Source organism: Phacochoerus africanus, chromosome 6 (genome assembly GCF_016906955.1).
Source record: "Phacochoerus africanus isolate WHEZ1 chromosome 6, ROS_Pafr_v1, whole genome shotgun sequence".
In the NCBI taxonomy this organism is placed as follows: Eukaryota; Metazoa; Chordata; class Mammalia; order Artiodactyla; family Suidae; genus Phacochoerus; species Phacochoerus africanus.
The window spans coordinates 72,782,861-73,067,731 of record NC_062549.1 but is presented as its reverse complement, the minus strand read 5'-3'; the positions used below and the strand labels follow the sequence as shown (position 1 = coordinate 73,067,731).

The 284,871-nt window shown below is 46.0% G+C and overlaps 1 protein-coding gene and 2 long non-coding RNA genes across 5 annotated transcripts; 2 read left to right on the top strand and 1 right to left on the bottom strand.

The window, feature by feature from the left end:
* Positions 1-21,024: 21,024 nt before the first annotated feature.
* On the top strand, positions 21,025-24,307 carry LOC125128818 (uncharacterized). Its single transcript, XR_007135329.1, has 3 exons — positions 21,025-21,119; positions 22,627-22,745; positions 24,179-24,307. It is a non-coding gene; the product is annotated as an uncharacterized LOC125128818 (long non-coding RNA).
* A 22,255-nt stretch (positions 24,308-46,562) lies between these two features.
* Positions 46,563-230,699, top strand: CHD7 (chromodomain helicase DNA binding protein 7). Of its 3 annotated transcripts, XM_047783868.1 has the most exons (38): positions 46,563-46,858; positions 108,551-110,376; positions 145,823-146,253; positions 160,030-160,171; positions 165,526-165,663; positions 166,682-166,747; positions 172,341-172,396; positions 180,527-180,641; positions 184,056-184,139; positions 185,579-185,716; positions 185,811-185,932; positions 186,294-186,537; positions 188,664-188,840; positions 192,953-193,096; positions 194,678-194,933; positions 200,345-200,555; positions 201,108-201,303; positions 201,607-201,774; positions 201,992-202,171; positions 205,206-205,316; positions 205,403-205,608; positions 208,016-208,215; positions 208,345-208,504; positions 213,060-213,149; positions 213,617-213,720; positions 215,059-215,188; positions 215,583-215,655; positions 215,814-215,871; positions 216,571-216,799; positions 217,034-217,242; positions 217,333-217,980; positions 218,710-218,870; positions 220,946-221,173; positions 221,676-222,119; positions 225,603-225,824; positions 226,878-227,018; positions 227,357-227,461; positions 228,667-230,699. In XM_047783868.1, the coding sequence occupies exons 2-38, from the start codon at positions 108,730-108,732 to the stop codon at positions 229,585-229,587; spliced, it is 8,955 nt and encodes a 2,984-aa protein (XP_047639824.1). In that variant the 5' UTR covers positions 46,563-46,858; positions 108,551-108,729; the 3' UTR covers positions 229,588-230,699. The 3 variants fall into 3 exon arrangements, with proteins under 3 accessions (XP_047639824.1, XP_047639823.1, XP_047639822.1); XM_047783867.1 differs by having other exon boundaries at positions 217,034-217,980; positions 218,713-218,870; XM_047783866.1 differs by having other exon boundaries at positions 217,034-217,980.
* A 26,948-nt stretch (positions 230,700-257,647) lies between these two features.
* LOC125129296 (uncharacterized) lies at positions 257,648-264,061 on the bottom strand. Its single transcript, XR_007135444.1, has 3 exons — positions 261,263-264,061; positions 259,210-259,363; positions 257,648-258,943 (listed from the first exon to the last, which is right to left on the bottom strand). It is a non-coding gene; the product is annotated as an uncharacterized LOC125129296 (long non-coding RNA).
* Positions 264,062-284,871: the final 20,810 nt, after the last annotated feature.

Below are 284,871 nucleotides of genomic sequence, written 5' to 3'. Positions count from 1 at the left end.
TCCTAGAGGGCAAGAGGAGAGATGAGAGGAAGTGGAGGTGGAGATTCAAGCTTTTTTTCCTTAAGGTGGTCTTACCAAATTCCCCGATCTTACCATTCATTCTTGTTAGTAATGAGTAGGAACAGTTAAGACAAGTCGGACTCGTTCTGCTCTATACCAGCAAGGGGAGAATTCTTTAGGAACTGTTCATTTTTAAACTGCTGTTAATTTTTTTCAGAAACTTAACGTGTTTCTTTTCTATGCTGTCTCCTCTGATTCCTTTTTAAATCAAGTGTAAGAAGAGAAAGTAGAGTTCCCATTGTGGCTCAGCGGGTTAAGAACCCAAAATAGTGTCCATGGGAATGCAGGTTCGATCCCTGGCCTTGTTCATTGGGTTAAGGGTCCCGCCAGGTTGCCGTGAGCTGTGGTGTAGGTCACAGATGCGGCTTGGATGTAGCGTTGCTGTGGCTGTGGTGTAGGCCAGCAGCTGCAGCTCTGATTTTACCCCTAGCCCGAGAACTTCCATGTGCAGCAGGCGTGGCCCTAGAAAGACAAAAAGAGAGAAAGTCATGGTAAAAACAAACAAGAACAAAGCAGCAGGTGTGTTTTCACACCCCAGGAAAAGCCGATCTCTGAAGCACAGCTCTGACATCTCCTTAGGCTCCGTCTCAGGCAGCAGGGGTGAGGAGAAGGCATCTCCAGAGTTACCACCACTTTCTCGAGAAATCTCATCTGCCACTAAGGAACGTAACTGATTAATCCTTTACATCAGTGAGCAGAGCAGCGTTTCTGGTTTCTACTCTGCTATCTTAGTATCCTTACCACAGATAAAATAGTGGCACCTGTTAACTGAACCTTAAATGTATAGTTGAGGCTTTAAATGATCTCGGATCAGTTTTTGTAGCACCTTGGGACACATTTTAAGAGCTAGAAAATCAGCCATTGAAAAATAAAGTACAGCTTTTAATGTCTCAACACGTAACATTCCAAAGTTGTCATCTTCATGAAAGATAGTGTTAGAGTTTGCTCTCTGGATTTGACATAACGGGATTGAGACCAGATTTTTGAAAGAGTAACATGTAATTAGACGTACAATTCAAACAGTACATGAGGATAGAACTAGATCTTCATACACAGTTTTTAATTTTTTACTGAAGTATAGTCAATTTACAGTATTGCGTTTAAGGTGTAGAGCAAAGTGATTCAGTTATGTATATATGTATATGGATTTTTTATTCTTTTATAGGTTATGTTTTTAATTTTAAAATGGCCTGTTAAGGAGTTCTGTTACGGTGGAGCAGAGTTAAGGATCCAGCGCTGTCACCACAGCACCTTGGGTCTCTGCTGTGGCACAGGTTTGATCCCTGGCCCAGGAATACCCATATGCTTCAGGCATAGCCAATAAATAAATAAGCCTGAAAACAAGAACATAGTCCCTATTTATCTCCTAATAATCAAGAGGGTAGGAGTGTAAATGATACCAAAATATGTCTAATCACTCAAAACATGGTTTATGCCTGGCTGAGGAACACATTATTCTCGTAGGTAGTGAAGCGCCATCTAAGCTCAGTACTAAGGTTGGCAGCATAGAATTTGACTTTGTGAGCTGAAAAATAACACAAAAATAAAACCCTGCTCCATAGTGAACACTGGACTCTAGAAACAAACTGGTATATCTGCCAGTGTTTCTTGGAGTTCGTATTGTAGCGCAGTGAAGACAAACCTGACTAGCATCCATGAGGTTGCGGGTTCCATCCCTGGCCTCACTGAGTGGGTTAAGGATCCAGTGTTGCTGTGAGCTGTGGTGTAGGTCACAGATGCAGGTTGGATCCCGTGTGGCTGTGGTATAGGCCGGCAGCTGTAGCTCCGATTCAGCCCCTAGCCTGGGAACTTCCATATGCCTCAGGTATAATCCTTTAAAAAAAAAAAAAGGTGAAAAAAAAAAGAAAGATAAAGAATAAGAAAACAGACAAATTGGAGCAGATGACTGAAAGTGACATGGGTGCTGGATGGATCCCGGAGGAGAGTTTTAATGGGGATGGGGGCACACAGGGAGCATCTCTGGTGAGCAATGTCCTGTTTCTTGGCCTGAATGAGGAAACATGAATAACTGCTTTGTAATTCTTTACACTGTACCTGTGTATTTTATGCACTTTCTTATCTATGAGATTTTTGTCTCCATCAAACAAAAATGCGTTGAGTTGTCCTCAAAACCTAAATGTGGGAAGCTTACTTATCCCCTTGCTATGTGTTGAATTATGCTTCCCCCACCAAAAACATAGCTCAGAATTTGTCTTTACTTAAAAATAGGATGGTTGCAGATGTAATTTAAGTTCTAGGTTGAGATGAAGTCATACTGGAGTTCCCTTGTGGCACAGCAGGTGAAGGATCCTGTGTTACCACGGTAGTGGCTTCAGTCAGTGCTGTGGTGCGGGTTCACTTCCTGGCCCAGGAACTTCCACATGCCGCGAGTGAGGCCAAAAAGGAAAAAAAAAAAAAAAAAAGGAAGTCGTACTCGAGCAGGACAGCCATGTGAAGACATAAACAGGGTGCTGGTCGGGTTCCTTTTCCACTGAGCCACAAAGGGGACTCCAACACAGGACTTGCTTGATGTGACATTAAAGATAAAATTCTCCCTAACTTCCTTTTCTTTCTCCCTTTTTTTCCTTTCTTTCATCTTTTTAGGGCTGCACTCATGGCATATGGAGGTTCCCAGGCTAGGAGGCGAATCAGAGCTGCAGCTGCCAGCCTACACCACAGCCACAGCAACACAGGATCTGAGCCGCATCTGTAACCTACATGCAGCTCACAGCAGCACCGGATCCTTAACCCACTGATGAAAGCCAGGGATCGAACCGATGGCCTCACTGATACTAGTGTGGTTCAATTTTCTAAAGTCTGGAATTCAGTTTAAGACTGAAGCAGGAGTTCCTGTCGTGGCGCAGTGGTTAACGAATCCAACTAGGAACCATGAGGTTGCCGGTTCGATCCCTGTCCTTGCTCAGTGGGTTAAGGATCTGGCGTCGCCATGAGCTGTGGTGTAGGTTGCAGACGTGGCTCGGATCCTGCGTTGCTGTGGCTCTGGTGTAGGCTGGTGGCTACGGCTCCAATTCGACCCCTAGCCTGGGAACCTCCATATGCCGCTGGAGCGGCCCAAGAAATGGCAAAAAGACAAAAAGACTGAAGCAGATGTCAGACGTGTTCAAGTGTGATCTTGTGATCTGGTCATGACAGTGACAGTGGAGAGACAAGATCAGCAGTGACATCCTTCCTGTTGTGAAAATAAGCGAGGAAGAATCAAGTAAAAAGTGGGGGCGAGCTGACAAGAGGGGTTGTGTGTTGAGTTCCAGACACTGAAATCATTTGTGATCATCAGAATACTGCTGACGAGGTAGCATTGAGAATAGGAGTGAAGGCGACTCGCTGGAGGGAGAGTCACTCAGAAGGCCCGGGAGTCTTACATTCGACAAATCCCCCCATCCCAGTCACCGCGAGCCCCCTCACAGAATTCACATTTACAGGAACGTGGAAACTGGCCGTAGATGGCCTCCGGCTGCATGTGCCTGAGTTGGGAGCAGCTGGGTTCAAGTTCTCTATCCTTCATTTTATATCTTTCCCTCACGCAGGTCATGATTCATGTTAAAGCCCTGAACGTCAGCATCCTCTTTGCAATTAGTATGATGAGAGCTTTTGTTAAGGACTATAGTCATAGGTGGTTCTATCAGGCTGGGACCTGGCCTGTGGAAACTCAGCATCTCAAAGGACTGAGTTTATTCCATGGGACCAGCCATCCCGTGAAGAGTCGAGTGTCTATGCAACCGATCCGATCTGTCTTTTCAGGGTGAAGAGCAAGGGTTTTTATACAACGTGGTACAAGCTTGCCAGGACTGCTCTAACAAAGCATTGTTAGCGGAGTGGCTTTGACCACAAAAATGTATGGTCTCGGTTCTGGAGGCGCAAAGTCCCAAGACCAGGGCTGGTCCCTTCTGAGGGCTGGTCTGCAGGGAAGACAGCGCCAGGCCACTCTCCCTGCTGTGGAGGCAGCTGCCTTGCCTCTCTTCACGCCACCTTCCCTTCACACACGCCTTTCCAAATTTCCTCTTGTGTAAGGACACCAGTCACGGGGCTTACACCTGCCTGCAAGCCCTGTAAAGCATGGCTTCTGCCCAGGTCACATTCTTCAGCCCCTGGGTTTTAAGATGTGGGAGGGGACAATTGAGGCTGTAACAAGTGTGGGTGTGGGTTATGGATTTTAGCAAAAAAAGAAGGGCTCTTGACTCTTGAACCAGCCTAGTATGTGTTTATGGTGAAAGTGGGATTTGAGGGGGACACCACATATGTGAACACTTTAGGGGTAGAGATTTTGAAGAATGCTGCCTTCTTGTTCCTTGTCTCAATCTGTGTCCACTAAATCAAGAGAAAACTCAACCGTGGAATAAGCCCCTTCCTAATTTTGATTGTCACATAGCACCCCAGACCCGTGGGAACCCGGGCCCTTTCCCACTGGGGCCTCCAGGACTTCTCAGCGCTGACACGTGTGGGTCTCCTCAGTGCTGCCCAGCAAGGGCCACCCGTCACCCTTTCACGTCTGTGTAATGAAATTCCTGAACACGTGGAGTGGTACCGAATTCCTAATTCTTCTGGTCTTTGCACTCCTTTCTCACCCAGAATACTTTTTCTTTTCTTCCTTCCTTCCTTTCTTTCTTTTACGGCCACACCTGCGACATATGGAGGTTCCCAAGCTAGGGGTCGAGTCGGAGCTTATAGCTGCCACCCTACACCACAGCCACAGCAACACCAGATCTGAGCTGTATCTGCGACCTACACCACAGCTCATGGCAACCTGGCAGGATCCTTAACCCACTGAGCAGGGCCAGGGGTCAAACCAGAGTCCTCATGGATGCTAGTTTTGTTCGTTACCACTGAGCCACAAGGGGGAAATCCTTTTTTTTCTTTCAAACTGAGATGACATTCACATAACATAAAATGAAGCATCCCCAAAGTGAACAGTTGGGCAGTATTTAGTGCCCTCGTGATCTGTGCGACCACCCTGCCTAATTCCAAAACAGTTTCATCAGTGCCCCATAGGAGACCCCATACCTAGTCAGCAGTTCCTGCCCACGGCCCGCTCCACCCAGCCCCCGGTGACCACACATCTGTGTTCCGTCCCTGTGGCTCAACCTCTTCTGGACATTTCACATAAGCGGAATCCTATGACGTGTGGCCGTCTGTGTTTGGCTTCTTTCATTAGGCATCGTGTTTTTGAGGTTCACACATGTTGTACTGTGTATCCGCACCTCATTCCTTTTTATGGCCGTGTGATAGCCCATTGCATGGATAAACCCGGTGTGCTTACCTGTTCAGTCAGATGGGCACTTGGCCTGTTTCCGCCTCTTGGCCGTTGTGACTACATGGCAATGGCCAAGTGTGTGTATGTAAATCAGTCTGATGGCAATTGTTGTCAGCCTCATTCTGATTTTTCTGCATTTAAATAACAAAAATATTACTTCAGTGATTTATAGAAATATTAAAATTAGATATGCACATAGTTCTTAAATAGGCTTACAACACACACAACCGTCCCTCATTCTTGTGAATGAAATGTCCATGTTGTTACAGAATCTCCTCGGTTGTGTTGTGTTGCCGGAAGGTGAGCTCAGGAACCCCCCCCCCGCCCCCCGTCTCCTTCCAAATACAGTCCTGACCTCTGACCAGCAAGGAGCTGGGTCACCTCTTTCAGGCTCCTCATCTATAAAATGCAAGGAGTAGTCACCCTACCTCTGAGGGTGGCTGGGAGGGTAAAACACCCTGTTACAAGGGAAATTCTTAAAAACTTGCTTGGTTCATGGTGAGTACTCAAGAAATGTCACCTTATTTCTCTGCACAGTGTTGATGGCTGTCTAATATTTCTTTTATCTAGTCTATATCATGTATCTAATCATCCCCTGCTGGTAACTAGGCTTATGCATATTTAGACACAACAGTCAACATTACAGTTCACATCCTTTTTTCTTTTTTTTTTGTCTTTTTTTTTTTTGTCTTTTTGCCTTTTCTAGGGCTGCTCCAGCACATACAGAGATTCCCAGGCTGGGGGTCTAATTGGAGCCGTAGCCACCAACCTACACCACAGCTCTCAGCAACACTGGATCCTCCACCCACTGAGCGAGGCCAGGGATCGAACCCGAAACCTCATGGTTCCTAGTCGGATTCGTTAACCACTGCGCCACAATGGGAACTCCTCGTACTTTTTTCTTTGTAATTTCTTAAAAGATTTTTTTATGACCACACCACGGCATGTCGAAGTTCCTGGCCCAGGGATTGAATCCGAGCTATAACTGCAACTACAGCTGAGGAAATACCAGATCCTCGAACGCACTGCTCCCGGCTGGGGATCAAACCCTCACCTCCGAACCACCTTGAGCGACTGTAGTTGGATCCTTAACCCACTGCGCCACCGCAGGACTGCCTCGGTTCACATCCTTAGAGTCTAAGTCTTTAGCACATCAGCAATTACTTGTTCAGAATACATTCGTAGAAATGGAATTACTGCTTCATGAAGTGTAGACACTGTTAAAGATTTTATATATATAATTTCCCTCCAGAAATGAGCCAGTTTATACTCCACCTAGACCTTGGGAGTGCTCTGTTCCTTGTGCTCTATTACCAACATTGGGAATTTTTATTTAAAAAATAGGTTTTTGGCAAATTGATGAGATGCCCAAAATTTTTAGTTTCAGTGTCATTTAGGAAGCAGTTCATCTTTTCCTCATTAGAATCAAATGCTTTCATTTCAGACAAAATTTTTACCTGCTGATTTGGACCTGATTCTGACATGTTTATTGTGTTACAAAGTCCTACATCTCTATGTTAACACCAGTTCTCAGCACTGCACCCCCCCAAATTCTACTGGGATTTTTTTAAAATTTTTTTATTTTTTATGGCCGCACCCCTGGCATATGGAGGTTCCCAGGCTAGGGGTCTAATCTGAGCTGTAGCTGCCGGCCTACACCACAGCCACAGCAACGAGGGATCCAAGCCGTGTCTGCAACCTACACCACAGCTCAAGGCAACGCCGGATCCTTAACCCACTGAGCAAGGCCAGGGATCGAACCCAAAACCTCATGGTTCCTAGTCGGATTCGTTTCCTCTGCACCATGACAGGAACTCCATTTTTTTTTTTTAATTTTTAATGTATAGTTTAATTTTGGGGAAAGTTGACATCATTACTATATTAAATACTCTCATCCAGGAAAAAGGTATGTCTATATGTGCAGCAAGGACATTTAAGATGACACTCATTCCAGAAACAGTTTTAAGGAGCTCAGCTTGTTTTAAAAATCTAAAATTAATCCTACTTCTGCATTTTCAAATTCAGTGCATTTGGGGGGGGGACTTCTGCCCATTTTGCTTTTTATTTGAGCAAATCTAAGGCATTTTACAACATCTACTCATTTTTGTCATTTCTCATCTGTTTTTCTTTTAACGCTTTGTTTTCTCTTTTGTACTTATCTTAGTTCATTATCCTAAAAAAAAGCCTTTCTCTTTTTTTAGTTATAAAATGTCATCCAAAAAAAACAGATATTCACTTAGTATACGTTTGATTCAATTCAATATAAATGAACATTCAGCAAATACTGGGTATTTGCCAGGTAAATATAATAAATCATGTGAATGTGCTACTTGATAATATAATGAGATATTCTTTCATATTTAGCATCCAAATCATTGAAAAATAATGATGATCAGAGTCCTTGCTTGTGACCTAATCGAGTTTTCCACAGGGTATCCTGCCCAAGAGGTGGGTCTTATAGCCTTGCACCCAGGACACATTGCACCGACTGGCTCCGGGGTCCATCCTTCTACCTCAGAGATGCTGTAAAGGCTGTTCTCTCTGCACATGGCCTCGGCCCTTGGCCCTCTACGTTGCAGCTGCAGCAACGCCAGACCCTTAACCACTGTGCCGGGCAGGGGAACAAACCTGTGTCTCAGCGCTCCAGAGATGCTGCCAATCCCATTGTGCCACAGTGGGAACTGCTTTTTATTTTTTAATTAAAAAAAAAATTTTTGGCCGTGCCCATGACATGCAGAAATTCCCAGGTCAGGGATCAAAAGAAACTGCACCACAGCAGCAATCTGAGCCATAGCAGTGACAATGCCAGATCCCCAACCTTCTGGACCACCAGGGAACTCCCTAGAATAAATTTTAGAATAAAATTTTAATCTATCCTGCAACTGCCTAGCACCATGATCTTGAGCCAGTTACTTAACCTTTTTGTGTCCCTGTTTCCTTGGTAAAATGGGAATACCAGTAATAACTAGTCCATGGAGCTGTTGTGATGATGAAATCAGCTAATATTTATAAAATGCTAGAAGAGTACTTTATGCCTAGTAAGCAGTATATACATGTTGATTCAATAGAAAGAAGAAAAGGAAAAATAAAAAACTTTCATGTACTACTAAACAATGGTTTAAAAAAATAGGATTCAATATATATGACATATTAAGTAAAGCCATTTATATAATATATAAATCTATATGTACAAGACATTGTTAAGTGAAAAGGTATAATGCAGAATAATACATATATTTTGATCATATATATATACACATGTATGTGTTCTATGTTTCACACACATAGAAAACTATATAGAAAAAAAATCCCAAACTTTGGACTTTAATAACTAACTTCTGGATGGAGAAGTCTACGTTTAATTCTGACTATGCTGACTTCTACGTGTTTGGATTTTTTAATAATAATATTAAATTAATATATTACTTCTATAAATGAAAAAGTATTTTACAAGATAAAAATAGGCAAAAGACATGGACAATTCACAAAAGAAGAAATATAAATGACTTCCAAACATATGAAAAGATGATCAATATCCGTAAAATATAAGTTGAAACAAAGAGATACCAACCCTTGTCTATCGAACTGGCACAAAGTGCAAATGTTTTGTAAAATCCAAGATTAAAGATTTACTTGTTCATAAAGTGTTGGTGGAAGAGGGGAAACTTTATTTCTAGTTTTGTGTTGTAATGTCAAATACGCATTCCTTGAACTAGCAAACTCATATAAAGAGTGTAATTGCAGAGGGAAAAAAAGAAGGTGATTGCGTGCAGCATAATATTTTAAGATAAGATGGTATTTCTATTTGAAATTTTACATAACGGGAATTTTTCTTTCTTTCTTTCTTTCTTTTTTTTTTTCGCTTTTTAGGGCTGCACCCACAGCATATGGAAGTTCACCCGTTAGGGGCTGAACTGAATCGGAGCCACAGCAGGAGGCCTGCACCACAGCTAGAGCAACTCGGGATTCAAGCCATGTCTTCAACCTACCCCACAGCTCATGGCAACACCGGATACTTAACCTACTGATGGAGGCCAGGGATCTAACTCGCCACCTCATGGATCCTAGTCGGAATCATTAACCACTGAGCCACAAAGGGAACCATAAAGGAAGATTTGCTTGAAGGAAAAAAGCTTAAAAGTTCACTTATCATATGATCTGGCAATACTTCTTAGTATTTTCCTACATAAGTTGAAAACAGGTTCAAACAAAAACCTGCACCAAGCAGCTTTATTCATAATTCCCCAAACTTAGAAGCATCTAAGATGTTCTGTAATAGATGAATGGAAATGCAGACTGTGATGTATCCCAGACAACGGGATAGTATTCAATGCTGAAAAGAAATGAGCTGTTAAGCACGAGCAGCCTCTGGAAGAACTCTAAATGTGTATTGCTAAGTGAAAACATGATCTGCAAAGCCACATCCTGGATGGGTCCAACCAGAGGACATTCTGGAAAAGGCAAAAACTATGGAGACAGTAAAAAGGTCATCGGTGGCAGGGGTTGGGGGAGGGAGGGACAAATAGGTGGTGCACAGGGGACTTTAGGGCAAGGGAGTTACTCCCAGTGACGTGACCATGGGGGTGCAGATCATTATATACTCGCCAAGACCCATAGAATGTACACACAATGAACGACCCTAATGGGGACTACAGACTTTAGCTCATAGTATCAATATGTGGTCATCAATTGTCATGAATTCCCACAACAAGGACTCGGGTTCAATCCCTGACCTCGATCAGTGGGTTAAGGATCCAGCATTGCCGTGAACTGTGGTGTAGGTGGCAGATGCAGCTCAGATCCTGAGTTGGTGTGGCTGTGGTATAGACCAGCGGCTACAGCTCCCATTGGACTCCTAGCCTGGGAAGCTCCATGTTCGCCGATGCGGCCCTAAAAACACACACACACACACACAAAGACATATGGGACACGAGTTCCCACAACAGAGCAAGATGTGAAGAGAGGAAGTGGTTACATTAGACATTGGCACAACATTGTAAATCGACTACACTTTAAAATAAATACAAATTTTGAAAAAGAGGGAGGAGGAGTTCTCCTCATGGCTCAGTGGTTAGTGAACCCGACTAGCACCCATGAGGACGAGCGATCGATGGGTTAAGGATCCGGTGTTGCCATGAGCTGTGGTGTAGGCCGGTGGCTACAGCTCCAATTGGACCCCTAGCCTGGGAACCTCCATATGCTGCAGGTGCGGCCCTAAAAAAGCAAAGTCTAGCTAGAAATTATTTCAAATCACTAGGATCTTTTTTGCAAGTACAAAATACATGTTACATCCTTTGTGTCCTTCCTTCCTTCTCTTACAAAAATCACCATCACCAGTGAATGCTTATTAAGGTTCAGCCCTAAAAAGACAAAAAGACAAAAAAAAAAAAGAACTGAAAATAAATAAATAAATAAAAGAGAGGAAATGGGAATGGCTGAGGAGGTACATGGAAGTTTTTCTATAAATCTACTGTTAAAAAAGATGTATATATTGGCATTCCTGCTGTGGTGCAGTTGTTTAAGAATCTGCCTGCAGGAGTTCCCATGGTGGCTCAGGGGTTTAAGAACCCGACTAGTATCCATGAGAGTGCAGGTTTGCTCCCTGGCCTCACTCAGTGGGTTAAGGATCTGGAGTTACTGCAAGCTCTGGCATAAGTCACAGATGTAGCTTGGATCTGGCGTTGCTGTGGCTGTGGTGTAGGCTGGCAGCTGCAGCTCCAATTTGACCCCTAGCCTGGGAACTTCCATACCCCAAGGGTGCGGCCCTAAAAAAAATAAATAGATAAAAGGATCTGACAGCAGTGCCTCAGGTTGCTGCAGAAGTGTGGGTTTGATCCCTGGCCCAGCGACGTGGGTTAAATGATCTGGTGTTGCCACAGTTCAGATTTACTCCCTGGCCCATATGCTGTGGTTGTGGCTATTTTCAAAAAAGCTATTCATTTTTTAAAAAGTGTAAACTTTGAGATCTCTGATGGGACAGCCTCCAGCAGAGCCTAGCAATCTCTCACAGCTCAGCTGCTCCTCAGGTTAGGGGCACACCCAGGGACTTGAAGAAGGAAGAAAGAAGCATGCAAATGGCAGACAGATTTAGCTGGTTTCTTTGCATGAACAGAAACCCCATCGAAAGATTAAAAATCGCTCTCTTCTCTGCCCTCTAATGCGCCTCCGAGCCCCACCTCAACCCTTTTCATTCTTCCACACACCTGGACCAGCTTCTGCTGTCACACTCTCTGTCTCAAGTCTGTTCAGAGCCACACGTGAAGGAGGCCCTCCTTCCTGGCCTCTGCTGGCCTGGACGAGGCAGGGGCTGCTTCGAACCTCTGGCTGCCTTTGTGTCCCATGTACCTGGCGGACAAGGCGAGGCTCTCAGCCACCAGTTACCTCTTCCTTCAGCTTCATCTCCTAGGACTCCTGTGTCCCAATTCAGACTCACTTTTCACCAAAATGTCAAGTCCAAGAGAGTAGGGAACCCTTTGTCACTGTTTTGGTCCCTGATGTATCTCCCCCACCTAAAACAACACCTCATTCATAAAAGGGGTGTCAAAATTACCCATGAAATACACTTAATCACTGTGATGGAGGATAATGTGAAAAAAAGAATGTATATAAATGTATAACTGGGTCACTTTGCTGTACAGCAGAAATTGACAGAACGTGGTAAACCAGCTATAATTTAAAAATTAAAATACCCGTGAGAAATAAATGGATGCATAAAGAAAGGAAAAATATAGACTTTTTCCTCCAAGTGTTCCTTTTTTTGGGAAAATGCTCTCTTTTTTCTCTAAGATTCTTTGGTGTTAAAATGGCTTTTCTCAAGAAATAGTGCTTGGCTCTGTGAGAGGGACATTTACTTCTCACTGTCATCCTTCATCCTTTTTGGTATCGCCTGCTCAAAATAAAGACGAACTTTAGGAGTTCCCGTTGTGGCTCAGTGGAAACAAATATGACTAGCATCCAGAGGATGCAGGTTCGATCCCTGGCCTTGATAAGTGGACTAAGGATCCGGTGATGGAGTTCCCATTGTGGCTCAGTGGTTAATGAATCCATCTAGGAACCACGAGGTTGTGGGTTCGATCCCTGGCTTTGCTCAGTGGGTTAAGGATCCGGCGTTGCTATGGCTGTGGTGTAGGCTGGCAGCTACAACTCGGATTAGACCCCTAGCCTGGGAATCTCCATATGCCGAGAGTGCGGCCCTAGAAAGGACAAACAAAAAACAATAAAATACCTGTTGTGTCCCTGTTAAGAGCCCTTGTCACTGTCACTGTACTCTAATGACAAACTCATAATTCCTTTCCCTGGACAAGTCTCTCCCTCTGACTTCATCCTCACACTCCCCACATGGGTCTGCAGGTCCACAGCATTCTTGGGGTCACCCAGGTGGGGTGCGGTGCAGGCCAGGATCCTGGAGCCCTGAGGTCCTGGGTTGCAAGTGGAGTTGTGGTTGTGTCAGAGTCACGTGAGGGCTTGTTACAAATACAGGTTCCAGGAGTTCCCTTGTGGCTCAGTGGGTTAAGGATCCAGCAGTTGTCACTGCTGTGGCTCATATTGCTGCTGTGGTGGGAGTTTGATCCCTGACCCAGCCAAAAAAATTCAGGTTCCAGGGCCGTGGCATGGAAATGGGACTGGGAGGTGTCCTGGAGTCCAGCTGGAAAGACACCCCGCGAGACTTTCATGCTGCTGTGCCCTCTCCCCCTCCGGAAGAGGCCTTCCGCACCCCCGAAGCTAGCAGTGTGAACTTCTTTGAAAATTACACCTTGCAGGTGACATCACACTGGAGTTGGGAGAGATGGGACTTTATCCAACATAACCAGTTTCCCCAGGAGAAGAGAACAGCCCGTGAAGAGGCAGACACCCAGGAGAGGCCACGTGCCACCCCGGGCAGAGATGGGAGTGCTGCGGGCTGCAAGCCAAGGACCACAGACAGGGCACCCCGGAGGCTGGACCAGGCCAAGCGCACTCCCTGATTCTGGGAGGAGCAGGGCCCTGCCTGCTTGCACTGCTACTTCTAGAAAGAGGCAGGTCTTGCCAAGTGCCCCAGTCTGGGGTTCTACCCTATAGTGGTCCTAAGAAATGAGTGCAGATTTCAAATGTAAGACTCCTCCATTGCATGACCACCACACTCATCATTGTTTGTTTGGTTTCTGCCTTGCAGATGATCATATAATTCAAACTCCATGCATTGATGGAGCCCTGTGAGCCAAGTATTCCTTTTTTATCTGCCCCCACCCATTCCCCACTCCCTGGAATCATGCTAAAGATGACACCTCTAGTATCCAAGGGGGTCCCCACTTCATCTGCTCTGGACACTCTTGCTTGGTCCTCAGCTGGGGGAGCCTCAACCATGCCGCTCACACCATCGCTGCCCATGGACCCCCCAGGCCCTCGTTCAGATGCAGAGTCAGATTCTGCAGGTCAGGATGCAGCCTGAGCTTCCACGTTTTCAGCACAATCTCTGGTCACCCCAACAGGCTTGGAGCGTCAAAGCTTTAGTTCACGGCCCATCTGAGTCTGATGGAAAACTGAGGGCTCTGGCAAAGGCCGAAACGGGCTCCAAACACGGGGATGGCTCGGGGGATAGAATCCTGCCAGCTCTGGGACGATTGCCCTGACAGTGACAGGGAACAGCATCCTTTCTCCAGGGTTATTTATTTTTATTGTCAAAGTCTTATCTTTCGGATTCCAATTTACTGATGAAGAAACGGTGAAAATGCCTCGCAGGACATCATGGCGACTTTGTCATCAGCGCCACAGTTTCCAGCTGGTCAATGCCTCTGATTTCTCTCTGGAATTTCAAAGCTCTTCCTAAGTCTAGATGCCCTGGACACCGAAAGATGCTTTCATGATAATAAAACTAGTAAAGACAATATTTAAATTGAATACTAATTGAAAAAGAAGTCTACATTTTTTTTTTCATTTGTCAAACATCTAATTGTGAAATCAGAGAAATTTATTGACGAGACGTTTTCACCATCTTCTTTGGAGTGATGCTGGGATGGGATAAAATGTAAACTAGTGTTGCTTTTTTATGGTAACATTGAAGACACCCACTTTGTCAGATTAAGAACAGGTACATCAGAATCATGTACCTCGAATATGTTTTTGTTCCTTCTGAGGACACAACATTAAATGGAACCATAACCCCCACTTTGTCACTACGGAAAAGTCCGGGACACCGGGAGGGCCATGCTGTCCTGTGACAGCCTCTGTGCTGACAATTGTCTCCTTTGGCACAGTCACTGACTACGTGTCTTTAGGGGGGTTTATTACTGTGAAGAAAACTTTTTTATTTCTACCCCATGATTTGATGCTAAACATTATTGGAAGGAACTTAACAAAGCCAAAGCCACAAAAAAAAAAAAAAAAAAAAAGCCCATGTGTTGTGTATGTATCGTTTTTATGCTCGGGACGGGTTTTATTGTTTTTGGACCTATTACAAGACTTCTGTTAAACATGTTGAATGTTAAGAGGAAACAGACTCTTGGCAAATGTGGAAAACCAATTACAGAAAATGTCTCCGCTCGAGCTGGAGAAACACAGCGAGGGACAGGGCAGAGGAGCTCGGCCCCCCGCCTTCAGCTGCTGAAAACACACAGCGCATTGCCTTGAGGAAAAATACAACTGTCCCGTCATTGTCTTTACTTTTATATTTGCAGGCAAAAGACCGGAAAATGATACTTCTCAGGTAAACGTCCTAGTTCTGGAGTAGAGCACAACATACAATTACTTAAGGAAGAGCTGATGTAAGGGAAGTAATAGTTCCAAAATAAGGTAAACTAAAATAGGATTATTTGTTCCACACACACACGCAAAAGGCTCACCACTAATAAAGAAATCTAATTACCTTACATTTTAAACATTTGAATTCGAAATACTAATTTGCTCAACTTTTGAGAGCTACCTGTTGCAGTGTGGTAAGAGCAGACTATCATGTGGGGGTTTTTTAGGGCCACACCCGAGGCACATGGAGGTTCCCAGGCTAGGGGTCGAAGCAGAGCTACAGCTGCCGGCCTACACCACAGCCACAGCAACACCAGATCCGAGCCGCATCTGTGACCTACGCCACAGCTCAGGGCAATGCCGGATCCTCAACTCATTGCTCGAGGCCAGGGATGGAACCTGCGTCCTCATGGTTACTAGTCGGGTTTGTTACTGCTAAGCCACGACGGGAACTCCCATATGGATTTTTGTCTTTTCTTTTTTCTTTTCTTCCTTCCTCCCTATTTCTTTCCTTCCTTCTTTCTTTCTCTTTTTTTCGGTGCCTTGTGGCATATGGAAGCTCCCAGACCAGGGATCAGATCTGAGCCATATTGACAACCTACACCGAAGCTGTGCCAGCACTGGATGCTTAAACCCACTGTACCAAGCCAGGGGTTGAACCTGCATCCCAGAGCTCCAGAAATGCCACTGACCCCACTGCATCACAGCGGGAACTCCTATCATGTGGATATTAATTACAAGATAAACATTTTTTTGGCTGTGCTTGCAGCATGACAAAGTTTCCAGGCCATGGGTTGAACCTGAGACATAGCTGTAACCAGAGCCACAGCAGTGACAACTGTGGATTCTTAACTGTTAGGCCATCAGGGAACTCCCAAGATATACTTTTATTCTATATAAATACTGACAAGATTGAAACAAATGAAACTTCAATTTTAAATTGGTTAAAATCTGAAAAACTAGAAAGCTGGTACAGAAAAAAAAATCAACAGAGGAGGAAGTTCCCACTGTGGCTCAACAATAATGAACCTGACTAGTATCCATGAAGATGTTGGTTCAATTCCTGGCCTCACTCAGTGGGTTAAGGATCAGTGTTGCCGTGAGCTGTTGTGTAGACCGCAGATGTGGCTTGGATCCTGTGTTGCTATGGCTGTGGTGTAGACTGGCAGCTGTAGCTACGATTCGACTCCTAGGCTAGGAACCTCCATACACCACAGGTGCAGCCCTAACAAGCAAAAACAACAGAGGGAATTTAAAGTAGGGAACTGGTTACAGTAGGTAGAGTAACAGTAGTAGAAAAATGAGAGTAGGTGTGTGTTCTTAGACTTAAAATATTTTTACATATGTATAAGGTGTCTTAATATTTGGATTTGAGAAATATCAGATGAGAAGAGCTTAATCGTGGAACTTTAAAGAAATAAAAATAAAAAGACAACCACTGGCTAATAAGAGGCCAGACAGTTCTCTCTGTCAGGCCTACAGAGGTGCCTTCCCTGCCTTTCTGGGCACCTGGGCTGTTGAGACACCAATGGCCACCATGCCGTCACCCACAGATGGCAGTGAGGCTCAGTGGGTCAGGCTTCCAGGTGCTATGCCTTCTCTGAGCTGCTCTGTGGGTGCCCCTGCCAGTGTCCCACCCAGAATGGAGGACAGCCTGTTGGCCAAGGACAAAAAGAGCTAAGAGCTGCTGTGGGTGCTGATGGGAGTGGAGGCCAGCTGAACACAAGCCCTTTATCCCTCTCAGACCCCAGAACATCAAATCCTAACGCTGATCCTTCATCACAAAAGTTAAACAGACTTAGCCAACTCAATTTCCAGTGATAATGAGCCTCAGAAATCACATGGATTAATGAGTCACAAATGATCCCCTTCAGAGTAATTTTATTTCTCATTTCTTGGCCCTCCTGATGCAGGCACTTGGAACAAGCGATGTCAGGGATAGAGAGGGGCTGCCCTCCTTCCCCGTCTTTGGCAGAGCTACAGATGAACGCCATCGTGGCACCACTGAGCAGCCCCTAAACAGAGGGAGGTAAATGTAAGAGACGGCAACCCTGTACCCTGAACTGTCATTAAGGATGTGCCCTTTCTCAGCCAAAGATACAAACCAAAGAAGAAAGGCAAAAAAAAAAAAAAAAAAAAAAGTCTTAAAGGCACAGCCCTGTGCCTCAGGTTTATGCTCCTGAATCCCCCAAATTCCTATCTTGCCTTCTTGGCTCCTCCTCTTCTCTCACCTCTGAAGGCCTGGCTGATTCCTACGCATTTAGCCAAGGAATGAATGATTGAGTATGCCAGTACCTCTGCCAGGACCGACACCAATTAGACGCATCCAGTGCCTATCATTGGGCTCCTGAGAGGCAATGCATCTGAAAGAAGAAAAAGAGGGGAAGAAAAAAGACAAAAGACAGAAAAGCAGAGGGTTAGGGGACTTGCTCCTGTGCTCTGGTCCATGGGCATGTTTGTATACACGGGGACAGAAGATGCAAATTAGAGGGGGTGGTTTCTCTTTAAAAATGATATAGATGCTTGACTTTCTCAAGCAAAATAAACAACAGGTGGCAATCTCGTATCTACACGGTCACCTGAAAGATAAATGCATGAAAGGGCTAATGCAAAATTATTTAAATGCATAATTGTTGAACCGATTAAAACAAAAGGATTAGTAATCATATCCATAGAAGTAACTAAGTCTGTCTAGGGAGTGACGGAAAGCACAGCGCCACCTGCTTTGAGCAGAGTCAGGTAGGATTTTAGGCCCAAGTCTCAGCTTTAAATCCACCAACTGTCTGACCTTGGGCAAGCTACCTGACCTCTAGCATTTTAGTTTCTGAATTTTTTAAATGGGGATAATTATACCTGCCCCCAAAATCTTTGTAAAGATCAAAGACATACCTAAAAACAGGATTTGGCATATACCAAGTGCTCCATAAATATTAGCCTGCCATACAGACTAACCTATGGTAATTTATCAAATACTAAAGGAAAAATCTTAAGAAAAAAACTGGCTGGAAAAACCTCAATCTTATTTGGTAAGACATTGCATGCCTTACAGACCGTATCATATTAGCTGCTGCTTGTGTTTATGATAAACAACTTATTATTTCTCTCAGCCTGACATCCATTCTAATGACTTTTACGTAAATCTGTTTCATTAGGAAAATCCACACTTTAAATACTAGAAGTTTGGACTTCCTTGGTAGCTCACAGGGTAACTACTTGGCATTGCTTCTACAGCAGCTATGGCTTGACCCCTGGCACGGGAGCTTCCATGGACAGCAGGTGCGGCCACATGTTAAAACTAAATAAACAAACAAATAAATAAGTTTAAATAATCAAAACTAAATTTGCTTTCGAGTTCCCTTATGACTCAGCGGGTTAAGGACCTGGTGTCGTCACTGCTGTGGCTCTGGTTATAGCTGTGACTCTGGTTTGATCCCTGGCCCGGGAACTTTTATATCCCTCCAGTGTGCACACGCACGCACACACCCACACACATCCACACCCCTAAATTTCCTTCACTCACAGACATCCACACAACTATTCATGGTACACTTCTGGAGATAGCTAGATTCTTTATGCTGATGAGTTCTGCTTTTTCATTCCTTTATTATGATGGGTGAGGGTGAGGAGCCCGGGAACAACTGTCATTTGAGGAAGCTGCAACAATGTTTAAAATTTTTCTTTGTATTTCTTCCCTTTACCAAAAAAAAAAAAAAAAATGGGAGCGGCATATCAAATTAGTATAATTCTGAGGAAAGTCTGTAACATAAATTTATCAAACATCAAATCTAGTTTAGTGGAAACCCCTTTATTAAGGAATGAGGTCATGTCTCTTGCAATGAATCATGTTAAATTTATCCGTTACATTTATCTTTTCTGGATACCTTCCTTCCTTCATTTATTTGTCATTTCCAAGCCTCTAATTCTTGTTGATTGCTCAATTAAATAAAATCACTGACTTTTTTTAATTTTGAAGAGAGCATGAAACTGAAGCTACAAAGTATTATCTATATTAACACACCCGCTTTTAACTATACGATAATTTTTTTCTAAACAATGTTTTTAAAAAGCAAATATCAACTTAATTTTAAACTCTCCAAACATTTTCCATTTCTGTATTTCTTATCTCATGTATGTCTTCTCTCCTTTGCCATCTTCCTACTCCTTTGATAGCGGGAAGGAAATAGAAAAGATGGTTATTCCTTATTAAAACTGTTCTATTAGCTAGAAAACTTCTTTAGGATGAAAGAAAACCCTGCTCTTCGCATTGACTAATAACTGTTTGATCTCCATACATTTCTCTACTGCTCATTTACCTTTACTCCAAAATTGCCCACTAAAAGATTACAACTTCACTTAAATAACATCCAGGTATTTTCAAAGACAATCTGAGGAGAACCATCATCTCAAGGGTTCTTTCAAAGGTCTCATCTATTCCGAGGCCTTGAGATATGATCCATTACATAGGCTATAGCAAGATTTTAAGATAATCAGAATTATTCGAACAATGGAAGCGAACTTAGGAAGCTAAGGGTCCAGCACCCTCCTTTTACAAGTAAGGAAACTAAGACCCAGAGAAGTTGTACTGTCTAGAAGGTTATTTCATATATTATGTATGAATATACAACATATGAATTGCTTGAATTTTTATAAAGAATATTCAGATGAATCATCATTGATCCCAACTAAAGAAATCTTGAAGACAAAACGAAACTGTTTTTATGACAGTTGGCCCTTTGCAATTAACATTTTCATCTTAAAAGAAACCTTTATGTCAAACAAAAATGATTTTATTTCCTAGTTGAGAATGATTTCGTATTTTGAAACAGCACCTTACTCCACTTTCAGATTCCATGATCTCTTGTAAAAGTTAGGTTTTCCCCCTCCGGGTTCCCGCCGCTACTGGGACTCCGGCCGGAGGGGACCGGGCGGTCCGGGGCTCCAGCTCCGCACCCATGTTGCTCGGAGGAAGGGCGGCGGGCAGGGACAGAGACCGCCGCGACCAGACAATGTCCTGCATTCACGGCGGCCTCGGCCAATCACAGGCCGGCGCCTCCCGGCCCCTCGCGGCGCCACCGGCCACAACTCGGGCCGGAGGAAAACCTGGCCTCCGGGCGGCCATCTGCGGCCATCCCCAGGCAGGAGGCCGCGCCCCAACTGCGCCCCGCCCCGGGGCTGGGGGCTCGGGAAGGAGGGCGCCGTGGCGTCCCCCTGGGCAGGGATCGCGCTCGGAGCGCAGGACGCACCGCCCCCTCCGGCTCGAACGCGGCGCTGTCCCTTTAAGGCGAGCCTCCTCCCGGGCCGAAGAGCGCGTCGGCGGCCCCGCCGCGGGGGGCAGCGACATCCGGGCTACCGGGCTGGCGACGATGACGGCCCCTGGGGCAGCTCCCAGTCCCTGCGGGACGCCCGGCTGGCCGTGGCCGGGTGGGGAGGGGGGGCCGCCGGGGCGTTGGGGGGGGAGACCTGAGGCGCCATGTGAGCCTTCAGTGCCGGTGTGCTCCGCCACCGCCCGCCCCCGCCTCGAGGTCGCCGGGGCCCGGACGCCCAAACCGGCACGCGGGTCACGGACGCTTCGTCCTCGGGCCCGCGCCTCGCGCGTCCACGCCGGGCCCGCCCCACCTCCTGCGCGTGCACTGGGGCGGGGCGCCGAGGAGGCGGCCAATCAGCGCCGGCCGGCCGGGGCCCGCCTCTGAAGTCCTCGCGGGGGGCGGCGCGGGAGGCAGAACTTCGTGGGGGGCGCGGCGCCGCGAGGCGGGCGGGGGAAGCGGGAGTGAGGAGCGGCTGGGAAGCCGGGCGGGGACCCCGGCGGCTCAGATTCGGAAGCTCCGCGGAAGTGAAAGGGCGGGAGCAGCGGGGAGGGGCGCGGGCCCCGCGTGAGAACCGGCGCGGGCGGGCAGCCGGGAGGAGGGGGAGGTGCCGGGAGCAGGTGGTGCGGCCGGAGGGGGGCGGGGGCGGGTAGGCACGTCCTGGAGATAGGAAAACCGGGGATGGACGTGCCGAGTTAATGAGCGTAAAGCCAGAATCTGTCAAGGCTTATTTATGCAACACAGAACTTAGAGAAGTTGTGGCCTTACTGGTGAGATGTGTTCTCAGATTTTTCTCTGTCCGAGTTTTTCTAAAGAAAAGTGCTCACATATTTTTAATGGCTGGTAATATTTATTAACATTGAAAATCGATTACAATATCTTTGCATGGGAATTGGGGATAAAAAGGAACAAGAGGCATTTTTTAAATATTTTCATTTCTGTGGTCTCTTCTACCGAAAATTTAAGAAAGAATTAGTTTCAGCAGGCCGGTGTATTGACTTAATTTGGGGGCAGAGTAGGGAGTGTACTGGCTGAGAGATGGGACGTCTAGGCTTACTGCGGGTAATCATGAACAAACTGGTATCCCAAAGCCTTCTTTCCCTCACCTGCAAAACGAAAGCAATGAACTCTGCCTATCTCGCAGCATATTTTGTGATTCAGTGTATATTTGAAGAAAAGTGGAATGTAAGCATTGTCGAGTCTCACGAGAAGGATTCCCTGGGGAGTTGTCCTGGGCCACTTTCTTCTCTGACCGAGTCCACTCGGTCCTGCTTCCAGACCACCCCGTCCTGAGGTCTAGGCTTATTGAGGTTGGGTGCCGTAGACATCTTTTAATCCGTGGGTCCTAAACGGAGCTCCGCACGTTCCCACCTCAGCAACTGCATCCTAAGGCTTGGCCATCAGCCCCTCGCCCCATCCTCCAGTAATTAAGCCCCAGGATCCGATTTACTTCTTGTAGTCACTCCTGCCCTGCTGTGACTTCCCCGTGGCAGGCCACCGGCGTCGTCCACCTGGATTACCGCCGTTCCCTCCTCACTGGTCTCCGGGTCTCGCGTTTTGCCCCATCCCCCTCTCGACATTGCAACCACATAGGTACTTGGTTGTAAAGTAAACCCGATCTTGTGGCTCCCCCCTCCCCTCGCCCCGTTAAAACTCTTTTAGGGGCTGTCTGTTGCCCTCAGGGTGAAGTCCTATCTCCTTAAATTCGCTTTTTACTTAAAAAAAAAAAAAAAAAATAGGGCGTCCTAATCCTGTCACCGTCTGGATCTTTTAGCGGCCACTGCTCCCACCCTCCCCCAGCCCCAGCCTACCTGAACTGCTTTCAGTTCTCTGAAGGCGCCCAGTCCTCCTTAGCTTCTGCAGCACTTCCCAGGTCTCATTTCCTGAGAGGTGGCTTCCTTCCCTTCCCTCATCTCCTTCCCCAAAGAGAGAACTGGGGGCGCGCACTGCGTCCCCACCTCTGCCCCAAACCACGGCCCTGCACCGCGGTCGCTTGTCCTGCTCTTCAGAACAGAGGCTGCATCCTGCTCAACACTGTTTGCAGTTCCTGGGAAGAACCTGGCACTACTGGTCGGAGCCCAGGGCCCCTCTTAGAACACTCAGTGAGGGGCGCAGGAAACCGGGAGCCTTAGATGTCTCCTGATGGATTCATTTTATATTGCTGTCTTTTTCAGTTTTCAGTTCCTTTTCTGTTAGTCACAGGTTTCTCTATAAGAATCACCTACTTTTAAAAAATGAGAAATTTCCTTTAAACAATTAACTATAAATCTCTTTTAGCAGAAATAATGTATGCAGTTTGTGAGGTGAAATTCTGGACCAATGGCTGCTGTTCACTGCAAATGGGCAGAAATGTTCATTTTAAGCTCAGACTCTGCAACGTTAAAACTGAGCTGAAGGTAATGCCCCCATAATGATTGAAGGAAGGTGTTGGAAAGAAAGAATATAAAGCTGAGAGTCTTGGTTCCTTGTTTATTATTATTATTATTATTAATTTTTAGTATATCTTTATCCACATGTTAAGAAATTTCTCTGATGCTGACTTAAAAAAAAAAGAAAACTCCCGATACACTTAATATTTTTCTTTTGCCTCCATGGGATGTCAGTGAAACAAATTGAAATTCTCATTTTCCTTGTGCCTAGTTGGAACAAGCAATGCTAACATATGTACATGTAGATCTGTAGTTTTTTCCAAACACCACCCTGCTACACATTTTTCAATAAAGTTAAACAAGAATTCTTTGTTGAGACATGTAATATTTGGAGGGGAGGATAGGGGAATAAATCTTTACTACTACAAATTGTTTCCCTTCAGCTTTACTCTGAAGGAGATCCTTGTTGGTTTTCTCATTACTGTACAACTAGTCTGTTGACTTTGTTACACTTTGGTGGAAGAGAGTAGGATTGAGAACAAAATAAAATTTTTTAAAGAAGGGGGGAAGTATGTTTCTTTAGTAAAGTAAGCAAAAAATAAATGAGCTTATATAAAAGTAAAAGCAAGTAATGTACTTAAAGCATTTAAAGCATGAGAATATGCGTTATAATTAGTTACTCTTTCTATAGAAAAGTATTCTCTCAGCATGTATCATATCTGTTTACAAGACACGCCAGATGATTATTATAAACAAATGATAAGGGAAAAAGAAAAGCTGGAGAAATGACTTCTCTTGTGTGTGTAGGCTTGGATAATTTTGAGTTTAGAAAACATTTTAGACACTGTGGCTTGGTTAAAATCCTATAAATGTACTTACATTTTAGCTAATTGTGTTTTTCAACTTTTAAACCTTTCTAGAAATCTTACTTCCAAACTCTCAAGTGGTAAACGATTTTTTTAAATGTTTATTGTGAAACAGTTTTTAAAAATAGCTACTTTTGGAGTTCCCTGGTGGCTCAGTGAGTTGAGGACCTGGTGTTGTCACTACTGTGGCTTAGGTTGCTGCCATGATGTGGGTTTGATCCCACAGGTGTGGCCAAACACCACCAACAAAAGCTACAGTGACATATATTTCAGCCTTATTTAACCATGTTACACCTGATTAAGTGACCATGTGAGAGAAACACACATTGAAGGTAAGATCTAACATGGCCATTTGCTACATTTGTTGGCTTTAGCAGAGATTTCCAGTTAACTGGGCATTGAAAATAAACTGCCAGCCTAGTAGAGATAGGCAGGTAGTGATGGCTGCACACAGTATGGTGGAGAGTGGGATTTGGAATTAAAAGACTCAGGTCTGAGTCAGATAGATTTACACCTTTGGCAAGTTGTCTGAGACAAGTTTCCACGTTTATAAATTGGACAACTATTTACCACCTTGACCACCTCCCATTGCAGATGTGAGGATCAAAGAAGATAATCCTGGCAGCCCTGAAACTCTGGACAAGTAGTAGTTACTGGTCCTGGCCTCCACATTCTGCTTTGGACTTGGAGATATTTGGTTTTTGTGGCAATCAAAATCAATCTATCTATCTATCTATCTATCTATCTATCTATCTATCTATCTATCTCTCTCTCTCTAAGACAGAAATAAATTACTTTTTCATAAACTATGACTCCCTAAGGAAAATTCATATACACTTGTATTTGTTCGTGAGTAATAGCTGATATTAGAGACAATTGGGGCACTTTACATAAAAAAATAATCATTGTAGTAAGTGAACAGAAGATTCCAGTACAGACTAGATTTTCTTATGCTCTGTGTGGAGCAAGGGCAAGGTGATGTGTGTGTGTGTAAGATTAATAAAAGTAGATAACGAAAAATAAGGCAAATATTTAATGAAGTATATATCTTATTCAGTGCTCACTGTCAAAGGCTAAAAAGAAGATGTTCGTCAATAAGAATGTTTATTTGTTGTTATTGACCCATAATAAGTCTGGGGGGTAAAGTAACAAAGTGGCAACAAAAGCACTCCTGTTATCCTTGACTCCTTCACCCAAGTTTGAAATATTTGGCCAGCGGTTAATCATCCTCCTGGGTTTGACTGGAAACTCATTTTGTGCAGAAGGCTCCGGTGCGTGCAGTATGAATGGTAAAATAAATACAATCTGCATTTTCCCTCAAGGGAGAGTTCTGAGAAAGAAACCAAGCCCTAAGACGTTTGTGAGTGAGCCTATATCCTTTTCGAGGGATGGAGGCTGAGCAGGCAACCCCCCAGCTGCCTCTGCCTGCAGCTTCTAACCCGCTCCAAGAACAAGTAAATGAGGCATCCTCCTCCCACCCCGGCCCTCGGCCTGAGTACAACTCTCACCCTCTGCTGTTATACTCGCAGACTCTCTGTCTCTAAAATGTTCCACTTTCCAGAGATGCTAATTAAAATCGCAACCTCCCTGGTGGGGGTATAGCTGGCAAAATAATCTTTTACCTGCTCAGCCGAGATCGTTCTTATCCTGCTGAGACCAAGAAAGGGGACGAATAGGAGGAGAGCATGTGAACAGCAGAGGTGGAAAGAAAGGACTGGTGACCCATAGAAGTGAGACCCAAAAGCACGTTGACAGTTTGCGTGGACAGTCCCCCAGCTTCGTTTCTCTGCAGGTGCAACAGCCGCACCTGCCATCCCATCCTGTGTTCTCAGGCTCCCGAGATCTCTGTGTCTGGTTGCAGCCATATTCCTTGACTGTCATGGGGTTCAGCTGGATTCAGACTAGATTCATGGTAAACATGGTACTAGATTTAAAAAACGATCCAGGAGTTGCCTTGTGGCGCAGCAGGTTAAGGATCCAGCGTTGTCACTGTGGCTGCTCAGGTCACCGCTGTTGCATGGATTCAATCCCTACTGAGCCATTCAGACTGTCTACAGATTTCAGTTTTCACATTTGTGAAAAGAGAGAGTTGATTAGTTCCTATTCTGCTCTGAGTTTCTCCTTCTCCCAGCTAACCTCTCTGCCAACTCTTTTTTTTTTTTTTTGATCTTTTTAGGGCCACACTCTCAGCATATGGAGGTTCCCAGGCCAGGGGTCGAATCAGAGCTGCAGCTGCTAGCCTACACCACAGCCACAGTAATACCAGATCTGAGCCACATCTGCGACGTACACCAGAGGCCACAGCAATGCCAAATCCTTAACCCACTGAGCAAGGCTAGGGATCGAACCTGCATCCTCACGAATACTAGTCAGATTCGTTTCTGCTGAGCCACAACAGAAACTCCCTGCCAACTCTTTTTACTGCAAGTAAACCTCTACCACAGGTGGTTAAAAAAAAAAAAGAAGAAGAAGAAGAAGCAACCTGGCAGCTCCTAAAAGGTGGAAAGAACTCGAAGGTCCATGGATGAACCAAGTGTGTCCGTACTTACAAAGGAATAGTATTCAGCCTTAAAGAGGAAGGAAATTTTGGCCCATGCTACAGCATGGATGAACCCTGAAGATGTTATGCTGAGTGAAATAAGCCAGACATAAAAGAATAAATACGGTATGATCCCACTTATGTGAAACACCTAGACTAGCCAGATTCCTAGAGGTGCAAAGGAGAACAGAGGTTGCCAAGAGGTGAAGGGGAGCGAGCAGGCTTGGAGCTATTGCTTAATGGCTACAGGGTTTCGGCTTGGGAAGATGAGAACACGCTGGAGGTGGACAGTGGCCATAGCTGCAAAGCAATGTGAATATAATTAATGTCAGTGTACACTTAAAAATGCTCAAAATGGGGAAGTTCTCTTTGTGGTGCAGTGGAAACAAATCCAACTAGTATCCATGACGATGCAGGTTCGATCCCTGACCTCACTCAGTGGGTTAAGGATCCAGCGTTGCCGAGAGCTGTGTTGTAGGTCACAGGTGTGGCTGGGACGTGGCATTGCTGTGGCTGTGGTGTAGGCCGGCAGCTACAGCTCTGGTTTGACCCCTTAGCCTGGGAACCTCCGTATGCCAGACTCTTTTTAGGTGCAGCCCTAAAAAGAGAAAAAAAAATCAAAATGTTACATTTTATAGTACATATATTTTACCATAAACGTATTTTGAACAAACCAATCTAAATGTGCGAAGTGGCTGAGGACCTCTTTGTGTGTCTGTCTGGTCCCTTGCACCTGACTTTTCTGTGTGGCCGTGTGAGTTTTGTTTTGTTTTGCTTTTAATTAAAGTATAGTTGATTTACAATGTTGTGCCAATCTCTGCTATACAGCATAGTGACACAGTCACACATACATACATACATATATACGCATTCCTTTTCTTACCCTATCTTCCATCATGTTCTGTCACAAGGGAATGATACAGTTCCCTGTGCTATGCAGTAGGACCTCATTGCTCATCCATTCTGAATGTAATAGTTTGCATCTACTAACTCCAGACTCCCAGTCCCTCCCAGTCCCTCTTCCTCTCCCTTGGCAACCACAAGTCTGTTCTCTATGTCTATGAGTCTGTTTCTGTTGTGTAGATAGGTTCATTTGTGCCATATGTTAGATTCCACATATAAGTGCTATCATATAGTATTTGTCTTTCTCTTTCTGACTTCACTTAGTCTGAGAATCTCTCTAGTTGCATCCGTGTGGCTGCAAATGGCATTATTTTGTTCTTTTTATGGCTGAGTAGTATTCCATTGTATCTTTGTACCACACCTTAATCCATCTGTTGATGGACATTTAGGTTGTATCCATGTCTTGGCTATTGTGAATAGTGCTGCTTTGAACATTGGGGTGCATGTATCTTTTTGAATTGTAGTTTTGTCTGGATATATGCCCAGGAGTGGGATTGCTGGATCATATGGTAGTTCTGTATTTCGTTTTCTGAGGCACCTCCATACCATTTTCCATAGTGATTGTACCAGCTTACATTCCCACCCACAGTGTAGGAGGGTACTCTTTTCTCCACGCCCTCTCCAGCATTTGTAGACTTGTTAATGATGGCCTTTCTGATGGTGTGAGGTGGTACTTCATTGTACTTTTGATTTCTGTGATAATTAGTAATATGGGGAATTTTTTTCTTGTGCCTGTTGGCCATCCATATGTCTTCTTTGGAGAAATGTCTACTTAGGTCTTCTATCCATTTTTCAACTGAGTTTTGACCCAGTTTCCCCACATGGCAGGACCATCCCTGTAGACCATCAATGTACAGGTCTCTCTCAGGCCTGATCTGGTATCTGGTTTCCCCATTCCCCCAGCTCTTCCCAAGCAGAATTCTGGGCTGTGGCCCCACCCCCACCCCCTGGAGCTGTCACGCCAACCTTGTGCACGGCTCTCCTGTGTTTGCCGAAAACATTGCCTGGAACCATTGGCTTCTCACGTTCACCCATGTGTAGCTTGTATCCGCAGCCTCCACCCTTTCCCAGGACTTTGATTTAATATACCTGCTCTTCAAGCTTACCAAGATCCTGCTTCTCAGCTGCTCCCCCAGCACCCACTCTGCCTTCCTGCGGTGTCACACAGTTGTGTGCACTGGGACATTGGCTCATTGTCTGCAACCCCAACTGAGTGCAAAGTGAAGGATTTTCTGCAAGTTTGTTGGTGATTTCCTCTTACAGTCTTTAAAACTGCCCTCTCTTTGAGTTCCCTGGTGGCTCAGCAGGTTAAGGATCCGACATGATCACTGCTGTGGCTCAGGTCACTGGTGTGCTTTGGGTTCAGCCCCTGTCCTGGGAACTTCCACATGCTGCATGTATGGCCAAAAACAAAAACAAAAACAAAACAAAAAACAAAACAAAGCCTCTGCCTTCTCTTTAAGCATCATTCCATTTTGCTTTATGCCTCTGCATATGCAGGTAATGGGGCCGTGTTTTGTCATGTTCCAGCCTAATTCTGCATGAACAAACCTCAAACTGCTCTTTCTGCAGCCCTCCCAAAGTGCTAGGCTCCTTGTGTTCCAAGTTTCTGCGCCAGCAGATCCCACCTGCTGGCACGCTGTGCCCTCCCTCCCTGTCTAATGAGCTCCTGTGTGTCCCTCAGGGCTCCGCTGGGCGTGGCCTCTGAGAAAGCAGGTGCAGAAGAGTGTGTACCTACAGCCTCTGCTAACTCCTCCCAGCAGAGCTGAATTTGACAAGGGCAGGGCCTTGGTTTATTTGTGGGGACATCCTCTCAGTGTGATACAGGGCCTGATGCAATAAAATCATTGAATAAGCCACTGAATATACTTTTTTACTTTCTCACCACAGCATACATTGGCTTGATGTGGGATCTCAGTTCCCAGACCAGGGATGGAACCCTGGCCACAGCAGTAAAAGCACGAATCCTAACCTCTATACTACCAGGGAACTCCCTGGATGTACTTTTAAGAACATATTGCATTTTTTGTGTTGTTTTAGTTTTCTTTCTTTCTTTCTTTCTTTCTTTCTTTCTTTCTTTCTTTCTTTCTTTCTTTCTTTCTTTCTTTCTTTCAAGGGCTGCATCTGCGTGAATCAGAGCTACAGCTGCTCTCCTATGTCACAGCCATGGCAACACAGGATCCTTAACCCACTGAGAAAGGCCAGAGATCAAACCCGTATCCTTTTGGAAACTATGTTGGGTTCTTAAGCCACTAAGCCACAATGGGAACTCCATGAACGTATTGTTATAGCTTTGGACTAATCAATGATAATTTGGTTATCAAGTATCAATGATAATCAATGATAATTTGACTTATTTTATTTCTATAATTTTTTTATACTCTTCTAAATATCATTACCTCATATGCTTTCTTTTTGTAAGCCAATGACTAGTTAATTTTATTTATTTATTTATTTTTGTCTTTTCTGGGGCCACACCCGAGGCATATGGAGGTTCCCAGGCTATGGGGTCTAATCAGAGCTGTAGCCGCCAGCCTACGCCAGAACCACAGCAACGCAGGATCCGAGCCACGTCTGTGACCTACACCACAGCTCACAGCAATGCCGGATCATTAACCCACTGAGCAATGCCAGGGATCGAACCCACAACCTCATGTCTCCTAGTCGGTTTTGTTAACCACTGAGCCATGACCGGAACTCCACTAGTTAATTTTAATACTTGGTATATCAATTAGAATTAGGATCTAGTGTTGTCACTGCTGTGGCTTGGGTCACTGCTGTGGTGCAGGCTTGATCTCTGGTCCAGGAACTTCCACATGCCACAGGCAAGGCCAAAATGTTGAAGTTTGTTCCTAATTCCACACAAGTTCAAATACAGACCGTGCTGGGCTGATGCATATCTCGCTCCAAATGTTCAGGGATCAATTCTCTTTCAGCTCTGCTGGCCATCCTGTGGCTGTGCACTGTCTTTGGGCTCCGAGATGGAGGTTGGGCTGGAATTCCAGGTGGCAGCTCGGGGAAGGGAATCAAGAAACAAGGTAGGTGCACACCACCTGTCTTTCTGGAAGCTCCTCAGAAGCTCACGTGCAGCTTTCTTGCTTCCATACTGCTGGGCAAATAGGAGTTACTGTCGTGGCGCAGTGGTTAACAAATCCGACTAGAAACCATGAGGTTGTGGGTTCGATCCCTGGCCTTGCTCAGTGGGTTAAGGGTCCGGCGTTGCCATGAGCTGTGGTGTAGGTTGCAGACGCGGCTCGGATCCTTTGTTGCTGTGGCTGTGGTATAGGCCGGTGGCTCCAGCTCCGATTCGACCCCTAGCCTGGGAACCTCCATATGCCGCGGGAGCAGCCCTAGAAAAGGCAAAAAAAAAAAAAGCAAATATGTCAGTGCCATAATCCAGATGATTCTAGATGTCAGATATAGTCTTCCCAGCTCTTAATTGTCTTTGTTGAAAGGTCATGACATTTATTTATTTATTTAGACCACACCCAAGGCTTGTGGAAATTCCCAGGCCAGGGACGAACCTGTGCTACATCAGTGACCCAAGCCACCGCAGCGAGTGACATTGGATCCTTAACCTGTTGAGCCACCAGGGAATCATGTTCATGACAGGTAGATTCAGGAGCTTTCACACTAAGCACATCCCTAAATTTCCAGGTTTCCCCCTAAAACCAGGGAATGAAAGAAACAAGCGTTGTCACCTTGCCATCAGGGGGAGGCTCAGAGATGTGCCTCGGGGAGCAGAGGTGAGGGCTGTAGTCAGAGGAAGGGCTTGGGAGCAACAAAGTCAGGACTTCACATTTTAACATGCCTGGGCTGACCCCCAGCCTCACCGGCAGGATTGGCTTTACCCTTGTTTTGCCCTCACGGGCTTCCTGGGGCCTGTTCTAGCTGCCCCCCTTCATGGGCACCTGCAGTTCCTCCCTGGGAAGCTGGAGGTCTCTGTTCCACCATGGGCCACTGTGGACCCGTGGGAAGTCCAAGGGGAAGTGTCCCCTGAGGCCGCGATCTCTGCCATAGGACAGCGAGCAGGTGTGCCCGCCGGGGACCCCAGCCCTTGCCTGGAACCGGCCTTGTGGAGGCTTCAGCCACCGGGCCAGATGCCAAGGCCTCCACTCCCTGTTCTTTCACTCCCATTCCAAGCCTGGCCTGTCTCCATCTCACCTCTTCTCCTTCCATCCTTTTTCCTCCCTCTCAGCCCCTCCCAGGGTCCTAGGACAGACACACTGATTCCTCTCACAGCTTTGTCCTGCTTTCCTGCTCCAAACCAGCCCCCTAGAAACCAGCCCCGAATCTCGAAGCTCATGGCAGGGTGGGCCCTCCTGTCTCTCTTCCTTAGCCGAGGACCCCGCTCCAGGCTCGGTTCTCCCTCCTCCCACCCTCCCCGTGGGCTTCTTCCTCTCCTCCCGCAGACCCAAGAGCGCCCTTACTTTGAGGAAGGACTTCCTGGTCTCTGCTGCTCTATCCTTTTCCTTTCTTTCATCACCAAATAAGGAAATACACAGTACCCACTGCTCCCAGGCTTTCATCACCGCTCCTAACTCGATTCCTTGTCACCGAGTGGCACCCACCACGTCTTTGACATCATTAGTGACCTCCACATGACTTCAGCCGATGAAAGCACCAGATTCCCTGATCATAACACAACGCTATTGTCTTTGTCCTTTCATCAGAATTTTCTCTTGACTTCCATCACGCTACATACTCTGGTTCCTTTCTTACCTTTTACGACCACTCTGACCAGTAATAAAACAACAATGCTCACAGTTAATGTTTAATGAGCGCTTATTTTGTGTCAGGCGGAATATAAGGTGCTTTATGGGCATCATTTCCTTTAACCCTTGAATTAACTCTGTGAGGGAGATGTTATTATTCCCACTTTACAGATAAGGAAACTGAGGCTTATAGGTTGCAAGGGGTCAATGGCGTGCTCGAGGTGACAAAGCTAGGGAGTTGGGGCCAACCTCAAACCCGGGTGTGCTGAATCCCCAACCAGCAGGGCTCGCTCCTTCTACACCACACTTTTCCTCTTTTCCGGCTTCATCTTAAATGTGAGACTTTCCCCGGACTTTCAGTTCTGGGCTACCTGCTCCCTTGTCTATAGACACTTTTACAGGAAAGTGTTTCGCTCTCATGGGGCCCACACTCTCCTCTATTTATTTATTTTTAATCTACTGTGCAATGACCCCCTCCCCCACCCCAGGCACTGTCACCCAAGCCCAGGAATCCATCCCGTTTCATCGCTGCCTCACCAATGATCGTGCCCACCCCCACCAGCTTATTTTGAAGCAAATCTCAGAAATCATATCAGTTCATCTGTAACTATTCCTGTATTTTTTTAAGATATAGGGACCCATTAAAAAAAACCTTAACCACAAAAAAATTAATGTAGCTAAAAATGAAACAGAATCCCTTTATATCAGCAAATATCCAATCAGATCGTAATTCCTCAATTGCCTCATACATTTTTATTATTTATTTTTAGTTTTTGGCCATGCCGTGGCATATGGAAGTTCCCGGGCCAGGGATCGAACCCATGCCACAGCAGCGACCAGAGCTGCTGTAGTGACAATGCCAGATCCTTAACCCACTGTGCCACCAGGAAACTTCCTCATACATTTTTAAAGAGTTGGTTTGTTGAGATCAGGATCCAGATGGGACCCACACGCTGCACTCTTAATCTCCCTTCGTCTTCTGATTCCTCTTTTCTCTTTTTCCTCCTCTGTGTTTTATTTGTAGGAAGCACCAGCTTATTTGTGCTCAAAATCCACAATCTGGATTTTGCTGACCACATCGTTGTGATGTTGTTTAAACACGTTCGTCCCTCCAACCACCCAAATTTCCAGTTGTCAGATCTAGAGGTGTGAGCTGATTCAAGTTCATTTTTTGGCAAGACAATTTCTAGGTGAAATAAGGTATCTTTCCATCAGGAATCTTACTGCTTAGATGGCTTCCAAGTCTGTGTCCAGCTTCCTTTCTTCATCTTCAGCTGTTAGATCATTTCATTAGGATAATTTGACTATCATCTCAAAATCAGCATGTCTAAAAATAAGTGTATCTTCTCCCACACAAGCTTTCCCTCTTTTTTTCCCTCTTTCTTTCTTTTTCTTTTCTTTTTTTTTTTCTTTTTAGGACCTGCGGCATATGGAAGTTCCCAAGCTAGAGGTTGACTCAGAGCAGCAGCTGCCTGGCTACTCCCCAGCCACAGCAGTGTGAGATCCAAACCTCGGATCCTTAACCCCGTGAGCAAGGCCAGGGATGGAACCTGAATCCTCACGGATACTATGTTGGGTTCTCAGCCCTACGAGCCACAATGGGAACACCCGAGCTTTCCCTCTTGACACTGGCTTGTTTCTGCCATTTCTACTCTCCTTTCAGATGACTTGGGCTCCATCTCAAGGCCATCGTTCCCCTTCCCTCAGCTCCCTTAAGACCTGCCACTTCTCCCTCTAGGCTATTAGCATCCTTTCCCTTTGATTCACACACCCATTGCCTGAGGCTTTTCAGGTATTACAATACCCTCCACCACTGCTCTCTTTGTCTCAGTTCCACTCCGTAAACTGCACTGACTGGATTAACCACCTGCACATCCTGGACTGATGTTGATGTATTTCCTACTCACAAACCTTCAATGGCGACCCTCTACCTACGGAAGGGTTTAAACTATTGAGGCCACCCCCCCAGAAGCTGGTCCCCATCTCCATTTCCAGCTTACCCTGCACAGTTCAGCTTGCTCTGCCTTAGATGTTTTTCCACAGCTGTGAAAACCAATTGACTTGAAAATGTTTAGCCCAAGGTCATACCTGACATCCTCTGTTCCTGTTGGCTCTTGGAGAGTCGAATGAATAATTACTCCAGCACTGGAGTAAGGCAAAGCTTCTCTCCAAGGGTAATCCTGAATTTGTCTCAAAGGACACCCGTGGCCTCCCACTGGAGGGAGGTGAAGTTGCCTGTCACCTTAGCAAAACCCTGCCTGCTAGCTTTCTCGACTTTCCTGGGAGGATGTTCACACTTGTGTTTTTTCTGGTCCTAAAACATGTGCTTGGCCCGAGACCACTAAGACAGAATGCCAGCCACCTAGGCTCTGCCCTCATGTCACCCGCTCTCTGGCTCTAATTACAAGCCAAGCACACAAACATCCAACAACACAAAGAACTCCCAGCTGAGACAGGGCGATTCAGGGGAAACCCTCTAGACATGACGTCTAGCCACTCTTCCAAAAACTTCATCGTGGTAGACCAGTGACCCTCTGCATCCTGGATCACCTTCGACCAAGACGCCCTTGAACGTCATCCTGCCTACACGAACCCTGCCCAGGAATATGACTTTCTGTCTCCTCTGAGAGTTCCCAAGTGACACCTCCTTGTAAAATTCCCAGAAAGAGCTGGGATGCCGTCTTTCCTTAAAAAAAAGCTACAGATGTATATTTCCTTTCTACCCCAGCCATCAGGAGGCTCAGATACAACTGCCAAAACCCAAAACCTGGCTAATCCTTTCAGTTAGAAATTATCTCGGAGTTCCCATCGTGGCGCAGCAGAAACGAATCCGACTAGGAACCATGAGGATGTGCCTTCGGTCCCTGGCCTCGCTCAGTGGGTTAAGGATTGGTGTTGCTGTAAGCTGTGGTGTAGGTCACAGACACAGCTCGGATCTGGCATTGCTATGGCTGTGCCTGTGGCTGGCAGCTATAGCTCCAATTAGACCCCTAGCCTAGGAACATCTATATGCTGTGGGTGCAGCCCTAGAAAAGACCAAAAAAAAAAAAAAAAAGGAAAGGAAGAAAGAAAGAAATTTTACATTTTTTCCGAGTTCCTGATTTCGGTTTCTATTTCTACGTTAATACATTTGTGCGGTTAATTATCTTACAAGCTTCTTAGAATGCATTTTGGAATGAGCCCATGTGACCATTAAGTAAATAAAACACTACTAATATTCACTCACCCCAGCAAAGGTCAATTGATGTAGCTCCTAGGACCGCACACTTGCTTATCCTGGGCCTTCTAATTGGAACGCTGTCCTGCCCTCCTCTTCCGCCAGCTCCCCTCTCCCCGATGCCTACCCACCCTGGATATCTCAGTTCAAATGTCCCCTCCTCCTCCACAAACCAAGGCCCCAGCCTAGAACAAGCCTTCCTTCCTCTGAGAGCCTTCTGCATTGTTTATGCACGATTCAGTTACCACTTCCCATGCACTATCCTTCAGTGTGAGTTGTATAAACACTGTTTTTCAATTTCAAAGTGATTTGTGCACACAGTATAAAATTCAAACAGTACAAGAGAAGTTGTGCAGGAAAAAGTGTCTTGCCCTCTGCAATTGTGTCAGGGGCCACCACGATGGCCAGTTCTCTGTGTATGGCTGCGGACATACCCATGAGTTTACATGCACATGAATGTACATATATTGCACACACATGTGTGTGCTTATAAATCCTTCCGTCTCTTTTTTCCTCACAACTGCGAACATACAATATACATTCTTCTGGACTAGATTTTTTTTCATACAACCGTATAGCTTGGAGATGACAGAACATCTGTCCATAAATATCTACCTATTCTTCCTAATACCTGTGCAGCTTCTGTTATAAAGATAAACCCTAATTTAGTTGATTAGTTACACCGTCATGATCTCTATCTCTCGGATTAAACGTACTCTTTCTGGGCGATGGAGGGAATGTAACCACGTTTAGTACAGTCCGCCAAAAAACCAGAGTGTGGTACCTTGCACATAGGAAAAGCTTAATGAATGACTGATTGTCAACTTTTATCAGTAAATAGTCAAGCAAAAAGTAATTCTATGCCATACAGATGTTTTGGGAGTAACTTAAGAAAGTCCTAGAGTATTATCCTGTCAGCTCGGTCTGTCTTTCACTGACATTTTCCGTGGTCTAATGTACCTGTGTGATTATCAGCAGCAAGTTTTGGGATGGCCTGACTCTGAGGTCTGCTATGTCCCAGCTCATGAGGAGAGGTCTGGGGGAGTGGGCTGACCCTGCGCTCTCAGGGAAGGCCCTGGGCTCAGTCAAGTCCCCACGTCCAGTGTCAGGAGCCAGGAATCTGCAGGACTGAAAATCACTCCAAGGAGGGAGAATAGTGCTACGAGGCAGCCTATGAGGTCTTCCCCAGGAAAAGAGGAATTACAAAATGGCAGGCCTAGCGTTCCCTTGTGGCTCAGTGGTACTGAACCCGACTAGGATCCATGAGCATGCGGGTTCCATTCTTGGCCTTGCTCAGTGGGTTAAGGATCCGGTGTTGCCATGAACTGCAGTGTAAGTCGCAGACATGGCTTGGATCTGTTGTTGCCGTGGCTGTGGTGTAGGCTGGCAGCTGTAGCTCTGATTGGACCCCTATCCTGGAAACTTCCATATACTGCGGGTGTTGCCCTAAAAAGCAAAAGACAAAACAAAACAAAACACAAAATGTTAGGACCTTGGCCGGAGGGGTCCTAGTTTTCTTTTTGGATGTGCCCACAGTATGCAGAAATTCCAGGGCCAGGGAAACTGCAGAGAGGCCTTAGGAGATGGTTAATCCGAGGTCTTGCTAGCTTTCTAAATGAAAAGCCCCAGTATATCCTCTCCATCACATTAGAAACACATTAGAAACATATTAAGAAGTAATTACTTTGGAGGAAGTTAACTATGCTAATTTACAAATTAAGATAAAATTAAGGATGTTTCTCCTTTCAGATTCAAGTACACAGAATGCTTTTTAAAAATGATTCCTGCCTTTCTGTATGCAGCCATCCCAACACCTTAAATGCGACACTCACGGCATAAACACAGGAGGTGTCATGTGCCTCCTCTATGTTGGGGACCGTGCCAGGCGCTGGTCCTGAAGCACCCTCTCACAGATCTGAGCGGCATCCTGAAGAGGCAGGCTCCATGACTGCTGCCTTTCACTGTGGAGCCTGTAGCTCACAGTGGTTCATATTTCCACCCAGAAGAAGGCATTTGTCAGAAGTGGTTGCATAATTCTCAAGTCTATCTTATCCAGAGCTTCAGAGCTTATGAAAATCGGTCAAATGTGCCTTTTTCCCCTTTAGAGCAGAGAAGCACTTACACAACTGGATATAAAGGAGTTCGATTCACCATGATGGATCCTGAGAAAGGCAAGGAATCTTCTCAGAGCTATCGGATTTCTATTTAGGGTGGAGAAGACCTGGGTTTGAATCCCATCTTTGTCATGCACAGCAGGGCAACCTCTCAAGGCTCAGATTCCTCCTCTGTCATTGAGGGTTGTGTTACACGATCTGCAAAAACTGAATTGAAGAGTCTTTCTTTCTTTTTCTTTTATCATTAGGGCTGCACTCGCAGCATATGAAGTTCCCAGGCTAGGGGTCGAATCGGAGCTACAGCTGCCGGCCTACACCACAGTCACAGCAACGCCAGATTCAAGGCATGTCTGCGACCTCCACCACAGCTCATCGGATCCTTAGCCCACTGAGCGAGGCCAGGGATCAAGCTGTCGAGCTCATGGATACTAGTCGGATTCATTTCCACTACACCATAATGGAAACTCCCCAAACCAAATGGTCTTTCTACTGTGAGTATTTGGACCAGGGAGGAAGAGGGCCAGCAATAGCTATTGGCAAATCCCTTAACCAGTTAAGTGTGGGAGTATCATGAGGTCTGATACATGAGATATTGAATTAGGCAACCTGGAATTATGACCTGTTCTCATTTTACATTTCAAAGCACAGCTTTGAGTTTGACATAGTTTAGCCTAGAATTGTCCAAGAACTTGCAATGGTAATATTATGTTCTCCTGTATGACACGGACACTGCTGAGATCACCAAAACAAAAACAGCAACCCAAGGCCTTGGCCTGGTTTACTCTGGAATCCAACCAAATGAGCCAACCAGCCAATCAGGGACTTCAGGGACTAGAAGGAAGAGGAGACGTACTTGGTTTCTTTGCTATTGTTGACATACTTATGTCCCCAAAGAGGATTTGGGATGGCAGAAATCTCTACATAGCATATTGTCATCACATACAGTTCATGTCCTATGTTTAAACAAAGGACCCATGATTGGAGCTACTTGATGACTCCCAGTGACAAGGCAAGCTGATCTTGTCTGGTCCTTGGGAACCCTGCTCTGGCTATGTGCTCAACCATCCTCCTGGGTCTCTGCAGAAGACAATGACTCCCCTGGGTGATCCTGGCAACTCACCACTGGTACTCCTTTCCCCAGGGCTGAGCATCACTTAAGAAAGTTGGATAATGACTTGGTGGTTCTACATTTCAGCTTAGGACTCAAGGAGGCTCAGGACTCAGTGAGCGTCCTTTTACTTTCTTTGTGCAGCTCCTTTCTTTCCCATGGAGTCTATTTCAAAACTTGAAAACTTGCCTCAAATCTCTTGCCCATTCATGAACATTTCAATCTCAGGAGATGATTCCTGAATTAATAAGACAAACAGAAGCTGTGAAAAATGAATTTGCGTAGTTCCCCATCATGGCACAGTGGAGATGAATCTGACTAGGAACCATGAGGTTGCAGGTTCAATCCCTGGCCTTGCTCAGTGGGTTAAGGATCTGGCAATGCTGTGAGCTGTGGTGTAGGCTGGCAGCTGTAGCTCTGATTAGAGCCCTAGCCTGGGAACCTCCATGTGCCACGGGTGTGGCCCTAAAAAGCAAAAAAAAAAAAAAAAAAAAAAAAGAATTTGCCTAACTTTGTCATCTCTCTGTATCCCAACCTATAGACTGATTGATTGCCATTTTCACCAGCCTTTCTTTGGTTTCAAAAAACAGGTGTCACTCTTCCCATCAAGCCTCAGCTCAATGCTTTTCCCTTCCAGCTGGCATTACTCTCCTATGCTGTCATCCCCTCCCACTCTGGCTCCTGTCTTTCTCTAAAGTAATGCACATCACCCTCATATGCTAAACAAAAAACTGCTCCTCTCTCCTCCATGCGAGTTCTCCTCCAGATTCCCCCTCCATCTCTCTTCATTTCATAATCAAATTTCTCAGAGTCTGAAATCCAGACCTTCTGCCTCCACTTCCTCAACATCCATTGGCTTTCTCTCCCCTCTGTGATTTAGCTTTTCCCCTCAGCTCCTGAAACTGGAAAGGTTAACAAAGACCAAGGGCAATGAATGCTCTTCACTCCCCCGCTACCAGTTCTACCTGTGACACATGGTCCTATTGCTCCTTCCCTCCTGGAAACTCTTCTGTCTTGATTTTTACTTTTTCTTCCCGAAGAGTCTTCATGTGTTTTTTCCAGTGGCTTCTCTTTTGCTATCTCCCTTTATTATTTTTAAACATGTTTATCCCTTAACATGTGTTTTACAAGGATAAATGATATTTCCAAAGAATCATTCCTCTGGGTTCTTCTCACTCTGTGACTGGGCTGGACCATGTGACTTGCTTTGGCCAGTGGAGCATCAGCAAACGCCAAGTCAGCAGAGGCTTGATAAGGGCTTGTATCTTGGGGCTTTGCCTTCTTGAAACACCGCTGAGAAACTTCCATGTCTTTGGGGTGATTAAGATGAAGGACCAAGTGGAGAGAAAAGAGATAGAGATAAAAATACACACACACACACACACAGAGACACAGACAGAAACACAGGCACAGAATGTTAACTAGCCCAACTCGAGCTAACCCATCAGATGAATAACACATTTTAGTTTTAAGCACCAAGTTCTGGGTTGGGTTGATATACACTAATATAGAACTGAGAAAACTTGGTATTTTAAAGATTCCTTTTGCCAGCCTACTTTCCTCTCACATTGCATGTTTTTCCAAGCATCCATTTCAGTGCATTTAAGTATGTTCATACCTCGCAATTCTTACACCTGTGTTTCTAGACCAGATCAGTCTTAGTTCTCATCCCTTGCTTACTGGGCATCCCCATTTGATGCTCCACAGACCGCTTCTAATTCCCACACCAAAGGTTCGTCCACAAGCTTCTCCCCACTTACTCCTTACCTTGCATAACATGCAAGCACTTGCCAGTCACTCCAGGAGGGGACTTAGCCTGAATCTTCCTTCACTCCTTCCCTTCCATTCTCTATGGACCATCAGTCATTCCCCAAGTCTTGTCAAACATGTTGTCTCAATCTCTCGCACATTTATTCTTTATCTCCAGCACTTGGAATGCTGCCCTGGTCAAGGACTTCACCTTACTGAGCCTTTTCTTTTTTCTTTTATCCGTGGCGTATGGACGTTCCTAGGTCAGGAACTGAGTCTCAGCTGGAGCCCCAGCCTAAACCGCAGCTGTGGCAAAGCCAGATCCTTTAAGCCACTGTGCCAGTGGGATCGAGCCCGGAGCTCTGCAGCAACTTGAGCCACTGTTGTTGGAGTCTTCATTCATTGCACCACAGTGGGGCCTCCCTTGTTGTATTTTGACTGTCGCCAGTGTCCACTCACTGTCTCCTGGCTCTGAGGTTTGGTCCGCACAGCCAACACATCCATATTTGTCCTGATCACTATCCTGCTGACAGTTCTTTGGTGGCTCATCACCTATGGAATAAGTGAAAGATTTTTTAATATGCTGCTAAAGCCCTTCTGACCTGGCCCTACTTATATTGCCATGCTCATTTCCCACCCTTTCCCTGTGTCTGCTTTGCTCCTAGCCAGATGACTTGCAGGGCGACACCAGCCATCTGCCCCCTGGATACCTCAGACGGTTTTCCTGCCTGGCATACCTCCCCACCCCTGCCATCTGCAGAGTCCTTGAAGACTCAGATGAAATGTCACATCCCCTGTGAAGCCTCCCCTGTCTGTCTGGGCACGGGCAAAATTAGGCGTCTCTTCGGAGCAGTCAAGTCCCCAACACTACCACTGTTATATACGTTTTTGTTGTAGCACCATGCTTAAATGTCTGTCACCTCAATGGACTCAGAGAGCTCCCCCAGGGCCAGGGTTGTTTCATTTTTGTTCTTATAGCACTCAACACTGTGTGTGCCACAGCAAGTGCTCAATCACTACTGAATGAATAAGACACTTTCTTTTCCCACTTTTTATTTTTTGGCTACACCTACAGCAGGTGGAAGTTCCTGGGCCAGGGATTGAGCCTGTGCCCCAGCTGTAACCAGAGCCACAGCTGTGAGAATGCAGGTCCTTAACCTGCTGAGCCATGAGGGAACCCACACTTTTCATGTTTTCTAAAAGTGTCATATTGTAATTGGCTAAGTTAGCACCATGGGTTTCCATTTATTAGTCTAGAAATGGAGATGATAGGAGACTTTAGGCGTTGCTCAGTAAGACTTAGGATAAATCTTGTGACAAGTCATGGAAGTTGGAGCTGGTAACCAAGGTGGAAAGAGGAGACAACCTTGCTCCAGGTTGGTGTCTGGGCTGTGTTGGAAGAACAACCTCCACGCCCCCCATCAGTGCTCCTTCCAGAAAGATCTCTGCCTTCCCCACCGTGGAAGTGCTGCTTTGTCTTCTCTGTGGGACCATAGTCCATGTGACAAGCTCTTAGGATGGTCTTGAGTCTGAACAATCCAAGACATTAGTAATGGATTTTCAAAATGTTTTCCCTTAGGTAAATTCATGAAAATGTTTTTTTTTTTTTTTTTTACAAAGTATTGTTGATTTACTATATTCCTTCAATTTCTGCTCTACGGCAAAGTGACCCAGCCGTACATATATAGTAACTGCTTTTATTTCTTCCCTTTTCTGTCTTGTCAGGGTTGCCTCTCTTCTTTCCCTGCTCAGGTCTCTTTTCCCTCACCTGCACCTCCTCACAGGGATCCTTCAAAGTAAGGATCTGACCTGTGACTCTCTGGCCAAGCTCTTCAAGAGCCGCCAAGGCCTTTGGGGTACAGTCGAGAACTTTCCTTGGCCCCCTACACTTGGCCCATCTAATATGCTACCTCCCTGCCCTGCCATCTTTCTATCTGTGTAAGCATTTACTGAGCACCTTTGTGTAAAGACTCTGTGCCAACTGGGGAAGCCAAGGGACCCGGTACAGTCACTGGCCCCAAGTGGCTCACAGAGAGAAGATCGGACAGGAATGAATTATAATTAAATGTAAACCAGCATTGATGGAAATGGGCACCTTTGAAGAAAAACAAGAGGACAGCCAGCCCATCCTGGGGGGTCAGAGAAGGTTCGGGAGGGGCCACCCTCCCCGTTCCACTCAGTGTGGAACCACCTGTGGTGACTTGTGCTCACCAAGGCTCTGAAACCCCACGACCTCGTTGTTGCCTGTCCTGTTCTCCTTGTTCTGAGGAAATCCTCAAGCTTCCCTTCCTTTAGGAAGCCTGCTCTGCTCTGCTGGCAGCAAGAATCACTCCCTTCTCTCTCTCTCTCTCTTTTTTTTTGGCTGCACCTGCAGCATGCTGAAGTTCCTGGACCAAGGATCAAACCTGTGCCACAGCAGTGATGACACTCGATCTTAACCCACTGTGCCACCAGGGACCTCCACCCCTCCTTTCTTTGTAGTGCCACCAACTGTAAGCCCCATGTGGACAGGGAGCCAACCATGTCCTCCAGTGCTAAGAGTCTGCCATGGAGTAGGCATTCAATCAGTGTTTGCTAAAATTGAGCTAATCATGCTATCTTTGGGAGCCAGCAGTGGACTGTTTGCAGCCCTAGTTGCTTTCTTTTCATCTGATATTGTCAACCTAGCAGTCTGCGCAACTGCCAGCAAAAGCAGGAGCAACTGGTTCCATTATGGATGACGAACTTCCATATCCAATTGGGTTCCTTCCCTTATGAACACCCGACAGAGGAAGGCTATGCTGTTACTCCAGTGATGCAGGAAACGCTTTTTAGAATTTTTGGTGCTTTCTTCAGCATTTATAGCTCTCTAAATAGCTATAGCTTAACTTTTCTGTTTTCTTTGTTTCCTTGTTTGTTTCTTGTTTGTTTTTGGCCACACCCAAGGCCTGTGGAAGTTTCCAGGCCAGGGATCAACATGAGCCACAGCAGTGACAATGCCAGATATTTTTCTATATCTTTTTTTTTATGGATTAAAATATTTTAGGTCAGAATTTATTATAAGTCAACATTTAAAAACTTTGTGAACAGCTATCATATGCACTATTTAAATTCTCTATATTTTCAATGACAACATATCTTCATCACTGAAAGGCAAAATATGCTGTCTGGAGCTCATCAGAATCATTTGGACACAAGTTTGGTAAATGATGATGTAGAATACTTCAGTTTTGGAGTTCCTGTTGTGGCTGAGTGATTAATGAACCCAAGTATCCATGAGGACTCCGGTTTGGTCCCTGGCCTTGCTCAGTGGGTTAAGGATCAGGCATTGCCATGAGCTGTGGTATATGTCACAGACATGCCTCAAATCCCTTGGCATTGCTGTGACTGTGGCATGGGCTGGCAGCTCCAGCACCAGTTGGCCCCCTAGCCCGGGAATCTCCATATGCTCTGGGTGTGGCACTAAAGACAAAAGACAAAATAATAATAACAATAATAATAATAATACAGCTTTTAGTGGAAAAAAAGAAATTAGTCATTAAAGAGGGTTATTTTCTGTGAGTTGCAAATTGGTTCTGAATGGGGTTTTAAAAGATAAGTTCCAAAAATGCATCAAAGTAAATCCTCAACACTGGGTGGAGTTAGTGTAATTGATGTAATATTGTAAAGTTTATAACCTTTGGAAGAACAGATAGGGACAAGCAGATAGTTTTAAATGGGTCATTTTCAGTTATTTCCGGTGTGCAAATTATCCTGCCCTTTCTCTTCCCTTCCCTCCCAGGAAGGTGGACACGTTATGGGTATGGTCCCAAAGAGACACACTTATGTCTGAGCAGTAGTGAAGTGGAACTATAGGTCAGTTGGCATTAGTTTAAGTTTTTAGAAGTGACTGTTTCCATTTGTTTCAAGGGGCCTAGCAAACCTTTATGTCAGGCTCTCTCTGGAATTTTTCTCAACAGCTTTCTGGGGGTACTCACTCCATCCTCTAAAGCCCCCCTCCAGGCCCCTTGTATCTTTCTGCTGCCCCCTGGCTAGATTGAACTCAGTCCTGTCCTATTCCCTAAGGGCTTGGACTCCAAAATTATGATTTTCTTTTAGTACTATCTCCAAACTATCAACCCATTAGCTTGTACACTCCGAGGTCAGTTTCGTTCAGGGCTGTATCTCCAGCACCTAGAACAAGGCCTGGAACCTCTTAGACACTCAATGTTGAATGAATGAATAAAGCTCTAAATTTGTTAGTTCCAGCTAGGTGGTGGGAGGAAAACCACCCATTGAACTAATTTACACTCATCTGTGAAGGACCTGGAGTTCCTTATCTCTCCTGAAGGTATTTGCATACTTAAAGGGAAAGCTTGTGAATTCAAATTATTCTCAATGGGAAAACTTCAACAGTGAAGCAAATGGAGAGAAAACTTTGGAGGCTAGAGGGTAGTGGGGTTGTGGAGGTTTTGATCTAAGCAGGCCAGAGCTGCCAGGAGTTTGCCCCTGAGGCCTCCCCAAGGCCTGTCCAGCTCTGCCCCAGGACAACTTCTGAGAGCTTGGGGACTTCTCCATCCTGGCTATCAGAACCTCAGTGGGACAAGGAGGGAGATTAAACCAGAGAGGGGCTGCAGGGCTATTTGTTTCCACCTAGAGCTTTGGCTGAACTCTTCTACCATTTCTCATGTTTCAAAGGGAAGTGTCCTCACTTCTTGTTAAATATACAAGAGCACAGGGGGACTTCCTCATAGTCAATACTATTTGTTAATTAAAGGTTAACTAATATGCTTTCACTACATGTAGATTTTTTAAAGCTTGAAAATTGACTTGAAATACACGCACATCTGACAATGAGCTGGGCATATTGTAAAAGATAAAAGATAATCCCTTCTAGGCCACTTTTATGTCCTCTAATATGGTCCAGCACTAGTGATTTCTTTGTAGACATGTCTTTAACCATGATCCCCTGCCCCCAACACACCCCAAAACATCCCCCATATGCTTTCATTGAGAGATGTAAACTTAGGGAGATATAAGCCTAACCTCGGAATTATGATTCTTGGTTTATGAAATGGACTATAAAGAAAGGCAGAAGTTTTTAGTGTTTCCTAGTTTTTTAATTTAAGAATTTTCTGTAGCACCAACCTTCTTTCTGCTGTTTATGTGTAAATCCCTTGAATAAAACATTTACCTCTTTCAAAAGACCATTCAAATATATGATGAAAACAAGCCCAAACCAGAGCATTTCAATAAATGACAGTATAATATAACAAATCTTTAGAAAATCATTACTATAAATGTTTTAGTGATTAAGTCTAGGATAATCACACTTGTAGGGTAATCATTTTGATTAATCTTTGGTTCAAGCAGAAATACTTGACAGTCAGCACTACAGATGCTAAACGAGAAGAAATTATATTTTGCACAGTTTTACAATTTTCTGAGTTTATTTTGGAGTCCAATAATAGCATGTCGCTTTACTCTGTATCTATTACACAGGACCGAGTTTGGCTAATATGTTTCTTCCTTGATTTAAAAACAAACGTAATCGTTTACCTAACAATATCATCTTCGGGTGTACAACAGTTGACAATTTAAAAGAATTATAGTTGCTTGGTATTTTCCACATAAAAGGTGCTTGATAAATGTTTGCAGATCTATCTCCTAAAGGGAAAATTGGTAAAAGAAAAATTTCTCCAGGTTTAACATTCATTTTGTATCGGGAAGAGAAACAAGAATAAAGAGGCTTGAATATTTCAGCCTAGGAGATCACACAAAAGTGCCATTTTGGCCAAAGAATGACGAAAACACTCCAGTCCTGACACGTTTAATAATGGGCACACAACCTATTTCTTTGTTTCATAACCATTGCGCTCTCTCTCCCTTTTTTGGCATGGTAACAAATACAACAAAATCCACGCCATCTAGTTAAACTTTTTGATTTAGTAGCGGATCCGGCTGTCCTGTCAACGAGGAGGTAGGGCTGGGTTAGCAGGCAAAGTAGAGACGCAGGAGAAATCTACTGGAAATGGAGCGTGCCCATTCTAAATCATTTCATGTGGGAAAATCATTTCAAGTTGAAGGATAATTACAGAAGAGGCGTCCCAACCCCGCGAGCCGCTGCCGTCCGCGTAGCGTCGGAAGCCCCTCGCCGCGGCTGGGAGGATCGCCGCCGGCCCAGCCGCCGCTTCCTGCCCGCGGGCGGCGCACCCGGCCTCCGGGAAGGTGCCGCGCGGGGAAACGTGGCACCCTCTCCAGCCCGCGCCCCCGGCGCTGCCGCGCGGCGGCGGCGGAGCGCTCGGGAGAGCCGGGCCAGGAAGGCGGCGCGGCGGCCGCGCACCGGCCCGCGAGGAGAACCGCCCGCAGCGCCGGCGCCCGCCCGGGGACGGGAAGTGGCGCCCGGCCCGCCCTCCGCAGCCCGCGGCCCCGAAGCCCCGCGCCGCCCCCTTTCCCTCGGCCTCTCCCTCGGCCTCCGCCACCCCGGCCGAATTCTTGCATAAATTATGCCAGGCGCGCCTGACGTCAGGTGGCGGCGCGCGGGCGCGGGCGCGACGCGGAGGGAGCCGGCGGCGGGCGGGCGCGGCCCCGCGACATCGGGCGCGCGCGGCGTGCCGGGCGCGCGCAGGCGCTGGCGTGCTGGGGCCGCGGCGGCGGCGGCGGCGGCGGCGGCAGCGGTGGCGGCGGCGGCGGCGGCGGCGCGGGGGTTGAGCCGTGGTAGTGCGGACGCGCTCGTGCTCGGGAACTATCGGATTAAACTTGAATCGAGTGAAATTACACAAAGGAGCGCCGCTGAGAAGGCGGCCTGGGGACCCGGAGACCCTGAAACTCGCCAGAGCCCCATTCGCCCCCGGCCAACTCCGCGCCCGTGGATTCAGCCCCCTGGCCGCGGCCGCCGAGCCAACTCCGGAGCCCGCTCTGCGTTTTGTTTTCTCCTCGGCACAGGGCAGCGGAGGAGCCCGACCGACCGGGTAAGCGCGAGAGTTCGCCGGGCGCCTCCGGGAGGGGCGGCGGCGGCAGGAAATCGCTCCGGGCCGGGGCCGGGGCCGCGCGAGGAGTTGGGAGCGAGGAGTTGGGCGTGTGCGGGGCGAGGGGCGAGGGCGGGCGGGGGCCGGGGCCGGCGCAGGAGCGCAGCGCCGCCCGAGCTGTGTCGCCGGCGTCGCCGCCCGCGGGGCCGGGGCCCGAACCCGCGCCCGGAGCGCCGTCCGGCGCCCCAACTTTTGCCTGCGTCCGCAGGGCCGGCGGTGGCGGGTGCGCGCGGTCCGGCCGAGGGTCACTTCCTCGCATGTAAATGGCTTTTTGTTGTGCTGCCGGCGTGGGGGGGGACGGGGGACAGGAGGGAGCGTGTCTGCGCGCGGGGGAGCGCGAGCGCGTTTCCTCCCGCCGGCGCCGAGCACGAGTTGCCGGCTCCATTCGAAAGAAAAAGGAAGGAGGAAAAGTTGGGCTGCAACTCAAGTGCGAGTGGGCGATGGGCGCGCGGGCGCGGGGCGGCTGAGCCGCGGCGGCGGCGGCGGCGGCTCGGGGACGGCGGCGACCCCCGCCTCCCGCCCCCGCCCCCCGCTCCGGACCGACCACGCCGCGCTCGCCGGGAGCGGCGGCCGCACCGGCGCGAACAAAGTGCGTCCCTCCTGGCGCGGCGGCGCCGGCCCGCGCGGGGACGGCCACCGGGCGAGGTGGGTCTGCGGCGAGGAAAGTGCGCGGGGCGCCGCGTGGGGCGAGGGCGGCGCGAACACGCGGCGCTGGGGGCGTCCCGAGCCCGGCCTGTGCCGGCCGCGGGCGTGGAGTTGCGAGCCCGGAGCTGGGGTTCCCGGGGCGCCCCGGCGGCTCCCAAGTGCGCGAGGAGGAGAAGAAAGGGAGCGGGGCCGGGGCGAGCGCGGGGAGGCGCGGCGAGGAGGGGACCCCACCTTGCCGAGCTGGCCGGGCCAGCGGCGGCGGCGCCTGCATAATAGCGACTTTAAGCCCCCGGAGGCAACTCGGCTCACCCATCCCCGAACCCTTCGGGGGTCAGCGCCCGGGGGGGGGGGGTCACCAGGTGGCCCCCGAGGTGGCCCGGGTGCGCTCTGCCCTCTCGGAGATCCGCGGTTCGGAGCGTGATCGGCCCGAGGTGGCTGGAGGCCAAGCGGTCAGCGGGGAGAGGAAGGAGGGCGGCGGGGACGCGTTGTTTGTTTGGTTCGCACCGGGAACTGGGCTCGCCGGGGGTGCGGGGGGCGCGGGCACCGGGTGGGCTGCGGTGCGGGGCAGCCGCGTCGGCGCGGGGCGAGCGCGGCACGGGGGAGGGGGGAGGGCGGCGGATCCCGGGAGGGGGGGTGGTTCGGGAGGCTCCGGGGAAGGAGCCGCCGGCCCCGAGCAGCCATCATTACCGAGCCGCCTTTCTCCGGATGGCTCAGCCTCGAGGAGCCCCGCGCCGTGGGAGCGCACCCCAAACTCCCGGCCGACCGCCCGCTTTGTGAGCGCCCCCGTAGAGCGGACGGGCGGGGAGTGCTCCTGCTACGGGGCGGACGGTTTTCCCGGAGGTCACTTTTAGAGACTGTTCACGCCTCGATTTTAAAGTAGTTTTTTTCCCCCTCTTCTGAACAGACAATGGACAAAAGAAAAGTAGCAACCCACATGGAGAGTTTCCTTTTGAATTGCTAGAATTAGATACACTATCCAGCTCTCCACTTGCTAAGTATACTTTTTAGTTTCCCATTGTATATTACCTAGCCATCGATTTAAAGAACTTATCTTGAAATATGCCCATCCTCTGGGCTCGATTTCTGAGCTATATTAAATAATTTCTTTCTAGACGATTATGTCAAGGCCTTGATTTTTATTTTCTGAAAATACTAATTTAAGCCGTCTTTGCAGTGGGCAGTACCTTTCAAAGAGGTTGTGTTTCCCCCCAATTCTGGCCAAATAAGGGGAGGGGGGACTACTCACTAAACATAATAATCAAATTGGAAAAAAAACCCCTCCTTATTTCCTCACAGAGCTAACGTTAGCAAAAAATAAAATAAAATAAAATAAAAAATATAAAAACAAAAATCTTAGTGACTATGACCTTAGCAGAATGGGAACCTGATTTATCCCAGTTATAATTCCATTTAGACTGTTGCGATGTATATGAACTAGGTAATTCTTATTTCAGAAATAACTTTAGTGATTCTACGAAGTTGAATACAGCTCCCAGCCCCCAGAGTACATCTGTCGCAGAGTGTTTTTGTCTTGCTGTTGCACAACAGAAGCCCTCCAGTCTTTACCCTAAAATGGCAGCTTTCATTTGACTGGGGCCCATTCATTGACAATGATAATAAAGAGGCTGAAAGCTAGATGCTTGGGGCACAGAGCAGGACTGGGTTTGCCTTTCTAGGTGATAGTAAGTAGGAGACATTTTATGTCTTTCAGATTTGCTCCTGAAAAGTTTGTTTTTCCTGAAAAATCTATACTGGAGAAAAAAGTTACAAAGTAAACAGAATTTGGGAGTTGAGAGGGACTTGCAGCAAATTTTAGAAGCTAAATTTTCTTGTTTTGGTAAACAGTGAAATTGTGGCATTCCCCCCTTTTTGGTAACCAGATAAAGGGACATAATGGGTTTTCGTGAGGCTTGTAACAGGTGAATTTCATCACTATGGCACTCAAGAATTATTTTCTAGCATTATGGATTTTATTATTTATAGTCTTGTTATTTTCTATTTTTTTCTCCCTCTGTGCAAGCCAGTAATTGAAGCTTGATGAATTCTATTCTAGGTTTTTCAAGGTTCACATGAGTTTCTAGATGAGAACTGAATGATGATGATGGTAATAATAATAATGACTAGTATGTGAATTCCAAACTTTAATCATATCGATTTAACCAAAGGAATTATTTTTTGGTCAATTAAAAAAAATGCTTCCTTTTCTATGTCTTAATGCAGAAGTCAGGCTGGAGAAATGATACACATCATTTATAGGTGATGGTTAAAAACTCTAACATTATTTTCCTCTTTTGAGGAAAAAAAATGACACTTTTCCAAGTTGAAAACATATAAGTCAAGTTTTAAATAATAGGTCTAGTAACTTAGTTTTAAAAACAGCACTTTCCCTAGTTCTTCTGTGCTTGGTCTAGCTGTGAATCAGTGCAACTTACAGGACTGTTTCCAAAACTTTCCACGAGAGTCTTACTTTATTGAGTTAAAATGAATACCGTGGGAAGTGCCTTTATAAAACTGTTTCAAAGACATGTTAAACTTTTTCTTCATGCAGATACAGTCTATAGTGTATTACCTACAGTGTGGTTTTTAAGCAATTAAAGCAAAAGGATCCTTTTATCTGTGAGAATACTTCTGCGTACATGATGTGTAACCCATAAGTGCAACCTCAGTGCCAAGTTTAGAGTAGTTACTTCAAACTGAGCATACAGCTTCTTACTCCTTGTACTGAAGACTTTGCTTGTCACACAGCAAACCCCATCCATTTGGTTACTTTGGCTTCAGCAATCACTGGCTGGCCTTCAGGGTCTGAAAGCCAAGAGACAGTGCTTTCCCTCAGAGAGTTTACCTTCTAGTGGGAGAGAATGTTCTATAGGTAACCAAATACTCACAGTTAACTTCTAAGATTAGCTTTGGAGGTGGTAGGTACCTTTCATCTTTTATTATCCATACGTGGCCTTTCAGGTTTGATAGCAGTCACCATGGCTGTCTTATAAACATCTACTATAAATAAGGCATTGCAAGAATAAAAATGCTTAGTCAGGGCTGAGCAAAGTGTGCGGCTGCAAAAAGTGACCCTTAAAATTTCAGCTTTGTAATAAAGTGATTTGCTTCCAGTATTTAAATAGTTTCTAGATGTAAACAAACAAGCACTTAGATAAAAATAGGTCACTAAGATAGATGGAGAAGGAACATTTTGGGTGATATTGAGATGATGTCAGGAACGTGTTGGCCTTGTGTAACTCTTTAATTGTCTTGTTCATTCCCACCAACACATTTATATATCCTGAAAAGGGTATTCTTTTTATGCCATCAGAAATTCAGAATTTTGTATTATTACATCTTATCACAGGTTTTGAAGCTGTTACAGGTTTATCAGTTTGGGAGATAAAATTTTCTCTAGAAAACTTTATTATTTCATCATAGTTTTTTTTGTTGGCTTTTGTTTTTTACACAAAAACTTTGACATTCAGAGATGACAGACAATGTTAACATATAAAAGGAATTGGGAGTAAATGATCATTTAATTTTTCTGTAGACAATATGAAGATGTAGTGATTTATTTTAATTTGGGTATTACTCAGGTTTGTTGCAATTACGGCAGATGTCCATAGCTGATCATGGTGGTAGCTATGAGCCAGGAAGTTAATTAAAAACACCGCCGCCGCCCTTTTATACTTCACTTGTATCAGTATGTTAAAATTCTTAAACCACACCTGTGTGGTAAAAATCATAAATAGAAATAGAAAATCATAATGATACTGTCTAGTAGAAATTTATCTTACAATTATCAGTGAATCTTTGGATATTTAGTGCAGGAGGACCTTGGAGAGCTAGTCAAACTTTCTCATTTTACAGATTAAGAAACTAAAGCCCCGAGAGGTTAATTAAAGGAGCCGTCTTGGTCATGTCATGGGTGTCTTGTCGGTCAGCGCCTAGCTGCGTGCCAGTGCCGGGGGCGTGTGTGTTGGTCCTTGTTGGATGACTGAGTTGATCTGGAAGAGTCTGGCTCTCCCTCTTATGCTCTGATTCAGAGTACCTTTTGGCGTAAGAATCCTACAGCCGGTGCTAACATAGGTCTCAGAGGTTCTTAAGCCAGCAATACCGTGTTTGCCTCTACTTTATGATGATTATTGGAGGGGGATATGATTAGCCATCTAGAAAAATGCTGAGGAAATTATTCCAAGATTTGACTGCTGTTTTCATTTTAGAAGTGTGTATACATTACCATAACCAGACTTCTATACTTCTTAACTCATGTTAGGTGACTGCAAATGTGAGATTATTTTCTTGGTGGGTTTCATTTTGTACTTTCTTTGAAAATTAAAAACTATGTTTTTAAAAATAAAAATAATGTAGATTAGTAATGAAGAGGCATTACTGGGTAGTATGTGGTCTGTTGGTCCCTGGGCTTGTTTACTTCTGGCAGTGGGGCATCAGAGACAGCTTCTTCAGCCATCCTTTTAGCCTCTCCACTGGCCGTAGGTGTCAGGCTTGGCTCTAGTGGCAGGGGGCTCTTGGCTGCGATCCTTTTTCCTGTTTCATCTGTTTTCTTGTTCCTCAATTCAAGTGTTTATTGTGTACCTGCTACCTAAAAGGTGCTGTGCTCTGCCTGAGTTAGGGATACAGTAATGCCATGAGAAGGTATCGTAGACCTGCTCATTAAATAGAGCTAGTGCAGTGTCGTGGGTGCTCTGTGGTGGTTACCAGGAGGAGTGAGAGTCACTTGTTACCTCTTAGGAAGTGGCTTTAGCCATGCCACCCAAGTGATAGTAGAAGAAGGGGGCAGTGCTAGTCAACTCGGAGGGAGGCAGTGCTTCTGCTGTCTGCACAGAGCAGCTAGATGAGACTCCAGAGGCAGACAGAGGCCAGTTTGAGTGGGGCTCACGGAATATGGAATTTGGGATTTTGAAAAAAGAAGCAGAGGAGTTCCTTGGTGGTATAGTTGCTTACAGATCTGGCGTTGTCACTGTCGTGGTGTGGGTTCCATCCCTGGCCCAGGTACTTTCGTGCGCTGTGGGCGCAGCCAAAAAAAAAAAAAAAATGGCAGCAAGCCACTGATGAGTGTTGAACAGTGCTTGACATGAGCAGGCTTGTGTTTTGAAGGCTGAATTGGTGGGTGGGGCAGAGGAGGGAGAATAGGTTGGAACAGTGTCTGCCTGCTATTGTTGTGGTCCGTGGGATGGGGGAGTAACAATGGTTTGGACTAGATTGGTGGCCAAGGGGATGGAGAAGAATGGGTAGGTTGGAGAAATACTTAGGAGGCTCGAGGAATAGGACTCAAGTATAGATTTGTTTCCAGGAAGAGGAACATGTCAGGGAATGTACCTTTCTAGTGAATTCCTCCCCGGGCTGGCTGACTGATGATGCTGTTCACTGAGGTTGGGGGCACCTGATGAGGACCAGGTTGGAGGAGGAAGTTCATGAGTTCTTGTAGCATGTGACTGGGGAAGCCGACCATGGACCATGAAACCATGATTTCAGCCTTCTTTCCATTGTAAGTGGCATTCTAAAACTTTCCAAAATAATCTGCTTGCTTCTCCCCAAAGATGTGGGTGTACCAAGGATTGTGGGAGGGGTGGGGCTGTGGTGTCAATGAAACAGGAGAGAGGAGGGAAACTTTGTTAATCACTTAATAGGGGTTTGCTTGCTCATAAAAGGAAGAGAGTCCTGCGGTGAGCAGACTTTGCCACATTTTGTGCAGACTTTGCCACATTTTGTTCTGCTGTATCTCCACGTTCTGGAGGCCATTGGCACAAGGACTGTGTTCTCCCAGCAGATAGCTGGGGGGGGGGAGGGGTCCCACTGTGCTCTCAGTGGGGGGAACTGGTTGTATTTTAGAAGCTGGTTGCAGCTATCCATGGGTGTGGTAGAAATGTACACATTACTTAGATAATCGTGGAGGAAAATACCAGCCTCTGTCAGAACACAACTATTTTGGGGGGAACTATGTATATACTAGTTTAATGTGTCTTAAAAGTCCCTTTGCTCAATTGTTATAAAAGTGGATGATATAGTATGGTTGGCAGCAAATGAGAGATGTTGATCGACGAAACCAGAGGAGTTTCTAAGTTGCTGACTTTAATGAGATGAAAGTCTGAAAACTCTGAACATTTATCTTGAAACAGTTTTTTGAGGGAAGTGTTCGTATTTCTGTTTTGGCCAGTCTATATATTGTCCCCTGTTTAGTTCTGTTATAGGTCAGACTTTGACCTTGGTGCAGAGGGAGCTCCTTTCTGGGACTTGCTGTCTTTGGTTAGGGTTCTCTTCCAAAGGTACTCTTCTTCCCATCGCTCCTCATAGACTTTGGTGTCCTTGTGACTCGATCCAGCCCACGAGGGCCCTTCCTGTGGCCCTCAGGTTGGGCATGATTGTGTGGCTTTGAGGTTCTGGGGGGCTTACACGAGTGGTAGGACATGCTTCATCTGAAGTTTTACTCTCACTTCTGGTGGTTTTGAGGGGTTATTTGGATATGTTTCAAGTTCAGGGGCAGCGATATGTTCTGGGGGTAGATTTGTGGAAAAACTCAGGGTGCTGACTTCATACAGCCTTGTGCCCACTGCTCTGTGGCGGTTTTTACTTCTGTTTCTTCACCTTGTTTTTTTTTTTTTTTTTTGGTCTTTTTGCTATTTCTTGGGCCTCTCCTGCGGCATATGGAGATTCCCAGGCTAGGGGTCCAATCGGAGCTGTAGCCACCGACCTACGCCAGAGCCACAGCAACGTGGGATCCGAGCCGCGTCTGCAACCTACACCACAGCTGGCGGCAACGCCGGATCGTTAACCCACTGAGCAAGGGCAGGGATCGAACCCGCAACCTCATGGTTCCTAGTCGGATTCATTAACCACTGCACCACGACGGGAACTCCCTTCACCTTGTTAAAGCTTTTCAACCACTGAAAATTTCATTCTTTTGTTTGGTCCCATTGGCAGTGTATTCCCATGGCTTAAGAAACTTTTGCCTCCTTAGAGGTGTAGACACCAAATTGAATGCTGCATGCAGGTTCCTGTGATGTGGGTTCTAGTGGAAGAATAAAGAGGATGTTTATTTCCCTTGCCCCATCCCCCCAGCCCAGCAATGGCCCACCAGGCAGCAGATTTGAGTTGCCACCCTGTGTCTCATCAGCATAGGGCAGGCAGAGCCGGGGGCAAAGAGCAGGGGGCACACGGCTGGCTGCCACCCCAGGTTTTGGTGCAGGAAAAGACAGAGGCTTAGACAGTGCAGTTCTGACATGTCACATAGCTGCCCTCCTACCCTCCACTTAAAGTCAAGATATCTACTCTGTGTTTGCGGATCATTCAATAAAAGGTACATGGCACCTCATTAATTAATTTTCCTTTAGTTCTGCAGTGAGTTGGAGGCCACTTTAACTTTGTGGAAAGAGTTCACTTCATTATCCTTTCGTCCTTCTGAAAGAAATCGTGAACACTTTAGGATCTCTTCTGTTGATATTTAAAACATAATTAACAGATGCACATATTATTTTAATGCACATAATCTTTATGGCTGCCAAGTGGACAGATAGTGAGAAGACTCTTGTAGAATTATAAGCATGCCTTTAGTTTCGCAGGCAGGGCCTGCCATGGCACTAAGTGAATAATAACATCAATTTGAGCACAGGTGTGCAACAAAGTTAACCTTAGTCGGTGATGTCTTTTAAAGTTATAGGTTTTGGAGTTCCTGTCATGGTGCAGCAGAAACGAATCCGACTAGGAACCATGAGGTTGAGGGTTTGATCCCTGGCCACACTTAGTGGGTTTAGGATCTGGCGTTGTCGTGAGCTGTGGTGTGGGTCACAGATGCGGCTTGGATCTGGCATTGCTATGGCTGTGGTGAAGGGTGGCAGCTGTAGCTACGATTAGACCCCTAGCCTGGGAACCTCCACATGCTGTGTTTGCGGTCCTAAGAAGCCAAAAGACAGAAAAAAAAAAAAAGGTATAGGTCTTGAAATTATTTATGACTTGGACTAACAGTATATTATTGTATATTATTATAACAAGGCCCCTCTTTTTTTTTCTTTTTTAACATTTAGATTGCAGGATTTTATGCTCTTGTATACTTGACCTTGTGCTTGAAATTTTGCCTTTGCCAGTTGCAGGTGTATTGATCTTGTCAGAAAAATCATGCAGACTCATCTCAAGAATTTAAAAATCTTGATTAAACTAGGAAACTTTTTCTGTAAGGTATGTGATCAACTAAAATAGTGAAGAAATAACCACAACATTAGCAATAACAGTAAGTGGCCTAGGCCGGCAGCTGCAGCTCCGATTGGACCCCTAGCCTGGGAACTTAGATGTGCGGTGCGGCCCTAACAAACAAACAAAATAACAGTAATAACCATAGCAACCAGCTAATGCTTAGTTATTGAGCAATTCCAGTCCAGTAGGCATTAGACTGCATGTTTTAGTGGATTGTTTCATATACTCATCAGCACAACTCAAAGGAACTCGGTGGGCCTTTTAATCCCATTTTATAGATCTGGAGACTTGGACCAGGAGGTTAACTTGTCCACAGCCACACGACTCTTGCGAAGGGCGGGGGTGAGGTGGAATTTGAATCCAGGTCGGCCAGTCTCCAGAATCTCTGCATAACTGGGGTCCGTCACCTAGTGCCGTTCCAAGGCTTGTATCGCTGCTGTCTCAATAGGTAGAGGTCCCTTAGAAATGCCAGCCATGCCCCGTAATCCTACAGCACATGCCGTCGCTCTGCCCTGTCAGCTGTTTCTGTCATCCAGCCTCCTTTTGTCTTGGGATGTCCTGACGATGGGGTTCGGTGCCTTTCACCCACATGCGGTTCCTTTCTCATGGAGCTGAAGAGAGCAGTTGTTTGGCTGGAGGTTTTATTCTGTGGTGGCCGAGAACTTGAGTTGGGACATCAGACAGATCAGCTAGTGAATAATAAAAGTGGAAAGAGTAATCCTCTCAACTATCCCGGGTTATCGTGGGAGATGAAATGAGATACCCCCACCCTGAGGCACTTAGTTCAGCATGTGGTATATTTATTTAGTTAGCTATTATTATTAGCTCACTCTGAATCATGGAACTTATCAAACCATGTGTCTTGATTTTATTCTTAATTTAGAAAGTCCCCATAATCCTCGGTTATGACTGGCAAAGAACGAGGGGTCTGCAGTGGAGACCAGCTGCCCAATTTTCACTTTTCCTCAGGAGTTGACATCAAAATTACTGTCTGTGTGCCTTTGTCCTGGCACAGAGCTGAATGCTATTTACTAGTTCTCTTCTTGGCTACACAGGGGTGGCAGTCCCCTCTGTTCTTCCACCCTTACTGCAAGGTTGAAAATTTGTAGAAGTTTCTTGAATAACACTGACTCTAAGGGCTCGATCTCAATAACTACTGTGTGTGGAACATGGGCTTCCTGTGAATTGTATTTTGAAGTGTTTTCACTGACTCCTGAAGTAGATTAATCCAAATGCTAAGGAAGGAATAACAACTGCCATTTTATAGGTAGGAAATTGAGTTTTAGAGATTGAGTTTTAGAGAATTTGCCAAGAATCCAGCTATTAGTGGTGGAGTTGGGATTCTAATCAGGACGGGCTCACTTATGAGCCTGTAGTGTTAACCTCTCGGCAGAAATTGCTTTGGCTCGTGCCCTTAGCGTGACGGTGGCCTCGGAAGGGGAGGAAGAGGACCTGTCAGGGTTACACGGCTGTGCCTTCGAGGCCTGGCCCTGGGAGAGACACCGAGAGGCCCAGAGCTGCCTGTTAACGGATTAGTCGGAGAGGCTTCTTTTCCTCACAGGTCATATCTTATCAATTGAGAACACTTTCCACCTAGAAGACACATGCTTATTGTAAGACAACTGGGTCCCCCCTGTTTGTGTTCGTGAGTCTGAGACTAGCCAACATCACCATGTTCAGCTTGCCATGGATGGGCTCTCCTCAGAGTTTCTTTCTGGTGTTTATCCAAGATGTATTAATTCACTTAGCAGCTTTCTTGCACAGCGGAGGACCTGAATTGCTCAGGAAAGAAGGCAGGATGCTACCTGAGTTCCCAGTCACGGAGCTTGTTCTTCACAGGTAGTTAACATGAATAAACACGCAGCCTCCAACAGGTGCCTGCGAACTGCTGCCCGCCCCCCACCCTGGCAGCAGCACACTTTCGGTGGGCTGCAGATCCAGAGGCGTAAAGCGGTGGGCTTGTGTGTTATGGGCTTGGGGTGTGTTCCTTTTCCAGGGGCTTTTAAAAAATGGTAATATCCCAAATCCTTAGACTGCTTTGCCTCGTTGGACTATTCAACAGTGCTATATTTAGACTTTGTATATGTGTATAGTTTTTATTCCTTCACAATTGAGCAAACTGTTGATGAGTTTGAGTATGGTGAGCCTCTCATTAAAACTTGAAGTTTTGCTGTTTTTGCTACACTTAATATTTTCTTTTATTTATTTTTTTGCTGCACCTGTGGCATATGGAAGTTCCTGGGCCATGGATCGAATTCAGGCCATAGCTGCAACCTATGGCTGAGCTGCGGCGATGCCAGATCCTTAACCCATTGTACCATAGCAGGAATTCCTGCATTTACTATTTTAAACTTGTTTTGCTTGGGTTACATCTCAGAGCTAGGTGTATCACCAGAATTAGCATTTTAAGCTTTCCATTTTCTCCTCTCATTAAAAAACAACAATAACAATCTGGGCTGGTGTTTGAAAGAAACTTCAGGTTTATAAGGAGCTTTGTGGCTGCTGAGATCTGTTCCGTTTTGCTGCTAGGGTCCAGCAGGATAGGGAGAACTCTTTCTCTTGTATTGTCAGCTCCTTAGTAGGGACATAGCACAAAGACACAGTCAGGTAATTTTGCCACACTGTTCAGCCTGTGGCTGGTGACACTGCTGTTATTGAATTGCGGGCAGGCCGGCAGGTGACACCACCATGGGATACCTGGGGAATGTGGTGTTTGACCGTCTCGGCCTGAACGAAGGGCGAAGCACTGCCCGAGGATCCGCCCAGATGCCGGGCTTTTGCTGGCGGATGGTGGCTGTCAGGCACCCACTGGAGCTCAGGCTTTTCAGAACGTCAATGCCCACATCTTTGGCATTATCCTTTCTGGATCCCTGCCACCATAATAATAACATTAAGAATAATAATATCTTCACTTGGCAAACCCGAAAATGACTCTGGACTACCTATACCTCCTCTAAAAAAGGCAGCTTGAGCCAGCTGTTGAATTTCATATGTGATATGATTTGTTTCACCTACCAACTCCAGGCTGGAGCTGAGAAACTGGGTGTTTTTATTCAAAGCCTTAACTCATATCCATATGAAATTTTCTTGTCTCTCTCTTATTCTTCCAACATCCTGTTTTGTGAAAGGAGTGCCAGCTTCCCCTTTTCCCCTCCCTGTTTTGAAACAGTTGCTTAGAAAACGCTTGCCTGTCATTCCTGGGCAGAAAAGCTAACTGAGGACAGAGTCGCTACTGGTCGTTTTCAGGTGAGGAGGGAGCAGGCGCCGTGAGCCTGATATCCACCAGCTTTTCAACAGTGTTCTTCCCTCCCTTCCACTCTGCCAGGATTCAGAGTGGACCAGGTGGTTTTGCAGAAATAATGCATCCATTGGACAAGTAGAATGGTGAACTGGACTGAGGTAGCTTTTTCATCTGTTTTCTCCAAGGGACCTATGAAATGGGTCTGTTTAGATGACTTTGAGGATCTTATATAATTATTTAAAATTAGAATGACTAATAAGATAGATATTTATTGGGCCTTAGAATTAACCTGGGGTGCTTGTTCAAAAATGCAGATTCTTGGAGTTCCCATCATGGCTCAGCAGAAATGAATCCAACTAGGAACCATGAGGTTGTGGGTTTGATCCCTGGCCTTGCTCAGTGGGCTAAGGATCTGGCATTGCCAAGAGCTGTGGTGTAGATCACAGATGTGGCTCTGATCCTGAGTTGCTGTGGGTGTGGCGTAGGCCAGTGGCTACAGCTCCAAATGGACCCCTGGCCTGGGAACCTCCATATGCCACAGATGCAGCCCTAAAAAGCAAAAAAAAAAAAAAAAAAAAGAAAAAACCCCAAAAACAAAAAACCCCCAAAATGCAGATTCTTCAATCCTATACTAGTTTTACTGAATTAAAATCACTGTGGGCCACCTAGCATCTGAATTTTTATCTAAGTGCCTCTGATGTATTCTAAAAGGGCACACATTCAGACCAATATGGTTGTTTCTTTTTGTCTTTTTCTTTTTTTTTTTTTTGTCTTTTGTCCTGTTTTAGGGCTGCACCTGTGGCATATGGAGATTCCCAAGCTAGGGGTCTAATTGGAGCTGTAGCCACTGGCCTACACCAGAGCCACAGCAACGCCAGATCTGAGCTGTGTCTGTGACCTACACCACAGTTCATGGCAACTCCAGACCCTTAACTCACTGAGCGAGGCCAGGGATCGAACCTGCAACCTCATGGATACCAGTCAGATTTGCTTTCACTGCACCAAGATGGGAACTCTAGACCAGTTTGTTAATTATGCAGTGTGGGTACCATAGAAGTATAAAACAGATTGGAAAAATGGTTATTCATATATTTTACAGTATTTTTTTAGAATTTTGCAAGTAATGTTATTCTGTTACACGTAAACAAGTGGAATATAGCTGTTCTTGGGACACCAGTTAATATCAGAGGTAACAGTGGGCTTGTGGCTAAGATCTTGGAAACACAGTCACTTTAAGGCAACACGAAAAGGGGTAGAGAAGCGCATGGTTTGTATTTATTTGTTAAATTTTATTTTCGTTTCTGCCACAGAATTAAAAACTTGTTTTATCTGTCGTTTTAGTTTACATGGTATGAAAAGTGAATGGATTTTTTTTTTTTGGGGGGGTCTTTTTAGGGCCGCACCTGAGGCATATGGAGGTTCCCAGGCTAGGGGTCTAATCAGAGCTGTGGCCACCGGCCTATGCCACAGCTCACGGCAATGCCTGAGGATCATTTAACCCACTGAGTGAGGCCAAGGATTGAAGCTGAGTCCTCAACGATACAAGTCAGGTTTGTTACGGCTGAGCCATGACAGAAACTCCCAAAAGTGAATAGATTAACTATTTGGGGCAGCACCTTCCAAGCCAGTGTTCTTTCGAGGGCGTGTCCTGTGCGTAGATTGAGAGTTGGGTGGCCGGTGACAGGTGGGTCGGTTGATGCTGTCCTGGAGGACGCGGAGTCATCTCCCTGAGAGCCAGGGTGCTCCTGCGGGAGGTGCGGCTCCCGGCCTATTATCAGCTCTCCTCCTTTCCTTTCTGATGACTTGCGCCTCACTGACTGCCCCATTGTCTCCCTGGACCGTGGCTGGGAGGCGCCGTTGGGCCTTCCCTGGGATGTGCCCTGGGCTCCTGGTTCTTCCCTGCTCCCTAAACACCACCTGCACTCAGGTGTCCGTCTCGGCTTCTCTAGGGCCCAGTTTCTCTAGGCGCTCCGGCTCCTGTTTCTGGGTGATTAACTCCTAAACCCATATTTTTGTTTCCAGTATCTCCTCCCCCAAACATCTGTCCTTGGCCTTCCCAACCGGTCTGAAACCAGAGTCTTCCCAACACCCCTCCTTCCTGCCTGAGAGGCTAACAGAGGCCCGGACGCTGCAGCCTGCCCTGCATCTCAGCCTCTCAGCCCGCACCCATGCTCTGGTCCTCCCACATCCCTCCTGCATCCCACCTCGGGGGGTAGGAGTGGGGGTGCAGGCGCCATGTCCTCAGGTCCTGGCCTCCTGCTCCTTCCAGGGTCACACCCTCCTGACACTGGCTGCCTGTGGGAGCTCAGTCCCAGGCCTGCCGAGCCCTTGCTGCAGAGGCCATCTGCTCTGGAGGAGGGTGGGCAGTGACTGTGCCCGGGGACCCTGGCCTGCCCTCCCTCCCTCCCTGACCCTGGCCTCCTCCTAGGTGCTGGGCCAGGCTCCTCCTTGCCTCGGGGGCAGTGGGGCTGTCAGCTCAAAGTTGAGGCTCTGTCTCAGGAGGGGTGAGGTTGCCTGTGCCTGAGGCCTGTCTCCTCTCCAGTCTCCCCCAGTGACAGCCTCCAACCCCACCTGGCCCTCTCACAGTGGGTGCAGAATGTGGGTGGGGAAGAGGAGATGAGGCCATTTTCTAGTTCCTGGTGCTGGGTGGAAGGCGTTTTCCCTGTGGCGGTGTTCTGATTAGGTACTTAGGATGCGCTGTGGTAGGTCTGGTGATTTGCAGGTTAGCACAGTAGTGTCCATATAATAACCTTGTGCTGCAGAGGAAACTGTTAAACAAGTAGCTGCAGTGAGCATGATGGGGACCTGTGCTGAAGCAGGTGCCCTTTGCACCAGACACCATTTGGTGACACTGGATGGGGGGTATGGCAGGCATTCAGGAAGGGGTTTCTGAAATGCGCCTCTCCAAGTTCATGACAGAGTGAGCCTTTCGTAAAGGCCGTACCCAGGTCAGCTGTAGGGAGGACTTCAGAGATTGCAAAGACATGGCCAGTAATGGCCAGGGGAAATTCAGGCATGTTTTCAGGGTTCTCTCTAAAGGGTAAATGGTGGTTTCCATGTGAGGCTGACCATGGAATCTTTTGGGGTTTTGGAAACATGGATGTGTCTGGTGAAAGCTGTTATTTTATTAATATCTTTTAAAGATAGATAAGAATTATGAATGTGCAGAACTTTGGAATATCCTTGGTGACTCTTTGGTATGACTTTAATGATTGCGATGGGGTGCTGCTTGTGTAAAATTATAACTGTGCTAATAAGTTCCATGGGAGACAATAAAGATGCCATAACCGTAGCTAGGAAGTACAGGTGAGCACGCCTGTGACAGTGTGAATGGGAGGGATGGTATGGAGTTAAGTGCTGAAATGGTGTGATGCTTGGAGCTCTTAGTTGTGGGGGAAGAAGCCAGCAAGTATGACCCATGCTGTCTTTTGATCGTTGGAAGAACTGAGACATAACAGGAGCAGAATCACAGAGAAGCTGTGAGGCCAGGGTCCCCAGAGTGACCTGCAGAGCTGGGGTGGGGACCACGCTCCCAGGGAGGATGAGACCCCTGCCACGCAGCCGCCCTCCTCTCAGCCTCCCTGGGCAGCCACCAGGAGCTCTGTCCCCCAGGCCCAGGGAGGGTTGGAGTTGCTGGGAGGAGGGGGGCAGGGATTGGACAGACGGGCTGAGGGTGGGCTTTGGGGATATGGAAAGTTCAGACCGAGTGAGATCCTGACTTGCATTAAGTGATGGAAATGGAGTTGAAAGGTTAGCTTGGCAACGTGTGTGATGGATTGCAGTTGGAGAGGGGCTAGAGGCACAAAGTCAGAGGCTGTTGAAATAGCCTAGCCAGCAGGCAGGGGAGCAGCCCCAGGGCAGGGAGGATGGGAGTGGAGAGGGGGAGGCCTGGGAGAGAGGGGGAGCCCAGGAGCAGCTGGTCCTTCCAGGCTCTGGCATGGAGCTGAGAATGGCTTTGGAAGCCTCTTTTCAGGAGAACTAAGTTTTGATGTTTTGAGCTTAGATTAGATCCAAAAATAGGAAACATTTGAGGAGGGTGAGATATATGAAAAGATAAAAAGATCACTTTAAAAAGCTTCAAAAATAAAGCTATATCACTGATGAAATTGTGCAACCTGCAAGCCAAAAAAAAAAAAGTGACATATTAAACCTTTTTTTTAAGTCAGTGTCTTATAAAAATGATTTTGAAGCTATTTCCACATGTAGTTTGACTTTATTTTTTAAAATGCCCTTATAACATGGGCCCAGTCAGGAATAATATGAAAAGAATTCTGTAGAATTGTTAATGTTGCTCTTTCAGAATCAAAATGAGCACAGTGGTAGTTTGGGAGTTTGTAAGAAGGCGACACAGTTACTCTACGCGGAAGTGGGTCCGTTCACCATAGCTCGGCTCTCTTCTGAATGTGTGTGTGTGACGGGGAAGCCCTGTCCCACGTTTTGTACTTTACCTACTCTAATAGGTGCATTGGATCTGTTAAAAAGACACATCAGTGTGTTCTGTGAGCGAATGCATTCAGTAGAGAAACAGCTGCAGCCCAACAGAAAAGCAGTAAAAGACACAAACAGGTAATTCATAGAAAGACAATTTAATTGCCCGAAACATGAAAATTTCCAAATTAGAGAGTAATAAAAAATGCAAATTAAAATGAGGTAAGTTTTCTTATCAAATTAACAAAGATTTGGTGTTTCCTTGTGGCTCAGTGGGTTAAAGATCTGGTGTTAACACTGCTGCGGCTTGGGTCACTGCCATGGCACAGGTTCGATTCCTGGCCCAGGAACTTCCACATGCCACGGGTACGGCCAAAAACGAAAACAAAAACAAATTAGCAAAGATTTTGAAAGTATTCCTGATTCCAACAGAATATGGTGAGACTCGCACCTCTCCTCTGACTGAGGCTGAGCAAGTGCAAACATTTGGGAAGTAATGGGAGATTATGTGTATCCAGACCTTTATGAATGGCCAATCTGGTTGTATCAGGGCTCATCCTCAGGAAAAGTCTGAAATCCAATCAGCTGTTATGAATTAGAGGTCATGGCATTTTTCCCTGACAGTGAAAAATTGAAAATGGTTATATCTATGTTGTGTTCAGATGTTAAAATGTGATGCGGGCATTATAGATTGTGTTTTTGAAAAATATAGAGCTTTAAAGAGAAGAGCACAAAACAATATATTGACTCTGATCCCAATTTTGTACACGTTAAATCATAAGCCTAGGAAAAGACTAGGGAAAACACACCAATTTAAAAAATGAGTAGTGGCGTTCCCATGGTAGGGCAGCAGAAACAAATCTGACTAGTATCCATGAGGGTGCGGGTTCGATCCCTGGCCTTGCTTGTTCAGTGGGTTGACAGTCTGGCATTGCTGTGAGCTGTGGTGTGGGTTGCAGATGTGGCTCGATCCCTCGGGGCTGGGGCTATGGTGTAGGCTGGAGCTGTCTGTTTGGACCCCTAGCTGGGAACTTCCATGTGCCATGGGTGTGGCCCTAATGATTGAATGAATAAAAACACCTCATATGGTGCTCATTCCATTGTTAGCCTTCCATAAATGTTAATTATTTGGACTAACAGATTGTTTTTGTTTTAATCTTTACATCTTAATATATTTTAAATTTTATACTGAAAGGTACATTTATCATCAAGAAAAATAACCATCATGGCCTCAAGAAGCTATCTTGTGCCTTATGTGGAAAAAAGAACTCTGATGGTTTTTCAGTATCTTGTGGTATAGACAGGGAAAATCTTTATAATCTTAACTAGTATTTCTGAAATGAATATTTGTCTGTTGGGGTTTTCCTTTTTTCTGGATCACTTAGCTGTTTTTTGGCTTATGTTTCTACCTCAAAGTACTTTTGTTCTGCAGTAAGTTAAATTTAAGAGACTCCCTCCCCCCTTTTTAAAGTTTTCTGAAATCAAAGAAAATAAGAATCATCCTTTAAAAAACTATAGGTGAGATCTGAATTTGGTTACTGCACATGAGCCCTCAGATTTCAGTGCTAGCTCCTGTGTATCTCACCTAATTGTTTACGTATCTGAGCATGATTTTGATATTGGGGAGGTGGAAGAGAAACTCCGTGAGGTTTTTGAGCTTGAGGTAGAAGGCTTATTCTGTCTTGGCATGAGCTGATGTAAGCTGGTAGGAGGACTTTACAGCTGCAACCCTTCCATCTTGGAATTGGGTCTTTCTCATAGAAGAAACACATTTGGGTTGCCTGCAGCCTGGAGAAGCTTTCAGGCTGTATTTTCTTCATAAGAGGGTAACAGCTTTGCACATATAATGAAATAGCTTCAGAGTCTTTGTCTCCTTGAAATTATGTTACCTTTCATTCATTGCAGACATTCTTTATTGTATCTCTCATGGCAAACAAAGGAGGATAAGAAAAGGAAACATAGAGACAAATTGTTAACAGTGTCCCCTAAATTAATTATGAATAAATGTGTTGATGGTAACAAAGCTTACACTATAGATCCAGAGTATATGCAAGTGCATTATTGTACCTCATCAAATCTAAGGTGATAACAGTTGTAAGATCCTATTTCTGATCTGTGGGAATGTGAAAAAAGTATATCTTAGAATCAGTGATGTAGTAATGAGTAAAAAAATTAAAAAAACCTTCAGTTTGCAATCGCTTGTATTTTTCAGTTTCCTAAACAAAAAAGAAAATCACCTGAATGCATCTGGGATTGGAACTTAAGCCTCTGATCTTTATCGAAAAGATTTCGAAGCTGCCTATCACTGTAGTCACACCTGGTGCCAGCTCAAACACACCTTGCCGCATCCATCGTGTACAGCACCTAGAGCACAGCATAGACGGGCTCATGACTTGGGCATTTCAACATGACCCTGCTTGGCTACTGGACCTAATGCGAGCAGGCAGTGGGCTACTTTTTATAGCATTAATCTGCCAGACTGCTGTCAACACGTTGGGTACCATAAAACAGTGTCACCAAGACTATTCCACAAGGGTTATGCCAAAATCTATTAAAATTCACAGTAAAACAAGAAATGTACTGCTAACCACTAAAAGCCGGACAACTTGACAAACAGTCACGTTTTTGAGTATGGATTCCAGGCTTAGTGCTAGGCTGGCACCCACCTTGCACACAAGCCAAAGTCATAAAGCTAACTTGTTTATAAGTTTAAAATCTGACTATTCAGTGATGCAAAGCAAGGAAAGGCCCTTTGCCTTTTTTTTTTTTTTTTTTGGTACTTGGGTAATTTGGGAGGATTTTGTGGCAGATAGTGTGAAGCTAGAATGGAAAGAGTACGGGGTAGGGAGACTTCTCCAGACCCAAATGCAGACCTGTTGTAATGATGCCAGAGAGTCCTCCTCCACCAGCCATAAGGAAGAAACATTTCCAATGAAGTGGGAGCTGCTTAAGGATTCCTTAAATGTCTAATTGGAGATCAGATAGGTCACATAGTGTGAAGGTTAAAGCCAACAGCTCTGGAGTCAGACGGCCAGGGTTTAAAACTTGGTTCCAACATTTAACTACCTTTGGAACCTTGGGCAAGCTAATTAACCCCCTCACCTCAGTTTTCTCACTTATAAAATGGAGTTAATAATAGTACCTTCTCCAGTGCCTATCATATATCAGCCATTCATTAAAACAAGCAGTTGTTGGAGTTCCTGCTGTAGCATAGTGGGTTAAGAATCTGACTGCAGCAGCGTGGGTCACTACAGAGGTGCAGGTTCGATTCCTGGCCTGGTGTTGCTGCAGCTGTGGCTCAGATTTCAGTCCCTGGCTTGGGAACTTCCATATGCTGCGGGTGCAGCCATGAAAAGAAAAAGAGATCGAGTGAGCACTTATTAGCAATGTTATGACTTGCTTTGTTTCTTGGTGAAGAGAATATGAAAGTGAGAGGTGTAAAGATTTGAGAGCCTTGGTGTCTATTTGTATGACTGTGGAGGTTTCAAATAAAGATGGTAGATAACGCCTGTTTGGCGCTACAGTGAGCATTAGGTGGCTGAGTGCCTTTAGTTATTAACATCTGTAAAAGGAAGGACTGAAAGTGTGATTGTGGCAACTCCCTGCAGAGCATTTTGCCGTGAAACCTGGGTCAGGGTTGTCTGGGTTTCCCCGTGTCTTGTGGTTGAATAAGGAGGGGTTTTAAGGTGGCACTGGGGATTGGGTTATCAGTGAGTGTGGGCGCTGTGCTTTGTGCAACAGGACAGGGGCGTCTCTGTTTTATCCATAGAGCCTTCTGTCTTAGGGGATAGGACCAAATATTTTAAGGTCAGCAAAAAATTATATGACCAAGAAGAACTGAGAGGATTTCAAAACTGCCAAATGTTGTTTTGTTTCAGGTCACCCAGAGTAGGCCAGCGCTGTGTGGTAGGTCCTGTTTTATTACATTTATTTTGTAATGTTTTATTACGGTTTACTTTTTTTTTCTAAAGCCCAAGATAACCTGTTTTGCCATAGCCAGCCCTGCATCTCCCTCATTGGTATGAAATGGGCCCCACTCTTCTTTTTTGTTTTTATAGGATGGGGTGGGGGATGGTGGAGAAAACTGGAATAAGAAATAGGGGGGCTTTTTTCTCCGAGAAATTAATTAATTAATTAATTTTTGGCTATGCCCATGGCATGTGGAAGGAAGTTCCTGGGCCAGGGATCAAACCTGTGCTTTCTGCAGTGACCTGAGCTGCTGCAGTTGGACCCTTAGCCCACTGTGGCACTCCCTTGAGGAGCTCACAGTTGCATTTGTTTTCACCTTTTCCTCAACCCCACAGGCCATGGGCTTCTAGGGTCTTCCCTCACATTCTGCTCTCAGTCGCATCTTGGGTTAGATGAACTGGTTTTTGTTGTCCATCTTGTTTGTTGTTAGTATTGTTTCATAGCCAGAGATTGTTTCTACGGAAATATTTTAGATTCCAAGGAGCCACATTTTATTTTATTTCTTTCTTTTTTGCTATTTCTTGGGCTGCTCCCGTGGCACATGGAGGTTCCCAGGCTAGGGGTCCAATCGGAGCTGTAGCCACCGGGCTATGCCAGAGCCACAGCAACGCAGGATCCGAGCCGCGTCTGCAACCTACACCACAGCTCACGGCAACGCTGGATTGTTAATCCACTGAGCAAGGGCAGGGACCGAACCCGCAACCTCATGGTTCCTAGTCGGATTCGTTAACCACTGCACCACGATGGGAACTCCTGGAGCCACATTTTAAAAGATCATTAGGCACAAAAGCAAAGACTAGATTGGTACTTGGCAATTGCCAGCCTTAGAATGTTTCCAGCCATACTGGCAGCTTTCACCTCCACGACTCTGTGTCCAGGATGTTTCTAGAAGCTTACCACCTGACAGTCATTACGGCAGGTGACGGCCGTGCTGCAGGAGGTACATGGACCTTGTCCTTTGATGCTACACAGAGGCGGGGTATTGATTGACCTGATGAAAACCAAGGTTCGTGTGTGTCTCAGCCCAAACTGGATGAAAACAGATGAAACCCAAAGATATCAGGACCACCAAATCAGGAGGTCACCGTGTGTGACCTAACACGCTGAGGTGATGCCACATCGGGTGGCAGAGACAGCTGCAGGGACCTAGAGATACTGTCGCCACCGCCGCTGACCAGGTACTGGTGGGCCAGCCAGCTGGTCTCTAAGGGGAAGCTGCACATGCCAGGCCTGCTGCCGGGAACCATCGGAGGCGGTGTAGCCTCCTGTAACCCGGGAGGCCTGGGTTCTGGTGTCAGAATGTGGTTCTGATTTGAGGCCCCTCCGCGGCAAGTGGGCCTGGGAATGGTCCTGGCTCTGTGGCCTGGTTCCAGGGAGAGGCAGGGCTTCCCAGCAGAGTGGGCTGGCTCTGCAGTTAGAACGGGTTCGTTGGAATTTTGAGCGGAGCGAGGTTTGTGAATATGTCTCTTTGGGCTGGAACATGATCCGGTGGGAAGCAAGCACACACGCAGAGAAGCCTCACCCCAAGCTGGTCCAGAGGGTCCCGTGTGGAGGCACAGGGTGGACGCTGCAGCCTGGCTGGGGGATGTGGGAGGGGCTGGGGAGCAATGCAGAGTCGCAATGGGTACAACTTTGAAAGCAGCAGCTGCTGCGGGTTAGTCCCCATCTCCTTGGGAGATGCCACTGAGGGGTCAGCCCTGAGCGCTCCATGATAAAGTGAGGGTAGTCGTGATGGGCAGGATGACGGCCACACCCCAGCCTTTCCCTCATGGGTTTCACCTGTAGAAAGTCTTACTTTCTCAGCATCTTTATTTCCCCAAAGAAGTGTTAAGTCCCTTAAAGGTGAGGTGGATTGCTTTTCTTCCTCCTCTCTTTCCACATAGTTAAACACGGACATGTGTTTGGGAGTGGATGGAATTTACTAGTTAATTTACTAGAGGGTGGTTCTTACCCAAAGAGGCTCTCGTGGCTTCGCCACATGTGCATGCAGTCAGTAGAGCCCAGACGTCTTACCTGTATTGTGGGTCTTTCTTTTGCACAGCTCTCTATACCCTATCATGGGAGCATTTCTTAACATGACTCTCTGGTAACGACTTGTTATCAGGAAATTACAATTGTTAAAGAGAGGACTGGGAGTTCCCGTCGTGGTGCAGTGGTTAACGAATCCGACTAGGAACCATAAGGTTGCGGGTTCGGTCCCTGGCCTTGCTCAGTGGATTAACGATCCGGCATTGCCGTGAGCTGTGGTGTAGGTTGCAGATGCGGCTCGGATCCCGTGTTGCTGTGGCTCTGGTGTAGGCCAGTGGCTACGGCTCCGATTGGACCCCTAGCCTGGGAACCTCCATATGCCGTGGGAGCGGCCCAAGAAACAGCAAAAAGACAAAAATAAATAAAATAAAATAAAATAAAATAAAACATTAAAAAAAAAGAGAGGACTTTATTTGGAAAGGTGGATTTGGTGAAGGGGAAAAAAAAAAAAACCCTCTGCTCGTTTGAAAGGTTTTGGTTAGGTAAGAGCTCTGTGTGAACTTAGGAGATATTTTTAACCTTCCTAGGGATTTTTAAAAGCTTCTCCCCCACTCTTTTTTCGAGGGAGGCACCCATCCCCAGCTCAGCTTGTTTGAATTCTCTGGAGAGGCCGTCTACCTGCTGCAGGGCTGTTTCTGCAAATCCTTCAGCCCCTGCTGTCAAGCTCTGCGCAGAGCGAGCAGCGCAAGAAACCTGTGCTGTTTTGCCTCCCTTGCAGTGTTGGGTTTTGGAGGCCGGACAAAGTAAAGAAAAAGCCAGCCTCTCCACTCATTTGTTTTGTGATTCAGAGAGTTACTTGATTGCTTTGGTCTAATTTTCCTCATCTACAAAAGATGGGCAGATACTACTTCAGTGGTAGTTGTGGGGAGTGTGTGTGTGTGTGTGTGTGTGTGTGTGTGTGTGTGTGTAAAGCACCTCACCCACTGCTCAGTCCATTGTGAGCACTTACTAAATTGTTCTTCCACCCCATTTTTTAATTTTAAAAATTAAAATGCAGTTGATTTACAGTTTTGTGCCAATTTCTGCTGTACAACAAAGCGATGCATGTGTATACTCTTTTTTATAGTCTCCATCATGTTCTATCCCAGGAGATTGGATATAATTCCCTGTGCTGTACAGCAGGACCTCATTGCTTATGCATTCTAAATGTAAGATTTTGCATCTACTCACCCCAAAGTCCCTGCCCATACCCCCACTTTAATGTTAATTTTCCATGCGTCGTGGTACATAATATATAATCTGGAAAACACAGGCTTTTCTTTTTTTTTTTTTGTCTTTTTGCTTTTTCTAGGGCCACTTTCCGTGGCATATGGAGGTTCCCAGGCTAGGGGTCTAATCGGAGCTGTAGCCACCGGCCTACGCCACAGCCACAACAACTCAGGATCCGAGACGCATCTGCAACCTACGTCACAGCTCACGGCAATGCCAGATCCTTAACCCGCTGAGCAAGGCCAGGGACCGAACCCGCAACCTCATGGTTCCTAGTCAGATTTGTTAACCACTGAGCCACGACGGGGACTCCAGGCTTTTCTTTTTTCCAGATACTACACTTGATTTTGGGCCAGGTTTGCCTCTGGATTCTTGCATAGGTTGTGTCCACAACACACCTCACCTCCGGTAGCTCTTATTTTGGTTTCCTCTTCAGCCTGTCTGTTCCAACCTCAGAGAGCAACTGGAATCTATTTAATCCACTAACTAAATAAAGCTTTTTATATTAAGACCTCCCAGGGACAAGTGTGTGGGGAGGTGGAGACTGCGGTTTCAGTTGTAAACGTAAAACCCAAGCCTCCCACCTCCAGCCTTTGCATGTCAGGGCTGTGCAGTTGCTGGAGAAGGAACAGGATGTGGGAGGGACGTGATTCGATGGTGCCCTTAGGTGCCTGCCGCTGCAGCTGCCCTCCGCAGACGAGTCTGCCGAGTCTTCTGTGTGGACTGGTGATGGTGCTGGAAGTGCCAGGGCTAGGGAGAGAGAGTCCAACCTCCACCCTGTCCTGCTCCTTACCCTGCGGCAGTCAAGTGGAGTTATGGGCAGAAACAAAGGGGGACTACGAGAGAGAATGGAATTTGTGCCTTCATTCAGCAGCATAGCACTCAATCTTGGGAGCAGTTTTAGGGCAAGCTCTTGAAATCCTATTTGGTTAAAACTCTGTCAGTTGGACTGTCTCTACCCCCACTGGCCTCACCCCAGGACAAGGACAGACCCTTTGTGCTTCAGTGACTGGAGCCACAGCCTCAGCTCTCGTTCTGTTGAGCAGCATCACAAAGCTCGTATTCCGGTCCTGTCTCTGAGAGTAAACTGAATTGTTGCACCCCTTCTGGAAGGGCTGTCTGGCCTGCCCTCCTGCCAGCTGGGGACGCCTTGGGCCACTTCAGCTTTCAGTCCCAGAACTACGCTTTCCTGCATCCTGCCTGGGCCCAGCTGCCTCAGCCCTGAAACAGCCCAGGATGCCCGCCTCTTCTTGCACCTGACTCCATTCTGCCAAAGGGACCTGTAGTTAATAAGCCCGTCCCAGCTGCTGGGTCCACAGTGTGCAATTCTGACCTCCTCTCACTTACTGAGACCCTTTCTCAGGCCTGCTTCTCATCTCCTCTGCCCCGTGGCCCATCTCCACGCAACACCTAGTTCATGCTGCTTTCTGAGCGGTGCCCAGTCTTTGGCCCCTTTCTTCCTTGAGCCCCCACCCATTTTAAAAAACTCATTAAACCACTCATAGAAAAATGTCTCCCTTTTTGAGTTTCCTCAGTGCTTATGTACTTGGTCATATATACTGGCTGTAGAAGTAGTTGTTCCATTAGTTTATTCATTGATCCAAAGAGTTGTTATGCTGTGGGCTGAGCACCTTGCTGAGTGTTGGGGCCACAGAGGTGAGCGGAACTACCCGGTGCCCACAGCCAGTGCGATAGATGGGGATTAAGCAAACAGTCACACAGACGTGTGAAAGTGCAGCTGTGACAGTTGTTAAGAAAAGAAGGAGCGTGGCCAGGTGCCGTGGAGTGGGGTCAGCCTTCTGACTTGAATGCAAGAAGGTGATCTTGGACTGGCGGCCTCCTGCCTCAAGGCTGAGTGTCTCCACTGGGTAGGGCTTGGTTTGTGCCCCAAGAACGGGGAGGTGGGGCAGTCACCCTCTGCTGTATGTATGGATCGGAGGTGGGGGAGGAGGTGGGGAGACGGCTGCCAGGTCAGAGGAGGTGGTGATCCCCCTGGTGTGGCAGGCGTGGATGTGGGCCGTGGTAGATGGGCTGGGAAGGATTCCATGGGTGAAATCGATATGGTGTGATGGTAGAATGGTGTGGAGGCCATGGGGGGAAGGGGTCCTGGGCGACTCCTAGGCTTCTGGTTGGCCTCCATGGCCAGCGGGGTGACTGGCGTTCATGGAGCCACCTGAGCACATAGGGTTCCTATGAAACTGATGTCCTTTCTCTTGGGCACATGACCCCCCTGTAGAGCACTGGCTGGATCTTCATACCCACTTGCTTCCCCCAGCCCTTGGTAGAGAAGACTTTGTACAGTCACACACCTGACTCACTAGCAGACTCACTAGCTTTTTCATCTGTGAACCAGGTGTGATTTGTGTGTGTGTGTGTGTGTATGTGTATATATATATACACACACACACACATATATATATATATATATATTTTTTTTTGTCTTTTTAGGGCTGTACCCATAGCATATGAAGGTTCCCAGGCTAGGGGTCGAATTGGAGCTGGAGCCACTGGCTGCCATAGCAGTGTGGGATCTGAGCTGCGTCTGCGACCTACACCACAGCTCACGGAAATGCTGGATCCTTAAACCATGGATTGAGGCCAGAGATCAAACCGGTATCCTCATGGATGCTAGTCGGGTTCGTTAACTGCTGAGCCATGATGGAAACTCCTACTTTTTTTTTTTAATCAATTGGCAGAGACTTTAGCGTATAAAATCGAGTGGGAAAGATCCAACTGAGAGTTGGTTGTATAGGACTGTGTGGGAGAGCAAAGGGCAATTGATGGAGTAAGGTTCCTGGGAGAAGGGGCAGAGGACCAGCCTGAACTGAAGAGCACAGTGCACTGTGGTGACAGGAGGGCAGGAGCAGCAGGTGACCGGTTTCCCTATAAAGTAGGAAGTGAGGTTACCTATTTATGCCTTGCCCATCCAACCAGAGCATCAAGTCACTGGGGACAAAGAGGTATGTACGTATAAACATGCTTGTTTGTTTCTTTGGTACCACTGGGTTGATAGTTACTTAATTGTTGGGCTTCATTGAAAAATTGGACTCATTGAAAATGTAGACTTGTTCCTTGGGCTTACATATGAAATTACATGTGAAAGACAACTCACCATTTTATCAAGCTTGCAAAAATGTTAAATGCTGTGAACATGAGCCATGCTACAGTATTCCTAACTACTTCTTGAGTGTTACTGAATTTATGGCCAGGTAGCCATAAATAAACTTCATGGAATGAAGATGGCAGGATTCTTGCTAAGAGTTTGATGCATGGGCTTTAGAGAAACATACACCACTCACTCTTAGAGATTTTAAGTACAAAGATAATGGTGACAGGGGTAGAGGAGAAAACAGAAGAGCTGCATGGAATAATGGTCCTTTACTTCAAGATCTGTGCATTGATCGACATCATGTAATAAAATAAATCACATTTCTACCGTGTTTTATTGCTTAGCACACGTTGGCACTATAATCCACGTGACATCTTATAGATGAAGAAACTCAGGATTTACCCAAAGCCACACACATAGTAGGTGGATGAGATATGCTTGATTCCAGTGCTCACGACTCCAGAATAGTCAGGTGCCTTCCTACCAGGGGCATCCTGAAAGATGAGGTACATTTTCTTGGTAGAAATATGCTTCGGTTCCAAAAGCGTGGAGTATCTGATAAGCTCATTCATTCTATTGCTCTTGGGTGATGGAGTAAGTTTTCTTTTCTTTCTTTCTTTCTTTCTTTTTTTTTTTTGTCTTTTGTTTTTCAGGGCCGCACCAATGGCATTTGAAAGTTCCCAGGCTAGGTGGTCCAATCAGAGCTATAGCTGTCAACCTGCACCACAGCCACAGCAACACAAGATCTGAGTCTTGTCTGCGACCTACATCACAGCTCACGGCAACGCTGGATCTTTAACCCACTGAGCGAGGCCAGGGATCAAACCCGAGACCTCACGGTTCCTAGTTGGATTTGTTTCCACTGTACTATGATGGGAACTCCTGGGTGATGGAATAAGTTTTCTGATTCATATTTTGTTTTCCAGTTTTGTCTGTGCAGGATTATTTTAAATGGTTAAAATTTGAATCTGGATGAAGTAGCTGAGCCACTATATATTGTGTAAGTTGGTAACATTCATGAAGTAGATAGGAGTAATTTAGTATGGCACTTTTATAGTATTTACTGTTTTTCAACACCTGATAAAATAGTGGCGTTTATGGAGTTCCCGTTGTGGCGCAGTGGTTAACGAATCCGACTAGGAACCGTGAGGTTGCGGGTTTGATCCCTGGCCTTGCTCAGTGGGTTAAGGATCTGGCGTTGCCATGACCTGTGGTGTAGGTCACAGACGCGGCTCAGATCCCGCGTTGCTGTGGCTCTGGTGTAGGCCGATGGCTACAGCTTCATATGCCTAGAAAAGGTAAAAAGACCAAAAAAAAAAAAAGAAAGAAAGAAAGAAAAGGGGGGGTGACATTTATGATACTAGGAAATATTTTTGTGCTTGACTAGAATCTCACATGTAATTAGGTAGACATAATTTAAGCAATATGCTAGAATGATGTCTGAACTGTGTAGGTGATGAAAGAACAGAGTGATATTAGATCACTTGTTATATAATCACATTTTATGGCACTTGATAATAGAGGATCTTGCTCTAATTGTTGAATAGTCATAATAAAAAGTAAGAATTTTTTAAAAAGTAAGAATTAGAGTTGTAACATATACAAAAGATAAATTAGGGGGTAACAACACATTTCAAATTATGAGGACAAAAGTATAGTAATTTAGCATTGACTTGCTGATTTAAGATGTTTTAAACCTGTCAGTTAAGATATTTTGCCATTAAAAACAGTGAACATGGAGTTCCCATCGTGGCGCAGTGGAAATGAATCTGATGACTAGCAACCATGAGGTTGCAGGTTTGATCCCTGCCCTTGCTCAGTGGGTTAAGGATCTGGCGTTGCCGTGAGCTGTGGTGTAGGTTGCAGATGCAGCTCAGATCTGGCGTTGCTGTGGCTGTGGTGTAGGCTGGCAGCAACAGCTTCCGATTAGACCCCTAGCCTGGGAACCTCTATATACTGCAAGTGTGGCCCTAAAAAGACAAAAGACAAAAAAACAAAACAAAACAAAAAACAGTAAACATGCTTAAAGTTAATCTTCATATTTGAGGAACAGGGAAGTTCTTTTAAAACTGTTGACTAATCTCCAGAGATATGTTTTGTTTTGTTTTGTTTTGTCTTTTCTGTCCTTTTAGGGCCGCACCCGAGGGGTATGGAGGTTTCTAGGCTGGGGTCTAATCGGAGCTGTAGCCACTGACCTACGAGACAGCCACAGCAATGTCAGGTCCCAGCCGAGTCTTCGACCTACACCACAGCTCACAGCAACGCCAAATCCTTAACCCACTGAGCGAGGTCACGGATTGAACCCGCAACCTCATGGTTCCTAGTTGGATTCGTTCTCACTGTGCCATGACGGGAATTCCTAATCTACAGAGATCTTTAAAAATACATATTAAAATTAGGATTCTACATGGGAGCTCAGAATCTATGATATAAAAATTTGATAAATGTTTATAAAACCCCCACCTTTTGATGCTGCCTAGTATCATCTTGGAACTTGTTTATTCTCACATCCACAGAGGGTGAAATATGCAAATATTGACAAGAGTAGATTTATTGATAGCAATTTCAGTTAAAATGTCATGTGTCTGTGCATCCAGGAGTCTCTCCTTCACTGTGGCTCTCTCTGTGGAAAGGAGTGTGACAGATTCTTCTGGCCCTGGTTTGAAGGCATCACGTCCCTCTCTTAGGTCCAAATTTGCTCCCTGTGAAATGATATAACTCAGATCTGTCTTTTCACATCACAGGTGTCTCATTTACTGATCAATGGATTGGATTAATGAAAAAGGCTCCTAAGTGACCCTTCTGTAAGAGGTTACTTTGAGGGATTTAATAGTAATTATGAAGAGCTGATGCTCAGATTTGGGTGACTTTCCAGCACTTGTTGACAACCTGCTGTGGAAAGGCCGGGTGCACCCAAATTCTCATCTGAATCAGTCACTCGGGATCTAGTCTTCTAAAGCATTAAGACCACAAACGTTTGTAGTGTTTGGCCAGTTAAAGCACTGGGGAGAGTTCCTGGAGGCATTAGCTTTCTTTCAAGCAGGATTTAAAGGATGGAAGACAATGGGAGGAGGTGGTGATGGAAAGGGCAGTAGGCAAAGCCAAGCTTTGTGTCAGGGAACAGGGAGAGCATGGTGTGGGTGAGGTACAGGAGGTGGCAGATGAGCTTCAGGAGGGCTGCTCTCATGGGCCAGGTGTATTTCCCAGTTGGCGTGGGGTGGGAAGCTTGGAGCTTTCACACTAGGCTGGAGCACGTCAGACTTGATCTTTGGATGTCAGGTATTTAAATTCACATCCAGCCTCCTCCCGGCCCTTCTCCCAGTTCCTGAGGAAAACTGTCTCTCTACGTTCTTCCACTCGGACTCTCTCTCTTTCCTGATAACCGTCCCCGTCCAGAAGTCATCCAGGTTTGCAGATTTGCTCAGATCCATCCACACTTCAGCATCTCCTGGACCATCTGCTGGACTGTCGCAAAGACTTGTGTTGTGTATTCCCTGCCGGTATGTCTCCTCATCTCACATGCCGCACACCTTTCTTTGTTTTTCCCCTGAAAACCAAATTGGCTGCCCGAACATGGTATTCAGGGCTTCCGTTCTTAATGCCAGCCTGACGTTGAACATCACTGTCTGCTCTTTAAATGTGTGCCGTGATTAGGTTTCACTCACTGAGCTACTCACGGTGGTTGCCCTGCTCGGGGCTCTGTTCTTGCTTTGTCCTGTGTCCAGTGCCTTTGGGTCCACTGAGGCCCCCCTTCGCCTGTCAAAGTCCTACTTGTCAAGCCATTTCTGGTTCTTAGCAACTGAATGCAGCTTCGTTACCTGACACTGTCTTCTTTCTGGTGGCTTGGGGCACCTGTCCCCTTGCAGGTGATCCAGTCAGTTAACACACAAGTGAAGCACCTTGGTTACATGTTAGGGAATGTACTATATAACTGTCGACGTGGGGTCTTCGCCGGCCTGTGTTCCTTCCCCAGGAGGGTCCCCATCACCACCCTCCCCCTGGTGCTGTGCTCTGCCTGCAGCATGCTGCTCTTGCAGGGTTTCTGGGGTTATATTATTGCTCTGACGTATCTCCACTCCTGTTCTCTTCTGTGATGTTATAAGCTCTCTGAAGGCAGACTAGGGCTATTTTAATGTATTTTTCATTAGTAATTTCCTGTTTATGTCTGTGAAGGGTCAGGTCTGATTTCCAAAGTAGGTAGTTATATAGTACATTCCCTAACATGTAACCAAGGTGCTTTTGTATAGTTGGCAATTTTTCGGTTAACTTGCTGGAATGGTGGATTCCCTTAGAGGAGGGAAACCCATGTCTACTTACCTAGAATTCAGTGTGAAGTTAGAGAAAGGTGGGGAAGGAAATACGGTATAAAAATCATGGAAGCTCATTCATCTTATTTATTTATTTTTGTCTTTTTAGGGCTGCACCCACAGCATATGGAAGTTCCCTGGCTAGGGGTTGAATTGGAGCTGCAGCTGCCAGCCTACACCATAGCCACAGCAATGCAGGATCTTTTAACTCATTGAGTGAGGCCAGGGATCGAACCTGCGTCCTCATGGCTACTAGTCAGATTTGTTACCACTAAGCCACAATAAGAACTCTTCATTCATCTTATTTTTTGTATCCCTATAGCAGCCAGGAGCCAACCAATAGGAGTAGGTTTATAGGTTTTGGTGTAGTTGAAAAAAAAAATATAATAAAAATAAAAAAACTCTGAGGTAAAAGCTGTTGTTTTGTAACTAGGTGATTCCAGTGCCAGATCACATTGTGTCCTATTGGGGGTTCATCAAGAACTTCTTGTTTCCTTTTTATTCCCAGGACCTAGTACCTTGTCTTTCACATCCTATACATGTTTAAGTTTCTAGATACAAATTGAAACTGTATTTGAGGGTGAAAGGAAATTTTAGCTACAGTTCTTTTCTCTAAGAGCGAACCATATTGACCTTTAGAGATAGGAATTTTCTTATGGAGGAGTTTAAAAATTGCTGTAGTAACAATTTGTATAAATTCACATATTCTAAATTCGTTATTGGTAGTGGAGTGTCTAAGACTGGAGATTTGGGGGTATAAGTTGGTAGGAATAGTTTTGGAGATTCTTTTAAAATCGCCGGTTTTCATTCCCTTAGTAATGTTGTTTATGCTGGTTGTTCTTGAAGAAATTCACTCTTAGTTTTTGGGGAGGAGTTCTCCAAATACCAGTTTCTTCTTTACATCTCGTTTAGATGAAAGGTTCTCTTACATTCTTTCCAAATTTGAAAGAAATTTTAGATATCCAAAATGCGTGTTCTTAAGTCATTATAATTCCTGAGTAGGCTTTTTAGTTTTTAAAGTGTGCCTTCATCTAGTTAGTCCAGCAGCAGGAACGCAACATAGCACCCACCCTGGAAGCGCTGCCTGGTGGAGGCGGTGACCGCCGTGTGGGTGGCTGAGCCCCCGGTCCTGGCACTCAGATGTGCCGCTCGGCTTTCTCTCTGCCTTGTGGAAAATGGCACCTTGTCGTTCTTTGCTGGGCCAGCTGTACTGACACTGGTGAATCACCCTTCTAACATCCAGGTGATTCGGTCAAGTTTCCAGTCCAGTTCTAATCAAGATTCAGAAACTCTGTGTCTTCTTTGGCTGCGATGCAGATCCAGGTTTATCTGCCCTCTGCTCCTCTCGGCATTTTAGGATGCATGTAATGCTGTGCCTGCATCCTCAATCTTCAGGTATTTCAGATGTGAAGATTTGTGTCATGGATGATTAGCCCGACCCTCTTAGGATTTAGAAGTGGTGTGTTTTTCTGAGAGTAGAATGAAGTGTGGGCCTCGAAGAGCTGCGTGGTGGGAAGGGCCAACACCACAACCTCGCCTGGAGTGGCTGCGGCTACGGTGTGGACGGATGGCTCCTAGACTCCCGCCTGCGGAGGGGCGGGAAAGGTGCATGACACGTGCCCTGCATCTCCATGTGCTCTGCATCTCCACGTGCTCACCTAGGCAGGAAAGGATAACAAGAAACTGTTGCTGATCTTTGGCAAATGAGATCAGGTTGGGAGAGAGAAATAAAACTCCTTTTTCCATTTTTATTCTTCTCTGCTGTTGGATTTTCCCCCCTTGTCATATCAGGTTATTCTCACACTAAACAGAGCCAGTTAACATCTGGGAAAGATGGTCAGCCCGGCTCCACTCGCTAGACCTGCAGAGTCTCGTCCACCTGGTGCTGCGAGACGGCACCGCTGTCCAGCTCTGTGGTGAAGTGTAGAGTGTGAATACTGTTTGCTTGGGTCAAGCCTTCTACCAGTAGACTTAGGTGCAGTCCCACATCCCACTCCTAAAGGGAAAGGTAGTAACCCCTGGGGAAGGCTTAACCGAGGCTTGCCAATTCCCATTCCAAATTCCATTTTGAGCCGAGAAGGTTATAATGGAGTCCAGGGCAGTTTGAAGGCAAAGTGTGGCAGCCTCATCAGATACGGCTTTGCAGCCCGGTGACTTATAATGAGGGTGGCATGTAATTAGAAATCGTCCCTGTCTTTTCTGAGTACTGATGAAAACCATGGCTCAGAGGTTAATTCAAATAATAATTAATATTGGTCTCTGTCAGTACAGGGTGGTAATGAAATCTTTCGTTATTTGATGACTTTGACTTTAAATGTTGAGCGAGGAGTGGAAACGGGGTTACTCTGCACACTAATTGTGGGGAAGCGGCAGCCACTGAACACAAAGTGGTGGAGTTTGCTGTTCAGAAAGTGTCAGGCACAGGACTTCTTTGTAGCCTGTGACTGTCTACAACTGACGCTCTAACAGGACATGGAGATTTTAGGGTTACTTTACTTCCTAAAGTGACAGTTATTTGGTGATGCCAGGAAGGGCCTTCACATCTTTGACTGTCCTAGTGAACAAAGCATGCAGCGTCAGACTGCCCTAAATCCTGGCAGGTTACACACTCATGGTAACCTAAGACAAAAACTTCAAATGGCTGGTTGTTTGGGGACCCGTTGGTGTCCTTTTCAACCTTGAAAGTTAACGAGACTGCAAGCCAGCATGTCACATTTACTGAACGTTTTTCACATACAGAGCTGGGAGTTAAATGAAGTAGAAGATATATCGTGGATGTAAGGTGGTTATTTGGAGATGCAGAAACACCTGTTAATACAGATCCGCTCTAGCTTTACGAATCTGTCAGTGCTAAATAGAATTGTTTGACTAAAATAGTGTTGGTGGAAGGAAGATGTTTAGGCAGGACTGTTTTTATTATTTTATTTTATTTTACTTTATTTTATTTTTTTGACTTTTTGCCTTTTCTAGGGCTGCTCCCACGGCATATGGAGCTTCCCAGGCTAGGGGTCTAATTGGAGCTGTGGCTGCTGGCCTACGCCAGAGCCACAGCAGTGAGGGATCTGAGCCGCATCTTTGACCTACACCACAGGTCATGGCAACGCCAGATCCTTAACCCACTGAGCAAGGCCAGGGATCAAACCCGCAACCTCATGGTTCCTAGTCGGATTCATTAACCACTGTGCCACCACAGGAACTCCCCAGGCAGGACTGTTTTAAAAAAGTAATTACAAATATGTCATCGAACAACTTATTCTAAAATCACAGTTTCCTTGGAGTTCCCACTGTGATTCAGTGGGTTAAGGATTTAGCGTTGTCACTGCCACTGCTCAGGTCATTGCTGAGGCACAGGTTTGATCCCTGGCCTTGTGCGGTGGGTTAAGGATCTGGTATTGCCAAAGCTGTGGCACAGGTCGCAGCTGTGGCTTGGATTCAATCCCTGGCTTGGGAACTTCCATATGCCAAGAAAAAATGAAATCAAATCATAGTTTTCCTTTTTGAAATGTTTATTGGTGCACCACTGTAGCTTAACATCTGAGGGTTATGTCTGGGGTCAGTCTAAGCAGCAGCATCTTTTATAGGGAAAAGTAACAGAACCAAAGGGGAATTTTTATAAATTCTGAGTCTGAGTACTTTGAGATGTTCCAGATGCCCAAACAGTAGAACCTGTCTAATGCAGAAAAGCAGACAGAATGCAAGCACTGGCCAGCACAGAACTTTCACCGGGTTCGTTAACTCACGGCCCCTTCATATTTCATTCACATCACCAGCTTCCCCCATGCTCTGTATTATTTAGAAGCAAATCCCAGACAGCATATTATTTTATTTTAAGATATTTCGATATGTGTCACTGAAAGCAAAGACTTCTTTCTAAATTAAGGTGCTGCAGAAGCTTGTGTGAACAGTTTAAGGAAGTTTTTCTCGTTTTAAGGGCAGTGCCTCATTCGAGGACCCATCCGTATGCATGTTTTCTTTGCTAGAATGCAGTGGATGATGAGCAGTTGTTGCACCGCTAGGATCAGTAGGTTTCCTTTGATTTCAGGAGCAGGCACAATTCTGAAATGAGAGTGACAGGATGATAAACCTTGTTTTATTTACAAAGGCTTATTTATTTATTTATTTGTCTTTTGTCTTTTTAGGGCTGTACCTGAGGCATATGGAGGTTCCCAGGCCAGGGGTCCAATTGGAGCAGTAGCCACCGGCCTGCACCACAGCCACAGCAACGCAGGATGCAAGCCTCGTTCGTGACCTATACCACAGCTCACCGCCACGCCGGATCCTTAACCCACTGAGGGAGGCCAGGGATCGAACCTACAACCTCATGGTCCCTAGTCAGATTAGTTTCTGCTGCACCATGACGGGAACTCCTACAAAGGCGTTTTAAAAATCTTTATTTTATTTTTATTTACAAAAGCATATTTTATTTATTTACAAATCTCTACAGGATTTGGGTGTCAAGAAGCCAGCAGCTTTGGGGGAGGTGGTCACAGCTGGTGACAACTTCTGGGCAGTTGCTGTGTGGGGAAAACCCACAGAGACTCTAGCAGAAGGAATTATGGGGAAGGTGTCACACTGCCCTCAAGTGACCTTTCCCCCCAAAGCCCCATCTTGTCACTTGTCTGCTTAGTACCCTCTGTCCGCTTCTCACTGCCTTCATACCAGCCAGGAATTTGGATTTTGGATGTGATTTCTAAGGCTTTCTGCCCCTCAGCCCCTCCAGGACTCTATTCCTTGGCCTCTAATGCTCTGTCTGGGGTGCTGTACAGGCCCCGCCCTCTGCAGGGGCCCCGCCCACCTCCCTGGCTGCTTCCACCCTCCTTGGCCTGGCTGGGCCTGTCCTGGCCTCAGTAGCAGCCTACTCTGCGTCTACAGCACCTTCCCCCCCCCCCCCCCCCGCCCCCGTGATGACCGCAGAGCCAGCTCAGTGACTGGGTGAATGAATGCTCGGAGGGACCCTACAGGCCAGCAGGGGTGGAGAGGGCCTTGGGGGTGCAGGTGACGCAGCCCGAGGAAAAAGAGGGAAGTTCTTCTGGCAGCCACAGGAGAGTCAGAAAGAAATATTCTGCCTGAAACATTTGCTTTTGAGCTTACGGGTGAGCTGAATGCATGTCTCCTGGGAGCCGTGAGAAGTGTGAGTGGGGAAGGACATGAGGGTTTTACAGGTGACGTTCGGGAACAGCAGCAACACTGACACGATTTGCCTTCGAAAGGGGCTCAGGTGGGCAGCTGACAACACGAGGCTCCACTCTGGGTGCATTCTGGTTCCCCGTGTTGAAGGGACGGCCGCCCTCCTGGCAGTTGTACTGACTCCTGTTCGTATCAGGCAGACTCCCCTGAGTGAGCAGACCTCAGTCCAAACGCATCGGGCTTCTGTCTGGTGAAGGAGCTTCCGCACCTCTGGTCTGAAACACCCTGGAACAAGGCTTCTCCATTTCCCTACATGGTCACGTGCTACCTTAAAAAAATAAATGGAAAACCAAAAAAAGCCACATGAGATAGTGGAAAAAACCCCACACTTGGGAAGGAAGTCCAGGCTCCTCTTTTGTTTCCAGCAGTACCATATACAGACAAAACACACGCTGGTTCGAGCCTCTTCCCTGCATTTATAAAAGGCGGGAACACCACCTGCACAGCCTGCTTCCTGGGACCCTGTGCTGCTCCCTGACACCTCGTGGCTTCCGGAGCCTCCATGTCACCATCGTCCTAGGTGGAAGCCTTGGTTGGATGCCCCTTGACTCCCTCCCCCCCCCCCCCCCCCAGCTGCGTCAGGTCTGTTCTCAGAGCCTGTTGGCTTTCCAGGCCGACCGTGTGCAGATCCCCACAGCTTCTGCCTCCACTGCTGCCCCCTGCCCATGGCGACCTTTCCTGCTAGCCTTCCTGCAGTGGCTCCCCGTCCACCCTCTGTCTTCAGGCTGTTTTCCTCCAGTGGAGGCAGTGCACGGTTCCTGCACCCCTGGCCTGTGGGCTCCTGGGGGCTCCCCCCAGATCCTTGGTCCCAGACCTTCAGAGGCCTCTTCCTGGGAGGCCCTCCCGCCCCCCACTTTGTGGTCACATCCCTTCTTTGCTGTGGGTTTTTCCCCCATTTTACCTTTTATTTTACTTATTTACTCTGACCTCCCTGGTTCAGCTGCACGAAGGCGGGAGTTGCTGCCTGGCGTTTACTGCTGCATCACCAGTGTGTGGGACAGCGTTCAGCATGTGGCAAGGTGCTCAGGCAATGGTTCCTGCATCACAGTCTCTAGAAGTTAATCACCGGAGGGAAAAGCTGTCAGTGGGCTTCTCTGTGGCTGTGCTTTTGGTGGGTACAGCAGGTGAAACTTCATGGAAAAAAGCAAACACCATTATACTGTGTGGTTCAGAAATGGGGCATCTCCTCTCCTTGCAGTCGCCAGCCCAGCAACCTGATTAGCAGAGTAGCCTTTCCCCGCCTGTCTCGGCTCAGGTTAAGCCGCCTCTCTTGGTCAGGGTCATGCACAGATGAGGGTGCGTCTGTCCTCAGGGCATTGTGTCCAGGGACACCACATCTCTGTCCTGTTTACTGATTTTTTCCCCTTATTTATTGGTGCACCCACGGCATGTGGAAGTTCCCAGGCTAGGGGTTGAATCACAGCTACAGCTGCTGGCCTTCACCACAGCCCCAGCAACAGCAACGTGGGATCTGAGCTCGTCTGCGACCTACACCACAGCTCACTGCAATGTTGGACCCTTAACCCACTGAGCGAGGCCAGGGATTGAACCTGTGTCCTCATGGTTACTAGTGGGGTTCTTAACCTGCTGAGCCATGATGGGGACTCCTGTCTCATTTACTGTCGATGTTTGGTTTGATCATTTGGCAAAGGAGATGCATTCTCTTCTGAAAAAGAGGTTATCAAAATTCTGTTCTTAACCTTTGATTAGTCATTGTCAAATTAGAATGACAGTGATTTCCCTGCTTGAAAATGAAGAAAACTGTGTCATTGTGGTGTGTTCGTTTAGTTACCTGTTGGTTATAATGTAAAGACTTTAAGTAGTTACAGGACTTGGGGATGCCTTTATATAGAACTTCTCCAAGAGCCCAGAATTACTTTGCATTTGTTATTTCGCCGTACGTTTTGTTTATCTAGAGTGAGACTGAGGTCTTGACACAGATGAGGCCTTGGCAGTCACATTGTATGTGGCCGCAGTGGCTTCACTGGCACTTTCCTCATGGTCGCACCGCCACTCACATGGCTGTACAGTTAAACCTTGGCTGCGCAGGAGATGGGTGGGTGGGAGGGCTGCCGCGTGTACACTGACTAGCTGTACGAGCTGATTGACGGGGGCCTGTTCATATGTTCACGGATGATGTCTCACATTCTGGACCATCACTTAAGAAATTCGTAACACTCTCTGGATTTGGCAAGAATTTGTCACATGGGATAGGAAGTTTGGAGCTGACAGACTTCCTTTCTGATTCCAGTACATCTGAGTTGTGATTTCAGATGAGTCGACTGAAAATCTATTTTTTAACCTCCAAAGCAGGAATATGGAAAATTGAGCCATCTTTCATTTTGAGCTTCCACAGTTGTTAAGAAATTTAGGTAGGTGGATGGGTTTTATACCTTTAGTGTTTGGAGCATGGGTGAGGTTTCAAAGATTCATAAACTTTTTTCCAAAATTCCCTGAAAAGTGAAATGTATTTCAACCTTGGACCAACACATTCTTTTTTTTTTGGCTGCTCCCATGGCAGGTGAAAGTTCCAGGCCAGGGACTGAACCCTCGCCATAGCAGTGACCCTAGTCACTGCAGTGACAATGTCAGATCCTTAACCCGCTGCACCACCAGGGAACTAACTCCCTGACACATTCTTTTTTTTTTGGTCCTCTTTTGCTTTTTAGGGCTGCATCTGCGGCATATGGAAGTTTCAAGGCTAGGGTGTTTAATCAGAGCTACACCACAGCCACAGCAATGCAGTATCCGAGCTTCTTCTGTGACATACACCACAGCTCACAGCAATGCCGGATCCTTAATCCACTGAGCAAGGCCAGGGCGTGAACCTGCGTCCTCATGGAAACTAGTCAGATTCATTTCCACTGCACCACAACGGCTACTCCTGACACTTTCTTCTATCAGTACTGATTCACTCTGCTAGCTCTGGCTTGTCTTGCTCATGAATTATCCCTTGGTCAGCTCTCTGTACTGGGCACTCCTGGAGGCCCCGGTAACAGGTGTGCCATGCACACAGGCCTGTCCTCAGGGATCTCCCAGCCTCCAGATCCTTGTCATAGCATGGGCACAGGGTGTGAGTGCAGTGGACAAAAGGGGGGGGGGCATGTTGAGAGCAGGCCCCAGGCACCCCTGCCCCCGTGGCTGTTCCTGCTGATCACTTAAGTGGAAGCCGAGGCTCTGTTGGATTTAATGATGCAGCCAGGGTGACCAGCTTAGATGGAAGCAGATCAGTTGGACGGGCGAAGAAAACTGTAATCAGTTGCTTTCCTAATGTTGTCTGCTTGGAAGTACGCCCATTCCAAAGCAGCCACCCCAGAAAACAGGTCTGAGGTGGACAGTGAGAGCTCCCACCCCAGTAAACACTGCACACGAGTTGTTCCTCTAGGTTTTCCGCAGGAGGAAGGTTTTCCCAGCATGATGTACCGTCCACATGTACAGGTTTTCCCAGCATGATGTACCTTTTCCACAGGACTCTGCCTGGTCTGTGGTGTCAATGCGTGGAGCACTGCCTTTTCTCCTCGGATGGCACAGGCAGCGGCCCCCTGTGCCAGGTCCCGTCACCTCTCGTCCTCCTCTAGGGGCCACTTGGGTCATTCCCGGTGTTTCCCCGTTGGAATCAGTGCCACCTTGAAGATCACCCTTCCCACGTATCCTGCGCACATTTGGGCCCCTTTCCTGGGATGTCGTGGGGTCTCACTGTGTCCGTTTGCTGCAGGCTGCCTTCTCTGAGTTCACGCCCGCTTTTCCTGCACTCGCCAACTCGAGGCGTTACTGTCCTCTGCCAGTTCGGTCAGGAAACTTCTTTCATCATCCGTGGGGTCAAGCGTTTTCCTGGGAGTTGTGGCCTCTTGTGTGCCCTAGGGTCCGTCCCCTGCACCCCTTGCTGTGTGGCCTCTGTGAGTCGCTCTTGGGGTGAAGGTCAGGTGTGAGCTCTGCTCTTCTTCTGGGCCTTGGGATATTCCCAGTGCTGCCTCTCCTTGGTGGCCACTGTCCTGCATTCGCTCCTTGGTGGGCGACTTAACCTTTAAACCCTCTGTTTCCTTTCCCATGACGGGTGATGAGGATTAAACAAGTGAGGGCTTGGCTTTACCTCCTGTTTGTCACTGTGAGCATCAGGTATAGTGGGGGATGTGACCCCCCCCCCCCAGCCAGGGGAGCCCCTCGGTCCTGCCCAGCTGCTTTGTGTCCTTGTCAGTTCTGGGGTTCCCTTGATGGATGCTGCTGTTCCCCGTGAACTCCCTTCTCCTTGTCCCGGCCTGTCGCAGGCTCTGCAGTTTGGTTACAGACTGAACCGTGTCCCCTCAAATCCATATGTTGAGATCCCAGCCTCAGTGTGACCATCCGGAGACCGGCCTTGAAGGAGGTAGTTACAGTTAAGGCCTCAGAATGAAACTTGCCTGTCCCGTCGGTTCCTTGACCTCCAGAACCGTGAGACACCTTCCTGCTTTGCAAACCCCGGCCTCGGGTACTTTGTTGTGGCAGGTCTGTAGCAACTGAGGTCGTCGTCCTGGTGGGTGGGCGTCTGCCTGCCACGGTGCCGTTTTCAGGCTGTTGGTCCTACATCAAAACCACTTAGAAGGTCGGTGAAACACAGATTGCGGGGCTCACCCCAAGAACGTCGAATTTGCTAGGTCTGGGTTGCCCTGAGAAATCACGTTTGTGGCAAGCCCCTTGTGGCATGGCTGCTTCTGGCGCAGGACCACACCTGGAGAGCTGCTAAGCAGTGTGTGGAAGGGTTTGCACAGGAGTGCGGGAGACGGGCTGGGGTGCTGGTGCCGCCACCCAACTCCAGGCGTCTTTTTATTTTATTTTTATTTTTTGGTCTTTTCTAGGGCGACGCCTGCGGCATATGGAGGTTCCCAGGCTAGGGGTCTAATTGGAGCTATAGCTGCTGGGCCTGCACCAGAGCCACAGCAACTCAGGATCCGAACCGTGTCTGTGACCTACACCACAGCTCACCACAACGCCAGTCCTTAACCCCCTGAGCGAGGCCAGGGATCAAACCACAACCTCATGGTTCCTAGTCGGATTTGTTAACCCCTGAGCCATGATGGCAACTCCCAGGCGTCTTTTTAAACTTGGTTCAGTCACTTGTGAAATGGGGATGGTATTTGTGCCATTTACCTTGTGGGTTATTGAAGCTAAGATCATAAGGAAAAGCTCGGGTCCCCCTAATCTTCAGAGTTGGGTGGGAGTATTGCATTCTTATAAAAGAGAAGAATGAGTGGGTGGGGCTGGGTATTTTCATAGTAAACTCAAAGCAAAGGTCATGGGTTTCTTTTGTTTTCCACTCTCGACACTGCCTGGGCCTTTGATTAGCTGCCTGCAGGGACCTTCTCTTCATCTCCTTGTCTCGTCTCCATCTTTCACCCAGCCTCTCTTGAAAGCCAGGCATCTTAGCCAAGTGGCCTGTGTTAGAGCCTAGCCCTCCCTCGTCAAGGATGTCTGTGGCTCTTTTGGTGATTGTGGCATCAGAAATTACCGAGTTGTTAGCTCTCCTTGGTAAGACTTGCTTTTCATGGCCCAGTATTGTGTTCGAAAGGTCTTTTGTTTTTGTTTTGTTTTTTGTTTTGCCGTGTTTACAGTGTTTTACAGTGTGAAAATGCATATTGCATTTTCAGCAATGTTGTTGACCAGCAACAAAGATCTTAATGATTTAGAGCAGTGGTTCTCATGGCCACTTTATACTCTTGCTGAGAACCCCAAAGAGCTGCCACACACATGGGTTATATCTGTTGATATTTGTATTTCTTTCTTTCTTTTTTTTTTGTCTTTTTGGGGCCGTGCCCATGGCACATGGACGTTGCCAGGCCAGGGGTTGAATCAGAGCTACAGCTGCTGGCCTACACCACAGCCACAGCAACGCCGGATCCCTAACCCACTGAGCGAGGCCAGGGATCTAACCTGCATCTTCATGGATCCTAGTCGGGATCATTAACCACCAAGCCAAGAAGGGAACGCTTATCTGTTGATATATCTTATATTTGAAATGAAAACTATTTAAACATTTTATATGGTTAATTTAAAATAATATTAAATCCATTACATATTTATATAAATAACCCAATTTTTATGAAAAATAATTTTCCCAAACAAGAGTTTAGTGTGAATGAAGGGCATTATATATATTTAAAATTTTTTTTAAGTTGGAGTTCCTGTTTTGGCACGGCAGAAATGGTTCTGACTAGGATCCATCCCTGCCCTTGCTCGGTGGGTTAAGGATCTGGCACTGCTGTGAGCTGTGGTGTAGGTCACAGAAGTGGCTGGGATCTAGCCTTGCTGTGGCTGTGGCATAGGCCTGCGGCTACAGCTCCGATTGGACCTCTAGCCTGGGAACCTCCATGTGCCATGGGTGCGGCCCTAAAAAGACAAAAGACAAAAAAATTTTTTTTTAAATTGAAATATGGTTGCTGTACAATATTATATAGGTTACAGGTGTTTAATGTAGTGATTCATAACTTTTAAAAGGTACACTCCATTTATAGTTATTATAAAATATTGGCTATATTTTCTGTGTTGTACAGTATAGCCTCATACCTTATTTTATACCTAATAGTTTGTACCTCTCAATCCCCCATCCATATATTGCCCCTCTCCCATTGCTTTTTATTTTTGTAAATATCTTTAATGCCTAGTTCAAGAGAAGACAGATTCTGATAGCTGCTGTGTCTTCCATCTGTTGTAATATGTTGTTTTGGTTGAAGAACGTGAAGAAAAGCTGGCGTGCAGATTTGTAATTGAAAAGGGAGGGATGTTTGAATAGCCTTTTCAGATCATTTGATAACTACACTAAAACGATAAGGAGTAGTTCCTTAAAGATTAGTTACAATGTGGAATCTGAAATCCTACCACTGAGATTTTTGTATTTGGTTTCATTAAAATTCATTGGCGTGTTTTGTACTCTGAATGGATCTTTTATTTGTGCATGGTTTTGTAACATGTCTTGGTAATTTGGGAAATATTAGTTCAGTGAATTACACAAATCTTTGAAATGTTAACACATTTCATTATACACTGTTTAAAAAAAATCGTATTTGTTAATATCACTTCCCATCTAATCAGAAAAGTCTTTTCAGTATTGGGAAGCTGTCAAGTTCATGATGGTAGATAGAGATTTTCCAAAATTCTGATTTTTGCTTTGAAAGCTCAAAATTTGTCATTGGTAACAAAACTCTCAATTGTTTTCTTTGAAGTGACAGACTTATTTTGTTCATTTTTGAAAAAAATGCCTGCCAAATGCTCAAGTCTGAATAACCATAGATTTTCAGTTTCCTTCCGTCCAAGTCAGAATGGTGCTCTTTGACAAAAGCTTGCAACTCGGTCGTATAACCCATTTCTGTATCTACCTTGACTTGGGTGGTTTCTGACATGAACCACCATCTAGAAGGATGCAGGCGTACAGGAATGATGGTGCAGAGAGCAAATACCTGCGTGTGTAAAAGGGCTCCTCAGAGACATGGGGCAGGGGGCAGTCTCTGCTCTGCTGGTTAAAGGAAGAAATCCTCACAGCATAGTTGACTTCATACACCAGCATTATGCAAATGAATGTTGTTTTCTTCAGCATAGTGACCTTGGAGACAGAACACCACGCTCAGTGATAACACCAGCGTTAGAACGTTTCTGAATGCCACCTTAAAATGGAATTGCTTCAAGTTAATGGCTTTAGCTTACTCCATAGATTGTGTTTGGATGTACTGTTTTAAAGCTGCATCGCCTCCAATGTCTGTTACTGTTTTCCTGATGATCTAGAAATAGAGTTGTCTGCTCTGAGAGGGCGCCTTTGCCTGAGAGCAGCCCCCCCCACCTTCAGCATCGTGGGGTGTTTATTACAGGAGCACCAGTGCAAGTCTTGGGGTCTGAGCACGAGACTGAGTCTTGGCTCTGTCTCTGACTAGTGGGCGACCTTGAACAAAGCCTGTTCCATCTCTCCGCTTCTGTGTAAGGTCAAGCGATTGGATTAGGACCTTAGTCTTGTAGTGCTCCTGTTCTGTGAGTCCCACGCTCTGGAGGCACGAAAGCCAGATGTCCCCATAATCTGGGAAGGTGGCCTGCAGGGGACTTGCCCTGCAGCCTTGCTGTTCCATCCCACCAGCCCTGCATCCACCATCAAGGGCAGCAGGGTAAGGGTGGTGCAGAGTGTGTCGAACAGCTCACACTCCTCTGTCTGAGGGTTTGAGGCGGCCCGGGGACGGCCACTTGTGACAGCCAAACGATCAGCCCTTGAGAGCTTGTTTTCAATATTTTTGCAGATGAGGAAGCTGAGGCCCAGAGCCCTGCTGTCATTTGCCTGAGGTGGAGAGAGTGTCAGAGCCAGATCCAGCTGGTCTCCCCAAAGTTCTAGCCACTGCTCTCTTCTACCTCCCTCTGTGGCCTGTCATTTCTTTCTGTGACCATCAGAGGCCTTTTTAAAGTGTGGAAGTGATGTCACCGTGGGTCATCATTCACATTTGATGAGAGTGGTGGTTTTACACACGTTTAACATTTATAAACCTAATGCTTGATAATGGTCAATAAAAGTTAAAGATGAGAAACATGTAAACTTGTGCTGAAATGGCCAGGGCCCTTTAGGCACAGAAAATCAAGGGCAGATCAGTTTTGGGATGAGTTCAGAAATAGGCGGCAATGCAGTTGCAACATTTGGGAGTTTCCAGTTGGCCTTCCCATGTGAAGAACTAGAAACTCAAATTCTTGTGGATTATTTACTGAAAAGAACTCTAAGCTTTTATTCCTCCCACACCTGCTGTGCACCTGCTCTGTCCTGGCCACAGTGACGCTCCAGTGCTGTGGCCGGGCTCTCGTGCTGAAGCCCTGCCAACAGCAGAGGTGCCGTTCTCTGGACTCCAGACCCGAGAATGTCCCGGGTGTGGGGGTTGGGGAAGGAGCTCTTCTAGAGGAATGTTCTGGGGTTTCTTCTGAAAGTTGTCACAGTAGTGCAAGCTGAGGTCAAGGATAGTTTGAATGTAAAATCTCGTTTCCAGCTGGGTGGTTGGGGTGTCCGAGGAAAGGAGCATCCACAGCTAGACCTTCAAGACTGAACATCCTGGAGAATAAACATTTTTATATATCTTTTATATTACTCAGCCTATTTCTGGTGGATGTTTGAAGTAGTTAGGTCATCCTCATAGCGTCCTTGAAGGTGACAGTTGACATGAACCTGTTTTGTGACTGGAAAAGAAAGTTAAAAAGTTACCTTTCACTTAAGTTTGTTCAAGTAAGTGGGACAATGGAAAAAAGCTACTTGGCATCTGGTTCTTACTTTGGACCTTTATGGGGGCCTTGCAGCTGTATTCTGAACCCTTAAATTGTTAATCTAATGCTGGGATTGCAGTTGCATGGCCAAGAATTTACACCGTTGGTGCTTAGGAGGAAGTGTGTGCTGCCAGTCCTGTTGAGGAAGAAAGGAAGTGTGAGGTTTCACTCTTCCGAGAAATTTGCTTCAGGTGACTGCTTGGTCTCCAGACGTTCAGGCCCGGACCTGGGAGGTGTCAGAGGCCTTTCTCCTGGAGGGCGGGTTGCAGGTGCCTTATCTCCCTGACTCCTCTTTCTCTGGGGGGCTGAAGTGGGGGGAGTTCCTGTGATGCCCCTTCACAGGATTAGGGGTGAATGTATTCTGAGAAGTGATGGTTTCGTAATCTTACCGTGTAAACCAGGTGCTCATTAACCTTTAGGGAAGAACAGTTGCTTTAGAATTACGAGGGAGTGCAGGTAATTTTACATTTAAAACTGAAGCTTCACTGCATTATTTACATGGTGCATGTGTGTTTGATTTATCTGTATAATCACTTTATTGTCTGTGCTTCTCAAGATGCTGATTATTTTTCTATCACTGAAAGTGAATTTTGGAAGCGGACACCTATACCTTGCATAATTTTAGCTGTAAAGCTGCTTAGATTTGAGTCTTTGAGTGGACGGATGTTTGCCATTTTCTTCAGCCACCTTTCTATCTCCCCAGCCTACAGGTGGGAAACCAGGAACTGAGTCTAGGTTCCAGGGTCAAGGCCTCACAGCCTGGTTGACGTGTTTGTGTATCTAAATTTCTCATATTAAAGGAGAAAGCGACCATCTGCACTGTGCACTAAATGTGTTCCAGGTGCTGTGTCCAGTGCTTTATGGATACACTCTAGTGAATTAGGGTCAGTGGTATTAGCTGTATTTTACAGATTAGAAAAGGAAGTTCTAGAATGGGATGTCATTTCAGAGTAGGTCTTAGACCTTAGGTTCCTAGTGCCCTCCGCCTCTGCCTCTGCCTCTTTGTTCTATCGATTCTTGGGGTTTTTTTTGTTTTTTTTTTTTTGTGGTTCCATACAACTTTTAGGATTGTTTGTTTCTTTGGAAAATGCCATTGGAATTTTGATGGGGATTGTAGATTTGTAGAGTGCTTTGGGTAGGATGGACATTTTAACAATATTCATTCTCCCAGTCCAGTAGCCCAGAATATTGTCCCATTTATTTGAGTCTTCTTCATCTTCTCCAAGACTTTGCCTTCTGTTTATCAGTGATGTGAATATTCATATCTTCAGCTCAGCTCTCTCCCTGGAGTTGCTCTTCACTTTGATATTATGCTGGTAACTGGGTAGCTCCTTGTGGACTTGTTCTGTCTCCCCTCTTCTCCCCCGCCGCCCCCACAACCCCACATAATTCTCCTTCTTTTCTGTTCCCTGTGTTCCACTATTCGGTATTACCATCTGCTCAGTTACCCAGGTCAGAACCTGTGCTCCTAGACTCTTCTTCATCCTCCAGCCTCCAGTCAGAAGCCAAGTCAGATGGTTGGGTTGGGTAGGCCTGTCTCTTGAGTATCACTGTCTCCTTTGCTGCACCATCATCTCTTACCCGGATTCCTGTAAGAGCCTTTGAACTGGTCTTCTTGGCACTGGTCTTGTAATATTTCCACCTCTCTCAATCTGTGATCCATATTTTAGTAAGGGAGATGTCTAAAATATTCTTTCTCCCTTCCTTCCTTCCTTCCTTCCTTCCTTCCTTCCTTCCTTCCTTCCTTCCTTCCTTCCTTTCTTCTTTCCTTTCTTTGCTTTTCAGGGCTGTACCCTCAGCATATGGAAGTTCCCAGGCTAGGGGTCAAATTGGAGCTGCAGCTGCTGGCTTACACCACAGTTACAGCAAACCAGGATCTGACCTGCTTCTGTGACCTACACAGTTGCTTACAGCAGTGCTAGATACTTAACCCACTGATTGAGGCCAGGGATTGAACCCATGTCCTCATGGATACTAGTTGGATATGTTACCACTGAGCCACAATGGGAACTCCCTAAAATGTACATCATTTCTGAATGGATGAAGAAGACACAACCCCCCCCACACACACAGTGAAATATTACATGATTGGACCTAGAGATTATCATACTAAGTGAAGCAAGTCAGAGAGAAAAGGACAAGTAGCATATGATATAACTTATATGTGGAATCTAAAAAATAATACAAATGAATCTATTTACAAATCAGAAACAGACTTACAGACAGGAAATGAATTTATGATTACCAGGGAGCGGGGGGGATAAATTGGGAATTTGGGATTAACATATACACACTTCTATATAGGTAAGAGATAAACAAGGCCCTACTGTATGGCAAAGGAAACTGTGTTCGATATTTTCTAATAACTTATAACAGAAAATAATCTGAAAAAAAATAATGTATAACTGAAACACTTTGCTGTACATCTGAGACTCACGTAGTATTATAAATTATGCTTAAATTTTAAAAAGTAAAATAAAATGTACGTCTTCTTAAACAGCAACACTTGAAACCTTAAGACTGGAGTTCCCGTCGTGGCGCAGTGGTTAGCGAATCCGACTAGGAACCATGAGGTTGCAGGTTCGGTCCCTGCCCTTGCTCAGTGGGTTAACCATCCGGCGTTGCTGTGAGCTGTGGTGTAGGTCGCAGACGCGGCTCGGATCCCGCGTTGCTGTGGCTCTGGTGTAGGCCGGTGGCTACAGCTCCAATTGGACCCCTAGCCTGGGAACCTCCATATGCGGTGAGAGCGGCCCAAAGAAATAGCAAAAAGACAAAAACAAAAACAAAAACAAAAAAAACCTTAAGACTAACTTCTTCATGAATTCAGAATGAAATACAAGGCTCTCTGTGATCTGGCCTCCAGGTAAGCCACACGGAAGTGTTTGCAGACATCTCAAGGTGTGTCTTCTTCTTCCCTACACCTGGGTAATGGCCTTTTCAGGCCTCTCTGCCCCTCTCTTGCCCAGACCCTCCACTTTTCAGTTTTGTATCTGCTCTTTAGGTCTCAGCTTATACAGAGTCTTCTAGACTAGCACTGCCTGGGGGTTTTCTGTCACGAGGAAAGGTCCACTGAGCTCTGTATTTGCAGAGTCTAGTCCTGTAGCCACTAGCTACGTGTGGCTGTTGAGTGCTTCAATGTGGCTGGTGTGTCGGAGGAACTGGATTTTAGATTTTATGTAATTTTAGTTAATTTAAACAGCCACCCAGAGCCCTGTACTGGACAACACGGGGACTGCTGGAGGTGGTGCCTGTGTGCTGCTGCTTGGCTTTCTGTGCTCATCTCCACCAAACACTGTCCCCAGGAGCAACGTGACAGCTGAGAGTCTTGGAGGGGTCAGAAAAAACTCACAAACTGAAGAGCTCAAAGCATATTTATATGCACACACAAGAATGTCATGTAGAAAAACAAGTTTACTGAAGACGATTTATCAAGAACTAGTTATTTTCAGCACGTTCACATGGTTACTTTTTAAATAATATTTATTTATAAGTTATATCTGGATTTATAGCTGAAAGTCTTAAAATAGATGCTGTGGACCAAAGGGGCCAGGGGAGAGTAATCATCAGAATTTATTTCAGACATTTTGGGTTTGAGGCTGCAGGTAACATTAATGATACTCGATACTGGATTGTTAGCAGATATTGATGGACCTTAAAATAGGTGAGAAGGCAGAGTGCAGAGAACTTTGGACTTTTTGGAGAAAAGGCGTTTGGCTATAATAAGCGGTAACAGCGTTTAATGCATTCCTTCCTTGGCAGCACAGCCAGAGGCAGACTGGCAGGTGGGCCTGAGGATGGGAGATGCACCAGGTCACGTTGCTCTGGGAGGTTCAGCTGAAGGCTGGAGCCGGTTGGCACACAAACGAGGAGGTGTAAAGCTGCAAGACTGTCACCAGCATGTGGTTCTCCTTTAATGGCACAGTATCCATGGAGAGATGGGAGAGGCTTTCATTCCCCACCCCGGCCCTCGCCCCTCACCTCCGTTGTGTGAGTGTGAAATACTAGGGACGCCATGCCGTGTGCCGGAGGAGGGGGTGTTAGGAATCCACTGAGATGCTGTGTAATGGGCAAAGTCCTTACCCATTTTGGGGAGTGCTGGGTCTGGCACTGGGGATGCAAAGTGACAGACATAAAAGGCAGGGTCTTCCTTGAAGCACTTGCCTGTGTATGTGCACGCTGGCATATCATAGAGAGAGCAGGGGAACAGTTAAATGGTTCATGACGAAAGAAATACTGAAGTAGAGTCTGTATTCGGAGGTTAACCTTTTAACAGGGCATCATTTATTCAAAGAGAGATAGGGAAAAATGGAAAGAATTCTTTTAAAGGTAAAGTAAATTTAAATTCATTTCACAAAAAAGAGATAATTGATTCTGATAGGTTAAAAACTATTAACTATCAAGTTGGTATGCAGTCAGTAAAAATTATTTGGATACTGATGATCTAAACAACTTTAAGTACCAAATGGTATTTTAAAACTTTTGCCTTTACCAGGGTGACAGAAACCCTTTGTTATCACCATTCTCGGACAGCAGAGTTTCAGGAGCCTTGGTGGCTGAATGGGCAGCGCGCTGGACAGGTGACCAGAACGGAGCACGGAGGGCCTGTGAGGGTGGTTTTGATGTAGAAACTTGAGACCTTGGTCTGTCAGAACTTTTCCTGCCCATTCTAGGTATGAGGTGCAGCCTGGAAAATACAGCGTAGACGCTTTTTATTTAATGGGGCACTTGGATTTACCTACAGTGTCTTAAAGGCTGTTTTAAAAAAGTTAAGATATTTTTTGTCATAGCCTCTTGTCTTTAAAGGCACTAAATTCTCAGTAGCATAGTTAGAAACTTTATATTCTTTTTTTTTTTTTGTCTTTTCTAGGGCTGCTTCCCATGGCATATGGAGGTTCCCAGGCTAGGGGTCTACAGGCCACAGCCAGAGCAACTCGGCATCCGAGCCTCGTCTGCAACCTACACCACAGCTCACGGCAGCACCAGATCCTTAACCCACTAAGCAAGGCCAGGGATCAAACCTGCAACCTCATGGTTCCTAGTCGGATTCGTTAACCACTGCGCCATGACGGGAACTCCTTATTTATATTCTTCACAGTTGTCATCATGGCTGAGAATGGGCATGAAGTAGAGAATTCCATATTTTAGAGGTTGATGGGGAGCGGGGGCGGGGGGGGAGACACCTCAACAGTGTGGGTATGTGTAACGTGATGTAAATACTGTCACCAATGACACTTACTCAGGTTTCCTCATCTGGGATCAAAATTTCATTCGTAGTTATGAATGAATAGTAGTTAAAGTCATGAAAACCACACAGTGGGATGGGTGCCATAGTAAATTCCGTATTTTAAAGCTACATAGGCGTCTGGTCCTTTCGTATTCTTTGATGAAGCCAAGTACAAAATTCACTTACAATTTGCAGTGAACTCAGTATTGATCTCTGATCGAAATGGATACAGTGTAGACATTTATAGCTTCAAAACAGGACCTCTTTTCAAACTGAGACGTAAAGTTTACCTGCAAGTTGGAATGATATCCTGCTATCAGGAGTCCTGTACTCTCGTGTAAAAACTACTTCTGGTTAGAATTGGCCAGCTGAATAATTTTTCAGGGAAGTACGTGGTCGTTCAGGTCAGCTTTCAGTGATGTGGAGGAGGGTGGTGGAGCAGTGGATAATAAAAGGATGTGTTAGAGAATGTTTTGCAGCTTTTTGGGAAATAGATGTAGGTTATGAATTAATTTGCTTAGAGTAACATAAAAGCTATTTCATAAAGCTAGTTTGCCCTATGGGGCACAGCTAATTGGGGAAAAGCTCACAAGATTTCTGGGTCATGAGGAGAGGGGCCAGTTTGGGGTTGAGGCTTTGCGATGGCTGCAGGAAACTATAAACATCCAGAGGTTGTGGATATAACTTTTGTTTTTCGTTACATGCTAATATGAGTGAAGACATTTAATTTGGCTAAAAGAGATGTCAGGCTTATTTAGCTGCATGAAATCAATAGTTTTGATTATCAATAGTTATTATAAGAGTTTTTGATAATGTTTTGATCATCAGTTTTGATTATGGTGACATTGTAGTACTTGCTTGCATTGATAAGTGTATGAATAGAAAAAAATGTTTTCAACTTTGTTATATATGTCAGAATGATTATGAAATAAGGAATGCAAAATGTTTACTGTGTATTCCAGCCTTAATTCTGTTTCCTTGGTCAAATAAATTTTATTTGAAAGAGTAGTTTAATACTGTAATTACTGCATAAGTTATATCTGAATTCTTCCTTTTTTTTTTTCTGTCTGCAGATTTACCTTTTTGAGACTGTGTGCAGTTTTCCAAAATACCTTTTCTAGTACTCTTCCAAAGACCTTCTCAACTCTCGTTTACTGTTCTGTCTCATTTTTATGTTGCTTCGCTTCCCTGATGGAAATTTGAATTTCTGTAATTCCTGTGTCTTTCTCTTTTGAATGAGATATGGCCTTTTAGAATGCAGTCCAGGCCACCCTGTGACCTCTGCCCTCGGTGTCCTGTGACACTTGGCCTGGCCCTGAGCTTGGGTTTATTCGTGATGGATAATGCTCCCTTCTCATCACATGTGCTCTGCCTGTGCAGGGAAATTATTTTCAGCTGCGGTGTTGCCGGAATATTTTTTTTTTTCCCCTTGAAGGAAAGGAATGTTGGAGGTGCATCGGAGGAGACGTTTAACTGCACCCTTCCTTTCCCTCCACTTCAGCCGGGCAGAATTTGGGTGCAGTTTTAAACTCCCCCCGGTCTATGAGACAAAAATCTCCTTTTCCGTTTTCCAGAACTTTTTAATGCAAAAGAATGTAGAAAATTGGCAGATCCGTTAGTTAAATAGCGACAACTGTAGTGAGTATATAAAAAAGCATAAAGCACACTTCTTCCAGGAGCGGTTGGCTGTTCCCTCTTTGTTCAGCCCCTCAGCATCTTGCCCTTGGCGTCCTCCGGTGATTCGGGCTTTAGAGGAGTTCAGATCCCTAGGGTGTCCGGGCACCGGGTGGGCCAGGCACCTCCTGCCTTCCCTCCTTCTGTGCTGCTCTCACTCTGTGTAGGCTTGACTTCCCCCAGATGTGCCTGTGTGCATGTGTGTCTCAAGTCAGTAGCTTGAAATAGGTCTACAGAGAGCAGGAAGATGTTTTCAAAGACCCTGCTTTTTTCATGGCTTAATAAAAACATTGTGTCATTTGCCTTTATAGACCAGCCAGGCTAGGATATTATACAATATTAAGCATGATAGCAAGCACTGCATTTTGTAAAATTTACATTACTCTTAGCTTGCACTGTACACATCCTTGCTAAGTGGATTGAAGTACATTTCTGAAGTTTAATTTTTCCCTGTCCCAAATGAATTACACACACAAAATTGCCATTTTCTTATTTCTGGACCTGTCTTCGTTTGCTTTCTCCCTCCCCTACAATAAAATTAATTAGGGTAGCATTAGAGTGATAAGGGACCGAGCCACGTCTTTTGCATAGATACATAGCTTGTTTGCTTACATGGACGCGGTGTGTGGGGCTCTGTGTACACACATCTCTCTTCTGCAGTGTAATGGTGCGTGTTTTAAGTGACACTGGAGTATGTGCTGGTCTGCGACTGGGCCTCGCCGATGCACGTGGAGAGAAGATGGCCCTGGATGTGTTTTCCTCGTGTCTCTGGTGGGATGAGCAGGTCCACTCTCTTCTTAGTTGGCTTAGTCCTGGAAGGAGTGAATTTCAGGGAGTGTATTTCAGTGTTGAATTGCAGGGTGTAAAGGTTGTTTTCTAAAGGGCATTGATTCTTGTGCTTAGGGGTACAGCTTACCTGGAGGACAGTAGGCACCGTTTGACTAATTTAGGAAAAAAGAAAAAATGCTGAGGCCATGCACTTAGTATAAACTGTTAGCTGAGTGCTGGTTCATTAGTTACTTTGCAAGAAAATCTATTAGCCCCAGGACTCTTTCTTATGGAGGAAAAAACCCCATCTTTATCTGAAAGGTAGTTCAGAATATGCAGACTCCTTAAAGTGATGTAGAAATAACTGAAGTATTTCTGCAAGAAACCTGTGAAATAGGGTGTTATGTAACACAGCATTAGATATTGTTGTTAGCTGCTTTTTCTTTTTTTTTTTTTTGTCTTGCAAAAATGATTGTTGAGCAGATGGATGTCTCTTTAAAATTAAACCAGCGTTTGATGCCTTCTCTGTAAACCATTGCAGATTAATGCTGGTCGCCAAGGGTTATTCCTGATTCTCTGGATGAGGACAGTGCTATTTCTTTGCTGTGAAGGCCCCTACTATTTAGTGTAGGGTGGCATGTCTGTGTGGTACTTGCTTTCTAATTCTTTGGGACCAGTTACCTGTTGTTGATTATTCCTTCTCACGTTAATTGAGAGAATCTGTGGCCATAGGTCGGAGGCGCTCAGAGTTTGTGGGCGGGAATCCCCAGGGGCCCTTGTTAATAAAATGCAGACTCTGGGGCAGGATTCTGCATCTCTCGTCAGCTCCCGGGGCGGGGCGGGGGTGGGGGGTGCCTGTCGTTTCAGGTCCCTCTTCAAATGGCCAGGCTCCTGTCTGCACGGGGAGAGGCAGGGAGGTGCTGCCCTGTCGGGAAGGCTTCAGAAACAGCCTGAGCAGGACGAGTGGGGTGGGAGTGGCGCTGAGGTCAGCACGCTTCCTGGGAGGGTGGTAACAAAGGAACTGAGACGAGTAAGAGGCCAGACTGCAGGTGAGGGCTGCAGGCCAGGAGGGTGTGAGGAGTCGGACCCTGCAGTACCTAACATCCAGCCTGGGATTGTGGTGTTCCAAGGCAGAGGAAGAGGATCCCAGGAGCCGAGAACAGAGGGGCTGTCGGGGACCTGATTACAAAATGCATTCCCCCGCCCCTGAGCTTTTGGGTTCCATCCCGAGAGCCAGGGACCTGCCTCGAGGAGGTGAATCAGGGGAGAGAGGAAGATCATTCAGTCAGCTGTGAGTGTGTTGAGACCCGGCTTGGGAGATCCAGTCACACTTTAAAGTTTTGTCCTTTGCTGGTGACCTCAGAGACAGTATGAACGGGGGAGGAAATAGACTTGTGAAATACTGGGGAGGAGAATCCACAGGTTGGCCCGTGGGTTGACTATGCAGGGCATCTGTGGGGCTTTATTAGAACAGCAAGCTGCACAGCACGAAGGCCATGCCTGGTGGTTCAGTTCTCTGTAACCAGTGTCCATCAAACATCTTATGCAAAGTAGGCCATCGTTACATATTTTTTAAGTGAATGAATAATGGGAAGGCTTGAAGGTCGCTTTCCATCACTTGGCTGGGAGTGGGGCTCAGGTAGCTGGACTGGGGGGGCATGAAGTACAGCACGGCATCGCTCTTACACCTTCAGTTTCCAAGCATAGTTTCTCCCCCCCTTTTTTTTTTGGTCTTTTTGTCTTTTTAGGGCTGCACCGCGCATGCACAGGGAGGTTCCCAGGCTGGGGGTCCAATTGGAGCTACAGCTGCTGACCTATGCCGCAGTCACAGCAACACCAGATCCGAGCTGTGTTTTCGACCTACACCACAGCTCATGGCAACGTTGGTTCCTTAACCCACTGAGCGAGGCCAGGGATTGAACCCGAAACCTCATGGTTCCTAGTTGGAGTCATTTCTGCTGTGCCACTATGGAAACTCCTCAGTTTTCTCTTTTAAAAGATGAAATCTCTTCAACTAATATCAGCAAAATTGGAAGCTACCTTGTGATATAAACGGAAGCCCACTATAAACACAATTCTCATTTCCTTTTTTTGGTTTTATTTTTCATGAGATGCTGGGGACTCATATGGACCTTCTGAAGGGTTTTATCCTTTTTTGTCTTTCTACATCTTTTTCTTCCAAAGGAATAGTGAATGGAAACAATGCACAGAGACATGAAGAAAAATAGTGGCCTGCCTTTTGCAATGTAGATTTTATAGTTGTTAAAATTAAACTTAATGTAAACTTCATTAAAGAGCAGTGGTAATATGGCAATTGTAAGTGAAAAGAATTTTGAAATTAATTACTCCTAAGCATGTGAATTTTCTATGGCTGAGAATCACTCCTAATATCATAAAAATTATTTATTAAGAAATATATGTTGGGAGATATTACAGAAAGGAGAAGCTTTATAGGTTGAAAATAGAATTAATTAACAAACTATGATATATGGACAGAATACTATAAATTTTGTCACACAGGGTAAGTATAGACCTTTGAAAGAACACTAATCTCTGCGCAGAGAAAATGTTTTTCATTAGTGGGAACTACTGCTGTTTATCGTGGTCCTTGTCTAAGAGCATTATCTGTGGGGAGGAGTCTGTAGCTGCACCTTCCGCCGTCCATGGGATTTTCTACACTGGTGGGACTGTGTTCCAGATGCACTGTCCATGGTGCGATGCTGCCACCAGCCACACGGGCCTGCTGGGCACTGGGAATGTAGCTTGTGCAGCTGAGCAACCGAATCCAAAATTTTATTCTGTGTTAACAAAGTTAAGTAGCAATGTGTGGCCAGCGGCTGCCACACAGGATGGCATAGCCACAGCAGAGCAACACATGGATGGGGAGGAAAATGTGGTCCAGCTGGGGCGGGGGTGCAGGAGGGCATCTCTGGTCCATGAGGCAAACCTGGGGCTGACGTGTGCTGCTCTGATGCTGGTAACTTGGAGGCTTCTCCTGGCTCTTTGGGTCACCATCTGTCAGATGGGTGCCTTCTCCTATAGCAAGCATTGGCCTGGGTGGACTCCCCTCTTTGCTAGGCGGCTGCTGGGGGCCACGGGTGGGGAGGGCTGTCCTCAGGCCTGGTGACGGGGCTGAAAAACCTGGAGGTGATGAGCACAGCTTAGCAGCACTGAGCCCTTCATCTTCTGAACCATCAGCCTGTGCATCCCTCTCTGTCTTTTTTTTTTTTTTTGGTAATTTTTTTTTAGGACCACACGCACAGCATATGGACGTTCCCAGGCTAGGGGTCTAATTGGAGCTGCAGCTGCCGGCCTAGTCACAGCCACAGCAATGTGGGATCTGAGCCTCATCTGTGACCTACACCACAGCTCACAGAAATGCCAGATCCTTAACCCACTGAGTGAGGCCAGGGATCCAACCCGCATCCTCAAGGAGACTCGTGGGATTCGTTTCTGCTCAGCCACGACGGGAACTGCCCCCTCCCCATCTTGATGTGATTTGTAACCTCGATCTCCAGGCACCTCCCCGGGCTCTGCTGAGGGTCATGAGGCGTGCTGACCCTCCCTTGGGAACACTGGCCCAGGCTTCACCCCGTGGCCAGAATCCTAATCACAGTTGCGTCACACACCTCTGGCTATTTGGAGGTGGAGGAGAGAAGTGTAAGCGAGCCGTGACAAGGCAAGCTCCATAACTCTAAAAGCAGTCTCAGCGTCTCAAGGGCAGTATTACCTGTTCCTTCCCACGTGCCCTGTGCGTTAGATATTCATGAAAAAATGGACAGTATCCTGCTTACACAACTAGATCAGCAGTGGTCGGGCTGTGGCAGATATTTAGCTGTGAAATGAAAGGTGTTTTGTACTCACCCCTCTCCTCTCCAGCTTTCCAGGTCACTGGGATACCAGATTAAAACTTGGCCACACAAAGGCCGTCCTACTTTAAGCAGAGCACTGGAGTTAAGCATTGTTTACGGAAGCTTTGGGAAGTCAGAAACTCACCTCAAAATATAAGCTTGTATTTGTACACAGCTTCTGTCTTTCATCTGATTTGTGGCACAGCCTCTGCTTTGGCCTGATTTCCATTGCTCTTCGCCAGCTTTTGGGGGCTGCCTGGTTTGCATCCCGCTTATTCCCCTGAATATTAACCAACATGGTGCTGGGATGGGCTTGGTTCCTGAAAGTTACAGAGAGTATACAAAAAGCTTTCTTGAAACTCTCTTCTCTTTGGTGGTTTCAGTGATTGTTTTAATCACTTAGCCCTGAATAAAGAGGACCCCATCTAGGCCTCAAGGAATTTGCCCTTCCTGGGGAGTTGCCATTTCATCCAGACATGTCTCTTGCGTCTTTGGGAATGATTTGTCCTTAAAGTCTTTTGCAGAAGATGGTTGCTCCTTTGGGCTGTAAGAGGGCTTTTTCATCTGTAAAATGAAGAGGGGTGTGGATTAGGCCTACAGAGTGCTTGCCTGCACTAAATCTGCACAGTTGATTTCACGGGGAGTCGTCCCTGCCCCACCGATGCTTCTGTTGGTTGAGCTCTCACTGTGCTCTCTTCACCCCCCAAACTTTCCCAACCCAGAAAATGCTGGCCCGCGGAGCACAGAGTAGGAACCCAAATTATGCTGTCCTCTCTGTCGGGGTCTGTTCAGGTGTCACCTCACCCATTGTGGAAACACTTGTCATTATTAATCACCAAGAAATATTCTGTAAAGTGCTACCCTAAATTTTTACAACATAAGCTATGCATTTTAAAATTTTATCTAAAAGGGTCACCATTTACAGACGAATGTAACCTCCACGAGGACAAAAGGTAATTTTGTTTTTATTCACTGACATCTCTCACATCTGTGATCAGTGCCTGGCTCACAGTAGGTACTCAGTGGATATACTTTAAATAAATAAGCGCAATTTGAGATTCAACTTGGTTTTCACTTAAAGCCAAATCAAATGTAAATACAACTTGAATATTTATTACCCAAGGGGAAATGATGAGAATTATTTGCTAACACTGATTATTTGTATCTCTGTTTCTTATTTTTACTAACGTATACCTGTGCTGTTCGGCAGGGTGAGAATTATTTGCTAACACTGATAACTTGTATTTCTGTTCCTTATTTTTACTAATATGCACCTGTGCTGCCCAGAAGGTTAGCCATTGCCTGCACATGCACCTTTCTGGCTTAAAATGTGGCCAGTAGGAATTGAGACACTGTAAGTGTGAAATACGTACTGGGTTTCAAAGACTCTGTAAGTACATTCGTGTTGATGACATGTTGAAGTGCTAGTATTTCACATACACTGGCTTAAACAAGAATTATTACTAATATTCACTCTTTCGGGGGCTACTTTTTAAATGTGGCTCCTAGAAAAGTTAAAGTGGCATAGGCGGCTTGGATTTGACGGCTCATGGAACAGTGCTGATTTACACAGAAAATGTAGATATTGACGGTAGACCAAGGCAGCCTCCAGAAAGAAATTGTAAATGAATATCTTTGATAGAAACAAAATTAAATGTTGCAGCTGTGACTTAGGAAAGTGGGCATTCAAATGGTCTTGATCAAATTAAAAAAGACCAAAAATAAATTAATTAGATTAGCTCAGATCAGAAATATGAAATCCAGCTACCAGATGGATTCCAAGCATAGTCGCCCGCCGAGCCTTGAGGTCAGAAAAGGGGCAGGAAGGCAGTGGCCGCTGTCCCAGCCAGCGTGAGTGGTGACCAGCGACGGACTCAGCTGTAGTTTTTGGGCTCCTGTGCCTGGCGTTCACCTGAGCGGTCACAGCCGTGGTGGGTGACGTGTTTTCCTTACCCCCAGCACCAGGTGGTACTGCCATTTCTCGTGCTGCTGAGAAACGGCCTCTTGTTGGGAAGGAGCTTGGAGCCGGAAGCCCAGGTGTCCGGTAGGGTCACTCTCAGCGCGTGTCCCGTCTTGTCCCTTCCCGTGTCTGTCGGCAAGTTCTTCCCCGCTTTCTGCTCAGCCTGTAAAGTGAGTGCCAGCTCCACACGCCTCTCCCTGCGGCCCAGGGGCCCAGGCCGTCCCTCCCTCGGCCCCCTTCCCCCTGCAGCTAGCTGGGAACCTTGTCCGCTTGCAGTGTTTCCTCCCGGGACATGTGGTGGGCCCTGGAGGATGAAGCCGTCATCCTATAAAACAAGGCCACCTGGGACGAACAGCTAGACGCTACCTTCCTTAAGCTCATTTGAAAGGTTATTTTCGTAAGCGGTTAGTCTGCACGGCTGGTTTAAGCTATTATCAAGTCCACTCCAGTATTTATTTCCTTGAAAGCTAGAATGAGCCTTGAATAAATGAGGACTGACCGCGTAGCCTTTTTAGGAGTAAATTCAATTTATAAATATTTGTTTCATTTGGCACTGGAGATTTGACTTCTCTTTAGTTTGGATTTTAAAGTAGCTGCGTAGTAAAGCCGCATGTCTGTAAATAAAATGGCCCTTGTGCTCGCCTTATTTCCACCCATCTGACCTCTGTTTTTCGAGAAAGTAGATCAGAAAATTCGTGGCAGTCGGCGGTGGAGTGAGGAGACCTTTGGCTTCGGCTGACAGCTGTCACCTGAACACTGCAGACCTGAAGACCCTCTCAGGTGTCCTGTCTGTGGTTCTGACAGCGAGCAGGCGTGTTGTTTACATCGTCTGCAAGCCCAGTTTTCCCCTTGTTGGGAGGCGTTGGACGCAGGCAGGTGGAAGCGGAATTTTGATCTGTCCGTGGGTGAGTTCCCAGTGTGCCGGCTGGCCCTGGTGCGTCCCATGCCCACGCTGGCCCCGGGGACATGTGATGGGAGAGTTTATGGCTGGGCCTGTTTATAACATCACTTTTGGAGATTCTTCAGCAAGCTGGGCGGTATCCTGCAGTGCTTCACGGGCTCATGAAAGCGGGCAAAATGAGTTAAATTCCAAAGATGTTTAAGATTTCAAACATTTTTCTTATGTGAATTCGTTCTTTATTAGGTTGTTGATTTAATTAGCATTCGGCAAAAACACTTTCCTGTTTTGATTGTAGAAACATTCTTCAAATTGGTTATTTTAATCTCACAATCCTTTAAGAGCTATTTAAATTAAGGACTGGGCCTTGGTTGGTACCTACCGAGGGCTGTGAGCTCGGAGGCTGACGATGGGCCACCCACATCCCCCTCCCTGTGCTGTCCTGTCCTGTCCCGCCCTGTCCCACAGGGGATCTCTGCAAGGGTGAGGGCTGCATGGACCTGGTGAATTTCATTCTGTTAAAATTTTCAGTCTTGGACATTCCCGTTGTGGCTCATTGGGTTACAAACCTAACTAGTATCCGTGAGGATGTGGGTTCAGTCCCTGGCCCTACTCAGTGGGTTGATGATTGTGCCTCTTGGTGGCTTCGGTGGCTGTGGTGTAGGCCAGCAGCTGCAGCTCTGATTCGACCCCTGATCTTTGGGAACTTCCGTATACGGCAGGTGCAGTCCTAAAAAGACAAAAAATAAAATAAAAAATTTTCAGTCTTGATAAGTTTGGGGGAAAATATTCTGTCTCTCCTGATGAGAATGCTCATTGTGTAGTAACCATCCATGCAGCTAGCGTCTGCCTGCTAGCTGGTGACACGGGCCCTGGTCCATCCCTGGAGCCCACGGCCCAAGGGCGAGTGATGAAGCTGTGGCTGGACGTGCTCCACTCGAACTGGGATGGGAGTGAAACAGGTCCTCCTGGAGAGTGAAAGCTCTTCTCCCGGTCCTGGGCCTCGGCTTGTAGATCCCTGCCAGGAGACAACCTGAAATTGTGAATTGTTACATTGCTGGCGCGTGTGCCCGCGGACACCCTTGCCGGCGCCTCCTCCTTCGACACCTCTGTCGCTGTTGCGTAGTTAGTCATATGTGGGCCGTAAATATCTAATTTGTATGAAGTGACCAAGTTTGGCATTTGTATAATCCTGTAGTCAATTTAACTAAGTTGAGCTTTTCACAGCCCTCGGTGCTGCGGCTGCTCATCTGATTACACCGCTCAGGGGAATAAGGTTAAGGGCGGGCTGTTGGTAACCAGAGTACTTCCAGGGCTTTAGTGCGGCAGATGGGCTGCTTGGTGTCTTCAGACATCTGCTTGCCTGCTGTGGCAGCTGCTGCCGCCTCACGTTGTGTTCTTTTGTTCTGTTCCATCCAAGAATGGAACGCTAGGAAGTGTAGTGAATGGATTAATTTAAGGTTAAGGTTAGTGTTTTGCGTGCTTTCGAGGTAACCCATCATAATAATGCTTCTGGTAGAAGCTAATGAGTTTCTCTCCAAGTGAACCAGATTTATAAAATACAGCGCAGCGAGGGGGCTAGAGGAGGCTTGTTGGTGGACACCAAATTCAAATGCATAAAATGCTGGCAGTTTTTATCATTTGTTCCTAATTCTTTGTTTTCTTCCTCCCTCTTCCCTACCTCCCACTCCCTTCCAGGACCTCTATCCAGACTTTGCCTGACACTGCAGGGTCCAAGAGAATTAAAGAAATATGGAGTGACATGAAGACGATTAGTCAAGGATTATAGGCTCTGAGGACAAACCCCTCAGTGAAGTGAAGCACACACAGGCCCCTGAGCCCCGGCCTGGAGGAGCCGTGCGTTGGGAGAAGAGAAGATGGCGGATCCAGGAATGATGAGTCTCTTTGGCGAGGATGGGAATATTTTCAGCGAAGGCCTCGAAGGCCTTGGAGAATGTGGTTACCCTGAAAACCCCGTGAACCCCATGACTCAGCAGATGCCGATAGACCAAGGCTTTGCCTCCTTGCAGCCCTCCCTCCACCACCCCTCCACTAACCAGAGTCAAACCAAGCTGACCCACTTCGACCACTATAACCAGTACGAGCAACAGAAGATGCATCTGATGGATCAGCCCAACAGAATGATGAGTAATGCCCCTGGGAACGGACTGGCGTCTCCCCACTCGCAGTACCACACCCCTCCTGTCCCCCAGGTCCCCCACGGGGGTGGCAGCGGCGGCCAGATGGGCGTCTACCCCGGCATGCAGAACGAGAGGCATGGCCAGTCTTTCGTGGACAGTGGCTCCCTGTGGGGCCCCCGGGCCGTGCCTGTGCCGGACCAGATCCGGGCCCCCTACCAGCCGCCGCCGCCGCCGCCGCCCCAGCCCCAGCCGGCACCATCGGGGCCCCCTGGACAGGGCCATCCCCCGCACCTGCAGCAGATGGGCGGCTACCTGGCGCGCGGGGACTTCTCCATGCAGCAGCACGGCCAGCCGCAGCCGAGGATGAGCCAGTTTCCCCAGGGCCAGGAGGGCCTCAGCCAGGGAAACCCTTTCATCACCACCTCGGGCCCTGGCCACTTGTCGCACGTGCCCGCGCAGAGCCCCGGCGTGGCGCCCTCGCGCCACACAGTGCAGCCCTTCCACCACCACCCCCCCACTGCTCTCCACGGAGAATCCGTCGCCCACAGCCCCAGGTTCTCCCCTAACCCTCCTCAGCAAGGGGCTGTTAGGCCACAAACCCTTAACTTTAGTTCTCGGAGCCAGACGGCCCCCTCACCTACTCTAAACAACTCAGGGCAGTATTCTCGCTATCCTTACAGTAACCTAAATCAGGGATTAGTTAACAATACAGGGATGAATCAAAATTTAGGCCTTACAAATAATACTCCAATGAATCAGTCCGTACCAAGATACCCCAACGCCGTAGGATTCCCGTCCAACAGTGGTCAAGGACTAATGCACCAGCAGCCCGTCCACCCCAGCGGCTCACTGAACCAAATGAACACACAAACTATGCATCCTTCACAGCCTCAGGGAACATATGCCTCTCCGCCTCCCATGTCACCCATGAAAGCGCTGAGTAACCCGGCAGGGACGCCCCCCCCGCAGGTCAGGCCGGGGAGCGCTGGGATCCCGATGGACGTCGGCAGTTACCCCACCGTGCCCCACCCGCCCCCGGGGGCCCTGGGCATCGGACAGAGGAGCGTGGGCCCCCGGAACATGCAGCAGTCTCGTCCGTTTATGGGCATGTCCTCAGCCCCAAGGGAGCTGGCCGGGCACCTGAGACCTAATGGGTGTCCTGGAGTGGGCCTCGCCGACCCGCAGGCCCTCCAGGAACGACTGCTCCCCGGCCAGCAGCACCCCGGCCAGCAGCCGTCCTTCCAGCAGTTGCCAACCTGCCCTCCGCTGCAGCCCCACCCTGGCCTGCACCACCAGCCTTCGTCCCCACACCCGCACCACCAGCCCTGGGCACAGCTCCACCCGTCGCCCCAGAACACCCCGCAGAAAGTGCCTGTGCCGCAGGTAAGGGTTGGGTCGTGCCTGCCTCGCGGCGGCGGAGATGGGGCCGCTCCGCGGGTCGCGTGGGGTCTTCCTTTAAGCTTCGTGAAAAGCCTTTTCGTTATGACATCCTTCGTTAGTTTTTATCTTGTAAGCTGCTCCAGAATCTCTGTTTTTCCCCTGTAACTCCCTGATTTACTCTCTCACTCGTTGGCTTCCTCAAAAAAATCTTGAATCCTCCTGTCCCAGGAACTGCGCTGGAGCTGAGGGTGCATAGAAAAACTAAGGCTGGTTCCTGCCTGCGAGGAGCTCTGTTCTCATTGCCAGCAGGGTGACTGACCCTGGACTTAAATGTTTTTTTTTCCTTCTCTTTTTTCTTCTCTCTCTCTCTTCACTCTGGTTTAAAAATATACTGAAAGTTGGTTTCCAGCAAAGTTTTATGTGTTCGTGGTTGTCCTGCCCACTTTTTTTAGAAAATTGTATTTTTTTTTCCCTTGGGAAGCTACAAAATCAGTTCTTCTGTCATATACTCATTTGACCAACTGTTGAATGTTAGCGTGAACTTAAATTGCAGACTGTGGAAAATCAAAGTAAATGATCCTCCACAGGAAGTGTTTGGTCTCTAGGAGATCTGGGTACCCAGAACTGAAAGCAGGAGTCTTCCTTCTGTAAGCTGGGATTCCATTGTACAGAATTTATAAGCAAGGAGATTGAGGTTTTAGGCTCTAGTATTTACAAAGAGACCTTTCCATTATAAATGTTGGTGTTTGTGCCCTAGGTCTGGGAGAACGAAATTAATGTCTGCATGTACAGATTATTCTGAGTGCTGTTCAGAAACATGCATTGCTGTTTCACTGTGATGGCAGCCCGAGCGTGGATGGCACAGTGTGCCTAGAGCAGCTGTAGGCACAGTGGTTGTTCCTAATGAACTTATAATCCGTTTGGGGAAACATGACCCATGCATGACAGTCTAGAGTGGAGTGAAAGACCATGCATGATGCTGTGACAGATGTCAGAGCGGCGGCACCACGGACGAGGCGCCCAGGAGTTTGGCTGGGACTTAACCAGGGCCGTGAATCCAGGACGGCATTTCAGGTTGGGGGATGGTTGTCAGAGGGGACATGGGGACATAGGAAGTTGAGTTCACAGCAGGGCAGGGCAGGGCAGGGCCAGGCACTAGAGGTGTGGTATTCTGTAAAGAATCTGAATTGCACCCGGGAGCCAGTGATACCCACTCGACAGTGTACGCAGGATGGTACGCCGGATGGCTGGGAAACCAGCAGGTGAACTGTGAGTCTCTGGTCTAAGCCTGTGAGGACAGTTTGTACCAGGAGCCAGGGATCGGGGAACAGAATGGATTGAAGCTACGTGGAAATAAAAGGGTTGGCACAGGAAACAGAGCCTTTCAGGGTGTCCTGCTTGGAGAGGCATTTAGATCAGAGACTCAGAAGCCTCAGCCTTGGTGGGGCTGAGGGGTTGGAAAGGTCTCCTCAGGACATGAGGGGGTTTTGGGGAAGCTGTCCTTAGAGGTCCTGCACACTTGGGGGCCCTCGGGAGGAGCTCCAGAGTCAGTGGTGGTGGTTGTGAGGTATACGAGCTTCAGCCACCTGACTGGCACTGCCCAGGAGAGATCTGCTCCTGTCCCTAGAGCCCAGCTAACCTGCAATGATGGGAATGGGCTTCTAACACCATGGACAGCATGAAAGGGGAGATGAGAAAGGCTGTCTATTAGATGCTGGGGCCTCTGGCCAACTTGGTTGGCCTCTAGGGCAGAGATGAACATGGCTTAGTTTCTAGGGATTATTCTTTTCTTGTTCCTTGAAATTTTCTTATTAAACATGAGCTCTTTCAGAGCAGTGGTCCTCAGACCTCTCCTGATCCCAACATCTCTCCTCCCTGGGGATGAGCCCAGTTTGCAGGAGACCCCTTGACCATAACCTGATCCCTGGAGGGGAATTGTTTTCTTCCAGCATTCCCTGGTTTTCAGAGTATAGATTTCTCCATAGGTGTCTGAGAGGATGCGTTTGAGTATGTGGAGCCCGAGTCCCTGAGTGCTGGGGGCCTCTGTGAACGTGCTGGGCCCTGGTAGATGCTGGGGGACACCAGGCATATCTCCGTGTCCCTCCAGCTCCACCTTCTTGAGTCGCCATCACAGACGAACTTGGAATTGTTTAAGGGGTGTAAACAAGTACACTTGCTTTTTAGGGCCGCACTTGCCACATATGGAGGTTCCCAGGCTGGGGATCAAATCGGAGCTGCCGCTGCCGGCCTACGCCAGAGCCACAGCAGCGCAGGTTCCCAGTCACATCTGCGACATACACCACATCTCACGGCAATGCCAGATCCTTAACCCACTGAGCGGGGCCAGGGATCAAACCCGCAACCTCAGGGTTACTAGTTGCATTCGTTTCTGCTGCGCCATAACAGGAACTTCATATCTTGACTTTTTGATCTTGGGTCTTTTACTTCTTGAAGATAGAAGTTATGCTTTTCAAATGTTTCATGAGTAATGAACAGATATCTTCTAAATTGTGTCACATGTTTAGGTATCTTTGAAGATAAGTTTATATTGAAGAGTCAGCAAAAGAAAACATGAGAACCAAGGCCAGAGTTCATCAGGCTGTGTGTGCACTGTGTGCATGCAGTCTTTAATGGAAGCTCCAGACCAGCCTGATGATGTGACCAAATTTACAGGGGAAGAAGAAAGAAAACAAACAAACAAACAAAAACCAACCCTAGCTTCTACTTCTTTTCAGAAGCTCATGAGGACAGTGGTTCCCTTTTCATCTCAGACTTACTTATCTGTCCATCTCTCTATGATTATGCTACTCATTTACATTTCTCATTCTTGTCTTCCAGTTTGATTGAGCTCTAGTGGACCTGCGGCACTGTGTAAAGTGTAATGATTCGATCTGCATACCTCATGCAGTGATTGTCGCGGTCAGTTTAGTGAACACCCACCATCTAAGTACAAAACTAAAGAAGCAGTTTAGTTTTTTCCCCTTGTGATGAGACCTCTTAAGGTTTACTCTCTTAACAACGTTCCTGTGTAACACAAAGCAGTGTCCGTATATTTACCCTGGTGTACATTCCATGCCTGCTGCTTATTTATCTTACAACTGGAAGGTTGTACCTTCTGACCGCCTTCATCTGCTTCCCTCCCCGCCTCTGGTAACCACAGAGCTGATCTCTTTTCCTATGAATTTTTTTGCTTTGCGTTTGAAGTATGATGGCCTTACAGCACTGTGTGAGTTCCTGTTACACAACAGAGCGCTTTGCTATTTCTGTGCAGTTCAAACTGATTATCACAATCACCCTACAGAGACATTACATAATTGTTGACTGTATCCTCCACACTTCCACACCTGTGACATGTATTTTGCAACTGAAGTTTGTACGTCCTAATGTCCCTCACCACTTTCTCTTCTCCCCCACCCCCCGCCCCAACCCCCTCCTTTCTGGCAAATAGCCTGTTTGTTCTCTGTATCTGTGACTCTGTTCCTGTTATGTTTGTTCATTTGTTTTTGTAGATTCCACTATAAGTGAAATCATACAGTATTTGTCTTTCTCTGGATCTCAGACCCTTTTATGCTCTTAAAAATTATTGGGGGAATTCCTGTTGTGGCTCAGTGGGTCAAGAACCCGACAGAGTATCCATGAGAATGCAGGTTCTATCTGTAGTTTAAGGATCCGGCATTGCCACAAGCTGCAGTGTAGGTTGCAGATGTGGCTCAGATCCCCCATCACTGTGGTTGTGGTGTAGGCCGAAGCTGCAGCTCTGATTAGATCCCAGGCCAGGAACTTCTGTATGCCACAGGTTCATCTAAAAAAAAAGATTAAAAAAAAAAAAAAAAGAAGGGAGAAAAAAAAAACATTAATGGGGACTCCAAAGAGCCTTTGTTTATATGGGTTCTCTGTGTTGGTATTTATTGTCCTAGGAATTTAAACTGAGGACAGTTTAAATAAATAAGAAATAAAATAAATTATAAATTTAAATAAAATAGTAAACCACTATGTGTTAATATAAATCACATTTTTAACTGGAAAGCTGCTGTTTTCCAAAACACGAGGAAATTAATGGCATTGTTTTACGTTTTCTAAAATGTTGGGTTCTGACATCTGCTTCTGCCTGCAGTCGGCGTGCAGGTCACAAGCCTCTGGCCAAGTCCACTTGGATTTGGAAAGAATGAGAGTAAAAGGCAGACAGCTTCTCAGTGTCCTTACAAACAGGGTCTGACCTCCCAGGGCCCCAGCCCCACTTTGAGACCCACCCAGAGTCTGTGGTTTCTGAGTAGAGGAACTACCTACTGACTCCCTGGGCAGGTCCTTAACCCCAGGGCCCCATTGCCTTCTGTCTCGGAGGAGAGCCTCCTGGTTGGAGGCACAGACAGGTCAGCAGTGGTCATGTTACCGACACGCTGTCAGACATGCGGTGGGCATGCAAACAGGAGTTCTCATCCTCGGGCAGATAGTTTAGAGTTGCTTGTTGCAGAGTTTAGGGAATAAGCTCAAGCCCAGCATTAAGTATTGTCAGAGTTGTTTCACTTCCTTTCCTTGGTTTCTGGGAGGAGTTGTCAGGTATATAGGCTCCTCATGCTGCGCCCTGGTTGGTGGAGAGGAAGGTCTTATTGGGGCCGAGAGGGTGCGGCTACATCCACCCCAAGGGCACCCCTTGGACCTGAGCGTGTGAGCTTGGGGACAGCAAGTGAGTCTCTGCTGGGATGGGAAGCATCCCTTGAATTGAGAGGAGGATGGGGAGGGGGAGGGAAGAGTTTAAGGCCAGGAAACAAAGAGAGGGAGCCCTCTGCCCTGCACGCCCTGCAGTGTTCCTGGAATGTGGGGCCGGGCCCTGGGGGAGAGAGCTGCACAGCCCCTTGCAAGACCCTCAGCCTGTGTCCGGAACACCAGGAGGAGGTGGCGGGGACTGTCCTCTCGGTGGGAAGAGAGCAGAGAACCAACCAAGTGGATGTTGCTGAGAACAACCCAGAAAGGGGTTCGTTTTCATTTGCAGAGCTCGTCTAAGAAAGACTGGTTATTTGTGGGTTGTCCGGCAGTTTACAGGCAAATCCCAGAGTTTCTGAATGACTCACCCTGCTCAGGTGTACACAGGAGATTCATGGCTCAGCATTAGATGGGCAAGTCCCCCTGTGGGGTTTTTAGGACCTGCAACATTGTGTCCTTAGATTAAGTATATTTTGGATACATTTGTGCTCCTTTCATTACCTTGGGTCCTGAAATATGGTCATGGGTGAAGGAGAACAGGAGCAGAAAGCGTTTTTAAAGGACACTGAGATTGAGGTGATGGGTAATAATTTGTGTTCTGGTTTTCCCCTGGGAGATTAAAAGAAAGGATCCAGAAGAATCATTGGTACAGCTTTTCCAGTTCTTTGTCCTTCCATGATGTGTTATGAATATCTTTAAAAAATAGTCTTGGAGTTCCCTTGTGGAATAGTGGGTTAAGGATCTAGCATCACTGAAGCAGCTTGGGTCTCTCCTGTGGTATGGGTTCGATCCCTGGCTTCAGAACTTCCACATGCCATGGGCATGGCCAAAAAAAAAAAAAGGAAAAGGAAAAACATAGCCCTTCTGGGAGAACCTTTTTGTTGTAATCTCAAGTAGAGAAGTCCTCTCTGTTCATCAAGTAAATGCAAAATTGCAGACATAAGCAGAGCAATCGGCCACTATCAAACATTTCATGAAAAAAGTGGCCATGCATCCTAAGCCTCATTTATGCAAATTGTGATGAGAAGGTGAGAGAAAAGTCTTTTTAGTGGAGAGTGGGTTTATCCCTGTGAATACATCTCCTTACAGACTTACACTTTCACACTCCTGAAGATATCTGGGGGAGATGGGGAATCAGATCACCCATGAAGAAAGCCCAGCTCTGACCTAAGCGGCGCTCAGGGGCTGTCCTCAGCGCGCCCACGCTTAGAGACTGGCACCTGTGGTTAGACCTGATCCGAGCAGGCCACCTGCAGTTCGAGCGAGGAAGTCAGAGAAGTCCCGCTTCCCCTAGTGCTGGTCCTCTCCAGGGCATCCTGTCTGGCCCTGCTTGCTCTTGTCTTTCCTGGTCCGTGGGGCAGTCCCTGCAGCCTCCTGTTTTTCACGAAGGCTAAAGGTGTTTTTTCTGACATTAATGAGCTCTTCCGTGCATTTTCCCTGAGCATAGCTGGTTTACCCGGAGGCCAGCGTTTCAGTGGGTTAAATGGAAAATGCCAAGTGTAGGCTAGAGCAAAGAAAAACATTCTGCGCCATCTGTCCTTTCACCCCACAATCTGCAAGTATGAAATGGGCCAGATGCAAAACGGTGGCCTTGGCTCTTAGTGGCTTTGATTTTGTAAAAGCGTATTATTGTTTTCTGTGACCATCAAGAATACCGTAGGTAACCAGCAGTTGAATTTACTTTCGATGCCTGCACATCAACCATCTGCTGATGGTCCCAAATAGCCAGTGGAGTTTCTTAACTTTGAAAGAGCCACCTTTAGATGCTGCTTTTTAATCTTGTAACTCAGTTGCCTTCGTTCAGCTCCATCAAAGAAATTCTTACCGAGTGTCTGTTACGTGCCATGTACTAGGTTAAGGACAGAGACTGGTGACATGGAAGGCACGGAGGAGGTAAAGGCCTTCAGAGATGGACAGGGGATTTTATTATTTAGGTCGAATCTTCTGGGCATGGTTTTTTTTTTTTTGTGTGTGTACTGCCTATGTTCTACACCAGTGCTGTCCAACTGAAATATAATGGAGCAGTGAATGCAAGCCACAACATATATGATTTAAAAATTTTAGTAGCAACGTTTAAAAAAAGAAACTATATGTTAGCATCGTATATTCAATTAACCTAACATCCAGGATATTATTCTGACACATAATCAGAATAAAAAATTTCTGAGATAGTCTACACAAGTATTTGAGATCTAGTGTATATTTATAGGCAGAACCCATGTCATTTCTGCGGAGCTGTATTTATATCTCTGTAAGGCAAGCCTGAAGCACCGTGTAGCTTGTGGTTACCGTATTGAACAGTCCTGTGCTACACTCTTTCCGTTGCAGTTGCTTCAAATTCTTTTGGAAGTGTTGGAAATTATGATAACTCTGGCTCGGGTCGTCAGTGTTGGAAAGTGAGACACGTGGACAAGGAGAAATCTCGACAAGGCTCTTTACTTCTGCCCCAAGGCTCTTTACTTCTGCAGAAGGGCACGGGCACTCCAAAAAGTGCCGAACAAAGGACCCTCCCCTATTTATCCCTAACGCAGGTGATTTACCTGTCCCCTTCCCATTGGTTGGGTCAGGGCGCACAGTCTTCCTGGTTGGCTAATTGAAACAAAGTGTTGCTGGGAAAAGAGGTAAAGAGGAAGGGGGTCACAGGAGTGTTTCTGCTGAAACCGAATCAAAATGGGGTAACCAAGATTTCCTTTGATAGAAAAGACATTTTGTTACTTTTCACAGAAGTCACGTCAGAGTGAAAATAAATTTATGCACACATAAATAAATTTAAAATTGTTTAGTCTAATGAGGACGATCACCTCCAACAGGTGCTAGCACCATCAGGGTAAGGTTGGGAAAGCAGTAGCATATTTTAAAGAAAGGGTGTGTGTGTGTGTTATCGGTATCAGTTCCTAAAAAGATAGATTTTGAAGTGAAATTTCACTTGTTTGGATTTCCAAGAAAGCTGCCTGACTGTCTTTCTCCTTTCTTGTAGGGGAAAAAAATAACGCTTTCTCAGAAAGGTGGGATTACAGCCATTTCCAAGATTTTAGTTTCAGGAGGTTTTGGGATACTTTCAGTAGCTCCCCCCACCCCCAACTCAATCTCTCTTTGCCCCTGTGTCTCTAACGTTTGCGTCTGTCTAATACTGGTCCTGCAAGGATAAGGGAGGGAGAAAGCCTTCCTTTCCACTATTATGCATGCCCCCGCCCCACCCTGCCCCTGCTTGGCCCCGCCTGCCTCTCTTTCCTTTCACCTTTTTCTTTGTAGCTTTTTCTTCTGGCTTTCGGCCATCTAGAAAAGTCGTCTCTGGCACTGCAGAGCAGTAGTTGGCTGGGGAGGGAGAGTTGGGAAAAGGGTGGGGGACAGTGGGCAAACACGGCTGGACCTAACTTGGAGAATTTACCTTCATCTTGACATCTTCATATCAGCCTGTGTTCTCTAGTGACAGCTGTCAATCTAGGTAATCTCCACATCACCCCGGGGAAGATGGGCCTTGTCCTTCCCTCCTCAGTGGCACAGGCTTTATCAGCGAAGGGGTCCGCAGCAACCTTGTGCTGGTGCTTTTGCCCTCAACAGCCTCAGTAGGTGACAGTGCTTTGTCCCGAGTGAGGTTTCACTTTTTCCTTCCCATAGTGTAAAATGCGTAGAACCCTCTAGGGGCTGGGCCATGGTACTGGGTCAAGGTCCTGGTGGACAACCTAAAGGAAGTTGGCAAAAGAAACTGGCACCATTAAATAAAGTCAAAAGTCAATGGAGACAAAGAGGTGCTTCTGATTCCATGTGCTCACGTCCTGGCGTGGACGGCACGGTGAGGGTGGGGTCTGGCAAGACTCGGGGCATTTCCATTCGTCCTGTTTTCATGACGAATCAAAATCATGTCCCTGGCAGTTACTTGAAGGAAATATGCCATTTCGATGCCCATGCATGGAGAGCATGATATTTCTGATCTGCCGTATAGCGTCTCTGGTCTGCTCCCCCCGCCTTCTGTGTTTTACTCTTGATCATCCTGTACCACAGATTTCAGGAGGATTCCAGAAACAACTGTTTTAAGCTGTAAGAGGTATTTATCTTGAGAGCTTTTTTTTTTTTTTTTTGGTCTTTTTAGGGCTGTACCCTCTGCATATGGAGATTCCTAGGCTAGGGGTTGAATTGGAGCTACAGCTGCCAGCCTACAGCACAGCCACAGCAGCATGGGATCGGAGCCGGTTCAGCCACATACACCACAGCTCATGGCAATGCCGGATCCTTAACTCATTGAGCAAGGATAGGGATTGGACCTGCGTCCTCATGGATCTAGTCAGGTTCGTTTCTGCTGAGCTGCGATGGGAACTCCCATCTCTTCGGGAGCTTTTTTGTTTGTTTGCCTTGGCCGTGGGCATAGAGTGGGAGCACACTGACAGAGGTGCAGGTGGTGATGTTGGAGAAACCTTGAGTTTCTCAAATGATGTTCACTTGCGCCTTCCTCTCTCTTCATGGGCTGGCTGGATAGCTGGACAGCCTCAGCCCACGAATGCCGCCCTTGCCCCAGGGTGGCCTGGGAGGTCCCTGCCTGTGGGCTGTCTGCAGCCTTGCAGGGTGGGTGTCACGTAACAAGACTTTTAGACCCTCCTTTTCCCAAAGCTTTACTTTAAAAAATTTATATTTCTGGACTATATTTTAATGAAGGGGCAGTAGATAGACTGGGAGTTCTTATTGAGTATAGGAATATTTGAAAATAAAGTTTCATTATTAGGTCATGCTCCAAGATGAACCCTTAGAGCTTGAACATTCTCTTTAACTTAGAAAAACTCATCTAGGTGTTCCCGTTGTGGCTCAGTGGTTAACGAATCCGACTAGGAACCACGAGGTTTTGGGTTAGATCCCTGGCCTCACTCAGTGGGTTAAGGATCTGGCATTGCCGTGAGCTGTGGTCTAGGTCGCAGACGTGGCTCAGATCCTGCATTGCTGTGGCTGTGGTGTAGGCCGGCGGCTACAGCTCCAATTCGACCCCTAGTCTGGGAACCTCCACATGCCGTGGGTGTGGCCCTAGAAAAGGCAAAAAGACAAAAAATTAAATAAATAAATAAATAAAAAGAAAAAACTCGTCTAAAATTGTGGGCTTTGGGAGTTCCTCCTGTGGCTCTGTGGTTACAAACCGATTAGTATCCATGAGGATGCAGGTTCCATCCCTGGCCTCCCTCAGTGGGTTTAGCATCTGGCGTTGCCTTGAGCTTTGGTGTAGGTCGCAGGTGCAGCTTGGATCTGGCATTGCTGTGGCTGTGGTGTAAGTTGGAAGCTGCAGCTCTGATTCGACCCCTAGCCTGGGAACCCCCTTATGCCACAGGAGTGGCCCTAAAAAGAAAGAAAAAATAAAATTGTGGGATTATTTGGACTTACAATTTGTTTTCACTGTTAATGTTAAAAATACCTCAAAATGTCAGCATGAAGAGAGGGTCAAACTTTCATACTACTGTGGAGGTGGCTAGAAATGGACAGTGGGGACTCACAGAGAATTTACCTTAATCTCGACATCTTAATGCCCTTCTCTGTAGTTACAGCTGTAAATCTGTGGCCTATCTGTGTGCAGCCATGGGCCGCAGTGGGCCTGGGACAATTACCAAATCTGATGTGCTGACGGTGCTGTAAATTGGCCCATTACTAAGCTAACTCCATTTCTGGCTGCTCTAACATTGCAGAGAGATTTTCACAAAGGAGATCTGATGAAATGCATGAACGTGTACCTTGGATTAAAGGAGATAAGTGAGAGTTCTTTAGGGAAAAAGTTTGATGGTTTGGTAAAAAGTTAGGTAGTATTTTATTTTTATCAGCTATTCCTCTGAATATTTTCTCTTTTCACTTTAACTATATTTACCCAAACTGTGAGGACTTTAGTGGGGCACACTCACCCTTCATGCTGGGGTCAGATGCCACCGTGTCTCTGTGCTCAGGGTCATAAATAACTTCTGGCGCAATCAGGTGTCTGGCTTTGAAAAATTGGTAGAAGACTCAGCTTGAGGAAACATTCCAGGCTGTGATTTTGGAAAAGGGCTTCCCTGAGAGCCGAGCTTAAAGCTCATAGCTTTAGTTTTTGCAAGAAAGTTAAAAACCAATATTTTCCAATAGATCACGTCTCTAAGCTAGGGTATCATTGGTGAAGGAACAACCGAAAAACTAGTAAGAAACGAGTCATTTATAGAGCCAGAATGAGCCAAAATGTAAGATTGGTTTTATTAAGTTTCCCTCATTGAAGACTTGAGTGGAGAGCCTTTCGCTGCTATTATGCTGTGTTACATGCTAGAATAATAATTTGTTTTCAATGTAAATTTAGTCCCAGTAATGTTCGTGGGCCTTATGAGGTGTCAGTTTACCTGTTTCATTTCGAGTTTCCCTCCTCATTTTTTAGATGCCTCATACCTGCTCTGGGGTCTTGGCCCCATCAGCTCTGAGCCCGCCTACTGGCAGTAGGTAGCTGGGGGATGGGTGCAGAGTTGTGAGGACTTTGGGCTTCGTGGGTGCAAGACTGCATTTGAATCTTGCCATTCCTTTTTTTTTTTTTTTTTTAAAGGGTCGCACCCATGGCATATGGAAGTTCCCAGGTTAGGGGTCGAATTGGAGCTACAGCTGCCTGCCTATACCACAGCCACAGCAACACGGGATCTGAGCCTCACCTGCGACCTACACCGCAGCTCATGGCAACGCCAGATCCCTGACCCACTGAGAGAGGCTGGGAATCAAACCCGCATTCTTATGGATCCTAGTCAGGTTCTTTTTTTTTCTTTCGGCTTTTGTCCTTTTAGGGCCACACCCAAGGCATGTGGAGGTTCCCCGGCCAGGGGTCCAATCAGAGCTACAGCTGCCAGCCTACGCCAGAGCCACAGCAACGCCAGATCCAAGCTGTGTCTGCGACCTACACCACAGCTCACGGCAACGCCAGATCCTTAACCCACTGAGCGAGGCCAGGAATTGAACCCACAGCCTCATGGTTCCTAGTCGGGTTCGTTTCCACCCTGTTGTGCCACAGTGGGAACTCCCCTAGTCAGGTTCTTAACCCACTGAACCATGATGCTAACTCCCCCGTTCCTTTTTTTTTTTTTGCTTAGTAAAAATTTTAACTTAGCGAAAAATTGGATAAACCTTTGTTTCCCAAGAATACTGATTGTACAAGTTGCACAAGATTATTATGAGAATGAAAGAAGATAAGGGCTGTAAAGTTTTTAGCACCAGCATGGCATGTAGGACGTCCAGAGAGTGGTAAATACTTTTGATTATAACTATTGTCTTTTGTCTTTTTTGTTGTTGTTGTTGTTGTTGTTGCTGCTATTTCTTGGGCGGCTCCCGCGGCATATGGAGGTTCCCAGGCTAGGGGTCGAATCAGAGCTGTAGCCACCGGCCTACGCCAGAGCCACAGCAACGCAGGATCCGAGCCGCGTCTGCAACCTACACCACAGCTCACGGCAACGCCAGATCGTTAACCCACTGAGCAAGGGCAGGGACCGAACCCGCAACCTCATGGTTCCTAGTCGGATTCGTTAACCACTGCGCCACGACGGGAACTCCCTGATTATAACTATTGTAAATGTGGTTGTTGAAATGAGCTCCTGGAAATTTTCTCCCCAGTTTTTTACTGTTTTACCTTAAAGTAGAAAACCCATCAGACAGAACATTGTATCTCAGTGCCTTAAAAACCAATCTCCCAGATTCTTCATGAGGCAAACACAAATTCATAGCACTGGTTGGGGTGAGGGGGTTGTGAAAATTGCTATCACACTACTGTATTTCTTTTTAATTTCATTTCTAGGCAGTGGGATACTATAGCTAAAATATCAGCTTCTTTCTCAGTGATTAGTTTCTTCCCAATTGAAACCAAGGTGAAAACCATCACTAAGCATTTAGCAGCTTCAGGCTGCAGAGGTGAAGCCAGCATCCTGTTTTGTATCTTGAGGAAAGTTGGCTAGTGTTCCCTCCAACATTCAAGAGGTTTTAACCTACTGAACCCTGTATATACCTATATAAATAGTAAGTCCTGACTTGGATAAATGTAAATTTAAACTTATAGCTGTTAACCACACCCGCAGTGATCTACCTCTTGCTGTGGTTCTGGCCGGCGTCCTTTGTATTTGCACCGAGTGCGCTCACACACCTTGAGCTGCAGCGTTGGGTCTCTTAGGCGGGTGGGTTCCTGGGGGGGGGGGGGCACTGCCCACAGCTTTGAACTTATTTGGTTTGTGACAGTTGTACCACTTAGAATTTTGAAAAATATTTTCTTATCCTAATCTTTTTTTTTTCTTTAAAACGTGATTTCACGTTTTAAAGTGAGACTGTCACAAAAGAAAATAAAACGGGGTTTGTGGTAGTTTGATTTAGTAGCTAAAGTTTTAAAGCGATGCCAAAGAAGGTGATTCCTGTTTTTAAGTGGATAGAGTCCACGGTTTTGGAAGTGATTTTTGTGCAACTCATAACACTGTTGCCGCTTTTTCAGCTTCTAGAACTTGCAAGCTGGGGAGTTCCTGTTGTGGCACATCTGTAAGGGACCCAACTAGTATCCATGAGGACGTGGGTTTGATCTCTGGCTTTTACTTTTTATAAAAATATTGGTTGAAAAATGAGATAAAAAAAAGTAAATGGAAAACCTCTAATGTCCAGGTACAAGGTGTTTCTCAAAGATCATGTGCAGTGTTTGACTCTCTTACTGTGCAGAACCGCAGTCTGAGGTCTGTGTGTATAGTGAGATGCTCCCTTCACATTAAGGAAGTATTCTTGAGCGGCCAAAGTCCAGGCCTGTCATATACTTTGATTCAATTCAAGCTTTAGGGGAGGGGAAAACCCTGCATATTCCTAGCCGTGTTGCGAAGTTTGTCAGAAACTATCTGGTGTTTTCCAAGTAGTTTTTTAAAGAACGCTTGCCATGTTGTTGCATGTCCCACTGATACCACGTTTGGAAAAGCTCGCCTTGTGCTGTTGGTGAGCTTGCTGTGATGGCGAGGGGGTGGTCCCTGTTTGCTCTGTCTGGTGCAGGAGCCGCCAGCCACATGGGGCTCTGGAGCACCTGAAACGAGGCTCGTGCGACTGAGAGACTGACATTTCATTTTAGTTAATTAACATCTTAAAATAATTTTTTTGGCACTGGGATATATTTTTTCATTTTTTTTTTTTATTGGCGTATAGTTGATGTACATGTTGTGTTAGTTTCGGGTGTCCAGCACAGTGGTGCAGCTGTAGTTAATTTAAATTTAAATAGCCCTTTGTCCCTTGTGACTTACATGGTGGACAGCTCAGTATGTGTAAATAAACAAGACAATGATTGAAATTACAGGAAAATAAGATAGAAGGAGTAGACCTAGAAAAGAAAGTATTTTTTTTTTTTTTGCATGTGTAGCCAGTGGAAGCCTTGCATTTCCACTTTTATCCCTTCTCACCTCTTACCAGATGGCCTTAAAACCCTGGCACTCAGTATCACGCGGCCCCGCTCGATAGCAGTGGAGCATATGGCCCTCCATACATGGTAACGCCACACAATTCACCTGGTTATTTTTGGAATAAATCTTTGCTGTGTACCAGCCAATTGTTAACACAGTGCACTATCTATAGTAATGTGAATAGAGGGTCTTGTTTGAAAGTATACGTGATAGTTCAGAAAGTTGTTTAAATTTTTTTCTTCAAAGACGTCCCAGTCAGAAATATTTCACACAGAATGCTTGCTATTCCTTGGTTTCCTAGGTCGAAGCTGTTACTACAGTTGGTAAATGGTTTTTTTTTTTCTTCTTCTTTCTTCACCCCTTGGAAAAGATTTTTCACAACTTGACGTTAAATTCAGTCTCCTCATTCCTGGAAGGAAAACATTTCAGAATGCTTTTCTCAAGTGCTGGTGGCTGACAGCCGTATCTTACTCACTGGTCTAGACTGTACTTTCGAATTTCCAGGTCGATGTGTGTACCTGTGTGGGTCTGTGCCTGTACTTGGTGTTGAAGACAAGCAGAGAAGCTTTCCTTGTTAGGTACTTCAGGGTGAACTAGTCCTAGATTAAGACTGATATTGTCCACATATTTTATAAGGTATGATTAGTGGCAAAGGGTAAATGGAGTCCCTGTTGTGACTCAGTGGGTAATGAACACAGCTAGTATCCATGAGGATGAGGGTTCGATCCCTGGCCCCACTCAGTGGGTTAAGGATCTGGCATTGCTGTGAGCTGTGGCGTAGGTCATAGACGAAGCTCGGATCCCATGTTGCTGTGACTGCGGTGTAGGCCGGCAGCTGTAGCTTCAATTCAATCCTTAGTCTGGGAACCTCCACATGCCACAAGCGTGGCCCTAAAAAGATGGGAGGAATAAAAGGAAATCTAGGTTATAGTCCTTAATTGATATTTTCCTAAAAGGATTTGAGACATGACAAAAGTGTGTGTGCGTGTGTGTGCAAGCACACGTGTGTGTGCATGTGTGTGTTGGGGGGAGGGAGAGGAGGGGGAGAGAAATGGAAACAGGAAATCAGGCTCTGAAAGGAGAGAAGGAAATGTGCTAATTACGGCCTTGGTTGCGGGGACTGGGTGTGGAATTATATCCTGAGCTTCCTGGTGAGCGGGTGCAGGGAAGTAGGACAGATGTGTAACTCTTATCATGAGGAAGAAGGAACATTTTTTTCCCCCTTTTGAAATTTCTTACTGAAACTCTTTGCTGTCAAGAGACTTTCTCCCTGGGAGGTGACACTGAGTAGAAAATTTGAGTAAAGGGAGCAAGTCTTGTAAACTCCCGGCCAAAGAAGTATATAGCGCCTGTGCAAAGGCCCTGAGGTGAGAGTGTGCTTGAGGTATTTGAGGGGCAGCAAAGAGGCCAGTGTGTTTGGGGTGTAAGGAGGGAGGGAGAGAGTAGGAGCTTGGTTAGGAGAGTAGAGCGGTCAAGTGTGTCGGGTATTGTGCGCTCTGGTAGGGAATTTGAATTTTACCCAGAGAGCTGTGGAAGGGTTCTGGGCAGGAGGGTGACCGGAGGTACTGGCCCACTCTGCTCTGCTCTGAGGACTAGATAGGAGGGCCGATGTGGTCGCACAGGAGACTTTGCCCAGGCAAGAGGCGGTGGAGCCTTGCATGAGGGGGCTGGGAGTAGGAGTGCTCACATGTTCCAAGGGCGCACTGGCAGTTTTGCTGATGGTGTGGACATGGGACTTGAGAGAATGAGCTCCATTAAGGTCTTGGCTTGAGCAGCGGGGAGATCTGGGGATGCAGGTGAGGGCTGCAAAGTCAGGTTTGGTTCAGACATGCTGATTTGGAGACGCTTGCTAGACTCACATGGAGGTTTCAGACAGGCAGTTGGGTATGGGAATTTGGGATTTGGGGGAGGAGGTGGGCTGGGTATGACCAGCTCTGTACAGTGAGCTATCCCTGCATAGAGGGCATATTCTGCCGCAGGCCTTGGTGAGGTCATTGAGAGCACATGGCTAAGGGCAGGTGTCATTTACTGCTTGAGTTGAGGGGATCCGGGAAGGTTCAGGGAGGGGAGAGGCCAGAGGGGGAGACCACCCTCAGGTGTCTGTCCTGGAGCCAGAGGAAGGGAGGGCTGCTGGGGGGGCGATGGACGGTGTCAAACACTCTCCACTCTGAGATCCAGTAAGACGAGCGCTGCATCTTTCCAGTTTTAGTCTAGAGGGTCAGCCTTTTTCACATCCTTATAACGTGTCCCAGACCTGTAGTTGTAGATGAGAAGGTGTGTAAAAATTTGGGTGCAAACGCCTGGCACGATGAATACACGGGAGTCGGTTGAGAGCTGCAGGGGAGCTGGTGATGCGTTGGTGGCAGTGAGGTGGTGCCAAGACCAGAGCCACCTGCCCGTTCAGCCTCTGCTCTCTGCCCAGTGCTGCCATCTTCACACTAACAAACAGCCTGGCTTCGAGTGCACAGAGATGCTTACAGGCGGGCATCCACTTAAAAAACAAAGTTACTGTACTTCCCGGGTACCAGCAGAAATCTTTGAGTATTGCTTGGCCCACTTTCCTAGCCTTTGCAGTCACTAAAATAATAAAAGAATAGGCATGGAGTTCCCTGGTGGACTAGCTGTTAAGCATCCAGCGTTGTCACTGCTGTGGTGCAGGTTCGATTCCTGGCCTGGGAACTTTCTCTTGCCATGGGTGTGGCCAAACACCTCCACCCTCACCACCCGGAACGAACAAAAACAAAAGAATAGACGTGTATGTGTGGAGGGGGCATAGAGTGGCCTGTGGTGGTGTTTGAAGTGGCAAGATAAGCAGTTCTTCTGCATCTCACATTTTGTCTTTACAATGAATGCAAAGTTTGCAGCCCACTCTCATGTGTCACATTTGCTTAGCTCTTTGATCGTTTAGCTCCCCTCCCCCACCCCAAACCCTTAAGCAAACATCCTGATGCTTAAGGAAGGTGTGCTTTGGGGGTTACTTTGAATCCCTGTTGACTGTTTGGCGTTGGGGATTACTGTGTGTCCCTGTTGACTGCTTGTCACGTACTCTTGGGGAAAGGCTTAAGCTAATAATGTTGTAGCATTTCTACTTCATATCCTTGTAATCAGAAATTTTCCTAAAGTCGAGATGTATGTATCGAGTGAATAAAATTAGAAAAGTCTTCAGAAGCCCTTAGCCAGTGCCGGTGGAACTCCTCCCCAGGGACTGGGTGTCCCTTGTCAGGACCTGGAGGCTGCTGACACCGCAGGACCCCTTCTTACGCCTGATGCTGTGGGAGGGGCCATCTCCCCAGCTTGGTCTGTCTTTCACCAGGCTCTGAGAAGTTCCTGCTGCACCCCAAATGAGCCATGCACACTGCAACCCTTCCCCTCCTCCCCAGACACAGTGAATGGGTTCGAGTTCTTCTGGACCTTCCTACCCCAGGACTTTCAATCCAGAACATTCGCAGTAGTTCAGGGATTACTTGCTCTGTAACGTCTTTTCTGAGCTGCCACCTGTGGCTTCTGGGCTGTGCCCTGTGCCCACAGCAGGTGCGCTCTCTCCACGTGGCCACCACTCACCCGGGAAGGTGGCATGGCAGGGAAGGGCGTGGCTGCTGCTTCCTGGCTCTGTCACCTAGAAGCTGTGTGACCTTGAGTGCATAGCTTCCTGGGCCTCTGTTTTCTCATCTCTACCATGGGAATCATACTAGTACCTATGTAATGGCATTGTTAGGATTATGTGACCTAATACACGTGGAAAGGAGCATAGAATTGTGACTGGTGCATAGTATATTGTCTGTAAATGACTAGTGGCTCGTTCTTATGTTATTACTGCTCCTCTGACTATATTTTTGCTAAAACCCTCTGTTGCCTGAACTGCAGTCTGTGTTGAGTGTGGTGAGGGTTCCTGTCTGTCACCTTCTGAGTCATGTGCCAGTGCAGGGCACATACTTTCTGCCTTTGCTCAACCAGGGTGTGATGCTGAGACAGAGCCTGGGAGGGAGGAGGCGCCTGGGAGCGTGGGGAGGGTGAGACTTGGGAGGTACCTGTTTGAGGGGCGGCAGCTGGAAGATGCTGTGGAGGGTGGGCTGGAGGGCCCGACTACACGGGGGAGCTCAGGAAACAGCCTGAATACTCTCTCGGGCAGAGCTGTCCAGTGGGCACGGGCTGTGAGCCCCAGGTGTTGTATAAAACCACCTCATCATCACATTAAAAAAGCAAAAAGAAACAGTGACATTCATTTCAGTGTATTTTGTTTAATGTAATTTACCCAAAATATGGTTTCGGCAACTAATAATTTAATATACTTTCAACCAACAATCTTTAACACCAAAATTTTGGCGAGGTAGTTCCCATTTCCCCTAAGTCTGTGAGATCTGGCGTGATTTACACTCGGAGCCCCTCTCAGCTCAGACCACATTTCCAGGGCTCCACGGCCACACGTGTCTGGTGGCTGCCACCTCGGACCCCACGCCTTTGGGAGGATGGGTCAGGAACAAAGACGGCAGTGGTGTGTGGGGGGCATCAAGGAGGTAGAGTTGGGCCCCCACGTTGCTCACTTGCTTACCAGGCGAGGGTGGCCCTTCAGGGGAAGGAACACGAGGGTTTTGGTGTCTTTGTTTTCAGCAGTGATGGTGCAAGAGCTAGGATGCTCAGTGGTACCCTGCAGTTTGAAGTCTAGGTGGGCCACTGGGCTTAGTGGGTACAGAGCTTTATGACCTGGGGGTCTGGCAACTGGGACTGAAGCTCCTTAAACCCAGCGTGGACCCCTGGACTGTCCATCCCTGCAGCTGATGGCCCACCCGGGCACCTCTCTCTGACTCCAGGCCTCTCTCTGGGTTCAGCTTGAGATGGATACCACCTCCCCCTGGAGACGGGCTGTGGTCAGAGCCAAAAGAGAGGCATACACGTGTCACAGTTTGCAAAAGTGCCTTAGCCTTTCATCCAAAGCGCCTGAAGTATTTCACAGTTCAGAGTCACTAGAATTTTTGTACATAAGATTTATGTACAGGAAAATTATAAGCCATTTTAGAGAAAAAGATATGATCAGCGTGGTTCAGCGGTTCCTAGAGTGATGTCTGTACGCTGCAGAGGGACGTTTGGTGCCTGTTGAGCCTTATTTAAGGATTCAGGGATGAGGTGAGAACCTCAGCCATCCACCCATCCGTCGTTCTTTCTTCATGCATCAGTCGGCATTGTTGAGCATTTATAACATGCCAGCCACTATTTGAGGTCACGGAGGTATAGAAAGAAGCTATTCTCTCCTTTAGAAAGCCCAGTTACACAGTGATGTCAACTGCAGTGAAAAGAGAAATGCTGACTTGTATGGGAGTAGATACGCAACTTAATTATTTGTAGCGGTGGGAAGAGAGGTGATCCCTGAGTTAGAGGGACAGGAGCCGTGAAGGAGAAGTTTGTGCAGACACCGGGTAGAATATGCTCCTTTCAGGGGACAGCAGATGTTTCAGGGCTGCCTTGGACCAGTAAGTAAAATGTGTGCTCATTTTACACACGCATTTATTGGTCCCTCAGTGGCTCATGGCGCTTTGGGGGTACAGCTCCCATGACTCCCGGAGGGCACACACATCAGGTCAGGGGCTGGAGGTGTGACATCGGGCTTAACATTTGAAGGAGGTTGAAGGAGCCTCGGGGAGATTTTGAATTCACTCAGTAAATACTTAGCCAACGGTATGTGTCAGTTCCTGCTGTAGGAGTTGGGGAGGTAGACACACACACACACACACGCACACACACACACACTTTCTGCTGTAGGAGTTGGGGAGGTAGACACACACACACACACACACACACACACACACACTTTCTGCTGTAGGAGTTGGGGAGGTAGACACACACACACACACTTTCCTGTATGTACATGCATGTAGTACAGTTGACCCTTGAACAATGAACATGGGAGTTAGGGCACTGACCTTCTCCTCAGTTGAAAATCTGAGTATCACTTACAGTCGGCCCTTAGTATATGTACCTGGTCCCACTGTATCCACGGTTCCACATCTGTAGACTCAACCAATCTTGGATTGTATAGTGCCGTGGTGTTACTGTTGGAAAAAAATCCACATATGAGTGGACCAACAAAGTTCAAATCCATGTTGTTCAAGTGTCACCTGTGTGTGTTTGTGTGTGTATACACACACATACATGCACAATACACATATACACATACATGTTCAGTACACACACGAATACACACATACACATACGTATGCACACATACTATATGCACACCTATACACACATATATGCATACACACATACACACATGTACAATAAGCACAGTACATGTACACATGCACACACGCACACAATACACATATACACATACAGGTACACACATATATACACACATGTACACATGCACACACACATATACACACATACACATACAGGTACGCATACATATACACACATACATTACACACATATACGCATATGTATACACATATATACATCTATACACACATGCACACATACATATATATGCAGTGCAATACACATACATGTACACACATATGCACGCATACTTATCTGTAACTCATACATATGTATACACATACATAACAATACACATATACACGCATGCACATGTATATATATGTATGTATGCACAACACACATACACACATGTACACACATACACATATACATACAGGTACACATACACATGTATACTCCTGTGCATATAAAAACCTGAGCATCGCTTGCTGCTGTCCTTCTGGGGCCTGTCGATAGTAAATAGGCAAGCAGTATGAGATGTGTCACTCAGCCTGGTGATTCCAGCTGCAGAGATGAGAGAAGGAAGGCCTCAGGAAGAGGTCATGGTTCAGGTGAGTTTCGAAGGTGGAGTAGGATTTACCTGGGCGGAGAGGGTAGGGACAGGCATTCCAGGCAGGAGAAGTGACTGGTCTGGAGCACCGAGTTGGGGAGCAAAGCGGCTTTGAGTGAGGGCAGCTGATGGCCTCTGGGGCCCAGGGCTGGAAGGGGGTCATGGGGAGACTCCCAGCCTCAGGCGCACGGAGCGTCCACTCAGCTGGACTAAGTCACGAGGAGATTGGAGTCCTGGGGATGCCACGACCTGGGGGAAAACGCAGGGGAAGAGGGTCAGGAAAGGGCGGATGAGGGAAGAATGGTTGGGGACAAAGGAGAATAATTACTGTGCTAGCAAGGAGGCTTTCCCTCTCTAGCTTTGGTTTTTGAAAATTTTAAATCTACGGCAAGATTGAAGGCATAATGCAGTGAGCACCTAAAATCAGCTGTTTATTAATATTATGCCATATTTGCTTTACTTTGTTGATACCTAAGCCCCTTGAAGGAGGCAAGGGAGGTAGCCATGGAGAAATTTGGGTGTAGAGCTCTGAGGACAGAGGCAGCCTGTGCAAAGGCCCTGAGGTAGAAAGGCTTTGCTCTTTGTTGTTTGGCAGTCAGCAAGGGATCCCTGTGGTTGGGAAGAGTGTGGGGGGTGGGGAGAACCGTGGGCGAGGAGGTTAGGGAGGTGGCCAGTGTCCATGTCACTTGAGGCCTTGTAGGCCATGGCGAGGACTTTAGGTTTTACTGTGGATGAAATGAGGAGGTACTAGAGGTTTGGGGTAGAGATGTGACATGATCTGATTTACATTTTTGAAGCATCGTTCAGACTATGTAGCAAATAGACTGGGAGGGCAGGCCTGGGTCTCAGGGCTGTCACTGTGGTCCAGGTGAGGTCCCCTGTGCCAGGACAGGGTGGTGATGGAGATGTCATTGGAGGCCACTTCCTGTCTGTGCTGAAGGCGGAGCCAAGAGGAGTCACACAGTGGATTGAAAGTGGTTCAGGAGACTAAATGGAGGGTCTGGGTACCGCCAGTTTTTTGGCTTCTGCTGCTGGTAATGGTTTGTGGAGATGGAGTTGGGCAGTGAAATCAAGAGTTAGTTTCAGAATTCATGGGTTTTGAGGTGCCTGCTGGGACATGGAAGTGGCTCTGTCAGTTAGCTGTGGGGGGCATTGTCAGTTCAGGGGAGTGGTCTGGTTCCAGAACGAGCTTTAGGAGCCATCTGCCTGTATGTGGGCGGCATTGAGAGCAGTGACACCTGCTGAGGGAGGAAGCATAGATCTGGGACCCAACGTGGAGGCTCAGAACACCTTGGGAATTACAGCTGGAGAAGTTGACAGGAACCCGACACCAAAAGAGCCCATGAGGTAGGAGGGGGAGGGCTGTCAGGAGGTGACCAGTGTGAGCTGTGTCAGCTCCAGGGGTCACCTTGGGGAGGGCCATCCCAGTGGAATATTAGTGTGGCTCAATAGAACGCTGTCTCCTAGGAGGAGGGCCGCAAATCGTGTCACTCTTCTGAGGATTCTGTTTCTAAGGGGAGCAAGGAAAGGTGGCGAGAGTGGAGAGCGTGGGGTCAGGAAAGGCGCGATGAGTCACTGAGAGCCCAGTGGAAGTGGCGGGTGCTGAAGGCGGGAGGCGGGTCTGGGATGGGCAGGGAGCCCCAAAAGGAGGCGGCCGCTATTGAAATCGATCCCCGAGCCCGCCTTGTTCACTTCTGGTTTAAACAGTGTTGCTGCCGGGGTCCCACTGGGGGTGTAGGGGTGTTGGAAGCCAGCTCGGTTTGCCTGGTTTCCCTGGCGGGGGTTTCTGGCTCTGGAAGCTTGTGGCTCCTGGGTGATGAGTATCTGTTCTGCTGCCAGCTGTGCTCGGCTGCGTCTGTCGCGAGGGATTTAGGATCCCCTAAAATTCCCTGTCCCTGCCTCCCTGAAGTCATCACCGCCTCCCCCGCAAAACCTCAGCAGACCTTCCATGGGTTGGAGACACGCCCTGTCTGGGAGCCCTTGCGTGGGTCTGCTCGTGGTCCTGGGGCTCCTCTGAGTGACCTGCTTCCTTGTCCCCTTCCCTGTCACCTCCCCGTGGTTTATTTGGTGTGGATCCACCATTTCAGAGGTTCATAAACATGAATGAATTTTTATACCTAAGCTTTATTATTCAGTGCACGCTGAGATGTTTAATAAATATTATGACATGTTATATTGAGCAGAGACTAAACGTACTGGGAGAAAACTTAGTGAATGTTAGGTATCTACGAAGTGAGATTATGAATTATTGCAGTGCAGTTCTGAAAGTTTTCCTTTTTCGTTTATTTTCATTTTTATTTTTCCTTTTTCTTTCTATGGCTGCACCTGCGGCGTATAGAAGTTCCTGGGCCAGGGGTCAAATTGGCCAGCTGCTGGCCTACACCACAGCCACAGCAACACTTGATGCTTAACCCACTGAGCGAGGCCAGGGATCGAACCCACGTCCTCATGGATACTCTGTTGGGTTCTTAACCCACTGAGCCATGACAAGAACTCCCAGTTTTCCTCCCTTTTTTTTTTTTTTTTTTAGTATAAATGGGAAAAGTAAATTGTGTATTTTAAGATTTCATTTATATTTCTAACTCTGGGATATTGGGATATTTTATTTAATTTGGGATTTTCTGTTGTTCTTTTTTAATATCAGTTTTATCTTTTGTGTTTAAGAAACTTCCTTAACGTATCCCTCCGTAGTTGTCTTCACATCCCATTTCACTTTACACATGCTCATTTCTTTTTAGACATGTGGGGTAGTTCTCATTTAAGCAGGGCTGAAGCCAGATTTTTAGCGGTAGAGAATATCACACTGAAGATTCTTAGAGTTAGGGGTCTTCACAGATCTGTCCATCTGTCCATCCTCTTCTTCACCTTCTAGACGGAAGTCGAGGCATCTTGAGATGACTGTCTTCACATTTGATTGTTAACCCCCCACCCCGCCCCCCCCCCGCCAGTAAAGGCTCAAGAGCAAACCCAGTGGTGAGTCCAGCCTCCCGTTTCTCCTTCAGACAGCTTATCTCAGACAGGCTGTCAGCACGTAGAGGCCTAAGCCCAGGTGAGTGCCTGGACAGTGCAGGTGTCCTCGGTGGGGGCGCTGACCACACCAGCCGGAGAGATCCAGACTGGCTTTAGGCCACCTGGGCCAAGGCCACTCCGGCTGCCCCCATCCGGGTTAGCTGGGTCCTTCCTGGTCGGAGGCAAATCCTGTTTGCCAGCTCTCCCTGGGGATGGTGAGTGTAATGTTTACCAATCCTTGTGAGGTTGTTCCCAAGGTAATTTCTCTTTCTCTTTCTGAATTTGCTGCAATAGAAGCAAAAGAGAGAAAATTTAAGGTTCTCGAATTAGAGAAGTGGTTAGTGTTGGGTTGGACATTAGATGATTATTAAATTGTGCAACCACAGAGCTTATTATCCTAATACTTTTGAATAACAGTGTAAAACCACCACAAGAAAGCCGTACTACTCCTTGGCATGCTGGCGTTCGTACATCAGCATTGCTCAGACATTGCCTCCTGTTGTGAATACTTAATTCTTATTCACCCCCCAAATTATACTTTAAAAGGGAATATCAAAACATACGTATTTATCTTGCAGGCATAAATGATATTTTGTCAGAAGCCATCTGAACTTAGGCATTTTCCAAAAAGTGATGAATTTTTAAATAGAAATACATGAAAATAGAAACAGATTCCTCAAATACGCATCACTATGTAACAGCATCTTTGTAGCATTTTCACATGGTTCGAGTATTTTCAAGTAGACCCAAGTATCTGAGAGCCCGCCAATGGGTATTGACGTTAAGGTGCGGGGTGGATCACAGAGCAGTTTAAACGGAAACAGCTTGGTTCAGAGGGCGCTGCTGTTTTATCACCATATTTAAAAATCTGTCCCTCTTTTACTCCCTCAAACTGAGTTCAGGGATATAATGGATCCCATTATAGGTAAAAGGTCTGTGACTCAGCCATCGAGCTACTCAAACTCTTGGCTGTTTTAATTGCCACCATTAAAGCTTTAGTACTTTTATCTCATAAAAATAGATATCATTGATGTAGAATGTGTGCCTCTGCCCCGATGGTTAGCTAATCATCCATTCGTGGGTGAAGTTAGTTAAGTTTTATGCAGACGGGAAACTTGACGGAGATCACAAATGTGTTCAGATTTAGTCATTTAATTAAGACAGAAATCCATGTAGTAGTAAGGGTAACATCTAGCTAGAATATCGTTTGAAAAGAAGCCTGTTTTCTTTGGGTGAGTTTTTTAACTGCATTTAATTGGTGGGAAGATGGTGGATTTTTACAAAAACAAGTCATTCTTGAACTCAAGAGAATAGTGGTGTTTCTCTGGTTCTAATGCTGTGACTTCAACAATTCAAGGGAAACACCCGAGTCGCTCTCTTGTCCCTGTCAGGCACATCCGTGTAAACATAAAGGATGGTAATTGGTGGTGTTTCCACGCCTATTTTCTGCAAAAGGGAAATATCAAGGTGGGAAGGAAACTCCAGGAACGCAGTGGGAGCTGAATGTTAAAAAGTGAAAAGCGACTTTGTTCTGGGCTTTCCCTCCAGTATGCTCAGTCTCGGTCATTCATTATTCACGTTGCTGTGCACAAACAAGATGCAGTGTCTCTGAAGTGAGTTCATCGCAGGAAAGTCTAAGCTAACCACTCTGTACCCACGTATTCCTCTGTAGCACAAATAACAGCAAATGACTGGTGGGGCAGTTCATTAAGTTATTTTCTCTTCTGCACTGGTAATGGTGCAATTGTATTCGGTTAAGAGAAAAATATCTGACTGTAAAAGGGTCTCAAATCTGAAACAGTTCTAAAACTCAAACCTACCCACACAGAGCATTTGTGAGCTAATATACATAACCAGGCGTCTATTCTTGCCCAGCTGTGTAGATTCAATTATAATAATTTTCTCAGTTGCATAACATTGCTGTTTGTTTATTACTGCGTTATTAGTCAGTGAATGAACCTCCCTCTTTTTGACCCCTCAGCAGTGTTTATAAAATACTTAATTGCTTTGGTATCTTCTGTTTCGTGTGTAATTCCAGCTGGAAGGAGTCACGGGGACACAGTCCCCTCTAAGTGTTAAACCGTTTCCAAAGTGCAGCAGATTTTTTTTTTTTTTAAATACGTATCAGGGAACTTTAATGTTGCTCATAGTGCAGTTTCTTTTCATTTTCACTTTTTTCTTCTTTTCTTTTTTAGCTGGGATGAAGTGATTTTCTTTTAAAATCTCCTCCCCATGATGGTTTCAATGCTGGTTAACTGTCTGACAGTGTCAACTGCAGTCTGCCTGTAATAGCGACACCCTTTATTCCACCTGGGTTCTTCCTGTTGAAGCGGGTCCCACCTCTGTCCAGCTGTTACCTTGCACCCAGCTCTGTTGTCATATCTTCCTCCTCTTTGAAGACACTTGGGCAGGTATGCGTGAGCCACAGGAATTAAATAACAGGTGTCATGGCTAAGCTGTGTGCTCTGCAGAGAGGTGGTCTGGATTGGATCCTTTTGTTTGTTTGTTTGTTTTTTGTTTTTTAACAGCCACACCCAGGGCTTATGGGAAGTTCCTGGGTCGGGGATTGAATCTGAGCTGCAGCTGTGGCAATGCCAGATCCTTTAACCCACTGTTTTGAACTGGGGATTGAACCTGTACTTCTGTAGTAACTGGAGCTGCTGCAGTTGAATCCTTAACCCACTGTGCAACAGCGGGAACTCTAGCCTGTATCGAGTCTTGAGTCTTATAACCAGCTTTTTGTGACTTGGGACAGATGTGTTCACCTCGCTGTGTGCCTTAGTCTCCCATTTATAACACAAAGATAATTTTCTAGGTACTTGTGAGCCCAGAGCTGCTCTTGGTACAGAAGTGCTCAGTGTAACCATTGGTAGAGTAGCATCCCAAAGGGATAGGCAAGTCCTCTTGTGCTTCTGACCTTATGTGACAGACAAAGCTCTAGCATGGAAGGGGGATCCTGGATGGGGGGAAAAAACTTGAAAAAAATTTGAGCTGCAGAGGGTTTTAAGGTGTGCATTGTGTGTTGCTGTATTGCCGTAGATTTCATGGCTTAAAACAGCGTTTTCTGTGAGTCAGAACTTGGTCACAGCCCTGCTGACTCCCGTGCTCAGGGTCCCTTAGGCTCCAGGCAGATGTCAGGGCTGCGTTCCCACCTGGAGACTCAGCTGCGCAGGAATTGGCTTCCAGGTCCCCTCAGGTGGTGGACAGAGTTCATCCCCGCGGCTCTGTGATGGGGCCCTGGCTCTCGCAGGATGTTGCCTGGGGCACCCTTGGCTCCTGACCTCGGTGGCTTCCTCATGGCTGGCAACAGGGAGTGTCTGGCTCTCCAGGGGGGCCCACTCCCTCTTCACAAGCCCCTGATTAAGTCATGCCCATGCACAATGATGTCTCCTTTGAGTAACTCCATAACCAACTGATTGGGGCCCTGTAGTCATACCTGTGAAGTCCTTCCGGTGTGGCCGTGTTCTGCTGGCTGGAAGCCACAGGTCCCCTCATGGTCAGGAGGCAGAGATCGTGAGGTCGCCTTGAATTCTGCCTCCTGCAAGATGAGAATGGGCTTTTCTAGGGCCAAAGTAGTCCATCATTAAGCATTTATTGTCAACTGCATCCGCTAGACTCACAGTGTCTGAATCCTGGAGAACTTGCCTAGTGTGTAAATCAGCTTTTATCACTGAGCTCGGAATAAACGGATTTTTTTCCCCCTCAAAATTCTATTACTATTTCTACACAAACCCTTGGGCTCGTTCAGTGTAGAAGAGATACGTTCCTTTCAGTCCACTGAGGTTTGGCTTTCTAAATTCATAGGAATGGCATCGCAAGTTACTTTTAACACTGACCGGTTTAGAATGGTAGAGACCTAAGTGTAAACTGGAGGTAAATGAGTCTTTCAGAGCCGGACTCCGTACACTTTATCCTTCCGGCTTAAGGATCGAACTTTCTTTTTAGCTATGCCCGTGATAGCAAAAAAAAAAAAAAAAAAAAAAAAAAACCCATGGAAGTGTACATAAAAAAAAAAAAGATTGAATTGAACTGAACTATTTTTAGTATGTAAATTTGGTCCTTGTCCTTAGGGCCTTGAATAGGATCTTTTTATGCAAAACACCTCGACCAGCCCAGAAGCACTGCTGTCTAGTTTTTTGCTGAGTTTGATCTCTGTTGAGCCGGGTAGCTTCAGCTCCATGTGTCTACTGCCAAGTCCCAGCCTCCAGACACCCCTCTGAGAACAGTATGGACCTTAGAAATGACTTGACATAAGTAAGGCAAATGCCTGTGAACCAGGATTTGTTCTCTAGGTTCTCACGCTGTGGTATTTATGGAGTGGGTGCCGGTAAGGGCACCACACGAGAGGTGGCGAAGAAAGAACAAAGAGGTAGGGAGAGATGCTGCGTCCACCTTGTTAAGGACCCCGAGCATAGTCACTGTCGTTTCTGTTCTGCCTTCTGGAAAGTGATGTCTGATAAAAAAAGGCGCTTGGTGATCTGCTGCCTTTGGGAACCACGACCTTGAGGACAGGAGGGGAAGCGTGATGTGTCTGAGATGCCTTTGGTGGGTCCTGGTTTAGTGGCTTGGTCAGGGACACCATGATGCCACAGTTGCAGACTCTGCTCCTTCCTGGGGGGCTGCCATGGTGGCAGATTGGGGGGAGGCTGCTGCCTGCAGGGGCTGCCCTCTGTGAGCGGCCCAGGAGGCCTAGGATTGTGCCCCGTTACTGTTATCGGTAGCTTTGAATTGTGCCGAGTTTCTACTGGTTCTGTGTCTCCCCGCCCGAAGGCATGGCACTCCTCTGCCCACCCCTCCCGAAAAAACTAACCCATGTTAAAACATTATTTGTCTTCTCTAAACAGTTAAACTAATTTCCCTAGGTGCATGTGAAACAGTGGAAAAATATTGTAAAAAATCGAAATATCAGCATCACTTCAACTCTGTGCCGTGTGTGTGTGTGTGTGTGTGTGTGTGTGTGTGTGTGTGTGTGTGTGTAGAGGGGCTGACAAACATGTTATTTCACTACATGGCTTTTAACTGCAAGCCTGTTACTTGGTTTGGTGCCATTTCTAAGAAGTAGAATTTACCTGTTACCCCACTGGCATGGTGGCCACAGAGCTGCACCCTGCCCCGTGTGACAGCCTGGTGGCACAGACACAGGGAGGGTGCGGTGATGAGGCGGCTGCAAGTGAGGAAGGTGGACAGACACCTGTTCTCCTCCACTGGGTGGAGTCCGATCAAGAGTCCAGCACTGGCGTGGCCTCAGAAACGCCACTGCATAGCATGTCACAGCTTGCAGATGCCACGTGATGACACTTCCTATGGTATGTCCACCCGAAAGACTGGAAGGTGGTCAGTACTGAATATCCTACAGGAAGCTCCTTAACATTCATTTAACATGACCGCTTGGTTCAATATTTTCATTGTTTTGGACTCTAATTCAAAGTGAGTTTATAATGAAGATGCTGTAAAAGTAGCTCATGTGAATTTGCGGCTCTTTAAGATTTTGTTTGTATGACAGATCCATTCCAAAGACAGAAACGTAAGCAGAAAACCAAGGGTTCAGAAATGCCTTCAGATGATTTTTAAATGAGATACGTCATGGTAATGAATTTTTTTTCAATTCTAAAATTTAATGATTCTGAGGGACACCCTGAGATAAGATATTATGCTATTTCAAAATATATTTTATTTAGCTAAGTGATTACCTTCTCTGCATGTATATCATTACAGAAATTGTACGGGTCACCCTTACATTATCTTAATGTTCCTATTTCATTCTTACATTGGAGTATAATTGTGGTAAGCTGTTTCAGTACATTTATATAAAGTTATATTTAGTCATAATGTCACATGCTGTCTTTTAAAACATTTGATAATCACTGCTTTGAGATAGGCTCTCTTAGTCATCCCAGCTGCAGAGGTGATGGGTTTGCCTGCTTTGGCTGTATCAGTATGATCCAGAGTGTATTTTGAAGAACATTTTTTTTTTTTGTCATTTTGCTATTTCTTGGGCCACTCCCATGGCATATGGAGGTTCCCAGGCTAGGGGTCCAATTGGAGCTGTAGCTGCCAGCCTACGCCAGAGCCACAGCAACGCGGGATCCGAGCCACGTCTGCAACCTACACCACAGCTCACGGGGCAACGCCGGATCATTAACCCACTGAGCAAGGGCAGGGACCGAACCCGCAACCTCATGGTTCCTAGTCAGATTCGTTAACCACTGCGCCACGACGGGAACTCCTGAAGAACATTTTTATTCACGATAGTCCTGGAAAAAGAATGCCATGGTTAAATACGCGTAGGACATACTGTGTACTCTCCGCCCTCAGGGTGTAGGAAGGGCTTGGAGAATTCTGCCCTAAAGAAAACCACTTAGCTTTGGTTAGCCCGGAATTCTCAAACCTCATGTGACCCAAGTCTTCTTTTCTTGAAACAGCTTTTACAACCCTCAACTTAAAAAAGTGTTGTGCTATACTGTTCGCCTTCTCAAGTCATAGGACCAACAAGCGTGATACTATTCATGTTTGTGTTTGTGTTCATAAAAGCATTCACGCAATACCTATTTTTTCCCTAAAAATTGTCTTTAAGAATGAGCTGAATAAAACTAACTGGTATATAGGGGCTTGAACTTGAGGCCCTAACTCTCATACCAGATTTAGTCAAGCAGAAAATATCCTAGTCCTCGATTCCCTTTAAAAAATGATTTTGGTCCTTACTATCTTATATCAAAGAATCACAGTTAAAAATTATTTCAGTGGACCATTCACACTGGTATCTGCTCACCTTGATCTCCCTCCCACAGAGGGTTTTAAAAGCTGTTGTGATGCATTTTTGTGGCTTCAGTCATGCTGTCCTGGATGTGGTTTGTTGTTCGGGGGGTCCACTGGGGAGGGGGCCTCGCTGGTGTCTGCCTCCCCTGCAGCCCCAGCCTGGCGGGCTGCTTTTCAGGAAGCCTCCTTGGTGTCGGCCAGCCGCTGGGTGCTTCTCTCTCCCTGGCAGGTACCGTGGCTGCCTGGCTTACTGCTAAATCCTCAGACATTTGCTAGATGAATAGAAGAATTGGGCACCAGATATTACTGAGTGCCCTTCCTCTGATGAATGTCATTGAGAAAAGATGTTAAACTCTCCGTGGGACTCTGCTGAATGCTCTTTGAACCCTGGTACACTCTTTTGGCTGCAGATTGAGTTCTAGTGTTTTTGCTGGAATTCCTTTTTAGAATCTAAAGAGTGCAGAGGGACTGAGAACTGCAGAAATACAGGTGAAGAAGGACAGTCATAGAAACGTGTCTCCAAAGGCATTTAAAAAAATCCAGAAAACCGAATTGTACTTTTTGGCAATTACTACTTAATGTTTGTATTTCTACAAGCCATTTATGTCACAGTGTGTTTCAGGCTTGTGTTGGTCGTTGTGGGTCTTACGTGGTCATAGCTTCTCCCTGAGCATCTTAGTTTCTCTGAGAGCCTGAGCCCCTCCCTCACTTCATCTTAATTTTCGGGGAGGGACCTGCTCCCCCGGAAGTGTGTTGTTACCATCATCCAATTGGTAGTATCTTTGCTTTATTTTAAAGTAGTGTTTTGGGAGTTCCCTTCATGGCTCAGCAGTTAACGAACCTGACTAGTATCCATGAGGACACAGATTCGATCCCTGGCTTTGCTTAGCAGGTTAAGGATCCAGTGTTGCTGTGAGCCGTGTGTAGGTTGCAGATGCAGCTTGGATCCTGAGTCGCTGTGGCTGTGGCTGTGGCTGGTAGCTGTAGCTTATTCGACCCCTAGCCTAGGAATGTCCATATGCCGTGGGAGCGGCCCTAGAAAAGGCAAAAAGACAAAAAAAAAAAAGATTGTTGATTAAAACAAAACGTGATTAAGTAAGATAATCCTTTTGTTAGAAAGGCTGGTTAATGTGGGAGGGAAAGCCCACCAGAGATGGATGAAAAGTTTCTTCCACGTTTTCTCAAGTTCCTGTGATGAAGGCTCCTGAGCTTTTGGGGTCACTTTTGCTTAAAGGAAACAGAGGGTTTGGCCTCACCGTCTCCATCCCAGCTCTCCTTTGGTTAAATTTGCATCCTGTCTCTTCGGTTTTATAAAAGACTTATTTATATGTTTGTCTAATTTATGCATTATGAAAATGGAGTTAAGGATAAAAGCAATTATCTCTAGTTTCTTGTAATTTTTTTGGACAGCACACACCTTGGATCTTTATTTATTGCTCAAAAGTCAGTCATTCTGTTTTAGTTCCAAAAACCCAGGACACCGAACTTATATATTCCGCAGTGTTCTTCTGAAAGGCATATGGAATTATGACAGAAAAATGTGTCAAGCAGAAAGTCCTGTTGGGTGTACTTAAAAGTACCTTTGGCATCTAGCATCCTCTACCTTTCCCCTAATAAATGAGAGGTTTTAGGAATGCCCTATATGGTCATATCAGATGTTAATGGCATTGATTACCTGTCAGAAAGTGGGAATTGATGGCAAAATGTCCGCTGTAAAATTAAATAGCATTAGAGGAGACTGTACCATGCGTGGGGGTGGGAGGGGGGCACGGCTGGGCCTGGGAGGCTTTGTCAGGGTATTACTGTGAGCTCCAGGTTTTTCCCCCACATGATTAAGGCAGGCCATCTGTTCTTTGTTAAATGTTTACAAAAACAGCTTTTCTCTAAAAGATTTAAGGAGATGTGGGTCTGGTAAACACTATAATATTTCTGAGCACCTTTTCCACCCTATTTCAGATAGAACCGAAACATAATTCTACCACAGAGCAAACAGGATTAATATCTCTTTTCGTATCCGATCTTTATGTTCTTTTCCCCTTCTTATGGAAGATTAAATTTTTAAGGGATATTAATTTATGGCTTCATTTATTGCCGAAAGGAGCATCCAAAATGATTTGTATGCTAAAGTGCAGATAAATTTTCCCTCTTTTGGTATCATGTGCTACATGCTTTTTCTAATTCCCAAATTCGGACCAGGTATCTCTCATCAGAGGCTGGCACTGGGTTGCCGGAGTTAATGCCGTGCAGATTAAAGACGGGTACACGCACCTGGAATTAATTCCCCATCTGAAGCTGTGAGCATTGTTTTCTGGTAGACTTTCCTCTTCCCTCCCCTTTCCCGGAAATGCTTTTTCTTCCATTTCCTGAGAAATAGCTTGTCCCACATAAGTTTGATCTCTCCATCTCTTACAAAAAGATGTGGGTTCTTCCTGTTTCCTTACAATAGGAAACACTGTGTATGGGACAGGGAACTCCACTTGAGCAACTTAGATGAGGAAGAGTTCTGTTGGATCCTAAGACTTCTCGGCTCGTGATAGTTTGGATAGCTCCTCAGGTGACCTTTTCAGAGTGTTTGTGAGGGAAACACAGAGGGCAGGTGGGTGAGTTTCTCCAGCACTTGACCTTGGGTGGACCCAGCACGGGTCCTTGCTTCTCCTGCACGTTCCCTGAGCCTCCCACCGCCACCCCCCAGGTCTTCCTCTCTCAGCTCTAAGCAAGGGAGGTATGTATTTTAAGGTTTTCTAAGACTGTCAGATTTATTAAGAGACTTTGGAAATCATCGAAACCAAACTCTTCGTTTTGCAGAGGAAGAAAATGAGAGAAATGATTTTCCCAGATAATAGAGCCTATGGCAGAGGCTGGACTGGAATCTTCTCTCACTCACAGTTGTGGTCTCTTCTTATCCCAGTGCAGATGGGGAACTAAGTGTAGGTTTCTACAGGGACCATAGTAGGTTTCAGTGGGACCAAGTATAACCAGTTTCTTTTCAGGCAGTGACTTTTTTTTTTTTTTTGTAATGTTTTTTGGGTCACCAAACGCTTTGAAAATAAAGCAAAGCCTGTGGCACTTTTCCCAGAAGGAGGCCCTGTGGGGGCTTTCAGGAGGCAGACAGAGTCAGATGAGTGCTGGATTTAGGAAACTTAGATCCACGGGTCAACTCTGTCCCCCTCTGTGTGGCCTCAAGCAGCCACGTGGCTTCCTCACCTTCTGCTTCTTTTCTGAAAAATGGGGGCAGATCTTCACATTTTGGTGTGAGGTTCAGGTGAACTAACTCCTGAAAGCACCTAAATCAGTACATGGCAGGAAGCAGCCGCTCAGTAGGCGTTGGTTGGTTTGAATCGGATTTGGACTTTGTGGGCGCTGAGCGCGGCTCCTGGGCTCCTCGCGAGTCCTCTGTAGACCTGGACCTCTGCTGCCCTGAGGCTCTTCTCTTCGAGGTTGTGGGCCAGGTTGTGGGTCCCAGTTATGTGACTTGCGTTCCCTGACACGTCCTCTACCTGGCATACCTGCGTCCACACAAGCTCTTCGGGCTGGCATGGGGGTTGGAGGGTGTCCGGGTTGGGTGCTTCCTTAGCACGTGCCCACACATACTGCGAGACGGTTCTGCACACGCTGGCGGCTGTTGTTACCGTTGCTGTTTTTATCACAGAGACTCTTAGGTGTCTGGAGGAGCACGTGAAAAAGGCAGAAAATGAGTGGCATTTGCAGATAGAACATTTTCAAGTGTTGCATTGTCAAGTGAAGGCTGATTGGATGTTCGAATTTACAGGGGAGACAGAAGGACCTCTACCCCTGCCCTGATTTGGGCCATGAGCTGTGAGGCCGAGTCCTGACCACTCTGCATCCCCTCCCATGTGTGGGTGTCCTCCAGGCTGTTCAAGGCCATTTCTGGGTTTAGTCCTGGTGGATGATCTCCGCAGGGCATGTCCAACTGACTATTTCGGTGTTTTTTTTTTTTTTCTCTCTCTCAGTAAGATTTGGGAATGTAAAGCTTTAATAACTTAAGAAAAACATTATCTGCTTTTCCTATCAGTACAAGAAATCTAACCCAGTCAAACACATTACGTTTGTATATCTACATTTTTTTTCCCCCCCATGGCTTCGCCTCTGACTTGCTGAAGTTCTCAGGCTAGGAATCAAACCCATGCAATCTGAGCCACAGCAGTGACAACACTGGATCCTAAACTTGCTGCCCACCAAGGGAACTACCGTATATCTGCTTTTAATTTGATATTTGAATGTCGTTTAAATCAGAAATGACCTGTACTTTGTAAGATTTATGTGTTTACACTCAGGTTTCAAACTTTCACAGTATCTGATTCTTATAAGGCTCAGTATACTTGTTCTTTTTCAAAGTGACTTCATTGTATATCTTTAATTAGAGTTCCCATCACTGCATGGGGGAAAATTCCACTTGAATTCCATCTTTGTGGCTTAGCTTTTGCTACTGTTTCGTCCTTCACCACTTCCTACTTAGGTGCTAAGAACATGGAAAGTGTCTTTAGCTGAATGAGAAATTTTCTTCCTCCTAAATGGATTTTTTTACTGTATCACCACGTTGCCCTCTTTAACACTGTCGATCTAAAAGCTTTCTTGTTGAAGAAATGTATTTTTTTTGGATGGGAGAAAATGATAGATTTCATGACTGTGGAGTTGGTGAAGTTTGCTACCTTGAGTATAGAGTAAGTTTCAGAAGCACAGCCACTAACTTTCAGTTCCTTTCTTCACTACAAAGAATGATAAACTAATTTCAATTCCTATTTGTGTCTCTTAGCATTCTCCATCGGAGCCCTTTCTAGAGAAACCAGTGCCGGATATGACTCAGGTTAGTGGACCGAACGCCCAGCTAGTGAAGAGTGATGATTACCTGCCGTCCATAGAACAGCAGCCACAGCAGAAGAAGAAGAAAAAGAAAAACAACCACATCGTTGCAGAGGATCCCAGTAAAAGTTTCGGTAAAGATGACGTCCCTGGTGGGGTTGATACCCAGGAACTAAACAGGAACTCACTAGATGGGTCCCAAGAAGAAAAAAAGAAAAAGAAAAGGCCGAAGGCAAAAAAAGATCCCAAGGAACCGAAAGACCCCAAGGAGAAAAAAGAGCCCAAGGAACCCAAGACCCCAAAAGCCCCCAAGATTCCCAAAGAGCCAAAGGAAAAGAAAGCAAAAACTGCCACGCCAAAACCCAAATCCAGCAAAAAGTCAAGGTAGGCTTTTGCCAGAGGCAGCTGCTACCCGACACAGTAGAGAAGCGAGACAGTCCCAGCGGAAGGAGCAAGGAGCGGGCCTGGGCGGGATTCGGGAGGGGCACTTGAACTTTTGTCCTCATTGGTGAGGTTCTCTCTCTTAGACCCACACTGAAAAGTTAAGGTTTCGATGCATTCTAAAATTTAAGACTCATTTACTGTGAACTGTTGATTTGGTTGGCAGGTTTTTAGAAATATTACTGGACAAACCTTGTTGATTGTTTTAAAATACTCTCTTGTATTTGTGTGGAAATCTGTCATTTGACAAATCGGGCCGAGTTACCAACATTTGTAAGCTCAGCCCCCCCCCCCATCCCACCTCCCCACCCCCTGCCTCATTTTCAGTGACAATGCAAAACGGGGTAAGAAGGATTATGGAAGCAAGGAGGGTCACTGTATTTCACTAGGCTTTTCAGCCCTGCTTCCCAGAAGTTGAAACAGGAGAATTAATTCTCTCCACTTGGCAGACAGAGTGAGCCTTCCAGGGGCAGGGTTGAAATCCTGGTGGGCAACGTGGGAGGAATCAAATAGCAGTTCTCCATTCGACATGCATTCGAGTTTAGCGTGAATTTCAGGTCCTAGGAAATAGCCTGCTGCACGCCATACTTCCCCGCCAACGCTCTGACCCCCCAGAAGGCATATTTATTCAGTAAGAAAAGCCGAGAGGAGAAGACATTGAGGACTAATTTTTTTCATTTGTACCGAACATTTCTTACAACTGTTCTGAACCAGTTCCAAACATCTGAATCTATTTTTCAGAATATGGCTCATGTTAGAAGATATAGTTTCCAGATGGAAGTATGGTCAGATTTGGTTAATCTGAACCTGTTTGCAAACTCCATTAGAAAACACGCCCACCTCCCACCCCCAGCACACACATGCTGGTGCACACGCGCACACACACACACACACACACACCCCTGCGTGCTCCAGCCCTGCAATTGATGTGAGTGATGCAGGCTTTGCGAGCTCGCTGGCTTGTAAGCCTTTGGCTTGTGGGCTTTCCTGTGTGTTACAGGCAGGTACAGAGAGAGGGGTGGTTTCTGTGACTAGAAAGATGCTGCACAGTGAAAGAACAAACTTGGATTTTCAGCTTCCTGCTAAAAAGTATCTAAACAACTCAATACATGATTCTCTAGTATTTTGAAAGTTTGAATCATAGCCATTAAAAAATATTTGTCATCAGTACTTTTTATGGTGCCAAAATAAGTGAATTGCAGTTGGTGCTTCACATCCACGGGTCCTGCATCCATGGATACAGAGGGCTGACCGTGCTGCATCTTTTTATCTAAGGGACTTGAGCATCTACAGATTTTGATATCCACTGGGGTCCTGGAACCAGTTCCTTGTGGTTATCACTGTATGTTCAATAACTCAGTCTTATAGGTAACTTAATATTTGCATTTACTTGGAGCATTCTTTGATGCTCCAGTATGTGGTCTTTTAATCAAAAACCATTCATTTTTTTTTCTCTTTATAAACACTCTTATACACTCGCAATCGATTATCAATTCTGTTTTCACCTACTTAAGTATTTTTGTAGGTGCTTACTATTTGTAGGTACTGTGTCAAGTCTTAGGGATGTGGGCTGGGAGACATGGTTAGAGTTGGTCTGATTTATGGTCTGATTTATGAGGGGTGTTTAAAAATACATAATCACTTAGATATATGGACTGTGCTTTTGGTAGGAGGAAGCATGTGCTTTATTTCTCCTAAGGAGGGAGAAATCAAAGAAAAACCTAAGAAGCATGTATTTAAAAAAAAAAACAAAACTCAAAAATGTATCCTAAAGAAGCTTTCTCGAGCACAGACTGACTGTAGCCTCAAGATACATGTCTTCAATTTTTATCTTAATTTTTTGAATTCATCACCTAATGGTTAAAAACTGACAAGGAAAACCCCCACTGTATCTTGGATCCTTGTCCTAAATGTCCAAGTATATTCCTTCCAGCTCTCAGTCTCCTCACACCGACCCTGTCTTTAAAAGCGGGCTTTAGCATACCCTTACGTCTGGCCCTATAGAATACATCGGGGTGGATAGTAAATTACCGTGTTTAATAACGGGGCTTGTTGAGATTTCCCTAGTGACCATAAACCACCACTAGGAACTTGGGGCATGGAATCCCGTCGGTCCTGGCCCCCCCCCGGTGCAGCTGCACATATGCCATTGGCCGCAGAGAAGCCTTCAGTGCAGCCCATCAGCCTGGCCTGGGGCAGGAGTCCCTTTGAGGGAGTTTGGTGTTGCCGAGCCTGAGTGATGGCCAGAGTCTCCAGCTTCTGGCAGGAGAGAGGTGCGTGATTATCTTCTCCCAGGAGGAAAGTCTAGTATTTCTCTCCTCCTTCTTGCCTTTGCCTGACATCCGCACTTGATGACAGTTGTTGTTCCTGCAGTGGTGTGACAGTCACCGAGAGGAAACATGTCCTTAGAGTACTGACATGTGTGCCTGAGAAGGGGGCCGAGAGTGTTTGGGGCGCCTCAGCTGACCCCGGGCGACCTGACCCCCTGTTGGGCCACTTGCTGATTTAGGGTGAAGTGGGGTGAGGACATTTCTGAGAGGTTTTGCTGCAGGTGATGCTCAGACCGGGATGACTCTCCAGGAACATGGTAGCTGACTAGGGATGTTCATGAAATTGACAAGCCAGTTGGCTACTTTGTTGGGCTCCAGTGTTCTTGCTGGTCAGGTGGTGATGGGGGGGTAGCTCCAGTGGTGGTCTCGTTCCTCTGTCTGGAAAGGAAGGAGCATCCCTGAAGCAGGGATCAGCAGCTTGCATACAGCTACATGTAAATTCCGACTAGCATAGCAGAATAATTATGTAAATTGAATATGCAGTGATGAAGGTAATAGGGGGTTTGGGTTATGTTAGTACTGGGGTTGAATTGCCATAGCAGTTTGCTTTTAAGCACTGGAATACAGCAGTGGCAATTTTGTTTTGCAAAATGTTATGTGATACCAGTTATTTCCATCCTTGAATACGTTAACTTGATGAATTTGTTTATACAGAAAATAATTCTCCTACAGAGGGCTGAGACAGAGGGGATCAGCAGACATGAAATGAAAAATTTGCCGTTAGAAGTACTCACATCTTTCCTGTTGAGCCCTGTAGGCCGAATCCTTGGTGAGATTCTGCTCACAGACGCGGCTGTCCTTTGAGCGGGTGGGGACGGCAGTGACCCACTGTTGTCTGCATTGTGTCCTGCAGGCGGGTGCTCGTTGTGTGCCATTCACACACTCCTGGGCAGAGAGAACGTGAGCTGTCGTTTGTCGGGCTGACCTCCCCGCGTGTCCTCCTCACGGCCTGTCATCCCACTTCACTCCTTGGAGTCACCGAGGCTTGAATTTGTGGCCATTCCCAGGGAACTGGCCCTTTCGGCAACCAAAATATGACTGGTTCTGTCTTGGCCCCGCAGGGAAAGAAGCTGCCCACAAGCTGGTGCATAGAGTGGCAGTGACACAACAAAAGGTGCCAGCATTTCTGAAAGAGACATTGAAAATCTTGATGAAAAAACTGGGCCTCATTCCTTTTTTCTAGTTGGGACTGTGTCTCCCCATCTTCCCATTCTACCTCAACTGTGCATTTTTTTTCTATCTGTTTTTCTGGTGCCCTCTCCAGGTGTCTTGACGGCTTTCAAATGCTGGCACTTAATACTGAAGATAAAAGATATTCTGTGGCCTGGAGAGGACGCCCCTTTGCCCATGGACGGGTCCGTGGGGCTGTGGTCTTTGTTCAGCGTGTTTTCCGTTGTGTGTGCTTGGGCCTTGGGAAACGAGAGAGAATTTGGAGGAAGTGCTTCCTCTGAATGGCTCTCGAAGGATTTAGTGGCCGACTTAGCCACAGAAAGATTCTTTGAATGTACATAAAGAAGGGAACTCGGCCAGAGGTTGTGACTGGACTACAGAAGCTTCGGCTCAGGGCAGCGGTGGAGAGTTGCAGGTTCTAGGAGCTCGTTGAGTCTTTGCCCTCCCCTCCCCCGCAGCCAGTGTTACAGTAAATAGAAAACGGAGATTGTTTCCTATTACACTAGAAAGTAAACGTACTCTTCTTGTTTTACTTATTGAGTACTAAAAACACATAAAGTGGCTTTTTGTTTGTTTATTTTTTTTTTCAGGCCACACTATCATTAATATTTATGTTGTGACTTTATTCTGAGGAGCTTGGCTTTTCAGATGGCATTTTCTCAATTGTGATCTAAGAGAGCAGTGGCCTTTACCTGAGACATATTTTTATTCAGCCAGCAAGCCCAGTGGTGGTGTATCTTGGTAAACTGATATATATGTTATAATGTGCTCTTATCCATGTGAAATTTCTCAGACACGAAAGCAAACCCTCAGAGTGATTTGCTGATGAGTACAGGAAACCTAGCTAGTCAGATACATCTCTGTCAGGTGCAAAGGCAATGAAATAAAGCAAACCCAAAGGTTTTCTTCTTTCTGTTTTCTTGTTCCTTCTTTTACTCACACGCCATGACTTAGTTCTGAGCCACGACATTGGGTAGTTGGACAGACTGAATTTAGTATGTTGACTACCACGCCCGCAGAAGAGAGTGGAGGGCTCTCTAAGGTGTGGTCACAGAAAGGACTTCTGAGCCCTTTCAAGAGGCTGAAGGGCAAGAATGAGGTAGAGAAGGTGTCTGAGAGTGTCACATGTCTGCCCGCTGGCCTGCCCTGTCCGGTCCTGGGCATTGATGCAGCCGGGCGCCCCTTCCAGCTGCTCCGGGCGATGGTCTTTGACAGAGGGGCCATGGGATGGTCTTAGGCCCAGTCTTTCTTTCCTTCAGGACCACCGCAGAGGCTTCCCTTGGCCAGAGATAGGCCACATCCTGACCCTTCTTCTGTCCGATTTGTCTTAAATCAGCAGAATGGGCAGGGAGGCAGGGCCATCCGCTGTTGTTATACAGACCCTGACATCATTGACCACAGAGCTGCAGTTCGCACTCTTTGAGGGGACGGGATGCCCGACAACACAGGCCCCAAAGCGAGCCCCGCAGGCTGGTACTCTGTGCTGGGTGTGCGACGGGCCACCCTGGGCCTGCCGGGAACTTGTTTCTGCCCACCCAGTGGACTGTAGAGCATTGGCCCGCTGCCCTTGTGGTTCATGTAGCGAGTGGAGGTGGGTTCCCCTTCAGCTCTCTCCACACCTGTCTGCTGAGGGCTGAGATGAGGCGGCCCTGGCGGCAGTGGGATCGTGAAGGGCAGTGTTTCTGGAGACACGTTGCTTCGGAGTCTTTCTGAAGTGAAATGTTAGGGTGGAAGGTGCGTTGCCATAGTTGATGTGCTTGTGATGTTAGAGTTGGAAGGAGCAGAGGGAGTCATGGGCCGATTTTTTAAATGATATGCAACTGCTCTTCAAAGTAGGAAATTGTGTACAGTTGCACACCTTGCCACGTGATACGTAAAGATCTTTTTGCTCCTTGTCTTCTGCCCAGACAGAGGCCCTGTGAGGCCTTGCTTGTGCAAAGCCTCTGTGGGAGCGCTGGTCATGTGAGGGGCCAGCCCTCACTCCAGCCACCTTTCTATGGAATTCTCTGTGACTTAGCTCTAAAATGTTATTAGACAGGGAGCGAGAGGGTGTGATTAAGAAAAAGGACACTCTTCCCTCCCTCATGTTAGAAAGCCAGCACCCTGGAACTTGCGTTAGGATGCTGGCCTTCAGTGTATGCAGCCTGATTCCTATGGGAACAGGGTGACGTGTGGGAGTGCTGCTGCTTCTGCTGGGGTGGGTGGTGAGGTTTTTCTCCTGTAGGCCTTACCATTCGCTCTGCCGACTTCTCCACCTGCCTACACCACCTGATTAAAACGGGGTCGGGCTGCCTGTCTCTGGTTGTCTCAGCAGCCAGGCAGATCAGAGAAGAGGATTATGTGTTAGGGAGTGGAGTTCTGCCTGCTAATGCAGCCCTGACTATCCCCTTCCTGGGCGTGGAGAAGAGTAGCATCTTAGCACCTGGCACCAGCAGCCAAATATCAGGGCTCCTGTTTGGTGCTTGGAAGAACATGCATTGAAAGGCACCCTTTGTGCGCCAGTTGAGTGGTGTAGATTTACCCGATCCTTTCTGTTGTGTTGCGGTGCCAGGCGGGACCAGGGTGGCTCACATTGACGTGGGGCCCCTGTGGTGGATGACATCAGCTCACAGACTTGGCTTCCATCTGACTTCAGGGAGATCTTAATTCAGTCCATAGAACTCAGTAACCTTTAGATTTTCAATGGCAATTCTTGCCTGCATGTCTTTTTTCCACTGAGAATGTGTTCAACCTAAAAAATGGGCTTAGCTCTTTCAGAAGAACGTTCTACTGTACTTCATTTTTTAAAAACATTCTTTAAACAATGGCCAACTGGAGGGCTCCTCAGGACAGGATTCCAATGTCATTGGGCGGCGACCCAGGGTTGGTCCCAAGTCACAGAAGACATTCACTAGGGAAGGTTTCCAAGATAAAGCAACCCCTCAAAGGCCAGGCCAGAGCTGGACCAGAGGAGGTCCCCCCACACAGGGAGGCGGGGTCCCAGGATGCAGGCTCAGGCTCTGGAGCTGGGCAGGTTCCAGCCCAGTCCTGGGCTCCATGTTTCCTGGGTTGAGCACCACCGCTTTGACCCTCAGTTTCCTCATCCTTGGATGGTCTGGTTGTAAGCTGTATGGACTAGATGGAGCATGTTGAGTTTGAAACACACTTTATATATATATATATATATATATATATAATTATTTTTATTTTTTCCATTAGAGCTGGCTTACAGTGTCAATTTTCTACTGTACAGCAAGGCGATCCAGTTACACATACATGTATACATTTTTTTTTCACATTGTCATGCTCCATCCTAAGTGACTAGATATAGTTCCTAGTGCTATACAGCAGGATCTCATTGCTTATCCATTCCAAAGGCAAGAGTTTGCATCTATTAACCCCAAATTCCCAGTCCCTCCCATTCCCTTCCTCTCCCCCTAGGTAACCACAAGTCTGTTCTCCATGTCCATGATTTTCTTTTCTGTGGAAGGTTCATTTGTGCCATATATTAGATTCTAGATATAAGTGATATCATATGGTATTTGACTTTCTCTTTCTGACTTCGCTTAGTATGAGAGTCTCTAGTTCCATCCATGCTGCTGCAAATGGCATTATTTTGTTCTTTTTCATGGCCGAGTAGTATTCCAGTGTGTGTGTGTGTGTGTGTGTGTGTGTAGCACATCTTATAATCATGTGTTGATGGATACTTAGGTTGTGAAACACACATTTTAAATGAAAGTGAGTTAGATTTCTGTGTCTTGTCTTCGAATTTCCCTTCTTAGAAAGTAAATGTCCTTTGGAGTTCTTGACGCTGTAAGGGCTACTTAAGGGAACCGTTTAGATTAAATTGTTTGTCTTAGAGGCAGAGAACTTTTAAAAAGCCTGTTGATGATTTGTCATTACAATGTGTTGCTCAGAAGTGAAATGGAATCCCCTCTCCCTATCCCGCTTCACGTTTCAGCTCTTCGTTTTCTTTCTCAAGCAGAAACTTAGGGTGAAGGGTTGGTGTGTGGTCTTTAGGAACTGGGGGGGCACAAGGCATCTATTTCCAGTGAAGTATTTGGGCGCCAGGCTGGGTGGCTCAGCGCCCAAGGGCTGGCTGCCTGGGGAGGTGGGCAGAAAGGGGTCCTGCCCCTGTCCAGGGCTGCCTTGAGGGGAGTCTCAAACGCTGGAAGCCTGGCCTCAGGAGCTCTGACTGCCTTCCTGTGAAGGCGTTGACTTTTGGGTTTCTTGTTTGTCATGCGGTTTGTTTTGGACTCTTAGCTCATTAGTTTATTCTGACACCTGCGTTTTATTACATTTCGGTTTAGCTGCGAAATAAAAATGTTAGTCTCAGGACTTTATTTAAAATGTTTTATTTTGTTGGATTAGTTTTACTTTATGATGATCACATTTTATGTTGTCTTCATTGATCCTTTTAAACTTTTAGTACTTTTGTCTCTTTTTTAGTTGCCTCTTTATGATTTTACTTCCTTTTTCATTGCTTAAAAAACTTGGAGGAAAATCTGAAGTTGCGAGGTCAGATGCTTTTCTCCTACCAGCGCCAAGCCCTTGGCCCTGGCCGCTCCTGTGTTTTTTTAAGCAGCTGAGATGTTTCCAGATCACCACAAGCCGCACACGTCCCATGCCGTGAACACCTCTTACTTCTCATCCATAGCATTCAATTCTTTACAAAAAAGCCTTTTGAGTATATGAAATATAAGGATATGTTTCAGGATGTGTTGTCCTTCTAAGAGATTGTAGGGTGAGGCTTCGGCTTGAGTCCCTGAAGACAAATCTGTTTCTTCTTCACGACTTGAGCCTCAAGGGCGACTTTTCTGGAGTGAGGGGCTCTTCATTCCACGTCTGGCCTGAGGGTCTGTGGGACGGAGACGCCTCCTCACCATCCAGGCATCAGCACTGACTGGCTCTCTCCTTATATTACACCTGCTTCTGCAATATGGTTCGTTTTCACACTTTCTCTCCTTTAAGGACTGAGATCCTTAGGCTGATGCTAATCAATGTTGAACTGCATTCTGCTCTGTAATAAATCAGGGCACTTGGCTGGCTTTCCAGTAGGTTTTGGCTCCTTGCATAAAGTCTCCTTTAAAAAACCCGTGCTCTTACCCACCTGAAAGAATTCGTTATTGACATGCTGTATCTCAGCTCGGACAAAGGTGTCCAGCCTCATCTCAGGTACTGTCACTCAGCCCGCCCTTGTGGACTCTTAAAGCCATGTGCCAAATACGGTCCTTCTGGAGGGTGGATTTTTTTCGAGTGTCCCTCTGTGTGACACATAGTCCTCTCTGAGTCCAACAATTGTTTCTTGGCATTCTCAGCAGAATGGTGTAGACTTTAACCCCTTTGGGGTAACTGCAGAACTCAGGGCTTGGTCTGGCAGAGGTGGCCTAGGGTCGCTTAGCCACGGACCCTGAGCATGTCCAGCTGCCTGTCAGTGTGCCTCCCTCTCATGGAGCGATGTGGTGCGTAAGTACAGCTGGTAGAGGGACAGTGGCCCCTGAAACCACAAGCAGCATCCCCAGAAAGGTGTGTCCTTTCCAAGATGACAGGGGCATGCTTGGCTTCAGGAGGGGGTGGTCCTGCACCTTAGCCGCACCAGCAGTGACGGGCGATAAGGATCAGGGAGTGAAAGAACTTTGTGAGTAGGGAGGGGATGTATACAGAGGTACTGGTTTTGAAAAATTGCTAGGTTTCATTCTATTTTGCTAGTGTTCTCACCTCACTTTACTGAGCTTCGTAAAGATAGAATCTATGCGGGGTTTTCACAAATGAGTCAATGCGAAGAGCGTGTCAGCTGCACGTAGTAAGGGTTGTCTACGTGTTGTTATCACTCGTAGTTAAACTGTTAAGTTGATCGGCTGATGTTTATAAGTAACCAGCTTGACCAGGCATTCGAAACACAGAGATCACCAAGGCACCTTTTCTTCCTGAGCTTACAGGATGGTTAGAGAAGACGCGCGCACACACACACACGCACATGCACATGCACCCCCCCCCCCCCAGTGCTTTGGTTGTACCACATCGCAGTACTGCTACCATCAGTTTTATGTATTTTAAATATCCCATGTGTGGGGCCCATTGTGTGGGGTGAGGTCTTACCAATCCAGGCTTTGGCAGCCAGAAGAATGTTCTCTGAGTAAGTGATGTCCAGCCGAGCCCTGCAGATGGGTCCACTGGGGCACGGAGGTGGGAGAGGTGGGTGTTCGCTTTCAGGAGTGGGGGCTGTGTCTCCGCAGTGTAGAAGCTGGAGGGTTTGGGGTGGGGGAAAGTAGAAAAACGTCCGGGTTGCCAGTTGTAAAAAGTGCAGAGGGCGCGTATTGCCCACACTGAGAATCTCAGACGTTAAAATATGTGGAGCTGGATTTAACGGAACTAACCTGTCAGGTTTGCTTTTTTTTTTTTGTCTTTTTCTAGGGCCGCAGCCACGGCACATGGAGGTTCCCAGGCTAGGGGTCCAATCGGAGTTACAGCTTCCGGCCTATGCCGCAGCCACAGCAACATCAGATCCGAGCCATGTCTGTGACCTACACCACAGCTCATGGCAACACCGGATCCTTAACCCTTAACCCTTAACCCACTGAGCGAGGCCAGGGATCGAACCCGCAACCTCATGGTTCCTAGTCAGATTCATTAATCACTGAGCCACGACGGGAACTCCCAGGTTTGCTTTTGAGCCAGTGCCCTGGTGGCGTATGGAGGGTGGGTTTGTGGGGGAGGTCTGGAAGGCAGGACCAGGGCACGAGCTAGGGGACACGGCAGGCAGAACTGGTCCAGGAGGGTGGCGAGGGCAGCTGTGACTTCTCTGGGCCTTGGGTGGGGCTGGGCTGGGAGTGCCTGGTCTTCCTTGAGGTCCTTGAGCTGCTGCTGGTGGAGGTGCCACGCCACTCAGTGGCCTGGACCCCAGTATTGTAGTATTGGTTTAAGGTCCATCCCTTACTAATACCACCCCCCACCCTGCCCCAGAAGCCTCCCCTTTTGTGCATTCAGGCTTTCCAGATGGTGATATGGGTGGGGTGGGGGAGAGGGGAGGTGTCTGTATGGCCACGTTGTGGCTTTGACATTGTCAATGACTAGCTTTGTACCTTACAGATTAGGGAATGGCTGTGCCTGTGGAATTGTGCCTTTTCTCCAGCAGTTTGATGGGTGTCCCTGCCTGTGGATGGGGTTGGGGACAAGGCAGTGGGAGGCTGTGGTAATGGTCCAGGTGGGAAGTAACCATGTCTGAACCAAAGTGGCACTCTGGGCGCAGAGCAGAGTGGCCCCCGGGGTTGTCTGTGTGCTTGTTCACTGAGCTGGCACCAAGGGAGGTTGATCAAGGTCCGTCCTTCCATTCATGTGTCTTAGATCATGTGGCTACCACGCAGTGGGGTTCTGTCTGTAAGTTGCTGCAGTTGGTCTAGCCTCAGTCAGTCCGAGCCACAGGCAGAGAATAGGCCCCTGCTCCCCGCCTTCCAGATGTGTGTGAATGATGCCGTTTGTGCCAGGCACCTGCAAGGTTTTCATCCATGATCTCACTTAAACCTCATAACCTTGGAGCAAAATACAGTTACTGACCTCCTTTTATAGGTGAGGAAATCGAGGCTCAGGACAATTAAGTGACTTATTCAGGGTCGTAGAGATCCAGGTTATGAGTGACAGAGTTGGAACCTGAACTGAGGCTCTCTGACTCAGATCAGAGCTCTTCACCCCCGTTACTCTCCTTGGCTGAAAAAAATATTCTGATTTGGGTTTTTTGGGGGCAAAGCAGTTTTAATGTAACACTTCATTGAAAATCCAAATTAGCTTATTGCAAAAGAGTGGCAAAAGCAATGTAATGTAAATAAATTTATCTTGCCCTCAATGGTCTCGGGATGGACATTGAAGACTGTAGCCTTTTTGACTTCCAAGGGCGCTTTTGATTGGTATGTTGATATCAGGAGAGCAAGGAAAGCCGTCGCTGTCTCTGAGCAATGTTAACTGTGTGGTGTGGTGACTCTAGGAAGGAAGCTTCCAGTCTGCAGAGCTGGGGGAGCGCTGCCCCGGCCACAGGCGTTTCTCCCAGCATTCGCAGAGATCCTGCCCCACCTTTCTCAGTCTTGGCGGGTCGGCAGAGTTTCCTCCTTGGGAAGGGCAGATGGAAAACCATTAGCACATCTCTCCCTCGGCAAATTGATGTCTCCTCCTCCGACCTGGGCCCTGGCGGGCCCTGAGCCGGTGAGCCCTTCCCTCCCATACGGTCGTTCACCCAGAGGGCGGCCACCCCACCAGATTCAGGATGTCCTTTGCTCCGGTGCAGCGAGGGCACCGGGAGAGCACTAGCCGCAACTTACTCTACCTGGCAGTGGTTCAACTCTGTGACAGGCCTACCTCTGATTTAAACAAATTTGAGAAATATGTAAAGTTTTGGAAGCAGTTTTGCACTGATTTGATAAAAGAAACCACAAAACACTGCAGCGCAGGTGTTGAGAATGTTTGAAAGCTGATTGAGGGAAGCAGATGGCTTTAGTCAGTGGCATCCAGCCAAAAGAGCAGGTGCTGGTCATGTGACCGCTGGTTACCAGGGTAATCTGATTGCTCTTGGCGTGCAGATGAAAGGAGAGGGGCCCAGCGTTCAGCTGTAGTATTGTATAATTTGTGGCAGTTAGAGCGGAAATAAATGCTGGAAATGGAGCCTCATAGTAGGGGAGACTTCTGTCCATGTAGCGTAAACACTAGGACAGTTGGATGAGGAACTGTTGTATGGATTTTTTTTTTAATTTAAAAATATTATGCTTTCTGTGGATCTTTTGGGGGCTTAAAGTTTTTAGGACAATGCTTTTTTGTTTTTGTTTTTGTTTTTTTTTAAATCAAAAGAACTCTTTAAACCTAGCTGCTGTTTGCTATAATCTTGAATTGTCGTAAGTTTTTTCCCTTATGTGGCTATTTACTATGCTAAGATATTAAGAGAACAAAATAAGAAGCTCTGAGTATTTAAGAATAGCTAGTTTAAGATGATGAAATATTTTCTTAATTCATTACAAAAAGTGCCTTTAGGTGTGCGATTATATTAACAAGTAGTTTTGAGATATTTTATATGACACATGCTTTGCTTAAGTAAAAGCCTATAGGTATCTTGGCCTCTTTTGTAGTAGTTGGGACTGAAAAGAAAATGCTATGTAATGCATCCTGGCAGCATACTTTTCTAAGAATTTATGAACTTAAATCAACTTTTCAAAGGTGTTTGAAATATATCTTCTGTTTTTAAAATGTATTAGAGTTTTAGCTTCTCTTGAAATGGTAAAAAAAAATTATTACTGAGGTTGGATTATTTTAAATGTTGGCTAATAAGTGGTAGTCAATATTGGAAAACCTTGGGGCTGGTTTGGAAAGTGGTGTGGAAGGTAGCACTAAGTATACATTCGAAAAGGATGGCAAATAAAGGTTCTAAAAGTGATGGTGAACTTAATTTTTTTTTCCTTATAGTTCATCCCTGTCTGTTGACTTCTATAACATCCAAATCCTATTAACATTTGACAGAAATGTACTATGGAACACATACTTAATTACTGGGATCGCTTTGCTATATTTTTGTATTTTGGAGACCTAGGTTTTGAAAAAAAGGCTATTGTGACAACCTCAAAAAAAAAAAAAAAAAAGAAAAAGAAAAAACCTTAGCCCCGAAATAAAGCTTGTGTTCACTTAGGAACACAGCATTAAGTAAAATTATGTAGGACAGGAAATTGCTATACATTTTGTTCTATTTTAAAAGGTTGTAAATTGGATAAAAATGTAGCTGGCTGGTATAAAAGAGGACACATAGTACTGGTCAAGGAAAGGACTGAAACAGGAGTGTTTAATACTATCTGCAAGAGACACAAAGAAATGATCATTATGCTCTAGTTTTCCTTGACTGTTTTAAAAAATATATTCTGCACCTTAAAAACAGGATAACAAAGCTTCTTAACTGGTATTTTCATTATGGCTTGGTATATTGGCAGGAATTTTGCATTGTCTAGATGAACAAATGTACTTTGTGTGCTATTAGGAGTTTTTGCATGCAATTTCTTTTTAATTAGGTCAGGTATTTGCTAAAGGTCATCAATATGGGATTTTGGCATAAAAACTTAATCGAGAGTACTCTTTAACTCCAAGTGGCCAACATGCATTGATTTATCAATTGTTATTGATACTTTAGGGATATTAATGCGGGAAATATAAGGCATGGGGCATGTGGAAAACCTCATTAAAAAGTGAACACTAAGTGATCCACTTTGAATTCTAGTAATAAGAAACCTGATTCAGAAGCAAGTGCTTTGAAGAAAAAGGTCAACAAGGGAAAAACAGAAGGTTCTGAAAATTCAGACTTAGACAAAACGCCCCCACCATCTCCTCCTCCTGAAGACGATGAGGATCCAGGTGTTCAGGTAATACTGTTATTCTGACCCCGAGCCTTGGTTGTTGGGCGTGGGTAACTTTAGCTGCGGATCAAGTACACTGGACCTGCCTGTCTTTGTCAGAGAGCTGCCGTTGGCGATGGCCTTATTGTTGTCTGGAGCAGTATATCCAGGGTGATGAGTGCTGGGAGGCCACCCCGAAATTGAACTCCTGACTCCTTGGTTTGGCCCTCTTTGGCTTCTGTGATTGATAGATAAAACTGAGACTCTTCATTTATTCCTATCAATGTATCTTTTGATGTATCTTTACTATGTTAGTGCTAACATAATATTCTGGTTCATTGAAAGCTTTCATCTACATTTCTCATTTTCTCCCAAGTTTGGTTCCTTGTCAATTCCTTTATTTTGCAGAACAACAACAACAAAAAATCAAGATGTAACCTGTAGCTCGTCTTAAGGTTTCTGACATCTGATGTCCAGAGTTGAGATGTATTTCCGTACATAGTAAAGTTGCTGTGAACAAGCTAATGACTTGCTGGATGATAACCCTGCAGTTTTCTAGTGTCCGATTCTCCTGACTTTTGGAGAATTTTATTGGAATCAGTTGAACAACTAGCTTCAAATAAACATCAGGAATTTAGGTTCTTATGAGTGGAACACGATGCCTTCGCTGATTGGACTCTTAAGTAAGGGGCCCTGACACGTGACTGTCAAACATTATTTCCTTGTTATGTTCCCTGGAAGCAAGCCAGTGTGGTCCCCTGGGATGGCTGGGAATGTGACTTCTTCAAGGAGCTGTTGCTGAGGATCCTGTTGGAATAGGAAGCCAGCCTCTAGAAGCCTTTTTGACCTTTTCTCATAGTTTAGTGCAAACTCACTACTGCTCCCTACACCTACCCATTTGCTTAAGAGTTAGAAAAAAAATATTTACGATATACAGCTCTATGCTAGAGAATTTCAGATAGTGTGTGTGTGTGTGTGTGTGTGTGTGTGTGTGTGTGTGTTTTAAATAGAAGTCTTTGATAGCTGTAACTTCTCAGAATGGCCTAACCTAAGAGCACCTGAAAGAGAGGGGCAGGGGGCGAGGGCGAGAGCCAGGGTGAGGGTGAGAACGAGAGCGAGAGAGAGAGTGAGAGAGAGAGCGAGGGAGAGAGTGAGAGAGAGAGAGAGAGAGAGTGAGTGTGTGTGTGTGTGTGTGTGTGTGTGTGTGTGTGTGTGTTAGAGTGAGTGAATATGCTTTGGTTTGGGGTGGTTCTATAACCAACATACCAGCACAGTGATACTGCTGGCAGTTTAAGTTAATTTTGTAATTTCCTCCTACTTTATGTATTAGTGGAAAAAGAAATATTGGGAAGGTAAGTAAATATCTTTTTTTAAATTGCTTAGGGAATTTTTTTTAATAATGATTTTTATTTTTTCTGTTATGACTGGATTACAGTGGTCTGTCAATTTTCTCTACTGCACAGCAAGGTGACACATACATGTATACATTCTTTTTTTCTCACATTATCATGCTCCATTGCAAGTGACCAGACATAGTTCCCAGTGCTATACAGCAGTAATTGCTTAAGGAATTTTAAACTAAGGTGTTTTTAATGGTTTTAATTTCACCCTTATGCTCACAGGTGTTTGTTGTTTTTTTTTTCCCCCAAATTGCCTTTGCTTAAACTAGAATCTTTATGCAACAATAATAGTATTTGGACAATATTAAGAAAACTTTCACATGTCAAGAAAATTCTGTTGTTCTTTCACAAATACTGCTGCTGTTTTTTTTTAAAAAGCCTGTTTGCATAAATGCAAACTCAAACGGACTTCATGAAATAGTAGGTTTCTTTTTCCTTCTGAGTTTCAGTTATAGAAAAATGCTAATCAATGCAAATGAACATCGGTGCATCGCTCCTAATTGGCTGGTGCAAAACTGTCATGGGTTGAACAGCTAATACCAGTAACCACACAAGTCAGTCTTCCTCAGTGCCTTTGCTGTATCTCAGCGAACAGGAAGTGATGCTGACTACTTGTTTGTTGTGTTTCTTCCTGCAGCACATGCATAAAGGGCCTAAGGTTCTTTAGTAAATGTCATGTCTTTTTTTTTTTCTTTGACAAACTAAAATTATGTCACGAAGTACTGCAACAATGAGATTGTGGCAACACATTTAAATTTCTTCAGCATACCTGTTTTAACTATAAGAAGCTTTTCTAAACAATCCAGGTTTAATAAGTCGACCTGTCATTTTAGTGTTAATTCAAAAATTTTGAACTATGGTTTATATTATTTTGGTTCCCCCAGATCTTTCAAATAATAATAGTTTAACAGACCATGAAGAAGCATGGTATATAATAATTTCATTTTATATTGGGAAGTTGGAAAAGGAACCCTGATATTGAAAATAAATGAACTTAATTATTATTTAGAAGGTAAACAAGCCATATAACATTTAAAGTTTTCAGAAAATTGAGTACAAATTGTATTTTGGATTTTTTTACTCTCATGAAGTGACCTTGTATCCACTATTAACTAATCCTATTACTGTTGCATCAGTTTATAACACAAAGTTGATATGAGGAGAAACTATCTTAGGAGTTATATTCACCAATATTAAAAATTTCCGTTACAAAAGGAAAGTCCCTGGTTTATTATATGGAACATTTCTTTAATATCAGAGTGGGAATTAGTGAAAAGTGGGTTTGTTTTAGACTCCGTCCAAGGATATTTAGTGACTTGGAAGAATACTTGGGGGCGGCGTGGCCCCAGCCACGGAGACCCGATAAAACATCATGGATGTGTCATTAGTAGTACATTTGCCTTATAGTAATGACATGAAGAGGAAAATAGAGTAATCCATTTCAGTTGAGTTGAATTGCTATATCAAATGAAATACAGGTATTATGCTAAATTTTACCCAATTGAAACATTGTTCCTGATAATAGTCTTTTATGTCTTAAAGAAATTGATAGTCAGACGTGGGGGATGGTAAAGTGAGGAGTAGTTATTCTAGATCCGCTTTGGGAAGAGAGGAAGGAAGCCATATAACGTAGCCCAGCTTTGGAGCCCCATTGCTTTCTGATTTTTCTTTGGAAGGTGGAACTAGTTATTGATGACCGTAGTCCTACTAATTGTATTTGGCATCAGCATGTACCATGCGCTGTTTTAAGCGAACCCCCTTATGTGGTCTTCACAGTATACTTAGGAGGCCATTACTTGTACTGACTCTATTCTACCGACCAAGAGCCCAACATCCCCAAAATAACCCATCCAAAGTCGCATAGTCAGAGCCTGGGCTCATTCTCACATGGGCCCTCAGCTCCAGGACCCACTGCCCTGGGCATGTGGGGAGGAGCCCCCGCTGGTTATTCTCTGTGGGGCTGAAGAGAAGAGGGGTTGGGGGGGAAGCCTCTGCCACGTCACTGCTCCCTCTGGTCTGAGCCGCTAGGAAGTCTGATCATAAGATGTTCAGGGGGCGCTTTGTGCCTCTGCAGCCCTGACTGGAGCTGAGAGGTCATAGTCTCAATGACCCACCTGATGGTCCCATACCCAGTCCTGTTGTGAGCTGTTCACAGCCCCCTTTGAGAACAGGGAGAGCACAGACTTAATAAAATAAGATCCTTTGAGACCGGGTGCTGGGGTTCTTTGGTCCTGTAGGTCCACAGGTCTGCACGGTGGGGTAATCGCCTCTCTTCACTTGGCTGTCCCAACTTTAAAATTTGCAAGGCTCCTCGGAAAGCTTTCATTTCATAATTCTTCGAAAAGCATTGGCTGTGTTTTACTCTTCTCAGTATTCTTTTTCCTTTCTTCTGAGTGGTTTGCAAATTCATACGTTGTAATAGTCTTACATTGATCAGTGATTTAAAACTTACATGTGTCACTTTAGAGTTACCCTAGATTTTATTGCATACATATACTAATGAGATGCTCCTTTAGTTCTGTTTTTAATTAATTAACAAAACTATTTCTGTATCAATCAGGAAGGTCAAGCTGTCTAGAATTGTTTTGAACAAAAAGTAAAAAAAAAATCCTTCCTTCTGCTCCATTCATTTCACTTCCTAGAATTAATAGATATGAACAGTTTCTTGTGTCTTTCCAGATTTTTTTCTGATATTGAGAACATATACATATGCATTTTTTAAAGCAAATATTTATTGAGTCATAGGGAAGTAAATAAGATACACAGTGTGTTTCTCTAGAGAAATTGATATGTTGATGGCCCACACATAGAACTGGATACATAAGATTTTTTGTGATCTTAGATAAATTATAAGGTACCTACTGTTATGTGACTTGCTTTTCTTTTCATTTAACCATGTATCTTGCAGATATTCCTCAGACGGACCATGTGGCTTATTCCAAATGCGCTTGCTGGGAAGGGTGGGCGTGTTTTAAATGTTGATATGGCCACACTGTCCTGTGAAGGTGTGTTGGGTTCTATAGTGACCCTTGGATAGGAGAGGACACATTTTGCCAGTGATCCTGCTAGTGCTCGCTATTAACAGTCCTTTACATTTTAATCAGAGCAGTAAAATATATAGGTAAAATTCCTTTTATAGTCACTCATAAATTCTGCCATTCAACCTCTTCAAAAATTTTCAGACTATTTATTTTAGGAACAAGATTAAAATGCAAACTTATTTAAATGGGCCTCTGGGAGGTTATTGGCACCTTGGATAATAATATAACAGTAGTTATATAGAACTTTATAATCACAAATGATCTTCTATTGCCTTCACTTTTTTTTTTTTTTTCTTTTTCTGGCCACACGCAGAGCATATGGAGGTTCCCAGGCTAGGGGTGGAATCGGAGCTGTAGCCACCAGCCTACACCACAGCCACCGCAACACAGAATCCGAGCCGTGTCTGTGACCTACACCACAGCTCAGGGCAATGATGGATTCTTAACCCACTGAGCAAGGCCAGGGTTCGAACCTGTGTCCTCATGGATACTAGTTGGCTTAGTTACTGCTGAGCCACAACAGGAGCTCCCTGTCTTCACTTTTTTGGACTTTTTGTTATGGGAAAAATGTTAAAACACACAAAAGTGGAGAGAATGGTCTAATGAATCCCTCCAAATCCATCTTCCAGCTTCCGTATTGCCTTCCCATTTGAGCAACTCACTGGCTGAGGGGGGAGTGAGATTTGCTGCAGTTTCTACTTCCCAGTTGAAGGTCACGTAGCTGGGAGTGGTAGGGCCACGGCTGTCTTCAGACCCCCCCCACCCCACCCCCGCATCATGTTTGTTTGCCATTGTGATCGCTTATGTGATTTGCAGGGTTAAAGTCATCAGCTTTTTTTTTAAAGATTATTCCGTTTTCCGTTTTTTAAATGTACCGGGGACGTTATGCAGAGCATCAGTGATTGCTCTCTCAGCCCACCTCGCTGGGTTTTTGTTTTAGAAGAGACGCTCCAGCAGGCAGGTGAAGAGAAAGCGGTACACCGAAGACTTGGAGTTCAAGATTTCCGACGAGGAGCCCGATGACGCAGACGCCGCGGGGAGAGACTCCCCCTCCAACACCTCGCAGTCCGAGCAGCAGGTGGGTGCCCAGGTGTGTGCTGCGTGGTTGCAGCGGGGATCCCAGAAGTTGGGTGGAGGCGTTGGTGGACTCTGTGCTGGGAATGTTCACCTTGTGTGGGTGAGCGTGCTGTGGGAAATGAGTTCTTTAGGAGGATCTTTCAAAAAGCCCTGAAATTTATTTTTGCACAAGCCTGTGATATGTAATTTGACACAGTTTTGGAGAATTAATGATCTGTGATGAGGAAGAGTCGGAGGGAGCTAGGATGCAGGAGGCGGAATCTACCTCTGAGAATTCAGGACTGTAGCTTCTGGGACTTTAATAAACCACTCAAGCTTGTCTCCTGCTGTTAGGCACCGTAAGAGCCCCTTTATGAAATTACTGCCTTGTAGTACTCAGCAGGGCATACTTTATTCTCTGTGCAATGTAAATGATGGATAAAATAGTTTGTATAAAATATGGGTAGTAATGGGGGATTGATTATTGTGAATTTTTTTTAAAGCCCTCTTCTTACCACTACTGGGCTTTAGTTAACAAATGGGTAACCCATTGGAAAATGTATTAAATGGCAGTTTTGTCTTTTATTTGGTAATTTGCGCTCTGTTAGGTTGTTATATAAGGTTTTATGTGACCTCCATAGATAAAAGCTGCCTACAATAACAGAGTGATGAGTATATTTACCCCATGGGTCCAGATGAGGAAAAGTTATGTCTTTGACTGCATCACGCAGAGATCATTTTCTCTTGGCAGCTGGAGTTTCTGAATGCTCTTTGGCTTTAGGGACCCATGCTAGTCCACGTAATTAAACCACGTAATCAAGAAGTAATAAACACAGATCTTCCTTTTGCCTTTCAGCCGAGGGAGATTTTGGTTCTTTTCAGTCGTATTTCCCACTGGTGCCTGTACCTGGTGATTTAAAGGGTGTGAACGCAAAGGGTGTGGAGGGAGGTGCAAACGAGAATGATTTCTTGCTCTTAGAGCTTAGCATGAAATGAATGTTTTCCGTTTGGAAATTCATTCCTCCTACCTTATCTTTCAGGAATCTGTTGACGCAGAAGGTCCAGTGGTAGAAAAAATCATGAGTAGTCGTTCTGTAAAAAAACAGGTAAGCACCATTTGGAGTTATCAAAACCTATGGTGTATGTATGACTCTTAAATTATTTTTTGTTCTATGATTTCCTTTTTAAAAATTTCACTATGGTAAAATTCAACTTCTGGCACTGTTTCTAATCCTGTCTGCTCTATTAGTCCTACTTAAATCTTTGGGATATTCAGCCCAAATGAAAGTTTATCCAACAATCCATGCTTTATGACCCCATTTAGAGGAGGCAAGAACACGAAAGTCTTAAATGTTCAGGACTCTTACCTTTTTCATAAGTATTATTCATTAAAAAAAATCATAAATATGAATTCATTTACCTCTCATCTCTCTTGGGAAGGTATTCCCCCCCCCCCCCCCCCGCATCATGAAAACTCTGTCATTTTAGCAAGTAGATGTTTTCTCATACTTTTCATAACATTTTTTCCACATGCAATTAAAATATTCATTAATATCTTTTTTGTTAAAGTGCAGAAAATACAGAACTATTTTCAGTGTGATTTTTGAAGATCGTATGACTTATCCTTCCAAATTATTCAGAATTCATGTTGATCTGCAAAGGTGAGCTCTAAGTACCTGCCACTAGCCTGGTGACCTTGTCACTGTGGTACACGTATACCCTGAGACAACAAAGTCTGGGAACACTGCATCTCCTTTTATCGATGCAGACTCCCCGTTTCCTCCCAGCCATTTCCCTTCTTACCCAGTTTCGGAAAATGCTTCGGCTTGGGGAATCACATAGACATGCAGGTGCATCTCCTTATTCCAGCAGACAGTGTTAGGTGTCTCTAGAAAATGGTCTCCTTTACGGATAGGTCTCTGTCTTCTAGTCTGGATCATGGTGAAAAGCTGAGTTGCTTCTTTTTATTTGTTTTCAAGGTGGGTGGAAGTATCGCCTCATTGTTTTGGCATGTAAAATAAGTTCTTTTAAAAAACGTAAAGGGGATACAGAGCTAACTTGCAGTGAGAGAGACGAGCAGTGGAGGAATCATGGGGCTTCAAATGAGCTCTGGGGTTTATCAAACAGGAAACCTTCACTGTTAAGTACTATCTAGTGATCCTTGAAAATGCTTTGGCAGCAGTAGTAAACTCTTTACCTTTGCCCTAATACTGTTTGCTTTTCTATTGTATTATTCAAAGTGTAGAGTTTTATCAGAAAATACAACTCTGGTCCTTCACAAACGTAATCAAAAGCAACATGTCAAGATGTTTTCAGATGGTGAGTTGGGCGTAGGGGTGTGTGGAGTGGTTACCTGGTGACTCTTTGAACGTGAGGATTATCTTTCTGTTGAATTGAATGTAAAACCTCGACGAAATTTCCCACCTGTTCAGGCAGAAACGAGCCCTCTTTAACTAATTAGAAGGGTTGCATTTTTGTCCCTCTAATGACTCTAGCCCTGTTAATTTGCGAATTGTAGATATGTGGCACAATTTAAGTACTCGATGTACTTTAAAGAATAATCCCCTTCACTGAATTGAAGTGACTTGTTTGGGTAGATAACCTGTGGTTTGGATGGGGTGTGTTAATTTTCATTCAATTGCTTGTGCTTCATCAGGCACGCCCAGCGGGTTTGGGGGCTGCAAATCATAATTAGCTCTATTATTCAGAGCTACTTAGACTATGCATGATGTGGGGCATTGCTTTTCCTTTCTGCTTTGCCCACTTTGGGGCTTTTTTTCCCTTCCTCCTTCCCTTTAGAGATAGGTACCCACACTTTAGGAAGAGGTATTCCTACCATTGACAGATGACCAGCCTTATCTCATCACAGGAGATTAAAAATCACTATAATTGTACACAAGGGTGGAACATTTAGAGTTGGCGAATTTTAGGCTGGAGAAAATTAATGGAAAGTTTCACCTGGAAGGAGAGCCGTGCCATGAGGTAGGATTTAAAAGAGGAAAGAGGGCTGGCTCCCATTGACTTGCTTGTAGATGACCGGAATTTCATAAAGAGCCATAAAAAAACCATTAGAAGCTTGCCAATATTAGCAGGCAGTAGCTTTTTAAACTGCTCATGTTCTCGCAATGGTTACTTTAGTTATCAGCTTTAGTAGCATTGGAGGAAAATGTGGCAAAGAGAAACAGAAGGAAATCTGAGATTTTCCTGTGGATTCGAGCTATGCCTGCTGGTCTGTTTCCTATTACCATGAATAATTGAAGAAGCAGCCTGGAGAAGGTGCCTTTGTCTCCCCCTGCAGCACTATGGAAACTGGCTCTGGCTCTCAGAGCCTCTCCAGAGTGGTGCTGACACATAGTGGGGACTCACTGGTTTCCAAATCAGCTGACCTCATCATTGTAGCCTTGGAAGGGTCATCCCTTAATGATGGACGAACCTCCCTGACCCGGTCCCTCATGTTAAACAGGAATGGCTCAGGCGTTTCTGTTGTTCTAAACCCCAGTGAGTGTGCGTGAGAAGGGACCTCGGTGATAACTTGTATTTGAATTTCGAGGTAGATTTAAGAATGGACTTACAGATTGCATAAAGGGTGATTCTCTTGTTTCCCACATCTAATCCTATGTAGAGCCTTCTCCTTTGAGTCACCTGTCTTTGGAGGGCAAACAGTTCAAATCCTTTTTGTATCAGAAGGTTAAAACATGTTTTGCAAGTGAATTCTATATTAACATGTCCTGTTTTCTTCCTGGGTAAACTCTGATTTGGTATCTTGGGTAGAACATACAGTAGGTTGGGCCAGACGTAGGAATGGATTCATACCTTTGCTTTATTGATAACCTTTATCAAGGTGCTTTCTCATTCTTGTGTGTGACTTACCAAAATTTCCACCTTTTCCACGTAGTTTGGCTTTGTTTCTCCAGTGTGACTGCTTAATTTAGTAATAGGATGCTTGTGAAAGGTCATACATTCTTTCAGGGTACAGGCCGATCGTTTGCTGAAGGGCTGTTTTTGAATCCTCCAAGTGACTGGAGGAGTGGATTTAGTGTCTGGTCTAGGTTTCTGTTTCGGGTGGGACAAGTATGGCTCAATATGTTTGGAACTTTTGATTTCATGGGAATAATGAGGATTTTGATAGACTACTTTGGGAGTCTAATGAAAAGATACGCATTATTTTAGAGGGCTTTCAAATTTAATGGTAACTGTCCTGGAAATAAATTTGGGTGTTCTGCGTGCGCATACGTGTGTGTAGAATAGTGCCTTGACCCGGTTTTTCATTGGATACAGCCATTATAGAAAGACTTTGGGATACTGGGGCGGGGCATAGGGGCTGGGAGTGTGTTTTCAGCTATCACCAGAGTCTGGTCAAACTGACTGCCATTTAGTGAAAAATTAAAATGTTGCTCCTGAGGGCTTACGAATTCATGTACTTGTGTCAGTTGTTTTGCTGTTGGTTAAGCAGAAGAGGCCAATGAGATCGTATTTATATGAAACGAAGGGCAAAAGAACTCCGCTTACAGTTCTGGGGGTTAAGAACTGTGGTTGGTTAAACAAAGCACAGACATCGAGAAGAAATCGGTCCCAGGACAATCCTGCCCCAGCTCCAGGTGCTCCTAAGCAGGTCTGACGGCAGCCCCTCAGACCGCCCTGGCCCCTCCTGTTGCATGTCCGCGCAGCCCATCCCCAGAGAAGCTGATCATGGCAGGGAAGTGTGGGTGTCAGTGAGAGTCAGGGCGGACAATGGACAGCTCCGAGAACCAGAGCTTTTTGGAGCAGAATTGAGACAGAGTGGAAACCATCTCTCTGTTCACCCTATGTGCTTTGATGCCCACTTAGAAGTTACAGACGGGTGAGACCATTTAGGATGAGGTGGAAAGGACGGTATGGGAGAGAAATCCAGAAGAACAAAATCAGGAAATGATAGAGCATAGACATGACAAAGCTTGGATTTCTTACTCCCTCAAAGGAACTTAATTTTGAAAAACCCTTTCAGAATTGAAAGAAATAGAATTAGCAGCAAAAACAGTAAAATCAGCAGACCAGATATTTGACTTCAATTTGAATTTCATGATAGGCTATGAGAAGCATCACAAGACCCAGGCTCATCCTGGCTTCCCATTTTCCCTGACTGTCTGCTAGCTTACCTTTGCCTTTCTAATAGAATCTCCAGTTCTGTACCAAGATAATGTCTTGAAATGGTTGCTGAAATGTGGGAGTGGACTGGCGTAATATTAGGCTAGAAAAATGTAAGGTGGGTCCTAGATGGATTGTTGCTTGAATGGACCAGAATTTACTTGTACAGCAATTGCAGGTTTCTGTTGCTGGCTTTTGAATGCATCCAGCAGACATTTCTTTTCGTTTGGGCCAATTGAAGTCTGGGGCGCTGAAGATTTCTGAATACATTGGTTTAAGAAGCTGCTCTGTGGTTATGACCATTTATAGACCTTTGGGGGCAGAATCGGTTATTCTTGGGTTTTGGCCACACTCCCGAACATCCTTTCTTCTTGTTGGTGATCTCTAGGCAGATGGAAAAACGGTTTAAAGTTTAGGTTTAACCAATATGCGTGAGAATTTTAAAGAAGGGTTCCAGTTCACCATCTTTGACAGTAGTTTGAAGATCAGGGATTGAGGGTAATCCTAGTCTCTTTGAACAGATGCTGTGCCAGTCTGTCATCCAGGAGACGTCTCTGCTCCTTTGTTGGGCCTCTGTCGTGTTCCAACTTGCCTTAATTTTCTCCGCAGCATCTCTGAGGCGGCTTAGCAGCCAAATGTGACCCTCAAGGCAGGTGCTCTTGTAAGAGTGTAAAAGCGATCTCGAAACATTTGTAAGTGGTGTTTCTGTTTTACATCCCTGATTTATCTGATCAAATGTTCCAAAAGAAAATTACACATTACGATTTGTTTAACAGCCTAAAACCAAAAAGGGGGGGGGGATTGAAAGAGATGCTTAAAATATCACATGTGCGGGATCTTCGGCAGACACTACTGTAGGCAGGAGCAAGGGAGATAGTGCAGATAATCTCGCCGCGGAACTCTCGACTGGGCTGATGCGTCATGATTTTAACCTGACCTCAACGTAGTATTTGGAGTGTTAATTTTATTTGGCTGCGATGTGTGTGAGACATCTTGTCTGAGAGATTTTTAATTGTACCATTGAGTAAAACTAAAACTGTGAATAGTGATGCACTGAAATTACAGCCCAGGAACAAGGTTTACTTTTATATGGTTTCTTGTTTAGAGTTATTAACTATATGGAGGAATAAATGTCTTTTAAATATTTTAAAACATTACAAAACCCACAATGTAAAGTTGCCATGAGGCAGCCAAAAATAATCCATATGGCATTCAGGAGAGCAGTTGCTAATTGGCTGCTCCCTGAGAAAATGGTACGCTTGGCGTCTACTTAGCACTGTGGGTTTGGCAGAGAGCCACGTTTGGGGTCAGGTTGTTGTGAATGAAGCTGCGTGTGGTTAGGGAGGAGTTAAAATGATTCATGTCTGCGAAGCCGGAGCTCGTGGGTAGAGCGCATGGTCTGGTCTGTCCTCGTCCCCCTGGCCCCCCACCAGCTCACAACGTGCTCATCGTTCCAGAAACCTCCTACACGGCTTTTGTGATGGCTCTTTGTGTCCATATGGGAGTTCATCGTCACTTTCGGAACATTCTAGTAGATGGTTTCAAGTATGTGCCTGAAATTTCCTTTTGTTGCAGAAGGAATCTGGAGAGGAGGTGGAAGTTGAGGAGTTCTACGTGAAATACAAAAACTTGTAAGTAGACTCTGTGTGTGTGTGCGTGTGCGCGCGTGTATGTATGCATGTGTGTTTTCTTTTAAATGGGGGAATATACTTTCAAGGAACCAAATTAAAAAGTAATTGGGAACTTTTTTTTTTTTTAATTGGCAATTGGGAAATTTTGGTTTTTTTATGGTTTACGTAGTGGCTTGGAGACGGTTGCCTACTAACTTATATCTTTGATGTTTTATGATTTTATTTTTCTGCAAAACATGTAATTGGTACAAAGGTTGACTAGCTTTTGTGTATAACCGAGACATTCTTTTTAGAGAAGATTAAAAACTCATATGATAATAGAAGAGTGAGGAAAGTAGTATCTGCCTGTCCTCTGAGAATGAATTTTGCTCTCTGGGCTCAGCCTCCCCACCCTCATCATTCCCCAGGATGCCTGGCACTTGAGAAGAGAACTCTGCTCTCAGGTGAAGGCTCTAGAAAATCGTGGTATCATTCACATTTGGAAATGCAGTGAGCTATCATTTTGTTGGTCTGCTTTTATGTGTAACTTTCGTTTAGTGAATTTGAATTGCATAACTTTCAAAAAACTGAATCAAAACTGCCTTGAGTTGTTGTTCTGATTGTAGGTGGAGGCAGGATACTAGGACCAAAAACACTTGGGTGACGAGCAAGTGTAGTTTTAACCATCAGTTGTCATCCTACTGAGGAAGACTGAGGCTGTTTTCTAACCTGAATGACAATCACAGAACAAGGACAAAAATATATATATACACACAAAACCGAATCACTGTGCTGTATAACACACATCTAAATTATGTGTTGTATAAATTATATAAATTTTATAATTTTCAGATTATTTTTCCTTAGTAGTTATTAAAAATATTGAGTATAGTTCCCTGTGCTATACAGTAGGTCCTCGTTCATTATCTATTTTCTATAAAGTAGTGCGTATCTGTTAATCCCAAACTCCTAATTTATCCCTCCCACATCCTATTCCCTTTGGTAACCATACCTTTTTTCCCCCTGTGTCTGTGGGTCTATTTCTGCTTTGGAAATAAGTTTACTTGTATTTTTTTTTTTAAAGATTCCATATATAAGCAATATCATATGATATTTGTCTTTCTCTGTCTGGCTTACTTTACTTAGTATGATAATCTCTAGGTCCATTCATGTTGCTACAAAGGCAAATAGCATTATTTCATACTTTTTATGGCCGAGTAATATTCCACTGTATGCATGTGTATGTACATGTATATATGTGATGTGTATATGTATACATACGCATACCCCACATCTTCATAAATTCATCTGTCAGTGGACATTTAGGTTGCTTCCATATTTTGACTATTGTAAACAGTGTGCTACAGTGAACATTGGGGTGAATGTATCTTTTTGAATTAGAGTTTGTCTGGATATATGCCCAGGAATGAGATTGCTGGATCATATGATAACTCTGTTTTTAGCCATTTAAGGATGTACTTCAAGGAAAGGAACTCAAGTACCATATTAATAAGTTCTGGGGTTTAAAGAGAGGCTTCAGGGAGCCATCAAAACAAGCCTAAGAAAATGTACCTTACCCTAGAAAATAAAAGCACCGGTGTCCTGGTTTCTGTCATTCCACCTTGTTGCACTTGGTACTGTGTTAGTTATCAGATACATTTAAAAAAAAAAAAAGTTCCTGTTGTAGTGCAGCAGTAGCAAACCCAGGTAGTATCCACCAGGACTCGGGTTCGATCCCTGGCCTTGCTCACTGGGTTAAGAGTCTGGCGTTGCTGTGAGCTCTGGTGTAGGTTGTAGACGTGGCTCCATCACATGTGGCTGTGGCTGTGCCTGTGGCATAGGCTGGCAGCTGCAGCTCCGATTTGACCCCTAGCCTGGGAGTCTCCATATGCCACGGGTGTGGCCCTAAAAAGACAAAAACAAACAAAAGATGTGTTTTGACGTTTGTGAGCAAAACCTTTCACCGGGTTAAAAGATGAAGGAATATCTTATCAGTGTTAGAGTTCAATAAAATGGAAAATGCTCCATAAACATGAGGTGTTGTCATCATTTCATACTTAGAGTGTGGTGAGTTTACGCAGGTAGAAGTGATGCATGTGCCATGGTTCATATAGTCTTACAAAGAGAGTGGGAAGGGCAGATAGGAGGAGACAGCGAAGTAAGCCAGAAGGAGAGAGTTCTCTGGATTTATCAAATCAGACTCATAGCAAAGAAATGTAAGTATCAAGTGCCGAGAAACGGTACCACTAGACAAGCATCCATTGCAGTCAGTATGTGGCAGTGGGGCCCGGGGTGCTTGAGGGTGGAAACAGCACCTTTAGCCTGTTCACAGCCCCAGTGGGGTGTCCAGTGTCCCTGCCCAGCCAGGGGACACGAGTCACCCTTCACCAGTCATGTGAGATGAGGCAAAAGCAGTGCTAGAAAATAGCTTTCCTTTCTGATATTGTTGAAGTCTAAGGGAAGTTAGAATTTCCATAAAATTAAATACTTTTTGGTTAACCTTTTCTTTTGACATAACTTCAGATTTATAGAAAAAATTGCAAAAATAGTACAAAGAATTCCTGCTTATAATTAAAAAGTGTCCTGTGGAAAGATACTTTGAGACTATTAAATGTGATTGTGGTTGGTGATTTACCAGTTTCACTGTTTTTTTCTAAATTTATTGGTTGGGTTTCTACTGTAAGGAAGAGCTTTACCTCCTTATCACCTGCTTATTCCTAGCTGTGTAGACTTGGGAGTCTTTTTTTTTCAGTGGCTCATAATCTCTTACTGTAATATCATTGTTTCCTTGGCTTACATTATCCCAGACCTGGCCAGTGGGAGCCCCTCATGCTGTCTCCTCCCTCCTTTCACCTGCACTCACCCTTCTTAGAGCATTCCTTAGTTTCTGGCACCCGAGGATGCTCCTAACTCGTCTTGCAACTTCCCTGTTCAAGTCCTAGAGTCATTCATTTCTCCAAGGAGCCTTGGTTCTTTTTACTGGAGAAGGGCATTTAGAAGCCAAGATTTGGGTACTAGGTGTGCTCATTGCCACATGGGAGTCATTGCTTCCACGCTTCTCAATGGATGGGGCTAGGAAAGGTGTGCACAGATGTGTGTATATATGATACATATGTATGTATGAAACCTATAAATACATATGTTCCATGTAATACATATGTTCCATGCACCTCTGCCTACCTACCTACCTACCTATAACGAAAAACAATGCTTTTATAATACTTCAGCACCACAGGATTCATTCTGTTCTTTCTCCTTTAAATATTAATAACTCCCCCTTTGCAACTAAAAGAAACCTCGCTCTTATTATCCGTAATGTTTTCTTGTCAATCATAGAATATACAGGAAGTGGTTTCAGAATTACTGGACCATATTTCTGTGAAAAAGAAGCCTGCTAAATAGAGTTCATTCAGTATTTGTTTAGAGTTTTTTGTCTTTAGCCCGATGCTGTAGAGGCTAAATACTTTTTTCAGCATATCCTCAGGTTGGTTCTTCTCCTTCTCACCCCATCCAGTGTGACTGTGTTATTTACTGGATTCTCAGTTTGGTGCATCTGTTTCTGTTTCTATTTGTATCTCATTTTAGCCTGCACCCCATTCTTGTTGAGGTTGTTTTTTTTTTTTCCCTCAAGTTCATGAAACATGGTTCAAAAGCCAGAACTATACACAAAATGATACCCCAAGAAGTGCAGTCCTCCCTTTCTTTCTACCCTATCCCTGTTTCTCCGTCTCATTGATCCCAGATTTATCCTTCCTATAATTTTTGGTGTGAATGTGCAGATAGATAGATCTTATGTATTATTTCCCCTTCTTTCTTAAACACAAAAGAATAGCATACTCTCAGTACATGTTTGCACTTTGCTTTTTTCCTCATAATTCTGTCTATACTAAGTTACTCAACATCAGTTCAGAGGGTCTTCTTCATTCTTTGTTACAGCTGCGTAGTACTCCATTGTACTGCTGTGTCTAGCTTATCCACCCAATTTCCTATGCATGTGAACATGCAAATGGCTTCTGATACTTTATAGTTACAGATAATGCTGTGGTATATAGTCTCGTGCCTGTATATATTCGAATCATTGGAGGCAGAGCTTCAGGGTAAATTTTATTTATTTATTTATTTATTTAATTTTATTTTTTTGCTTTTCAGGGCCGCACCTGTGGCACATGGAAGTTCCCAGGCTAGAGGGCGAATTGGAACTGCAGCTGCCGCCCCATGCCACAGCCACGGCAATGCCAGATCACGAGGCCGCATCACAGCCATGCCAGATCCTCAACCCAGTGAGCGGGGCCAGGGATCAAACCCTCACCTCCAGGGATGCTAGTCGGGTTTATAACCCATTGAGCCACAATGGGAAATCCAGAGTGAACTTTTAGATTGGGGCTGCTAGATCAAAAGGCATACATAGGAGTTCCTGTTGTGGCACAGCAGAAATGAACGAATCCAACTAGGAACCATGAGGTTGCGGGTTCGATCCCTGGCCTCACTCAGTGGGTTAAGGATCCGGTGTTGCTGAGAGCTGTGGTGTAGGTTGCAGATGTAGCTCGGATCTGGCATTGCTGTGGCTGTGGTGTAGGCCGGCAGCTGTAGCTCTGATTAGACCCCTAGCCGGGGAACCTCCAAATGCTAAGAGTGTGGCCCTGAAAAGACAAAAAGACCAATTAATAAATAAATAAATAAATAAAGCGTACATATATGTATGTAGTTCCGTTAGATTTTGCCCAGTTCTCTTCTGTAATTGTGTCAGTTTGCGGCCCTTCCAGGACCTATTTCCCTACCACCTTTTCCAGTGTAATGTGTTTTGTTTGTTTGTTTTGTTTCGTTTGCATTTTGTGGAAAATCGTATTTCAGTGTAGTTTTAACTAGCATTTTCTTTTATTGTGAGTGAGGTGGAACATCTTTATAAGTTTAATGGTCAGTTTTGTATCATGTTCTGTCAGTTGTCTGTATCTTTTGCTCATTTTTCTATTGTGCTTCCTTCAATTTTTAGCAGTTCTTTATAAACATTCTTTTTAATCCTCAGTCTCTGTTCTATGTTGCAACTGCCTTTCCCCAGTTTCAGTTGTCACTTATCTTTATTTATTGCTGTCGATTGCAGTGTAAGTTTAAAAACTGTTTTGTGTGTTTAGATTTGTTAACCTTTCACTGGGTTTGACTTTAGAGTCACAGTCAGAAAGCCTTTTTGAATACTCTGGTTAAAGAGGAATTGGCCATATTTTCCTCTAGCTCTTGCCTGGTTTGATTTTCTGTATTTAGGCGCTTGATCCGGTTGTTGTTTACTGTTGTATATGGTGTAAAGCCTGACTCTAATTTCATTCTTTTCCAAGTATTGTTGTTCCAGCACCGTTATAAAAATGTCCATCTTTGCTTCAATGATTTGAGATGCAGCCTTTATCATGAACTAAAGATAAATATTTATTTGGATCCATATCTGTACTTTATTTTAATCTTTTGATCTGCCTGTGTCTTCATGAGTCAGTAGCACACTGTTTTACTTATAGAGGCCGTATAGCATGTTTTAATACCTGGTTTATCTAGTTTCCCCAAGATGTTTCCCTTTTAATGTTTTCCTGGATGTTTTTCCATGTTTTTTCTTTTTTTAATTTTTGGCCATACCCATGGCATGTGGAAGTTCCCGGGCCAGGGGTCAAACCCTCGCTGCGGCTGTGACCTGTGCCATGGCTGCGGCAATGCCGGATCCTTAACCTGCTGCACCACATGGGAATTTCCGTGTTTGTTCTTATATGTAAGTCCAGTATTAACTTGTCTATCTCCATTAAAATAGCTGTTAAAATTTTCACTTATATTAAGATAAATTACAAATTTATGATGTTGAGTCATGCTATCTAAAAACAAGCACATCTTTTTAATTGGTTCAGTTCGATTTTTTTGTGTCTTTTAGGAGGGTTTTAAGTGTTTCCTGTACAAGTTTCACATGCTTCCGATTAAATGTATTGCAAAGTATTTGGACTTTGTCGATACTATAAAAGTGGTTTTCTCTAACATTTTATCTTCTAACTGGTTCTTGTTTGTGTGAATGAAGACAGTTGACTTCTCTATGTTATTACTTTTGTATCCTGCCACATAACTGAATTTTAAGTGAATCATTTTATTATTCGAGTTAGTTTCCTAATTGATTCTCTAGGGTTTTCCAGTTACGCAGTCCTATCCTACAAATCGAGACAGTTTTACTTATTTTCTAATTAGTACTCCTCTTGTTTTCTCTCATCTAACAGCTTTGGCTGATGCCCTGCCTAGGAGATTGGGTGGTCCTGGAGATAGTGGGCATCCTTGCCTTGTTTCTGATCCTAGTGCAGAAGCCTGGGGTTTTTCTCCATTTAGTTAAGGCCGAGTCACATGACTGAAAATTTCATCCCAGTTTACAAAAGGGAGAGTGGGCCTGGACCCAGCTGCTGAAGTGCCTGCGTCCGCCTCATGGCCACCCCGGGACCACGTTCCAGGCCTGCCCACCTTGGCCAACACAAGAGTGCCCACTGCCCACGTACCCTTTTCTGTCCATTAATTGAGAGACTGGACTAGGTTTTTTTTTTTGTCTTTTTGCTATTTCTTTGGGCCGCTCCCGCGGCATATGGAGGTTCCCAGGCTAGGGGTCAAATCAGAGCTGTAGCCACTAGCCTACGCCAGAGCCACAGCAACGCGGGATCCGAGCCGCATCTGCAACCTACACCACAGCTCACGGCAACGCCGGATCGTTAACCCACTGGGCAAGGGCAGGGACCAAACCCGCAACCTCATGGTTCCTAGTCGGATTCATTAACCACTGTGCCACGACGGGAACTCCTAGGTTATTTTTTAAAATAGTATTTGGTTTGGATTATAACAGTATTACATATTATTTATTGAAAAATTGGAAAATACAAGTTGAAAGTAGAAAATAAAATGTTTGCGGTTTCACCACCCAGATAATTACTAACCTTTTGATGCATTTGCATCTAGTCTCTTGCGTGTATGTGTATACAGGGTTTCTGTTAAATTCAAATCTATGTGTGGCACATGTATTTAAAGTCCTTATCTGCCTCAGTCAATTGTAGAAGGACTAAACTGGCCCGACCTATGAAAATGTCCGTTAGATGTTACATAAATAAAAATGATATAATATTTAATGTCCGAAGACTTTTCCATATCATTCATCCTTTTTTGAGAGGTTTTATAGTAGTGGCTGCATAATTTCTGAGAGTTAGTAGTCCTTTGATTTTGAAAGCGCCTCTTTTTTCTTAATGTCATCACCAGAAAGGGGCATAAGAGTTGAGGCTGTTGGAGGGCAGGGAGAGGATGATGGTACGAACGGATATTGAAATACCAAAGGGAAGTGTGTCGGAGGTAGCATAAACATTGCTTACGTACCTGTGAGTCTCGGGGATGAGAAAGGAAGGTGAGGTGTGCTCCGTCGGGGTCAGTTTGGAGAAGACAGTGCATGCTCGGCGTGGGCCGGGGGTGAGTCCGAGGGGCGGAACAGGGCGAGGAGTGGGTCAACATTAGGAGTGAAAAATTCACGAGGGACCCTAGGATATCATCTCAGAGCTCCTGGAAGAATCAGCCGGAAGAGGGGGCTGATTAGGAACCGATTTTAGGGGCTTGGGGCAGGTGTTCGGGGAGCCGGTGGGCCTCTTTTTCTGCCCTGTGGCTCTGGAAGGAGGAAGTTAGGATTACCTTGGCTGTTTTAAACACGAATTCCTTCAATTTGACAAAAACGTTTTATTTCCCAATTAATGATAAAAGGCTCAAAACAAATCCATAATTAAGGCCACCCTGTAGCGCTAATGGTTCTGTATTGAAGTGTAACCCATTCACTCATGAAAACAGCTTGTTATGAGGTCCTTTTTCTTTTTTAGTGGGAACTGGTAAGAGTTTTAGTAAGGGAGCTGAAGGCTCAGGACAGAAGGCATCTTTTAGGCGCTGTTACTCATTTTCTTCTCTCATTCTCAAACATTAGTAGGTATGTTGAATGTGGCTCAGCTTCTATGAGTAATTAAACAGGTTATTTTGTTATGACCTGTTTAGTTGAATAATTAAACAGGTTATTTTGTTATGACCTGTTTAGTTGGTTTTTTGGGGGAATGATAATGAACATGTGTAATAAAGGATTAATTATTTTCTACCTGTTTCAAGTATATTATTTTATTCTTTTAGCTCTTATCTTCATTGTCAATGGGCATCTGTAGAAGATCTGGAAAAAGATAAGAGAATTCAGCAAAAGATTAAACGATTTAAGGCAAAGCAGGGCCAGAACAAATTCCTTTCAGAGGTATGAACAACCTGGTTAATTTTCTAAAGTATTAATATTATTAAAATGTTGTGAATTTTGAATATCTGGTCAGCAAATTATTAAGAAAAACTAGTTTGCCTCATTTGGTGCTGTTACTTGCATATTGGTAACTGGTTATTGCTAAAATAATTTGTAAACAGGAAATTTCTCATTCTTCCTGTTGCTTAGTCTAGAAGATACTGGTCCTTAAGATATTATGTGGAAATATGATGGTGTGATTAAATCTTGTAATGAAAGTACAGCTAGTAGACAGTGAAAAAAGTCAGTAGACAAAAGTTCTATTAAGATTTAGCAGGTTAAAAACTCGACAGTACGTATTAAGTAAAAGCTCTAGGATGTAAAAGTTTTGGGGGAAGGGATGCAACAAATTTCTTTCGTTCGGGTCAGTGCTTTAATTACTTGAGTTTATGGAACTCATTTTCACAGGTGATGTGCTGTGGTTTAGGGGTTGGTCTGATATCTAGTATCTTTGCCTTGCCCCCTTTAGCCTCAGTTCTCTATCAAGATGGGAAGGTACCCATCCCTGGGGCAGGGAAGAAGGCCTGCACGTTTTAAGAAGTGCCGAGTTCCCCTCCAGCTGAATCCATTCCCTTAACGAAAGACTCTCACAGACACTGCCTGGGGTCTCTGGGCTTGTGATCACCAGTGTGGATTCATGTAGGGCATCAAGCAGATCAAAGAGAAAGCCTCACATTGAAAGACTACACTGGCTGTAACTTACTAGTTTTCCTTTGCATAAAGGAGTTATCAACTATAAAGAAGTGTGACATTTGATGCAAAATAGTACTTGTTTCACAACCAGCTTCACGCCCCCACCCCTTTTCAGAGACAGGTCAGGGGGTGAGCAGAAGAGTGTGCAGTACTTTCATGTCATAAAGTCGGTCCTTATGATCTCAGGTGACAAGGCTGGGTTCTCCTGGAATCTGATGTCCCTGCCCCCAGAGGCATATAGTAAAATGGGCACTAGGTGGGAGATGGGGCGGAGGTTGTTTTACTGGACCTATTTGTCCTCAGCAGTCAGCCCTGAGGGGGCTGGAGCTGCTCAGTGTGACTCATGACTCATGTCCTAGGGAATATTTAGGTGATTCTTTCTTTGAAAGGGCAGTTACTAAGAAAATACTAGGCAGTTCTATTTTTCATGCCCCTTAATGAAACTAAAGTTCAGTGTTTGTGACATTGGGCAAGTTGAAATCATTAGCTTCCATGTAGAAAGAGGCACCGTGTGTTTTGCTGCTGTTTCTGTGCATCTGTGATAGGAAAAGGCAAGTGTACAATCCACCCCGTTCCCCACCCCAAACCCCCAGTCCTTCAACCCCAGTTCTGTTCATTAAACGTATTTGATGGTGTTTCCTGGAGTCAGATGTAGTTTAGGGACTTGTGCTTGCTCCTAGCTGTGTAGCCTCTGAGTGTGTCTGCATGACTCACCTATGCCGAGGTTGACATACATTATCTTACTGATAACTTGGCAACTAAAAATCTTAAGTTCTATTCTGAATGTAAGTAGCATTAATTGGGTCTGAGAAGATGATCCAAGAGTTAACAGAGAATACCAGTTCCCTTTTCCTCCCTGCCTTTACACACACACACGCGCACACTCTTCAGGTTTCCCATGATTCTGCTACTTGGGGATTTTTAGTTATGACCGCTTTCTCATTCTCTGTTTCACATTAAGCTTTCTTTAAGTCATTGCAACTAAAATCTCCATTCAAAAGATCATCAGAACTGGAGTTCCCATTATGGCTCAGTGAGTTACAAAGCCGATTAATGTCTGTGAGGATGTGGGTTCGATCCCTGGCCTCGCTCAGTGGGTTAGGGATCTGGGATTGCTGTGAGCTGTGGTGCAGGTCGCAGCCACGGCTAGGATCCTGCATTGCTGTGGCTGTGGTGTAGGCCAGCAGCTGTAGCTCCGATTTGACCCCTAGCCTGGGGACTTCCATATGGCTCTAAAAAGCCTCTCCCCCCCAAAAAAAAGAGATTATCAAAACTGGAAATTGCCTCACACGCATGGTGATGTAGATGACTTGCTCAAAGGATAAACGTATTTAGGAGTAAAGTTAGGAATTTTAATTTAGCAGTGAAAGGTCCTGTTAAAAACAGCTTGTCTTAGAGCTCTTATAATCAAAACCTAGTTTGTGGGAAGTTTCAGTGTTTATACAGTATATGAATAATACATAGATATTTTGTACCTAAGTCTAGACGCTTTGACAAAGCCAATGCATTTAATATATTAACATTTTAAATTAATCGAACATTTCAGTGATTTTTGTTTGTTTGTTTTTGTTTTTTTTGTTTTTTGCCTTGCTCATGAACACTAGATAAAGGCCTGAGGCAGTTAAAACACTTTCTGGTATTTCTGATTTTGATCATAATTCACAGTTTAAAGCATTCAAACTGGGTGCTTTAAGTGGGCCCAGAAGCCCCGAGAATGTTTATTATCCTCAAGCCAACTCTGACTGAACTGCTTTTCACCTGCAACGCAGGGGCTACGAACAGTAGCCAAGTGACTTCTAATACGTCTTCGCAAAACATTGTAACACAGTTATATTACTGATGAGTTCATCTCTAGGAACATATAATAATGTCTTTTCTAACTTATCTGACTCCGGCCTCTTTAAAGGGGGGCTTAGGCTGTACCTTCTCTTTGAGCTGAATTCTGTTCTTTTACGTGAGATAACTTTGCAGGCAAAGCAGGGTTACTTTACTTTTGTAAAGGCTATTGATATATTGGCTAAATAACCCAATTATTTAAGCCTCATTTCTTTATCCTTAATACTTTTAGCCAAATGCTCTATGTTCAGTACAAATAAATCATTAGAACTCTTAGATTAACGCCAAGACTGTATTCAAATGAGGTACTAATATTGATTGGCAAAGACGACCAAACATCATAAAGTCTGTTCACACTAAAATATGGAATTCACTGGTCTCAGTGTTTCCAGCTTTTGAATAACAATTTTGAATAACATTCTGCAAATGATGCCGTAAAGCATCCGACAACTCCAGTAGTCAGGAGGCTTCAAGAGCACTGGCTCTGATGCTTTATTGCAAGCTGCAGTTTCAAGAATGCTAAATGCATCGCATGCCATGAGCCTTTTGGATTGCTCATTAGTGAATTGTAATTTCACACTTCATTTAAAATATTCTTAAACATTCTCTCACAGTAAAAAGGTTTCACACAGTAATTAAAAGACCCAGTTAACAAAGTCTGAGAAATCTGATTTCCTCATGGGGAATGATTTTGCTAAATTGTAGCATTTCAATTAATATAATAGAATTTGCCAGATATAAATTTTGCATTGCCTTGACCCAAAATATTATTGCTTGATGAAAAGTGAAATAGTGTTTACTCTGAGGAGTTAAATAAACATTTTAACTTTTTTCCCTTTGGTATAGATTGAAGATGAGCTTTTTAATCCAGATTATGTGGAGGTTGACCGGATAATGGACTTTGCACGTAGCACGGATGACCGGGGAGAGGTAACAGAAGATCATTTGTAATCAGGGGCGGTGACTCAGACAGCTTATGTGTGTTTATGGAGAATGATCGTGGAATCCTAGATCTCGTCCTGTCAGCGCCTTGGGTTATGACACACTTGGTCTAAATTTAACTGAAATTTATTGACTATTAGTTTTAGGACTTACTTACAGTAAATGTGTTTTATTTTTCAGTCTGAGAGCTTTTTAAAAGAAATCAGTTTTCAATATGAAGCAAATACATTGACATTTTGCATAGTTCCAGATATGATCAATAAGGAATTCAGTATATTTTGGTATAAGTTATCATGTAGTGTGAATTTCCCTTATATAGTTAGGAGTGCCCTTGTAGCAGAATGAAGTTCAATGTTATTTAACATTGGACATCCTTAGTGATGTTGATGGACTTCACTTAATGTGGTCACAGAGGATAATATAAAATATTTCTTTTTGTGAAATCCCAGTCTTGGCATGCCCATGTTGCTTTCCAAAACCCTGCGAGGTTGTAAAGGGCAGTCGATAGGGCAGGAAGAGTGAAGACAAGTTTATCGACTTCTGAGCATTGTATCTTAGTAAGGATGGCTTCTGTCATCCTTAGCTTCTTCCTGTAAATTAAACTACAGAAAGCGTTTGGTTCTTCCTTGTTCTAGTGGGAGTCTGCAGCGAACTCCCATTTTATTCCAAACTCTGCATCATGAGGTCCATGGTGTTTCAAAGACTGTATTTGTAACATAATGTTTGCTTTTCTGGTTTTGCTTAGTTGTACTTTAAAAAAATTTTTTTCCTATAGTATATTTACATAGTACAGCAAATGTTTGTAACATCACAACCAGGTCAGTGTACCTTGGTCCTGAAGTGAAGATCAACAAACACAGATATTTTCTAGAAGAAAGACAAAGGAAATCCTGTTAATCTGAATTATCCAAAATATTTTCCTCTCCAGTCTTCTGGAGCTCAAGTACATTATTTTAAAGTGATTGGGTTCAAACAGTATTTCTGTAAGAAAGAGGCAGAAATCCTAATAAATTCAAGCCTGTTTCTCATTCTTTAAGACGGTAGCCACCTTAGTAAGTATGTCAACATGCTAGGAGGATTGACCATGTAAGTCTGAATCTGATAACCTGGTTATCCTGATTCGGATAAGAATAAGGCTCAAATTCAGCTTCGTTATTTACCAGCTATTCCTTTATAAACAAACTTCTTGCCTTTTGAACATTGATTGTCACTGGCTTAGATAAAAATTAATTTGTTCTGGTAAGATTCAGTGTCATTTCCAGTTTAGACCTGAGACTCTGTAACTAAGAGCTGCTTGTTCAGTGGGCATAGTCTTACAGCTTCTACCAGCTTCCTTTTCCTGCTGCCGGGGTAGCTTCTGTCAGTAATGAAGTGGAGTACGTGTTTTTGCCATGAATCCAATTCTGCTGTGTTTGAACCCGGCCCAGCCTGTGACTCACTACCTGGTGAAGTGGTGCTCGCTGCCTTATGAAGACAGCACGTGGGAACTGAGGCAGGACATAGATCAAGCCAAGATCGAAGAGTTTGAGAAGCTGATGTCCAGGGAGCCGGAAACAGAGCGTGTGGTGAGAACTGGCAACGGCGGAGGGTTTAATTTGAGACTTGCATGGCGGTGCGGTCTTGAGAAACCACTAATGGGATTTCCTATATTTGAAACAGGAGCGACCTCCTGCTGATGATTGGAAGAAATCGGAGAGTTCCAGGGAGTATAAAAACAATAACAAACTCAGGGAATACCAGTTGGAGGGAGTAAACTGGCTACTTTTCAATTGGTACAACATGTACGTAAAGCATGTTTTTCTTTACTTTTCAAAAAGCCCGTAATAGCTCATTTCTTTTGGAGTTAACAAAAATATTGATCGGACATAACTCAGCATTTTAACGTGCTATTAAAATTATTTTTTTAAAAAAGCAAACACTGGAAGGATGTTTAGGATTTGTTTACCCAAAAAATATTAATTCGGAGATCAATGGAAATATGTCTTAGAGCATTTTGTTTGAAAATTATTTTATTGTATTGAAGAGAACATCAAAGATATGTATTTATGAGTAAAATGGATGCATACAGTTATTTTGTGAAAAGAAAGCACTGTCTAGCATGTGTACTTATTAAAGTTTCCTTGTTTTATTTCCCTCCCAAAGGCGAAACTGCATTTTAGCAGATGAAATGGGTTTGGGAAAAACGATCCAGTCCATTACATTTCTCTATGAGATATATTTGAAAGGAATCCATGGCCCTTTTTTAGTCATTGCCCCATTGTCCACAATCCCCAACTGGGAAAGGGAATTCCGGACCTGGACAGAGTTGAACGTGGTTGTGTATCATGGGAGTCAAGCTAGTCGTCGGACCATTCAGTTGTATGAAATGTACTTCAAAGATCCCCAGGTAACGTGTCACAAGTGGCATTCCTCATGCTTACGTACATCTCCAGGTGTTGGGTGTTAGAGTGGTCTCGGACCTTTGGCGGGGAGATCTAGATTTTGCAGAACTGAGAAATTTGCTTTAGATTTCTTACCCAGTTTATGCTTGTATTATACTTCCACATCTTAAGATTACGGCTCTTTCTTTTTTTTTTCTTTTTTCTTTTTGCTATTTCTTGGGCCGCTCCCGCGGCATATGGAGGTTCCCAGGCTAGGGGTCTAATCGGAGCTGTAGCCGCCAGCCTACGCCAGAGCCACAGCAACGCGGGATCCGAGCCGCGTCTGCAGCCTACACCACAGCTCACGGCAACGCCGGGTCATTAACCCACTGAGCAAGGGCAGGGACCGAACCCGCAACCTCATGGTTCCCAGTTGGATTCGTTAACCACTGCGCCACGACAGGAACTCCGGCTCTTTCTTTTTATAGTTACGGTCACTCTAATTATTAGATTAGCATGAATGACAGTTTCTTACCTTGGGTGACAGCTGAAAATCATTCAGTATGTTGATGTGCTCATTTGGTTTATTTTTCAAGCCCTCAGAGAAAAGCTAAACAAAATGGAGCAACTAAATGTGAATGGACAGAATATTGTATTATATTTATTATCACTAGAAATAAAAAATATTCGGCGTGTAATATTGACTAGTACATTGAATGAAATACACCCAAAGGGAAGCATGTATATTTGGGCTCAGTAGCAGTCGCTATGATTTTTAACTAATTCTAGTTACCTGGATGCAATTATCCTATGATATTGACAGTGAAGCAGCAGAAATGACGAAGAAGGAAGAATAAATAGTATGTGCTAAAATAGTTTTAAGCTGTAGGTGGTAAATAGAAGTCCTGTAACTGGAAATTGGACAGAGTTTTGTTCTGTTTTGTTAAACATGTCTGTTTACCTTCAGTGTATGTTTTGGCCTATTAAATACTTAAGGGAGAAAAATATTAAAATCTGTTTTGGTATTGATCTTTAGACTTGGGAAATTGTTAGAAGTTCTACCCAGAGTTGAAAGTTTTTTTCATGTTAGCACTTTACAAGTAAACTTCCCATTGTGGCTCAGCGGGTAAGAAGCTGACTAGTATCCATGAGGATGCTGGTTTGACCCCTGGTTTTGCTCAGTGGGTTAAGGCTCCAGCTTGAGGTGTGGGTTGCAGATGTGGCTCGGATCTGGTGTTGCTATGACTGCAATGTAGGCTGGCAGCTGCAGCTCCGATTGGACTCCTAGCCTGGGAACTTCCATATGGTGCAGGCTTGGCCCTAAAAAGAAGGAAAAAAAGGTAAAAAAATAGGTTACAAAAGTTTTACAGAAGACATAAAGTAAAAAGTTGTAAAAAAGTAAGAGAGTTTTGGAGTTCCCTTGTGTCTCAGCATGTTCAGGGTCTGGCGTTGTAACTGCTCTGGCTCTGGTTACAGCTGTGGCTCAGGTTCCATCCCTAACAGGAACTTCCACATGCCTCAGGCGAGGCTAAAAAAAAAGGGGGGTTTTAAAAAGTCTTAGTACATAATCCCTTTGACATTTCACCTTTTGGAGTCTGTGGGATGTAACTAAAATGGACACACTTAGTGGCACTTAACTGCACATGTTTTGTTTTGGTTTTTTTTGCCTTTTCTATGGCTGCATTCATGGCATATGGAGGTTCCCAGGCTAGGGGTCTAATCAGAGCTGTAGCCGCCGGCCTGCGCCAGAGCCACAGCAACGCAGGATCTGAGCCACGTCTTCGACCTACACCACAGCTCACGGCAACGCCGGATCGTTAACCCACTGAGCAAGGCCAGGGATTGAACCTGCAACCTCATGATTCCTAGTCGGATTCGTTAATCACTGCACCACAACGGGAACTCCTTACTGCTCATGATCTTTAAGGAAATTGGCTTGCAAATTTTACTAAGGATTTTCAAAGTTCCTCTAAAAAGGAAAGATTTTACACCTCTCATATACCATAACCGTGCAAGGTCTCTAAAATACCTTGATCACAAAATAAGTTACCTAAAATAAAGATAAATACATATGTTTCATGCTACTTATTCATCCTTAAAGTTACTAGTATAATCTTTAATGCTAAATAATAACCCAGAGTTGTTCTTGTAGGGTCGCGTGATAAAGGGGTCCTATAAGTTTCATGCCATCATCACTACCTTTGAGATGATTTTGACCGATTGTCCTGAGCTGCGGAATATTCCCTGGCGTTGTGTCGTCATTGATGAAGCCCACAGGCTGAAGAATAGGAATTGCAAGCTGTTGGAGGGACTCAAGATGATGGACCTGGTCAGTGATCATAACACCGATTCCCATGAACCTGGGGTAGAATTGTTACTGCCTCAGTGTTCCTGCTGCTCGGAATTTGATACCTTTGAAGGGTGTTGGCAAAGCTTGTCAAACGCTCTGATGTTTCTTCCTGAGCTTTAAGTTACTTCACAGTTGCTGCTGTCTTCCCGATTCTCATGTTGTTGGCCCGTGTCTTCACTCAGTTGTATCACAGTGGAGTGTAGTCATGATATTTCCACTGAAATGAGTTTCAAGTCTTTGATTTTCCCTTTTCTCTGTTAAAAAAAAAACCCTGCCATTTCATAAGCTGTTGGGCCAAGTGTTAGCTCCATGATGATAATTCAGTTGTAGTCCAGGGCTTGTAGGTTTGGGTGTCTCGGGGCCAGTAGGACAGGGAGGTGCATGCTGTCACTCAGGTGAATGGCTTACTGGAACTGGTCCAGTTCGTGCAGACGCTTAGAAGTTTGGGGCACCACAGATTCATCACCTTGAATTTGATCTGCAGTTTTGGACCACATCTATCCCATACTCTTCCAGCTTCCCAAGAGATGGTGAGGTCTTCCTGATTAGGTTTTTCTAGACTTTTTCAGGAGTATCATGGGATGACGTACGGTAGAAGGGTAGAATTCAATTGGTTTTCCTTTCCACACTGCTGTGTGAGCTTCTCCACTGCATGACCTCAGTTACACTCACCCTTCTTTTTACCTTCACTTACAAGGTGGGTTTTGACCACTTGTTTTTATTTTTAGTGTACATTTTAAAAAGCAAAGTTATTGTTATTTAGCATGTCTTGGATGTTTTGATGAGTTTTTGAAAGTCCAAAAAGAGTCTTAAAATCCCTTTAGTGTTGACTTCCATAGACTAATTTGATCTCTTGTTATGATTGAGAGTTTGAGATGGGACGGAATCTTCTCTATGTCCGTGGCTATAAATTTTTTACTGACTCGTACTACCCAAAAGAACACTTAAAAGCTTTCCGTTGCAGCTGGTTCTTTGAAGCAGCTTTTTTTATTCCCAAATTAAGGGGATTGGATTAGCCAGCTATTCTTTTAATTAAAAACAAACAAAATCTAGTTTTGTTTAAAGGAAGAAGTGGGACTGAATTAGCCTATTCAGGGTGGGATTTCCCATCCTTAAGACCTTTTTCAGAGCGGTTTATATTATTTGGTGTTCAATCCACAAAACAAATGAGAACACCTAGAAACGGTGAAGAGGCTTGAAGACAGGGCTAAAAGCATTTGGAAAAGAAAAGGTCCGTGGCTGTATTTGGTCTCCCCAGGAGATATTTTAGCACTGCATTGAAGTAAAGCTATGGTTTTCGGTAAACATTCATGCTCATGAAATATCTGACTCTGTTCTCTGGTTAGAGTTCCATCTTCACCGGAACATATAAGGAACAGTTATGGCACCATTTCCTGAGGACTGAAATAGTCATCTGAGTTTATCTAAGTTATTTTCTATGATTAGTCCCTGTGCTCCCAGGTAGGAGATTCTTACTGTAAAACAAGCCTTCGTTGGTGAGTACAGTTAGCTCAACTGTCAGCGTCAAATCTCCCAAGTCTTAATCGTCCATGGGAGATTTCAGAGGCTTTTCTGTTGTTTATAGTAACACTTCATTAATGGGTTAGAATCTGTTAACCAGAGAATTTTTCTGTTACATATCGCAGTGTTCCCGAACCTTTTTCACATAACGGCACATATGGAAAATGATCATATTTGAACTCATGCTGGGGTAAGCCAAGAAGAATGGCCACTACCACAGGGTGACAGTCCTGGAATCCCAACTGTCACAGACCTGTGGCTGCCCCCAAGGACATGGCATACCTGTAACTCATCCCTGGCTCACCATGGGGAGTTCTGAAAAGCAAATGAACAAAACACTTGTTTTTCTGATGATCAAGAGTCTTTATCTCACCAGGGTTGTTTTCTAGGTAGAACACATTATCATTTTCAGAATCGTGTTTGTCCAGTTCTAAACTGCTCATTGCTTAGTCTTTAAATCCTTATTTAAAATATACACCCCGAGAACCTAGACACCAGCCACTTTCTGTTCATCTCTCTTAGAGTAGGTCATGGTCAAAGTAGCAAATAAGAGCAGGATCTAGCTACGGAGCAGGTCTCAGGGCACTGCTGGTACCTGCCGTGGACTCGGCTGTGATGGCAGAGCATTTGTGAGGGTTACCTTCTCGAGCGTTCTTAGAAGGCGAGGACCAGTGAGCGTCCCCATCTTTCCCGTCACTAAGGAAATGCTTGTGAAGATGACAGGGTGAGGGATGTGTACATTCTCCACTGTCATCCACAGGAGCCCCGGAGGCAGAGCCATCTCCTTGTCCCTTCCTGACAAGGAGGGGATCCTGTGGAGTGGTCGTTCTCTATGGTTTCTGTTTTATCATCTCTCCTTGTCAGGAGGCTTCACACAAATTAAAGTCTGCTGAAGTGAAATTAAATCAGCATCACTCCATCAGAGCTACAAAGATTGGTCATGTGCTCAAGCCAAAAGCCTAGTTGCTGTCATAGTTGGACTTGGAGGTGATAAGCTTGACAGCCCGTCTCCTACTTGACGTCCTGTGACACCGGCACATTAATTGTATGTTATGTAACAGTTACTTTCAAAGGGAAACCTGGTTTTATTTTGCTCCTCATGCAACCTTACCAAAGCATCATATGTGTAATCATTTGGTGTAACTGGCTTTGAACCGCCCTTGAGGGGAAGCAGCATAAACAAGAAGTGCTTTTCCTCTTTTCAAATAAGGTAATTTTGAAATTAATAACTTAAAAGGTTTTTTTCCTGAAGTATTTGGTTAGAGGCTCAGGATTTAACTTGGCCATAAAAGCAATAAAAAACTGGGAGGTAATCTTTAGTACCAGTACAGCTTTTCCACGGAAATAACTGTTGTCCTAAATCTATAGCAATATTAAAAAAAAAAATTCTTGGATAAAGTAATTCTGGACTTGACCGTGTCCGGGAGCATGTTCCATGTTACCCACCAGTGTGGTTAGACAGCAGGGAATCTTGAGTTGATCCGCGAACTCCTTACTCATTATGAATTTACTGAGCTGGAAGATGGCAGTCTGCGTAGATAGATCTTCCTGAATCAGAGATCTCTATTCAAAAGGGAAAAAGCAAGAAGAAAAGCAAACTGAAGTGCTTCACCCTGCCTTCAAGGAGCCTCCCTGACAGTAAGACATGGTAGATATTGAGGAAATGAGCGGGTCCTGAGGTGTGTCGTTCATCTGGTGGTTACTGTGTGTAGACTCTGCTCGGCCAAGCTTCGTCCGATTTCCAGCGAAGTCAGAGCATGACTTTTGAACCTCCTAGATGGTACATGTACTCTCGGAAGTAGTTTTATTATCTGCACTGTGGACCAAATGGCCAAAGTAGTAAAAGTAGTAAATAAACAGGCCCTGAAAATGAATAAAGGCTGTTTATCAATCTTAATAATCAACATTAAGACTGGTCACCGTGTCGGATACAAAGAAACGAACACGGAAAGCTGGAGAAAGAGCTTGTAAACAGGAAGAATCACTTTAAAGAAATACCTAAATTGGTTCAAGGAGACAAAGTTAGAAATAACATCTATTTTTTTTTTAAAAGTGATTGTGGTATTTAAAACCAAGCTGACCTCTTTACTAGTTTGAAATGTGTGCAGAACAAAATAGTTTTTCATGTGCTGTTGTGCGTGGAAGAACTTCTTTTGTCTCGGAGGTGAGTCACGCAGGAAGCAGATGGGGAGGTGAGAGTGCTGTCGTGTAGAACAGGAAGAAGCCCGCACTCCCCCTGAGCCTGGGGATTGTAGGAAAAACTTCAACTTTGGTGGCGAAAGAGCCCTCGAGACCCAGAAGCCACAGCACCAACACTGTTGACCTAAAAAAAAAATCCCGGGAAAGGCAACATGGCAAGACCCGTTTCCAGGGGCCGGGAATCTGCTGGAACAGAGACCATGTCTCTTGCGTCTCTGCCTTCGCGTCCAAGTCCTGTATTTTAGGCAGGCCGGAGGCCGAATCAAAGTGTCCCTGCGGGAGGTGGGGAAAGGCCTTCCTCGAGGGGGGTTCCGGTGATAGGCCATGGCTTGTGGTGCGTTTGCTCAGTCTCTGTCCTCTTCCTCCTGCAGGAACACAAGGTGCTGCTGACGGGGACACCCTTGCAGAACACGGTGGAGGAGCTCTTCAGTTTGCTGCACTTCTTGGAACCAAGTCGCTTCCCTTCGGAAACCACCTTCATGCAAGAGTTTGGTGATCTGAAAACAGAAGAACAGGTACTCACCCTGGTGCCGATGTCTCTTAGTCACATGATGGGAGATTAACTCCCGGAAGGGCAGAGCATTAAGATTTAAGGGCATTTAGGAATGTAAATGATAGCAGTTTCCCCACCTAGCAGACAGGTGAGCTTTACGTCTCCTTTTCGTGGACGTGGACTCTTCTGGAAGGTGGTTTTCGTGTTGGTTGGTCTCTCTGCCATCCTGTAGGGCTGTGGAGATTTGCAGGCAGATTGCCTGCCTATTGGGGTACGTTTTAGCTGCTGTGCTGTTGAGATTGGGTGCTTTGCCATGGATACTTTTGGGGGCAGTGTCAGAAGCTGCTGCAATTTGTAGAACTCTTTCCCCCCCCTAGAGCTTTGAGGGTCTAGTTTTATAAACTATGCATACTTAGTCACGTTGCTTGCTTTTCTTGAATCTTGGTTTTTTCGTTGAGAAACATGGAACCTGGGAGTTCCCTAGTGGCACAGTGGGTTAAGGACCTGGCATTGTCAGCACTGTGGCTCAAGTTCAACCCCTGGCCTAGGAACTTCCACATGTTATGGGTGTATCCCCCCACCTCCCCGCCTCAGGAAAAAAATACCGGAAGAAATATGGGTCCTAACTACCCCCCAGGATCTCTGTGAGAAGGAAATGCAGTGTCACGTATAGAAAGTGGTTGGTGACTTTATACATCGTGCGAGCTGTGTATTGATTATTGTGCTGTATTTGAAATAAACAGGGAGATGTGCTTGAAATCTTGGTCTTTATGTCCCCTCCCCTAACTTACCATCTAAAACCTCTTAGTTTAGTTCAAAGTGAAGTCTGATTTGTTTTTGTTTTGCTTTTTTTAAAGTAGGAGCTATCTGGTATGCTGTGTCCAGTCAACAGAAAAAAAGTAGGGAGGGACTTTGCCACTGGCTTGTTGATGCGGGGACGCTGCGGTTTACTCACGCGTTCATGATTTTTTTTTTTTTTTGTAGGGTTGCACTCATGGCATATGAAGTTCTCAGGATAGGGTTCCCGGCCTATGCCACAGCCACAGCAATAAGGATCTGAGCTGCACCTGCGACCTACAACACAGCTCACGGCCACGCCAGATCCTTAACCCACTGAGCAAGGCCAGGGATCGAACCCGCAGCCTCATGGATACTAGTTGGGCTCTTAACCCACTGAGTCACAGTGGAACTCCTACTCAACGCCTTCTATCAGCTCTTCTTGGAAAGGAAGAGAACTGAAGTGTGGCCTTTCTATAACATTGCCTCCTCCTTCCTCCCCACCCCTAAGACTCAAGACAAAGTCTTAAGAAGGGGAAGCTAGCAAAATGAACTGGGTTCTTTTCAGCAGTGCACTGTTCAAGCCTCTTGGCCATTTAGGGCTCCTGGGCAGGCAGAGTAGCCCGCTGGAAATTGGCTGTTCAGTCTCATGCATTTCTGTTTTGAAAGCTGTGAGATTAGAGTTTAATACCATACCCTCGGGGGGCTTTGATAAGTGAAAATGAGTGGTAAATAAATAAGAGCATCCGGATTTTTCACACATTGGAGTATGTTTTAACATGAAAGCAAGTCATGATGCCAGTATTTACTCAAGGTCCTTTTTTAGGTGCAAAAACTCCAGGCTATTCTAAAGCCAATGATGTTGCGACGTCTCAAGGAGGATGTGGAAAAGAACTTGGCCCCCAAAGAAGAAACGATCATTGAAGTTGAGCTAACAAACATTCAGAAGAAATATTACCGAGCCATCCTTGAGAAGAATTTCACGTTTCTTTCCAAAGGTGGCGGTCAGGCTAATGTACCTAACCTTTTAAACACTATGATGGAATTACGGAAGTGCTGCAACCATCCCTACCTGATCAACGGTAAGCTGTATACCTGGCGCCGCGTTTAAATCACCGTCAGGGCCCTGGACAGCCTTCTCTCTCCTGACTGACAATGTTCTGGTTTGTAATCATCTCGGTGTGGGTTTCATCATCTTCCTCCTCTTCATGAAGCCTCCTCCCGAGTAGCTGAAGGTGCAGGACCGTTGTGGGCCCGCCTGGCCTTTCTCTGGCTCTGCATCTTACCCCTTGAAGAAGGAGGTGCCCGTGCTTGATGGCTGGAAGTTGTCAAAAGTGCTAACAGTTCAAGAGAAATTAGTCCCTGGTGGAGGTTTTCCCGCACCGTGTGTGTGTGTGTGTGTGTGTGTGTGTTTCAGGCACCTGCAGCACCTGTTCTTGAAGAGTAAGAGGTTATCTGCAAGCATTGATAGCAGTTGGTTTCTGGCACCGATGGATGCTTTATAGACTTCCTGTTTTCTTACCTAAATTGATAGCATTATGTAGCTGATATGAGTAGAAACCTGTACCATATACTTCCAGAAGTCACTAAAGGGATCAATCTTTGCTGCCTATGGTGTAAGATAGTGGGGAACACAGGCAGAAAGCCTAGCTAGGAGGCTGCTGCTGTGATCCAGGCCAGAGTTAAAGTGGGGTAACGAAGAGTGACAGCTGGCTAAATCGTGGCACTTGTGTGCAGTTAAAACTGGCCAGCAATGCAGTTGCGTTCCTTTCCGGGGAGAAGGAACAATCCGTGAGCTTCGAGTGCTGATTTAAAGAGTTGCTCATCTCCCCCTCTTTCCTAACTTACACACCTCCCAGCCACGTCCAGAGGCTGCACTTAGTGAGTGACCTCGGTGTGGTCGTGGCTGTGGTGTGACGTGAGTGAGTTTCTTTTGCAAACTTTGTGCATGTAGCTTGGTGGCCTCAGGAGAGTAACAGGTGTGATGGCTGTGTGCTTAATGCTGCCAGCCTACTCATCACCATGTATTTAAGGGCCCGAGGCCACTGTTGTGAGTGTCAGCGCCCCATCCTGAGGTGGGGAGATGGAGCTGGGGCTGAAGGTTGATGTGTGTAGTAAAGCTCTGTGTGTGTGTGTGTGTGTGTGTGTGTGTGTATGTGTGTGCGTTTAATGTCTGTAAAAAGAAGATGAGATCAGTAGGTTCCATGGGTGGGGGTGGCGGGGAGGAGAAAAGGCAGTCCCGAGAGAGCTGAAATGCGGCCGCGGGGTGCGTGTGAAAGGAACGTCTCTGTGGTGGGTGGTTGAACTTCAGTGCCCTGGCTCCCGCTGGTGGGTTACATGCTGTCACGTGCCTTGAGCATCTCGAGGGGCGAGGGCTCCACCCTCCACACTGCTGCGGTCTCCTCCTAGGCCGATGCTGTTGGCTGGAGGCTCTTCTCAGGCTCTGGTGCTGTCCTCCTAAGTGGTCACCCCTCAGGGTCAGCTTTTCTGTCCTTACAACAAGTGACGAGGTGTCTGTTAAGCAGGCCCCCTTCTAAGCCTTCAAGTCAGGCAGTAGTAGTAAGAAAACACCCACACGCCCACAGCCGGCAGTACACCTGCCCGGAGAGCCTCTGTAGACGTGCTTCAGAGGTTACTCCAGGGCCAGCGCAGTCCGCGCTCCCTCAGTCTGGATAAGGAAGGCCTGACACGATGCCAGCTCCGCACTAGTTCATTGAGCAGTTACAGGATGTTGTCAGTTTAGGATATTGAATTCAAATTTGTGTTGGTTGTGAGACAGCAGAGCCACTCCAGTCAAACTCAAATTCAGTTCAGTAAAACACAGTGTTTCTGTGACTGTGGAAGACAGAGCAGCTCTTTGTGTAGGTCGAGAGTGGCCACACCAGCAAAGAAATCAGAGGTGCTTGTGGAACACAGGGTGTGCCCGAACGAGGAATGTTTCTAATGGCCCTGAGATTTTTTTTACTTAGGTGCCTAGAACAGTGTTGGGCTCGGTAAGCGTTGCTGATTGTTGGTTTTCTTGCTAAAAGTTGAGCAGGTAACTGGGTTCTGTAAACAGAGTGACTGTTATTGGCCCAAGCTTTATTTATTTAATTTTGGGGGGGCTGTGCCCATGGCATTCAGAAGTTCCCGAGTCAGGGATCGAACCCAAGCCACAGCTGTAACCAGTGCCACAGCAGTGACAATGCCAGAACCTTAACCCGCTGCACCACCAGGGAACTCCGGCCTAAGCTCCACTAGAATGGAACGTCCAATTTTAGGTCCCGGACGTGGGGGTTAAAATACTGCTGGGAACTTGGTGGGGGCCCTGATGGTCAGAGGCCACCTCAGAGTCACTTGGTAGGGACAGGGCCGTGTGGAAAAGTGGGGGCAGAAAGAAAACCAGCCTGCAGCTCACGGGATGGAGTGAACCTCCAAGAGGAGATGGTGACTTGTTCTTTCCCCGTAATCTTCAAAAGGAAACCGTTTCTTGTCTGTGGCTGATCAAACTAGAGAATGTTGCAGCTCCTGTGATGACAGCGATGATCTGACTAAGGGAAAGATATCCCCATGTATTTCAGGTTGTCTCTGACACACGTACACACACACACTTTTAAATGTAGTATAGGCGGGGCCTTAACTCCAGGCATGGCTAACTGAGTATTTGGCTTATCATAACCTATTTCCAGGTAATTTTTTTGATGGCTAGTTACAAATCTAGCATCAAGGTAAATCTTTAATTGGTGAGCTTGGGAGTTCTGCCAGGACTTAGAAGATATGGCTTTTTTCCTTCCCAACACCTGCCCTCCTTCCTCTCTTCATCTGTTCTGGACATGATGCAGTGCTAAAGGAATCATGTAGGAAATCTGTTTGCTGATATTTTTAAGTTAAATATCGTTAGTGTAAATCAGCCATCCCTTCATGAACCTGAATTCACAGCAAAGAGTTGACTTGATTAATTCAGCAGTAACTTTTGTCAGGTAAGAAAGAATGTGTTTTAATTCTGACTGTTTTTGATGACATGAGAATTTATTGGTAGCATTGAAAATACAGGAGGGTTCTTTTTTTATCTAAATAAATTTAAAAGGAAAAAATTAAATTTCTGTACTAATTTGACTGAAATTCTATTTTCAAATTTTTTACCAAAACAATACAAACATGTCAGGTATTTGTTTTGTCCAAATGATTATTTCATTTTTGAAAACTATTCATTGACCATCAACTTGTTTTAAGCTAAAACACTACATCTTCTTTTGATTATGGATTATAATCTTAAAATGGATAGAAAATAACTACCCCGATCTTATAAGAGTAAAATCTATTTCTGAACTGCAAAGAGCTTATAGTATATTATACCACAGGAACAAACTTTGAAAAGACCTAATGTGATGTATGGACTTAAATCTGTTTTCCTGTCTCCAGAGGGCCTTCTTGTCGTTTATGAAGAATCTAGATTTATAAATTTATGTTTTGAAAAATGTTATTCGACTATATGCAAGAACATTTATTTAAGAACTTTTTTTTTTCCTCTTTTGTCTTTTGCTAGGGCTGCAGTCCGAGGCATATGGAGGTTTCCAAGGGTCTAATCAGAGCTGTAGCTGCCAGCCCACACCACAGCCACAGCCATGTCTGTTCCGAGCCACGTCTGCAACCTGCACCACAGCTCACGGCAACGCCAGATCCTTAACCCATTGAGCAAGGCCAGGGATCGAACCTGAAGCCTCATGGTTCTTAGTTGGATTCATTTCTGCTGTGCCATGACAGGAACTCCTCCCAAGAACATTTTTTGTTCAATAATATTCCTGCTGGAGTTCCTGCTGTGGCACAGTGGGATCAGCGGGGCCTCTGGAGCGCAGGGACGCAGGTTCAATCCCCAGCGGCCTGGGATCTGATCTAATCCCTGGCCTGGAAACTCCACATGCCACAGGCGGCTAAAAAAGAAAGAAGGAAAAGAAAAGAAATTCACACATACAAAATTAATTAAAAAAAAAAAAGGATATTCCTGCTAATGCTCTTAAACATCATTTTAGTTTTTACCTTTCCCTAGTCAAATCTCGGATTAAAATCCTGAATATTAGCCTTTTAGTCATGCAGGATAGAGTGAAAAACAGCAGTTCCGACCCAGCTGGTGCCTTCCATCAGGCCCTTCCTAAGAGGGGGCAGCAGTGACTGGTCCAGACATTAGTGACTCTAATCTTTTCTCAGTAAGATCCTTTGTTGATTAATAATTAATAAGCTCTGTTTCTGTGTATGACCATGTCATGACTTGACTTCCACAAGTGCCCTTAAACCGGAAATGGGGGGCACTTCTGTCACACCTGTGGCCGCCTGCCACCCTTCTGTCCTTGTGGCTGTGGTGGCTGAACTAACCTAACCTTTAAACCCTGGGAGGGTCACCTGTCCCATCTTGTGCACAGGTCCATCACAGGCTTACCACCAGTGGCAAGAAGAGTCGTTTAAGGTTTCTGGTGCCGTTTAAAGCTGGGAACCAATCCCATTAGGTGGATTTATTCATCCCTATTTTCCGAAGATTTGGTGCCCACGTCTGGTCCTCAGGGAGAGGGGCTGAATACAGCCCCTGTGTCCTAATTAACCCGGCGACGGAGTATAGTGGACAGCTGATGGTGCCTGGTTCTAGCTGAGCCCAGAGCAGGGCAGGAGGCGCAGCCTGCTGCTTCCGGGAGGCGGGGGAGAGGGCCTTGCTCCCTAAGATGCCATTCTCCTGGGGCTTCTCTCTGATGACCCACGTCTTCAAACAAGCAGAAATCTCTGAGGAGCTATGAGAAAAAGAGGATTAGGTATAGAAGTCTTAAGTGAAACAGAGGTTGGTTTGGGTTTAGTTTGTTTGTTTGTTTTTTAAGCTTTGGATAATTCCAGATAGAATTTTTGTACCTTAGGAAATTATCAGACGAGAATGAATGTGACAGGAGATTTAGAGCTTTCAATAGAAATGTGTGCTCAGATCCCCTAAAAATTATCCAGGAAAATGGAGTCCCTTTTGTTACAGTCCTCTGGGCTGCGTTAATATGCATTTAGAGACACAGACCACTGCCCTTGCCCTGTAATTGTTTGAACTCTGTTCCCTTGTTTCTTAGTTTCAGAACAGATTTTGTTGTTTGTGTTTGTATTCAGCTAGTAAACAGTTCTTCATTTCTTTAGCATTTTAGGTTCCAAATTTTCTGTAGGTATCTGGCCCTTGGCTTGTTTCTGCCACTTCTAGCTTGACAGTCTGTTGTTGAAATTCAGCTTCTGCAGACAGCAAACATTTGTGTGTTGGAAAATGTGGTTTTTCTCCCCCAAATGCCTAAATGTGTCATGCTTGAAACTTTGATCCCTTTTATACTTCTGCGGTTTTGTGTAGACCCGACTTTGAGCCAGTGGGTGGATGTCTGTTCATGAACGCAAGTGTGGCGTCCTGGTCCCTCCTGTTTGCGGTGCATTTAAAAGCCAGTTCATTGTTTTTAGTCATAAAAACCTTTTACAGTATTCCCGTTATGCTGTCCAATCTCTGCAGGTGCTGAAGAGAAAATTTTGGAAGAGTTTAAAGAAACACACAATGCCGACTCTCCAGATTTTCAGCTCCAGGCGATGATCCAGGCTGCTGGCAAGCTAGTGCTGATTGACAAGCTGCTGCCGAAGCTGAAGGCTGGTGGCCACAGGGTGCTCATCTTTTCCCAGATGGTGCGCTGCCTGGACATCCTGGAAGACTACCTCATCCAGAGACGGTGAGGGCCACTGGGCCGGAAGGATAAACGGAAATAAGAGATGACCGAGGCCCGGGCTCCACGTGGTTTACCTCGGAGTGACATTTATGATAAAGGGGACCAAGTGGGGGACATGTGTCACAGCTCTTTTTAAAAACTATAGCTGTGCACAGCAGTTATTCCGAGCAATGCATGCCTTTATAGGCACTTTTGTTTTCCACATCTTATGTTTGACTAGGGGAGAGCAGTTCTCACTTTGAATTGAAATGGCTGGTTATTTTACTGTTAGAAGGGTCAGCTCCCTTTAGAGCTTAGATATTTCTTTCAGTGGTGAGGAAGTAAAATAAACTTTAATCCTTGGGGGCATTCAACTCGTGGTATGAAGAATTACAACAAAACCTATTTGCTCTGAGATGATTTCTGATAAATAATATCATTCTGTTAATATATATCCCATACTGTAGTACTTTCTTAAACATACCCCTTCCTCCAAAAAGAAAAAAAGAAAAAAAAAAGGAGCAAGTGCATTGCAGCTGTTTGTCAGGCCTCCTTGTTAACACTGACATTTTCTAGGTACCCCTACGAAAGGATCGACGGCCGGGTCAGAGGCAACCTCCGCCAGGCAGCTATCGACAGATTCTCCAAACCTGACTCTGATAGGTTTGTTTTCCTCCTGTGCACAAGGGCAGGAGGTTTAGGCATTAATCTTACTGCTGCTGATACCTGCATCATCTTTGATTCCGACTGGAATCCCCAAAATGATCTCCAGGTAAATACGCAATAGAATCTCCCTGCTGCCTCCCTCCCCTGCCTTTAGAGTCGCCCTGCTGTGTCAGAGGATCTCTGGTCAGACCGATAAATTACAGCCCCCTGGTCACTCAGGCAGTGTCCTATGATCAGGGCAAATGAACCAACTAGAAATCAATTTACTAATAATGTAAAAGTAATTTCTTAGTGCATTAATAACCCTCTTCTGCTAAACTGCACCTCTGTTTATTGGAACAGATGCTCGTGTAACCAACAGTTGAGCCCTTTCTTTCTTGCGTAGCCATTAATTTCCTTCTTCTTTCAGGCTCAGGCTAGGTGTCATAGAATAGGACAGAGCAAATCTGTGAAAATCTACAGGCTGATTACGAGGAATTCCTACGAAAGGGAGATGTTCGACAAGGCCAGCTTGAAGCTCGGTCTGGATAAAGCCGTCCTGCAGTCCATGAGCGGAAGGGAGAACGCTCCCAATGGGGTAAACGTGCTGCCCCCCACCTCGCCCAGTCCGCACTACTGATGGGGAGAAGCTACCCGCCTCTGATCACTTTTCACTGGCACTGTTTTAAGCACATTATTTTGTCACATCTTCCTTTGTTATATTTCAGGTCTACCCTCTTTGAGAAAAATGAAGCCTCTGTTTAGTCTATAGACATTTCCATTCTAATTTACTTTTAACCGTTTCTCTAAAACAGGTACAACAGCTCTCCAAGAAAGAAATAGAGGACCTCCTGCGGAAAGGGGCCTACGGTGCACTCATGGACGAGGAGGATGAAGGCTCTAAATTCTGCGAAGAAGATATCGACCAGATTCTCCTCCGGCGAACCCACACCATCACCATTGAGTCCGAGGGCAAAGGCTCCACATTCGCTAAGGTGAGGGCGGCTCCAAGCAGGCGGGTTTGCGGTGGGGCCGGAGTGCTGCTCGTAGAAGAGTTAGCCCTGAACACTGTGGGTTCCCGCTCCTCTTCTCTGTACCTGGCGGGTGCGGGTGGAGAGCTTCCTGCTCTCCAGGTGGTCCTTTCCTTGTGTTCTGGGCCCTGACCGCTCTGCTTCTTGAGCCTCCGCACCCCTCCTGAGATGCTGATTCCTGACAGATCCTTAAGAACAGGCAGCTCGCTCCTGTCTTTAAAGAGTCTCCCATCCGTTTTTCCCCTCTGGCTGCATCCCCTTGACTCTTCTTTCCTAGTTCAGATCCTCACAAGCATTGTTTACACTGCTGTCTTCTTTGCCTCCTTTTTTTTTTTTTTTTTTTTGTCTCTAAAAGACCCATGGCATATGGAGGTTCCCAGGCTAGGGGTCCAACTGGAGCTACGGCTGCCAGCCTACACCATAGCCTCAGCAACGCAGGATCCTAGCTGAGTCTGCCACCTACGCCATAGCTCATGGCAACACGGATCCTTAACTCACTGAACGAGGCCAGGGATTGAACACGCAGCCTTATGGTTCCCAGTCAGATTGGTGTCTGCTGTGCCACCACGGGAACTCCCTGCCTCCCTTAATGCTTCTCTCTCACCTCCCAGCCTCTGCCCCCCGCTCCCCTGCCCCCCAGCCCTTCTGATTCACCAGCACACTGTTCTCCCATCCATACCCAGGCCCAGACTACACTTTCATTTCTAGCAGCTTCATGGAAATGTAACTCACTTACCATAAAACTTAACTATTTTAGTGTACAACGCCATGCCTTTACCATATTTACAAACGTGTGCAAGTATCCCCATATCGAGGTTCAGAATGTTTTCATCCCCCAATTAACCATCCCCACCCGCCGAGTCCTGGCAACTGCTAATCTCCTTTGTCTCTCCAGGTTCATGACGCTGCATTTCGTATAAATGGAATCATAGGACATGTGGTCTTGTGTGTCTGGCCACATGTGTTTGAGGTTCATCCACATTGTAGCATGTGTCAGTCATTTCTTCCTTTTCACTGAATGGCATCCTATTGGCTGTACCTCACTTCCCGGTTAACCATGGGCATTCAGATTGATCCACTTACCAGTAATAATGAAGTTCAGGTTGTTTCCACTTCTTGGTTATTGCGAATAATGTTGTTATGAACATTTGTGTACAAGTTTTTGTGTGGACATAGGTTTTTGTTTCTCTTGCGTATATACCAGGAGTGGAATTGTTAGGTCACATGTTAACTCCGTGTATTTCAACCCTTTGAGGAGCTGCCAGACTCCTCAGGAGTGCCAGAGCTGCCACACCTTTCTAACGTGACTGTACCATTTTCCCTTCCCACTAGCGGTGTTTAGGGTTCTAATTTCTCCACATCCTCACCAATACTTTTTGTTGTCTGACTTTTTGATTGTAGCATGTTACTAAGGGTGAAGTGATAGCCCACTCTGGTCTGATCTGCATTTCTCTCATGCTGTTTAGCATCTTTTCATGTGCTTGTCGGCCACATATATATCATCTTTGGAGAAACGTCTATTCAAAGCCTTTGTTCGTCTTTGGAGTTATTTGTCTTTTTTATTCAGTTTTAGAAATACTGTATTTTATATATTCTGATAAAAGTTTCTCATCAGATAATACAATTTGCAAATATTTCTCCTAATCTTTCTTAATGGTATTTAATTTTAGTGAAGTCCACATCATCCAGTTTTTCTTTTACCGTTTGTGCTTTTGCTGCATGTTTTGACCTAAGGTCGCAAAGGTTTGCTCCTGTGTTTCCTTCTAAGAGCTTTATAGTTTTCACTCTTACCTTTATGTCTCTCTTCCCTTTTGAGTGAATTTTTGCACGTGGTGTGAGATAGAGGGATATTCGATTATCTCCACTACTCCAGCTGTCCTACCTACTCCAGTTCTCTCAGCTACTCGAGTTATCCCAGCTACTCCAGTTGTTCCAGCTAATTCAGTTGTCCCAGCTACTTCAGGTTTTCTCAGCTACTCCATTCTTGAAAGGCTCTCCTCTGGGCTCTGTGACCCAGCACCTTCTCCCTCATGTTCTTTCAGCCTCTTTTCAGCTTCTTTCCTCTGTCCTCAGAGGCCCAGCAGATTCATCATCCCTGTCCTTCCATCCTCTGTGTGCACATGCGTGCATGCACACATACACATGCACATGCACCTGTTTATCCACCTGAGTCGCACGTTTCAGATGCCAGAGCTGGGGGCTGAGGTTTTTCACGGCTTCCTCCTCCTTCAGGCTTTACATCCACTCAAATTCTAACTCCTTTAATTCTACCTTTTGAAGACTATCTTCTAGACTATCTCTTTTGCTTCATTTCTACCGTCTTCACGGTTTCCTCGCTAAACTACTGCTGTACCCTGTTCTTCTTTGCTCTGCCCTCCCTGCTCCACAACACCAGCGTGGTCTCTCTGACAGGTGACTTTGCAGTTGTCCCTGTTTTCAGAGAGCTCCTACTCTCTCCGGAGGGAGTCTGGCCTCTCTTAAGAGGACACGCGAGGTCTGGCTTGACCCGTCTTATACCTGCCTGACCAGCTTGGTTCTACGTGCCCCCAGCCACACGACACACTCACCTTCCTTCCTCTCTGTGCCTTTGCACACGCTCTGCCGTGAACGTTTCCCCACGCTTTCCTGCTCTATGAGCCTTACCATCCAGTCCAGGCACTGTGTTCTGGAGCCTCTGCCCTCTTCCCGCCATCCCTCCCTCACCCCCACCCCACCTGAACCCGGTTAGGGCCTCCTCCTCATATCAGGTGCACCTGTTCATACCTTTGTCACCTGTCTTTGTTACGCTGCGCTGTCATCTTTTATTTCCTGGTCTGTCTCAGCCCCTGGACAGTGAGCTGCCTGGGGGAGGCTCCTTCAGCCCTGGTGCATGGACCACAGCATCTGGCACGCAGTGGAAGCGTGCATACGCGTCTGAGTGAATGAATAAGTGAAAGCTCCTTTGCGTTTTGCCTCCCAGGAAAGCATCTCAAAGTAATACACATTTTCCCCCTTTTAGGCCAGCTTTGTTGCATCTGGAAATAGGACAGATATTTCCTTGGATGATCCAAATTTCTGGCAAAAGTGGGCTAAGAAGGCTGAATTGGATATTGATGCCTTAAACGGAAGGGTGAGTGAGAGGCCCCGTCAGACTCGATCTGATCTCACCCCAGGCTTGCTTTTTCAGAAGGTTCAGATGTGTCTGCTGTCTTTTAGAACAACCTGGTTATTGACACTCCAAGAGTGAGGAAGCAAACCAGGCTGTACAGCGCTGTGAAGGAGGACGAGCTGATGGAATTTTCTGACTTGGAGAGCGATTCCGAAGAGAAGCCGTGCGCCAAGCCACGGCGGCCCCAGGACAGGTCCCAGGGCTACGCCAGGAGCGAGTGCTTCCGAGTCGAGAAGAACCTGCTTGTCTATGGGTGAGTCAGACTCATGCGAGAGATGGAATTTTATTTTAAAAATAGTTAGAATTCCAAGTGGAGGAGAAAAACTCTATTTGTGTTTGTATTTCTGTGACTCCCCGCAGCGTGAGTATCTTTGCAGCCGCCCGATAGGCCCAGGGCCGCTTGGTTACAAAGCCCAGCGGCCCTTGTTATCAGCTCATTCAGATACTCCTGGATTTGAAGGGGCTCAGGCTTGTTCCCTAAGGAATTTTGTTGGGTCCAGACCTGCTTGCTGATCAGTAATAACTCAGAACGAGGTCCCAAAATTATAAGATCTTTTCCTAGTTTACTTTCACGCAGGTATCACCATGGTAATCTTTTAATATTTTTCTGTTATAAAAATTTGTTAAAGGCAATCCTTTCACTTGTAAAGCTCTTGCGACTCATCTGAGACATAAGTGGGGGTCGTTTCAACTGTCTGAGTGGGTCGTGTTTCTCCTGCTGGACTGAGGTCCCTGAAAGGCAGGATCCACATCTGATCTCTCTCTGAATCGCCATGTGCGCCCCCCACCCCCTACCCCACCCCCCGGGGCTTTGGAAGGCAAGGTGCTGGGTGAACCTCTGGGTTCCTAAGTCTGAGTGCTCCAGTGGGCCTCCAACTCAAATGAAAAAGCTGCCACCAAAACAGTGTTTCTATCGGTCTGATGACATCCCCTCTCTGTGATCCTTTTTTTATTCCAATGGAGCATCATTAATTTCAGAAGAAACATAAACATTCTGCTCACGTGGCATGCAGGGCTCTTACCTGGTCTTGTCTGTCTCCTCTGAGCTCCTGTTAGGACAGGCCCTTCGCCTCCTGCCGTGGGCCCAGCTCCGGCTCATCCCTGTTTCCACCAGCCGGGCCCCACGGCCCCACAGCCCCACGACCCCACTGCTGAGAGCAGCCCTGCCCACACACCCCCAGCACCCAGCCTGCCACATCCTGCCCCTGACCTCCATGCAGGTGTCCCCTCGGCAGGTCCCTGTCCCGCGTCTCCCTGTGCCTATGTCACATTCATCCTCTCGGGCGATGGCCCCGAGCCCGGCCTCCCCTGCTCCTTGAGGGCAGGGCTCCCTGCATCCTGGGAGCAGAGTGCAGGGCCACCAGACACCGCAGGCTCAGGGCTCGCTTGTGGAGTAGGTGACATTCTGCTGAAGCCCAGACCACGTCTCGGCAGCGGTGTCACCTCTCCTCCTCATCTCTGCCTGCCAGACCTTCCTTCCTTGCCACCTAAGCCCTTTGCTACCTCACCTGCTTCCCTATTTCAGCCTAATGATCAAAGTTGAGAATTTTGCCGCTGACTTTGGAAATGGAACATGTTCATAACCCTGGAGGCTGAGAAGCATGCTTAGGGCCTCCGTCTTTCAGGAAACCTTCTCCCATAGGCAGCAGGTGTAGTGAGCACCGATCACAGGCAGGGCACTACGCCAGGATGCCCAGCTGAGAGCGGGCGGGCAGGTGGTTACCTGTGCTAAAGCTGGGTGGGGACACACCGCACCCCTGGGGCGGGGAGGCACATCCCCTCTCCTTTATGATACACTCAGGCACTGTCTCCCCACTTCTGGGGCTGGAGGAATAAAAGAAGGAATGCCACAGAAGGTGGCTCAAGTGGGTTTCTTGATTTAGCAGGTGGGGGTGTTGGGTGTTGGCTAAGAAAGAGGAGAGAGCTCCACCAGAAAGAGCCGAACGTCCAAAGGCACAAAGGTGGGGCCAACCCTGCGATCTGGGGCTAGCAGGGACGGGGCTTGCTAGGCTGGGCCGCCGGGCTGGTTCCTGTCCTGAGCGCCTGGGACCAGGGTGACAACGTGCTCAGATCTGATGGTGCGCCAGGCGCTCTAGCTTTTGACACTAGGCGGGCGAGCACAGTGCTGTTCAGCCCAGGTCATGACCTTGGCTGGACACTGGGTTCACAGTGGGTGTGGTTCTGCCCACAGTCTACCCCTATTCCCCGCCCCCCCCCCCCCCCCCCCCCCCGTTTCAAAGGGAGACTCAGACCTTTTTATGGCCTTTCATCAAGTAGCTGTACCCTCAGCCATGTGCATCCCTGATTTGGGGACAGGCACACTCACCTCATGTCACCTTTCGTCTCAAATGGTTGGTCAGCATTGGAGCTGACAAACCGTGACCGAGTGAAGCAGAGCAGAGGGATGGCAGGTCCCACTGGGCCGACTGGGGAGGCCTGTGTCAGCCCCTCAGATGTGAACTTCAGTTCCTGCTGAGGGAGCAGCGAGTGAATGCACGGCCGCTTTGGATCCCTCACGCCCTTGATTGCTTTCCTGTCACCTGATGTGCAGCGTCACTAGTTTTAACCCAGGCTGGCCTAACCCTGCTCCCTGACTGTGGAACCACAGCCCCGCATCTAAACCCAAAGGCACTGCCCTCATGTGAGTGTCTGCTTTGCAGCTGGGGGCGGTGGACAGACATCCTGTCCCACGGACGCTACAAACGTCAGCTCACCGAGCAGGACGTGGAAACCATCTGCAGGACCATCCTCGTGTACTGCCTCAACCACTACAGGGGGGACGAGAACATCAAGAGCTTCATCTGGGATCTCATCACGCCTACGGCTGACGGCCAGACCCGGGCCCTGGTCAACCATTCTGGTGGGTGGGGCTCGCGCGTCCTGCCGCAGGGTCCCGGGGACTGTCCTGCACACAGCTGACACTAACTGGGCTGGTAGAGTGCTTCTGTCATCCTCATCATGATTATTACTGTGACTGCTGTGGTTCTAGGTTTATCGGCCCCGGTGCCCAGGGGGCGGAAGGGCAAGAAGGTGAAAGCGCAGAGTGCACACCCGGTGGTGCAGGATGCCGACTGGCTGGCTGGCTGCAACCCGGACGCCCTGTTCCAGGAGGACAGCTACAGGAAGCACCTGAAGCACCACTGCAACAAGTACGTGGGGCGGGCAGGTGGGCGAGGGCCGGGTCCCTCCTCGTTCTCAGCTGTATGCTGCACACATACGCTGTTTGGCGTGTCAGTAAGGTTATTCAACTGTTGTCACTGTCTTTGCACAACCTGGCTGTTTTTCCTGACACATGATGCCAAACCACATGGCAGCATAGCTGTAGACCCCTGGTTTTATATATACATGGAGATAAAAGATACATAACGCAATTTTACCTGTGTCACCATTTGTAAGTTTATCATTCATTGGGAATAATTACATTCACACCGCTGTGTTCCCATCACCAGTTAGCTATACTCAAAACCTTTTTATTGACTCCAATATAAACTCTACCTATTAAATAATAACTCACCCTCCCTGCCCCCTGGCAACTGCTGTCCTGCCTTCTGACTCTATGAATTTGCCTGTTCTGGGTAGCTCAGAAGTGGACTCATACAGTATTTGTCTTGCTGTATCTGGTTGATGTCACTTAGCATAATGCTTTCAAGCTTCATCGTGTTGTCGCTTATACCAGAATTTTGTTCCTTTTTATGGCACAGTGATGTTCCATTGCCCATAACATACCACATTTTGTTTATCCATCCGTCCATCGCTGGGGACTTGGGTTGATGGACACCATTTGGCTCTGTGAATGGTGCTGCCGTGCACCTTGCAGACGACTAAGTTTTATCCCGTGTGTGTTAGCTGTGGCTGGCTTTATGTGATCCTGCATTCAACTGACTGCTTCCAGTGGCGAGACTGGGGAGTTTACATATTATTATTTTCTTCATAATACCTCAGTTGCTGGGTCCCTTTTTCTTACCTAGGAGCTTTGAATCATATTCCTTACCTTCATTTCCAGAACCAGATTATGTGTAATTGAAGGCTGTTGGATCTGAATTCATTTCATTGCTTGGAGTTCTGCGAGTTGCCCTTATGTTAAACCAGCTATAGGCTGGTTTTTTGCTTCCTCTGAGGGTGCTTTTCTCAGTGCCAGTGGCACAGGCATCACTGCCTGGCTCTGGAAGGCCAGGAGCAAGTTCCTTGATCTCTTTAAGAGGAGTTCCCATTGTGGCTCAGCAGGTTGAGAACCTAATATCTATAAGGATGCGCGTATAGTCCCTGGCCTCGCTCAGTGGGTTAAGGATCTGGTATTGCCATGCGTGAGCCGTGGTGTGGATCACAGACATGGCTCAGATTTGTGTTGCTGTGGCTGTGGCGTAGGCCAGCAGCTGCAGCTCTAGCCTGGGAACTTCCATTTGCCACAAGTGTGGCTCTCAAGAGGAAAAGGAAAAAAAAAAAACCAAAAACTCACTTACCTTATTTGTCAAATAGAGCTTAAGTAAATGTGTATCTCTCTTAAATAGCAGCAATGAGCTACAAGGAGTTCCCATCATGGCGTAGTGGAAACCAATCTGACTAACCTCCGTGAGGATGCAAGTTCGATTCTTGACCTCACTTAGTGGGTTGAGGATCCGATGTTGCTGTGAGCTGTGGTGTAGGTCACAGACGTGGCTTGGATCTGGCGTTGCTGTGGCCTAGGCTGGTGGCAACAGCTCCGATTTGACCCCTAGCCTGGGAAACTCCATATGCTGCAGGTACAGCCCTAAAAACAAACAAACAAACAAACAAATAAATAAATAAATAAATTCACAGACGTGGCTCAGATCTGGAGTTGCTGTGGTGTAGGCTGGTGGCAACAGCTCCGATTTGACTCCTAGCCTGGGAAACTCCATATGCCACAGGTACAGCAGTAAAAATAAATAAATAAATAAATAAATAGCAGCAATGAAAGTCTGAGCACATAATGTCTGCGGCATGCCAAGCCCTGCCTATGGGTTATCCATTTGAGCTGTCTAATAAGTAGCGTGCTTTTATCCCCATTTATCTGGCAAGGAAACCAAGTCTTGGGGACGTAAGGTCCCTTGGCTAGTGAAGAAGTAGCACCCTTATTCTCAGCCACCCCCCCGCCCCCCAGAAAACTTCAGCCGCCTCCAGTGAACTAACTGCTGCTCCTGGGCTGTGCTGACTCTCGGTTCTCATCTCTCTTTAAATACAGTGGTGCTTTCAGGGACCGCCTTGCTCACCGTCCTCAGACTTTGATAGAATTTGTTGTTTCTGAGCCTTCGACACCAGTACCTCAGAGCATTTTGGCACCTAAGTCTTTATTGTTCCTGCCATAACGTAGTGGTCCTCCCGAAAGTCCTGCCCTGCTTGTAGCTATTAGAAAACTTCTGTTTCTTTGTAGTTTATGTGAACTCGGGTCCATAACCTTCGAGTTCTGGACTCAGACAAACCGTAAGGGAAGTGGTTTAGTGCGGGAACCACGGCTCCTCAGTGCGAGGGGGGCAGGTGTTCGTTCCCTATTCTGATGTCAGCGGCAGACCTGCTGGGGTACCCGCAGTGAGTGTATGAGATGTCACAGTGTTCCCCATGCCTGCCCCCCGGCCTCAAGGGAGAGCTGGCAGTGCCTTCCAGCTCCTCTCTGGGATGAGCAGTCACAGAAAATGAGACCCAACTCAAGGGACCTCCTAGAAAATAGCTGGCCCATTATCTTCAGAAGGTTCAGGAGACAAAGATAGGAAATGTCTCAGGTTGAAGGAGACAAGAGGGATAGGACAGGTCAGTGCCATGCGTGGTCCCCACCTGGACGCTGGGCCAGAAAACGGTCACTAGTGGGACAGCCATGAAATGAGAATGAGGTCTGGGGACTCGTCAGCAACCCAGCTAGCTCCTTAGGGTCAGAAGGCACCTCCTGTCACCTCATTGTCCTGCCAGGACCTGCCGTGTATTCCACAGGGACACTCAGCTTGCTGGTGCATCACTTTGAATCTTTTCCTCTAGAAGAAGGGTGACACTCTCAGTTCGTAATTCTCCACAAAACTAAATTCTCCATGCGGTCGAACACTGTGCCTTCTACCAAAGGGAGAAAAATCCGTTGGGATCATTGCTGCTGCTGCACCGAGGTTTGGTGAAAAAAAGCTAATCCAGTTAAAAGTGCAGGGTGTACCCCTTCCGAGCAGCCTCTGCAAAGGGGATCCTGGTCTGCAAGTTCTCACTTTTCTTTTGCCAGGTCTGTGTGGCCCAGCCAACTTTTAATCCTATCTGCCCCTCCCCCCACCCCAAAGAAAAGCAAAAAGCTTAAAAAATAAAAACAAGTTGTCCAAAAAAATTCCTTGCTTGGAGCGCATTCGGATATTTACAGCCTTACCCTTTGCCTGCCTAGGACCCAGGGTGGCCAGGAGCAACCCCGTGGTGGAGAGGAAGGCAGGTCAGGGTGTGTCTAGTCATGTAGCATCAGGAGTGGGCTTTCATGGTGAAGCCGCCCTTAGTTGTCATTTTGATATTTTCAAGGACAAGTGTCACATCCCTATAGATAGTAGGAAGTGGTAGAGTCAGAAGGCCTAATTCCCAGTGGTCCATGCTCAAGATGACTGCGACCTCGGACATGTCACTTGTCTTCTGTTGGTGCCAGTTTTCACATTTGTGAAGTGAAAATTGTAACTTGCCCCACTTTGTCAGAGTGTTACTGTGACGATCAGATGGCTAGCGCGTGTCCGTTCGTGCGATGCTCTGGTTGTAAGGTGTTGTCTTAGTCTGTGGTGGGTTATCCAGCTAGGGAATTAGCAGCTGGTGTCAGCTACTCTGACCAAGGAGGTCATCTCCAGACATCAGGCCTGGCTGTGCACCAGGGACCGTCCAACAGGAGGTGCTAGACTTGGAGTAGCCAGGCCTTTGGGATTTGCCAGGAAGGCTTTATTGGAAAGAACTATGTTTGGACCATTGGGGAAATCCAAGTGAGATTGCAACCCTGGTTCCTAGAATTCCATGAGTCTTTCAAAGCAGGTTCCTTGAAGATGACTAAGAACTTCAGCGAATTAGACACATTTTCCTCTCCTTTGTGATGTTTTATTGGTATTTGTTAAGCTACGACTTCGGCTTCCAGGTGATAGAGGCCAGAGGGGATAAAAATGTCTCCTGTCCCTCCGGGCAGAGCAGGATCCGCCCTCGCCACCATCTTCCTCTCTCGGAAGCAAAGTTGTGTAATCCGAAAAACCTGACTTTCCATATTGAGGGTTTATTGTAAGGTAGTAAAACCAGATTTTATATCTCGTTTATTCCGACAACTTCTGATGTGCTTCCAAAAATGGTATTAAGGCAGCAGCTGAGGAAATTTTATGAGATAATGAAGCAGAACAGTTACTGAAAGCCATCTGCTCAGTTGTTTACAAACTTGCTTCAATACTTCAGAGGCAGCGGTGGGGTACGTGTCTGAACTTCACAAGCCGCACGAGGTAGAGCTAAATGGAGTGCGCTGGGCCGGCCGGGCTTGGGCCCTCTCCGTGCAGGGGAGCGGTTGCCAGGCAGGCCTGCTGGAAGCCAGCAGAAAGCACCACACAGAGGTGATTATGTGCCACCATCTGTCACGCTTCAAGCCTACCATACAGCATGGCTAATCAGCCTTGGCAGGATGATGGATGAACAGCAGCAGCTGCCAAAAGCCACTGTTGGCAAACAGTCCCGAAGTTAAGAACTTTCCCCCCCACCCGTCTTCCTCTCCAGGGTCCTGCTGCGTGTCCGCATGCTCTACTACCTGAGACAGGAAGTGATAGGGGACCAGGCCGAGAAGATCCTGGACGGTGCTGACTCGAGGTGGGTGCGAGCCCACGTCTCTCGGTCCAAGACAGCGGCGATGGCCCGGGGTGCGGGTGGGACCGCATCACAGACCGCCTTTCCCACCCCTGTCACCCAGCAGCAGCGCATCTCCCTTCTTGCGTCTCCAACGAACGCAGTGTTTGTCCTCCCAGCCCCGGGGACGTGAAGAGAATCAGGAGAAGCCTGTTTGTATGTGTGTGTGTGGACGTACAGGGAAGCTCGAACCGAGTTAAGGGTGCTCTGAGATGACCTTTACGACAGGGCGCTGGGTGATGAAGTTCACGTCTGTCCTGCTAGAAGGCGGCTGACTCCTGCCCTTTCTTTTAACCTTTGCTCGTTCCCCACACGCGCGCCGCTGCTCAGGTGCTGCTGGTGAGCAGGGGGCGTGTGTTGTATTCATCAGGCGGCAGCCTTTTTGATGCTGGTATTTGTCCTAAATATGACACCCACGGTTGTCCTTACAGTGAAGCCGACGTGTGGATACCTGAGCCCTTCCATGCAGAAGTCCCCATAGACTGGTGGGATAAGGAAGCTGACAAGTCGCTCCTGATTGGAGTGTTCAAACACGGTAAGGGGTGTCTCTGCTGGACCCCAGCTTGACGGTGGGGCTTTGTCTCTATTTTAAGCCTTTTGCACACTCTTTCCAAAGTCATAATATTCATGAGGCTAGTTCCAAAGGACTCTTGGCGTCTACCATTTTCCTGTACTAAAAAATCTAATATGAACTGTAAATATCAGATGCTGTTTTTGAATGTTTGTTGAGTATTTGAGAAGAAAACATTTCTTTCTTGGCTGTAAATAAAACCCAAACCATATTTGTTTTAAAACCAGCCCAGTTCGTCCTATAGCTCTCCCTAAACTTTGCTTCCAGCCCAGCTCCCCTTGCGAGCTCTGCCAGCCCGTGTCAAAGTGGACGGTGGGCTTAACCTCTGCTATTAATCTGTACAAGTGCCTCCTGGGCTTTGTTCCAAGCAATATTTCACAAATGTCAGTGCGGAGAACTCGGGCTCCCCGGAGTGGGATGCAGCCTTGTTAACTTTGAAAGGCTGGGGAAGCAGAACTGGCATGATCTATACAGTGAACGATTCCTGATTATAATCCCAGGTCTCTGGAGGTCGCCGAGGTATTCTCAGCAGCCCAGCCTGACTAAAGGGGAGAATGATGGCTTATAAAACCTTTCATGATTACAGTTTGGCTTGCGGCTCTACAGCAGTTAGGAGCGGTGTGTTGTCGTACACATCCTAATTGAATTGTGCTGTTCTGCTTATGTACTGCAGCCGTGTTTTGTGAGCTCAGCCTAAAAATCATTTTCCCGCAGTGCACTGTTGGGATCTGCCATTTTCCATCTAGTCAACTTGGGCAGTCAAAAAGCAAATTGCAGTTTGAAAACCATAGAGGGAACAGTGTCATCTTCCTGACATGCATCATCCTAAACCTAATAAGACAGGTTCGCTGGCCTTCCGTAGACAGGGATTTCTCAGCCAGTGGTGCAAGTTCCTGCAGGACCGAAGCTGTTCACAAGGAGGGTGGGGTGGACCGTTGCAGAGGTCATCAAGGAACATTACGAAGCCTTTTAAATGCCAAGCAAAATGAGATCCTGGGGACAATAGGGTCAAACATCTTCCCAGGCCTCTCGCAGTTATTCAGAACCCGTTCTTCTGTTAGTATTCGTGGTCATTCTGATGACATCCCTGTGATGGAACCTGCCCCCTCCCACCCCCAAATCTGCCCTGGGCTGAGCGTTCCAGAGAAAGGGCTACTGCAGCCCGGTTCCTTTAAATACAAAGTAAGTGATCACCTCGATGGTGAAATGAACGTGCTGTGTTGCGGCGGTGTTGTGATTCTGGCAGTGACGGGCCTTCCTTGTTTCCGTGTGTGTCCTCTGCCGGCCGGTGGGACGGCACAGGGTATGAGAAGTACAATTCCATGCGAGCTGACCCCGCGCTCTGCTTCCTGGAACGAGTTGGTATGCCCGATGCCAAGGCCATCGCTGCCGAGCAGAGAGGAACAGACATGCTAGCAGATGGCGGTGACGGGTAAGAAGGACATTTTAAAATTTTAATAAACTTTATGTCAGTGTCACATCTACTGGCAGGGTTCACTTCCTATGCCGCACCGTGCATTACATTGCATCTGATTTGGACTTAAGTGATGTTTACCAGTTTAGTCTGTTTATATATCATAATGACTATTTCAACACAATATATGATCTAGATAATCTGCAGCTTGTCTGTCTTTTCCAAGTGATGACAGTACCCCCCACCCACCCACCCACCCTTCACGGCTGCACGTTTTAAATACCAATAGAGTCGCTTTTGATGTCAGACTCTGAATTTAAAGTAGCATCAGACAGGTTCTTACTCTTTCCCAGGCTCCCTTCAGTCTCTTGCTAATCAGTATGATTTCAACATTTTTAAAAATTTTATATAGGGGAGAATTTGATAGAGAAGATGAAGACCCAGAATACAAACCAACCAGAACGCCATTCAAGGATGAAATAGATGTAAGAACTTGAGTACATTGACTTTTACAGCCCCAGTAAAATATTATGTGCCCATATAAGACTTGTTAAACTTTATAGATGATGGCCTTTTCTTTAAAAGATAAAGCAAAATTAAACTGCAAATTAAAATAATTTCTCTTTCTTGCTTTGCTTTCGAGGAATTTGCAAATTCTCCTCCAGAAGATAAGGAAGAACCCATGGAAATACGTGCCCCAGGTAGGGCTCCCTGAAAGTGGGGGGCATGGGTGCTGACGAGTCAGGGACAGGCCCTGCCCCCCAGCGGGGCTGCTGCTGCAGCTTCACAACAGCCAGGTCTTATTTAGAGAATGGGTTCATCTACACAGCCTCATCTCTTCTGTGAAGAATTTTAATTCTTGCTTATTCTTGGTTTTTCATAACTTTGAATTTCTTTGATAACATAACTCTTTTGGGGATTAAGGTCATTTATATATTTATGTTTTACAACAGCTGGTGAGAACTTTTAAGCATCTTTAGAAGTATAGTTTTTGTGAGCAAACCATTTGCTAAGTACCTGAAACAGTGCCAGTTTATAGAGACTACTGCCCTATTTGCCCAACGCAAAGTCGTTAGCTGACAATTGCGTGATTATTTCTTATGTTCAAGGCGATTACATCAGAGGAGAGCACCTTTATCATGTAGTTCATGGCCTAAAGTATGTTTCTTTGTGTACGATTGGTAAATGAACTTGGTGGTTCCCCCCCCAGTTGACAAAGAAATGGTTTATAAGTTGCATACTAATATTATTCCTTAGTATATTTTCAAAAGGAGGGCACTGCAGTGCCCTTCCCCACACTGTCATTGGAATGTTAACGAGTCACCTTGTTTTGATGGAAAACCCCGAGTTGTGGCACGGTTGCAGCCGCACGTTTCAGGAACCCTTTCCCGCTCTCCCAGGCAAACACGGCGAGAGCAGCGCTGAGTTCGGCCAGCTCTACTGGCCCAACACCTCCACCCTGACCACGCGCCTGCGCAGGCTCATTACTGCCTATCAGCGCAGCTATAAAAGGCAGCAAATGCGGCAGGAGGCTCTGATGAAGACCGACCGGCGGAGACGGCGGCCGCGGGAGGAAGTGCGGGCCCTGGAAGCGGAAAGGGAAGCTATCATATCTGAGAAACGGCAGAAGTGAGTTGCTGAGGGTTTACCCAGCTCCTGGTACCTTCCTCCCTCCTCTGCTCTTCACCACTTGTCCGCGGGAGGCAGGAATCACATCCGAGATAAGGAGCATCCGAGCAGCATCTCTCCACTCCCCCCCACCCCCCGCCCATAAGCAGTGTGAATTCAGTTTAGAGGAAAAGCAGCCCAAAGCGTTAAGCCTCTGCCCAGGTGCAGTTCCGGCTAACGTCTCCTTTCTGACAGGTGGACGAGACGGGAAGAAGCAGACTTTTACCGCGTGGTGTCCACTTTTGGGGTCATTTTTGACCCAGTGAAACAGCATTTTGACTGGAACCAATTCCGAGCCTTTGCCAGACTTGACAAAAAGTCCGACGAGAGTTTGGAGAAGTACTTCAGCTGCTTTGTAGCCATGTGCCGGCGGGTGTGCCGGATGCCCTCTAAGCCGGACCACGGTAGGTCCGCTCAGCGCCCACGGGCGAGCCGGGCGGACGTGTCCAGCGCGCCCGGTAGCATGATGCTAAGACGACCGCCTCCCGTTGCAGAGCCGCCCGACCTGGCGTCCGCGATCGAGCCCATTACGGAAGAGCGCGCCTCCCGGACCCTGTACCGAATTGAGCTGCTGCGCAAGATCCGTGAGCAGGTGCTGCATCACCCGCAGCTGGCTGAGCGCCTGAAGCTCTGCCAGCCCAGCCTGGATCTGCCCGAGTGGTGGGAGTGCGGGAGGCACGACCGGGACCTGCTCGTGGGCGCTGCCAAGCACGGGGTCAGCCGCACGGACTACCACATCCTCAACGACCCCGAGCTGTCCTTCCTGGATGCACACAAGACCTTCGCCCAGAACAGGGGGGCGGGCAGCGCCTCGACCCTGAACCCGCTGGCTGTGGGGTTCGGCCAGACCCCCGTGGCCACCCCCGCTGCCCCGGGTCAGGAGGAGAAGACAGTGGCCGAGGGCAAGGCCGAGGAGGCGGAGAGGCCTGAGGTGAAGGACGAGGAAGAGGAGGCGGAGGGCAGTGTCAAGGACAAGAAGAGGGACCGCGAGGCCGAGGCCAGTGCTGCCAGAAACGAGCCGAAAGGGGTGGAGGTCGGTGCGGACACGGGGCCCAAGTCTATTTCAGAAAAGGGTTCTGAGGAGGATGAAGAGGAAAAACTGGAGGATGATGACAAGTCGGAAGAATCCTCCCAGCCTGAAGGTAAGGCCTGGGCCCTGAGGCCGCTCCTGACACCACCCCGCCCCGGAAGGTGTTTTCATGTCTGGTGACCAGCGAGCGCTGGGTTTTGTTTCTAATGAGTGCACCTTTTTCTCCTGTGAAGGGATTGTGTCAGGTGTGCCTGCATGTCTGCTTTGCTCTGATACTGCCTGTAAACATCCTGTTGCAAACAACTTCTCAGAATTATTACACACACTAACAATTTTAAAACAAATGATGTCTAATTATTATTTTTCATTCATAAGTACAGGGTAGGAGGAGAGTCTGGGAAGAACCAGTTCTGTTCCCAGCTCCCAGATAGGTTGCTCTACCTGCCGCCAAGGGAAAATAAGGTGGCACATTTTACTTTCCTGCTGAAGCTGCAACTAGGGACCACCGCCAACACATTAGCCCTTTTTCCTGGTGGAGGAACAGAGGCTTCCGGCTCAGAGACTTGGCTGTCATTCAGCCTCCTGCCAGACTCTTGTGAAGGATGCCAGATGACTAGCGACATAGCCTCCCTAAGCCTCTGCTTCCTCATCTGTAAAATGGGAATAATAACTCCAGCTGCCTCGCAAGCTTTTTAAGCAACAAATGCATAAAAATGCCTAATACCATTCCAGCCATAGCAGGTACTCAACTAAACGGAGCTTCCTGGCATTGGAATATGAAATCGTGTCTGTTCCACACTTCTTTTCAGTGGTGAGTGATGCACACTAACTCCTTTCTCAGCAGGAGCTGTCTCGAGAGGGAAGAATTTTGATGAAGAAAGCAATGCTTCCATGAGCACAGCCAGGGACGAGACCCGGGACGGTTTCTACATGGAGGACGGGGACCCGGCCGTGGCTCAGCTCCTGCACGAGAGGACGTTTGCCTTCTCGTTTTGGCCAAAGGTCGGTGGGGTTTTATTTTGTTGACCCAAAGCACTGAGGTGGAGGGAATCATTCTAGCTTGATTTGTTAAATTATTTTAAGGGAAACTTTGTCACCGTATATGGAGATTGTAGATTTTTCTTATGTTTTTAAAAGAATGATCTGGAACAACCTAAGGAAAAAAAATCTGTAGAACATTTTTGTGATAGGAAGCAAAGCGAATAAGAAAAAAGTATGGATCTTTGGTTCCTTGTGGTTTTTTAGGTTACTTGTCTACTGTAGTCCATGGATTATTGTTTCCAAAGACTCACTCATTGGCAAAAAAAAAAAAAAATTGTGATTAAGAAACACGTACTACGAAATTGACAGTTTTAACCATTTTAAAGTGTGTGGTTCGCTAGTGTGAAGTATATTCTTATTGTTGTAAATGAGATCTCCAGGACTTTTTTTATCTTGCAGCTCCCCTGCCCCACTGCCCATAGACAGCCACTGTTCTACTTTCTGTTTCTGTGAATTTGACTGCTTTAGCTCAGATGCCTCATATAAGTGGAATCATACAGTATTTATTTTTTTGTGAATGGCTTATTTCACTTAGTATAATGTCCTCAAGGTCTATCCATGTGAAAGATTGTAACAGGATTTCCTTCCTTTTTAAGGCTGAATAATAATCCATTGTCTGTATATACCACCTTCTCTTTATCCATTCATCTATTGATGGGATGTTTGGGTTTCTTCCAGCCTTTGGCTTATTATAGTGCTCCTGCAAACATGAGTCTATTAATCTTTCCTTGAGACCCTGCTTTCAGCTTTTTTGGATACATATGCAGAAGTGGGATTGATGGATCATACATGTTAGCTCTATTTTTAACTTTGTGAGGGACCTCTGCACTGTTTTCCGTAGCAGTTGCACCATTTTGCAGTCCCAGCAACAGTGTGCATGGGAAAATGTGTGGTCTCTTAAAACTGTGGGGGGGTTCTTTTGTTTTTAATCTGCAGCAGAACTTTCAGGTTTAAGACAACTTCATGTATTCGGAAACCTGTAATCTTCTAATTCCAGGGAGGGTGGGCTATTGGCCCATTGGCTTGGTTACATTGTGAGATGATTCAAATGTAATTATCTATAACCAAAAAAGCAAAATGGAAATTACTTTTTTTGGCCAACTAGCATAATTTTATAATCAATCTCTATGTAATTTGGGTCTGTTTTTCAGAGTGGGGAGATAATCATCCTGATCACTGTAACAGGGCTCTCTGGTTTAAGATAAACAATATCAAAAAGGCTTTGGTCAACTCATCCCCAGGCTGGTCTTCCCTAGTGGTAGCTGTGAAAGAAGCAATGTGACATTTTTAACTAAAGGAGGTACTATCTAGACGTATTTCCCCGTTTTGCTCATCTTCCTTACTGAGTTTAGAAGGGAGTTTTACAGATCATCCAAAAGGTCTTTTGCAGGCGGCATGTTTAACCTATGAAAACTGGGCTTAAGAGCTGTAATTAGAAATTGTTAACGTGCACGCTTCAATGAAACTTGAAGTGATAATAGGTGGGGAATGCGAATTGACACTCATTAGGTGCTCCTAGGTTGGTGCCCACTCATAATGCGGAACTTTATTAATAGTGACGCTAATGATGTCCCGCTTCCTGGGACAGGCTGAGGTCCAGCCTGCAGACTGAAGCACCAGAGCGTCGAGAAGCTAAATGCAGGCTTCCATTGTCTCCTCCTGATGTTTCCCAAAAATCTTTAGCCTGAACCATGGTTACTTGTAAAACTGAGGGATGTTTTAGTTATGTAATGTTCTCGAATATATGTGATTCAGTGTTCATAAGGGAAAAATAGGGAGTTTTCTGTGCTGCGGCCACCTCCGGACCTGACGCCAGAGTAAAGCAGTTCTGGTGGGTTTTGTTTATTTCCTTGCTTGCTGGCTTTTTGTTTATTTACTTTTCCTTTTTGCCTGCTGCTGCTGCCGCCGCCACCACCGCCGCCACCAAGTGACTTTTTAAACCTTTTCTGCTCTTCAGCATCTTGGTGGGTAGATTTAGCTCCTCCCTTTCACCGGGTCTTCGTTACAGTTTCGTGTGCCTTTTCTTCTCCCTCCAGGACCGAGTAATGATAAACCGATTAGACAACATCTGTGAAGCAGTGTTGAAAGGCAAATGGCCGGTAAATAGGCGCCAGATGTTTGATTTCCAGGGCCTCCTCCCAGGCTACGCGCCCCCCACCGCCGACAGTCCCCTGCAGAAGAGGAGCCTGGCCGAGCTCTCCATGGTTGGCCAGGCGAGCATCAGCGGGAGCGAGGACCTCACTGCCTCCCCTCAGATGTCCAAGGTCAGTCAGAGCGGGTGGCGAGTGCAGCTTAAAGATGAGCTCTCCTAACTCGGTTTGGAAGCTTGCGGTCCCTGGTCCTACCTAAATGTAAGAGGGGCCCCTGTTCCCTCAGCCCCGCTTAGCAGCCACTGACACATACTTCCTTAAGCTTCTTGTTCCCGGTTTCCGAAAGCCAGCCCCTTTGATCTACAGCAGGTGTGGTTTGGGCTCACTCTTTTGTTTTGTTTTTTGTCTTTTTAGGGCCGCACTGGCGGCCTGTGGAGGTTCCCAGGCTGGGGGTCAAATCTGAGCTGCAGCTGCTGACCTGCGCCACAGCCACAGCAATGCTGGATCTGAGCCGCATCCGTGACCTACACTGCAGCTTGTGGCAACGCCAGATCCTTAACCTACTGAGCAAGGCCAGGGATCGAGCCCACATCCTCATGGATACTAATCAGGTTCGTTTCCACTGAGCCACAATGGGAACTCCGGGGCTAACTCTTTTTTTGTGATTTTTCAATAGGAAGACGCCCTCAACCTCTCTGTCCCTCGCCAGCGGAGGAGGAGGAGGCGAAAAATCGAAATTGAGGCCGAAAGAGCTGCCAAGCGGCGAAACCTCATGGAGATGGTCGCCCAGCTGCGGGAGTCTCAGGTGGTCTCGGAAAATGGACAGGAGAAAGTTGTAGATTTATCCAAGGCCTCGAGAGAGGCAACAAGCTCTACCTCAAATTTTTCATCTCTTACTTCAAATTTTATCTTGCCTAATGTCTCAACACCGGTGTCCGATGCCTTTAAGACTCAAATGGAGCTGCTCCAGGCAGGCCTGTCCCGCACGCCCTCCAGGCACCTGCTCAACGGCTCCCTGGTGGACAGCGAGCCTCCAGTGAAGAGGAGACGGGGAAGGAGGAAAAACGTGGAGGGCCTCGATCTGCTGTTCATGAGCCACAGACGGACGGCACTGAGTGCAGTAAGTCAGGAGCTTCCCCCTCCCCCCCGCCCCGTGTGTGCCCGTACTGACGGCCGCTGCCCACGAGGGGCACATGTCACCCATGCTAAAGAAGTAGAATCACAATGAACAGTCGTAGTTCTGAGCTGGCAGGCTGTGCTGAGCGTTGATACAGAGTCCTCGGCCTGAACCACGTGTGGCTGGAGGACTTACTCTTCCCAAGATCCTGATATACCGATGACCCTTGGAAGACTAGCCCCAAATAGAAGCGTGTTCTTCTGAGCCTATAATCATCTTCTCTGAACCCTCGAGGTGGAAAAAGCATCACTTAAGAGTACTGATATGTTCTGGGCCCGACATCTATTAGAGCAGTGTACGTGTTCAGTTTCAGGCTTAAGATTTGTGTTCGTATACAAAGCTCTTGGTTGCGAATTCTCCTGCCTCCATAACTGCTATTTTAAAAAGCTCAACTGCATAGAGATCTGTGCTAGTTTAGGTTTGCATGAAATGTATGCCGATGGATTGTGACTTTTCTTCTTCAGTTCAAAGGAAATGAATGGAGTATACTCAGAATAACTCTCTTCCCTGCTCTACCCCACCACTCACCTAAAAACGGGCTAGCCAACTAATGATGAGGATTTTACCCCAAAGAACCCAGTTATGCGCAGTCCCTTTTTAAAGTGTTGAAATTGATACAGGGTATCTTAAGCCCCATGGATTTGAAACCCAGGTCAGCACAGGGATGCTGGAGCTGGTGCCCAAGGAGCTGGGATATGGGCAGCAGGCCCATACCCTGGGCAGTGGGACACAGTTTGGGAAACACTGAGGGGAAACGTCGATTTCAGTATGTTCCTTAGTCCATCCCTGTTGTTATTGGCCTGATTTTTAGTTCTCGAATTTAGAGAAAGCTTAATAACTTAAAAGAGTAGGGAAGACATGGTGAAGTTAGAGTCTGGAAATGACCAAATAGCCTGGACTGAAACTTGCTCCCTGGGGGGTCTGATTAAAACAGAAGCATCCAGGAGTTCCCATCGTGGCTCGGTGGTTAACGAATCTGACTAGGAACCATGAGGTTGCGGGTTCGATCTCTGGCCTCTCTCAGTGGGTTGAGGATCCGGCATTGCTGTGAGCTGTGGTGTAGGTCACAAATGGGGCTCGGATCTGGCGTTGCTGTGGCTCTAGCGTAGGCTGGCAGCAACAGCTCTGATTCGACCCCTAGCCTTGGAATCTCCATATGCCGTGGGTACGGCCATAGAAAAAAAGACACACACACACACACACACACACACAAAAGAAGCCTCCAAATGGTTAAAAGATAATCTTCAAAACTCATTTCCAATGTACCAGTCATTATAATGATCATACGGCTCCTTTTAGAATCTTGTAAAAAAATACACCTTATGATGGATCAGCTGTGACTGGTTGTTCCATAAGTTAAAATACCATTTCTATGTCTGTCATCCCCAAAGTGGTATCGCCAGCAATTAGCCTTCCTGCTGGGAACCACCCCTAATGCCGAAAATCCTTTCTCCATATACGTCAGCAAATCAAGGATTTTCTGCAGCTCATGAGGCTTCATTCCCTGTCATTTTTCATTGTGAATCTTATGATTGTCTGTGGACCCTGTGTCAGGAATTTACAGTCAGTAAGCGCAAGTACTATTTCCTATTGTAATTAGACACCCCATGCTCAACTTAAGCCAATTTTATTCCTACGTGTATCTTAAGCCATTCCTGAGAATTTATTGTTTTATTTCCTAAATTTGTATTTAGCAACCTGGCTCAAAACTCATAGGGGATGTTAGAGAATGTATTTTTATTTTTTAATTTTTAAAAATTTTATTTATTTATTTTTTTACTCTTAACTGTCGGAATTTGGGGATTCCTCATTTGGCATTACAGAGGGTTATGTGTTCATAAAATACGAGAAGAATGCTAATTGATCTGTAAATGGGCTGAGTAGTGGAGAGGTATATAGGTCAGCAGGGTGACTTTTACGCAACAGGACAGAGCCTGAAATCTTGCAGTACTCAAATTGGAGACCACGATGCCACCATGAAAAGCAAGGGTGCAGTCTCCTGCATCTGGCGGCATTGTGGGAGCCGGCCCACCCTGTGCTGGACACTGGGATGTGGGGAAGAAAGGCCTGACAGGCGCTCGCACCAGTGAACTCAGTGTTTCAGACGGGTGGCCAATAAATAGCGTGTCACTGTTGTGGGGCACGCCTGGGGTGCTTCGTGAGCCCAAAGGAAAAACGGGAATGTGGGGAGGAGGATGTGGGGAGGGACAGACGGGGAGCGTCCCTAGAGACAGTCATACCTCTTATACCTCTGTGAGAGGTTGAAAGTTTTGTGGAAGTGAGTCATTTGGAAAGAGGCAGCAGGGAGAGCATGTGCCAAGGGCCTGAGGCCAGAGAGAGCCCGTCGTGTCTGGTGAACTTCAATTTCCTGGCCAGGAAATGTGGTGAGGAGGCAGCTTCAGGAGAGGCGAGCTTGGTGACAAGGTAGGATGCACGTCACAGAGGGCCTGGACTGCCATGCTAAAGGACTTGGCTTTTATCCTGAAGGTGATGGGGATTCAAAGAAGGGTGGGCTAGAATCAGGGAGGCCATTTAGGAGTGAAAAAGGTGCAACCCGAACCAAAGCGGGAGCAGTAGGAATGGGCAGATGGGCCACCTTAAAGACGTCTGCAGGTCGAAATAACAGTTTGAACAGTGGCTGGATGATGGTGGAGTCATGACCTCGGTTAGACTTGATCTTTCCAAGGCTGCCACACACACCTAACGGGAAATACTGTACTACCAATGCAATTGTACTGATCATGGAGTGCCGAAAAGCTCCGTATAAACTGGCTTTTGGAACGTTCCTCTAATTATAATTTCTTTAGCAATGCTCCCCAGGATCCTCAAAAGAAACCAAGAGGCTACCTTTCATGCATATCAAGCCCAGACTCCACTCCATGTGTTTCTTCCTAGTGCCTTACTTAAGCTCTCAAATACGAAGCAGTGATGGGCAGTGAATTTGCCACATTGTTACTAATTCTACAACATGATGCATGGTATCAGGTCCATCTTCTAGTTTAAGAGCTGTTCCAAAACTGATATTATTTCCAGTAGTTTCTTCCCCTTTCAGATTGGAGATCCGTGATGCTAGGTCAGCATATTCTTGGGATAGGATGTTATCAGGATTTCTCTCTCTCTTTTTTTTTTTTTGTCTTTTTTGCCATTTCTTGGGCTGTTCCCTCGGCATATGAATGTTCCCAGGCTAGGGGTCGAATCAGAGCTGTAGCCGCCAGCCTACCCCAGAGCCACAGCAATGCGGGATCCGAACCGCATCTGCAACCTACACCACAGCTCTCGGCAACGCCGGATCCTTAACCCACTGAGCAAGGCCAGGGATCGAACCCACAACCTCGTGATTCCTAGTTGGATTCGCTAACCACTTAGCCACAATGGGAACTCCAAGAATTTCTCTCTTCACGTGAGGATTCTGTCAACTTTCCGCAGGAGGATGCTGAGGTGACCAAAGCTTTTGAAGAAGATATAGAGACCCCGCCTACAAGAAACATTCCTTCTCCTGGACAGCTGGACCCAGACACGCGGATCCCTGTTATAAATCTTGAAGACGGGACTAGGCTGGTGGGGGAAGACGCTCCTAAAAATAAGGATCTAGTTGAATGGCTGAAGCTGCATCCCACTTACACTGTTGATATGCCAAGTTATGTACCAGTGAGTATTAAAGAGTCGAGACTTGGGGGGATTCTTGCTAGGTTAGTCCATTTCCTTCTGTACGATGAAGGAATCTCGGGTCCCTCGCTCTGCCTTTTTTTTTGACTGTCTCGTTACCACAGATGTTTCCTGGTTTTTGTGGTTGTACTTTCTGCATTAGAGAAATCAGCTTCAGATCTGTCCGATGTGAAAGGCAGCCTGGTAGTTATTTGAAGACACCTAGTATGCATTTCCTTGCTTTTCCCTTCTCTTACCAAATAGATGTAATTCTATTTCTTCACATGGCATCATTTCCAGGGGGTCTCAGTATTGGGAAAACACTCCTGAACATGCTATAATTGGTTCCCGGACCAGGTCTGCCCAGCATAGAATATTATGAAGCTGTTATTGCCAAGATTTGAGCAGCAGCCCAAGTTTTTTTTTTTTTATTGGTTTCTTTGTTAAGCAGCTAACACTTTTGCTGTATTTTAGACGGTAGCACGATCTTCAGACGATTTGTCGCTTAAACTGTTTGCTAGCTAGCAGTGCAGATTTTTTACATCCTATACTTATGTGGTTGAATTTTTAAAAACTTAAATGGAGGGGTTTACATGTTATTTTGTTGAGTTTCTGCCACTCAGAATTTGCCTTCCTGCAAAGGCTTTTTATCTCTTGGATTGGGTCTCGTCATGTATAGTCTCATGTCAGAGATGTGAGATCATCTGTGTATCCATTCAAGTCACTGAGTAGAGATTAGCAAAGGTTCTGGAGAAAGTTTCCTTTTTAAAAACCGTGACTTAGTTAAATATTTGAAGAAAAGACTTTAAGCAAGATTATTGAGAGACAAAAGGAAAAGCACACCCTCAGCCTCCATGTTTGTTTCTTAAGTATGCATTTCCTTGCTTGGAAAAAAACCATAGTTTGTCCTTTCAAAGAAAAGTATGGTTTCTAATAATGATTCTTGAAACTTCCATAATAATTGAAAATGGCTGGACCACTCTGTTCGTCATTTATATAGGAAAGACTAAGTACTACCTGCAATTTTACTAAATATGTTTTGTTTTTGTTTTGCAGAAGAATGCAGATGTGCTGTTTTCCTCATTTCAGAAACCGAAACAGAAACGACACAGATGTCGAAACCCTAATAAATTGGATATAAACACTTTGACAGGAGAAGAAAGGGTGCCTGTGGTCAATAAACGAAATGGGAAGAAGGTAAACATTGGGAGAGAATTGAGGTCTATGAGATTTCTTCTCCCAGAAAGAAGGATTTTAGGAGTTCCCTGGTAGCTCAGTGGGTTAAGGATTTGGCATTGTCACTGCTGTGGCTTGGATTTGATCCCTGGCCTGGGAACTTCCACATGCCCTGGGTGCAGCCAAAAAAAAAAAAAAGAGAAGAAAAAGAAAGGATTTTCTTCTGACATCTTTTATAAGGGAAATGAATCATGTTTCTTCCAGAATATACGTGTATGATATGTGTGTATATATACAGATGGGGAGGGGGAGGGAGAAGTTGTCTGTTTCTTAACCATTTTCCAAACGCCTCTCCCCAGATGGGTGGAGCTATGGCGCCTCCGATGAAGGATCTACCCCGGTGGCTGGAAGAAAACCCCGAGTTTGCGGTTGCCCCAGATTGGACTGATATAGTCAAGCAGTCTGTAAGTACAGACTCTGCCTTTTTGTCCAGAAAGGAGAACCACTGTTTTCCTGATTTTTTCTTTACTTTCTGTTGACCATGAATTATTCATTTATAACTTATTCTTGACTTAAAAGAATTACCATAATACATCATTTTCATACCTCATTAATATATCATCTTTCCTTGTATCAATATGTCATTAACCCAAAGTGGATTGATTGGACAGCTCTGATTTAAAAGGGCCTAGAGAAATATGCATACTCTAGGGAGGAGGGGTCCAGGTAAGCCTGGGGGATTTATGGTGGTCGAGATCCTTAAGATTAACTGTGACTTCTGATAATTAAAATAAATAAAAAATACAACAGTTCTACCTAAAACTTATTTCAGCGCTTTTAAAAATTAATCAGTTAATAATAAAGTCTTGATTATTTGGGTTTTTTTTTATCATTTAAATTATACAGTAAAAGTGCTTATTTTTCTTTTGGTGTATGGTCTGTCTTTACAGTAGTTTCTGCATTCAGACAGTTCCGTCCCCTAAAATCCCCTTGTTTTATTCTCTCTCCCCACCCCTAGCCCAGGGCAACTGCTTGCTGATGCGTTCTGCAGCCCTAGAGTTTTATCTTTTTGAGGCATAAATTATGTAACCTTTCTGACCCGGCTTCCTTCACTCATCATACTGAGAGTCATCCAAGTGGTTGCGGGGGTCAGAAGTTTCACTGCGGCTCAGCCCTGCAGTGCGTGGAGGTACCCTGGCTGCATTTATCCATCATTTACGGAAGAACACCTGAGCTGTTTCCAGATTTTGATATTTATGAGTAGAACTGCTTTAAACCTTCGTGTACAGGTTTTAGTGCAAACATGAGTTTTTGTTTCTCCAGGGTAGCTACTACAATATAATTGTAATTAATTTGTCCATATTTTTCAACTTCCTTCTGCTGTTTTGTGAGTTAGCTGTAGTTGCAGATAACGACGTTTGTCTCACCCATAGCCTTGAACTTTTTTCCCTGCAATTCAGCATACTTCGGTGAGCTACTATATAGTGCTGAAAAATAGAATTTTTGCTCTCATAGGTTTAATCCTTGAGCTTTTAGACCAGAAATACTTGCTCATGTATTTGCATTCGGAATGGAAATTCAGTGTTCAGGTCCCAGCAGAGGCCCACTTGGAGAGGAGGGCTTCCTGAGCAACTCTGACAGCCCTTGTGTGCCTCTCCCTTCCCTTCAGGGTTTTGTTCCTGAGTCAATGTTTGACCGGCTTCTCACTGGACCCGTGGTGAGGGGAGAGGGAGCCAGCAGGAGAGGACGGAGGCCCAAGAGCGAAATCGCCAGGGCAGCCGCCGCTGCCGCGGCCGTGGCCTCCACGTCGGGGATCAACCCTCTGCTGGTGAACAGCCTGTTCGCTGGAATGGACCTGACGAGCCTGCAGAACCTCCAGAATCTCCAGTCTCTCCAGCTGGCGGGTCTCATGGGCTTCCCGCCGGGCCTGGCCACTGCGGCTGCCGCCGCCGGAGGCGACACCAAGAACCCGGCGGCCGTGCTGCCCCTGATGCTGCCCGGCGTGGCCGGCCTGCCCAGCGTCTTCGGCCTGGGCGGGCTTCTCAACACCCCGCTGTCGACCGCCGCCGGCACCTCGGCCCCCGCGGCCGGCCCTGGAGAGGCGGACGACGGCACCTCGAAGGCGGACGAGAAGGGCGCCGAGCACGAGGACGAGAACAAGGACTCCGAGAAAAGCACAGACGCCGCCCCGGCTCCCGACTCCGCCAATGGCTCTGTGGGTGCTGCTCCGGGCCCGGCCGGCCTGCCCTCCAGCCCGCTCGCCTTCAACCCCTTCCTCCTGTCCACCATGGCCCCGGGCCTCTTCTACCCATCCATGTTTCTACCTCCAGGACTGGGGGGATTGACACTGCCCGGCTTCCCCGCACTGGCAGGACTTCAGAATGCCGTGGGCTCCGGCGAAGAAAAGGCTCCCGACAAGGCTGAGGGGGGTGCCTTCCAGGAAGAAGAGAACGCGGAAGGCAGCGATGCGGAGGAGAGCCTGGACAAGACCGCCGAGTCCTCGGTCCTGGAAGACGAAATGGCACAGGGGGAGGAGCTAGACTCACTCGACGGGGGGGACGAAATAGAAAACAATGAAAATGACGAATAACCAGTACCAGTTCCAGTTAAAGTGTTTAAAACTTTTGACAAGTGGTAGTCCTACTGTTTACACTCACAGTTAATGTTCATACCTAGTTTTATAAGCTGTTCTGTAACATAGTGTAGCAAAAAAAGAAAAAAAGAAAAAAAAAGTCCAAGTCATGTTATACAGGTGTGTCAAAAGGTATCTTGGTCATTAAGTATTGTGCAGTGCATTATTTATTATCCCTAGGAGAGATGAAATTTGAGAGGTGAACATGTCTTTTTAAGGAAACTTCCATAATGCTCTGCTTTTTCACCCCCCCCCTTTCTTTTCTTTTCTTTTTCTTTTGGTACCATTGGTATTATAATAAAGAGCAATTTGTAACAGAGTGGCACTAATGGAAGGAAGTGCTGCTCAAAGGAAGTATGAAGTTATATATTTAATTTTTTAATTTTAATTTTTTTTTTTTTTTTTTTTTGCTGTGAAGGTCAAGATGAAATTTACCGTACATATCATACTTGCTCGTTTGTTTCCCTTTTTTTGACTGTACGGGGGTTCCCACACTCGCACATACACACACATCCATACACTCTGACAATCTCCACGTTAGTGTGAACGTCTCTGTCCTGAGGCGCAGCAATAATAAGGCAGCTGTTGAATGTGAAGGGTCCCTTTGGAAATTAACCTACTGGGAGGGTTCTTGCCAGACAGAACTACAGTTCCATTGTCTCGTGGTCTTGTAATGCACTGGTATAAACAAAATAAATAGATGAATAAATAAAGAGTGAGAGAAGAGAGAATCAGGTACCTTTTTTAAATTAAAGGACTTTGTTACTTTAGCCACAAAGCTAAAACAGCATTACCTCAGCTCTAAACTAGCCTTGAAGTTTACAGACATGACTTTGTAAATGTATTGTTTTTCTTTGTTGTGATGTCCTTTTATTTTTTTTTCTTTGAAAACTGCTATCATGTAAGATAAAATGTAAATTGCTGCCAACTGTAGTAATGATGCTTTTAATAAAAGTGACCCATGATATGCAGAGATGTAATTATAGAATGTAGTATAGAAGGGGAACTGGTGTTCACTCTATTTTTTGTATTCGCAATAGATGCAAATACAGCATTCTGGCCTTCGTACAGTTTCTTGCTATATCCTCCTATACCAGATTAGCTGTTGGTAATATGCTAAACTGACTTGTCTTCAGACTGGACCGGAAGAAAACCCTTAATTTGCCTTTACCTAACACTGCTCCAGAGAGCTCAACCGAACCATGAGCGGAAACCTCCTATTTCTCCCCCCAAAGGGCATGTGAGACCAAGACTACATGAAAACATGTGCAGTGCCTGATAATGTGGTACACCGAGCAACAAAAGGGCACATAGAAAAATGAGGCTTTAATAGGCACACTATCTAGGTCATTTATCCTTGGTTAATGGGGAGAAAGACACAATGCCGTGGTGTCAGATAGGGACACAAAGGCACTCCGGTGTCCTGCGGACCCGGGGTCCGCGCCAGGACCATGGAGACCCGCGGGGACTACAAACGGACCTGCTTAAGCGAGCACGTGCGAGCGCGCGTGGACCACGCACACGCACACACGCCGGCTCTCGCGCGCCCGCGTAGGCCTGGGAGCTCCGGATTTGTGCACCTCTTATGACCTTTGATATTTGAGGTAAACTAGAATTTGAGATCCTCTATTTTCTCCTTGTTCTGTCACCTGACCAAACACAAAGCCCTCTTTCCTTGCCGTGAAAAAGTAGAGGAAGAGAGGGTGGAGCCGGTCTGCGTGCCGGCTCTCTCCCCACACCCTCCCCCCGACATGCAAGCCATCCCCCCCTGTAGATGTCACCAGGCAGCCTGCCGAATCCCTCTTAGACAATGAGGTTTGGTGATTTCAAATCCCAAGATGAAGGTATACCCATGATGATTCCGGAAAGGGAGCTACGTGAAGTCTCCACCTTACAGACCTGTGGTCTCTTCACCTGTCGTTTTGACTCGGAAGTTAGCACGAGGGTAGTTCGCAGGGGAGAAAAGTGCCTTTAAGAAGAATAGTTTCTGGAATGGAATCTTCAAACGTGGAAGAAAAGATTAGATCTGCGCAAAGTAGAGAGAACGTAAATAATTTAACTGAAAGATTTTGTAAGCCTTAAAATAGGACTTTAAGGAGGGAGAGTATGTTTCATAAAATGAGTCTTACAGGGTCTTCTGAAATTCTTTATAGCATCAGAAGTTTTCCTATGACCTTCTGTAAATAGAGCATGCGATGTGACTTTGTGCCGGTTAAAGGAAGATGCTGAGAGCAGTGGTGATCTTCAGAGCAGAGGCATCAATTGCTTGCGGCCAGAAGGAACGCTGAGATGATAGGTAGGTCAGCATCATCTGGGATTTATCTGTTAAGGTGGCCTTAAAGGCATTCAAATGTCCATGTTGGAAAATGCATTTTTTTTCTTTTAATGGAATGAATGCTTGTTATGAGATCTCGAATTTACCTCCTTAAGAAATATTTTAAATTCAGCCTGATACCCCCTAACCAATGTCCTTGCAAGCTCAGTATAAATTTAGCACTAAGGTGCCGAGTACTTTCTCTGGTGGTGCTGCCTCACTGTCACTTCTCTGAGAGGGAAGAGCTCTTCATCCTCCAGGAAACTGAGACCTGGAGACTTTAAGTAACTGGCCAGCACTAAGTACAGGAGCTGGCTTGGGACCCAAGCAGACTGACAGAGCCTGATTACAGTTTCCTGAAATCCTGCACAGAGGTCTCAGAGAGAAAATGAGTCTTTAGTGGTGATTTGAAGTGCTTAGGGCTTTTATATTTGTCCATTTCCCTCCCTCACTCCTCCATGAGGGATCTTAAGTTTCAGTGGTTATGGAGGCAGTCCATATGAAGTAGGGCCTGGAAGAGTGAGCTCTGACCAGGGAGACTTGAGTCCCAGTTATCTCATTTAAATTTGGTTTTGTCCTGCCTCATGAATATTTCAATTTTATAAAGAAGTCAAGTCTTTAAAAAAGGTTAACTTGCTTAAGTCTCAGAGCTAGTAGATAGCAAACCTGGTATTTCAACTCAGACTGAGCCAACTCCAAAGCCCAGGCACATAACCCCTGCGCTGGGTTAATTAACATTCATCAACAAATGTATTGGATGCTCTGTGCTAGGTACTATTTTAATGACAAGAATGTAGCAAAAAGCAAAACAAAAATAGGCTAGTCCCTTGCTGTCATGGGGCTTCTCTGCTAATAGAAAGAGATAGGTGATAAACAGACACAACTGAAATGTTTGTGGATTGAGGATTCCTGTGAGGGCGATGAAGTGGTCAGGGAGGAGCTCTCTGGAGGCGACAACTCTGCTTATTCCTGAGTGGTGAGAAGCAGTGGCCAGACAAAGCTGGTCAGAGAATGTTCCCAGCAAATGCTAGTGCCTCTGCCAAGGTCCTGAATTGACAGTGATTTCAGAAGAAGTAGGGGCAGTGAGGCTGTCTGCCTAGATTTGGGAGGTGGGGACCAAGCTGGTCCAGGTAGAGAATTTGGATTTCCTTTCGAAGTGCCATAGAAAGTCCTTGGAAGGTTTTGTGCAGGAGAACAATATCATATTCATGATTTACAAAAAGAATAATCACTGTGGCTACTATGTGAAGAAATGCCTTGTAAAGAGGAGTCAGGAATTCCGTTTGAGCTGCTAGAGCAGCCTTCAATCAAGGCAGCAGCTAGCGATGGAAATGGAGAGCAGTAAATTGACTTGGATGTTTTAAACAAATGGAGCCTGCAATTTAAATGAGATGAATAATTTGAATTAACTTTTCAGGATTACTCTTACTGAATGAAATATACCCAAAGGTAAAACCAACAGATGAAGAATGTACCCTATGCTTTTTTTTCATTCCATGATTAGTGTTAATAGAAAAGATACCAGGAACTGACATCTTTCCTTCTGTGTCCTGTTACAAAGTTATCCTTTCAGTTCAATGAAAATTATTTGTTAATTATTTTGGGGAAGAGTTTTTAGAACTTCTAAAATTCTAACAGATAGTGTGTGTGTTGTCGAAGTGATGTGTGGTGCAGTGAACATTGGCTGTCTCCAGAGCCAACAATAAATTTAAATTAAGAAGCAAAGCAATGTAAATGACTTCTACTAACAGGCACTTAAAAGTTAGAATATGTCGTACTTATTTAACTTGGCTCTCTAATGAGCAATTTTATATATTTTCTTAGCACAGGTAAGATTTACCATGGTTTTATAGATGTTTTAAGGTAAACTGTATTTCGCAAAATAGGTGAATAAATTACCATCTGGAATATTTAATCTAAGACTTCTTCAGTGAAAAAAAGTGTTGAATTTTTTGTTGGGCAAGTCGCTCAGTTTGGAGATTTTTCTTGTAGGTGTTAGGATGGTGATTTTCAAAGCATTTTGGAGAACATAGGTCATTTCTGTGTTTAAGGCTTTTGCCCAACTATCCCAATACTTCCATTCTTGCATCTCTAAACCCAAACTAAAAAACTCCTTATGTGTATGTCTCGGCAATGTAGTCGCACCCTCCTTGTGGGTCTATTGGTCTGTAGATCTTATTCTGGATCTACCAATGTAGAGTTGAATTTTAATCTGCCGTTCCTTAATAAATGTTTGCCATGTAATTTAAATGAAATCGAAAGATAGGGTAATGACAATTAAAATTTCAAATATTCTTTCATCTGACATCTTCATCTCCAGAAACGATTGACTCTTGTTTGTTTAGCTCCTAAGCTGGTTGAAATTTTCATCAACTGAACAGAGATGGCAGAACCTGTCTCCAAAGGCAGCCAGACATGTTATTTAAGGGTGGTGATGTCTCCCAGTGGGTTTCCTCCTGTGAACCTTTCTCACTCACTAGGTCTTTACTGGGCTCTGAAATAAATCTGTTATGGTGAATTTGAGTTACAGCTGAAGGACAGCATAATAGATTGCTAAGGTATAATAAAGAGACACACTAAGTCAAAATATTGTTTAGCACTCACTTAATACTCTACATTAGGTGAAGTCCTCCATTGTCCCTCGCCCGACTCTGTATTTTGATCTGAAAGCTCGATTTCCAAATTACAAATGAGAGACACCCGATTCTCTTCTGTGACTAAAGCCAGGTACTGCAGTAGCTTTACAGCCTTTGCAACCCAGACCGGCTCCTGTCAGCGGCAGTTAAGGAGACTTCAGCTCGGATGTTGCCTGGATGGCCTAAACGGGCTGTAAATTTAGTAGTTTGAGGAGTACACATCACGTTTTAGAACTGAAGGTGCTTCCTGTTCACGTTTCACCATGTTTCCTTGGGTGTCAGGAAGCTCTCAACTTTTTAGAATTCAGCATTTTTATTTGTTAATAGGATCCTTGTGAGTTGATCCACACACATGCCTCTAAGTTCTTGCCACCACCCCTTTACCTGGTAAAGCAGGATCATTTGCCCAAGTCCAAAGCTAAGACCGGTGTGGTGGCCAGAACTAGCATTTAGACTTCTCAGAGTAAGCCCTGTCCAGAGGTCGGCTGTCTGTCTTAAGTATAAACCTGTCATTCACATTCATTCAGGTCTATGATGTTACCAAAACCAAACCAAAACAAAACAAAACAAAAAACCCAACCTAAAATAGAACAAGCTACACTACTCTCTTTTAATAACAACTGGTGGTGTGATCTGATAAATAAGCCAGAATTTCCAGAATCTCCTGCTGCAAGACAAAAATAATACCCCAGGACAGGATGACTGAAAGATGGTTCAAGGTTTGTGTTTTAAAGTGTATGCAGTTATGAGCTCGCTTTCCATCCATGCTGATTTATGATATAACCTATGCAACTGATGGTCTAAATATCTTTGCATGTTCTTGAAGCTTATTCTCTAGAATTTCTGGATAATGAGTCTTGTATCTGAATGGCGCTAAGAGGCAGCCCTGGCTAAGTCTGGAACTTGAAGTTCCTGCAGGAATGGGACAATGGCCCCAGCAGCTCCGTGTGGCCCCATCAGTCTCCACCCACAGGGCTCTTCTGGGCTGGGCGGCTGTGGCTCTCAGAACGGATTTGCCTATCTGTAGCCTCAGAACTGTTTCCTCACTAGACTGCTGGCCCTGTGAGGACGAGGCCGAGGCCATTGCAGGATCCTTTCCATCTGATTGTACGAGAGTCCCCATCAAGGAAGAGTGACTGCCCTGTGGCTGCAGAGGCATCGTTCTTGCCTGGATGAAACTGGCCTCTTCTCAGCCCCTGGGTTTCTGCCACCTCAGCCTGCCCGGCCTCTGAGGAGCCGCTGGACTGACCCAGTAGCCCACAGGGTACGCAAAACCATTTCAAATGCTCCCTTCTCCCCGACTGCAAAATGTCATGTTACAAACAAACCCCCACCCCTTTTTTCTTTCAAGTGTCATTTTGTGCAGAAACTGTGTGTCCTGAGGGGAAACAGAGGAAAACAGCAATGGCAACTTGAGAATGGGGTGCTGGCCTCTGCCCCCAGCCTGCTCTTGAGAAAGAACCCCCTTGGCCTGGCAGCAGCCAGCAGAGGGAGGGGAGAATGCAATTAAAGCTGCAGGTGTCCCTTGGCTTCTCAGCCGGAAAGCTGTGTACTGCTAGGAGATGCTCGGGTATCAATGCTTGATTATCATTGATGTCCTCCCATTGGGGACAGTCACTGCAGAAACCTCAGTACTGTTTGTGATGTCAGGGAAACAAAAGCTTGTGTGTTTATGTTATACCTTTCATGTGGTTTGGGAGCAGACCAAATGAGCAGGGTGGCTGTGACCTGTGAAAGCTGAGGGGGGGCTAGGAGGCCAAGGTGTAAAAGAGACCCAGGAAGAAAAGCAACATTGCGAATCATTTGTTTCCCCTCGTATTTGGAGCTCAACTAACTAAATGGCCAAAGACCCATCTCCAGTGGACATGCGCCCACCATGCTTGTGCTTATTTCTCTTTGACTGTTTGTATAGCTGGTTGATTGTCAGCTGTGGCTGCACGTATTGAATAATTAAGACGATCCTGAGCCCACAGGTCTGGGCAGAGGGCAGGTGACACGATGGGTCCTCGGCAGCTGCAGGTAATTTCAACTCCTTGTACCTGACAACCTCACTTCCAGCTTAAACTCATCTTGTTTAACTCGAAGGCAAGGCATCTAGGCGTCTGAATTATTGGCCCCCTCCCAAATTAAAAGTTTGGGACTTCAGTTAAATGGCTCACACAGGTCAGCCCCTCCTGCACAAACACGGTCGTGATGCCACTTCTCTTGTAGGAGCAAGAACGGTGACTCAGGCACGATGGCCGCAGGGCGGAGAACAGCATCCCCGCTGCCTGTGTCCACACCCTATTTCCTCCTGGACCTGGATTCCCTTGCTTGTTGGGTTCAGGCAGCCATTTCTGTGCACGGGGGCTTCCAACGTGAACCCTCCTCTTTCTCAAGGACAGATGTCATGGAGTCTTTTTGTATATGAAGGACACTTTTTAAAAGTGTCTAGAGAAAGAGAATAAAAGGCATCATTCTTGTCCTTAAGCAGCCACCAAGCGGCAAATATTTAATGTGCAGCTGGAGGGTGTGCTGAGGGGTGGGGGTGGGGAGGGACAAAGGGCGCAGTCAGGGTCCTTGCTCTCTGGGTCCTTACTGGGTTGCTGACGTAGTTTGTGTAAATAACGCATCTGCCTGCAATTTACAGATTTCAAAGCACATAGGCAGGCGTTGTCTCAACCGACACAACTTTGAAACCGCACGTTAGTTGTGACTTGAGAGATGGAAGATAGTAAAGCCAGCCGTCCCAGGGGAGCGCTTGGCTCATTTGGGTCTTACAGGCAGGTCTTTGGACTATAAACCCAGAGATCTTCCTGTGGGCAACCCCTCTGGGCACAGCATGGCAGCCCTGCCTGGTGGTGAGAGCTCGGCTCCCCCCGAGCCACTGTCCCATTTGTAAATTTGCAGTAAAACGAATAATAACACCAATTGTGCCTGCCTTGTATTATTGTATGAAGATTAGAAATAGTGACTGTGCAAAGTCCTTAGCGCCTGGCACTGGATTGACACACTCCGTAAAGGATGACTTTGAAACCATCCTCATCTGAAGAGTTCAGTGGAGCTGCAGAGGAGACTCAGTGGAAGAGCACTGAGGAAGTGGCTGGGGTGAGGGGTCCGCGAGGAAGAAACCACAGAACGAAGCTGATGCTAGGCCTGAGAACACTGGCCTTTCTCTTCTGGGGCGAGAGCATCGCAGAGCCTGGAGGCGGGCTCAGGGTGGAGGCGAGGTGTCCAGAGTGGTGCCTGCAAACCCTAGAGAGGGGATGAGCCCCCAGGCCTCGTACATATTCGGATTTGGAGATGACTTTTTTCCCAAACTTCACACCATACAGCATGTCCTTACCGCCTCCGCTAGACTCTTCTCTATTGTATTCTATTTCTTTACAAAATAAATGATCATGCCCCTCTAGATTGATTTTAGGATTTAGTAATCGTTGATGACCTGCTCTTTGGAAAACCAAGCTTTAAAACAAGGGTTTTTCACTGGGGGCCGTGGACAGGTTTGGTGGGAGAGAGATGAAGGGGGCCTCAGATTTCCTGGAGTTGGAGGTTCAAGTGTGTGTGTGCGTTTCTGGGAAGAGGGGCCTTATGTTTCGTGGCCACAAAGCACTGGGATCGCTCTTAGTGCTGCTTTGACATGGAAAACTGGTGGGAGACCAGGCCCCAAGGAGGCCACTGCAGCCCACGGTTAAGCTGGGGTCATGACCACCCCCCTTTCCCCCTGCACCAAGTGGGGCTGGAAGGGGCACCCAGCCTCCAGGCCTGTTTTGAAGATGGGATGAGATCATGTGTATAAATAAACACGTTCACAATGTCGGCCGTTGTGCACTGTGGCCCTGCGTGAGGATGGTACCACAGGGAAGGGCGTCCCCATTGTATCTGCTCTGTCACGTGTGTGCGTGTGTGTGTGTGTGTGTGTGTGTGTGTGTGTCTGGTGGAATCAATTATTTCCCTCATTCATTTGGACCAAGGCCAATAGACAGACATTCAGGGCTATCAAATACACCTCTGGGCCTGGCCCTCTAGTCCTCACACAAAGCCAGAGGACAGAAATGAGGCCTTTCCTCCCTCCCTGGCTTCTGGAATCTGATCCTGGGGCCTGTGTGGCTTCCCTGCCAGGCTAGCTAACAGCAGTTCCCCTGGCGCCCATGGGTACCCCGCCTGCCAGCTGGCACAGTGCCCAGGGTTGCCTCGCCCTCCACCCCAATGCACCCAGGACCTGCACTTGGGGCCCTGCTCGCCCTTCAGTATAAAAACCAAATCAGAGGAATTCCCGTTGTGGCTCAGGGGAAACCAACCGGACTGGTATCCATGAGGACGCCGGTTTGACTCCTGACCTTGCTCAGTGGGTTAAGGATCCAGCATTGCCGTGAGCTGTGGTGTAGTTCACAGACCGGTGTGAATGCTGCGTTGCTGTGGCTGTGGTGTAGGCCGGTGGCTGCAGCTCTGATTTGACCCCTAGCCTGGGAACCTCCATGTGCCATGGGTGTGGCTCTAAAAAGACAAAAAGGAAAAAGAAAAAAAAAATGGGCAAAACCAAAATGAGTCCCAGAGCATTGCCCTCCACCTTCCGTCCTTACAAAGAAGGTGAATTGAGAAGAAAAAGGCCTCTATGCATGAGTTGCTTTCCTTTTGGGAAGTCTGGATTTCTGCCTTCTTATCTGAAAAGCCCACTGCATTATTTGAGGCCTCAGGGCTCAGTTAGGACCCAGGCCCCACACACCAGAAGCTCCTCAGCCACCCTCCCCCCCCCCTCGCCCCCTGGGGCAGGGAGCTGGTGGGCAGTGCAGCAGCACAGGCCACACTGCACACAGAGGGACCATGGGGTCCCGTCCTGCTTTCTGGAGGGGCTGAAAGGCAAGGAAACAAGTCCTCTGCCAGGAACCAGCTCTTCTTTTCTAGAGCTCGGCTTAAAAGGACAGAGGCAAAGGTTTTGCTGGTTTTAACAGCTCAGTCCCTGTCCTGAGAACTGCTACATGTCTTGGATGCAGTCAAGAAAAAAAAAGAAAGAAAACTGTCACAGGGAAGTAAAAAGCGGTGATTAGGAATATGGACTTGTGTTGGAATGAGTCTGCTTTTTTTTGTCTTTTTTTGCCTTTTCTAGGGCCATTCCCATAGCATATGGAGGCTCCCAGGCTAGGGGTCTAATCGGAGCTGTTGCCACCGGCCTACGCCAGAGCCACAGCAACGTGGGATCCAAGCCACGTCTGTGACCTACACCACAGCTCACAGCAATGCCGGATCCTTAACCCACTGAGCAAGGCCAGGGATGGAACCCGCAACCTCATGGTTCCTAGTCAGATTCGTTAACCACTGAGCCACAACGGGGACTGGAATGAGTCTGCTTGAATCCTACTTGACCATGTACAAGTCCACGCCCAGGGCAGGTACTCCACCCTGGGCCTGTTTGTTAGACGTGAGGTAGAGATGTTGATTTTTGTGGTGATGGTTGTGATGGTGATGTGACGGTGGTGGTGATGCTGGCGGTGGTGGTGGTGGTGATGAGGGTGGTAGTGCCCATGTCACAAGCCTGTCCAGGGAACTCAGTGGGTTACCATGTGTCCAGCATTTAGCACTGAACTTATATTTAGAAGTACTATCTGAGTGACTCTTTTGTTGCTATTACAAACCTGACACTCAGCTCCAAGTCTGGAACCTCCTCTCTCCCAGATGTGTGACCTTGAGGAGGTCACCACCCCTTGGGTCTACTTCATCTGCACAGCGAAGACCTGGTGATACTCGAGGACCCTTTTGATGCTAACGTTTTATTGTTCTAATAAATGTTGATATAAACTATTCCGCAGGAGCAGTGGAACACCTTGGTGAGTCGTGAGAAGCGTGACAATTTGGGAGTTTCTATACTCGGTGTGTTGATGGGGCACCTTTAAGGAATGACCTTCCAGATGGTTCCCTTTTAAAAACATATGTACCCTTGGATTTTGGAGGCATTAACACAGAAAGGGGGGAAATCTAACTTCTACTTTAAGCAGTGCAAAATGACTACAGTAAATCTGTTTAGGTATCATCCTGTTTGACTTTAAGAAAATGGCTGAGCTACGGGCAAGGTAATTCAAGAAGATATAAATGGCTGCATTATAATAAGCAGACACCTATTTTAAGCATGATCTATGTTTTGGAGAAAATTCATTACGATGCGACTTACAATACCAGCCTCTTCAATGAATTTTTCATGTCTGCATACCAAGATGTATATAAAGCGATCGTAATCATATACCTTTGGGGCAACGCTGAGCGCCAGCTGTTTTGGAGATGATTTATAGGTTGCCACGCTCAAGGTTAATAATCAGGAGAAACAGGTTACAATGTGCAATGTATTTATGTCAGGTTAGAAGTTCAGTTAGTGGAGATAGGAGGTTATAAGGAAGCACACACTTTTAATTATTTTCTAAGCCTCCCCCCCCCCCCGCCTTTTCTCTGCAATAAACTAAAAGTAAATGATGTTTTACATAGGGAGCCCTCTCTGCCAAGTGCATCTTCTGGTTACAGTTGGCTTTATTTAAAGGGAAACCGCAACTAGGAGTTATTAGCTGTACATATGAAAACACAGCTTGAAGGTGCTTAAACATCTGTGCAATGGGCCCACATAAAGGGTGTGATGGAATTTTGTAAACACTGAGGTAATGACACCCTTTTGGAATGGCAGCATTTTGCTGCTGGCAGGATTTCTAGCAGGGTCTTCAGAGGTGGGCCCCCAGTTGCAAACCCATCTCCAAAGGTCCTAAAATGTAACTTGTCACAGAGACAAAATTATTACATCAGTTTCATAAAAATCTCAGAAATGTTCCCTTTCCAAATTGAGACAAAAATTATCTTGTCTTGAGAAACTTTTTTTTATAGTAAATAATGCGAAAAATTTTTTTCTGCAGAAGGTTGAGTTCATTGTGTCCTCATTCATCATTGTTGGTCTATAAATGTCTCTCTCTCCTTTCCTTTCTTTTTAAATTCTCTTCACCTCAGTTCTGGTTTCTCAGCTCCCGTCCTCCTATGAGGCGGCTTTCTAATGTGTTTATCATATGAACATGTGTTTATTTTTGCTTGTATTTTTCAAAATGTGTTTTGTGTGCATGTACATATATTTAACTATGTGAATGGTAGTTTATGTATCTCACTCTACTTTTTTCTCTTTTTAATTTTTAAAAATTATAGTTGATTTACAATGTGCCACTTTTTGCTGTACAGCAAAGTGACTTAGTTTTATATACTTATGTATATATGTATATATATGTGTGTATGTGTATATATATTCTGTGTATATACACGTATATATCCTGTATATATACATATATATTATATGTGTATATATAATAAATATATGATTATATTTATATATATATATTTATATATATTTTTTATATATATTCTTTTCCATCATGGTGTATCCCAGAAGATCGGATATAGTTCTCTGTGCTGTACAGTAGGACCTTGTTACTTACCCATCCTAAACGCAATAGTTTGCATCTACTAACTCCAAACTCCCAGTCCATCCCATTCCCTCCCCACTCCCATCTGGCAACCACAAATCTGTTCTCTATTTCTGTGAGTCTGTTTCTGTTTATAGGTAGGTTCATTTGTGTCGTATTTTAGATTCCACATATAAGTGATATCATATGGTATTTGTCTTTCTCTTTCTAATTTACAGATAATCTCTAGTAGTATCCATATTGCTGCAAATGGCATTCTTTCATTCTTTTTTGTGGCTGAGTAGTATTCCATTGTGTATATGTACTATATCTTCTTCATTCGTCTGTCCATGGACATTTAGGTTGTTTCCATGTTTTGGCTATTGCAAATAGTGCTGCTGTAAACATAGGGGTGCATGTATCTTTTTGAATTAAAGTTTTGTTAAGATATATATCTAGGAGTGGAATTGCTGGATCATACGGTAATTCCATTTTTAATTTTCTGAGGAACCTCTATACTGTTTTTCATAGTAGTTGTACCAACTTACATTCCCACCAACAATGTAGGAGGTTCCCTTTTCTCCACACCCCTCCAGCATTTGTTATTTGTAGACTTATTAACGATGGCCATTCTGACTAGTATGAGGTGGTACCTCACTGTAGTTTGATTTGCGTTTCTCTAATAGTTAGTGATGTTGAGCAACTTTTCATATACCCATGCGCTGTCTATATGATTTCTTTGGAGAAATGTCTATTTAGGTCTTCTGCCTGTATTTCAGTTGGGTGGTTTGGGTTTTTTTGGTTGTTGTTGTTGAGTTGTATGTGTTGTTAGTGTATTTTGGAGATTAAGCCCTTGTTGGTTGCATAATTTGCAAATGTTCTCTCTCATTCTGTAGGTTGTCTTTTCTTTTTTTATGGTTTCCTTTGCTGTGCATAAGCTTGTAAGTTTGATTAGGTCCCATTTGTTTGTTTTTGTTTTTAGTTCTATTGCCTTGGGGGACTGACCCGATAAAACATTTGTACAATTTATGTCGGAGAATGTTTTTGCCTGTGTTCTCTTCTAGAACTTTTGTGGTGTCATGTCTTATGTTTAAGTCTTTAGCCATTTTGAGTTTATTTTTGTGCATAGTGTGAGGGCATGTTCTAATTTCATTGATACATATGCAACTGTCCAATTTTCCCAGAACCACTTGTTGAAGAGACTGTCTTTTTCCCATTTTATATTCTTGCCTCGTTTGTCAAAGATTAATTGACTGTAGGGTGTGTGAGGGTTTTTGTTTTTGTTTTTGTTTTTGCCATTTCCATGGCATGTGGACATTCATGGCCAGAGACTGAACCCATGCCACAGCAGCGACTTGAGCCACTGTGGTAACAATGCCAAATCCTTAACCAGCTATGCCACTAGAGAACTCTCATAGGTATGTGGGTTTATTTCTGGGTTCTCTATTCTGTTCCATTGATCCATATGTCTGTTTTTATACCAATACCACACTTTTTTGACTACTGTAGCTTTGTGGTATTATCTCATTCTACTTTTTTAACTTTTGTGAGTTTGTCTTATTTTTTAATAGCTTTATTTTCAAATCATTGGCAAATGTTATATTGAGCATGTTTAGAAAAGTTTGAACACCTGTGAGACCATCACCTAAAGCAATAATGATAATGATAGAGCCATAATCCCCAAAGTTTCCTTTTGTTTCTTGGTAACTTCTTCCTTTTGCAACCCTACTTCCTCATCTCCAGGCAACCAATGATCTGCTTTCTATCACTATAGACTAGTTTGTGTATTTTAGAATTTTTTTTTTTTTTGGCCTGCCATCTTTTAAAAAGCATAGCTGTTTTTGAGATGCAGCCATGTTGTGTGTATCAATAGTTCATTTCACTTTTTTTTTTTTAAATAGCTGCACCGGTGGGATATGAAAATTCCCAGGCCAAGGATCAAATTCGAGCCACAACTGTGGCAACGCTGGGCCTGTTAACCCATTGCACAGGGATTGAACCTGTGCCTCTGCAGTAACCCAAGCCACTGCAGTCAGATTCTTAACTCACTGCATTACAGCATGAAATCGAATAGTCCATTTCTTTCTGTGGTCGAGTAAGTGGTATTTCCTTATGGATATATCAATTTATGTACCCAGTCATCTGCTGAGGGACATTTGCATTTTTTTCCAGTTTCTGGCTGTTACAAATAAAGCTTCTGTGAGTTTCTAATAGAGACACACTTTTGGTAGTTTTGGGTAAATGCATAGAAATGAAAAGTCTGGGTTACATGGTAGGTGTACATTTAACTTTTTATGAAACTGCCAAACTTCTTTCCAAAGCAGTTGCAGTGTTTTATTTTCCCTGCCAGAAGTGTTCCAGTACCTCCACATGCTGGCCAACACTTGGTATAGACAGTCTTGATTTTAGACATGCTAAGGGGCGCATAGTGGAGTGTCATTATGGTTTTAATTTCTGTTTCCCTAGTGACTAATGAAGTCAGTGATCTTATATGTGCTTATTTGCCATCTGTATAGCTCTTTTGGTGTGGGGTCTGTTCACACCTTTTGCCCGTCCGTGGAGGGGGGTGTTTGTTTTCTTATTACTGAGTTTTGAACATTATTTATATAATCTGTATACAAGTACTTTTTCAGATACTCTATAATTCACAAATATGTTCTCCTGGTCTATGGATTTTTTCACATTCTTAATAGAGCCTTTGGAAGAGCAGAAGTTTTAAGTTGGATGAATTTTTTTTTTTTTTTTGGCTTTTTGGCTTTTTGCTATTTCTTTGGGCCGCTCCCTCGGCATATGGAGGTTCCCAGGCTAGGGGTCTAATCGGAGCTGTAGCCGCCAGCCTACGCCAGAGCCACAGCAACACGGGATCCGAGCCGCGTCTGCAACCTACACCACAGCTCACGGCAACGCCGGATCGTTAACCCACTGAGCAAGGGCAGGGACCGAACCTGCAACCTCATGGTTCCTAGTTGGATTTGTTAACCACTGCGCCACGATAGGAACTCCTGAAATTTGATTTATCAATTTGTTTTTCTAAAGGATCATACTTTTGGGGTTGTATGTGGACTCTATATTCTATCCCATTAATCTCTTTGTCTATCTTGATGCCCAGAAACATACAGTTTTTATTAGTATAGCTCCATAAGAAGTCTTGAAGTCAAGTAATATAAATCCCTCAACCTTATTCCTGTTTTTCAAAGTTGATTTAGCTATTCAAGTTCCCTGTGTTTCCATATAAATTTTATTTTTTTAATTTTTTTTTGGCTTTATTTTGTCTTTTCAGGGCCGCATCCATGGCTTATGGAGGTTCCCAGGCTAGGGGTCTAATCAGAGCTGCGGCTGCTGGCCTACACCACAGCCATAGCGACACGGGATCCGAGCCACATCTGTGACCTACACCACAGCTCACGGCAACACCGGATCCTTAACCCGCTGAGCAAGGCCAGGAATTGAACCTGCTAGCTCATGGTTCCTAGTCAGATTCACTTCTGCTGCACCACAACAGGAACTCCCTCCATATAAATTTTAGATTTAACTAGTCAATATCTACCAAAAAATCCTGCTGGGAATTTGATTAGGGTTATATTGAGTCTCCATACCAATTTGAGCAGAAAAACATCTTAACAATATTGAGTCTTCCAGTCCATGAACATGATATTTAAAAATTTTTTTTCTCATAACATTGAAATTTTTTTAAATTAATTTGTGTTGCTATGTGTATAATTACTACATTGCTCCTAACTCTTGCATCATTTCAGCGTGTATAGTTTCCCATTACAGCTATAACAAGTTACATACACCTAGGAATACCCTTGTAGTATAGGAGGTTAAGGATCTGGCATTATCACTGTAGCAGCCCAGGGTTCCATCCCTGGCCCAGGAACTTCCATATGCCTGCCACAGGCATAACAAAAAGAAAAAAAAAAAAAAGCTACACACACCTAAGGCTTTTAACAACACAGATGTATTCTTTTACTGTTCTGGAAGTCAGGAGTCTAAAGTCAGTTTCGTTAAATTAAAGTCAAGATGTTGACCAGACTGGTTCCTTCTGGAAGCTCTGAGGGGAGAACTGGTTTTCCTGCCTGGTTTCAGGTTCTAGCGGCTGCAGTATTCTTTGGCTGTGGCCCATCTTCCACTTCAGAGCTCATCGCTCTGGCCTCTGCTTTTGTCCTCCCATGTCTCTTCCTCACTTTGACCCTCCTGCCCCCTCTTAGAAGGGTGTTAGGATCTCATCAGGCCCACCCAGATAATCCAGAATAACCTCCCCATCTCAAGATCTGTAACTTCATCAGATCTACAAAGTAACAGTCACAGGTACCAGGGACCAGAAGGGGGACGCTTTGGGAGGCATTATTCAGCCTATCATGTGCCAGGTGCACCCAGCACCTTTTAGGTACACACTTTCCCAGTGTTGGAAACCAGCTTGGCCCCTGCTCCCCATTTGCAAAATGCTGCAAAGAACATCTGCACACGTGTCTTCTTTGGACTTAACATGCGAACTTCCTTCAGATACAAACCCAGGAATAAGATTGCAGAGTCAACAATACATGCATACGTCTATTGTGGCCGAGCAGTGACAGGTTGCTCTCCAGAAAGGCTGTACCAGTCTACCCTCCATCAGCCCAGAATGCAGGCTCCTCTCTCTCCACGTCCTCCTCAGCATTTGCTGTTGTCTATCTTTCTAATCAGATATAAATTTATGTCCTGTGGTTTTATTTTTACTTCTCTACTTACCAATGAATTTGAGCGTCTTTTCATGTTTATTAGCCTTTTTGGTTTCATTTTGTAAATTGCCTGTTTAGCATCTCTGCCTATTTTTTTATTCAAATTGTCTTTTTCTGGTGAGTTTAATTTTATTTAGAATGTCAGTCTCCAAAGCCCTATCAGAGAGGTCTTATCCTAGATTTTCTTGACTTTGTAGTTTTACCTTTTACATTGAGAATTTTATCTATCTGGATGTCATCTTTGCAAATGTTCTATGTAAGGATGCAATGACATTGTTCTCCTTAGAGCGAACCAGTTTCCCCATTACCGGCTACTAAAAATTCCATACTTTCTCCACTGGCTTATAATGCCACCATGATCATATATTAACTTCCTGTGTGTGTGTAATATTCCATTAGCTTCTTTGTTCTTGTACTAATATCACTATTTTTTTTTCTCTTTTTGTCTTTTTGTTGTTGTTGCTATTTCTTGGGCCGCTCCCGCGGCATATGGAGGTTCCCAGGCTAGGGGTTGAATCGGAGCTGTAGCCACCGGCCTACGCCAGAGCCACAGCAACGCAGGATCCGAGCCGCATCTGCAACCTACACCACAGCTCACGGCAACGCCGGATCGTTAACCCACTGAGCAAGGGCAGGGACCGAACCTGCAACCTCATGGTTCCTAGTTGGATTTGTTAACCACTGCGTCACGACGGGAACTCCTATTTTTTTTTTTTACTGTGGCTTCCTATTTTTTTTTTTTTACTGTGGCTTTATGATATACTTTATTATATAGTGTGGAAAATCTACTCTACCATTTTCCACATGGATCAAGATGTTTTATTCTTCCCTATATATGTTAATATAAGTTTAAGTTCCTCAAAAATTCAGTTTCTAATTATGATTATGATTGCATTGCAATCATGGGCTAATTTAGAGACACTGACATAAACTATTAAACCATCCATTTAAGAGCATGGAATATTTCCCTTTTTTTTTTTTTGTCTTTTTAGCTATTTCTTGGGCCGCTCCCGCGGCATATGGAGGTTCCCAGGCTAGGGGTCGAATCAGAGCTGTTGCCACCAGCCTACGCCAGAGCCACAGCAACGCAGGATCTGAGCCGCGTCTGCAACCTACACCACAGCTCACGGCAACGCCCGATCATCAACCCCCTGAGCAAGGGCAGGGACCGAACCCGCAACCTCATGGTTCCTAGTCGGATTCGTTAACCACTGTGCCACGACGGGAACTCCCCTTATTTTTTTTTTCAAGTCAACTTCTATGTTCCTCATCAAATTTACTTTTCTCCACAAAAGACTTCAGGATTCTTAGACACTTCATATATTTTGCTGCTATTAGGAATGAAAGATTTTATTTTATTTCTCATTAAAATGGCTAGTTGAGGAGTTCCCATTGTGGCTCAGCGGTAACCAACCTGACTAGTATCCATGAGGATGCCGGTTCGATCCCTGGCCTCCCTCAGTGAATTAAGGGTCTGGTATTGCCATGAGCTGTGGTGTAGGTTGCAGGTGCCCCTCAGATCTGGCATTGCTGTGGCTGTGGTGTAGGTCAGCAGTTGCCGTTCTGATTAGACCCCTAGCCCAGGAACCTCCATATGCTGTGGGTGCGGCCCTAAAAAGCAAAATAAATAAATGAATAAATAAAAAGTCTAGTTGGCTATTTTCTACTATTTGGTAGGTTGATCACACTGATAACTTGGCTAAACTCTTGATTAGTTCTAATGGTTTGTTGTTGCCTCACTTACCACCTCTCTCCAGGTAGATGGCTTATCATCTGCAAACAATGCCAATTTATTGCTTTAGAAACGTTTCCCTCAGAATCCTATGAAAGCTTCATTGCCTAAATTAGGGGGTCCTCATGCAAGACATCTCTCCTTTTCTTATTAAGTATAACGACATTTGAAATATATTCACTATCATTTCAGTATACCTGTGAGCAAGACAGGAATGAGAAGATTATAATTTGCAAAGATCTAATTACTCAAAATTATTAAATATTCACTCCCTGCTGGGTCTTTCTCTTTAGAATTCTTTGTTTAGTCAACACTTTAAAATTTAGTCAGGAAATATAGTCAGAGGAATAAAATTCAGAAAACTTTCAAAATTAAAGATGAGACTCTTACAGTAATGATATCATGTGGCTATTAATTATCCCTCTTTCAACATCCTGGGGATTACTAAATCTTTTCCTTTCTCTTCAAGTTATTAGTATAATAAAGTCAGCAAACTCGTAAAATCTAACCTGTTCTATAAAAGTCAGGTCATTTTTCCCGAGCCAGTTTCACATCCTGTTTTTTACAGGGAACAAATAACCTGGAACATTTTTTGCACTGCACACATCTAGGAAGTGTGTGGTATTATAGTTTATACTTTTGTAGTTGTCCCAAAGTTATTCTAAAGCTTTGCTATGTCTTAGCTCATTTGAAAGTTCTGATTCCTTTGACTGAGTATTTGAGGGGGACTGTCATGAGGTCAGATGCTGGGAAGAATTGGGATTTGGATGCATTTCTGTTTTATTTGGCACCTACCCAACCCTCCATTGCTGGACATACCCCAGAGATAGGAGGTTCCCGGAGATGTGCAGCCTGCAGCCCTCCCATTACCTTCTGAGCTTGCTGGACTGGATGCAATGGGAGGAAATCAAGCCCAGCCCTCTCAAGTCACAGATGAGGAAACTGCCCACGCAGCGAGAGGCGGTTATTAACACTCAGGTGCATTAACTCTCACCCCCGGACTCTTTCCACCAGCACACAAAATGGCCTTCCTTCCACCCTTATACAAGTAATCACCAAGGATGACACAGAGGGGAAAGAAAAGGGCAGATATATCCTAAATAATAACTAACACCGTCTAATTTTAGGTCATTTTCCTAAAGACTCACATCCAGACAGACATAGAGAGTGGTAGATAACATCAGGAATCCTTGCTGTATGCATTTATGCCGATAATCTCCTTTAATCCCTACAAAAAAGCCCTATGATATGGGGTCTTTAACTGCCGTCTCTGCTTTACAGATGAGGAAACATGTCAGTAACATCAAGTTACTTACCTAAGATGCCGCAACTGGAAAGCGGCAGAGCAAAGACTTGAATTAAGAACTCTCTGATGTGTCCTTAGCCATTACCCTACAGGTGGGCAGTCTTCTTACCTTCACTTTACAGTTGTGGACCTGAGGTCCAGCCCAGTGTGGCAGAGTTCTTAGTTACAACTTATAGCCACCAAATTTGGCTCATTCAAGCAGGAAGAGAAAACTTATCAAAATTCATGACTCCAGGTTCCAAGAAAATTGCAGCCCTGTGAGGTAGCCCAGGTTGCTCCCTGGAGCCTGTCTGTACCCCGTCTCTGTCCCACTGTGGAGCAGCAGCTCCATTTTTTCCTTCAGAGGCAGATTCATTACTGCAGCCCAGATCCATGCACCTCCATTGCCACACAACACACATACACACATACATTTTTTTTCTTTTCCTCTTTACCCAATAGAGGAGGGTCATAAAATGTCCAGGTATGGGTCTCAGCTTCAAGGGCAATGGAACCACTGCTGCCTCACCTGGAGGAAGCATTCTTGCCTTGTTTATTAAGGCCTCTAAACAAAGCCCAGTGATGTGGGATCAGAAAAAGAATGCTTTCAAATGATCACAGGTCATACCAGTCCCTTCTCCTCCCTGCTCCCAGGTGGAGGCACCAGATATGGATGGGCTCAGCACATTCTGTATACTCTATATCATTAGGTTGGATGGCAGGAACTCGCCATTTTTGTAGGTCAAAAATGGCTGTTTACCAGCAATATCATTGGGTTCAATTTAAGAGCAAGATTCCTTTTTTTCTACTTTTCCTGTTGCTAGAACTGAGTCTTCAGCTAGAAGGGCAGCTGATTCTGAGAAATGGGCTACCTGGTAAAATTGGTGAAGCTCAGGGAACCAGACTAGCGCCCACTGTCTTTCGCTGAGAAGTGTGTGCATGGGTGAGAAGTAATTGTATGTGAATGTGGGGATCATCCTGATTAATAAGGCTTCCATTAAGACTGTGTGAGTCAGGGAGGAAGAAGCATGGTAGGAAGAAAAGCCAAGGTGATCCAAATCCAAAATAAGTTTATTCCAGTAAGGGTGGATTTCTTGCTGCCTCTTTAATGATGGAAAAGATCCAACGTAATTAGCCAGCTACCAGGAGGCTGGCTGTTCCTCCTGGAGATGGCATTGTATTGACATTTAGGGTCAATCACTGCTGCGGACAAGCTGGATACCCAGCCAGCTGAGGACATGCCCATGATTTTGCGTCCATGCCCAGCTTCCCTTCTACCCTTCACGACCACTATTGAGTTAGCACTACGTTGCAGAGAACAGCCATTGACTGATATCCAGAAAATAGGTCATCGGAGTTCCCTTTGTGGCACAATGGATGGGCAGCATCTTGGGAGCACTAGGATGCAGGTTCGATCCCGGCCTGGCACAGTGGGTTAAGGATCCAGAGTTGCTGTACTTGTGATCCCTGACCAGGGAATTCCATATGACATGGGACAGCCAAAAAAGAAAAAAAAAAAAAAAAAAGGTGAACCCTCAGAAAATAGGTCATCACGTCCATCCTAGTAGAGAAAGCCTCCTCCACCATGAGGGACTCTAGTGAGCATTGACATGGCACTCTGTGCCTATTCTTAGACACCAATCCATATTCTTTCCCTAGTCTGTCACCAACTCTTAAATTTTACTCTTTCCTGTTTCCTGACCATATGACCAATTAACCACTGCCTATATAGACTGGCCTCAGCTCCTGTCTCCTTCCGGGTAAAACAGAGAATGAAAAAAAGCTAAAGTTCTCTCCCTTCAAACTCAAAGTCTTTGGATTGATTCCTTCAATTTACTATAGTTTATCAGCTAATTTTAGGCATCCCGGTCTCTCTCAGCAGGGATTATCAATGAGCACAGGCTTCAGTTGACTAAACAAATAAATAACTGAAACCGTCGCCAGCTGCCTGAGCTAACTCACGGAACGCACTCTCCCATATCAATACAATTCAGTTCCGTCTACAAATATGTGCTTCCCTCCTTGATGAGGCTCTTCAAAGTACATCCCTATAAGTATTTGCCAGACTTGTGCTAAACTAAATTGCTTATTTTGGTATGGAAGTCTTATCTGCTCAGGTTTGGGGTTATGGTTGACTTTCCAGAACATCCTGGGTCCTGACTCTAGTTCTGGAACTGACTGTAAGATTGTTGTAGGTATGGGGGCATGAGAATGGCTCTTGCTCAGATGAAGTAATGGGGGGCTCTTCCACAAGGCAGCCGTGGCTTTTTCAGGGAAGTGGGGGTAGACTGTCATGGGCCTCATAGAAGGTTCGAGGGAGCCAGAGGACCCTAGTGCTTAGAGCCTGTTGGATCCTCCACAGCTCACCACATGGATGCCTAGGCTTTTACTCTTTCCTAATCAATGCCCTAGATTTTGCATGAAAGACCTATTAGAGCTGAGGGTTTCACTGGCAGCATAGTTCACCAGCACTCAGGATCCAGCTGTGAGTCCTGGCTTTTGCTTCCTCAGGCTTATCTTCTATAGTCATGTAAGTCCCACGTTTCCTGACTGTGCTTTGGGCCAAGAATTCACATATTTGAGCCTTAGATCTCCAACTCCTTGTAGCTTTATCCCGTTGTTTGGCAGCAGTCAATGTGCCCCTGAAGCCTGCTGTAAATGGACACTTTATCCCTAGGACAATGAGTCACGATGAATCATTTTGCCACCATACCATTGAACCTGACAGCGTCACAGTCTTAACCTGCACTTTTCCTGCTCTCCCTGCAACTGGGCCTGATGACCAGTCCCAGATTTCCGTCATCACCTCGAGGTCTGTTTCCTGTAACCACCTCTGGATCCAGTTTCTCTGTCTGTAAGCATTCTTCGTTGTAAGCAGCAGAAACTTACTGTGGTTGATTTAAGCAGAAAGAAACTTATTAAGAAAGATATTGGGGGAGTTTTCATTGTGGCTCAGTGGGTTATGAACCAACTAGTATCCATGAGAATGCAGGTTTGATCCCTGGCTTCACTCAGTGGGTTAAGAATTAGGCCTTGCGCGAGCTGTGGTGTAGGCCGGCGGTTGCAGCTCTAATTTGACCCTGGCCTGGGAACCTCCATATGCAAGGGTGCAGTCCTAAAAATCAAACAAAATGAAACAAACAAACAAAAAAGATATTGGGAATTTCAGAAAATCTTGGGGGCGGGGGTGGCATGTGGAGAGAAGAAGGAATAGCATCACGGGATCTATCCAGTGAAGACCCCATGGTTATTGTCCCTTAATGCTGTCTGTCTTTTGCAGCACCCACCCTGACACCACTGGCTGCAGTCATGAGACAAGAATCTGCACTGTTTTTTTGTTTTTTTTTTTAATGATTTGTATTTTTTTCCATTATGGTTGATTTACAGTGTTCTGTCAATTTTCTACTGTACAGCAAAGTGACCCAGTCACACATACATGTATACATTCTTTTTCTCACATTATCCTCCATCATACTCCATCATAAGTGACTAGATGTAGTTCTCAGTGCTATACAGCAGGATCTCATTGCTTATCTATTCCAAATGCAGTAGTTTGCATCCATTAACCCCAGATTCCCAGTCCTTCCCATTCTCCCGCCTTCCCCTTGGCAGCCACATGTAGGAATCAGCACTGTTGAATCTGCTTTTTCAAGGACTTCACCTGCTGCAGTTGTCCCCATGCCAGGGTGCACTTCCAGACCTCCTGGTAGGAGGCACCTCGGAGATATGTTGCCTTTGACGATTCCTTCCCAGTAATGCAGAACCTTAGTCTGATCATGAGGAAACATCAGGCAAAGCCAAATGGAGACCCATTCTACAAAATAACTGAGCAGCTTCAAAAGTGTCGAGGTCACAAAGGATGAGGAAGGTCTGAGGAAGTGTCACGATTGGAAGAGATAAGGAAACAGGACAGGAGATCCCATGTGGCTCAGTGAGTTAAGGATCCAGCATTGTCACTGCTGTGTGGCTCAGGTCAGTGCTGTGGTGTGGGTTCGATCCCTGGCCTGGGAACTTCCCGATGCTGTGGGTGTGGCAAAAAAAAAGAAAAGGGCAACTAAATACAATGTGTGTTGGATCCTGAATTGAGTTCTTGAACAGAAAAAGAACATCAGGGAAAAAAACTGGTGAAATCCCAAATACAGCCTGCAATTTAGCTAACAAAATGATACTAATGTTAATTTCTCGGTTTTGATAATTGTGTTATGATTTAGTTAGATGTTAACATGGGGGCGCGGTATGAGAAGCGGGTTATTTTGGCAACTCCTCAGTGGTACATCTACAATCATCTCAGCATCAAAAGTTAAAACCAAAACCCCAAAAACAATATTACGCCCCATGATCATTGGCACATTTGAATGGAGGGGAAAATGCACTCTTTTCTTCCCTTTAGCTGCCGTTTCCCTGAGTTAACAAACTCATGAGATACCAGGGATCAGCACAGAGAAGAGGAAGTTGGCAGGGGTGGGAGGGAAGAGAAGAGGGCAAGAGTGGGTGGGGAAACCCCATGACAAACTCGTGGAGAAGGTATTTTTAAGCAGGTATTTCATGCCTTAAATTCTGCCCGTCAAATGACTATTTGTTTATGGGACTGGCTTCGGAGACCGTGACTGGTCCATCTGAGATTAGGACGACTACCCCCTGGGATAGTAGCCAGGCCGGGGCATCCGAGCTAGTCCCTTATTTAGAAACAGTTTTTCTTCTAATTATAGCACTGTCCAATAGACATTTCTGTGATGAAGGGCATGTCCTATATCTGCACTGTCCATACTGTTGCCACGTGTGGCCATGCAGCACTTGAAATGTGGCTCTTAGAGTGGGAGAACATGTGGGCTCTTGAATAGAGAAAGGACATCGGTAAAATCCAAGTAAGCCTGTGAGTTAGCTCACAAAATGATACTAACATTAATTTCTCTGTTTTGACCACTGTATTATGATCAAGTAAGACTAGCAGCTCGTGTTGGATGGGGCAGCTCCAGTAACCAACTAGCTGAAGTCTTTTTTCCTGTTGATCGTGATGTGGCTCAATCCAGGCAAAGGGATGTAATTGTAAGGATGTGTATATATGCGTGTAATCAATTAGCTGAACCCCAAAGACACACCGAAATGAGAACCAGCCAAATGAAGAGTTTTAGAGCTGGTAGATTGGCAGGTCGCAGGAATTTCTTAGCTGGCAGAGACCTTTGAGCTTGTCCATTCCAACTGCCTCATCTTCTTGCTGACAAAGGTGACTACGGGAAGTGAATGATTTTTCCAGGATCAAGGTGAGACAAGGGCAAAGGCAGGACTAGAACCGTCTCCCTAGCCCCATTCCAGGGCTGTGCATGCTTGCATGTGGCCTCTCTCCCATGAAGCCTGTAGATGCCCCCCACTCTTTCCCTCCCCCCCACCCCACACCTCCCCAGCCCCCACTGTTGAGCCTCAGCAAGATATCCCAAATGTGGTGTCTGAAGAACAATTTCTTTTTAAGAATAGGTGGCAAAGCTGCTGTCTTTCAGCCACATGGTGTGCCTGCCGGTCCCAGGGGAGGAGAAGAGCTAAATAATAAATCCTCTAGAGGATACAGAATCAAGGACACCAGAGAGCTCGCTCATAAATTGCCTCTCCATTGCAATTTGAATATATACACAATGGAGAACTCTAAATAAGATGAGGGAGAGCCGAATTCATTTTATAAACATCGCTTTAAATCTCTTCGTGTACCTGAGCCATGAAATTAATTATGACTGTGATGAAATAGAAAAAAAAAAAAAAGAGTTGTTTAAAACTGAAATGAATATTACCAGAGCTACTTTCATAACTAGTTTACTTTCCGAAGATGAGGAGAGGATTTCGAGAATCTCCAGCCTTATGAAAAGCCTGACAGGAGACGGCAAACCACAATAAATGGGGTAATTCAACAGAAAATGTACGAGTCTCATTCTCAACGACGTCTCTGTGTTCTTCTTAAACCAACACAGTAAGTTCCCTGGGGCGGGTCAAACACTGGGAAAACCCACCCTCAAATGGAAACATGAAATTGCAGAGATCAGGAAGGCCCTCTCAACAAGTCTGTGTGTGACAGAGGCTTGTGTGGAGATATTCCGGATGTTTTTTCCCTGGTGTGGATCTGGAGTCCTTGAAAAGGCCTCTTTCTTACAGCTTTTCTCCTGGAATGTAGAGACCAAAGCTTCTACCTGCTTATCAAGGGAGATCATTCTGAGAAAATTCATGTTTTCTGCAACGTCGCTTGTGTAAGAGCCCACTTTGGTGAGGTTCCAGATTCACTTTTTGACCTTGACTGTTTCTTTCTTCTTTTGTTCAAGGTCTTTCCTAAGATGGACCTGAAGCCTATGGCAACTGACAAATCTAGTATGTGAATTAATTTCTGCTGACGGTATACTCACCGAGATCAAAGTGACATCCCAAGAATTCTCTCCAGCCTCAGGATGCCCAAAGGAGGATGGCGCTTTGTCAATAATCTATACACACATCAGTTATCACAGGGCTGCTTAAATAATCAAGGAGGGGAGAGAAGATACTGTAGCAGCGACTAATATTTACCAAACATTTTCTATGTGCCGGGCACTTTTCAATTATTATCACTTACAATCCTTTGAGATAGAGAGAACTGTTAACACCTTCATGGATGAGGAAATGGAGGCAGAAAGAAGTAACTTTCAGACCAGGGGACAGTCAACATTTGAATCCAGATTAAAATGACCAGGGGACATAAAATGACTCGGGGACAGTCAACATTTGAATTCAGACTTATCTGGCTGCAATACTCTTAACCCTTCTATAAATTTGCTGTTTTTTGAAGGAAAGGGGTAGAGAGAGACCCAGAACCAACAGTTAACAGGGTTCCCTGCCTTGTTACAGAGCACGTCTGATCTTGGCTCCACTCACTGCCCCCTAATTCTCCCGGTGGCAGGCATGGCCGCAGAAGGGTGATGGGAATAGTTGCCTTCAAGGGCTTTCACTCCTTGTTTCCCACTGTCCACTCCTTCTCCTTCCTTTCGCTCCCACCCCGACCCCTGCCCTGCTCTCAGGGCTCCATTTTCCTAGGTCCCCTGCATCCTCTCAAAATCCTATCAAGTCTCTGAACGGTCTGGGCTCAGCATATAAAGTGAGTGCAAGTGAATCAGCTTTTTTCTTTGAGGTCATGGCTGGTCCCTTTGCTTCCTCACGTGTCTGGGTGGTGGGCGTTGTTGCTGTGCTGCTTTCCCCTGGGCTGGGCTCCCCCAGAAGTGCTCACTCGGCAAGGTCAGGGGTTGTCAGGGACAAAATGAGACATGTGCTGCCCGCATCATCCAGGATCACAGTTTTCTTGGGAAAGCCAAACCTTTGCGATGCTAAACTCTTACCCTTTGAAGTATTCAAGAACTATTTTATTGTATTTTTCTTCCAGTTTTATTGAGAGATAATTGACACACAGCCCCATGTAAGTTTAATGTGTATAGCGTAATGAGTTGACTTGCATATGTCATGAAAAGATGGCTATAGCTTGAGTGAACATCCATCATCTCATACAGATACAGCATGAAAGAAATAGGGAAAAAATATGTATTTTTTTCCCTGTGATGATAACTCTCTTAACAACTTTCATGCATGACATACAGTGACATTCATTATCTTTATCATGTTGGACATTACACCTATAGGACTGACTTATTTATCTTAAAATTTAGCATTTAGGTGTAATTACTCAGGTGTAATTTACCCTCTAGGTCCATCCATGTTGTCACAAATCACAAGATTTCATTCTTTTTTGTGGCTGAGTCATATTCCACTTCCTCTCTCTTTCTCTCTCCACATACACACCACGCCACACATACACGCATACACGCACACACACCATGTCATCTATCGAGGGGTATTAGATTGTTTTCCTGTCTTGGCTGTTGTAAGTAATGCTGCAGTGAACATAGGGGTGCAGATATCTTTTCGAATTAGTGTTTTCTTTTTCTTTGGATAATACCCAGGAGTGGAATTACTGGCTCGTTATTTCTGGATCCTAATTACTAGTTCTCTTTTTAATTTTTTGAGGCATCTCCATATAGTTTTCCAAGGACTATTTTAGAACTACCACAGAGTATACTTTCTGAAAATGCCCCCTTGAGCTTTCGCCACATGCTAGGGAAAAGACAATCCAGATGTCAAAGGGTTCTCCACATGGACCGACCTGGCAGTTGATATTGGGGTGCTGATCCACTCAGGGTGTGATTGGATGGTGATAACTTAGCGGGAATGGATGGTAATACAGCAGAACTGCCCAGATGCGCACCGTGCCTTAATGAATTTAGCAATAAAGGTCACAAAGGAAAAAAAAAGAGGTGGGGGAATGAGGGGTGGGGGTGGGCACAGTGCAGGATAACATGTAACAGCCAGGTCATACTCTCTCTGTCCATGAGCTACAGCCCTCGAAGGCCAAGGTGGTGGCTGAAGCCTGTCCTTCTCTCACAGGGGCTCAGCTGCCATGTGCCCATGTGGCCTGATCTCCACGACTGTGGCATTAGAGATGGATTCTCCACAAGCGCCCTCACGTAAACCCCGAGGGAGCTGAGGTCTGTCCCGCCGTGAGGGGAAGTCTGGACACGAAGGGCCTTGGAGAAACACTCTCCCGGGTGGCAACTTCCTGAGGCCTTTCCAGGGTCCTTTTGGAAATCTGTGACTTTGTCCTGAGAGTAAGAGCTGGACCTCCCCCGGATGATAGGCGCTTGTCATGTCCTGACAAAATAACCGTCACCTGCTAAGAAGCCACTGCGTTCCAAGTGTCTCCTTTCAGCAAGCGTGGTTCAGGTTTGCGTAGTATATACTAGAAAGAATGAGGGCTGGTCCTTTCAACACAGCTACGCCACTGTCCTGAGAAGTGGGTGTCCAGCGATGTGTGCCCTGTGGGCTCCGCACCCACTGTTGGGGAGAGGTAGGCCTGGCTTCCTCCCCGCAGCCCGGCTCTGCTTTTCTCCAGGCTGCCCCTGCGGTGGGCTGACTTCTTCAGATGGCGGCTCCTGGCAAGCTTCATAAGGGCAGCAAAAAAGAACACTTCTTTGCAGTTCACAGTAACAGTTCTGGAAGCCAATTCCACTGGCATCGCTGACCTGGTTTGGCACCCGCCCCTGCAGCCGGAGGATGTGATGCTGTGGTCAGTCAGTCCTGGAGCTGGAGCTGGAGGCAGAGCTGGGGACCGGCCACTCCTCAAAACCAAGCCAGGGAGGTGTTCCCAGGGTGGTCACGCTGCTGCCGCCTGAAGAAAGGACATGGGTGCTCCTGCTGACACAGCCCACATTGGCCTCTCCGCCTCCCATCCCTTCACCCCCTTCACCCCTTCAGCCTCTCCTGCCACTACCACTCGGTCTCCCTGCCCCTCCCCCTCAGACGCCACTCACTCGAGACTTTGACACATGCACGCCTCCTGCTCGCCTTCTCCCCTGGTTCTCCTTCCATCCTTTCTCACACCACTGTGGTTGCATCTTTTTTAACATCTCACACTGCCAGTTCCCTGAAAGTTACCCATCTGGCTTTGTCAGCATCCAGCCCAGAGCGCCGGTAGGAAGCAGTGTGGTCACTCAGGACACCTCTGAGCCACCAGGCAGCCTGCAGGTGGTTCCTTTCCTGGGGTGATCAGCGATATGATGAAGCTGGCTGGTGTTACAGATCAAGGGGCCTACGTGGAAGGAACAATCTTTGTTGTCTTTGCGCAGAGGCCAGCAATCGGAGCTTTGGGGCCTAAGGATTACATTCAGTGTTTCTCCTAAAGGGTCAGCCCCCATTATTTCTAGCATATGTTAAATAAGCCGAAAACAACATTGGCCAAAAGAAAGATCTTGTACAGTAGAGACAGAGTGTTGGCTTTAAAAAAAAAAAAAAACTCTAGGCGATGCCACTGTTGGGTTTATGACTGGATGGAAACTAAAAACCTACCACCTCAATGACTAAAGGAAAATGGTTTTGATTAAAAAAAAAAAAGGTGAAAGGGGTTGAGAGAGGCTAAAAGATGACCACGTGATGTTTTTAGGAAAATAAAGGTTAAAAAGACATTGCTCAGCTCTTCCATATGTACAGGGAGTGCAGAGCTTGGCAGCAAGAAACAACCTTATCAAACCACAGATTGCAGTCCTGAGAGAAGCTTCCAAAAGTTTCTAAGAGCATATTCTTACGTGAGGTGGTGGAGGCAGGGGGTTAAAATTTAGAGTTTTGTCATGTGAGTTCTAAGACATGATAGAAATGTGAAGCCCGATACTTCTCTGATTTTTTATTTTAATAAAAGAGTCTTCATTATGTCCAGCCTTCTGTCTTCCTTCCACTCCACCATAATGACTAGTGGGCCAGGACAAGGGGAGGCACAAAAGTTAAGGCGCCCCCCACCCCTCCCGCCAGGTACCAGCCCTGCACCTGCCCACACCTGCCTCTTTAAATTTTGTGCCCTGGGATCTGGAGTCCTGGCCCACGTCATGGAAGTCTGGGGTTTCTTTCTTTCTTTCTTTCTTTCTTTCTTTCTTTCTTTCTTTCTTTCTTTCTTTCTTTCTTTCTTTCCTTTCTGTCTTTATAAGGCTGCACCCACGGCATATGGAAATTCCCAGGCTGGGGTCAAATTGGAGCTGCAGCTGCTGGCCCACACCACAGCAATGCCAGATCCCAGCAGCATCTGCAACCTACACCACAGCTCACAGCAACGTTGGATCCTTAACCTACTGAGCAAGGCCAGGGATTGAACCTGAATCCTCAGTTTCATTCTCCTAAAAGAAAATTTTTTGATGGTTTAGATGAGATCAATCAACTTTATCCTGCTCTTTCTGACCCAGGTTAGTGCACCTAAACTTAAAATGAAGAAGTTTGTTTTTAAGCATGTGAGATAGAGAAGGTAATACAAATGCAGATTTTACTACCTGTTAAAAAAAATCTTGATTTTATGTTGGCTCACTTAAAAAAAAAAATCCCTGTGGACTCTCCAAACACCTTATCTCCTGGCTGAATCCATCCCCAGGGCTGCCAGGTGGCTGCTCGGAGCATTTGCACATCGGCAATCTGTTTCCTGTGGTCCCAGCACCTCTCCAGACAGCTCATGTTCACCTGTCTTATTAATAATTGGCTGCAACCTTTTCAATTTTCCCCTCTAATAGGCTCGCAGAGTTGTGTTACTTATCACTTTATGAGCTCAAGCCTTCTAGATTTTTACATTATTCCTATAATGCCTTCAGGTAAATTGAAGCATCGCCTGAGTAACTCGATGCCGATGAGGGAGGTGTTCGAGGCCACACGGTCCTGCGACTTCCAAGCCAGGATGGTCTTGGGAAACCTGACCTAACTGTCTCCCTGCTCAACACAGTCGCATCATGTGTGGCTTTCCTCCAGGACGGAAAAAAGTCCTGTGAACAAGTAAAGTGCTTCCCCTAGAAAACAGTGAGTCTGCATTAACCCTCATTTCCTCACTGCCGAGGGGCACCTCATTCATTCATTCATTCATTCATTCTTCCCCGCCCTAAGAGGCCATACCTTCTAAGGTGAATGTACATGGAATTTCTTTTCATTTTCTTCATTCTTCCCCTGCCCTAAGAGGCCTTACCTTCTAAGGTGAATGTACGTGGAACTTCTTTTCATTTTCTTAGACAAGATTCCAGGCTTCTTGCTCCACTGGAAATAGTTTTGTCCATTCAGGAAGGTTCTCCTTCAAACGTTTATTCCTGGAGGGACTTTGGGAGTGTCTCTTTTTAAGACCAGCTGAAGCATAACTGCTTTTTGATGAATAGTTATGAATCACATGAGACGTATCAGATGTTGGTGTCACAACTCGGAACTCAAGTGTTGTAATGAGATGGGCACTTGCCCTCCACGGCCTCCCCGTGCAGTCAGAGAGACACTGGATGTGTCACTGAGGGGGCTAGTTAGCCGGGCAGGCTGGGTTCCCAGGGGGTACTGCCCTGATGAGCCCCCAGACTGGTCCTGGGCTTCTCAGGGCAAGAAATGATGAGTTACAGCACCAGGAGTGGTTGGCTTAGAACTGCCTCTTGCTTAACCAAAACCCATACGAAACTGACGTATCAGCCATTAAGTCTAGTTAATTCATACTTCATGCAAAATACAGTGACCACCTGGTCAAGGGTACATACAACACGAGGCTTCCTGCCTGCGTCTCCGTTGTTGGGAGTATGTCCCAGAGCACAGAGTAATATGACTTGTTGGTCAAGTCATCCTCTCCCCTTCCCCTCCCGGCAGTGCTGGGGAGAGAGTGACAATTTCTGGATCCGAAAGTCCAGATCATGTATGTGCTAATCATTTCAGCTCCATAAGAGTCTTCTCTGCCTGCATCCACTCGGTGCGAGGGGCTCAAGGTCGCCTCTGGTGACATGCTATTACCTTCCTGAGAGTGTGGGTCCTCCCTCCTCAGGACTGGGCTTCTTAGCTCTGGAAGCTGCCTGTTCACTGACCGTCCCTGAGAGCCATTTCCTCTGACAGCTGACTGCACCTCAAACAGCAGGTTCCTCAGGTCACAGGCGGCCTTCCTGAAGGGCTGAGTGAGGGCCCACGTAGGCCTTCACGCACAGCAGTGTTTTACAACCACCATACCCAAGAGAAGAAATCACTGGTGATGAAACCCGAGCAAACTACAGGTTCGCTTAGCCGACCTCTGCTGAACATCAGCGTCATGCAAGCACCACAGCAAATACATGTTACATAGAAGCTCCAGATTTGAAAATTCCACCCCTAACACACACACACACAAGCACACGCACACACCCTTCAACATATGAAAGACTAAGTGAACCAGTGAAAATATGCATAGAGTCTCTCTTGCCTGTTTCATAATCAAGTTCGGATGTTACAAAGTTCAATCTCAGTCGGTCTGAATATTTATATTGAAAGACTCATCTGATAGAACGTTAGATGATGTCTCATAAATGCTCTAAGTAACATGCTGTAAATGCACAGCAGTGCCCGTCTGTGTGGGTAGGTTTTTCTTGTCAAAACTCTCACAACCGGCGGAGATGATTGATAATAAGACCAGCTCCAGGTTGCTTCTCTGCAGCCCACCTCCTCAGCCCCTCCCCCTGCAAGTATAAGCCAGCTTTGTTTCACAAACATGAAGACAGAGTAAAAAAAAAAAAAGACAGCACTGGTTAGTCACAATGTTCTCCTCACTGGAAAACCACCATTGGAGGGGGCAGGAAATGACAATGTTCAGCCTCCTGTGGTACGTGAATTATAAACCCTACACGGTGTCATGTGAAACCAGGGAAACTCATGGATTTCAGGAAAACTCTCCCCCTCTCCCTGAGCTAGTTGTATTTTGCTTCATGTGCATCGAATTCCTGTATTTTCCTACGAAGCATCTATGGTTCCTGCTGGAAGGAAACAGAGACCTTGGCTCTCTGAAGGGGGGTGCTGCACTTCCTCAGCAGGGCCCGCAGCTTTGTCTCAGCTGTGACAGCCACAGAAAGATAGGTCCAAGGACATGTCCTTCTTTCTGTTGGCCTACTGTCTGGGGAAACAGTGACTTCTTAATTTTGAAGGGACTCAGCTATTTAAGGATTAAAAACAAGCCCCTCCTCTTTTTGAATTTCGCCATTCTCTTAGGTGAGGGCTTTGTTTTTGTTTTTGAGGACTTCTTATGGAAACCCTACAACTCGGATTAGGACTTGAACCCACTCTCTTTTAATTGAAATGCCAGGACTTACTGAAGTTCAGATTCTTTATGTCTCAGAGCAGAAGGAATTCAGCGAAAGGCAACATGATAGGTAAGAAGTGGATTTAGTGAGAGAGAGAGTGTGGACCATCTCAGAAGGTGAGAGCAGCCTGGGAGGTACATGTTCCATAGACAGAATGTGCTCTGTTTCCAAAGGCAAGAGAGTGGCCCCCAAATCTGGGGTGGTTGGTTTTCATGGGCTGGGTAACTTCAGAGCTAATACATGGGAGGATTATTCCAACCATTTGGAAAAGGGCTGGAGATTTCCAGGAATAGCGTCACTGCCCACTTTTTGGTCTTTTATGGTTGGTCTTGGAGCTGTCCTGGCACCTGTAGGTGTGTCATGTAGCCTATGCTAATGTATTACAGTGAGGGTACAGTGAGGCTCGAGTCCACTGGAAGTCCTGCCATCCCCCAACTTGGACCTACTTGGTTCCAACCAGTTTATGTCTTGTCCTCAATGGCTCTGTCATTCGTTAAAGGTTGTGCCCTGCCCCCTTCTCTCCTGTTCTATTATGATTAATTCAAAGATTTAGAAGTACAGTCACCCCTTGGATTCTGAGGGGGGGACTGACCCCAGGGTATCTGCAAATGCTCAAGTCCCTTCTATAAAATGACAAAATGTTTCCATATATAACCCAACACATCCTCCCTTAAACTTTTAAATCATCTGTAATTAGTTGTAATACCTAATACCATGTAAAAGCCATGTAAATTGTTGTCTGCAGGGAACAAATTCAAGTTGTACTTTTTAGAACTTTCGGGAATTCTTTTTTTCTCCCTGAATATTTTTGATTTGCGGTTGGTTGAATCTAAGAACACAGAACCCATGCCTAGGGAGGGCCAACTGTACCAGAAGAATCGGTCTCTGGGTTTGTGGCTACATTTGGCTTCTACTATTGTGCAATAAAACCAAGTTCTGCTGGTTTCCTTAGGTAAGAGCAGAAATGACTGGATGGAATGCCCGTCAGCCTGTGCTATTTGAAGAGACATAGTCTGAATCCTCAAATACTTTGAAACCTTAAAAAAAAATCAGAAATAGTAGGAAACATTGTATCTGAAGCCACAGAATACTTTAATGTTAACCTGTGTGGCTGGATAGTTGTGCAAGATGATGAATTCATCGCTGATGTATTTGGAAATATTACCCTTCTGTAAGTGGAAATTTTTCGAAGTTCCTTTTCTATAGAAACCTACTTGGTCTTAACATTTCTTCATGATCACATGTGTTTGTCATGTTGTTTTTGGTTTCAGTCAAAACTGGTGACCCGGAATAGCCATTGTCCCTTCCAGCTGTAGGACTTTGGCAAGTTATTCAAGAACCCTCGCCTCAGTTTCTCCATTGATAAAGTGAGGATAGTAAAAGTATCTACCCACCAGAGTGCTTCTCTATTGATTCACAAATAGCACTGCATGTCCTGAGGAAGCTCTACGTGTGTGTGTAGCAACCCTGAGGGTGTGTTTCTGTCCTGCTGGCTCCTGTTGCTCAGGAAGGGAAATGACCCAGTAAGCAAACAAAAAATAAGCACTCACACATTATGTTAAGTGTTATGAAGGAAAATAGGGTGATTTGATTGGTTTGAAGGAAGGTCTCCATGAGATGGAGATATGTAAGTTGAAGAAAGAAAAAAAAATTAGCCAGGCAAAGGCCGGATGTTCCAGGCAGAGGGAGAAACACGAGCAAAGGCCCTGAGGTGCAAATGTCTTAGAGGGTGGATGAAGCAGAGCACTGGGCTTTTGGTTGGAGGACAGTGAAGCGGGCGGGTGGGAGTAAACAGGCAATAGGTAGGCCAGGTGCTGCTGGCCTGTGGGCCACGGGGGAGCAGTCGGAGCTCACAACTTTGGGAAGCCGCTGGAGGACTTCACTCAAGAGCAGCACTTAACCCCATTTACATTTTAAAAGAGCTCTTTGGCTACTACTGTGTAGAGACTGGGGAAGGAGGGGAAGCCAGGGCTTTCTTTGTAAGGATTAAATGAGATAATTCATGTTTAGCTTTTGGTTGCAATACTTGACACATAATAACTGCTCAGGTTACATGAGTGAATTGCTCTTAGTAATTATTATCAGTATTATTAGCAGTAAAACTTCAGTTTGGCATCTTAATCTGAGGGTATAAATTCAACATAGACACCTGAAATTATATGCCCTGACTTCAGTCACTAAAATGTAAAAAAAAAAAAAATTAGATCAGGAGTTGGACAGTGAGTTTATCAAACTAACTGGGGCTCAAACCTAAAGCTAATTTTGATCCCTAAACAATTCCCTTTGTATAGTTAGTTGCATGTGTTGACAGCAAACTTTTTTTTTTTTTGCTTTTTAGGGCTGCACCTGAGGCATATGGAGGTTCCCAGGCTAGGTGTCCAGTCGGAGCTACAGCTGCCAGCCTACACCACAGCCACAGCAACACCGGATCCCCGACCCACTGAGTGAAGCCAAGGATCGAACCTGTGTCCTCATGGATACTAGTCAGATTCCTTTCTGATGCGCCACAAGGGGAACTCCGGGAGGGCAAACTTTTTAAGAAGCAAGTCTGTCAAGTATTTTTTTTCTCTAATTAAATTGGTCTACCAATCTATAAAAGAAGGCACTTCTTGAAAACACTTTATTTTCCAGAAGCCATAAAGCATTTACTTCTGACCCAAATGAGGATACGTGTGGAGAGAATGCAGGAGACTGGAGAACTAGCATTTCTGTCCTAGATCTTTGGGAGCTTTGGGAAAGGGCCTTTGTTGCTATGGAAAATCACATGTTCTCCATTCAGCTTGCTCTCTGGTCGGCTTTTAACACCTACTGCCAGCTCCTCAACGTCAAGGCAGTGGAGCAGACCTGCCCAGCGCTGAGGACGGCTGTGGACCCTCCTGGGCCTCTCTAAGCCTCAGTGTTCATATCTATCAAATGGTTGTGATAATAGTGTCCTTTTACAGCTGTGAAGATTGAGGGGGAGAATTCATTAACGTGCTTCTATAAAAGCACATTTAAAAAACTCAATAAGGAACTGAGGATTATTGTTGTTTGAAGACCAAAGTGCCTGCTCTCCTTTATTTGACTTATTTAATTCCATATAAAAAAAGGATAGTTTTTTTTTGGGGGGGGGGGGAGTTCTGGTATTCCAGGTAGAACGGCTTTGGTTAACAGAAAATTTTAGCGTGATGACCTCTGACATTCTATCTCTGACCTTAATTTGACCTTTGAGCTAGGATGAGACCTGGAAAGGGGCCCCCCGGGAACTGGTTCCAGCTGTCGAATCTAGAGTCACAGACTCGCAGCTTTGTAAGAGGTGGCCTCCAAACCCTGCTGGAAATTACACTTGTAACCTGGGAGTTTGATAAGCCAAGGGGCCTGGGGTTTCAATTGCCCCTGTCCTCCACTCTTCTAACGGCAGTAATTATCTTTGCAATACTCTACTGCTAAATAATGATGCTGCTAATGCATGCGGCCTTCTCAGGCACGGGTGCCAGCTGGTACCTCGCCGGGCAGCTGACCGCCTGGGCGCTGTCAGGCGGTTCCCCCGCCAGTCCCTGCCCACACGAACAAAACAAAGACAGCCCTGCCTTCCACTGTCCACCCGCCCTTCCCCCGCGGCCTTAAAAGGCCCTGGTCCCTCTCCATCCTCCGCCTCTCCCTCGCCCTTCCCCTCGCTGCGCCCCCCCTCCCACTGGTGGTTTCTTCCTGCAACAGAAATCCAGGAAACCACCCCGCACATTTCCTCTCCCCGCAATTTTCTCCAGGGCCTAAATCACACACGATTCAGCTGCATCTGAAGTTCCCTTTTCTCGGCCCCATGAGAAACCCCAACTCCGCCATTCATTCCTGGGAGTAGCGGCTTGCTAGAGACGGTTGCTTATTTTCAAGTCTCATAATTGACCTTTCGTCAATAAAAAAAAAGGCATATCTAAGACAAATTACCAAAGAACAAATGTGAGGCTTCTCTCTCTCTCTCTCTCTCTCTCTCTCTCACACACACACACACACACACACCCTTTACACAAGCAGCAGTAGAGCAGCCTTCCGCAGGCAACATCTGCAGGATGAGTGGTTTTTCGGTAACTTTAATCTCCTAATTCATTGCGTCTGCGGTGCGGGTTACAGTGCTGAAAGGGTGGAACAGCAGGCCAATTTGGCACACAAACAAATTTAAATGTGAACCGAGGGTCTGCCCACCTTATGACGAGTGGTTGACTTGCTGCCAAAAAACAAAACAAAAACAAAACAATAGGAGGGGCTGCTGAGGGTTGGGGGAGCAGACTTGGTTTCTGAAGGGCGGAGGCTCCTTTAATCCCGCCCGCACGGAGGATGCTGGGGGTCAAGGCACAGCTGCTGGGCAGGAAGGACAAAGGGCGAGGTGGGCGCCCGGGGCCAGCCCGAGGGGCCAGGGCTCTGCGCCCACAGCTGCCCGGCCGCCGCCTCCGGCCTTGACTTCCTCCTGGCGGCGGGAGCGGGAGGAAAGCGGGTCCAGATGGGCGTCCCGCGCCTGACGCCGCCCTCCCGCCCCCGCGTTCTCGACAGTTGTCGCCTGCCACTCGGAGCCCAGCTACGCCGCCCACGGAGGCCGCGGCCCGGCGCCCCCGCGCGCCCCTGCGGTCCCCTGGCCCGGCCCGCGCCGCGTGCTCCCGGGGCTACCCGCGAACAAAGGCGAGCCTGTGCTCGGCCGGCTCCGGGGCGCTGTCCCCGCGGGTCCCGCAGCGCCCGGCCCCGAGCTGTGCCTGGGGCCGTGGACCCGTCGACCCCGCCGCCTCGCGGACCATCGGAGGCTCCCGGGGACCCGCGCGCCCGGACCACTGCGTCGCCCGCGCCCCGCCAGTCCACAGAGACAGGCCGGAGGCGGCTCCAGGGATCCGTAATTTATCATATTGTTCTTACCAATCCGGTTTGGGATTTCACAAGCTTGCCTGTTGTCTCTCCCATTTGTTGCTTCCGTCAGTCCTTTCGGAGAAAACGCCTCTTCCCCTCCCCAGGACAGTAGCAGTTAGCTTCCAGAATTAATGTGATAAGAAAGAAAAAAGTGGGTTTCTACCTGAGGGATTGCTCAGGTGAGGGGCGGAGCTGAAAGAGCCGGCAGAGTCCTCTACTTCGTCCACCACTCTTACTCCAGTTGCGCAGGGAACCCCGTTTCTAGAGATGTGGGGTGGGGGTTTGTGCTGAGAGGCGGTGAGAACAGGTCCTCCCGGCCACTACTGCCAGTCATTTTCCTCGTGTATCACTAAATCTCTTGGCCCTGAGTGGTTTTTTTTTTTTTTTTTTTTTTTTTAGCACTGGGAGCCTGCAAAAAAATGATAAGGGGGAGGGGCAGGGAGGGACCCCCCCCCCCCCCGCAGCCCAATCTGACTGGTCCCTGTGTTGCAGCAAGGCGACCTCGGGGTCTCCTCATTTAGGGTACACTGTCAAAGGATGCTACTGTCCTGAAAACGCCTCAAACTGCTGTAGTGATTGGGGATTTATGGATTTTTATCAAGTTTCAGGGCAATAGGCGTTCCCCTTGTGGCTCAGCCTTAGCGAACCTGACTAGTAACCATGAGGATTCGAGTTCTATCCCTGGCTTCACTCGATGGGTTAAGGATGCGGTGTTGCTGAGAGCTGTGGTGTAGGTCTCAGATGCTGCTTGGATCTGGTGTTTCTATGGCTGTGGTGTAGACCAGCAGCTGCAGCTTCCATTTGATCCCTACTCTGGGAACTTTCATATGCCGCAAGTGTGGCCCTAAAAAGCAAGAAAAAAAAAAATTAGTGCCATAAATAAGTGATAGGGACACCAAAGGACCCTAAACCAAGTTGGGGGAAGTATTTTTTCTTGTTCCTTTTTCCTTTTAGAATTTATTCTAGCTCCTTCTTTTTCTCTTTTGGACTCAGTGTTGTTAAGTGGACTTTGGACCAGAGAGCACTGGTTTGAAATGCCTTTGCTGAGGCTGGAGCCTGCAAAGACTTGAATAAGAGGAGGGCTGGGGTGGTCAGATCCATCCATCCCAATTGCTGCAAGTGCCCAGAGGCCACGAGCCCAGGGCAGCTCCCTTTCCACCTGTGGCTGAGGAGGGAAGGGGCCTGGGAAGGCCTGCGAGCTGCAGATGGCTGGGTCACTTTGTGGTTTACAAATGACCAAGTCAGGTTGAAGCCACAGTCACTGTGGTTACAGGCAACCGTGATTAGTCACACAGCGAGTGACCCAGTTATGGCAAACCCTCTTTTAAAGGGACATTTTTCACATCTTGCTAGCTTAATTTCAGAAATATTCTATGACTACAGTGGAGGATGAAGGCTGCAAGGGGCGGAGGACGGAAGCCTAGGGTGTAGGGTCATGTAGCCCAGGAGCTGGGTTTTCTGAAAAGGAGCAGATCTGGGGGATGACCTTTGAGGCAAGTAGAATTTCCCTGAACTTGGACGAGACATTGCTCCTCATGGTCAGGTAGGGCCTTCTCTGACCGGAGGCAGGGAAAGAAAATGCCTCTGAGTCATGTCTTGAGCATTGACTTGGCTTCTCCGTTCTTCATGGCCATCTGTAAAATGAAGGTGGGGAGACAGGAAGAGGAAGAAAAGCCCTACAAATGGAGGCTTGTGTGGGTTTCTACTTTTTAAAAATAGCATTTCTTTTTACCGCAAGGGCATAGGAACTTGTAAACACGAATCCCCAGCAATAGTAAACAAATTAGTCTAGGTTCTTTCATCTGAAAAGTAAGTAGAGCAAGTATATTTCTGTCCCTCTTCTCTCTCTCTCTCTCTCTCTTTTTACAAAGGGAAAATGCAAAACAAAAATTCCCCCTCCTCTTAAAGGCTTCTTTTGCTGGCGAATGTTTGTCCAGGAACAAACAGTCTTTTATTCGAATGGGCTCCAAAAGTTCATAAGCAAAAAAAAAAAAAAAGGGTCCGATGTCTGGTTACCCACAATACAGGCTCTGGCAGCATAGTGAAGCTTTTCTGTCCTGAATTTGTGATCTGCTATCAGAGCCCTTTAACGTCTCTGAACAGAAGGCTCTTTGGGAGAAGAAAGCTTGGGGGTGGGGAGCAACATTGGGATCAGTCTTTTTTTTTTTACTCGTTGGCTGTTTTCTTCCAGTCAGTGAGTAGTGCTCGAATTCTTCTGATCTCTGCCAGCATCTTGGTGAGGTGAGGCCCAGGGAAGGGTTAAAGTAGGCCACGGGCGGGTTTCCCTGCTGGCCTATTTTCCTGGGGCGGAGCAGCTGGCCAGGCACCACCTAGGAGCTCTTCAGAAAAAGGAGATGGCCACTCCTGATGCCCTTTAAGCCTTTGGAGATTTTCCTTTTACAGTGCGTTTTATACCATCTTCAGCAATGACCGTCTTTTTAAAGTCACAGTTTCCCTTTAGCCCACGGGAGATGATAGATGTTCCAAATGTTGCAAACGTGGAATCTGATGAGATGAAAGACACACACAATTAGAAGAAGGACAGTCATTTTGAGGAATGGGCAAAAACAATTATTGGTAGCTAGATGTGAATAGCTTAGAAACAAATACTGCTAACATTTGGTCACTTGTTGAGGGTTGAAGCTTCGGTTGGAAAGAATTTGGTTGGATAGACTGTTGCTGAGCAGCCCCAGTCCCAGCTGGTGCTTTCCTAGGTGCCCAGGATTCAGAAGAGCTGGACCCCGCAGATGGTGCCCTCCGGAACTTGCGTTCTGTTGGGGAGAGAGAGCTAACAGGTACATTTTAAAAAGACTTTTGGACAAGGATGAGCGCTTTGAAAGTGATAACACAGGACCAAGAGCAGGCCTCTCTGAGGAGCTGATATCTGAGCTGAAATCAGGAAACAAAGGGGAGGCGGCCGTAGTGCCACGTGGGAGACACAGCCGGAGAAGGGGTCACAACTCCAGGGGGTGCTGTCCTAACCCGCAGCCTGCCCTCACTCACTTGCGCGTGCAGACCAGCCAAACGGCCGAGCGGTCAGATGCTGGCCTCTGCCCCTGAATCTTCTATGCCTTGACTTGAAAGCCAGCAAGAGTGATTGAAAGCCAAAGACACAGCTCTCTCGGAGCAAAAATACCGAGTCTGTGGTGGGGGAGGGGGAGGTGCTGAGGTCTGAAGCATCTTCCTTCTCAGTGTCTCCCTCTGATAATCTCTTATTTCCTTTCTAAGCCCACCGCACACATCTAGCTCCTGAGGTTTCCTTCGGATGTTCTGGTCACCACCTTCCTGCCCCCAGGCTTCCAGCTCTGCCCTCTGATCCTTCCCAACATGGTCGGATTGGTTCCCAAGGCAGCCGCCGGAGGGAGAAGACAGTCTCTGTGTGAGGACTTAGTTTCCTCAGGCGAATAATACACTCCTGCATGCGTGTAGTGGAGACCTTTTGGCTTTTTTTTTTTTTAATGATTTTTATTCTTTTCCATTAGAACTGGTTTATAGTGTTCTGTCAATTTTCTACTGTACAGCAAGGTGACCCAATCACACATACATGTATACATTTTTTTTCTCACATTATCCTCCATCATAAGTGACTAGATATGGTTCCCAGTGCTATACAGCAGGATCTCATTGCTTATCCATTCCACAGGCAATAGTCTGCATCTACTAACCCCAGATTCCCAGTCCATCCCACTCCCTACTCCTCCCCCTTGGCAACCGAAAGTCTGTTCTTCAAGTCCATGAGTTTCTTTTCTGTGGAAAGTTTCATTTGTGCCGTATATTAGGTTCCAGATATAAGTGATATCATATGGTATTTGTCTTTCTCTTTCTGTCTTACTTCACTTAGTATGAGAGTCTCTAGTTCCATCCTTGTTGCTGCAAATGGCATTAGTTTGTTCTTTTTTATGGCGACTTTTTGGCTTATGTCCACCCTGTTAGGAGGAGAGACTTCTGGAAGGAGCTGTGGGGTTGATGTGCAAGAACACCCAAGAGGGTCCTGAGTAAGGACTCACCATAAGGGCAAAGAGAGTCAAAGTGTAATTAGAGTCATGAGACTATAAGCTACAGCCTTGTCAAAAAAAGGAGAAACTTCAAGTGTGCTAATAATAGCAACAATAAATTTTATTTATTAATGTTATTTTTGGGCCTCATCTCCCACCTTCCTTTTCATGATTTATACCAGATCCTTGAAAGCTGCAAGCTAGAATGAAAATGAGTGTCAGAGCTGGTTCACTAGAAATATCTAGAGCATGATCCGTTCATTCCTCCACGCCTTCCTAGGTGCGTGCTGTGGGCTTGGCACTGGGGATATGCCTGCAGGGAGCCTACAGGCCAGCAGGGGAGACAGATAATAATCCTGGAGGCTGGAGAGAGCTCTGCGTGGCCGGGCGCAGAAGGTCACAGCACCACATATCGGGTTTCCTTAGCCTTGAGTTTTGAGAGTCAGAGGAGGCTTTGGGGAGGACACAGAGTCTAGGGTGAGACACGAGAGTAGGAGTCAGCCAGGTAGAGGAAGAGTTCCACCCCCATGGAACAGGCTGCATGAAAGTCCTCCAGGCAGAGAAGCACGACATATTTGAGGAACTGAAAGAGGCTCAGCCTGGGCAGAGCGTGGGGAGGATGCGAGAGGCCCAACAGGAGGGTGTACGGCCAGGGCGTCTCACGTGGGAGCCTTGATTTCACCCTAAAAGGCAAAGGAAAGCCACGAGAAGGCTTTAAAAGCGTGTGTGTGTGTGTGTGTGTGTGTATGCATGCACATGAGCTAGCATGTTCAAAGATCAGCCTTGAGCACTAGGAGGGTCCAGGTGTGAGAAGTTGTTGCAGATATTGGATTTGAGGGGATATAGAGCCTAGACGAGGGCAGGGCGGCGGGTGGATCTGAGCCACGTTTGAGAGGGCTTGTTTCAAACAGGGTGGATACGGAGAAGGAGGGGGAAGGCTGAGGTCACACCTAGGTTTCCGACTTGAACACGATGGGTCATTAGTGACATCTGCTGAGCTCAGGGACACTTGGGGAAACGCGGATGGAAGTGGATGGGTTTGCTTGCGTGATGCTGGGTTTGGGCCTCCTGAGTCCTGTCGCCTGTATGAACTTGGGGAAACTGATCATCACTGGGAAATTGAAACAGTCAATGGGATCATTCGTGTGTTTGTTTCTGCCGTAGTCCGAGACCTTTGGGTTTTAAAGAAAGACATCCAGACAAGCTAGTTTAAATAAAATGTGGAAATGCTGAGAGCTTCCCGGGGTGGACAGGAAAGCAGTGAGGATGGGCACAGCTCTTCCCACTGGCATGGGCAGCGTGGCCACCAGTGCCTTTCTCCTGCTTCATTTCCCCCTGATGGCCCAGCCCGCTCCACTCATCCAAGGGGCCTCTGTCCTTCCTGTCTTTTCTCGCCAAGGAACTGACTTACTCTTGCCCCCAACAGACCAGCATCTGGGCTGAAAGGCTTATCATTATACTTCATCACAGTGTATACATCTCTTTATTCAGATTCTTGAGAAGAGGGGGTCTGATCGGCACTAAGAAGTTAATGGCAGGAATCCCCTGGTAGCCTAGCGGTTGAGGATCTGGCATTGTCACTGCTGAGGCTCAGGTCACTGCTGTGGCACCACTTGATCCCAGGCCTAGGAACTTCTGTGTGCCACAGGCTTAGCCAAAAAGAAAGAAAGAAGGAAAGAAAGAAAGGTGGCTTTGGATCAAGTGATCATCCTTGTTTCAAGTAATGATAGCAATATACGTGTGTATGTGTGTCTGTGTGTAAGCCTGTGTGTATATGTGTACTTGTGAGCACGTGCATATGTGTATGTGTATGCACGTGGATATGTGTATATATGTGTGTGTATGGATGTGTGTGCATGTGTGTGTATAGATGTGTATGCATGTGTGTGTATGGATGTATGTGTATATGTGTACATGTGTGTATATGGATGTGTGTGCTTGTGTGTGCATATGTATATATGGATGCGTGTGGATGTGTGTGCATATGTGTATATGGATATGTGTGTGTATGAATGTGTGTGTCCATATGTGCATGTGGGGGTGATTTTGTGTGAGGGGAGAGGTCCAGCCAGTTGTCCTGTCAAGTAGAGAACTTTGGGTTGGATAGACGTTGATACATTATTTATCTTCTTATCTCACCTGCTGAATACTGATTCTGCTGCCCTCTGCATTCTGTGAGGCAGAACGGAGCCCGGGCAGGTGGACTGAGCCTGAATGTCTCCTTTCCCAGTGCAATCTTGGGTGGTATGTAGCCTCTCGGAGCCTCAGTTCCCTGCCCTGTGACATCGGCCATCCTGCCTGCCTCCCTGGGGAGAGGGAATAAAATAGACACCGTGGGTCCTCGGCACTCAGTGACTGTCCTTCCCTCCCTTATGTGCGTTCAAATCACCCTTTTCTCAGAAAACAGGAACAGAACGTAATGTCACATATTTGTAGTGATTCCTCTGCCTGAGTATGAACACATATTTGTGGATGATCATATATTTTACTACATTACAAAGTAGTTGTAACCACTCAATAACATTTTGGGAAACTGAACCACAAACAAAATCCTTTACCCTTAATCCTGCCACCTAAGTAAACTCACATAAACTTTTTGATTTATTTCTTTTCAGTCATTTCCCTAAGCATCTTTTTTACATAGACAGAATCATAATTTACACACAATAAAAGGCAATGTTTTAAGATGTTTAAACATAATTAGCGGAGTGAAAAACACATACTTTAAAACTGTTCAATTTTCATAAATCTAGAATTCTTACTGGCATCTCAGTCTAATTTCCCCTTGTTTTGTCCAGAACGTCTTGCAGATGGGGCAGTGTGTAGTTAGAACCATATTTATTTCAACCAATTACAAATATACTCCAGGCAAGAGTTATGTCCGTTCGACTGTACTTTGAGATGTTAGATTTAATGCAGGGCTAATGAGGCCAAGCCAGAGGTTTCATCCTCACAAGAGTCAATTAGCCTTACTAACTACTATGGCCACAAATTTCATACCAATCTTGGTTTCCTGCCTTGCAAATGAATGGCAGGGGTCACCAGGGAGATTGAAAGAGAACATGGAAAGTTCAGTGTAAATCCATTACCATTACTAGACAGCCAACCTAAAGGCTTCTCTTTTGAACCATTAGGTGAACTTGGGGGAGAAATTCTTAAAAGGCTCAATTAGAATACTTCATTTTGAACAATTATTGGATTCTAGAATGAAAGTTCCATATCCAGCTAGAACAAAACCAGTCCAGATCCATCACTTTTCAACCACGGTACATGAGAAAAATCTCTCTAGCTTTTCAAAAGAAATAGGTGCCAGAAGCTTCAAACATGATGGAAACAAGAGAATTTCTTCAGCAAGTCCTTTTTCTTTAAATTAATACCACCCACTCTTGGAGTTTTTAATTCTGAGAGAAGCATAGTTACTGATTGTGCTATGACTTGAATGAACCTTGAGAGAAGATCCTGGAAAGTCCTTGTGAGAAGTTGGAGATATTTGAACCTATGCCCATTAATGTGTTTACCTGGGATCATCTTAGAGCAGACGCATATGATTCAAAAATTCTATTTGAGAAAACTGCATCATGCAAGTGGGAAAAAACCACATCGTGCAATTGGGGACTTTTCTACAGTGACACTAAATATATGTTGCTGAACGTTGGCGTGACGTTTCCCCAGGTTTACCTCTACCATGATGCAGTTCTGTGCACACAGCATGCTTTCTTTTCAAGATGACTTGTACACGTACCCAGCTCCCTGAGACTCCATGGTGAAGATGTAGGCTGTCGAGAAATACATGGGTGGGCTCTGGTGACCTCCTCTGCCCTGGTGACGGGTTTGTGCCATGTTGATGTTACACCTCACCCTTTGCCTGGAGAAGGCAGGGATCTCAGTTCTTCTGTGTGATGGCCGTTCATCACACATCAACACTCACACATCTGCCATGTGGCTGCTTTTTAGCAACTGGATTTATTTCTCCAGAGTCGGCTTTTTTCCCGGTTGCAAGACCGGCCACAGGGTTCAGGCTCAGAGCTCGTGTTGGAGGCTTCGTTGAGCTGCTGGTTGGTATCATGCTTGCTTGTTACCACAGTGCTGGCGTAAAATGTCCGTATTGATCTGTTCCTGATTGGTCCAACCTGGAACAGGATCAGCTTCGTAGATGGGACATCTTGTGGTCTGACATAGATCTGTTTTAACCAGCCACTCTTAACCATTCTCTCTCCCAGGGACCAAGCAAAGGCAGTTTATGAATTTCTTCTTGGTGGTCTCTCTGGGGGCCCTTCACACTCCTCCCAGTGTCTCCCTTTGAGTGTCCTCTTGCCTCTTTATCCCACTGCTTACAAACAAGAACCCCCAAACAATGCTCCCTGAACTCCTCAGATCATCCCCTGGGCCCCTGAATCAGACAGGACAGAGTCGTTCTGGCTGCTGATTGAGTGGAGGATCTTGGGGAAAAAAGTACCATCGTGCAGATTAGGGAAAGGGTCAGAGAATGGAAAAGATGGCAGCTGTATTAAAGGGCTGTTCTGGGTGGGCATTCTCCTTTTAAGCTACCCAAAGGCATAAATTAAGGACTGAAAATTTGAAGATGTGACAAATGAGCAGAGGGCTAGAAGGTTTTTTAAAGGTGAAATTCCGCTGTTTCCCAGAAATTCCAACGTGAAGCTTTACATATTTTTCATGTCGGCTCTATTCCAGGCCGCCTTTGTTTTCCAGCCTGTGTGCGTGCCTCCCCTTCACAGCTGGACACATCACCATTCCATTTTTCTATTGGTTGTGACTGAAGTAGCTTGAGGTCAATTATTTCCCCAGCAATTGACAAAGAATCTTGACGAAGAGGAAAGTGACATTGTCCCTTGAACAACACTGCTCCTCCACCCCCCCCCCTCCTGGTTGTGAGGCGGACAGACTCCTTTTGCAAGGAGCCCAGCAGGGCAGAGGCGGTGGGGTCTGTGGAAGTTCGTGGGTAACATATGGCAAGTGGAGGAAATATTTATATTCATGGGGAAAGAGCAGGAGAGGATCCAAAGAAGGTCATTCCACAGAGATTTCAAGCAGGAGCCACACAGACTCTATATCCTCTCCTTGGTTGGACGCAGTGAGAATTTGAACAGTTTTGTTTTGTTGCTTTCCCTGCCACCTTTGCTCCTCTTAACAATCCGAATTATTGACCATTTGGAAAAGGGTCTATTCCTCCCCCTAGACTCCAAGACAGTGTCACACTGGACCTTCCCCGCCCCAGCTCCCACTGCCTCCCCACCTCCTCTGCCCAAGAGGAGAATTCAAAGCCACCTTCTCTGGGCCTTATGCCTTGTATCTGAGTCTGCCCTGCTGTTTTGATCGGGAGACCGGTACAAAGTGGGCATTTGGGCAAATGTGCGTGGGGGAAGATACAAATAATCAATGGGTGTTAGACTGTTCTCTGATGAGACGCCAGGAACCTCTAGTGGCTTCTCTGGGGGTCTTCCAGCCCGCAGTTCTGCGCCACAGCTTCCTAAGGAAGGTAAAGGCGGCCTGCTAGGCCCCCCGGTGGGAAGCCCACGCGGGAGGGGGCAGCTGCCGCCTGAGCGCCCACGGCTCCTGCGACCAACCGAGGGGCACGCGGACAGAGGGACACAAGTGCCCTTCTCACCCTGCCCGCCCATCCCAGAGCCACCGGCCAGAGGGGGAGGGCAGTTCCCATCCCCCCCCCCCGCCCCGTGGGGCGCGCACGAAGGTGTGAACCCGGGTGCTTCTGGGGACACCCCCCCAACAAGGCGAGCTCCAGGGCTATGAGCTTAACTCGCGTTTGGTTTGGGGGCTTTTGAGCCCCTGCCCCCCACCCCCCAGGTCCAGTTCCAGGAGCGGGAGGAGGTGCTGGTAGTGAGATGGGGTACAGGTGCGCCTAGACCCTGACTGGGGAAGGGTTCCCCCGGGTGCCCGTGAAGCGGCCCTGGGCACCGAGGCCATGCTTAATGGATTCTCGCAGATAAGAGCCGGCCACCGTCTTTGGCATAATGGCCCCCGAGGCTAAGGTCTTAAAGAGAAAACCCGGCTTGGTTTTACGGCGGCACGTGGGGGGTGGGGGCTGGCTGGCAGGGAGGGGGAGGGGGCCCCTGCTGGTTAACCCTTCTCCTCCCGCGGCCGCCAGGGCCCCCCAGCCTGGCAAGTGCTCCCGGGAGCAGAAGCTGGATGGAGGAGAGGACAATGCAGAAAGGGGGGCCCTGAGACCCGGCTCCCCGGCTCCCCACTCTCCGTCTTCTAAAGACCTTCCAAAAGGAAGAATGGAGAAGATCGAGGGGCTCGTGTCTTGCGAGCTGCAGTTTTGAGAGTCAGGGCAGTGGGACGTTTCTCGGGAGCCCTGGGAGACCTCCAGGATCCACGCGTGGCAGGGCCTCTGGGCCCCGGACCCTTGGAGGGTGACTCTCCTCCCCAGACCACCCCCCTGGGGGGGCGGGGCGCGCGCGGGGGTGGGGGCGGTGCGCTGTTCCCAGGCACTTGGGACACCCAGGGCTTCAGGTGAGAGTGTGGTGTAGCCCGCAGGCATCTCTCACAGGAAGTTTACGTTTGCAAACTGCGGAGGGAGGCAGAGGGAGAGAGTGGTAGTCGCATCTGCTTCCTGGCTTTTTGTTCTGGCTCCAGGAAAAGATCAAAACCGTAGTTAAATAGCAATTGAAGACAAGTGATGTAAGAAATAAACAACTCCACAACAAAAATGCCCATAGGGATGGTGTTTTAAAAAGGCTTTATTATGGAAATAATTGCACAAACACTGACGGGGAGAAACTGGTATAATGCAGTATGTCTCAAATTTGAGCAAGCATCAGAATCCCGAGCCTGGGGAGGTTTGGGGGAAAACTCCACCTTACGGGGCTCTGCCCCCAGAGTTTTTTATTTAGTAGATCTGGGGTCTCCTGCTGCAGCCTGAGAATTTGCAAGTTTCCAGGTGATGCTCCTGCTGGTCTGGAAAGGCCCTATTCGATCTGCTGGTAGAGTAAACTTCCTGTAGCCCTCGCCCTGCTCCCATATGTCAACTGCGTAACCCTCTGCCCATCAGTTGTCTTCCATCCCCTCCCCCCATCTTTCGAGTTTGCTGGAGATTTTTAAAAGAAAATCCCAGACGTCATGTCATTTCATCCATATGGATGATTTTTGATTCAGTTGTTACTTAAGCCAAGAGGGGTAAATGCTCTGAGAAGTTCTGGAAGGGGCTTTACATGCTTCCAGGAAGTCCAGTCTCCCCTCTGGTGATTCCTGGGGCCTACGCCAGAGCTCCTCTCTGTAAAAGCCATGCCTGTGTCTTGGGTCTGAGGCCACCCTTCAGGAGTTCCTTGCCAGCGAAACTTGTCATGTTCCTGGACCACTGCCGGATTTTCCAGCAGGCTGGTCTGGGGTGTCACCTGGTCCCCATCTCTCAGCTTCGGGTCATTAGCCTGTCTGTCCTCATGTACTCCCATGACCATCAATTACCCTCAAGTGTTTTCTTAACAAGGCATCTTCCCCTAGGACCGAGCTTTGAACCTCAGGGGTTGGTGGGTGCCCACAGCAGTGCAAGCCCACAGTGATATTTCGAATCAATTGCCTCCTTCTTTGAGGATGCCAAGCTCATTCCCAATGGAGGTTGCTGTGCCTGCCCCTTCTTGCAATTATTGGTCCTGGGAAGGGGTGATGCCAGCCTAGAGCTTCTGGGAGGGGCCATCGTTGAACTGCAGCTTAACCTCCCTTCAATGGCAGGTCCTGTACAGTCTGGCTGTGCAGGTTGATTTTGTTCAGAGGTGCAGAGTTCCCTCTTCCAGTTCGCTCAGCTGTCTTCCGTGTGAAGCTTCTAGGCCCCCCCACCCCGCCTTCTCCCCACCCTAGCTCTCCCACCCAATCCCTGGCCCTCTTCCCCACCCCAGCCCTGAGCACTTCCTCGGGCTGTTAGAGTTCAGTCTCATATAGTTTGGTTGTTCTTTTTTTTTTTTTTTCCTGCTTTTCCTGACTCCCCAGGAAGCTGTATGAATTTCTCCTTTCTCCAGCTGCTGCTCAAGAAAGCCCCAGGGAGTGTGGCTTCTCCAACCCAAGCTCTGTTTCTATTTTCATTTCACCTCATCTTCCTATGTTTTTCTTCTTTTGCCCGCCAGGAATTAGCTGTCACTTTTCTGCTGTCTCATGGGTCTTTCAACTTGGCTTTGCTTTTCTAGCCTTTCTCAAAGAAAATGCCAGCAGCATGTATTTGCTCTCCTTTGGGTTCAACTGCACCTAATTTTGTCTGGTCACCCATCTCTTGGGCTGGGTTCAACCTGGGGACTTCAGTTGCCATATTCATTCATTCATTCATTCAACAGATAGGAATGAGGCTCCACTGTGTGCTGAGTGCTCTGCTGGGTGCTGGGGATACAGCTCTGAACAAAACAGACAGGATCCTGCCTTCATGGAGCTTTTATAATGTATCGTTGTTTAGAAATTATATATTTTAGGCAGGGAGACAGACATCAAACAGAAGTAAGTAAAAGAGCAAGTTAAGAATGGAGCTTTTATAATATATGATTACATAGAAATTATATATTTTAGGAGTTCCTGTCGTGGCACAGCAGAAACGAATCTGACTAGGAACCATGAGGATGCAGTTTCGATCCCTGACCTCTCAGTGGGTTAAGGATGCGGAGTTGCTGTGAGCTGCGGTGTTGGTCAAAGATGTAGCTTGGATCCCACATTGCTGTGGCTGTGGTGTAGGCCAGCGGCTACAGTTCTGATTTGACCCCTAGCCTGGGAACCTCCATATGCTGACGGTTAGGCCCTAAAAAATTAAAAAAATAAATTATGTATTATAAGCAGGGAGACAGACATCAAACAGGGGACGTAAATAAAAGAGCAAATTAAGAGTTAAAGATTTGAAAAATCGAAGCAGGAAGGGGGATCAGAAATGGTCCGGCAGGGGTTAGTGGTGACATTTTAAAGAGTGTGGCAGGGAAGGTTCCACTGAAAAGTTGACAGCAAGGCCTGAAGCAGGTGCGTCTTCTGCAGAACGGGGCTATGAAAATTCCACAAACTTTCGAGGAGCAGGTGGAGTGGTGTGTGTGGAAGATGTGCCCTCAGACACATAGCCTCTTGCCTTTGCCTTGTTAAAGCCTTGTCCTAAAACTGCAACTGTTAAAATCCTCTCTGACCAAGTCCAAGGTTGGAGCCCCTCTGATGGCTTTGGTGACTGTCTTCTGTTACTGTTACCTGACCCCTTAGGGCGGTCCTGACCCAGAGGGCACCTCTGTGGGAAGCCCGGCCACTCTCTCCCTCAATTCAAGTCCTTGCAAAAAATGAAGTCATCAGGGAGGCTGAGGAAGCCCCCTTGGGCAAGGCCACCTCGGTGTCACCCTCTCTGTTACATTTTCGTGGCCTCAGTGACAATGCAAAGGAAGTGATAGTGCTGAGGCTGATCTCTGATGAGAGGAGGTATGGTGGTCATGGGAGAGTTCCCCTTGAGAAAGAGGAGGAACTGTCTGGCTGAGACAAAAGCTGAAACTAGGTTGTAACCGCAACAGTCAGTTGCCAATACTCATTCAAGTTGCTGTGTCTTTTAGCAACTTGTCTCTGGTCCTGGCTGTCAGATAGACTGACATCCTCAGGGATGGTCAGGCCTCATCCTTTCCTGCACGGAGTAGGTTCCTTTTCGCACCTCAATATCTATGGTTATTCAAGCTTCTTAGCCCCAGGTTCCCGGCTGCAGCTATTTTCAGAAACTCACGCAGTTTGGTGCAGAGACAACCCAGTCCCTTTTTGGACCTTCAGTGTCTCTTTAGGACGTTGCAGGTGGAAGGAAGCAGGCCACGAGGAAAGCGTGGATTGTTTACCTTCTCAGTTCTGGGTGTTTCCCAGTTTATACCAACTCAGAACTGCCGGGCCAGGTGCCTGCTTCCCGGAGGAACAACAGCCCAACCTCTCTGTTGTCTTTGTTGTTGTTGTTGTTTAAAGCTGTAGTGGTCACAACATAAAAGCCTCTCTGTGCTACCACCCCCACCACTAGGGCTGAACAGGGAAGCAAACAGCAGGGCTGCTGGTGCGTCATCCCAGGCTCCACCAGGTGAGAGCTGTGGAAATGAGCCCCCCAAGGACTGACGCCTGGAGAACACTTCCTGCTCCTGCCACCAAAGGTGCTGTGGGCGTGAGGCGGGGCTGGGCTGTCCCTTGTCCCCCTTTGGGAAAAGGGGATGGACTGTTAACCAGCCCCTCTCAGAAAGGATGGGAGAGGCAGGCCGGGATGGCGGGAGGTTCCCCCTAACCCCTTGTCCTGGGGCTGTCGAAGCACCTATGTGAGTGGAGCTGGCTGGCAGGAAGGGAGAAGCAGCTGAGGGAGAGGATGTGGTTACCTTGCAAGACCCTGTTCTGCTACAGGATCAAAAAAAAAAGTTTGCAAAACACACTCATGTTACAATTTAATAGCTATTAAAATAGTGTGTGTGGGGGGTTGGGGGGGGTTGGGGGGTGTGGGCGTAGGTGTTTTCCTGGGTATCATACAGGCCTTGTGGTCAATGACCAGTTAGTGTGGTCAGTAATTTACCAGGTAAGTCAGTCGGATCTCGTTGTGTTGTATGGTTAGGGCTCTGCCCGAGCAAATGACCACAGACGGCGGGTGGGGGTGGGGTGGGGCTTAAACAACAGGCCTTGACATTCTCACAGGTCTGGAGGCTGGAAGGCCAAGATCATGGTGTTGGCAGGCTGGTTCTCTCTTTGTTTGCAGCTGGCGCCATCTCCCCATATCCTCACACGGTCTCCCTCGTCGCATCTGTCCAGATCTCCTCTTCTTATGAAGACACCAGCCATTCTGGATCCCAACCTAAGACCTCATTTTTAACTTACCTACCTCCTTAAAAAACCCTACCTCAAATATACTGTTTTCTGAGGTATTTGTGGGAATTAGGGCCTCAGTACATGAATCGTGGAGGACACAGTTCAGCCGCTCACCAAGTGGCGTCATGACAGAACAGGGCCTTCAAGTCTACAAAGTATAAGGGCTTAACCCTGAAAAAATCAAATGTACTAAGATTTTTTTTTTTCTCTGAAAAAAGGGCTAAAACATTTTAGTGCTTTTCAGAACCAGTTATGCTGCAAGATTGAAAACATTTAAATATAAAACTAAAGGACCTATGTTAGGACAGTAGTATTAGAGGTAATTACATTTGTTTCCATTTCATACATTTTATTGTTGTTCTGTTACCTTTATCATTAAAAATTATAAATGCAGGAGTTCCTGCCGTGGCTCAGTGGTTAAAGAACCCTACTAGTTAGTAACCATAAGGTTTCGGGTTCAATCCCTGGCCTCAGTCAGTGGGATTTCTCGTCTTGGCTCAGTGGTTAACAAACCTGACTAGTATCCGTGAGGATGCAGGTTTGATCCCTGGCCTCTCTCAGTGGATTAAGGCTCTGGCGTTGCCATGACCTGTGGTGTAGGTAGCAGATTCGGCTCGGATCCCGCATTCCTGTGGCTGGGGCGTAGGCCGGCAGCTACAGCTCAGATTCAACTCCTAGCCTGGGAACCTCCATATGCCATGGGTGCGGCCCTATAAAGACAAAAGAAAAAAAAATTATAAATGCAAAATGAATGGCTCCATTGCACACATCTTACTCTTAGAAAGCACCTATTTCAGTGTCTTCGTTTGGGGCCAAGGAAGCTGGGGCGCAGAGATGGGGCCGCTGGGCCCCAGGCCAAACTTGACTGCAGGTAAAACCCCTCAGGCGGGGCAGGCGGTTCTTAGATTTCCGCAGGCCCAGGAAGTAGCCTGGAGGTATTAAAGGCGCTCATCCTCCGATCTGGAGTCGGGACTTTTGCCACATTTTCAGAGAAGACTTTCCTTTGTTTGTTTTTCTGATAAATCTTGAAACCGGGGCCAGCTCTTCCGCAGCCTCCACGTTCCCCAGATGAGACAGGCTCGTCTCCTCTGCTTTCTCATCTCCGCCCCCAACAACCACGCGGCCCGGGGTTGAGACAGTGGGTACCAGAGCCCTTCCTGATTCTTCTCCGCACAGCACCGGATTCCCTTCTCTGTTTAAAACAAACAAACGAACAAACAAACAACGGCCTGGCCGGAAAGCATCCCGTGGGGGCACAGCTTGTTTCAACAGGAGGCACGCACGACCTCCGGGAGGCAGGCGGGAGCGGGCCTGGGCCTCGGCCTCGGCCTCGCTGTGGGGCTCTGAGCGGGGACAGCCCGCCGGCTGCGCAGGCAGCGCCATCAGCACCCGTGTATCAGGCTGCACAGCCCTCTGCAGTCCAGATGGGTGGGGTCTGAGGGCGCAAGCCTTTTCGATCACTCCAGGGTGCCCCTGAAGGCCGAGTGGTGACTTCCTAAGTCGACCACATCCTATTGCAGTGAAAATTAGGAGGCACGGAGGTTTATTTTCAGCTTGGAGGAAGGAAACAGTATTGTCTGATATGTGGAAAGCAGGGTGTGTGTTGTTTTTAAGGTGATTCCCCAGAGTCCTGAGGTGGATGGTTTATTTCTCAATGACATGAAATCCCTCGCTGTTCCTTGCTGTCATGACCAAACTTGCCATCTGCGCTGAGACATGCTGGGTCTGTGCCCAGAGTGTCTAGCAACACTCAAGCCTCTGCCTTTGCGTCTCTGCCCTTCTGAGAGGGTGCCGTGCCCCTCTCTCGCCCTCTTCGGGCCTCCTGACGCTCCGGGTACAGGATTCAT

What these genes read in the sequence shown, in the direction of transcription:
- CHD7 (XM_047783866.1), top strand. Translation starts at nt 108,730, where the DNA reads ATGGCGGATCCAGGAATGATGAGTCTCTTTGGCGAGGATGGGAATATT. An exon ending in TACGTGAAATACAAAAACTT is followed by an intron (nt 172,397 to 180,526) that starts GTAAGTAGACTC and finishes TTATTCTTTTAG; the next exon opens with CTCTTATCTTCATTGTCAAT. An exon ending in CTGGACGGTGCTGACTCGAG is followed by an intron (nt 213,150 to 213,616) that starts GTGGGTGCGAGC and finishes TTGTCCTTACAG; the next exon opens with TGAAGCCGACGTGTGGATAC.